The sequence below is a fragment of the Chamaea fasciata genome, unplaced genomic scaffold, assembly GCF_029207755.1.
Source record: "Chamaea fasciata isolate MVZ Bird 193981 ecotype frontalis unplaced genomic scaffold, bChaFas1.0.hap1 SCAF_1, whole genome shotgun sequence".
Classification (NCBI taxonomy): Eukaryota; Metazoa; Chordata; class Aves; order Passeriformes; family Sylviidae; genus Chamaea; species Chamaea fasciata.
In genome coordinates, this window is record NW_027094086.1 from 75,294,817 (window position 1) to 75,554,411 (window position 259,595).

A 259,595-nucleotide genomic window follows, 5' to 3' on the forward strand; every position below is an offset into this window, starting at 1 on the left:
GCAGTCTGATGCTAGAGACTACAGTGTAAATGATGGATGAAAACCAAGGAGAAAGCTTTGTAAGTGGTTGTTTCAAAGGAGTTTACAAATGTAAAAGCATTCTAATGCTTCTGAAATATGTTTGAAAATGCTGATGTCATCATAGAGTAAGTATTGAATTCAGTTGAGGATTCCAATTCAAAATGGAATTAATTTCCCTCCTTTTTCTTTTTTGTTTAGACTTGTTTTCCATTCATTTCATCACAGGATCACAAACTAGGTTAGTTTGGAAGGAACGCCTGAAAGAAATTTGGTCTGACCTTTCTCCCCACATACACAGTACCCTGTTACTTGGCTGTGACATGTTGCTCTGTGTCATGCCAAGATTAGCTCTGATCATCTCTGAGGGCTAGAGATTCTGCAATGCACTCTGGGCAACTTCACAATGAACATTTGGCCACATTCATTGGGAAGAATATTTTCTTATTATCTATTCAAAATTTCTTATTTCACCCAGTTCCTCTAATCTGGTTCTGCACCTCATAGGGAAGGGCTCTGTCCCCATCCATTCTATAACCACCCATCAGGTACTCTGTAAGTAAATCCCTGTTAACCTCTGTCCTCCAGGGTGAGTGAACCTGATTCTCCCAGCCTTTCCTTCTATGCCATCAGCTGTGTGCCACTGACCTTCCAGGGACCCTCCAGATTCCTTCCAGTATGTCAGTGTCTGTCTTGTCTTAGGTTGTCCCAAACTGGACAAAATATTCTATATGTGGTCTCACAAATGGTAGAAGGAGGGGAAGAATTGCTTCCCTTCTACTATTAGTGACGTATAATTAGTGGAGGATTATTGACTCTTTGCCCAGTCATACCCATGGCACTTCCTTACTTTTCTCTGCTTTGAGGCTGAGGAATTGTGTCTTAGTCACAAGGTATGACTTTGAACATCCATCTACCTTTTTCCTGATTTTTTTTCAGTTCTATAACTGAAGTAAGATTTTTCAACAAGAAATAACTTTCTCATGTGGTTCTAGTCACATCGTCTCTGCATTTGTTTGAAGTGGGAGCAGATCGTAGATTTGAATAGTTTCAAAACACTGCGCATGGTTTGCTTTTGTAATAATTTCTAAGGACTGACTTTTTTTTTTTTTTCTGTAACTAATGAAATGTCACCATCTTGTCCCTAGGTGCTAATGTTCACCTCACAGCCTGTTGTATAGCTCATTCTGGTATTGGGCTTCCCCCCTCTCACCTCACCCACCTCACTTTATCTACTTGGAATTTATTTGCCATTTCATTGGACAACTATTCGGTTTTGTAAAGTCATACAAGTTTTTTTAGTCTGCCCTTATCCTGACTTTCCTGAATAACTTGATGTCTTCACTAAACACTAAGCTTGCTCTTCATCATTTTCCAGTTCACTGTTCAATAGGTTGAAGATCTTAGAGCCTCTCCCAAAGCTCAGGAATGGTCTCCTTCCTTTGTTTGGAATAAATTGTTTGCTCTCACTGTCTGTTCCCTATCTTCTAGCCAATTATTTATCCACATCAGGACTTCTTATGTGGATACATAGCTTCCTTTTTAAGCCTTAGGTGATGAATTTTGCCAAAACTCTTCTTGAAATCCAGGTGAACAACATTGCCCTCATTCAGAGATCTGTCAGAGAACTTCAGCAGACTTCTAGAGCAGAGCTTTATTAATCAGAACTTATGTCTGTCTCTTCTCAATAGATCATATTTCTTCAGGTGTCCACTCATTACATTTTTTATTATAATACTGAGTAGTTAACATTAGAAGTCTTTCGTTGACTAGATCCCTCAAAACTCTTTAAAGACTGGTGTTGTAGGTGACATATGTACCATGCACTTTTAGTTAATCCTATTCCGTCCTGAAGCTTCATGCATGGAATTTCTCCTGTGTCTTTTCAGTAAACTCTGATATCTTTCCTAGTTACCCCTGAAGATTAGAATAACTTTCCAAGTAATAATTGGCAGACAATAGTTTGAAACTACATCCCAAACTCTTTGTTCTTTTATTTAACTGTAATATAATATTTAACTATGGAACAGAAGTGCATTAAGTGTTGTCCTGTGATATGCAAAATACAATTAGGACTGTGACATATCCTTAAAGTATCGTATGTACAAGTCCGTGAATTTCAAAATACTCTTGTGTTCCACTGAAATATTTATCTGTTGGAGAGTTGGAATACATGGTACCTGACTGACCTTGTAAACTAAAACTTTGTGGTAGCTTGACCATTGCTTTGTGCCAGATGCCCACATCGCCACTCCATATAGCCCCTCTTCAGCTAGGCAGGGGAGAGAAAATATAATGAAAGACTCAGCAGTCAAGATGAGGACAGGGAGAGATCACTCCACGAGTTACTGTCATAGGCAAAACAGACTCAGTACTGGCAAATTAGTTTAATTACCAATCAAATAGTGAAAAGTAAAACCAGATCTTAAAACTGCTTTCCAAACAACTTCCCCCCACACCTTCCTTCTTCCCAGGCTTAACTTTACTCCTGATTTCTCATCCTTCTCTTCCCCACAATGGTGCAGGGGAACAGGGATTGGGGTTGCAGGTCACACGTTGTCTCTTCTGCTCCTTCCTCCTCAGGGGGAGGACTCCTCACATTCTTCCCCTGCTCCAGCATAGGGTCCCTTTCATGTGGTGCAGTCCTTCAGGAACAGGCTGCTCCAGTGAGGGTCCCCTGTGGAGTCACAAGTCCTGACACTAAAGCTGGCCGAGTGTGGGTTTCCCACAAGGTCACAGCCTCATCTGGACATCCACCTGCTCCGGTGTGGGGTCTTCTGTGGGCTGCAGGTGGATCTCTGGATCCCTGGACCTTCATGGGCCGCAGAGGGACAGCTACCTCACCACAGGCTGCACCGCAGGCTGCAGGGGAATCTGCTGCAGTGACTGGACCACCTCCTCCCCTCTTTCACTGACCTTGGTGTCAGCAGTGTTGTTTCTCTCACGTTCTCATTCCTGTCTCCCACTTGCTGTTGCACAGCAGTTTTTTTCCCCTTCTTACATACATTATCCCAGAGGTACTGATGTAGCATCACTGATATACTTGGCCTTGGCCAACAGCAGGTCCATGTTGGAACTGGCAGGCATTGAGTCTGCAGACATAGGGAAAGCTTCTGGCAGCTTTTCACAGAAGCCCCCCCTGTAGTTCCCCTCCTTCTTCCCCTTGCCACTACCAGAACCTTGCCATGCAAACCCAATACAAGGTGCATAAGACCAGGTGGCATAAAATGAAAAATTTAACACAAGGGATGAAAATATGAGAGTATGGATGCTGCTTCTTATTCAAAAATGCTAGTGTTTGGGAGTTTTTTTTCCCTCACTGCTAGAGGTTATGCTTCTTAATGCTTGTGAACTCAAACCTTTAAGAGTAGAACTCAACAATGAATTAATGTATGGAAGAATAAAGATTCAATTTTATATTTTCTGTAACAGAGATCATGATCAGGAAGCTCTAATATCTCCCATATCAGATGTTTCTTTTTGTTTGGTCCAAGTGTGCAAGGACAGTAGTAAATATTCTATGCTCAAATGCAATCTTGTTCTTTTCTGAATCCAGGTTTTATAGAATTGAGCTAATGTAGCAATTATATCCACTTATTTTAGCAATTATAAATATTTATATTTCTTGAGTTTTTAGAAAGAATAGTATTTCTGATGTGACTGTTTAGGACTTGGGACAAGGGAGTTTACAGAAGAAAAGATATGGCTCAACAGCTATGGTCAAAGCCAGTTAAGGCACTTAAAACAACGTTTTTTAGCCCAGATATAGTACTGTACAGGAATCTCATAAAAAATTTATGTAAAAATTTATAGGTGTTTAACACCAAACTGTGCTGATCTTCTTGTCTGTGTAATCATGCTGTGTAGAAGATCAGTAAGAATAATTGATTTTCATGGATCTAATTTTGGAGCTAATTACTGTAATCTCTTAGATGGCATTACCTGTTTGATTGTATGTGGTGGAGAATCGATAATGACTTTATAGGTTTAGCTCCGCTCTTCGGTCAGCTTCGCGTGAGAGCAGGCCAAGCAGGCCAGCAACCTTTTTGAGTCTAGCATTTGTTTAGAGGTTATGAAACAGGCAAGCTCATACAGGAGTTGTCATTGTTGAGGAAGAATCAAAATTACTGTGAATCAGCACGTTTGGATGTTTTGGCTTTATTTGCAGAAAGAGTGATCTAAGTAAAAACATTAGGTGCAATATTAAGTTTAGTAAACTGAGAAGTTCCTAGTGAGAGAAATGGCTAGGTAGAGAAAACTAGATACTGGCACTGTATCTAGACATCTGAATGTGGTAGTATGGATGGGGAAATACTCTCTCAGAAGGCAGGGTGTAAGAAAAAATGGAAATGTCTTTTAGAATGCAGAATAGATAGTCTCCTTTATATGAAATTGTGCAGAATGCATGCAAGAGCCTTCCTTATGATTGAAAAAACAGAACTTGAAGATGGAATTTCATCAGAACCTATTGTTTTTTAATCCTAATGCATTCAAATGAGAAGATGTTTCACAGAATGGATCAGGTTGGAAGGAACCACAGTGAGTCATCTGGTCCAACCTCCCTGCTCAAGCAGGGTCATCCCTGTTCCCTAGAGCACATGGCACAGGATTGTGTCCAGACAATTCTAGAATATCTCCAGTAAGAGAGACTCCACAACCTCTCTGGGCAATCTGCCCCAGTTCTCAGGCACCTGCACAGTAAAAAAGTCCTTCCTTGTGTTCAGGTGGAACTTCCTGTGCATCAGTTTCTGCCTCTTGTCCTACTGCTTGGCACTTACAAGAGTCTAACTCCATCCTCTTGACATAAGCCCTTCAGATGCTTATTAACATTGATAAGACTCCACCTCAGTTCTCTTCTCAAGGCTGAACAGGTCGAGTTCCTTCAGCCTTCCTTATAAGAGATGCTCCAGTCCTGTAATCATCTTTTTCACCCTCTGCTGGACCTGCTCCAGGAGCTCCATGTCTCATACTGAGGAGCCCAGAACTGCACACAGCACTCCAGATGTGGCCTCACCAGGTCTGAGCTGGGGGACAGGATCACCTCCCTTGACCTGCTGGCAATGGTCTTCCTAATGTATCCCAGATTACCATTGGCCTTCTTGGCCATAAAGGTACGCTGTTGGCTCATGGAGAGTTTGTTGTTCATCAGGACTCCCAGGTCCTTCTCCACAGAGCTGCTTTCCAGCAGATCTCAGCCTCTCCTGGTGCATAAGGTTTTCTTCCCCAAGGGCAGGATTCTGCACTTGCCCTTGTTGAATTTCAGACAGTTCTTTAACCACTTCTGTAGCCTGTCAAGGTCCTTCTGAAGGGCTGCACAGTGTTCTGGGGTATTGGCCACTTCTCCCAGCTTTGTTTTGTCACTTCAGAATTAGGCACGCCATCACCTTTCTGTGGATTGAAGTGAGGCTGACTGGCTGAGTCCTCCTTCTTGCCCTTTTTTAAGACTGGGGTGACGTTTGCTTTCTTTCAGCCCTCAGGCACCTCTCCTGATCTCCATGACCTTTCAAAGGTGATCACTAGCAGCCTTACTATGATTTCTCACCTGCTTTCTCAGGATTCATGGATGCATCTCATCAAGGCCTGTGGGCTTGTGGGTCTCAAGTTTGTCTAGGTGTTCTCTGACCAAATCCTCCTTGACTAAGGGAAGGTCTTCCTCCTGACGTTAATTTGCCCTTCTCTCCAGGGTCAGAGATCCCTGAGGGCTGATCTTGTCAGTGAAGACCGATACAAAGAAGGTGTTCAGCAAGGGACCTCTTCCATTTAGTAACAGTTCCACATTATCCTTTAGTTTCCTTTTGTTATTGATGTATTTGTAAAAACCCTTCTTTCCCTTCACATCCTTGGCCAGATTTAATTCCAGATGGGCCTTGACTTTGTCTCATTTCTGCTTACTCTGACAACCTCTATATTCAAAGTGGCCTGACCCTGCTTCCGTCTCCTGTATATTTCCCATGGATGCATAAGTAATGACAGCAGGTTTTTTTCACCCAACAGGTGTGTTTCTCCCTTTGCCTGATTTCTTGGTTATCAGGATGCATTGTTCTTGAGCCTGGAGGAAGTGATCCTTGAATACTGACCAGCTCTCTTGGACCACTCTTCCCTGCAAGGCCTGTTCCTATGGGATTCTTCCAAGAAGGTCCCTGAAGTGGCTAAAGTTAGCTCTTCTGAAGTCCATGGCTGGAATCTTATTTGCTGCCATGCTTCCTCCTCACCTGTTACAACTCCACAATCTCATGGCAACTACAGCCAAGGCTGCACCCAACCTTCACATCTCCAACAAGGCTTTCCCTGTTTGTGAGCAGCACACCATTCCTTGTGGGATCCTCCACTATCTGTGGCAGGAAGAAATCACTGATTTCCAGGTCCCCCCAGCCTGTTTTTGATTTTCTCTGTAGCTTTCTAGAAGATTCCAGGGTGGTTGAAGTCCCCTACATGAACAAGGGCCTGTGACTTTGAGGCTGCTGTAATTGCCTGCAGGAGACCTAACCCACTTTGTCCTTCTGGTCAGGCAGCCTGGAGCAAACACCCACAGAGTGTCAGCCTTACTTGTCTGCCCTTTTATCCTGACCCATAAACTCCTGACTCGCTCATCATCCACCCTGAGACAGAGCTCAATACATTCCAAGTGTTGCCTCACAGAGAGGGCAGCTGCACCACCGTGCCTTCCTGGTCTGTCTCTCCTAAAGAGTGTGTAAGCCCTTCATGGCAACATTCCACTGTGGGAACCATCCCATCACATCTCTGTAACTGCAGTGAGGTCAAAGCCTGGCCACTGCACACAGAGCTCTCGCTTCTCCTGCTGTTTCCCCTACTGTGTGTTGGTGTACATGCACTTAAAAGAAGTATTTAATATCCCAGTGGGGGTGCTGAGGGATACACCATATCCTGTCTAGTGGTTGAGGTTTTGTCTGCTTCTGCTTAATTGAAGTGTCCCCTCTTAAGCCTCCTTTTGCTACTAGATTGGTTACTATACTTTATTGCTACTAAAACTCTGGCAAGTCTGGCCCTGTCCCTGTTCCTGACCCCCTTATTGTTGGTCAGCTGGTAATATCAGGAGTATGATTCCAGTCTGCCCAAAGAAGTGTGTGTGAGTCTCAGGGAGCAAAGGAAAAATGAACTTTTGTGCAAGAAAAGGAAGTTACACCTGGGCTAAACTCCTCTTGAGCTCATCACTGTTCCCAGGAACTTGGGCTGTCTGCTGAGTTCCTGCTTTTTAACAAACGCCCTTAGAAATTGATTTTTTTTGCCTGAATAACAACTCAAGTGGAACAATGTTTTTGTTATCCAACTTTCAACGAAATTACTGACCTAAATTGCTGCCAGGATGGAAAATTACTATGACTTAAGCCAGGTCTCTTGCAACCCTCTAAGTATCAGTCCTAAGTGAGACCCTGTGAACTCTCCAGGACCACAGTGGGCTGCAATTGGCAGCCTCCTTCCAAGTGGGGCCTCATAGGGCCAGTGAACTCTCAAATTTGCTATACTTGGAGCCTGTGACAGACCTTGGGTGATACCCCCACTGCTTGAGGTTCAACCCTTTGCCCCTTGAAAAGATGCAAAGGCATCCAACATGAGTTGAACTCAAGGGGAAATTTTCCCAGGTACATACTCCTTTAGGTCTGTGTGTGTACAAGTGTGAATATGCCATAGAAATTTACTATGAATGTTGGTCTCTCAGATTCTTACATATGTTAGATTAGTATGTAAGTTAGGCTGTGAGTTACTGTCATGCTTGTAGTAAGTTCTGTAGAATCTTTTGTTAAATTGTTTGAATTAGGCTACCAAGTAAGTGCTGTTAAGTTTAAGTGTGGTTTAAACATTTAGGCCTAAACCATTGGCCACTTCTGGGACTAAGTTTGCCAAAGGGGTCCACTCTGAACCTTGTGACTCAATGATAGGTGGGTCTCCCTCATTCCTTTTTATCCTTATCCTTTCCCATTCTTACCCTTTTTTCATCCCCAGCCCCCATGTAAGTTGCTTTTGTTAAATTTTAGATTTAGATTGATTGATTTTAGATTTTAGTCCAATTTTTCTCTGTGTGCTTTAACCAACTAGTAAGTAGTAGGGCAAACCTTTAAACAAATTTTGTCATGCTTTCACTTTAATATTAAACCTGCTTTTGCTGCTACCTTTTAGCTGGTGATTATTTGAGTGACCTGAGACAGTTGTTTGTGACAGGTGGAGAGCAAGAACAATGAGAAGACTCCCTCCCTGTGGCCTCTCCTACCCCAACTTCTTGATAAAGACCAGGTAAATTCATAGTACAGGTGGAACCACTCTGTGTATAGTTCACTTCTTGGATCGCTGCTGCCCTCTTCTGCTGGCTTCCCAAGGCTGTTGTGACACGGGGAGTTTTTGTTTTGCACCAAAGGCCTTGTGTCTGTTGTGACGTTATGGGAGGCTGTGGAGTGAAATGCAGTGACTTTCTAGGGCTGGGCTCCACAAAGAATTAGTTTTATTCAGGACAGTGCTGTCATATGTGGTTGGTACCCTTTAGTACTTACTTCACAGAGTCGTAAATGATGTGGAGTGCATGTGCTGTGAGAAAGAGCCTGTCAGCATTGAAAAAGCAGACACTGTTCTGGCCATGTTTCTGTAAAATGGACTTGGGCCAGTATGACTGGCAGTGCTGTAGTGTGCCTGTGTGGGGCATTTGAGCTGGTGCAGACCTGTGAGTACATGTAATGCCTCAGAAATGTAGGGCTTGAAACCCAGCTTTCTGATGCAACACTTCTGGGGTGAAGCAATTTCCTCTGCATTGCTTCTGTAATTAAGTTTATTAAGAATTCTGGCACCCAGACAAATGGTCGTATTGTATTTAGAGGCAAAGGGAAAGTGCTAGACAGAAGCATGAAGATGTAGGAGGAATTGAGGCAAGGCCAGCTAAGTCCAGAGGAGAGCTACAAAGGTGATTAGAGGGATGGAGCACCTCTTTTATGAAGACAGATGGGAGAGTTGAGGTTGTTCTACCTGGTAAAGGCTCCAGGGAGGCTTTAGAGCAGCTTTCCAGTACCTAAAGGGGACTACATGAGATCTGGAGCAGGAATTTTTATAAGGGCATGTAATGACAGAGCAAGGGGGAATTGCTTCAAATTGAGAGAGGGCAGATTTAGATTAGATATTAGAAATTCTATACTGTGAGGGTGGTGAGGCACTGGCACAGGCTGCCCAGAGAAGCTGTGGATGCCCCATATCTGGAAGTGTTCAAGGCAAGACTGGATGGAGCCCTGAGCAACCTGGTTTAGTGGAAGGTGTCCCTGCCCACAACAAGAGGATTGGAACTAAATGATTTTTAAGGTCCCTTTCAACCCAAACCATTCTGCAATTTTATAATTTAAGGACATACTAAGATGAAGCTATACTATTTTATTTCCATTGCATCTGACACTGTTCCCAGGCCTGACTGCATGGTTTCTGCCCAGCCTTGTGCTCTTGCAGGGTGCCTGGCTGGTGGGCTCCAGGTGAGGCTGTATTCTTCCAGGTGCAGTCTAAGGCTTGGGAATCCAATGTGTGCTCCCGGAGGGATTTTGGCAGAGTTGGTGTAACCACCTGGGGTAACCACCATCTTCCAGAGGGGAAAGAGTGGCAGTTCCACAACTGGGGTCAGTTCCAAGTGCATGGACAGGCATTCCACTTCCAAACTCAGGTGTGTCCATTATGTTGTATTTATTTTGACAATCTGTGCATTCATTCTATTGAATACTGACAACTATGAATTTTTTCTCTTTGCCTCAGTAACTGAGGACTAAGATGGCATGGCAGGTTAATAGACGTGGCATGAATGAAGCTCAGCTCTTAGAAGGGCCTGTCACTACATCACCGTAATTGCGTACTGACTGAGAGCAAGCATCCCTCCCAATGGTTGAAAGCATCCAGAAGTCAGTCAGGAGGTACTTGAATCAGGTAGTGGTGTCTGCTTCTCAAGACTGTGACCCTGTACAAGGCTGTCATCTTGTGTATTCTTGGATTGTTAACCAATTACTGATTATGCTGATGTGCAGGGACTTCTCTGAACATGTTTACGCGCAGGCAAAATTGAACTTTTTTGCTGTGCTGGCTGAAATATATAAATTGTGCCATTCCAAGGATGCCTTTCCAGGAGCAGCTAAATTCTTTCTAAACAGCTTGCATATGGGAAAAACTAAAAATAAAAAAAAGTTAATCTCAGATACTCTGTGTGTGTAACTAACATACTGAAGTTATAGCTTCTTTCATTCTTCTTGCTGACCTTAAATTAAGTTAACCTTTTCTGGGAGGGTGGGTATATTACATTACTAGTGTGATTTAGCAAGCCTGTAGGGACTGAAGGGTGGTGTCACAGATGGAGTGACTGGAAGTATCTGGCAATGGGAGGAGGGTGGAGGATTTCTCAGAGCAAGACTTGTAGTCTACAAAGGCTGTGTACAGTATGAGGGCAGTGCATGCTGCACTGCCATGATGTGGCTGGCTAATAAAAACAAGCCATCTTTCATCAGGGCTATGTAAATAGCAAAAGCTTCACTTGCACATTCCCTGTGGCATGGAATTGCTATGCAGTCCTTCCCTCTATGTCAAGCAAAGACACATTGCATGGACAAGGGCACCTGCCCCAAAATAGCACACAACACATGTACCTTTCCAAGAAAAAGCACACACACACACAGACACACATACACGGACACTTAGGTAGCCTGTGCTGTAGGCTTGCCTCCTGAGAAGACAGGAAATTAGAGTTTTCTTGCAAGTCTGACTCAGTAGAAAATAGAAACAGAGCACATTACATATATTTTCTTTATTGCTGGACTTTTTTTTCCCAGTAAGTAGGCATGATTCCTTAAAGGCTGAGGTTTTTAACAACAGTAAGGTTTTTCAGGTTTCTTTTTTTTTTCTTTCTTTTTTTTTTTTCCCCTGTGGACAAAAAGATACCTTTGAACAAGGTTTTGCCTTATATTACAGTATTTCTGTACAAAAATAAAAGTCCAAAATCAAATTATTATTAGCAGATATTCCCTAATTTATTTACAGGGTACTGTCAAGAACCTTCATCAGGCAACCAGGTAAAATAGAGAACTCTGTAGTAAAGCAGTTGCATTGTAAAAGGTTGCCTTCTCTAGTCAACTCTGAAGGGCTCTGGCCTTTGGCAGTGAGTCTGGGTTGAGGAGTCCAGCCAGAAGTATAAAACAGTGATGTCTTTCAAAGAAAAAATTAATATTAAAAACTTAAACTGACATTATGGATAATTGAACTGATAACTGTATTGCCATATTAGGGTAGTCTATAAATATTCTCAGCTACATCTCTCTTTATCATACAGCAGATACAGAATGCAGACTTCTGCTACTTATATGGTAATACATATTTGCAAAAGTAAAATCAATGTATGAAAATTTTGGAATTTACTTGCTAATAAACTGCTTATAAAGTAAGCATACAATTGTAACAACTATAACTCTGAACTATTAAAATGTACAGAAAGACTGTTTACACCATTGCACATACTTATTCCCTTTGCTTCAAAAGACTTGTGAAATACAGAATAAAATTTGTCAAATTTTACTGACAGCTCAAGCACGCATGCACAGTGTGCACATCCATGGAAACAAGGGGAAACAGTGTTGGCATCCATCAGGAAAGCTGCCAGCAGCGCTCCAAAAAAATATACCTTGCTCTTCTTCCCTCCCCCTTCCCACCTGTATACAGGCCAATAGATTAGTGCAGAATGGATGAATATAACTTTGTTTTCAGTGTTCTGAAAGGACAAAGGAAATCCTCCTGACTTTTATCAGCAACTTCAGATCAATACAAGTTAGGCTTAATATTGTAAGGCACTTATTGCTGCTTGTATTGCAGTGAATCGAGTCTTAAGGCATTTGTTACATCAACTGACAGTAATGATGCTTTGGAAAATTTTGAATGAGCCAGCAGTTCTAGTATGTGACTATTTCAGCTGATTTTCCCCTGCCTCCCTGTGGTCTTTCTAAAACATAGTTTGCAGATATTTTCCGTTGAAACTCTGGTTCTTGGTTAGCTTGTCAACAAAGGTGATCAATGTCCCCAGGTCGTTCTGAGGCCAAGGAGTGATATATTCTATTTAGGGCACAGTAGAACAGGTTTTGTTTTCACCTGGAGCTGCCTTGACTTCCATGACTACTCACGGATCGAGAGGTGCTGTAGCGTTTTTTCACAATCATACTGATGTAAGCTTTCATCAGCTTCGCAATGTCAACCACCTGCCAAGAGTAAGAAGAGCACAGTTCTTAGTAGGATAACAGTATATGAATGAATTTCTTTGGACACTAACAATATAAAACTGTCAAGCTTTCAACAAAACCCTTTTGCAGCTAAACAAATAAAAATACTCAGCACTTCTACCCATGCCATTCTGTCTTCCCTTGAGCTTTACAGGGATCTTGAACAGATCGCTAACATTTGCAGCCGTTACTAGAATTACTAAGTGGCCTGGCTATCAGAACAGGAAGACCACAATAAACAAAGCTACCTTGCTCTTACCTCGCTAGTTTCAAAAAGCAGTTCTCTTTCATCCACCACGATCTTGTAGGTGTTGGCAAGCGGAGCACCAAATGACAAGATATGTTCATACTGGAACACCTCCAGAGGCCTTCCTTCCCCACGCTTGTAGACAGAAACGGCATCAGCGCTGACTCCAAGCCACAACTCCTGTGGGAATCCCCCTTCTTTACACTAGAGGAAAAAAAAGTAAATTAACAGCAAGGGGAACAGTGGGAGCCACACAACACTTCTTACTGGTGATGTTTTTGTCTGTAACCATTTGTTAAAAAGTGCATATTGCTTGTCCCTCTTTAAATGGAGCCTTTTATACTTCTTATACTTGTTTGCAACCTGTCAGAATAGTATTCTGTCCCTCTGTTTTATGGTTAACTGGTGGATTTAAATAGCTACAGTGCTTGCCAATGAGAGTAGGCTTTTAATAGCTCAAAGTTTATTACATCAGCTGTCTGAGCATTGTGATACTGTATTTATGGTTTCACTGCTCTGGAATGAAATCATTACCTATACAGTACAAGCTGTAGTTTGAATGTTCATATGGTCTTACCTCTACGTCAAAGAGTGTTGAACCATAGCCAGGCCATTCCTTAATCAAAGCCATGTACTTTGCCATGGCCTGCTCCTGATTCATCCTCTGGAGTTTTTTCCATTTGTCAATAATACTAGTCCTGGAAGCTGAGATTTCCTCTTTGACCCACATGTCTAACATCTGATCCTCCTCAACCTTCTGTTTGCTGACAGAGCCACTGCGGAAACTCCTCCGCAGTGTTCCTTCAAGAAAGCTGGCTCGTTTCTTCTCAGCCTTCTCTGATGCAGTAAATGTTTTGGTTGACTGTGTAATCCTAGACTTCAGCTTTTGCAAGGGATAGACTTCCTCCAGTTCTGGTATGGTGGTGTGCACAGTGTAATCTCCTTGAAGGTACTGAAGACGCAAAGCTGCAAGGACCTGGAGGGTTTCCTCAGGAGCAGGATAATGTCCTTTAATCACTGCTTCATGAGCCTATCAAGGGGAAAAAAGGTAGCTTTTTATAAAGCGGCCATTGAAAGAAATATGAGAAAAAAAGGGGAGTAGATTTACTCCCAGGCAAACGCAGGACCTGAAATAAATGATCCATCAAATAAATGAATGGGGTAAATTTCTTAGCAAATTTAAGCTGGGTAAGTCTGGGTTTACCAGAAGAACTGCAAGGCAACTGAGGAACCTGCCAAATGGGAATTACTTTTACTAGGACAGCTTTTAGTGAACTCCCATATCTAAGAGTAACTGAACCATGAAAAAGGAATATAAAATGTAAAGGGGAGAAAACAGGATCTAAATATCTAATTGAGGAGAAGCCATCTATGTTCAAGGACATTAGGAAGAAACAGGCCTCCAGTTTTGTTTACTGATGTCAATAATCTGGCTGTGAAAACTGATGTTTCCAGCCAAACCAGCCAAGCTCTAGGACAGCTTTGTAATTTTACTGAGGGGAAACAATATATCTTCAATGGATCCCAAATCAAGTTAGTACAACATCTACATATTACAGTGCTCAGTAGCATCAGGGATGAGATTCTGAACCAAGAAGACTCTTCAAAATCCTAGCTCTCTGCACACTCATTCAAACCTGTGAAAATGTGCAGCAGCTAAGTGCTTTCTTTCATATGACAGTAGTAGAGGAAACAAACACGCATGGGGTCTGGAGATCCAGGAATTGCAAGTTTAGTAAACACACAGAGATAATTCACAGCTAAGTAACAACTAGTTTGTTTAGGTGTACAAAGTGTGCCTTTAAATATGCAAAATGGTTTACCTGAGATTGTACACATGCAGAAGAAAGAGCTGTCTTTTAGAATTGGAAAGACAGTATTTTAATGAGGAAGAAGAACTAAAAGATTTTCTTCAGCGCCTTATGATTATTAAAGGATTCAGACTTTAAAATAATGGAGACTGCAGAGTTAAAACTGATGACAGAAGGAAATTTTCATAATTGTCTGAAAAAAGTTGATCACTGACGTGAAAAGCAGATAATTAGAAAAAATAGAATAGAATTGATGTTAGAATGTAATGTTACCTCTTCAAGTTATTGCAGTAATACTGCTGGTAGGGATTGAATGTCATGCTTTATAACAAATGCTACTGGTTTTGGCAAGGCATAAAGTATTTGGCTAAACAGTAGTCAGCACAGAATGCTCCATGAAAACAATCTGCTTCAGCAAATGTGCTTGTTTTAGCTGTTCATACAGAAAGCTGCCTGAATCTGCCTCTTAAGCCAATAATGTAACGCAGCAGATTGTATGCAGAGTTCTCACAGATTTTCTTCTTGCTGTTTGAAGTTCATCCCAAACAGAGACACCAGATGACTCCTCTAGAAGTAACAACAGACAGACAGAACGGCCGTGTTTCTAAGCCCAACCAAGGCAACCTATTGCCCAGATCCTTCAGCCAACAATAAACAGTTCTGGACTGAGCTACAGTAGTAGGCTCTGGAAGGAGACTTTTGGTACACTTGTGATGTAATATGGTGCCTTAAATTCTAAACTGCACAAGGAAGAAATACTCTATTACGGGGAAGATGTAGAAGGGGAAAACCCTTCATATGTATGGAAATTGAGGTACGTCAGTCCTCAATCACAGCAGTCTTGCTTACCAATAGAATGTCAGTGTCTTGGTGTTGCAAAGAGTAAGCAATCTTAACCCTATACAGAAATCTTGATCAGTCAAGTGCCTACTGGAAGAAGTTGACTATTGGAAGAATTTTTAATCATTTGCAATATAGTAGAGCAGGAGAAGATCAATCAACAGTAATAAATGCCATCAGTGAGTTTCTGAGTAACTGTGGGGATTGATATAACAGAAATCCAGCTGCTGATGCATTTAATTTTCATTAGAAGTCAATTCAACTTATTTTATGTTTTGCAGTGTAGCCTCATTCTGAGCTCAGCATGTTCACTAAGTGGATTTCTGTTCATCATAGCTGTCTTACTGTTATTGCTGAGACTGGACTATTATACTATGGTACCTATGAAATGATCAGTTTTTTAAAAGATGAAAAGCCACTGCTCAATTAGCTCTGTACAGTTGCCAGCAGGAGTCTCTTATTAATTAATTTGTTGCCAGTGACACTTTTTTTTTACTTTATTTCTTACAATTTCTTCAGAAAATGGTTTAAGAAGAGGAAAATTAAATGCAAGTATTATTCTTTTTTATGCAGCTTAGATCCTGTTATCCGTTTTTCTACCACTACACAGAAAGCAATGGACAAGTAATGCAGAAGTAAGAAACATAACACTAGAGAAAGACATGCTTCACTTATGTCAAGATAGGCCTATTTTGACCACTGAAACACTTTGCTCTTGATGCTTGAGTAGTAGTGCATTTAGTTGAACAGAAGCAAAATCAAAACTCTCTCTGTGCTGCCTACATCTCTTGCTTTTTTTCCTCCTCTTAAAAGTGCCTCAAAACAGAACCTTTGTTCTTTACCTGCTCAAACATAAAGGCAAATTCCACGCTATCTTTTGGGACGTTTTCTGTGTCCAGGAAGCAGTAGAGCTTGAAGTAGAACTTCCAGTGCATCTCCCCAGCTTCAGTAGTGGCAGCAAGCCTGCATCATTAGAGAGGGAGACCAGATCTGTGAAATCAAACTCTTCTAAATTGCCACCTGTGGAATCTAAGCAAGGCATCAGCTGAACTTTGCTTTATGTGTGTCTGTGTATTTAGAGCCTACAGCAAAATCAAGGACAAATGTTGACTCAGTCCTCAAATAAATGGTTTCTAACCCATATTCTCTTAATAAATGTTGATTTTTAGATAAGTCAGGTGTTAATAAAAGCCACATTATTAAGTCCTGTTATAAAACATTCATTTTTTCCCTGTTTTTATGTGGATAAAGGGGGCTGATTGCCATGCATAAAAAGTAAGGATGACAAACAGGTATTTAGGTTTGTATTACACTTTCTTACACCAGTGCTATGGGTGGTTTCAATTTTACTGGTAAGAGAAATGCTGTGAGCTGTACTGAGGTGACTTCCATGTGAAGTTGATAACAGTCAGAATGGCAGTGACTGCCTGGAGGTCAGTTATCACAGCCACATTGCCAGTATGGTGGAATAATTTGTAGTAGTGGAAAAGAAAATGTGGAAATAGTGATAAGAAATACTACTCTACTGGTGTCAGGACAGAGGAAAACCAACACAAGTGGATAGGTGGCTATTAAGTCTTTTAAGAAAACTAAAAAAGAGATCTTTTTGTTCCAGAAATGGCCACATGTCTAATTCAGCTGCATCATCACAAACAATCAAGTCAAAAAGAAAATTCAGCATTACTGACATTGGAAATTTATTTAATTGCTACTTATTAGAGTGAAGAGAGAAGGCGAGGTAGACTCACTTTTCAAACTTTGCCAAGACATCAGCTACAATGGTTCTGCTTTCAATTGCTTTATCAGTAGTTCCGTTGTATTCAAACAAAGCAAACATATTTCTGCTGTCCTCCATGGCCAAGCCACGAATTAACTTTTCAACCACCTAATGAAAAAGAGCCCATGAAAAAACCATAACATGAAAAAACAGTACCACAGAGTAAGAGAGATACTTTGAAAAAAAAAAACAGAGTTAGGTTTTACATTAGGCTAAAAACATTATTAACTTGTCGTCATCAGCATTATTAATTATTGTCAAATTCCACTGTAATTTTTTATTCTTTCAGAATATGTATGTTCTATCTCCTGGCCAGATATCACCCCCTGTATTTCACCAACTCAGCAAGAGCTCCTTCTTTAGGATGCAGCTTGGCTTTCATACACTCCAATGTCTACGAAAGTTTCTCCAATAATGTCCTCTGCCTAGTTGCTTAGTCTTTCCTGTAATTCTTCCTGTAAGAAGGAACTACAGTTGGGTAATCCTCTGCAGCACAAAGACAGTTTTTATGACAGCGATTTCTCCAGAACACACTGAGGGGAGGGACAGCACTGGAAGCTTCTCTTTCCCAGAAAGGAGAGACTGGCAGAGAAAGCCCCAGTGCTTCCAAAGTGTAACACTACCGCTGCCTGGGACTGGGATGTAAAGGGACACACTGACTTTGTTCCGAAGACATTCTGTCACCACTTCTCACCTCTCCAGCTGTAGTGTGTGAGTTGATTGTTATCTTACAGGAGCCCCCACCATGGCAATAAACTGTGGATGTCATCTCCTGCCTGCCAATCAGTGCTTCTATTTCATCTCGTGATGGCACAAACTCTCTGCATTTGGTTTTCTTCAGAGATTCGTAAGTAAAAAGGGCGTATTTCTCCATTTCGGTTCCTGGAAACTGGTCACGAACCCTGTGAGACAAAAGTTACACTATTTTAAGCTGCCAGTCTGTGAAGTTTTCTTATTTGAGATTTTTTTTTCCCCTGAGAGTATTTCTGTATCCAGTAGACTATTTAATTGACACGCTCCAAGTACAGACAAAGCTTTTAAATTACTGAGTTTGTTGGTGGACTAACTTTCCTAATGACACATTCTGCATTCTTCCATTGCATCATAGCAAGAGGAACTCCACATTCTGGTTAATGCTGAACTGTCAACAGTGATTTATTATTATTTAACGTTCACTAATAATTTTAAATCAGATTTGCAATCGTAGGTTTGTACCTCAAGTACACCTTTAACTATGATACTGTTCTTTTATGTGCATGATGCGTATCTCATAAAATTAAGGTAAGCAGGATGAAGAATTTTTTAACAGGTTGGTTTGGATAGTTGAGAATGGGACCTGGGCATATGGGCTGAAAGTCATTTGAGTTTATACAGTGCCCCTTTTCCCAAACAAACTGTGCATTCAACTTTGTGGCATTTTGCTTGATTCTTCAAATGTGTGTAATTCCATCCAGACCAACTCACACACACTTTTCCTAGAACATTTTCTTTTTGGATTCACTGTTTGGCATAGCCAGTTTGCTAAGTGAATACACCTTCAATTCTCACTTCTAGATATCTAAACCCTGTTACAAGTTGTGGTGCTTTAGTAGATCAAAGGTTCCTACCTTTTGAGATGAAACTTGAGATATTTGAGGATGCTGCGACTGGGCAGAAACGTGCAACTCATGCAGGTGAGTATTTGCCAACTGTAGAGGTTCCCCACGCTCCCAGGGTTAGGCACTTTATTGGTTTGCTTGATGAGCTGACAGTAGAGCTCATCTCGGAGAGGTCGTAAATCATGTCCTGTTTGGAGGATACCTTGGATTATAGGGATGGGATCAGACATAGACTCCAGCTGCTGTAAAGAATTAAATATCTTGATGGCTTCATCCTGCAGAGTTGTGTAGCCTTTGTCTTTCAGCACTACAAAAGAAATTTTGGGAGAAATGTGCTTAGACTGAGATTTGAAAGAAAAAGCTCTCAGGCTTGATGTGGAAATTACTTAATGCTACTCTGTGACCCTTGTTATGGAGGATATTGGAATCTATATTTTCCATTTCAAATGTATGATAAAAACTCATTTTATGAGCTAATTTGCTATTGAGATTTGTTCCAAATCTGATAACTGAAAAGCTGTATCTTGATTGATTGTTTTTTGTGACAGAGAGTTTTTCTTTCAGAGCAAGTCACACTACTGAAGTGCCATATCACACTCCATATTAACCTCCTACCCTCCTCCCAAGGATGAAACTTGTGGTCTGAGTAGTATCTTGTTTAATATGCAGTTGCAAATTAAGGTAACCAAATCCTTTATAAGGACACCAAGTTCACAGTCACCAATACCTCTGAACCATTCATTCAAAAGAGACTTTTAAATTAGTGTTTGAGTTAAGAAGATTAAAAGAGATGATTACATTAATCTCAGGACTAAACAAAGCATTACTTTTTAAAACCCTGTACACTCATAAATGTCATTTCCCATAAATAAGGCTTTATCCCATCTGATGAAACATACACCTGTCAATTGGAAGCTGTGGGTGCTGCTGCATGGGGTAGGAAGCAAAAATAATTTGAGGAGGATATGATTCAAGGAGACTGAGTGAATCAGGTTTAGTAGCTTATTTCAGTGCAAGACTTTTCAAACTCAGTCTTCTTAGCTGAATTGCTGAAAACAATGGCAACCTTCCCTTCTGCAACACTTTTGCAGGAGCACCACAAGCCCATGACTCTATGCTAGGCAAACTGCTATACTCAAAAGCGAACAGAGAAACTTGTCTATTTGTACTGAACATGTATTTTGTCACCATTGCTTCACTGTAGACTAAAAAATTCCATCCTCTGGTTTAGTCTTTCATAAGGAAAAGTGGTTCTATCACTGGAAAACTTACAGTTTAGATTGATGTCCCCATATGGCAGTGGCAGTAATGGTGAATGCAATGGGTGATGAGTGTAACGGAGAATCGGATTCCTCTTATAAATCTGTTCAACGACATCAGCATTCAGGCAGTTTTCCTATTGGGGTAAGAAAAAAAACAGGATTTGGGGTCCAGCTTTAAGAAAAATGCAATGGTTTGTGCCCTTAGATTGATTATAAAAACTGAGCAATCAAGTGTTACCAACATTATTTGGTGTGAAATCCAGTTGTGGGTGCTGTGGCTGCCATGGCACGCTGTGGGCTATGACTGCTCAGTACCTGCTAACCTCAAGCCTTGGACAGGCTTGTTTTATCTGTGCAGTAAAAAAAACAAACTACAGCAGAGCTGCAGGACACCAAAATGAAGTATCGTAACAATTTTTGCAGTGTCTTTTCATTTTATACTCATTTTTACTCCAGTAATTTATAATGGGAAATATGATATCTGTATTCAAGTTGTATTTAAAAGTATTTCTCCAGCATAACTAACTGGTCTTTCAGTGAGAAACTGCACAAGCTACCAAACAAAATAGTCTGAAGTGCTGCTGTAAACCTGGTGCACCCACTCTGACATGCAAATACAGCTCTTACTGCTCTTCTTAGGCTGAGTTTGACAGATGTGTGACCACTGTCTTCTATTAGTCCTGAGTTCCATACATTTCTCCTGCTCTGAAGAACAGCATTCAAAACCTTGGCACTGACACCTTAATACCTCTCTTCCATGACAGAAGAGGTGGCACTCTCTAAGGGAGAAGGTCAGTAGCAGTTCTCCCCTTGCCTATTTCTTTGGTCTCTTGTGAGAATCATCATCCTCTCTCATAAATGCACATTAACAAAAAGCTCCAGAAAAACATTCTCTGGCTGTGCATGCACTGTCTCCAATGAGATCATAAAACAGTAAGCATTAATTGAATGTTTTTCTCATCATACAGAGATATGAGATGCTTAGCCTGTGCTATCTTATAAAAAGAAAAGGACCAAAATGACCAAAAAAAAAAAAAAAAAAAAAAAAAAAAGTCAGAAGAGACGTTCAGTCCACATTCTGGTGTGCTGCTCACTGGGCCAAACATGTCTGCTAACTCATGGACCTGCACAATGTGCTCTACTTCCAGGTGTAGCCATGTCTGTCGAGTTACACAAACCAGTAAAACTTGTTACTGTTTTAATGGAAAAAAGTTATCCCTCTTGCCCTGCAAGCAGCACTTCAAAGTTTGCTCTTCTACTGTTTAGACAGAAATTCCTTTATCAGGTCAGAGAACACATTCAGGTTTCACAATTTTAGTCCATGTCACCATGTAATTAAAATGTAATTTTCTGCTTTATTACCCAATACAGCAAAGCCAAAATGAAGATTCAGGGAACCATTCTTTCTCACCCCATGCCATCCTGCTTGTGCCTACCTTAATATCCTGAATGAGCTGCTGAGTTGGAGTATCAATGGGTGCCTTTGTGTCAATCACGTTTTGGATGGCACTTGACCAGCGCGTCGCTTCATTAAGCAATTTCGTATAGAGACGGTAACAGTGTTTGCGTCCGTACACAGTCACATTCCAGTAACCTGGCACAACAGCAAAACTGGTCATCATACAAGCTGCAGCCCAGCAGACACCCAGTGCTGCACTCTGGATCATGCTGGCAGTTCTTCAGGAAATAAAGTTGTGCGAGTTATCAAGTATCCTAATACAGATACTGTGGTATTAAAGGAGATTTTCTCCTTTAAAGAAGCCTAGGAGTAGCCTCAGACTACAACTATGCATCATGCAGACCCGTTTTACCCAGTAATCTTAGTAAAAATCACTGTAAGACAACACCGTTAATGCTGTGGAATATTCTCAGGTTCTTGTAGCTTGTGGGCCCTACTTCTCCAGTCCTGAATGTCACAGGAAAATCTGAGACAGACTTGCTTTGTACGCCAGAGTCTTTCATAGTCCGTGGCACATGTACAAACAGGCATAAGGCACAGACTACCTCCTCTGTCTTTAATTTTATACCAATGAAGTGGAAACTATGACAGGAAGAGCATTTCAGTTCAAATTCTCTCTCTGCATCATTGTGTAGGCTTTTTATGAAACAGATTCAGTGAAAGGAAATGTGTTTCATCTTTTCACTAGTGAAAGCCTCTTTGAAGTGTCAGTGACCCCAATGAGATAATACAGGACTGTCAACAGTCGCTTCTCATTTGCAAACAGACGCTTCTGAGTTGAAAACCAGTTCTGAAAGTGTACAGTGGAGCTGACTCAGGTGTAATATGTAGGTTACCACAAACTGCACTCTTACTCTGCATCTCCCTATACCTGCTCCAGTGTTGGCCCTCACAGTTCCTCAGCACATAAAATAATGTATGAGGAGAGTGCTACCCATGTCTTTCCCCAGGTCTTTGATGTGTAAGATAAGTGTTTACACTAACTTGGCAGCAGTGTCAGTCTGTGATAATTTGAATGTTGGTGAAAACAAATTTTACTCCTCTGTACATTACCTTTGTTTTTCACCCAGTAATTCCCTGTAAAACACCTCAGTGACTTGGGAACTGGATTTGTTCATGGAACTGCACCCATAACAATCCACTTAGAATATTCTTTTGCATTGTTTTTTGCATTACTAGCTAGAAGGACAGAAGGCATACTTGAACAAGAGCAAACAATTACCCGTCTCTTTGAAGATTTTTTCATCAGGTGGGACCACTGAGCAGAGGCTGTTCAGGACCAGTGTACCCAATTTCAAAGCATTTTTCTCCGAACTCTTGTAGTAATCCAAAGAGTTGTGCGTCAAAACAAACCAACGCTTCTTTAGTTTTAATGAGGACATCTTTGGGTTGTTCTTTACTTCCTTGTGTAGCCACCCTATTAAGGACACAATTTGAATCACGCTTCTTTTTCTTGAATGGAGCTGGACAAAAGTAGCTTGCTAAAAGTTAGCTGTATATTTTCAACAGCAGCAAAAACATTATGTGAATTGATAAGCTCACATATGAAACAACACAGAGTAAAATTCTCAAACAATGAAATTATATAGATAAAATTATTATGAAAACCTTTCAATTTTGATGTTTCACTAGAAGAATTATCTTGTCAACTTACAAAAAAAAATTTTGTCATCATTACAGTGTTTTCTTACATGGCACAGCAAGAATATAAGTTCAGTTGTATTAATTTATGAGTGAAGTCCACCACACAAAGATGAGGCTGCAACACTAATCATGTTGGCATATTACCCACATTGTATTGTGGGAACAATCTCTTCAAAGCATAATGGATGTCATTTACTTTTTACTGCCCCACTCGGTTCTTACCCCTCACAATGAATTCTTGTCCCTCCACTCTAGTGTCCCCCTTTGACCTCTGGAGCAGGGTTATCCAGTGATGCATCTCTTCTGGAGTGTCAGCATTACAGTGAAGAACACGATTAGCAGTGATGATCACAAATGAATTGGGTCTATGAAAATAAATGACAGTTGAAACCGCCTTTATAATCAGCATACATACTGTTTATCTCACTCTCCATAACCATATAAAAACTGCCCATTGTTTGCATTTTCTATCCAGACAAATATTGTCCACCTCTAATGCATTATTTACTTATCACCTAAAGAAAAATATTAAGCATTTGAAAAGATTCAGTTATGTTACATTCGCACCAAAATGCATGGACTATGAATGGTGGGAAAGTTCACATTAAATTGCAACTTGTCATATCTCAAAATAAATCTGTGGTGAGAAAAACTTCCAAACTTTAATCAGCTTTGCATGTGAATCAGAACTGTTTCAGGGTGAGATCTATTTAGAGTGTCTGCTTCAGTCAGTAGCTACATTAACTAAAATAAACTACAGTATACAAAGGTCTATAGTAAAGCAGTGTGTGAACATGGATTCTTTTATTTTTAATGCAGTGCAACCCAATTCACAGAGAATACAATCTATTTTTAATGAGAGTCTGGCTTTTACCCAATTCTACACCAGGATTCACTGAAGCATGAAGAACTAGCCCAAGAGAAGTGTGCTGATGGCTCTCTGGATCAGACAGGCAGGTTCCTCAGCCTACAACGCTTGCTTTAACCCTTTACCATTTATTTTTTCATCTGGAGCAAACCCCCAAAACATAACATAAAATCCCCCCACAAGACTAAAAAATCCAACTGAAAAATGCTTACAAGATAAATGCTTAACTTATTGCATTAACTTAATGCAGAAGAAACGCTAATTTAAAATTGTGAAAGCTCGGACATTTGTGTTGTATTGTTTAGGAAACCTGGACTTGTAAATTCACTATTACTTCTGGTATGAGCGTTTTGGCAGGCCAAGAACAAAGCACTAACTTAAAACCAGCTGGTTTACACATGTACATAGTGAGGAGGAACTGGAGTGAATCCCTACAGTTCAAATAACACCTACATCCAGTAACCTTATAAACCAGTTGTAGTCTGAATCCAAATTGCTTTTTATTTCCCTAAACACCATTAGTATCTCAAGAACTAAGAATAACCCAACATTTTTGTTGTTCTTATGCTGCGCTGTCTTCTTTCTTATAAGACATTTTTATTCTGGGGAAATAATTTTCATCCCTGAAGAATACAAAATTCATGAAGGAGATGCTGAACAGAAAAAAAAATAATTTTCTGCCTACTACATTATTAAGGAACTCAAAAATTGGCTGTTCTTTTTTTCAGGAGCATTACTTGTATAAATGAAAGAAATATTTAATCTTCCAGTTTTGGATCACTTTAGAAACTAAGAGTTCAGGTATGAAGCAGTGTCACAGAAATTATTGAAGCCCCCCCAAAATGCACCATCATTCCTATTACATGTTTTAACATGTGGTGTTTAGTGCTATGAAAAGGGAGGCAATAGTGAATCACTTTAATACATGGTTGGCCAGTAGAGTATAGGGACTAAAGTGTGAAGTGTCTGATTTTGGCTAGAGACAGAAGAAAAAGAAAGTCACCAGGCATGGTTCTGACTTACCTATCTGGATTGTCAGCAGCACAGACAGAATCAATTAGTCCTACATCGAGTGTACCCTATAAACAAATACCCAACCAGAAAATGAGGAAGACATTCACTATTACATTACTCACAGTACTCTTCTGAGAGAAGGAGAAAGAAACAGCAGCTTTGATCAAGCAAAATGAACTGCAGGTTTGGGCATCAGTTTCTCTTAAACATTAAAACTGCTGAGAGGAAAACTAAGAGACTTTGATGAATAGATCCAGTAAAAGATTATTTGTAGTTAGGATGGAGGCAGCTAAAAACCTGCTCTTTTCTATGCTTCCAAACATGCTTGAATTTTTCACTGAAAACTGCCATCTCAATATAAATGGCATCCTCTCAAAACAAACTTCTAAAGCCATTAAACAGAAGCTTTTGTTTTCATTTGCTTGATATTAGGTTCCAAATGTATTTTATTAATTACCAATGTATGCTGTACAGAATGATAAATGCAGGATCAGAGAAATCTCAGATTTTTAACTCCTGGGTTTTAATTTACTCATTAACAGTACCTTTGCAAAATTTCAAAATCAAGCATTCACTGTGATGTGATAGGGAAGTGGACCAGAAAAAAACACCCCCAAAACTAACAGTCATTTTTCACCATGGTGAATGATGGGAGAAGAGTCAGAAGTCACACTTTCTCCTTGTACAGCTACAGGACCAAAGACACAGAAGTATCTAGCCAGTGTCACAGCTACCACCACATTTAAACACAGTATGTTGTGACTCTCAGAAGCTGTGGTCACCACAGTGCCCCTGTTTTCTAAAAACACTTGGTTTGAAAAGTTCTTCAGATTTAGACTTACCACAGCATTCTGTGGATTTGCCTGCTCATCATGCATCTCCCGGATCTCTTGCTCTGTGGACGCATGGACTTGACTCAGTACACTGAACCACTGGCTGGGGAGAGAAAGGCAGCAGTGTAAGTAAAATTTTGGCTCTGCACAAGCCTTCTGTCACCTTTGTTCTGCAGACATCTAGCAGGTTCTGCAGGTTTTTGAAATTGCTTAGGATTCCTTTTGTCAACAGGCATAAAAGCAGCAAGGCTTTATGTCAGTTCAGGTAACACTGGGTGCAAGCAAGTCCCTCCAGATCTCCCATCCAAGCTGGTGTCATACCCTTCTCCCTGACAAAAAGTACCTTGTACATTAAGTGGGATCTCTGAAAAACTGCTGTAAGCACACTGAAACATCTGAATGCTTGGAGAGTCTTTACAACACATTTCACATGTTTCATCTGGAGTACAATACATAGCTAGCTACACACAAAGCCTTTAATGGGAATCCCAACCTTCAGATTATAAATTGTGCTGCATCGATAGCATGACTGGTAGTAATTTCTTACAGTCACACTTCTGCAAAGACCACCCAAAATCCATTGAGTTCTCTGCAGAAACACAGCTGAGAGGGGAAAAAAGAATAACCCCCCCAAGCAAATACCTCTACAGTTTTTTTTTCTCTATAGAGCACTGAAAAATCCAGCTGCTGGAAGGAAGAGCAAATTTTTGCCACTCCCATGGAACTGTATATATCCACAACAGGAAAAGTGGCAGACAGGTTTCCAGTGCTTCAGCCCCTAGTCCTGAGCAGCAATTGCAGATGGATTTAATTCCAACCACACCCTCTGCTTCTGGGAAACCTCTAGCCTTCTGGCACTTGTATATGATAAAGCTCAACTGCTCTAAGGAATCCCACTGAAATCTAAGGGCAGATCTTGGCCTGTTCAACAGGTTCCTGAATGCCATTCTTTGAGATATGAATTTACCATTCTAATGAAAACCACCTGGGGCCAAGTTTTCAAAGGGCTCAAAAGCCAAGCCTTTAAAACAGACTTCTCACTTTCCTGCAGTGTCTCCTCTGTCACCAGGGGGTTGAGCAAACACTCAACCTACTGCAAAACTACTGGACTTAAATATGAAGTCATCTTTTCTGCGATTGCTTTTAGTCACAGAAGTTTTGCCTAGGACACTGAAGAGCTGCCACCTTAACTTCAGCATTCAGAAACCAACTGTTCCCCCAAAATGTAGATTTCTGGAAACTGAACTGCTAAAATAGCTTGAGAAAAAATGTGTAGACTGTCAAACAGTACCATCGCTGCCATATCCTAAATTTTTTTATTGGCTCACGTTTTTATTAGAAACAGTGCAAGCGATGAAGAAAAACAAAGATTGAGAGTGCCAGACCATAAAGCAGATGAGAACATGTTTAGTTCTGATCCTTTTTTTAAGACTCAGAGACACCCACAGAGAGGTTGTACTTAACACTTTGCTGGATGTAAGGCAATGCCACAAAAAACAGAGAGAAGCTGTCATCTAGAGAGGAGGAATCAGTAGCTGAAGAAAAGCTGAAACTGAAGTAAAAAACTGAAGAAAACTAAGCCTTGCCTACCAAAAAATTCCCAAATTAAATTCAACTTTCCTTTCTAGGCTCAGGAATTGCAAATGTATTTAAAGTGAAACTTCTATTTTGATACAAAAAAAAAGACTTCATAGCACTGTATGCACATTGAGTGATAACTTATCAGTGGATTTTAATGAACAATTCAGAGTTTTCCTGATTTCATTTAATCTTTGTGTGAAAAATGAAAATGAAATGAATCATGGCACTTTGCAAAAGACAAAGACAGACTTTCTTTTCGCTTTCTTCCCTCTCAGGACCTCCTTTGTTTTCCAGCTGAGTCCCAGAACACAGAAATAGGGAAAAAGGCTAGGGATTTGAAAGGAACAAACCCTCAGCAGTGGCTGCCCACTGAAGCATTACTTCTTCAATAATAGTAACTCCTCTTCTGGGGGCCTGTGCCACGTTTTTCTTGGTTTTTCCCTTAATTTGAACAAAAAGCAACCTCAGATCCTGATCTAGCCCAGGTACAAATTTTTTTTTCAATTGCAGATGTGGATTAAACAGAGCCCAATGATTCATACTTCACTTTTCAAAATGCTTTGTTAACAAGGCTTTGACTTAAGCCTGTCTGCAAATCCTTACACATTTCCTCATTAAGTCTTCTGGGATGAGTGAGAAAAAAGAAACAGGAAATACACTGGCAAAAGGTAATTTAATCTGGATGGTTTGTTATTCATACTGTACACAACAAAAGTGTATAGTGTCTCCTCCTCCACCTTTAAGAAAGAAATGAAGGAGATGCATGGCAACAGACAAGTCTGTGTGCTGATAATTGCTTATTGGTCCCTAGGGCATGTACACAAGTCTGGCAGAAGCGACTTCAGCTAAGCATTCATTTTAAAATATGCTTACATCCCAAAAGAATCTTAACAGTAACTGCTAGGAAGCTCCTAAGTTATTTCATGTATAACTTTAAAGATATCTAAAAACATGAGGAGGGATTTTGCATTTCTACATCTGTACTCAGGGTCCTGTGATATAGGAAGGCATTCTACCTTTGCAAAGAACAGAACACAAAAGAACTTTGGAGGCTTCTCAGCAAAGTAGCTCAAGCGATGTTGACAAAGGCACGTTGTATTCTGGCCTTGGGGCAGCAAGACAATGGGTAATAAGCTCTTATTACTAAGTTAACTTTATTTAAATGCTTGATTTTTATAGGGAAGCATATTATTATCTTGCATGAATTGTAGCATGGAGATTTTTTGTTTTTTTTAAAGATGCTCTACAACTGATCTGACAAGTCAGACTTGCTCCTCACCCACCTGCCTTCCCCATGGTTAGATATGGATCCTTTAGCAACAAAATCAAGACCCTTTTAAAATATGCAGAAAGGGAAGCAGTCTCTTACACACTCCTCTTACATCAATATGCTTTTGCTCTAAAATACAGTGACTGCATTACAACTTCTATCTGAAAAAATTTTAGGTTCTGCTTAAACAAGCAGATCCCACCTCTAAGAATAATATGCTTCATTACAGGCAGACTACAGGGTCTCAGATATTGATTTGATCAATGCAGCTAAATACAGCAGAGGAATCCACAAGCCAAGGCTCAGTGGCTAACGACTGACTCTCTGCAGACAAACTGTATTTCAGAAAGCTGCTAGTAACACATGGGTAACAGCCAAATTCTAGGCAAATTTTCATTGGCAATCTGACTCTTCCCAGTAATTGTCTGCCACAAGGTTTTCTCCTCAGCAAGCCTTTCAAAAAGTGTGTTAAATGCAATGTGTTTAACACAGCCTGAATATTTTGTGACAGTAGTGAAACAAATTAGCGACAAGCTGATGTCAGAATGGCATAGAGTTAAACAGGAAAAGAAAAGGAAAAGAAGATAGGCCAAATGATTTTCATACCTTGCATCCTCAGGAGATTCAGCAATTAAGTGGTAGGTTCTATCACTCATGATTAGATCAATACCATTTTCTTTGCCTGTATTATCAACAATTTCTCTGAAAAAAAAGGAAAATACTAAGATTGAGCATTACAGATTATCAACATTTCGAAAATTCTGTTCTGCAGAGAAGCTCACAAACTACTGATACTTAAAACAACATCATCAGGTTCATTGCAAGACTCACAACATGATTTGTCAGACCCAGTATTAGTTTGCCAAACTAAAGCTGTGTTTTCTGCCTACAGAGTACAAATATTCAAACTGCCTTGAATGGTCACCAAAGTGACCATTCTGTTACCATTTTACCAAGAACTAAAGAAAAAACAAAGCATTATCAAACCCCAAGAGAGGCAAAGATAACTGAGGTAAGAAATGGATATATTTCTGAATGACTGCGTAACCAAGTGATTTGTGGAGTGCTAAAAAGAAAGCTGTTAAAGATTGAAAATTGAAAGCAAACAAAACTTGGATTAGTGATTCTGTGTGGTTGTGAGTCAGCATAAAGATAATTCCAAACATGACTTCCAGATAAAGCTAAGCACTCATCTGCTGAAAAATTACATATTTCTAATTTTTAGTTTGGACATCTAAGTATTGATAAAAAAAAAACAACTGTGAAGATTTTTAGCAATAATTAAAGTATGACATTAGATTTCCCTGTACCTTAAGAAATAAACTTAATTTCCTTTTTGCAGTTTTTCTGTATTTTTCTGAAGCTTACTATTTCTTTAATTGGCTATATTTCCTTATCAGCTATACTACTCTCATAAATCTCTGTCCTATAAAAAATATATGCAAGCTCTGCATATCAGACTCATGAGGACGATCTATCTGCTACCAATACAAAAAGCTGTAATTTTGTACTGTCTGATTCCTTTCCTCTCAGTAACAGTGTCCAGTAGAATACCTCCCTGATCTCTGCCTGAGATTTTTTAAATTGAACAGGGTCCCTAATAGAGAGTGGTGAACTACGTGAGTTGCACTATAGGTTAGGAATGCACTGAGTAAGTATTAACACTATCTAGAAAAGCTATTGTTTATTTCTTATGAAACACAGTTCTTTAAATACATGTACCCTTTCTTTTAGCTAATTTATACACAAATAGTCATAGACTGAACCTACAGTTCAAATGAGGTTCAGTAACCTTTGTCCAACAATTTTAAAGGTATGTGCAGCAAAGAACGTCTACAGGGCACAGCCAATGAAGTAATGAGGTAACAACAAAAAAGAATGATTGACTGAACATATTAGAAAAATATGCTAAATAAATGCTATGGTACAGGAGACAGAGTCAAATCTAGTCTTAACAAAAAAATATGGTAGGTTCTTCAGCTTCTGTTCAGAGATTTACTTGACTGCCAACAGCCCATTGGTTTTTCAGGAGCAAGTCAGGATTCTCACTGAAACTCGTTTCTGTTCTACTTGAAATCAGGCTGAAGCCAGGACTGCCAAAGAAAAGACTAATCAAAGATTTCAATTTCATTTAAGCTCTCTGTTAATATAACAAACAAATTGGATAGTTGCAGATTACAAGGCACAGAGTGGAATTGGGTGTTACTAGCCATTTCTGTTTCTCTCTACTTTGCATGAAAGTTTAGGTACACTTTATAGAGAAAAGAGACAAGTAATGTTAGCACATTCTAATTTTTAAATTAGGTAGATAATCCTAAATTGTTTAGAAGAAAAAATACCATCCAGTAGAAAACTTTTTTCTTCTGCATGCTTCAGGAAGCGTAAAATTCTTAGGCTTAAGAAACTTCAGTTAATAAGGCGTAAGTTATTAGGTTCAGTAATCTTGGTTTTTTAATGAATATATGCATTTTAAAGACTTTTCAACACTACCACAATTATTTAAAGCATGAAAAAAGATCTAAATACATACAGAAGATTCAGCTTTGACCCATGCGAACTTCAATATACTCAGGGCCTATTAATTCCACCCTCTTCATTCTGGGTTTGCCTGAAGCTACTTGGCAACATGCCCCAAATTGCCTTGGGAATCATTACAGACTAAGTAGGGCCTCTAGTCTGGGAGAAAGCATAGATGGGTTCATTACAGCAGCATTTTCTGAAGTATTTGGCACTGGCTTAGCTCTGGAGCATTCTCTTGACTTAAGAGAGAGCCAGCTAAGGACAACGCTTGCTTTCACTAACTTCACCACGCACACTCTCCTGCTTGCATTCACACAATTTGTAGGCAGGGCACTCAATTTCTTCCCAGACTGAGCCCCAAGTACTACTTAGAAGGAACCATGGCTAACATAAAACCATGTAAACCTACTTGGCAGTTCGGACATCCATGGCACCCTTTAGCTTTTCTTCACTGTCATTTTCAAAGTACATCAACCTGGATTGTCTGAGAACAAACCATCTTTTCTTCCAGTTCCTTCTGGAAAGTGTAGATGATCCACCTCCCTTTTTGTGAAGCCAACCCTGCTTAAGTGCTTCCTGCTTAGAACGAAACCACAGGAAAGTCTCATCTTTCAGGACACACCAGCGTCGCTTCCATGTGTTGATTAAGCCACCTGGCAAGAGAGACAAATGTGGGTTTACATGTAGTTAGAACAAACAGCTATATCATAAAACAGATGCTGTGAACAGCACCAAAACTGGAAGGTGCTGATCAACAACACTGCAGTTAAACTGAGTCTCTGCTGTAAGCCACAAAACCTCATTTTTGCATATCCTTATGGCCACAAATAATGCTGTCCATCTAAATACCCTTAAATTATAAATTGTAGTAGGTCTCTGTATGACAAAAATATATGTAACATACCTATAATTACATGCACATATACATATCTGGACAGTCTTGCTGCACATGAGAATCTGATCTTTAAGACAGCTTTCAATGTATTGAAGTGAGAATCTAAAAAAAATTTAGTGTAAGATCTTTCCTCTCTCCAGGTTATTATGAGGTAACGATGTTTTACTTGAAACCACAAAACCTGACAAAGCTGTGTTTGGAGTAAGAAATACCCCAGTGTGAGCTCAGCCACACCAAAGTGTGGTCATAGAGTAGACAATGTACCTTGCACTGGAGTTACAGCATGGTCATAAAAACCTTAACCAAACTGATGTGCTCCTGTCATCCCACAAAGACTGCTAGCTATGTCAGAAAGTAAAAGCCATGCTACTGTCAACTGCATTATTTTTCACACATACGTTGTGGTGTGTACACTCATGACTGTTCCTATTCCAGGAACATAAAGTATACTATAGTGATGAAATCATACAAGGATTCAGCTAGATTACAATTTGCCATCAATCATCAGAAGATAAACCCAAGAATTTTAAGCAGAGAACTCCTGTGTGTATTCTTTCAGTCTCTCACACCCCTTTGCTACATGTAACCTTTTCATGTCTTCCAGATCCAAACTGAAATTTGACTAAGGTAAGTAAAATTGGTCTGCAATGTAGAATGCTGTCTGTGTTACAAAGTTTTGAGAGCAGGAATTAGCTTTCCTCAAAATCTGGTACAATTTGACTTTGTGAGTTATTTTTCTGTATTTACACTAAATATTTCATTGTCTGCGAGCCAGTAAAGATGTAAGATGAAACAGAGGCAGCTAAAAATATTGATCTTTTTTTGCAGAGGGGAAAAATATTGCTAGATGTAAGCCACTGCAAGTAACTTAACTTGAGAACAGTTCAAATTCAACAAAGTCACTTTTCCATCACCCTTTGAAAAATAAGAAAATAGTTTAACTCTACAGGAATTGGAGTGTAACATACAATAAATATTTCTGGTTATGTTGTCTGTTTAGCAAATTCTGATTAATCCAGTACCTTTCATGTACAGAAAACTGTGAAAGTAGGGCAGGCTGACACAGCTATAGACTGAATCCCTCCGGTAGGAAAGTTCATCATCTGTATCAAACCTGGAGTCAAAATCTTCTTCACTGTCTTCAAACTACATAAGAAAGGAAAGAAAGGTCATGATCTCTCAGGAAAGAGTTTAGACTAAGTTGGTTTAGAAGGCTCCAGCTAAAGAATTTTATCATGTTGTGGAAGGACGTGATTCTGCATTGGTTTTCACCCAGCTTATCACAGTAAGTGGCAGCTTGAACTGTTTGATTACACAAATCTGTGTAAAAGGTTTGTAGAGCTCAGGAAAGTTTTCCCTTTGCAAGAGTATGGTCAGGGTAAGCTACCCTGTGCTACTTGATCCTATCACTGAAGTGCTGTGGGGAACAGCATAAAAAAGTTTTAAAAAAGAAACACTGCACAAGCTGTGGTACTAGCTTTCCTTCAAACCAGAAAGTCAGAATTTCTGTTCTGTATCTGACACACATCCAGAGTTGTGCAGCAGAAAGGCATCCTCAACAGAGACACTGAAAGTGTTTTTCTCTCAGGCAAGAACTGTCAACATATCCCAACATCCACAATGGCTCTTGTACTGCTTATCACAGCCTCAAATGTAGAAGATACTATATCGTTAAAGCTTTCCTTCTAAACAAGTCAGTGTTCCTGAAATACCTTTTCACTTTCCCAATCAGACAGTCTCACAGAAACACTGGGTGAGTGGTAGAGGAAATCATATTCTTTCAAAAATATTTGTAGAAGGAAACCCCACAGTATACTCAGTAAACAGCACTGAAAAATTTCTCTGCAGAATGTGTGTCTGCCTCAATAATTTAAACATTTTCTATTGCATGAACTTTACTGTCCAAATAGTCTCAAAATATACCTGACACGTCAGGGACTTCTGCAAGCATCTTATTCTTCAATATCTTGCAACTTGCATACATAAGTAAATTTGGTTTTCCTGAAATCAATTCCCCAACAAGCTGCCTGGTACCCCAACTCCAAACACATACACAGAGAAGAACTTCGCTGTGCACTGAGCTCCTCACCAAGTAACACACAGTGCTGCATTAAAGCAGTTAAAACCATACCTGTGCAGAAGCCCAGGACAGCAAACAGCATCTGAGCTGCCTCTGACGCTAATGCACTCACCCCAGAGGCATCTAGATGGCAACAGACCACTATTTCCATAGGCTCTCTGAGCAAATCAAGCTACACAGTGTTTTCTAAGAACAGCTAGAGTGAGTGTACAGCTGCACAGCAGGGGAAAAAATCTGAAAGCACCTATCAATTACTGGATAATAAAACCACTGCTACTCACAGAGGACTGAGCTCCCTCAGAGCTGAAGCGGTATGCTCCAGAGCTGTTGTACGTCCCCACTGAGCACCGGTAGTCTGGTGACCACTGGCTGCTGTGCGAGTTAGAGAAGGTCACGCTGCTGCCAGAAGTGATAGCACCGTCTTCGTAGTCATCCTGGTCATAATCATAGTCTCCATCAGGAGAAATAAGTTCCACGGAATTTGGGGGTCTGCAGGACACATTTTCTGGCATGCAGTAGGTGGATTCGCCGCTTGAAGAGTTGTGGAGACTCACTGTGTCATGGGCAGGAGGGATGACCATGGCGTCGCTGGCAGCAGGAATTGTTGGCACTACGGTATCGTTCATATAAGGATCCTCTTCTGAGGAATCATCGCTTGTTCTGATGCCACTGGTCCTTTGATCAGAGTGGCCATGCTCACTCGGGTTGGGCGAATCCTTAAATGCATCATCATCAGCTTCAAAGCCCTCATCTACCTCCTCCTCAGGATATGGCTGGCTGAAGTTAAAATTGGGCTTTTCACTGCAGGCATTTCCAGTCTGATCAGCCAGGTCAGCAGGATACCCACTGCCCACAGAGAGAGACTTCTCAATGTTTCGGACGCATTCGTCAATCTCATCAAAGTTCAGAGATTCCAGGAACTCCTGGGCTGCTCGACATGCCTCATCCTCAAGCCGCCTGAGCTCCTCATCCCGACGCTGCTGCAGCCTCTGTAACGAAGCCTCAGTCAAGGACAGCTCCTGCTGCTTCTTCACACGCTGCAGGTCTTCGATTTCTTTTTCCAGACGCAGGATTTCTTCCACCTGCCTGCTTTCTTTCTGCTTCTCCACCTCCCGCTTCAGCTCTGCCTCCTTCTGAGCTTTCTGAATGGCAGCCAGTTCCTGCTTCTTTCTCTCTTCTTCAGCCTGCATAAAAATAAAATGAAACAAAATAAAATCAAGTTAGGCTCCTAAACGCAAGCTTCTTTTTAAAAATTTAGTTTTAAAGCTCTAAGCTCCACCATGCTCATTAATTTAAAAGGAGCCCTATCTTCATATCAGCAAGAAATTAAAAGGAAAGAAAAATAAAAAATAATTAAAGCATGATTACATTTTCTCAGAGATAGCTGAGCAGAGGAAGTCCAAGTATGTGCAGAAAATTCAATCTTTGCCGGAAATTAAATGAAGCATCAGGTGAAGGAAATTTCCATGTAAACTATATTGAGTTTCCTCTGGCTTTATCTGCCAGCTCCTGTAATTAGTTTAGTTTTAATGCTACAGGTACCTTTTATTTTTTTTAATTGCTGGGTTGAGATACTCAAATAAACAGCGTGGCTGAAAGCATTAAGAATATCATTTACCTGCTGGGCAAGACGCTCTGCTTCTTGCCTTTGTCTTTCCCTAGAAGTGAGTGAAGAAAAAAAGTCAGTCAGTCAATCAAGCTCAACACAAGCTCATCACATTCCTTTGCTGTGGCAATAGCTCAGCTTACAGAGATCATCTGCCACCTGGAAAAGACAGCCAAAAATAAGATCATAACGAATATGTTTGTGCATATGAAACTACCATGATCGCTATATGCCTCTTTTAGCAAAAGCAGCAAAGGTTTCCAAAATCACTTGTTCAAGAATAGCCTGAAATAAAGGCTTTCAGACCAGCACCTAAAATGGCACAGGCAGGAGAGCGATATAAGCCAGTGACTGCACCTTTCTTCCTCCTCTTTTCTTCTCTCCTCCTCTTGTCTCCGCTTCTCCTCCAGTCGCTCCCTGTAAAGACGCCGAGCAAGCTGGCCTCGCCACTGCTTCTGAAGGACTGTGGCTGCTTTCTTCAGGCACAGGAACTTCCTCCTACCACTGAATGCTCTGTAGTTCTTCTGTATCACAACCACATAGTAGAGAACCTTTCTATACCGCTTTCTGGGGGGAGGAAAAAAAGGAAACAAATTTGTAATGAAACAGTTGTGAGGGATCTTGCCATGGTGACCTGCAACAGTGAGCCCATGACAGTTCCCCCACTGTTCACATTCTTCTCCCTTTGAGAAGCAAGATTCTCTCATTTCTTGACAGCACTGTGCGTGTCTTCGTTAAGAAAATGCACATCTTACATGATCTTATGTCCCTGCCAAGGAGATGCTAAAAAGACAGTTCTCTGTGTGTGCACACATGCAGAGAAAGCATATATATAGTCATCCCACATCTCTGAAAAGAAAGACCATGCATAGCAGGATAGCTGGCATTAAAAAAGGGACATTGTTTTTAAGTAACATACTGATCAGAATACAAGAACAGGACTAATGAGCACATGAAAAGGAATTACCTCATTATGAAAACAAGATTCCTTAAATTGTCCTCAACTGACTTGTAGAAAAAGCAGAGAAATAAATAGATGGGATGAACAAGTCCAACTAACACATAATGCATGAAGCCAGGTAAACATTAATCATTAGCATTAATCAGTAACATAATGTCTTGGTTCTCCAAGAACCAAATGTATTAGTTTTATTTTCCTTCTGTTATCTTACCATGAAGAAGCAAAGATAAATCAGGATCTCAGCTGGTGACTTGGGGCAGCCCCACTAGGTGCCATCCAAGAGTTCCTACCATGTCTCTAATGCCATGATACAATCAGATGGATACTGGCTGACCTCCAAATTTCTGTATTGTTCTATTCATTATATTAAAACAATTCAAACTTTGCATTGTTCATGGATATTTTCAGCTGCTATTTTCAAAAGCCACTTACAGGATTTGAATACCTGGCCCCTACGAAAAGTTGAGAATTGTGTCAGAAGGATTTACCTTCTTGACAACTCATCCATTTATTTCAAATCCTTACTCATGCAGTCACTTACCGGGCTGCATAACCCAAGATGTGTGCTCGAATGATCATTGCTGCCTTGGTAACTTCCACTTCTCGCTGTTTCTCCAGCTTGTGCTCTAAGGACTCCCGGAGAAACACCTGCATAAGAAAACTTCTGGCTTAACAAATTTTGGTGAGCATCATATTTAAGGAAGAGCCAGATCAGCCCAACCAGCAAGCCTCAGCTTTGAATTAAGAGAAAAATGTACTTTTTCCTCAGTAGAGAAGATAAAAACCAAAATGTAGTCCTCTTAAAAGAAAACACCTGCAAATGATCCTCTTTTGGATTTCAGTGGGAAGGGTCAGATTACTCTATTATAACTTTTAATTAGGAGCAGGATTTTTCCAAATGTAATTACTGGATTCATTAAACAGCCTTTCCCACCAGAGTAACACAAGCAAAAGAACCTGCAGGGCTTAGCATGTACTTTCTAATCGGAGGAGCAGAAATCTACTCTGATAATTTACCTTTTTCACAGGCACATCAGGCTCCACAACCCCTTACAAGGCCTGCTGCTTCCAAAGACATTGCTACAGGACTGCAAAAGGCAGAAATTAAGAGTGCCTTCAAAGCTCCCATTGACTCGACTGTGTGTTCCTGCCATTACATGGAGAGAGTCGCCGGGGCCAGACACTCCGCCAGAGCCAGCCACCCTCCCACAGACAGAATGCTTCCCAGGCTCTACTTCCAGCACTACCCTGAATCATTCACCTGCACTGCCTAGTGCCTCTCAGAGGCAGCTTTAGCACAAGGCATTGACATAAACTGAGCTAACACAGCCTAATTTGCCTTAAATGAGTAAAACTGCTTCTTCAGTCAAGCAGGGGCATGGGGGAGGCAGCTTGCCTTTTCCACCTGCCTTGACATCTGCTCTTTACCACACACTCACACAGTGGTGAGCTATCTGCTGTCAGCGCTTTTTCCAGCTCTTCTCAACTTTTCTTTTTTAAAGGCCAAGTATGCTGGTGTCAGATCTGGGTGACAACAGCCTGGCATGCTGCTGCCTAACACATGGGAAGCTGGAAATAGCCAGTTCAATGACACTTTGATTATTGTGGGATGGGAGCCAGGCTGCACACCACAACGTGGGGATGAGGAGAGCTCATGGACAGGATGGCCCTGCTAGGACAGGAGGGCTGCAAAGACACCTAAAAGCAGGAACACATCTTTGAAGTGCTGGATGTTTTCTCTTGATGTGAAAAAAAACCCCAAAACCCAAGCAAAAAATCCCTCATGCCCCCCCCAAAAAAAAACCCAAACAAAAAAAAAAAAACAACCTCGGGGGACTTTTGGGGGTGTTCACACGCAAAAGAAGCTGATTTTTCATCTGTGTTTACATGAAAAAAAGCCCATCATCAAAGCCAAAGCAGCACTCTCAAGGAGAGGAACAGTTGTGAGTTTTGAACAAAGCTAGAAAGGGACATTCTAGCACAAATTACCCAAGAAACAGGAATGGAAAAAGTCCCACAGACAGCTAGAAGTCCCAACATCAGAGCTGCTCCGGGCAGCTCTTTCATATGAAGTTTTCCCTCATGCAAAAAAGCCTTTTCCTTCATTCAGTGGGCAATCTTTCTTTGCTCTACACACAGCCTTTCAAAAACACAAGAAAATTCTTCAGAAAAGCATTCAGCTACTTCTGGAACAAAAATGGATGGTAAGCAGATACTAAGCTCAGGCTAATGCGTTTTCCTGACCAGGTGCATTGCAGCTTGAGATGTAAAAGACAAGGAAAAAAATCATACTGAAGCCAAATCATTGCGATGTCATTATCGTCCCTTTAAAATAATATAGGGACAGGATAGTGCCTCATCCCATGATCAGCCTGAAAGCAGTGTCCTCTTGTGCTCTTCTCCTGTTTGTTTATGCAGTCTCACAAATGCTCAGGCAGCTCCTGGGGGAGGATGAGCCCAGGCCACAGTAAGGGAAGTTACAACAGAGCTCTGGCTCCTGCCGAGATCCTGATAAAAACAATTTCTGATGAACATGTGTCCCTAAGATGCCAAAGCACTCTCCAGGGTCCATGCATAAATACTGTTCATATGCTGCATCTAAAATAGAATGGGATGCACAGCCCAGCTCTGCAGCTGAATAGCACTGTGGTATTTGTAAGCCATTGGCTACAAAAATGGGATGGAGGATGACACCAATTGCCATCAGAATATTTCAGATTCTTTCTTCTTTCTTACAGTGACTATAAAATGATTACAACAACTTTCCCAAAGCAAATCTAAGAGTTCTTAAGCATACAGGGGAAGAGAAGAAACCCTTCCAAACCATCCAGGTGTGGGGAGTAGAGGGGAAGGAAAGAGCATTTCCTACAGAGATCAATCAGATTTTACAAAATATATTTGCTACCTTATGGCACTGAAAAGCATTTTTAAAAAGGTTTGAACATTTAGGAGATCTCAAATCCTGGAATGGGGAATCTTCTCCTAAGTGCAATGCTTTCACATCATTTGCTGAAATCCAAGAGTGCAAATCACAAGCTGTTGTCTATAATTGAACTTGCAAAATGACCACGTAAAAACACCTGCATTGTTTTATTTCTCAAATTAAAATCTGATTCTTTAATGTATTCTACAATAATTTGATTTTTTTTCTTTAAAGAAAAAAAATGTGGGCAAAGTTCAGGTTGTCTGGTAGAACACATATCAAGGACTAATGTACCTCTGGAAAAGACTCTCAGACTAGGACACTTGGAGCTCAATTCTGCCATGTGAACACTGGCTAAAAGTTTCTGCCACAGAAGAGGTATTGGTTAGGTTGGTTTACTAGTATGAGTGGACCTCCCTGCAGAACAAAAGTGTTACCCTACATGTTCCATACTTCTGAAAATGAAAAAATCCAAATACGAGATTTTAAGTTCTGATCCTTACCAGTGGATCCTCACCTACCACTTGTGAGCAGTGACAGAAAATTGAGGTGGGCTCTTTCTTTCTCTGTGACTGAAATCACCAGTCAGTTTCTAAGTGCCTTAGACAGCACAACCAATAATTGTTCCTCAGCACAACCATTAATTGTTGCTTTTAGAGTTTCAAGAGCACCAACAGGCATGTGCAGCTTCTTTAAAGGCCAGAAGTAATTATCATTAGAACTACATGTCTGCAGCTGTGCAGTCTAAATCCTGTCCCCTCAGCTTTGGATATGCACCAGCACCACAATATGCACAGTCAGGTTATTTTACCTTATTTTTTCCAAGCTGCCATTCAGTGCTTGTGTTGTCATACATACGAAGTAAGACGGCACATTTCTCATTTAAATCTTCAGGGAGAGTTAAGTTTCTCATGAGGACTTTATACCTGGCAACCAAAAAATATTTGTTGCTTCATTTAAGAGATTAAGTTCTATTTTTGCCATATGATTCCTTTTACTTTTATTCCTCAACATGGGATTATTGACTTGGTACCCATGACTTACACTCAAAGTCCACAAGTCAGTGTGTTTACCTTTTATAAAAGTCTTGAAAGGGCCTCCGGACTGGGAAACCAGCCCTCCGAATCCTGACCGTCTCCAACATCCCAGAATAGCGCAGTTGGTTAAGCACCACTGTCTGATCGAACTGGTCTGGCATCTGAAATGAGCAGGTTCAAAACAACAATTTTAATAGCAATGGTTAGAGATGTCAGGGGAAATAAAGAAAGGCAAATCGCATGAATCTGAAATGAACAAAGCCTAATAACTAGATACATAATGTCTTAAAAGGTTATTAGTAGTTCTAAGCATATAAAAATATCTACAGAATGGAAAGCATGGGGTAATTAAAGAATGTAATTTCCACAGACAGAGCATTTATAGACATTTAATCTGATCAACTGTCTCTTGCCATTTCACATGTATTTGTAGGCTATTGCTGTGTAGGCAGAAACGACAGAAAGAAGCACAGGCAGCTAACAGGTCAACAGCTACAAGTTTGACTATTTTGTTTCTTCTGCAATTGAATTTAAAGATCCTGTAGAGGATCCCAAATGTTGAAAACACACAAATGCAAGCCATATGGATTTAATAAAAAACAAAACCAGAAGGGCAGAAAATATTCAAATTTTTGTGTATTGACAATTATCTGCTATGGATGAGGAGGAAAGTTTGCCAGTGGTACCTCAAATCTTAAATAAGCTGTATTTAAAAGAGTTTCTACTTACTGCTATTCTGAACAGTAGAAATATTCTCTTCTGTAAACAGACCCCCACCCCCCCGCTTATCTGAAGTAAGTTTCCCTTAGTTTGCCTGCAATTCTTTCAGCATTATTTTCCATTCAGAAAACAGATAACCCCACAGCCACTCAGTTATGAAAAGCTGTGAATACTGCTCAGTATGGTTCTGCCAGTGGGAACCTCAGGAATGCTCTCATCCCATCTGAGAAGCCCCTGAGTCACCTGTGTTTTCATCATGGTTTGAGGTAACCCAGACAGGGCCATGCAAAGCTGCTCAAGACAGCACTAATTGCTGCCTGGCAAAACACAGGCAGCCCCCATACGGAAATGCCACCACATGTAAACACACCATTTAATTCATCAGCATGAATTATCATCTTCCACTGTAACCCATTAGCTGACCCCCCTCCACAGCCATTTGCAGAGCTGGAGCACAGTGTTCAGTATTTTGCAAGTTCAGGGCGTGGGATCTCACAGATACAGTCAGTGGTTCACATAAAGATCTGAAGTTCTTCAGCTGACAGAAATGACAGCAAGATCAAGCCCTGGGAAACTGTCAGTGAGAGGACTGTCTTGGTATTTATTAACTGGCTTTAATCATGCCTCTTGTTCAACTTGGCAAACAAATTACTCCCCCAAATTTTAACTTGACAAATAAATTCAACTTAACAAATAAATCACATGCCCAAATTTTAACTTTTTATAAAAAAGTACCTTCAGGAAAGCACAGACTCAAAAGTTCACTTTAACTATCCAGTATAACCTTTTCCATCAGTGCCTTTATTCATGAAACAGAACGCTGTGTGCTATTGGTGACACCAGAGGGAAAAAAATTCTCTGTGAAAGATGTGAACAAACTCATCTTGCTCAACAATATGTTTCATTTGGATTTTGTCACCATGAGTAAAATCTCTATTTCAGTGAACACGCAGCATGAATGCATTCAGTGAGGGTATCAATATTGTCTTGGCCAACAGGGTTTCCTGTATGTGCCCACTGTATGGCATCCAAGTGTCAGGGAAACGGTGGCAAAGCTGCCCTTTGCATGTCCATGCCTGCCTCTTTCTGTGCAGGTGGCAGGGAATGGACACAGATGTACACACAGAAATTGTAAGGAAAGGTTTCTCTTTTCACTTTGTGTAACTCAAGGCTGATGCTTGCCACAAGCAGTAACAGCTCTTTTTTTTTTCTTTAACACTAAAATGGCTTTTAGTCTTTTTACCCCACCCAACCTTGCTGGCTCAAAAGGTGACATTTTTCTCAAGACTTGCAAACACAACAGTATATTTCGGTGTGAGGTGGGGAGGAGGATGCATGGATTCGAGTGGGGATACACCACAGCCAGGCAAAATGCTGGTGACATGACAGATGTGTCTCTCACTAGGCAGCCTCTCCCCCTGCAAGGGAGCAGCACCTGCTTTGAGAGACAGATGGCTGCTGTACCACCTAACCCTTTTATTGCCGCCTCCAGGCACTTAAGGAGCCAAAAGTCAGCACTACACCGGGCCAGAAAGCTCATGTTACTGTTTAAAAAAACCTTGAGTCACACAGGAGGAAGAAACATTTTGGTAACATTTTCCCCACTACAGAAGTTTAAAACAGCCCTGCTCTGTCACCAGAAGGTCGAAATCTCATACACATACCTAACTTCAAACACCTATATAAAAAAAATAAATATTACAAGAGATGTTACCATGCTATCAACACAGGACAACATGGAGATTATTGCAACTTTAATCAACCACTTTAAATGCCTACTCCATCACTTTACATTACTTGCTATTTTTAATTACTCACAGACACGAGGCATTAAATTGAAGGGTCACATCCTCCTGGTGTATCATTGGAATTACATCTGCAACAAGTGTGGCTGCTTTGAGTAAACTGAGGGTTGGTGATAAGAGATGTGCTGGACTCATCTCTTATGTTTTTCCCCCACACACAGCAGGGATAACCTTAAGCATAACTTCCAGCAGGACTCCTCACAATTAAAGAAATCAATTGTGGGAGCCTTTAGTGAACTGGCGTGCAAGAATTGCACATATCCCACTACTGAACTGCAGACACTTCTCAGACAGAGTGACAACCATCTTCACTTGAACATTGCTCGGTGCAGCAATGAGTTAAACCTGCAATAGTATCAAATCTCCATGCAAAGAGATCAAATCTCCAATCACCTGTGCAACTGGTGATCAGCATTCCCTCTTTACTGGTGCTCCTTCAGACATCCTGTGGTAAGCAAGCTAACTTTCCCATTGATACCAAAGTAATTCAGGACAGGACTCAGTTCTGGGGTCTGCTGAATTTCTACCAGTATTGCTGTTAAAGCTTGACTTGGTTCACAAGTAAACACTTGGAAAGCAATTGTATTCTCTAGGAAAAGTTTGGGTAGACAATAGAACAATGACTGATTTTAAAACAGTACATCTTCCACAGTAAAAATTTGAATTCATTCCTAAAACTCAGATTCTTGCAAAGTAAGATCAAATTTACAAGAGAGAAGGCAACAGAAAAGTCAACAGACAGCTTCCAAAATTGTCTCTGAGATACAATCAACTAAATTTTCAATAGACATTATCTTATCATGGAATGGCAGTGCTTAACCACTCCAGCACACAAAAATCACTGGACAATAGCAAGAATCGCATCAGTCAAGTCGTGTTAAGGCACTGAGCAATATCAACGTGAAATTAATAACTACAAGCCAGGTCTGTTCCACATGATAAGGGTGCTTTTTTTTTTTTTGGTGCAGACACAACTTGTAATTCATGATTTCCTGGATCCAAAAGTCCCCACTGAATTTGCACCAGACGGCATGAAAGCCAAGACTTTAATATGACCTGGAGTCTCAACTGGCGAGACTTTGGTTCCTTAAGCTGCTAAATGCTTGCTCTGATCTGTAGTGAGTCTCCCAAAGGGCAAAGCTTCTGCCTGAAATCACAATTAGAAGCATCCATTAGGACAGACATCTAACACCTACACATAATTTTAATAATAAAATAGTTCTTCAGATTACAGCCTGACTGAGCTTTAAGAAAAAAACACCATCCCCCTTCCTTGGACAGTACCCTTAGTGAAGACCCCACGGTCTGAATAACACAGAGAACACAACACTTATTTGTTCTGTGCATCATTTGCACAGAAATCCATTATCTGCTGAAACACAGAGCATACCTGACTTCACCCTCTGGAAATCCTTCTTCCTCCCTGAACTCCTGGCTGCCTCACCAGAGTACAGGCACAATAATGACAAATTACAGCAGCTTCACAGACTTCAGGCAGGCAGAAGGGAGTTCAGAGAGAGACTGGCAAGAGGGATAGGGGTGAGAGGAGAGAGGGGAAAAAAATCCCACTCCTTTGTTTCTAGATTTCTCTGTAAGAACTTGAGCAGAACTATGTCAGCTTTGCTACTGTCTTAAACTGTTGATTTCCCTGGCTTAGGAAAGTCTTTCGTGGAAGATACATGCAGAGAAAGAAAAGATGAAACAGATAATACGTAAAAAAGTAATTTTTAATATTTAAACACCAGTAGCTTTTTGCAATTTCTTAGTTTCTTTAAATCTGCTCTTTTAGTCCTAAAACAAAATCCTGGCAGTTTTACTCCAGAGAAAACCATCAGAAATTAAAAAGAGGTCAATCTTTCTCTGCTTTATAGGGGGTTTGAACTAGTTTTCACATACAAATGTGTATATTTTGTCAGAAATAGCAAGACTTACTAAGCCAGATGTTTCTGAAACAGTCCCCACAGTCTTCTGAATTCAGTCATCAGCTCCATGAGTCAAATCAAACTCCAGGCTTTCCTCACAGACAAGTTTGAAAAATATGACTAATTTCATTTCTAATATTTATAATCCAGCTGAACTGATATGAAGAATTCTGCATGCCCATTGCTTGCTTTTTTTAAACCAAATTATGCTCAGTGATTCTCATCCAAATGCACTGCTTGGCAGCCTTTACTGCTGTCAAGGATTCAAGCCAGTAACCTGAAAGAAGTGAAAGGGAAGTGCCCTTGCCTGCAATGGAAAAATGCTCTATAAAACCAGGACAGGCAGGGATAAGGCCTGTCAAACCAGGAGACTGCAGCTGCACTGCTGTGTGTATCATCCCCCTAGCTCCAACAAATCATTTTACCCCCTGCATTTCTAGTCATCATTTCTTCAGTCATTTGCACCAACAGCTTTGATGACAACCATTTATTCAACAGCTTTTTATCCTCAGAATTTATATGCTTCCAGCACAAGGAGCATTAAAACCTGTGCATGTCTTGCCCAAGGACCTGGAGCATCAGGCCTCACTCACCTAGAAGCCTATTTCAAAGAAAGAAACTCTCTACATTTTTCTCTAGCATGCAGCCAGCTCCAACTGGAACAGGTTTGGGCTGAAACGCAGACAAGTTTGATGCCTGCTTTGTTTTGGAAGGCATTCTCTTACCATCCCAGAGTACTTGTATCCAGATAAATACCATAAAAATAGAGGACAATAAAAACAAAGAACATGCCAGAGCTACTACTTATTTGGGATTTCTACTGACTGGCAAGTCAAGGAATATTTGAATAAACCTGAAATAAGAGTAAGTGTTTCACATGTCCAAAGTTCTCCTGGCCTTTTCCCACACACCCACCCCAAAAAATCCATAAAAAACCCTTTAAAAATGGCTAACACTGCTGGTAGTAACTTCCTAGAAAAATAACATGGGTATATTGCAACAACCCTTTTGTCTCAAAAAAGTTCTGCTGCAAACTCCATGCCAGATTTCACTGCAAGCTCAGTAATGACATGTTGGCTCTTTTTACAGTCTCTACAGGTCTGAACATGAAAGCACTGCATTTACCAGCAGCAATCATTTACACCATTAGCTGATCACTTCAGCTCCTACTACAGCATCTGACCTGCATCACTCATCTTTCAGCCCTGAGTATTTCAGATAAGAGACAGACTGCAAAATTAGCCACTCTCATGCCACAGGTTAGAGTTTCCTGTGCTAAAAATAGTACTGCATAGAAAGAACACTGTAATTTTAGAGGTCCTCTTCTCTACCAAAACAGTCTAAGCAGGAGACGCAATAAATGAATGTGAAAATGCTTTTGTATTTATATTCAGCCTGTCACCCAGCTTACTTTACAAGCAAGGGCATCCCAAGGACATTTTTAAGACTGCAGCCCATTTAAGAGCTATGAAGCAGTACATTGCTACACTGACTATTTGCACTAGTGTTTAAAGATTTCAACGAGGTCAAGACACTGTTGAATTAGATCCATCCACAAGGATGCTCTGGTCGTTTTTCAGGTCCTGCTTGACTATATTCAGTGAAGAGAAGAGCCGGAAGCAGCTGCTTTGTTGGGGAAAAGATGTTCAAATGATTCTGACTGGCTTGCTGAGATTTCGATGCTTTCATCAACAACAATAAAATCACAATTGCAGGGCTCTTTAATATACTTTTTATTAGTTACTGTTCCTGTACTCTTGCATTTCAAACTTTCCATTTGGTTTGACTAAAAGCTAACCCTGGGTAAATACACAACAGCCTCTTTGTGAACCTTCCTTTTTAAAGGTATCCATAATTTCTTCTAAAGGAAGCCAGGATTTGTTGCCTCTCTCATATGGACCCAGAGGAATGTTAGCTACTCAGAATGACTTATTTTTTACACACTGGTTACATTTTCATGGAATAGGAACAGATTGTTAAAGGCACAGGCTTCAACGCTGGAGATACCAAAGTTTTCTAAGGACATATTTACAGCTCTGTAAGCGATTGTTTAAACTTTCAGCTGAAGTGAGCCCTTGTTGTTTGAATACATTATTCAGGGCCTCCATTGAAATGCACAGCAAGTCCCATGGGCTGTTTGTCCCAGAACTGCAGGACCATCCATGTGAGACAGGCAATTAAAAGCATTTGGGAAACAGGGATTTAAGGTTTGAAGCCTTGCTGGCAAGGTCCCAGCACACTGACAGAAGGTGTGACTCCCAGCACAAACCCCAGCTGCAACATTTAATGGACCCTCCTTTCCACCTGTGTGTAATCTGCTGCCATTTCATCTGAGGTCGTCCTTACTAAAGCCCCCAGTCCCTGCAGACTAAACCCCAATCGGGCCTCGTTCTCCCCACATTGTGAGTAGTCAGCAGGCTGCTTCTGAAGAAAATCAATCAGGCTGCCTGAGCCACAGACCTACCATGAAGACACATGCTGTGAGGTACTAATTGCAGGGATGGCCATCCTTCCTTTCTGACCCCGTGTCAAAACAACCAACACCAACATCTCCATTGTACATTATGGGTTATGAAGACCTGTGCACACACCACTCCACCCCTGCTGAGGCTGCACACAGATCAGCTGCAGGGTCACCCTGACCCTCTATGTCATCAAACAACTTACACAGACAGAGACCTACCCTTCTTTTTCTTTTTGTGTGGTTTTTTTGGTTGGCTTTTTTTTTTTTAATTTTTCCACTGTACTGTCACTCCTCCCTGATAAGACTTTTTTTTTTAAAAAAAAAAAGTTGTTTTTTAAATTATTTGATAATTTACTGGCACACTGAGCATATAAATACATTACTAAATGCTTAAAAGCAGTAAAACATGTTTTACCGTGGTCGCTCTAATGAGATTTCTTCAGATAATGGTGCATGGCATCAAGCATTTATTCCCAAAACATACAAATTTTCAACACAGAATAGAAAACTAGGATGGAAATACCTGAGAGAACATGTTTAAGATGAATTACCTCTTGCAAAGCCAAAGCCTGACATGGGTGTGAAACCTCGTAGCAATCTGTGCAAGAACCTGATCCTGTGTGTTTCTGGCATACTGTTACTACAAGTAAACTCACCCTTGAAACCCTCCAAGAAGCCACTTCTCACTGATCTGCTAACACAGGGTCACTTCAGCAGTACATCCTCAAACGGTATTGCAGATAACTTTGATCCACTCTATCACAATTTTCTTTGCCCTCCCTGGTAACACAAAACTGAGCAACCTCTTTTCAGACTACAGCTGCATGCAGGGGAAGAGAGGATAAAGGGTTATTGCCTCCTCTTCTTTACTGCAGGTTAAGTGAAAAAGAGGAGGTGGAAGAAGAAATGGGTGGAGGGCACTAACACTGCACAGAGGGACAAGTGACATCAACTCCTAGAGCACAAGAGTAGAAAAGGATTCTGAATCCAAATCTGACTTTATTCTCAGCTTCAGTCATGGGCACCCACCTGCTGCTTCTCTAGATCTCATCACACACTATCTCTTTAGGGCTCCATACCAAAATGCCATTTACATCCTGATATTTTTCTATTTTGAGGCTTTGCTTTAAAGAGAATACTTAAAATTCATTGCTATTTCAGAAGTCAGTTCAGGGATTTGTGAGCAAACCTGTGCTGCTTAGCTGTGTGACACAACAATCGTGTGTACACCTCTGCAAATGACAAGATTTAGAATAACAAGTGTGAGTTGACTTCAGCTGATTTAAATGTGGAGTGTTCCTGCTTGTTGTAAGACCCCAAGGGCCAGCAACTTCATAGCCAAAGAAAATTAAATTCAAGAAATGCTAAAAAGTCAGCACTTGATCACTCCCCCTTTCAATGCTGAGGCCACCAGCAGTTTCTCCAATGCATTTTGCCCCTGCACACAGTTCATTCTCTCGATATAGGATGCCTACAAAGCACAAGGCTGACGTAATGCTCAGACTCCTGCTCTGTGCTTTCTCAAGCAAGGAAATGTTTCAGAGCCATTCCTCTGCCGAGAAAAAGTACGTGGGTTTATAACATTTTCTCCTAAGTAGCCCTTTCTCCTCTCCTTCCTGTACCGAGCCTGTTGTTCGAAAGCCGTAATGGGCAATCAGCCAGGCTTAAATCACAGTCAGCATATCAGATATGTGCAAATGAGGAACGCCACGGAATATTCAGCCGAGCAGCTTTGTGTTGCTAGGACACCGGAGGTCGGGCAGCACTGAAAGGGCAGATTATTCCCACCCGGCACAGGGCTCCATTCACAGCTGCCTCTGGGCTCTGCTACCCAGCCCTGGGAGCATCCCTGCCTCCCAACTAACTCCGTGCCCCGGCCCTTGCCACAGTGCCCAGCACACAAGCCTCTCTGCACCAAAAATGCCCCAGTGGGCTGCACATGGCTCTGGCTGATTTGGATCACTTCCAAAGGCTCTCTTTAACTTAAGGGAGCCCAGGGTACTGGACGGGGGGCTGCTCCAGAGCTGGGCTCCAGCAGACTCACAGTGTGTTGTCTGAAGATCTCCTTTAAGCACCAGGAACCCCGTAACACTGCATTTAAGACCATTTTGACATCTAGAGAGGGGAAAGTCAAGTTTACAGAGGTGATGGGGATCCCTGTAACCAGTACAGAGGCCTACTTAGCTGACAGGAAGAATTGTGTGATGGCCCACATGAATGGCCCAACTCAATCCCATGTAACTGCAATATTACTTACTATTACATCTTCTATCTCCGTCCATCTCAGAAAGTGTCAGCCTAATTTTGGCATTTTAGAATTTGGTTCTCTGAGCTGCTGTTCTTGTATTCCTATACACTTTTATATTACATACTCAGGACTTGCTTTGCAGATTTGCAACTGACTAGACAAGAGACAAGACTAGTGTGCATATGTGTGTGTTTGCAGGGCAGGAGCAGAAAAAGAAGGGAATTGTTCATTGTTGTGTACATCAATTTCACAGAAAAAGAGAATAAATACATTCTCCTCGGACAGCTTTGTTGTAACACAACAGTCCTATCCCATCCTCCCACTGGGAGTTGGAGAGTCTCCTCCTTCAGTTCTTTGATGTTTCTGAGAACTACATCAAAATCAAATTAGGTATTTCTGGCAATTCTGCAATTTCCAGTGTAAGTCAAACAAAAAGCCTCTTTACTGATTTCTTCATTTTTCATGTAGACACATAAACATCTCATATAAACACAAGATAGAGGAGCTGCTTGGATCACAGCTCTCCGTGCTGCCACAGAGGCCACACACAGGTGAGTCAATATCACCTTGGGCCAGAACAGGAAGCTCCTGCGCAGGCTTTTTCACAGGAGCAGGAAGCTCCTGTGTCTTCTGCATTGATATTAATTGCATTCAGTAGAGAAAAAAAACCCCTACTACTGTCACCTCATTGCAACAGGTTATGTATTGACAAGTATTAATATGACTTTTTTATTCCAATTCCTATACAACTGTGAAGTAAGAGTTAACTATAGGGTAAATTCATTTTGCTTTATTAGCATGGTGCAGGGTTATCCAAAATGAACGGCAATAAACCTCCTCAACATCAATATGGTTATCAAAGTAACTATTAACTGGTTTATCTACACATACATATCTAAAGAGTGAGAGAAAGAAAGAATTATAATAAATACATCAGGATCTAACTAATTTAACATTCAACTGCCGTCTGAGTGACTTAATTGTGATGCCACTGCTCATCTCCTCCAAGCCTGCAGAATTCACAGCCATGGATGCTGGTCCACAGCCCTTTGTTTCAGTAAGGTTTAGTCCCATCTTCACTTAGTTACATGAACCACACATTTGGTTGACTCTATCGATTTTTAAGATAATTTTGTGGAGAAGACTCCTGCTCTTACTTATGGCCTTACAATCTGTTGTGTCATATTCAAATAAGAATATGCCTTTCTTGTCCTAGAAGTGGATTTTTTTCTATCCCTCTTCCATATTTTCTGATCATGGTGAAAACAGACTGTCGAGACTCCGTGACTGGTTCAGTGCATTTTCACTGCTGTCTTACCAGCACTCTTTCTCCAGCAACTGGCCTCCTGCATGGAACACACACAACTGGAAGCAATAGATGTAACAAGTCTTGTCTTCTCTACGTAGATGATTTGTGACTTTAGGCTGGGCATGCACTGTAAGGGAGCTGCACAAACATCTCTCCCCTTCACAGCTGTATTGTGACTCCAGGTGGAGAGGTATTGTGGCTTCAGGTGCTCTGTTACTTGCTGGCCAAAGCAGCATCAAACCAGTAATAACTTAAGCAAAACATTTGCATGTGTGCTTAGAGCTCATTGAGGCCAATGAGATGTACATGCCCTGTAAGAACCAGGCTGATTTGAGATGTGCTATGCTGTGCATGCCAGCGGCCACAGGAAAGGGCAATTTTAGATGGCTGAACAGCCATTTCTTCCCTGAGAAATTCCTAGGCTGGCTTAAGTATACAACCCAACATAACCCTTAATGTTTGACTCAGGAGGGGACACGAGATAAAATCAGCTTTCCTAAAAGCAATTTTATTTGACATACAAATTGTTTGCCTACATTAAAAACTTCCTTGAAGCTAATTTAACTGCTACACCACTTCTAATAAAACTCACTATTTCTCCCTTTGAAATACTACTTTTAATTGATGAGGCCGGTCACTGTTTCTTTTTGCCTAAGTATGAAGTATGCACAAATTGTGTGTTTGGCAGGCTTCAGATGGACATACTCATCTTCATCATGCTGAATCTGGGGCAGCCTTTCACTTGACAAAGCCAGTATCACAGATGATTTGGTATTTATCTGGCTTTCTGAAAGTGGTTGTCTTCTCTCAACCCATCTACATTATCTCTGCTTCATTAATAAGGGTTTGGAGACACCTCCAAAGCACCTACTTGCCACATACTTAGGGGATTTCTAGATCTATAGAGTGAGTTTCAGAAATGCTATGATTGATTACATCATGTCAACAGTGAAAATAGAACACAACACTCTGAGTTTGGTGACAAATGTGCCTCCTCTACATTAGATATTGTATAATGCCCACAGGTGTATACCACAATCCAGGGTGGCTGCCAAAACAAAAAACTTGTCCCAAATGATTTACATGGTGCAATGGGCTTCTTGGCAACCAGCAACTTCACAGACCTGAACTGAGCGTGCTTGCCTGGTGCTTGGGATCAAGCAAAAAAACAAATACTTCCCACAAAGCCTACGGAATGGAGCTGCTATCACCTCCCCAGCAAAGCTCCTCCTCCAGCTGCCCAGCTCCCTGTTGCCCGAAGAGGGAATACACATCAGGAATGTGAAGAGGAGACAAACCAATGAGAGCAACCTCAAACCTCATCACGTGTCAGTCAAAAACTTCCTGTAGGGGAGACTGACCACCCTTGCAGCTTTGATGATGTCCTCAAACACGGACTTTAAAGCTGCTACATTCCAATTCATTCAACTGAAACCACAACCTGACTTCTAAGCATTAGGAATGGACCTGCCTTACTACTGAGGTTTATAAAATGCCTAAACCCACCAGAAATGGTAAATTCTGAGTGTAAGACAACAAAGATAAAACACTTTGATGTGCTTTCAGTAAGCATTTTGTGTTTAATGTTTCATCTGAGGAGGTGGCACCAGATGTTCTGAAGTGTACTTAGTCCTTACAAATGCATCATAGTGAGCTTCCCCCCTCCGAAGTCTTTGCTGCATCCTGTGACTAAATTAAGAAAACTCACATATATGCATGTACATAAACAGAGAGACACAGTCGAAGAGAAAAAGTTTTAGTAACAGATCCAAGTTCTACTCTTAAACAGCATTAACTTCTGCTCTTCACGCAGATTTTGTGTTCTGAGGGTAGCTTTGACAAAGATATGTGAATAGGTGGGACAGCACTCTTACTTTCAGTAATCTGGTATGTTATAACCACTGTTGTTAAGCTTTCATTTATGTTACAGGTTGTAAATACATTTTTTGAATAAGCCAACAAATGAGAAACAAAATAAATCTTATCTTTTTTGAAACTAAGAAGACTTGGCAAAAGAAATAGTGAATACATATCATCAATGTGCATACAACAAAACCAGCTACATTTTGACCTACCACCACTGCTACCACTTGGGTTTTAAAAGGACATAATTTAACATCAGTGAGAGAAGAACAACTACAAGTTATGGCAACACTGTTTCCTGGTCCCATAGGCATTTTATCAGATCATATACCCTCCATCTAGATTTGCAAGGCAAATCTAGGGCTGCACTTCTTGAGACCAGAATAAAACTCCCATAGACTTCAATGATGCAGGATCAAACCCATTCCCTTCATAACAGGTTCTCTCAAGCAATTTTATCCTAATTTTCTACCCTGTGGCTGAATTCTAATGTTTGCAGAGACAAGCACTTTAAGTGAGAAAGCAAGGCACAAAATGCAGATCCCAAAAGCAAAGGCAACCAGTGGGGAAGAGCACTATTCTATCTGCTGTGTTTGAAGGTTACTTCACTGGGGTAGAAGGGAGAGCTGACACAGCAAAGAAGGTCAAAATATACCAGCTGCTATGCTGTCCTTTCCATTACTACTTGGAATGATTTTTTTTTTCAGGCATATTCCATTCCCTGTATTTCTATGGCAAAAAACTACTGTTTCAAGTGTGCCCCATCAAAGTTTCTCCAGTAGAACTACAAAATTAATTTAGATTTCTGGGTTCTGAAGATACCTTGCTTGATTCCCCCTACCCTAAATACACTCATCCCTAGTATTACTTTCTCATCATGCAATCAGTGCAAAAATACATGCCTTATTCCTTAATAAATGGCAGAAGTACTATAATCCTTAACTTTACATAGCTGATTCATTTTCCTGAATCTACACTATAGGCTGATCAACAGAAAAGATCTTTCTCCAGAAAACAGCCCATCACTACAACACAGGTCTTCCCCCCTCTGCACACACAGCTCTACTTCTGCCGACTTTTTCCCAGCTCTGCAAACAATCACCCCTTTAACTTTCAAACAGTGTGATTTATTAAAGCAAACTACTTGGCAGCAAAACTCTCCTGGCCTTCGAAAATATGATTAGACCAGTAAATTTAAGTTTTTCCATGAACTTGATTCTGGGTGCATTTACCCTCTTTAAAACAAAATACAAGCACAGAAACATTTCCAATACACTTTGCTCAGGCAAACCCCAGGCACTTTCTATTCTTTTTCTACAAGTCCACTGCAGCTTCAAGTATGCAAGATTAAAGTAATTTAAAAACCTGCATGAATTAAACCCCTTACCTTTTAAGACGTTTTCCCCCTTCAGTGTTCGTCCATCGTGAAAAACTGAATCTTTAGCAGCTGCAGCTATGCACACACACAGACACACACAGAACAGAGCTTTCTTCAGCTCACTGGTATTTCAAGTCTTTCATGTGATATCTTTGGCTGTACTTGCTTAATTCATTCCTGCTGCTACTCAAAGGAAGTCAAGCCTAGCGAGGGCTGGCTCTACAGCAATCACTGAAGATATTCCTGACTAACAGGACACGAGGGCTAATCTCACCTTATAGGAAGCAAGAAGGTAAATACATTTCACAGCCAAAAAATTCCTAAACCTTGAGAGATAAAATGCACAGTATGCCCCAAGACACAGTTTAGCAAGGAAGCGACTTGTGAACTTAAAAGTTTTTGCTAAAGAACAATGCTCCGTACCCCAGTGATGCTTTTGGAGCTCTAGGGATGTCTGTTTATAATGGACTGTGCATGTTCCCTTGGAGTAGTTACCATGAGAACACAGCAAACAGGATTTGAATGTAAATTGCCATTTAGAAATAGGGGGACTTTTTTTTTCTAGTAGTTAAAGAAGAAAACTTCCAGAGCTTGATGAAGTACAGTTTTTCAATGCATACATTTGCATGACAATGTTTGCAATTCAAATGCCTGGTAGAGCGCACAAGAAGGATGAAAAGCCAAGTTCTTTGCTGGTATTTATAAAAAGCAAATACTTCAGACATGGGATCAGTAGCTACAGTTCCACGATTGCCTGTCCATGCCACATAGCCACATATAAAGGAATTCATAAGCCACAAAAAAACCCATCAGGTGGCACAACATGTAAGAATTATTGTAGTGCCTGAAGTCAGCTGTAGGTGGTAAGATCCTCTGCTGCTGGCAGATCAATTGCTGAAGCAGTCAAAATCTTTCTCACTTCTAGGTAGTACACTGAACTTTACAGCAAACATTGCACATTAAAAATATCCCATCCCCAGTCAATTGATTTTTCCACAGAATTGTTCTGGTACTTTGCCATCTGGGCCTCCCCCATTCAAGTCCCTCCCGAGGCAGCAATTGCTCCCCACATGTCCCTCCATCCTGCTTACATACTGCCACAGTTACTATCCAAGACCCAGAAATTGCTCCTACCACTTGTGGACAGAGTCCTACCAAATGGTACGTGCTGCCAAACATGCAAAACTCTTGTTTGCCTGCTCTGCCTGGAGTTAGGTGCAACCTTTACAACAGAGTGTCTGCTCCCTCGCCCTGCAGCATCCCATCTCAGCTCTCTGTGCCTTAGCCTTAAACAGCTCAATTTTAAACTCCTTAACCACGGTCACTGACAGACAAACCCTAATACACTTAGCAAACAAATGCCTCGTCAGCCCTGCTCAGCAAACAACAAACCTTGATGAAGAAGAACATGCCTTGTCTGGGTGACTGCCTGGAGAGTGGAATGACCTACTTCAGGCCAGCAAGCAGGGACACTCGGAGACGGGGACAAAGGGACAACAGAGCAGCTTTCAGGCAGCATAACCAAGAGGCTGCACCACAGCAGTGATGGGAGTGATCTTTCAGAGAGGACACAGAAGAGAGGCATGGCTTACGTGTAGCACGAAACACCTTGTTCTTTTAGACAGGGATTCAGATTCACACATAACATTACTGCCAGCACCCTGTGAGCAGGAGTGATTGCTTTCCTCACACCCACTCTCCTTATCACTTTTACCTAAGGAATGAGTATTCTAACACCTGACCTAATTACTCAAGTGATGTGTCAGAAAATGATGCAGCTGGGACATACTCCACAAGTCTTGATTTGAAGCTATGTAATTCTGCAAAACCCAAGGCGACGAGAACCAGGTAGCCGAATTAAGTGGCACTGGCCAGGCACACACCACAGCTTCTGACTGCGCCTTCCTGGTTATGAATAATAAAGCCTTATGAAGCAGTTAAAGGGTAAGGAGGATAAATAGTTTGCAATTGGCCCCATGCACTTGTTGACCTGTGAGGTCAGGTCAACATGCTGTGTGTTTGGGAAGGGGCTGCTCTCCTCCTGAATGATGAGCCTGAGCAGCAGCTCCCCGAGTCTGACCCAAGCTGCCCAAGCAATAGCAATCTGTGCTCAGAGCCTGTGGCTCTGCTGCCTCCAGAAGCAATGACAGCAGTAACTGGCAGCCAAAAAGCCTTCTTAAACCAAGTATTTATTGAGAACAACTGAGATTAAAGAGAAATTTTCAAAAAAGGCAATAAGGATCTCTAATATATGAGTTGCTTTTACAGCTGTAAATGAATAATGCTAGACCTTAACTTTCTACAGATAGCCCTACAAACACCCTGCAGCTCCACCTGGGCTATATCATCTATTTCCTCTACTTTCAAAGTGTGACAGAGTAACTATTAACATGATCAGATCATCTATTATCTTTTTCTTATGGACAGCAAATAAAATTTATCCTGTGATCTATTAGCTCCCAGTACCAGACACCACTGCAACTTTGCAGCAGCAGAGCTACTCCAGGGCTTGGCAACTGACTAAACCATAGAGACACCTTCATTTAGGGCCTAACGCTTTTTAGCTTTTAACTGCTGGGCTCAGCATCTTTAAAAACATACAAAGGCATCTGCTCCCCCGCAAGGAGACCCAGGGTCTGCTGAATGTTACTGTGTAAAGCCAATGCTTGGTACACAACTGCAGTAGGATGGGCATAGAAGTTTGGAGCTAGACCACCTTATTAAGGATAATTTTTTAAAATGAAGACTTCTGAAACGAAAATTATCCAGATGTTTAGCAATTCTGTGCTTCAGGTACAGTAGAATACCCTTGAAGTTCAGAGTTTCTTTCCCTGAATCTTTCAAGGTTATGTGTCAGTGCTCTTCCCAATGCAGTAACATTAGACTTGCACTCTTCTTATCCATATTTCTAAAAAAAAAAAAAAGAAAAAAAAGAAAAAAAAATCTCCCCAGAAGGCAAACTCAGTAATTCATACATTCGAGTCTCAATATGACAATACTGCAATTCCAGCTTGACAACCAGCTCACCTACTGCATTCTCTGCACTTGTACCTGCCCCACGCCCTGAACAAAATTACCCTTGCAGATGGGGTCAAGCTCTGCTATCACTTTTCCTTTGCACTGCATTCCTGAGCTGTACTTCTACCTGGTGTTTAGGCTGGTTTCATGCTATACTTACATTTGTAATGATTCAGAGCTATTTTAAGAACACAACTTTAATACAGGCGCCAAGCAAAATAGGTTTCTATCTTCTGTCATATTAGAGGACAAACTGCTTACTAGTCCAGGGTGTCTCATGGTCATTAATGACCTATGCCTCAAAATACACTGCAGGTGCCAACAGCCATCCCTTGATCCCTTCAAATGGCTCTGTGCCCAGAAGCAATGTTAACAATCTTATTGCCTTGATACTAATTTTCCCAGAATGTATATAGCATACGATAGGACTCTAAGCAGCAGACCTCACAGAATTTATTACAGACTTTTTTCTACCAGTCTTCCTTTGAACTGCTAAGGTATTACCAGTTTCATTTTTCCTGTTGCTCCCTATAGTCCCTACCCTGCAGTAGGTTTACAATATAGGTTTAATTTTGTCTCACTCATTTGTCTCACTTATCAAAAAATTCAATTTTAAGGTTAAAAAAATAGTTAATGTAACAACATGAAGAGAAACAGAATTGTTCCTTTAGAGATCACAAGGTCTGAGAGAAGGCAGCTTTCATCTTGACAGTGACAAGACCATCACTACAATGGAGGAATGAGACAGACAATAAATGAGCAGACAGGGATGTGAGTAGAGACCCTGCAATCTTGTTACCTAGTGGCACACACCGACACAAGTTTCCTGTAAGAACAATTTCAAAAGTGAAATTTTTATCGGCATCAAATACATCATGTGAACGATAATTAAGCCAGGATTTTGTCTATTAGGATCAAATTTGCCTTAGATTTGTAACAAAAGGGAAGTGCATGCACCTATTTATGTGCAGAAGAGAACAGCCACATCTGAACCTGTTGAAGTCTCAAGAACATGGGATTATAAAAATAAGCTGTAATAACTGAGGTTTTGAGAGATCAGCACAGCTGAGGCCCTGCAGATGCTGGAGGTGGGGCCACTCGCTATGATTATACCAGTATCGTGCCACTGGAGATTATGCCAATATATAATTTCAATAAATAGCCTAAATGGAAAAGAGAACCTGAGAAAGCCCTTGAGCCAAGCTGCCCAAGGCTGGCTGCTTCTGGGCAACAGGCAACCTTCTGCCTCTGAAACAGCTTGAATGGGAAGTTCAAATCTTAAATTTATTTTGATCTGTCTCCTGAATAGCACCAAGGCTTAGCAACTTTATTAATAGCTGCAAGCTGGAAGAAACATTCAGCTGATGACTGTAGCAAGAGCTGCAGCTTCTTTTAAAAAGAGTCTTTTTTTGTTGTTGGTTTGGTTTTGTTTTTGGGGTTTTTTTTGTGGTGGTGGTTTATTTTAATTTAAGGTACACGATGAAAAGAAGACAGAAATCAGAAGAGGCAAGGTTGCAGGGAGGACTTATTATCAAATAGAACAGGAGACAGAAAAAGAAACATGAAACCAAGAAGCAGAGAAAGATGTGCTAAAGTTCAAAGGGATGAAATGATACATAGTTCTGCCAGCTGCAGTAAAGATAAGGGGAGCTGAGGAGAAAGACACTTCATTAGCAGAAAACACTCAGAAAGCATACCAAGTGGAAAAGTTTCCATGTTATGGACAGTTCCAAACAGATTGGAAATTGTGAAAAAACATACACTGATTGTTCTGGGGTCTCCCAAAGATTAATGGGTCCTCTGTCCTTCTGTCTGAGGCCTGCCTGCTGTAATGTCTTGTGACAAAAGGTCACGTACTTCATGCGCTCTCTTTAGGAAATTGCACTAATGAGTGTAGAACTTGCTTTCATATGTAAATGTCCAGTGGATTACTGCTTATGCTGAATTATTTTTGCTTTACTGCTTATGTTGAATTGTTTTTGCTTGCCACTGCAACTTATTTAAAATTTGAACTTTTGAAAAATTAAAACAATGAAATAATTACTGTAAATTATCACATCTGCCACCGATATGAATACGCTTCAATATCTAGAACAGCAGAGAAAGTAGTTTGCTATACATTCTGCTTTTCAAAGGCTTGAGTTTAACTTCTGTTTGCTTAACTTCATTCACCTACAGAATTCAAACACACTTCTTGAGTTCCCTCAGCTCCTCCCCTCCAGTTATAAAGGATGTTCACCAATAGGCGTGTCCCCTCTTTGTATCCAATCCAGACAAGAACAAGTAATGGAGAGGCTTTGCTCCCAATAACACAACTTCAGCTCTCTCCTTGACAAATCTCTCTGGTCCAGCTCTCCTTTAATGCTGTGTATATCAAAAAAAGCAGTAAAACACCCATTTCTTCCACACAGTTAAGTATTTGGCAAGCACTGTTCAAGAATCCTCCGAGTGACATTTATCATTCCATATCACCATGACTGCAGATGGAAAAGAGAGGAAAATGTTCAATGAAGACCTTACTTTCTTTTGATCAAAGTTTCTCCACTTCAATAGCTCATCTGAATCTTTCAAGCAGTTTTTTCTCTAACCAGCCCTGCACAGTGAGTCATGTATGTGGTGATTCCTGGTAGTCCATGCACAGCTCCTGTGTCTCTGAGCCATGCTGGTTCACAGCTGAGCAAACTGAGTCACCTTATTTCCCTCTAACTGAAAAGAAGCAACATGTTGTATGAGAGGATAAACTGCAAACTGCTTAATGGGATGTGCCCCTACAGAATCCAGCAGAGGTACACAGCAGCCATTGCTGCACAAAGCCACTGCTTTTGTGCCTGCTCCAGCACCTGCACTGCTGCAGAAGGAGAGACACCAACAATGTCACAAGGTCAGCACTAAAAATCACTGTGTCTGTTCAACGTGGAGTGGGGGCCAGAGAGCAGCGTACAGCAGACAAAACTTCCAACAGTGAATCCCAAAGGTGCATTTTGGTAACACTTCCTTGAATGAAGAATGCCATCAACAAGCATTATACATGTGGTTTTCCTTCTCATTTTCAGTCAAGTCTTCTACTGAGGCTACAGCTCAGCTCTATTGTCAGCTACAACAGAGGCTCTGTGACACCTGACTCTTGCTCTTCAAACAGCATTTCGTATTTAGTAAAGCCATTGATTCAAGTTAAATTTGCAATCAAATAAAGGCAAATGGAAAACAAGTACAACATCTGTGCATAAGATTTCAGTGAGATTTTACATGTACATTGAAATGGATTGTCTACAGAAATTTCCAATCTGTTCCTGCATTCACTCCTGCAATTAGAGGTGGTACCCAGAGACTGTCTCAAGCTTCCTCTCCGTGCACAGCTGCTAATTCTATGAGAAATGTGTTTTAGTGGTAGTAAAATATATGTGCAGATACAGTAACACATGCTAAATTTGTCAGGGATGAAGCATTTTAGTGGGAAAATACTGGAAGAACTGGAAATGCAACTAGTGCCTGGTTCTTGCATCAAACACAGCAAATCCTTGTAACTTTGCTACTGTGAAGATAAGCCTTTTTAGTCAGGTATGAAAGGACAGATAAGGAAAACCTGTGAGTTTGTTACCAAAATCCTTCTATGTAGGGGTCATGGAGCTTCCAGAGAGAAACAGAAGCAGGAAAGCAAACAAATTTTTCAAAACTGCCTTCCTTCTGTGATCAGGGACTTTGCTAAACACGCAGGCTCGCAAATCCCACCTACTCGCCAGGGCTCTGTCATCCATGTGGGTCCAGCTGCCTGGTGGCTTCACACCTCAGAGCACCAAACACCTCAAGACACCACAGAAAGTTGTTTTTACTTGCTTCCAGGCTGCTCCCTCTTGTTAAGGTGCCCCAAATCTGCATGTTTTTTGGCACATCACAAATATCAGCACAAAAGTAGAGTTAAGAGTCAGCAACTGAAAACATGTGAAGTCAAGCATGTACTGCCCAGGTAGCACTAAAACCTACAATGAAATCCACACATTTGTTTTGTTAGTATACCAATAAAATAGATGGCCCAGAAAAATGGAACATGCAAATAAGGACTTATAGTAAAGTCACCATCTGTGAGTTGCCATGTGAAAACCATGAATCAGATTCACTAGCACCTCTGCCTGTTGTAGTTTTGACAAAAGCAGACCATGCCTGAAAAACAGTCTATTATGCCCAAAACAGATGTGCAAAACCCCAGGATATCAGAACCAGGCTAAAAATATTAATTTCAATGACTACTCTACCATTACCACTTCATTTCTAGAGAGCCCTCCAACATATTTAGGCAAATCTTGACGCTGCCTTTCATTATCTGTAACTCAAAAGAAAAATTGATATTGTAAGCCTTAGTCTCCAAGCCTGTTTTAAGAACAAAATTCTGAAACAGAACAAAACATCCAGCATGTACAATTCTAGGTATCTTCATAAAATGAAAGACTAAGAGTCTGACAACAGGGTCATTCACACCAGTTTTTCTATACACATCTGAATCACTGCCTCTAGTGAAGTAAAAGAAACTTTGCGTTTTTGGTATTTTCTCCCTCAAAAGGCTCTCACAGAGTTGTCACAAGAGAAGTGCAGCCTTCTACTTTTTGTTTATAACCTTCCTTAGAGCCAGTCATTTATCAGAGTTGTGAGCAATGACTATTAAAGAGGTGCATAGGCCATGTGCAAAAAAAAATTTTGATTGATTAATCAAAAGCCCTTCCCAGTGCCTTCCTCTTGCACAGCCTTCTACAAAATCAGTGAAGAATGCTACCTTCTGCTTCACACAGTGGTAAACAACCAGACAGGCAGCAAAAGATTAGCCCTGAGATGTACAGAAAAGATGGACACCATTTAAAATCTTACCTTTTGCACGTTGGGTTTGATGCACCGAACAAAGAAAGGATTTGAAGAACTCAGCGTCGCCATTAAAGAATGAAGTGATTCCTGAAACACAGAAGAGAGAAGATAGTACTTCACAAGCTGGATTTTTGTACAGCAACATAACCCGGACAAGAACTCCTGCAGCTCAGCACTGCAGACAGCATCTAACTGCAGCACCTAGTGGTGCACACCAGGAGTTACGGCACCGTGGAAGCTCTTGCTTCCCAACAGACAGGGTCAATATGAGTGTGTTTGCTTCTCACACTGGCTCTTCTGATCAAAACTGGCATCATCGTTTTACAATGAACAAGATTCAGAGATGGATATGAAGAAAACTGTTCATAAAGAAATACCAAATTGTTGTTCCCGGGATCTTTCAAATGACTGCTTAAGACTTAGGATCCACATTTCCAAACAGCTAAACTTGAGCAAATCAAAAGGAAGGATAAGGGTTCTGTGGCAAAATCCACCAACTCAGATTTCCTCTTTTCATTTCAACCACCCCAAACCCACCCATTTTTCATCTTCTCTGAAGAAAACAGGGTTTTTTCCTAGCTTTAAAACTCCAAATGATCCAATGCACATCAGATTATCAGTTGTCTGAACCTCAGCCTGGAGATAAAAATCACGAAATCCCTCAGTCCTTTCATGATTATTACTTTAATTACACATCCGCCCCTTTCCCGCCTGAGCCATCATTCAGTATCTTATTCCAACTTGCCTCATTCTGTATCATTAAGTAGGATGAACCTTTTTAAACTGAAGTCTTGCATTTACTTTACAGAGATACAAATGATTGCACAGGAGAGGAGCTCAGGCTCTGAAGAGCCCACAAAGTTAGCAGTGGCAAAGTCCCACCCCTCAAAGGTGGCCCTTTGTGCCAGGCAGCAGAGAGAATACAGAGCAGGCTGCCAAGGAGGCAGAAAGTGCACATTTTAAAAGAGCAATACTGTGTGTCCTGCCATATGTCTTGGAGCAAAACTGTCAATGTCAGTCTATTATAACAAATACTTGCTTTAATCTGCAGACCAAGGACTTACTTGGTGATTGAACCTGCAGTGATAAATGCAGCAGGCAGAGTTATGGCTGTGCACAGGAGCTGGTGCAGGGCAAAGTGAGCAAACAGTGAAATAACTGGGAACATAAATGGTAGTTCTTGGTTTGTTTGCCTTTGTCAGCCTATGGACCAGGGAGTTGGGCAGCAAATATAGAATAAAACATACTAAGATGAAAATCTTTGTGTAAAGACAAATATTTACAGCTTTAAAAAGTAAAGGCTTCATTCATATTAAACCCGTGTGAACATTTCATCTGTGGACAATTCTCTCAATCCAGCCTCCCACTTAGAGACTGGAAAAGTTGGTCAGTCTAAACAAAAACGATTTAAACTATTTTCACTTTCACCTGTGGTACAGCCAGCCAGATTCTGCACAGTGCTGCAAGCTTCTACGTCGCTGTCAGGTGATGAGCTAATCTGGAGCTTGCCCTGCTGTAATCAACAGGCTGAAACAGATGGTATCTAAACTCTGTTATTCTGTGTGCACCCCCAGGCCTGCATTAGGCAGGTCATCAAATGAAGAGTCAACCAATTTATCATGAGAATAAAACTGTGAAGGCAAAGTTCTTATCTACAGTTGAAATAAGATGGACTAATCCCTGTAAGGCTTTAAAACACGTACAAAACACCCAACCTAATTCTCTGGGGAAGGCATGATGTGAAGGTCAACCTTTTGTAAAGCAGCCCAGCTGGTTAATGGTCAGTTATTGCAGTGTTAGGTAAGAGGCAATAATGTTTTGATTTCATGTTCTATCACCCTTACGCTTTCCAGGGCCCCTGACAGAGAACAGAAGGAATACTACACATTGTTCTACCTTGCTAAATGGGTGGAAAAAAAATGGTCTGTTTTTTTTAAGGTTAACATCTTAAAGGTCTACTTTGTACATATACAAATGACCAAGTGGAAACAGTACCTTCTGCTACCCCAGAGAACCAGCAAATAACACCATCTCATGACAAGAAATGGATACTTCTGAGAGGAGTTATGGTAGCACAAAGCAAGCTGTCCTGAAAATACAACATCAGTGGTTTTTAATAAAAAAACATTGTGTGTGCCCCAGCATACACTCCTTGCTGTTCTGTCCAACACTTAGCAATAGTCTATTAGGATAAAATCTGCCCTTAAGCGGTTCCAGTCTGCTCTTTTTTAAAAAAGTGAATGAACTCTGCAAATGTATGTTAATTCAAACAAAATGAAAGGCAACTAATCCAGACTTGTACTCATGCAATTTAGGAGATGTTTCATGCCAATCTTTCCCTTTTAAATAATTCGCAGATAGACTTTATGGTAGATTTCAATTTGGTGCCATTTTTGATGAGAGGCTGTAAAGCCTCATAAAAAGGTGTTTAACAAAAATGCCCTCCAAACTTTAAGTTAAAGCAAGGCAACACCTTAATGAGGTATTTATTCAGCACTTATTTTCCTTAGCATGCAGGCACTGCTGTAAGGCTTTGTGGGATTTTGTGGCTGGATTTAGATTATAAAGACAAACCAGGACAAGAGAGACCAACTTCACAGATGAGCTTTAAAATAACAAACAGGCAAGTGGGGAATGCAACAGGAGTTTTGTGGGAATGGTGTGATGGAAAGGTTAGTGTCTACTTGAAGCTAGCCAGGACAGCCAATCAGTTAATTAGCAAGGGTAATGTCACAGAAGAGACAGCAATGTTTTCAAGCTCAAGTTTAGCCTTTTTCAGTCTGCACCTGTTCTTTACTGACCAGGGTCTGTCTATTACTGATTAGCTACAGAGCAGAGACAACACATTAACTAACCTTGAACTGTAGACTGACAGTGGGTTTTCGGTGCTTGCTTCCACATTTAAGAGTATCCTGATTGTTGCGACTTGAAACGTGTTCAAATAGATCATAGATGAAATCAAGACTGAAATGGAAAAGGAAAACAGTATTTCTAAGGTGTATCTTAATCTGTTAAGATGAGGTTCACCACTGTAGAATGCAAAGAAAGCACTTAGCAAGAAGCTTCTCCATCATAAACATGCTTAGTGATATTCTCCACAATCTTTAATAAACAATAGATTTTGCCTTTGCAGAATTTATCCAGGGGAGAAAAAACAAAACAAAAAACACCAGCAAAACAAGGGGGTTCTTTCTTCTCCATTCCAAAGACATCATTAGGGAAATGAAGTGTGAAGTCCTAGAGGCTTTACTGCATTTTAGTCCACTCACTCAACCAAAACTCCAGCTGACTACAACCAGAATTGTACCTGAAAAAAGACTAAAAAACAAGACTTCCAGCTCGGTTAGGGATGTAACACAAAACAGCCACTCATGCAAGCCTCACTTTCAGATAACAGCTGTGCATGCCGTTTTCTACCCTATTGGTTGGGTACTCTCCTTATAGCATTTCTACAGAAACATAGACACTTTAACTCAAGCTCCACACAGATGTTGGTGCAAAAGCAAAACCAGGCCCAACCAAGTTTAACTCATTTATTCTTTTTACCTAGATACTTCAATTGACAGATGTTACATCAGAAATGTCATAAATCCAGAACAAATAACAGAGAGAAGGAATTGCTTATTAACAGTTTCCCCTGCACAGAAGGGCTTAAGGGATTTACAAACAAGGAATTCATTCACACAGCAAGGCAGGATGACTGCATGGGATAGGGGAGGGCAGAAGATGAGACAGCTCCCTCTTCTTCTGCCATTCCTCTGGGTGTCCTGGAGTCTCAACCAAACACCTACAAAAAGGGATGTGGTACCACCACAGCTCACAGGGTACCACTATAAGGACCCTAAGACCTTACACTGCAGAATGGTATGAGACATGCAGGTACCAAAGGCATTCAAGCTCAGACTTTCAGTCAGATAAATCTTAACAGAAGTTCGCCCCTTGAAGCAATTACTATATGGCAGTTTGCACTGTGGTAGTCTCCAACAGCAAGTGTTCAACCAGTTAGGGAATGCCAGAAATACAAACATGAGGAAAAAAACCACACATGCATGCTGCCTATGAGGCACTCTGAAACAGTTAAAAACCATGACCACCTTCCAGCATCCTTACTCATTACAGAGCAGCAAGTCAGTTCTCTAGGAAGCCCCTGGACTGAACAGCAAAAATAGTACAGTGTAGGTAAACCCAACTTTGTCAGAAGTGATTACAGGCAGACCTGCTTATAGGCAACTGTGATATGCTCATTTCTGTGGTATGATATGCTCATCTCTGTGGTATGATATGCTCATCTCTGTTTCATTCTATGTTCATTTCAGGTCTGTCAAGGTCTGCTGCTATGCAACATCTAACATACTCAAACCCCAGCAGAATTAGGTGTTCAATCCTGGCAGAATTAGTTGATACAACACCCCTTAGTATCATGTCCTTAACAAAAATTGCAGAAACTTACCTGCTTTCACGTAACAAGTTCAGGAGATCATCTCTGAAAGTATCTCTGTTCTTCTCCAAGATCCCCCTGACATCATACTGGACCTAGAAGGAAACAGAGCTAGTTCAAACAACAAGCCAAACAGTCAAGCACCTCTCACAAGAGCAGTGCTGTAAAAAGTGCTGAGGGAACAGAGTGCTTTAGTTAATTTTGAGCAGCCTTGGGGGGAAATTAGGCTAATGAAAGTTCTGCTTGGAATAATTTCAGCAAATAAAGAAATTACCTCCCCAGCGTAGTGCTTCACTCCAAAGTTGTGAACAGCAACCCTTGGTTTTACATAAAAAGGATTGTTCTAATTGGAGGGAAAAAAAGAAGAGACAAATATTTGGAGGGGGTTGTCATATTATCCTCTCAACCCATACCTAAACAGACCATTGTCTTCCAGTAAACTCCCTGGAAGATTAGTGCTCCGACAGCAAACAAGCAACTCATGATAATAGGATTTGTTAGTCTGGGCTGCTTCAAATGCAGTAATAACAGATTTATAGCACATAAAAAGGCATTATAGTAAACCAGAACCCCATCTGGCAGAACCATCTATAAAAGGCACTTTGAAAGAGAAGGCTCTGTCTTAAACTGGCCGTTATGAAGATCCATGGATGTGCTTGCATCCCACAAATTGTGCAAAATAATTCCACTATCACAAATAAAGGTAACACTAATCTGGATAGAGAAAACAGCAAACTTTCGGTAAATGGCATCAAGGTGAATGCTTTATTACATCAAGGGAAATTGTAGATGTAAATACTCTGAGCTACTGGAGGTTGACAGAGCTCTCATTAAGAGTAGAATTTGACTTATTCACCGCAATAGAAGCCTTTAAGTCAACAGCAACAAGGATGTGTTCTTCCAGTAACCAACTCAGCCTTGACAGCAAAGTATGCAGATTGCCACAGAAGTAGGATCACATCCAAAAAAGCTTTTAGAACTATGCACCCATATGTTTGAACCACGAATTTCTACTGAAGCAAAGAGATCCTACATAATTTGCACAGCAAATATCAGCAAAACGTCACATACAGCATGCTGGGCATTCAACTTCTCCAGTAAGGTGGAGTCAGTAGCTTGAGGAAAATGGCTTTCCTCATTGATGAGTGCCAGTAGTCCCAGTTTCTAGAACAGCAAGAAGAGGCAGAAGATGAATTAGTACATGGATGGACACAGTTGTTGTGCCCAGTTTGGAAAAACCACAAAGGCCTTGAAGTTGCGGTGTGCAGAGAGGCAACAAAACCACCCATATACAACAAAATCCCACTCTTGAAGGTGATGGTAATCCTGTTTTTCTGCCAACACTCCTTTTGAAATATAGAGCATATCATCTGTGGGCAAAATAAAGAAAAAGAAGCTACTGGAAGAATCAGTTCTGCTGATGGAGGAAGTTTTTAGATGCATACAATGACATTGCTCCAGAATATATCCCCAGCCTCCAAGATCTCCAATGATCAGGAATCTGAGGAATTTGAGTGAAACAGCCTTTCAAAAAAGTTTCTTCCATATAATTATCCACCCAGTTGTTGAACCAATGCAAACTTTTAGCACCCACAGTGCCCAAGGACAGAGCAAAAGTTGTGCAGTTTAACTTCACCCTGCATGAAGCACAACCTCCCTTTGCTTTACATATGCCTCTGTGTAATTTCCTTTGATGTTCCCTACTTCTCATGCTAGAAGAGGTGGTAAACAAAGCAAGCTACCCCACAGCAGACTAATGTGTCCAGCAAGCTCCAGGTTGATATGGCCTCTCAGAAAAACATAGTTCTCCAGGTGCATGTTTTAATAAGCCACTTCCCAAGGGCTCAGAGCAGCTCCTGAAAAGCCACACTGCCCTAACTGCAGTCACATCCTGCCAGCTGGATCCCCTGCCCGCCGCCACTCGCTTCTGTGCTCATCTGAACTCCTGAAGTCACACACCCTGCCATGGAGATAAGCTCACACAGCCTCCCCGCACTGATGGCAAGAGTGAGCATGGATCAAATGATTCTTTTTAATCATCTCCAAATATTGCTTTTGTGTATAATCACACATGGAGAAAAGTTGCTGCAAGGAAAAGAGCTCACAATATAATCCTTTACATAGCCATACATGAAAACGATCTGATTAAAAGTTTGCTACTTAAACATGCAAGATACACCATTCTCTTCACTTGTTCTTTGTGTTGACAAATGTTTTAAAGACATTTTACCTCAGAACAAAAAACTAAAAATAGGTAACAGTATCAAAATTCTTTCTTACCTTTTCAATAAGATCCAAGCACTCTCCATTGTCTGTCCAGTCAATATCCTCCCAAATTAGTCCTTCCCTAAGGAAAATAAAGTGGGCCTTTTTATTGAAATTATTTTAGTTGTAGAAATAGGAGAAGCTGGTATATTGATCTTGCAAATTACAGCAAAATCAGCTTGCTTTTATAAAATACACAGCTCCAGACAGAGACCTTCAAAGGAAGCTAAGGCAGCTGTGAACTAAGACTTCAAGTGAACATGATATTGTCAAAAATCTTTCAAATTTCTCCCCTCTCTCTTACCTGCTGTATTCCAGTTGCTCCAAGGAAAAAATGTGCTTGTTGAAATACTCCTGAAGCTTCTCATTTGCATAGTTAATATTGAACTGCTCAAAACGGTTTACCTAAAGAGACAAGACATTTTCAAAAATGCATACACTTCAAGTATTTTACTCTGCAAACAAGGGAATGGGTTAGGTAATAACATGTTTAAAAATCAAGTTCCAGAGAAGGCGACAAAAATATGTAAAGCAATAAAGCATAAATATCAGACAATCCACTTGAATAAGCTTTAGAATCCTACCTCAAAGTTTTCAAATCCAAATATGTCCAAAATTCCAATAGTCTTGAAGTCTTCCTTGCTCCTGATTCTGCTATTGATTTTCTTAATGACCCATGCAAAACACTGAGAATAAAGTGCCATAGCCATAGAATCTCTGCTGTCTATTGCCTGAGTTAGAGAGGGAATACACAATACATCAACCACCCCATGACTGTGAACTCTGCTGGACAGTGTCTTTAGCACAGCCCAAGACAACGTATGACACAAGCAGTTTCCTATTCCTATGTAGCTTAGCAGCAATTGTATTAACACTTACAAGGCATCATGATTTGAGCTTTAACAGTTTAACTTAAAACAGCTGTACACTTATGTGGCTTTAGAATTACATTTCAGGGCTAAAGCATACAAAAACCCAGGAAATTATAAACTTCAGGTATGGAGGAAGGAAAGAAAAGTGTAGGAAACAATATCTTAATTCACCCTTTTCCAGAGGGAAACATAATGTTATGCATACCTATTTCTAATTCTCTTCTTGTAAATTATAAAAGTATTTCTCCTGAAAATTTTGAAAAAATGTCCCCTGACACAAGTGTCCATGGTGAAAAAACTATCAGCCTACATGTTTATAATTTGAAAAAAATAGGAAGCAATCAGGCTTCATAAGAATAACAAGAGACAAGCTATAGGCCCTGGCCAGAATAATAGGATGGGATCTAAAGAGATTACACCCTTCCCAAAAAAACTATGTAGTACTTTTGATTACAATTCTGATGTATGAGCTAAGCTGCTGTTCTTGAGTGATCAATGATTTCTCTGGATTTAAAGACCAAGACATCTTTCAAAGACCCTAAAAAACATGTCAAAACTGAGATGCCTTTACCTGTTGTATACTAAGAGGTGTTAGGATTTCTTCTCCCCTGAGTATCATTGACCTCTGAGTCAATGCTTCCGTTAGCTGTGTGGAGTCCAACCCCAGTAACTCAGCAGATCTACCGAGGGCTGGCAAAAGAGAAAAAAAAATACAAATATGTCCTTAAACGTATAAAGCTATGAGACCAATTTGGTTTTCTACCATTATTATTATTATAACTATTACTACCACCACCATTTAAGCTGTTCCTAAAATGACAGGGATTAGAGATGAAAACCCAACTAGAAATTCTAGGATATTGTTTAGCTGCTCACGAAAAGGCATAAATATGTACAACTGAAGGAAATTAGCAGTAGAAATACATCACAAGTAAGTCACAAATATTTATTTTCCTCTTAATATTACATGTCAAGAACTCAAACAATCTGCTGCTTGCCCTAACACATTTTTCCAGATACAAACAGTAATTGAGTCCTCATCCACCTGAATGTGTTTCTGCTTTGCTTGGGATGATGAGGATAAACCAGTGAAATTTTTCTTCCATGCATACTTTTAATTTTCAGTTTTGCTATAATGTGGTATATAAAGCAGTACCTCATGCTACTCTCTAATGCTATGTTTAAACAAACATTTAAAATGCCCACCAGCTCAATCTCTAGACACACCAGCACATTCTTTTGGCTATGTTATTGAAATATCAAAAGCCCTTAAAAAAGATACTTTCAGTGGAGTTCGTGGTTAGGGAATGTATTTGAACACTTATGTTTTATCAACTTGAGAATTCTTTGAAGAAGGAATTAGATTAAAATAGAATTTCATTACTGTTAATGGAACTAATATGTGCCCAAGGTCTTCCCATATTAAGACCTAGCATCCAGCAGCAGACTACTTTGCCTTATCTGTCAAACTCCATCCTCCCACAGTAACATTTTAATCAGCATTTACAGATGTCAAAAAGCACTAAAACCCTTTCACTGCTTGTTCTTACTTTGTTGAGATAATGATAAATAAGGCTTTCAGAACCCAAGAAACATTCAGATTTGGATGCACAGCCTTCTCACCTGTTTTAAAGGACACTTGTGCCCCACCAGCAGTGATGAACTCAATGTTTCCCAGATGCAAAATGCCAGCCAAGAGCCTCAGAACTTCTCGTACTTCCTCCCTGCTGAACTCCATCACTTCCATTGCAGTCTGGAATGACATGTGAGCTTCTTCAATAACATGCACACCAATACAAAAATGCGAGGCCTTAGAAAAACAAGTCAGGACTAAAAGAGAGCTTTGGGTTTCATCCAAAACTTAATACACTCTAAGGCATCACTGGGACATCTTGGAACATGTAGTATCACTCTGCTTTTAAGAAATTTCATTTTGATGCTGTAATGATGTCGTAATTTGCTTTCAAATTCATCATTAAAATCATATAAATATTGGAACGACCCACTGAGTTATGCACCAGATGCAATTATTCTAATTTGAATTCTTAATTGATTACCTCCTGCATGTTTCTACCAAAATTTGCCTATTGGCCTTGTAGGTAACAAAGCATCGGGGAGGAAACAGCAGCATGTAAGATTTGATCATTTTTGTGCTCAAACATGCACCTTACCAATGTGGTCTGACAACTTCCAGTAAAACTGAGTAAGAAAGGTTTCTATATAAAAAGTGTTGAATTTATGAATGAACAATATAGCAACAATCAAGGCTCAACTACACAAATGAGCGGAAGAGCAAACAGTAAAATATTAAAAGAAACACTAAAACAAGAGGAACACATGCTTTCCTTTGACACAGAAGGTGTAATTGCATGCCCCTTGAAATGATCAAACCTTCCAAATTTGGGTGTAATATGAGCCTGTCTGAGACCACATCAGATTTGTATCCGTACAGTCAGACTCATCATGTTATAGTCACTGCAGGTGTTTGACAGATGACATGTTTTATCTTTCATAAATCATCCACTACAAATGGAAAAGCCTCAGACTCATCCCACAATTCAAAGCAGGGTAGAGATAAATGCTGAAGGTTTAATTTGTAAAGAAGACCTGTCACAGCAAAAGGGCAGCAGCGCTATGAGTTCATCTCCATGCCCACTGTGCTGTCTGTCCCTGTCTCCTACAAAAGAAGCAAGCTCCCCTTAGGTAACTTCCAAGACTTACACTGCAATAAAAGCAGGCAAAGGAGATCACTATAACAGGAAAAGACAGATGAGGGTGATCTGTGGGGGTGTCTGCCCACCTCCTGCTCTGGGAAAGCGGCCTGGCAGGCCCTGCTCCCAGGCTGCTCACACTGCAGGCAGTAGGCAAACATCACCCACCCAGCTGATTTCATGGTCTGCCTACCCTGGGACAATTAGCACAAATTAAATGTCATGTTAATCACTTCAGCATGTGAGTACAATATAGGTAAGTTCCCACCATTTCCAACACTTCCTTCTGCCATACAAGATGAGGGATTTTTACACTGAAAAAAATCTGCTGCATCCACTACACATTAGTTCATCAATTTGGCAAAAAGATTATCACAGCTAAGCAAAAGGATTTTGGTGAAGGGCATAAAACCAAATGTTTTATCTGATTTTTAAAATCTAACACACATCACCTCAATGCTACAATACCAAATTAGCGTGGTCAGTATGGACTAATTGCTGTGGATGTAAGATGCAAACCCATTCAGAGAGATTCCATCAGGACCCATATTTTTAATCTGTGCTTATGTTTTCATAACTCTCCTGTTTAAGTCACTCCACACAAGTGGATTTCCCAGCTGCATCTTAAAGAGTCAGAGGTGCTTTGCTCCCTGTGACTCCACCTAGTAGATGCCACATGATTTGGGCAAAGTTTTCAGATTGAAAAACAGTGATACAGATATTGATATAGATTTAGCTGTAATATAAAACAATGCAGGGAAAGACAAAGGCATAGGCATGTAAAAGTCTTACTGACTACCCAACAGCATTCTTTTAATTTCAAAACATAAGCATTTTGATAAATTACAGCACACTTTGGAGTAATTAAGCAAAAATTAAATACTGGAGGAAAGATAAAGGTATGCTCAAAATGACAGCGAAGCATTTTGAGAAAAGAAAAGTCCCTGTAAGATTAATGCCTTAGTGAGAGAGCTGCACATGGAGAAAAGCACGGGAAGGCTTTGCACCCTGATCTGTCAATGGGCCCCACACACCTGAACTTCCAGTACTTTTAAAGCAAAAGAACTAGAGAGGCAACTCACAATGACTTCCTTGAAAGAATCCTTGTCACTGATTGTCTTATCTGCTATACATCCAGACTGATTCAGGTAGTGGTAGTTCTCAGGTACAGATAAGTAAAAAGCATCTAATGCGAGAAAACAGGGTGAGTGAAAAAAAATACCAAAACAAAAGTAAGCCACATGTTACTATGACAGAGTTAAACAGTTCACAATTCATCTGCTCAGCAATTATGACAATGCACAAAACAAGGTTTTATATTAAAATCAGATGGGGGGTTATTTTGCTGTCTTTTGTTTTATTTAGCTGTATAGCAGAGTTAACTCCACTTTTTAGCATGCAAAGACAGCAAACCCACAGGGAGATGCTGAGACAACTTAAGGCAATTTTGCATATATATAAATGTCATTTCTTTTGTTCAGTGGATTTATTCTTTATGAGAAAGGATTAGAGCAACCAGAATTATTTATCTTTGTTGCTGTGGAGTTATTTGGTACCAGCAAAAATTTTCAGTTTGAACATAATGAGGCATGTTTGTCCCCAAGTAATTTTCCCAAGGCCACAGCAGAAGCTGGGAGCAAAACTACCACCAGCTCAGTGACATTCTTCAGCTAAGTGGGTTCCTTTATCAAGTTGAGTTCAAATTCACACTCACTGAATCCCAGCTGAATAAATAACCTATTTCTCAGCTTGCATTAGTAGGTTTCTGCAGTTAAATTCTACACTGCTGTCACCACTGCTGACTGCTGGCAGAAAAACACTACAGTTGTGTGACTTGTGCTTTGCCACTCACCTTTCTCTCTTTCTTCTATCCCTGCCAGCAGAGCATAGAATATATGATAATTTCTTTCCCCGGGGTTTTGTCTTACTACACGATTCTGTCAAAGTAAAAAATAGTTTCCACTTAAGTGATCATTTTTAAAGACAAATCTTTTATCCACATTTTCAGACAAAAATTAAACATAATTAATTAAGCAAAAGCAAACATCAACTTACTTTTTCCAATAAATCTGGAGCCAGCAAGAAAAGCTTCAGTCAAGGAATAAAGTAAAAATCAATTAATGCAGAAATTCTCATAACTTCCTTCTTTTGTTTGAGACAATAGGAAGACTGTTATGGTCTTTTCTTACAACATGCAATACAATACAATACATACAATTCATACAATACACCTACAACAAGATAAATTAAGTAGCAACAAAGATAATATTGTGGCAGTTCTAATATCAGTGTATCGAAACTTTCTCTTCCATCCCATCAAATCTGGACTTGGCAGATTCTGCACTTTAAATAACATCTGTTTTCCTTTGCTTTTTTTTTTTCTTTTCCCCCTAAATCTTGGAAACAACCTCAAAAATTAAAATTTTCCCACTGAAAAAGCAGTTTATGTTTAAAACACCAGGTAGGATCCCCTTGGAATATTTCTCATCCTGACACCTCTGGTGCTCTGGTGGAGTTGGCTCATTGTCTGCTTTTGCCAAATGCAGGACAAATCCAAGGATTTAACCCACCCAGACTCACACTGCAGAAACTGAGCAGCTCTGCTCTTTCACATACTTTTCCAGAGAAGTAAGCAGCTTCTCTTTGGATACAGTAATGAGGGAAATGGCTGACAACTCAAGTTATTCAAGAGGACTCCTGAGGCTCTTTTAGCTCATTGCATGGGAAATGCACACGAGCCATGTCACGCTAGTGGTAGCAATACAAAATAAGTTGCTCCTCCAAATACCCCCCATACACCCCACGCTGCCACAAAAGCATGTGTGCATGTGTGAATTCAGTGTTGCTCCTTCCCCTTCCCACCTACACCAGCTCAATTTTACTGCATGTATTTCAGGATGGGGTGAAAGGACAGACAAAGGCAAGCCAGTTCTCCCTCAGTCCTCCATCAAGGAGGTACACGGGCACTTCCCACAAACGGGTCAAATAACCAAACAAGGATACAATCCATAATTCTTCCTCCCTGAATGTTTCCTTTCTGACAGATGTTCAGCTGAATGAACTTCCCAAAGCGACTTGAGTTGTTGTTGTAAACAGTCTTTGCATTGCCAAAAGCTTCCATAATTGGACTGTGAAGACAGAGAATGACAGGAGTGTTAACATGTGACCAGCATGCCAACAGCTTCACATGGGACTGGTGAAAGGAGCAGCACTCTGACAAGCTCCCCTCTGACACTCTTCTCAGCAGCAGCCTACATCCCAGCATTACCCTCCATTTAGCAATGGGCATCTCAGTTTCCTAGCAGAAGATGCAAGTATTCATGCAACAGGAAGATAAATCATACTGAACTACTCTGCAGCTACAGAGTAGTAACTGCTACTTGCTACTTCTTTTGTAATCGCTCAAAAGATGCACACAATTCTCAGTGCAGTACTCAAATGATAGAAATAAGAAATCTCAGCTCATGCAAATTGCTAGACAGATGTAAGAAGTCCTTGTCCTAGGGCAATTAAAAAAAAACAACAAAAAACAAAACTACATCAAGACACAGCACGTACAGCAGAGATGAAGCAAGATAAACAAAAGTACCAGCATCTCAAATTTCCTTTGTTTTTAAATAGTTTAGAACTGTGTCATTTCACCTGAACACCAAGATTTCTTTTTTGCTTGTGTAGATTGTGTCCAATTTATCTGATGCATTTACTCATCTGTCTTATCAGGTCTCCTTATCCTCCCTTTCCTCAGCGTGCTTTTACCACTTGAGCACTTGATCCTCACCATGCTGTATCTTGTTCTAACATATCCTCAGGCTACACAAACTGAGGTAAAAGGTTTCTCCCTCCCATCACCCATTTCCCTTACTCTGATTATCTGAAGTCAGCCCTGAACCAAAATGAAAGCCACCATTAAAGCTTCATCCATTTCAAAACTCTGCATATTTTTTCTTCACTAAGAGATACCACTGTGCTCACAACTCCCTAGAAGCAGCCAGGCAATTTTGTTTAATGCATTATTTTCCTTTCTCCAGTATACATTTTACTGTTCAGCAAACACACACATATATTTGATTACATTGCAAGCTCTTTTTCAATGTCAAGGCTTATGTCTCCTGAAAAAAATACCCATGCATTGAAAGATCCAGTACCTGCTCTCAAGAATAGCTTGCTCCACACAAGAGGTCTTCTCTCTGGAGGACAGCTCCAGTGAATGTTGGCTCATTGCAGACAAGAACTTGAGAATCAGCTTAGTGCTCTCTGTCTTTCCAGCACCACTTTCACCACTGAAAGAAGAGGAGGAAATTGTTTGCACAGTCCCAGCAGCCAGTGAAGAAGCCCTCTGGCTGGCCATCCAAACTCTACATTACTGGAGTTAAGGAAGACTGGGATTATTAGAAGTGATGGTGAAATAGAGCCAGTTAAACTCCCATTAAACTCTCTGAATATGACATCCAGGGAAAAACACAAGCTGTACTTAGGCTTCATACCACTGCTCAGACAGTATCTCAAGGCACTGACTGCATATGTACACACAACTAGGAGGCAACAAACAGCTCTCTGAATGCAAACAATTATCCAACACTTCCCACCATCACTTTAAAACAAAGTCACAACAAAAGCATGGCAATGGTCAGGGATAAAGACCAAACTAAGAATTAAGATGGGAAAGAGTTTGGGATACATTGCAGCAATCTAGCTAAAAAAGGTGCCCTTGTGTGAGGAGGAAGTTAGAGACAACAATGCACGTTCTAGCACATAAAGGCTACTTTTATAATTAATACTGAAATTCTTGGCGAACTGCATACTCTTTAAACAAACTTTTTATTTACCTTTTGAAAAAAAAAAAACAGACTCATGCAAGTTCAAAATATACAATTTCCACTTCTCATTACCATCAGAGATATAAAACCCCTTATCACCACCCACAGGAGAACAAAGCTATTTGATAATGCTAAATTGACATTTTAAAAGCAAACTATTAATAAGAAACCCTGCTGATACAAACAGAAGGCAATATACTCAGTTTCTCTTCAAAACCAACATGCTAAAAAGGGAAAGTTTAGATTTGGCTTATTTCCCCAATACCCTTTCTCTTCAATTATGTAACCTGAACACACACAGTGTGAGCCATTAAGAAATATAACTTGTGGTTAAAAGTTTGTCTAGTTTGCTCACTCTTCATCTACACTCCTAGCATGGCATCCTAAGCTGTGGCCTAGCTCCTAATTAAGCTGTATGTCATTCCAGTTTACTCCCAAAGAAAGAGAGTACATTTTGGTCTTATTTCACCTTTTCCATTGTAGCAAGTGGGAAATTTATCACTGACTTTGATGGAGCACAACTGGGCATGTGGAGCAAGCTTAGACAATTTGACAGTCTTTTGTTGTGCCATTGCTGGGTAATGACCCCACTGATTTTAGGTTACAACAAAGCGTAATGATGCTTTCTAGCAAAGAAGAAAAGAACCGCCCAGAAAAACCAGCATGACATTTTCCTGTAAATGAATATCAACAATAAAATTAGGGAAGAGACATTCAGGAAACATAATGAGACATCTTCATGACCACCAATATGTTCCAGCAAGTGTGATTCATCCATTATATTTATACCACATCAAACAAATTCTGTGGTGTTTTTTTATGTAATTCTACCCTTGATGTCTGGCCTCTCCAGTATTTGTCCTAGGATGACTTTATGATGCTTGTATCCCCAGTTGTCTGTTGTTTATGCTGGACATTGAGTTCTGCACCTTAAGACTGGTTCCAAGAGTGAAGGGGGAAAAAGAAGTGTGCAGTTTGTTTTCAGAAACTGCACTCACTTCTACACGTTCTCCTCCTGGACTGTGTTGTCTGCAGCATGGACAGTGGGAGAGAACTCTCCTTTGCTTTTAGTTAGGGTTTTTTTTTTTTAGCTAAAACAGAGAATTTCCCCAGACTGTGGTTTTTCTTTTTCTTGGAACTGATCAGCCTGCTTTGGACTGAAAACCCAGAAAAACACCAGGAGCTCATACCTGTGGCCCACCAGGGCCTGGGATGCGGCATTCCAGCACAGGAGGTATTGATAAGAGACTTGAGTGAGCCAAGCTACACCCCATGACAAGGACTTCCTCAATTTGCCATCTCTTCAGAACAGCAAGAGGTTTTATTGTTTAATATTATTCATTTTTATGCTTGTAAATACTTTGCTTGTTAAATAAACAGTTTTTTTCCACTTATCTCCAAGGAAATCTCTTCCCGAACCAGCTGGGGGAAGGGCCGCTTGAATCTGCTTTCTAGAGGGACCTCTTTGGAAGTTTCCTCCCAAATTTGCCCTAAACCAGGACAGTATTCCTTCCCTTTTTCTTTGCAGACCCTCACTAATCTCTTCTGCCCAAGAAGCAAATACTTAATATTCCTGCATTCAATCCTCACCCGAAAAAACCATTTCTACTAGTAGTTTTGAGAGAGCGTCACAAACCCTTGCATTGTTCTTGTCTACTGAAATAAATTACCAAGTAATACATACCTCTTCCTGCCTAATTCTCTGCCTTTGAGCCATGCATATAGCTCAACAGCAGGCACAGGGCGACATTGAGGACATCACCTCTTCCACTAATACCATCCTTCCTCTGCCCCCACCTACCATCCCCTGATCTGGAGAATCTGTAGTTCTACGGAAGCTGAAAGTTACCCCACTGTAATTGAGAGCCATTCTACAAGTGAGATATTCAAAGCCGACGAAAAAATACCTCCTGCACCTCTCTCTGGTACAGCTGGTGTTATGCACAATTACATGCGCTTGTTTTTTTTCTTAGAACAGAAGAGACTCAGAACTGGTTCAGTTCTGAACCTGCCCAGTGTCCTATTCTGACAGTTGCCAATTGGAGACGCCCATGAAAGACATACGATTATTTCCCTTCTTTGTTCTTCCAGCTTCTAGTTATTTGCTGTTCAGAGACTTCCTGATCTAAACCTGCATTTTACGTGTCTTGTAACCCTCAATATATATTTACCTCCATGACTTTCTAGACATATTCCCTTAACAAGCAAATGTTCTTGTTTTTTCATATTGACCTCATCTTCCAGCTTCATTTGTTACCTCTCAGTTCTCATAGTGGAAGGAGAAACCAGCAATTCATCCTGGTGCTCTTTCTGCTGTTGCATGACTTGATGGTTAGTGCTCCAAATTCAAGATGCTTGTCTCCATTATCCATTTCCCATGTTACACCTTTTATTACTTTTAAAAATTTTCCTCTGAACCACCTTCAGGTCCACAAAGTCCAAACCATGGATTTACATTATGTTCTTTACTCATTTAGTAGTAACCACTCCATTCCATTCACTTTTACAGTTACCTGAGATCACTCTTTCAGAGTCCTTAGAACGCTTTCGCCTACAAGGTCAGTAAAAGGGTGAACTTTTGATGTAACCTTTCCAGTCCATGAGTTTAAGTGCCCAGCTTGTTCCACATCACCACGTTCAGGACTGTGAACATATTAAGTCTGACAGCAGGCCAGAAGGCCCACACTTAGATCTTTAGACTTTCTCCATGACTTGTTCTATGCAGGGCCAAGGGCACAGAAGTCTGGACTCATGACTGCCACAGCATAAAAAGGGGTCACTGAGAGAGAGTCCTCAGTCTGAAAGACATAACGCTAAATCATTTCCCTGTTCTGTCTGGTAGGAGACAGAACAGTCTGTAGTGGCTGCTAATAGCTGGCACACCAAAGGCACTGCTCCAGGAGCACCTCTGGAGCCCCAGTGTGGCTCCTGAGGGCCAGATGACCAGAAGCCCCAAATGGGAGAAGCGCCCAGGAAGGTCAAAGTGTACTTGGACAGAGGCAGGAGGCCAGCACATGTCTTGACCCTACCTCCTCTTGGAATTTCTATCAGCTGAACACTGCTGGGACCAGGAGTGGTAGCTATACTTGCTCTTTTCTGTATCTTTTCTGCCTTTCTCACGTTCTCTTTCTTCCTCTAATTCTCTCTTCTTGGAGTCTTGTGTAACTTAAAATTGGATGGGCTTAGAGTTTGCAAAGTTAAAGGGCTAAGCTAATGCTTTGAACAGTGTTTTATGTTGATGGAATGTGGCTCTAAACCTTTGCAAAAGTTCTCTGATTTTCTGAAGTTGCCAGTGAAGTTTTTTGTTGTTTTGACCCCTTGGGAAGACTTTGTCAGCATTTCTCCCGTGCATCTGTGCACATGAACAACTGTAAACCCTTTAAAGAGTCTCATCAAGTGAGGTTTTTGGGGCCTTACAGTCTGCTGCCTTTAAAACCCCAAGACACACAGACAAAACAGGCCCCTTCAGCAAACAGATTTCATCAAAGGCACATCTGAACTTTGGTGTGTCAGTCTCACATACACAACACACCCATCACAGGTCTGGGTACCACATAAAGGGTTTGGTTTGTATTGATTTTCAAGCTGAAAAACAACAACAAAAATTTTCAGGCCATCAGATAGTAACAGAGAGAAAAAATTGATATTAGACAGTGATTTCCCACTCACGGCACTGACTTCAGTGTCATACAGTTTGCAGCTCCCTTTACATTTCTTTGGAAGTCCTCTGATGTGCATCAGTTGCAATTTTATCTGAGAGAAGAGCTTGTGTTTACTTTTGCACAGACTAAATCACCTTAAACAGAGCAGCAAAAAAATCCCAAACCAAACCTACAGATATTTTCCTATTCTTGTAATAAAGGCATTGAGGTTTCAACTTGGTCTCAACTTGTGAACTTCAGCTAGTCATGGGGGAGCTCAGCCCCTTTCTTACATCAGCACAAGCTGTTTGCCTATGGCTCAAATTAGAAGGACTTCCTTCTTGTCCCTGAGGCATCCAGCTGAAAAATCAGATTTTTTAACATGGTGGGCTTTGTTTCCCCCTGCTATAAACAAAACTGAACCCTGCAGTAATGGTTCAGATCAACATAAAACTGAGAATTCATTGATGTATTGTTTTGTCGATAGAAAAACTCTAGTTTTTTAGCCTGGGAAAGTTAAAACACCATTTTACAACCCTGTATATATTCTAATACACCAGTTGTGTACAGCTTCTTCAATGTGCAGTTTTCTTGACATTTTAGGCTGCTAAGTCATTTTAATGCAGCATTACCATGAATTAATGCTTTTTACACACACCAATAAATAAGCATCTTTGGGTGATTTGAATTATCATCTTTTCTGTATTTCCTTCCTTTTCACTTCTGATCTGGATGGTTATACTTGAAAAAATAGTCTCACATTTAAATGATATTCTGAGTTTTTCTAATTCCTGTTCTGAAATTCACCCTCTCACCCTACCCCAGCCAGAAAAATATCCCAATATTAATACTTCAAAACACTAGAAGCTTTTTCACAGGCTTATGAACCCAAAGCCTGAAGAAAGCAGCGCCAAATCAAAGCTGAGCTAATTCTGGGGGCCAGCAGGGGGCACTTCAAGCCCAGAGGATCATCAGAAAGCATTCTAAGCACTTTGCTTTTTGGGGCTATTACTATTTGCTACGGAGTGCTGAGATCCCAAGATCAGGAGCAGCTCAAACTGCCCATCAGAATGTGAGACCTACTTGAATAATTCCCTCATTTTAACTGTGTTTTCGAGATGCAACAGAGTTTTCCTCTTTATCATCTCTTACATTAAATGAAAGACCAGAATATTTGTCTGAATTCAAACACTAAAGAGCTCCACTTGGCTACTTTCTTTTTCAAACGCCAGCAGTAACCAAGAAAGTTACAGTGACAGTACAATGACTTGTTGCAACGTCTAATTCTAAGCCAGTAAAATATGCAGGAATGACCAGGATGCTGAATTTGCCAAGCACACTGTTATACTTCCACTTCCTATGCCCTAAACTAGGTATGGGACAACAGGGACTTTCCTAAGCTGTAGGAAGGCCATGGAAACCATCAGTAATTTAAAAAAATTCTATTCTGAGTCCTTCACAGATAGAGCAGATAATGCTCTTTTAGGAAAGCAGATTTGGCATTCAATTTTCTTAAATTTGAATTGCATGTTTCCTCAATTTCTGCTGTAACAAGATATCCTTATACGGTTGTATTGTGCCACTTATCTGAAACACAGAACTTACACAAATCACTGTTTCAATCCATGACCACAGTAAACAATTTTAAAAGGGATTCCTAATAAAAAAATCTTCTCCATATTATGGCTATGTGTACCAAAGCACATGGTTTAGAGAGCAGAGAGTGCTGAAGACTCCCCTGGAACATCACAGACTCCTGCTTATGTCCATTTTAGGACATAACCTGCTTTCCTCTTGGGAGCTTGCAAGGAGCTGGAATGAAAGGTGAAATACTGAGGCTAGTACAGAATGGCAGAAATACCAATGGCCACCAGAAATTGTTTTGGTCCCTAAATTTGTGTGCAGAGGCTGTTCACAAGTAACTTCCTGGCAATAAAACACAAAATCATGACTCCAGGCTAGATACTGTCACATGACAAAGATCTCTGTGAATTTCATTTTTGCTTGGACTCTTACCTGAACTCATCTTCATATGTACAGAACTATGTATTAAGTAATAAGAAGGAAAAATACAGGTAAAGAAATCTGAGAAAACACACTTTTCAGCTTTGTGTCACTGCAAAGCAGAACCTGCCTAGAGGCGAGGTCAGGTGGGCACCGTGACCTGAGAGGCTGCAGAAAGTTTCAAGCAGGCCTGGCTGTGTTGCAGCTTATCCACATTTCTAACAACAGCTTGGGTGCTGAACTACATACACCAAAGCCCCCTCTTATCCATGAAGCCTTGCAACCTGGCCCATAATCTGAAATGACAGCAGAAACTGCCTATTGCAAAAGGTGCTGCTCTCACTCTGCCTCATCCCCTCTCTGTCCCACCATCTGCCCCGTGCTGCACAGTCCTACAGCCACCACAAGGACTCCTGGGGAGATCAGGAGACAGTGGAAATCATGTCAACTTGTGCCTGAAGAGCTCCACACGGGTAACTTCATGGTGCAGGAAGGTGACAGCAAGCAGGCCTAATCACAAAAATGTTGTGAAGGTGAGTGAGGAGAGGGAGGGGAAACACAAGGTCTCTTACTCCCCTGAGCATCACTCCCTGCCCGGAGCCTGGTGGCTGGTGCCATGCTGCAGTGACCTGCACTCTCTATCTGGTGGGCCAGACATTGGCCTCCCTGCCTGGGTGTGAGCCAACACAGCTGAGCTGGCAGGCTAGGGAATGGGAAAAGAGCTGGCTGCGTTTTCAGCTCTTCTGGAGCCAGAAGGAAGGAGGAGCTGAAAGCAGTGAAAAGCTATTGAAATGCCAACTGCTCCCTAACACACACTCGGCCACAGCCAGATCCTGAATACCAGTGACACAGTGGTTCAAACGGGAAGCTATTAAATCACCATTAAATTAAAGCACAACAAGATTAAGCAGGGAAGATCAATCAGGCAGAATTAAGTGGCTGAAATGTGGAGGGGTTTCTCTTTTGCTATTGTTATTTACTGCATATCTCAAGAACTGGTAGGTTAATTATTTCTTTTCCTCTCCATACAGGAATCAGGGTCTTGTGGTGACAAACTCCTGAGCTGCAGAGATGTTTAAATTGGTGGGAAAACACTTAAGGTAACATTTGGTGTGTGAAGACCAAAAAATGCACAAAAACACAACAGATTTTTTTCACTAAATATAATTGCAAGATGTGTTAAAAAAAATTCAACTTTTGCTAGAGGCGCACGGAACAACACCAAACAAGCTCAGAACTCTCTTGAAAGTGTGCTGTTTTAAAAGCCTGCTTTCTTCTGGAAAAGAAAATGCTCCCAAATCCCCTCGAAAGGCTCACCCTCAGGGACACCCAAGGCAGCAGCAGCAGCCAGCACTGACCTGATGAGGATACACTGGTTGTCGTGGCGCTTCCAGAGGCAGCGGTAGCACTCGTTGGCCACAGCGAAGATGTGCGGTGCCATCTCCCCCATGTGGTGCCTGCTGTAGCGCTCCACCGCCGCGCCGTCGTACAGCCCCGGGATGCTCTTGTAGGGGTTCACCGAGGCCACGATCGAGCCAATGTAGGTCTGCAAGCACACAGCACACCCCAGAGCTGTTAGCACAAGTAGAATCACATATATATCACGTTTATAATCTGACAATCACACAGATTAATGCTCTTTGCAAATAAGAGACAAAAAACACATGCTTGCAAAGCCGTAACAATCCTGTGGAGAAAGGCGGCCAGCAATTTTCCCTGATTTCTTCCTTTCAAGAAAAGCAACAAAAGGGGGAAAGTTGTTCCCACCTCTGTCATGTTCTCAGGCTTAGCCCACCTGTAACACTGAGTTCACTGACTGAACAAATCCCTGCCTTAATGCTGCTTACAGCTGCATGGTAATGCCTACCAGTGTGGGTCTCCAGCTGCTTCTCCTGTGTCCTTACAGACTTGCTGAACTTACTAAACCTGACTGAACCCAAAGTAATGATGGAAAAGTCTGTATTTCTAGGTGAAGTATCCAAGTCCTACTCTGCTACTCACTTTTAAAAGAGAAGTATCAGGCATTATGGTACACACTAGGATTATTGTATTTAGAATAGCAGGCTCTAAGAAAAGCATGTGAAGCGGCAGATGCTCCAAACCCACCGGGTTTCTGCAACATTTTTAATATTAGTTGGATGCAGAACAGCAGCTGGCAAGTCATTAATTTCTATCCCACTGTAATTAGAGAGCACATCGGTTAGAACCACCCAGGTAGCAGCTTATGCCCATTCCCATTGCCTTAACTCATTAGGCTGTGGTAACCTGATCATTTGCAACAGTCTGCTCACAATGCTGTTCAATTTCTCCCTCACCCTCTATTCACTTCAATATATTTTTCTAATAAAATCACATTAAGTGAGGCAAGAGATAATATTAAGCATGCTATCTCCGGAGTTTCTGAGGCATGTGAAATTAATTGATATACTGTATGGCATGTGCAGTGTTACTGCTGCAATACCCATTTCATTTTGTTAAACACCCTTTCTGCAGTTCCAGGCAGGAAGCTGACACCTGGCTTCAACAGCCCTGCCCTGGACTGCCGAAGAGCCAGGCTGGGCAGTCTCCAGCTCTGTAACACAGCCCCCATGTACAGAGAGATGCCTCACCAGCAGTCAACCCTCTCGTTGCTGAGACAGGAACTACCTGTGAAGCTGACAGCAGGACTGGGGCTCTACTTATCTCCTCAGCACCCTTACCAGAGACGGATGGATAAGGGCAGTAGCATCTTGCAAACAACCAAAAGGCAGCTCCATGTGCTCCTCCTGCAGCCTCCTTCTCTAAGCCACCACAGGGCATTCAGTAAGACAAAGGGACCATTAGTTCCCCCATACCTTCGTTTCCCCTCTATCAGTCTCTTTTGCAGCATTTAGAGCCCGCATCTACCTTCCTCCCTCTTTTTCTCCTTAATTAACATGCAATTATCGCTGTGTATCAGCTCTCCTTTCTCACTGTTACCCTGCTGTTACAGTCTCCATTATCCACCTGTTCACCTTCCATCAGGCCCGACGCAAATTGCAGCTTTGAGCTTTTGCTAAGGGAACTGCAGTGGTGTCCTTGAAATCATGACAATTTTATTAGCAGTAAGGGGAATATCCCTCCTCACTGTAACTCTAGTACCTTTTGCAGAGTGGTGAATTTTCAATCTGTGTGTTTTATAACACCACCACCCCCCCCCTTCCCATGCTGTGCAACAGCTCAGAAGATTTCATCTAGAGGAAGGTTAGCATTTCAACATGAGATCGTATGGCAGGGCAATTACAGCACTGAGACAACAGTTTAATTTCCTGGGATCATCCCCTCTTGGATTCTTAAATAAGTAATAAGTAACAAGGAAGGCTCTGAAAAAAAAACCCCACTTCCTCTGTTTGATACATATTTCAGCACAGATTGCACAAGGAAAAAAATTTAGGAGGCTTCTTTGTTAATTACATGACTGCAGTGAGAGTATAACCAATAAAAGAGACTGCTACAGATCTTCCTCTTTCCCTTATTAAAGTCTGGCTGAAGGCCTTGGAAAAGAGTTACTTGAGGCAAGCCATTACAACAGATGCCACAGCAAAGATGTAAATAAAAAAATCCCCATGAAACTTGATACCATCTAGCTTCATAGGTAAATAATCACTCCATAGCTTCTGCAAGATTAAGTACTTGACAGAACAATACCTCCATGATAAAGCACTGGCAAAACTGCATCATCACATCATGACTTTTCTTGCTTCTCTTCTAAACAGCAAATATCAGAAGAGGTGACAGCAGTCCACTTCTGCATACACTCATTTAAAATGGGGCAATCTTTCACATGATTTAAGCACAAGTTTTTTAAAGTGACAAAAAGACTTCCAGAATATTAGTCATTACTGTGAAATATAAAAGTTTATTAAATAAAGTGAGCTGGTTTCACTGCCTTGTAATTCAATAAGGTATAATAAGAGAGATGGGCACTGTATTATGGCAATAAAAGAAACGTGGTGAACAGCAGAAACCAAACTGGTGAAAACAATTTCTAAATCACCTCATGGAGTAATGCTTAGGACATGTCACTATTTTAAAAATTCCTTCTCTCTATTTTTTTCTTTCAGCAAAAACGTGAAGAGCCACAGCTTCTACTGACAAAGGTGCAGCTTTTGTTGTTCCAGTCTTCTGGTCTTTTAAGCATGCACTACGTCTTTGCAGGACAAGTTAAATGCATGGACAAACTGCCATCAAATTATAAGGCATATGACAGAATAAACTCAGGACTTCAAAAAACAACTTCCTTGTCCCAAGGCAAGATCAAGAAGAAAGCATATTTTTCACAGACACATTGTATCACATTTGTCATCTACCAACCACATTTGTCACAGTCCAACCCAGGGGTAACCACAATCAGCTTAGTCTGCACGGACTAAGGAGTTACCTGGCCCAAGCAAAAGCTCTGCCTTTATCCAAGGTAGTTCAGCAAAGTATCAACAGGCTGAAGCAGCACTGTTACTAAAACCATGCCAATTATTTTAGAAGTTCACATTAAAAGACAAATCTTTCAGAAGTCTTTGTAAATTGCCTCTGGGATACTCAACTGCCGCAAGATCTCCTGCTGCAAGAATCATTTCCTACACCACTTCCAGGCTTACTACTTATCCCATCCAGTACCCATCACAAGATCTTACTACTAGCAGTATTTTATTTACAGTAGATCTTAGACTCTACCCTGGCATCTTTAAGAGCCACAAAGTTAGGGACTTGGGGGAGGGGGGAAGGATAAATTCTCCCATGAAGAATGCTCCCAATTTCATAGAATCACGGAGCAGCCTGGGTTGGAAGGAGAGCAAAGATCATGTAGGTCCAACATCCCTGCCATGGGCAGGGACACCTTTCACCAGAACGGACTGCTCAATGCCCCATCCAATGTGGCCTTTAACACTTCAAGAGATGGGGCATCCACAACTTCTCTAGGCAAACAGTTCCAGAGTCCCAACCCTCACAGCAAAGAATTTCTCCCTAATATCTAACCTACACATACTCTCTTTCAGTTTGAAGCCCCTTTGTCCTGTCAGTGCATGCCCCTGTAAAAAGTCCCTCTCAATCTTTCTTGTAGGCTCCTCACTCGCCCTCCATTGGAGACCCTGAGTAGCCACACAATACAACCCCTATCATGCAGGGCAGACCTTCTGGTCTGGCAAATGCAAGCATCTTAGCAGCAGGTTAAACCACTGTAAAAATACACAAAAAATGCAGCACTGCTCAGTGGACATGTGTTGTCTCCTGGACACTATTTCTGCACCAGAGATCATCACATGGCAAATTAAATGGGTTAGAATCAGGATCTCTAAAGTACTATATTATGCCAATGTCACAAAGCAGGTGAAATTTCAGAAAAGGTATTTTCACATAAGAATGTCACTTCCACTTTGCTTGTAAAAGAGCAATCTAAATTTTCTTTTTGTTCTTTGCAGTTTCTAATCTGATTCTGGAAGTCAATAATTACTTATTTTAATGAAAGCATTCCAAAGCAATTATGAATAGGAGAAATACTGCCAGAGCACTAGCAAGCAGACAGGGGAAATCTGAAGATTACCAGTTGAAATAGTTTGAGGGTTTTTTCAGTGATATACTGTGAAAACTCCTGTTAGAAGCCAGACCTCTTAAATCCGTGGCAATGAACAGGGAAGTTTACTCTTCCCTGTTACATGACTGACTCAACACTTCAGACGGAACCACACACAAACTCTTGAACTACTTTGATACACACTAAACCAGCAAAAACTTGTTATCAGATCACAGCTAATATATTTATTTAAACCAAAGAATAAATGAAAGTTTAGTTACTCAGCCTGAATCCCAATGTGGCACTTTGATTGCTACATTAAAGGTTGGGTTCCTTTTGCACTTTCAAACTTTTACTGGAATTTTACATTGTTAATTCATCTCTTAAAACACTTCAGCTCACAAGCCACAGAGAATTTTGCTCCCCCTTTCAGCAAAAAGGAAAAACAAGATTGTTTGCTGATCCTCTACAAGGACTTTCAAAATTAGAAGTTCCAATCCAATCTTGTCAGCTAGACATTGAGTAAGGCAAGACAAAATAAAAGACGTACTTCAGAAAGGAAGAGATTTTTCATCAGTTCTTTGAACGCTTTTTGTTTTACTTGTTGCCTTGTGATAGCAATTAGCTTTGAGCCTCTGTCTTGAAATCATCCCACTGTTCTTCAAACACTGAAAAACAATGTTCTTTAACAAAGAACAAAGAGCTTAAAAAGACTTCTAATACCAACAGAAATACTCTAGCAAAACCTAACATAGTCAGAGTAGTCCTGTCTGACATGAGAGGTTTTTATTTTTTTTAATAAAGACAAAATCAATTTAATTTAGTTTGATGCCAAGCAAATCTTAATGACATACAAGTTTTATTGATCCAAATACACATTAGTGTATTTTACACTTAGAATTACAAGTAAAAAGTTTGCAATGTAGGAACAAAATACAGTTTGAAATGTCCTACTTTCTCAGGTAGAAAAGGCTTTCAGACTAAAAGAAAAAAAAGGATAGTAAGAAATTTTCCCCTAAATTTTTTTCAGATTCTCTATAACGAAAGAGAAATGAAAAAGAAAACTGCCCTACTGGAAGACCACTTCATTAGTCCTATTAACCAAACATACTGAATATACCAGAGCCACCCTGCTTTTCACCTTTTCCCCTACATAGATGCTTCTTAGATTTTTGGGGTATATCCTTTCAGATTTGCTCCATACCCAGCAACCATACACCTTCCACTTCTTCCTTTTTATGTCAAAATTTCTCCACAATAACTTTTCTGTTTCTGAGGATCCTTTATGATATCTGTGTTCTACCCAAGCTCACTTTTCCCCTGTAACGTAATTAAATTTATTCTACACTGCTTTTCTCATGACCTTTCACCCTCTGCATCAAGGTGTCCCTCTGCACTTCACAGATTTCTAGCACCTGAGACATCCCAGTCTTCCTGCGTTCATAAATAAATAAAAAGGGGGAAGCAGAGAAGGACACACACTTCTTTTAGGCTTCACATATCCCATGCTACAGGGAGAGTGGGAGAGAGAAGGCAGAAGCAGACTGGAGGACTCTGTTGAAGCATATTATGCACTGCTTCTGAACTAAATCTTTGACCAACAACCTCAACAGAAACCAAAACTGCTTGCACTATTAAAACAGGCATAAGAAGACTGAATTACTCTATTTCTTTCTATCATTGTGTTTCTTTACTACCACCAAAATTTGAAATATTCTTCACAGCTTGGAACTAAAGGTGCTGGAATAGATCAAATACAGAAATTAAGAAGCTTTGTTACAGATATATACATTAACATAGAGAAACAAGACTTTGTCCAACTCTCATAAGAGCACTTTCAAGCCTTTCTGCTTTAGAACATGAAAAATCTATGTTATTACAGAAAGAAAAGGATGTTTATTGATACTTCCAAATATATGTTTCTGGATCATTTTTGAACAACTCCTGACTTTCCTGGAGTCCCTTAAGGAACTGATTCTGTGTCTGAAAAGTATTTTTTAAGAAATGGGGTATTGGTATCAACCTGCCAATTTATTCCACAGTATTACTTTCTGGGCTTACCCTTAATATATGGGAAACTTCAAATTAAATTGCAGTACAACTGGCTCACCTCAAAGCTACTTCTATGTTACTTTTACAAAAGGCATGGGAAAAGATTTTTATCACCATTCCAAACAACCTCTGCATCTCACTTACCTTTAAATCATCACAGTTACAGGAACATTACAAAATACCAAAACCAATGTTTTCACAGAACATGCAGTGGCAGGCAACTTTTAAAAGACCACAAAATAGCCATCAAACTTCGTTATGTTTTCAACACCAAATTTTGAGGTGTCAGGATGAAAAACCTGGGAACAGAAGAGTTTGCTCCACACTGCAGATATGGCCTTTGTGGTTCAGACCTCTCTCAGGTGAAAGGACTGATGGTAATCAGGGCTGAGTTTATTCTGTGGCAAAGACAACCAAACACAGTCTACCACATACACATCAGCAAAAAAAGGAGGAAGATGACTGGGCCACATTGGTGTGCTTTTTAGGGGAGGCAGAGAAAGGGGCGACGGTATGCCATAAAGGGGATGGTAATTAATGCCTTCATTCATGGTAGGACCTTGATTTATCCTCACTGTGGTAAGTATACCCTGTCTTTCAGCTAGTCCCACACTAATTTCAGTGGACAGAGTCTAGTTGTCTCATGTCTGAAGCAATGCTTCTTTCTCAAAAACCATAATCAAAGTGAAGTACTAAACTACAATTTTAAATGTTTTTTTTAAACTACATGTTTTAAATGCTTTCAACCAATCAAGCCATTTCTAAGATGGAAATGCCATACTCTGTAATCATCTTTACATGCTTGGGCTCCTGCAGACCTCACCATGTCTGGTGACTCATGGTGAACTTCCAACTGCCCAAATTCACATCAGTTTTGCTTTTCTCTATATCTGTGTTCCTTGTCAATGCACTCAACATTATGACCCCTAACCCGTCCTTTTTTCTTCTTAAGGTCAGCTGTAGGATTAATTGCAAAATGAGCTGTTTGTAAATACATAGGCCACACTACAAATACAAGAGATAGCACCCATAGGAGAGGACTTTCAGCAGGGAACCAGGACATGACACGGAATGTCACTAGAATAATCAGCTACCTACAGCCAAGACTCACCTTCTCGCATGTTCTCCTTGTCACTGTTTTTGGAAAGTGTCTTCTCACACTGCTCAGCTGCACTTTCAAACCATGTCCTTCAGTCCATGACGGAAACTGCAGCAGCCTCTCCTACCAACTACTTCCCTGCTGGCCTTTTCTCCTTTGCTGACCACAGATTGGATCCCAGGCATAACAAACCAAGGCCTTTTCAAAGCCAGGCTTTATGTTTGATTCCATCAGCACAGTTACAAGAAGATACTGAAATAGTTTTGGGTTATTTTAAAATGTGATTTCAGATGGTTACAGGCAACTTGAACACCCTCTTAGATGCAGCCTTGTCTGTTATGTTGACCCTTCAAACCAGCTAATATGACCTTAAGATTCCCTGGGTGCAACAGTATTAAGCAACACCGTCCTGTTCCCAAGCCCCTCCAAGCACAAAGGCTGTCCTATCTCTTCACGAAAAAAGTCGTACTTTGTAACCCAGCTACCTTAACTTCTACACTAAGAGAATCCTTCTGCTCCCTACAGCTTCAATCTTGCACATTCATTGAGTCCTTGCCCTAGGAAGCCAAATGAAACTGTCTAGGTCTGTTTCTTAAGGGTTAAAAACTGGGTTTTGGTCATCTTAGTTGCCAATGTAAATACCCAGAAATGTACAGAGGCAGACACCTTTCTGCTTCCACAGAAGGCTCAGAGATGGTGAAGACCTCTCCATCTAGTTAAGACATACACTCACAGCTTAATCTCATCTTCTTTTTCTCTTAATTTTCTCCTACTGGACAGATTATTCCATGTGGATGGGGATTACTCAAGGAAACACTACAAGTGTTATGCTGAATCCACATAAAAACCAATCTAGTTAGGAAGTATGAAACTAGTTTAAAGAAAGGTTGATAAAAGAGCACTGTTACAGGCAAAGGTAAAAACCAAACCAGCAAATAATAACACAGACGTCAGATAGACACTTTTACTTCTTTAAGATATTCACAGGTTTATCCTGGCAGTTTTTCTCCAGTATAAAATCACCTAGTCTCCTTGCTTCTACTGTACTTTTTTTGCTGAGTAATACAATGCAATCTCTACGATGCAGCAGTGCTATCTACTGGGGCAGAATAATGATCTTTTGTACAGTTTTCATGTAAACAATTACTGAAGAATTTCTCTTTTCGCCATTGCCTAGCAGACAGAGGTGGTGACCTCCTGAACACAAACACGATTGATCAAAACAAGACATTGATTTTTGTTATTTTCATGGGCTTCAATACAGCATGTGAAAATAAGTTTGCACATGAGACTGCAGCAATCTGTGTGCACAATTTTAACCAGGCGAGCTCTAGCTCAAATTAAAAAAAGGCCTCACAAAAAGCAGAGACCCCATGGCTTATCACTTCATTTCAAATGGCCTGTGGCCACACACTAGTTCTTCCTCCTGCTTTGTTATTGCACAATGCTCAAATGACTCTTTCAAAACTCTCTGAAGGTCTAATTTACCCTCCAGCAAGGAAAAGAAAAAAATGGTCTTCTTCCTTCCTATACATTCATACTGGAGAGATGAAGGGGCTTTTCAGAGAAAATACACACAAAGGAAAACCAAAATGCCGCTAAAATGATGAACCAAAGAGCAGTGTCTCTAAAACACTGGCAAAATATTTTTATATAAAGCTTTGCAGATCTGTTTAATTCTGCCTGCATGTATTTTACATACTGATCTCCATAACTTCTGTGGCTCTTTAATTTTTGGAGACCTCTTCTATAGAAAGGGCTTTTTTTAGGAGGAAAGCAGGAAGAACAGGAATTACTCTTCAACAGAGCATGAAAAGAGAAATCAAAAGCCAGCATAACTGAAATCTAAGTCTGAGCCAGGTAGTTAGCTGGATGGCACTGAACTGCTGCCAAATAGCCATCAGTCGAGAAACCAGGAATGAGATGGCAAGTGGAATTAACTGTCAAAAATCTGCTAAGTGGAACTTTTGGATTCCATTTGCTTTTAAAAGGAGAGACGGACAAACATCAAAGGGAAAAAGCTGAAACTGCTTGTGTGAAAGGGACCACCTCTTTTCAAATAAAAATAACAGCCTGGCTATGAATCAATAATCCATTTACACAGATAAACAATAGCTATAAAAGTAAGTTAATTCACTCCCAACTTGAATGGGTTGTTTGCAGCTTTTTTAGTATTAAACTGCTGGAATATGTGTTTAAGACAGTTGGACGGTGCAGCACAAGCAGTAAATTTTTCGCAGTTCACTTTACAGCTCGCTTTACAGTAAAAGCCTAACTCATGTAAAGAAATCATGTGCTGGTGACAGGTAAGCATCCTAAGTTTTGAAGCTCAAATTCCTGCCCTCCTTTCAATAACTTTGCTGGTCTGGGAACAACAGACCTTACAGAAAGGAGCCAAAGCTCACCTCCAAATGAGGCAATGGTGCGTGAAGAAGCACTCAGCACCGTTTGCAAAAGCTCTGACCAAACAGCACTAAGCTACTGTTGGCATTTGTGTAAATGACTGGTAATTTTTCTTTTGATTCTGCATGTTGGTTTGCTTCCTGTTCTTGACTCACAGAGTTGGCAGTGACATGCAATAAAGGTATGGAGAAAACAACATCAATACTAGCCTTCAAATCTGGGAATACATTAGCAATATATACCATCACCAACGACAGAATCTGCACATGATGACAGATTTCTACTTTGCAGTTTTCTATATAAAGTTACCATAAAATACAGCTTAGAACTTTTGTATTACAAATAGACAATTCATGGAAGACAACAGTCAGAAACTGACCCTGTTGCCAGTCCACCTATTATTCATTCCCCAACCAACCAACTAACCAACTGAGAAAAAAAAATACTGGTACAGAGCAGAATAGATAGAGCAAGCTTTTATGTTTTAACAAAACTTTGACCTCTTCACCCTCTCCATCTTACTAAAGCAGCCCACTGACGCTAGCAGGTAAGATCCTTACTGCAAGTGTGTACACCCAGCAGGTTACCAACAACACCTAATGTGCTGCAAACCATAATATAAATTTATGACTTGATGTAGGCATTGCACACATGTAGCCACTGCCCACACAGCAAAGTGTTTGTGTAGCTGTGGCATACACGGCAGTGTACTCAGTGACATACACGTTTCACTTCTTTTAATGGTATTACATTGATCACAACACTTCAGGCTGAAATACTTCCTGAGATCAGAAAATATGCACCTTTAAAATCCCCAGGATCTTCAGTTGAGAACTTTGGGAGGACAAAGTTCAGACAAACACTCTTTATTGTTGTTGTTATTATAACTATTAGCAGTTCCACAAGTCATGCAGAATGGAGGAAGTCAGAAGCAAGGTTGGTTAACCAACTGATGGCATTTGTTTACTTCTCATATCATTACAGCTATGTTTCTCCATTAACACATATTTAAAAAAAAAAAAAAAACAACAACAAAAAACCAAATAAAAAATAATGATAATTTGCCTGTGGTAGACAATTGTTGATCTATATAACTGACCAGCCTTTACAAATAACCATCACCAGTAATAAATTTCACTAGATTTCCAATTAAAAGCCTGCTGTGATTTTATAGATCTTTGTCTGCTGCTCTCTAGTAACAGATGTGAAATGGAAGCCGTAATTAATGCTTGGAGACAGGAACTCTCTTTGAACCACATTTTGAAAACATTATCTGATATGTGCAAGCATAACATTCTAATTATGGAGGTAAGCAGCTATGCATAGACATTTGTCATGCATTCTTAGCAACAGCATTCTCAGCTCCCCACACTTCCAGGGAAAGAGCTGGTGGCAAGAATTTTCCCCATCTTCTCAGTAGCACAGGAAGGCATGAAAAACACTGTGATTCATCAGCATACTTTTAAGATTTCTTTTTTCTGTAAAAGCAGAGTAATTAAATAAACAGCAGTTTCCTCAGTGACCACAGAGCAGATCCTGCAAACCGCTTACCTGGGACTGCTCTACAGCACTGGATGCCTCTGGAGAGGAACCATGCAACCACAGCTGGATTGCATATGAGACCAGGACAAATGTAGTTCTAGGGGCTAGTGCAATTGTTCTAGGGACATGTACTATGTTTATATAGTACCAATTAATGACACAGTTTCTGTGTACCACTGTCTGGGTTTTTTTAAGTCCATGGCCCACAATTATTTATAACAAGGCACACGACAGGCCAAAGACCAAGGCTGTTGAGCTAACCAGGACATTGTAAGAATCTATGATATACGTTCTTTTTAGGATCAGTTTCCACACGGAGTGTGTCCAACTTTTTCCATTTAAGAAACCAGTCAGGAGGTTTTGTCTCCATTAGTAAGTACTTTAAGACTATGGTTTAATGGTACTTACGGTGGTATTCAGTCAAAGGTTGGCCTTGAAGACATTGGAGGTCCTTTGCAACCTCAGTGATTCTATGATTCTATTAGCTTCTACTGATCTTCCTTTGTTTCTCTGCCTTCGCTTACAACTTGTGTCCGTGTTAGAGGACATCTGAGCAGGAGTGCTATGCAAGTGTATGAATTATGTCTGTCTGCACTACATCAACCGTGACTTTAGTGTGTCCCACTATTTTCTCACTGTAACATGCAGCAATATCCACTTCCTGCTGACAATCATAGCACAGTACAGAGCAACTGCACTGGATTCAAAAGGAGTTTTACTGTACTTGGAAAAAAAACAAATATGCAAAAATCCAGAAAAACAAGTCACAGAGAGCAACTGACCTAGAAACTAAAGTGTCTATGTCTGCAAATAGAATTTGAAAAAACCCCTGTGGTGATTATTGATTAATACTGCACAAACATTAACTAGTTGCCTCTGGGAGCCCTCATGACTTCGAGGGAGATAAATTGTCTAATTACTGCAAGCTTAACAAACTACAACTGAACATGCTGCTTAAGTAAATAAACACTAATAGATTTAAAAATCAATGCATAAATAACTAAAAATACCTTTTAAGAACAGCTAGAACTGAGCATTCTGTACAATGAAGTGACTAGGAGCTCTGCAACAACCTTGTCAGTGAAGAGACAACTATTCTAGTTTAACACCTTTTTCAAAAATCAGATAAACATTGCTTTTTCATCCAAGTTATTCTATGTTTGTTGCTTCAGCTGAAGAGAGAAGGGAAGCTAGCCATGAAAACTGAGCTCCTAATTACCATCATCCTCCCTCTGATGTGGATGTGGCTGGTACAGCACTACACGTTGACGTGGCTGGTACAGAACTTTTCATACATACGCATGCAAACATAACAGATGGTTATAATTATCGGCAGGCGAGCTGCAGTCCTAATTTGTGAGTGAGCAAAAATAGGTTGTGTTGTCCCTCACCCTTCCTGGACACCACACCCAACTACTGGACAACCTGGAGGTCACTCTCCCCCCCATCAGAGGAGGGTGACCAAGGGACTGTCAACTGCAGCCCAAGCAGAATGCCACTCTGAGCATGGTGCACATCCTCCACCTAAACAAGACAGGCACATGCCAAATCATCATCACCACTTCAGAGGGGAATGTGCCTACCCAGCACTTCTTAAATTAATTCAAAAAGGAAAAAGCTAATCAAAAGTTCTTTTGAAACTTGTTTATTGCTCAAACTCACACAAATGAGGGCAGATATGACACTGAAAGCCTCTACACTGACCTCCACAATATATACTGAGGTTACTTCCAACCTGCCTTTCACCTCAGCTAAAGATGCTCTCTCATCCTCTGCTCTGCTCTTCAGAAATCTGCTCATCTGCATCAATAACCAACCACTGGCAGAGACAAGACAACTGCAGTCAGAGGCAGAGGCAGCCCAAACACCATAATTTCTGCAACTCACAGCACTATCCAGGCTGTGTGGTTTATAGCATTCTCTCCAAGGCTGAGTCAGTCTGCTCCACAGTGTGTACTTAACTAAAAGTAAACCAGAATCAAAAGCTGGGGGACAATTTGCCTTTGAACATTGAAAAGAGTAGCTGCCACAGCACTTGGCCTGTCTATACCATGTGTCCTGTGATGGCCTCGCTTCAGAGGTGACCAAATCCCCCAAGTGCCTTCACAAAAGGCTCTGTTTTCAAATGTGGGCACCTTCCATTTTTAGCACCAGTGTTTATCTTTCCATATTTTGCCACACACCAGTCTAGCATGCAAGCTAATCTGAGCATTCAAAGATGAGCATTAAACCTTGTCTGCTGATGTCCACAGCTGGATCAACCACTGCTGTTCCCAATAAGAACAACATGGGAGATGAAATAGCAATGAAAGCCCGTGCAAAGTATGATCACTGCCATTCTCAATTTTGTCCTTTCCTGGACAACAAACATGGTGATAGCACGGAATTAAACATTCAGATAAATGCAGTATTAATCACAAAGCCTGAAAAAACACCAGACAGTACCAGCCTGCCTGGAAGAATCAAAAAACGACTTGTATACCCTATGCTTCTCACAGGGCAAAAAGAGAAAGCACACACTCTTTAATGGAAATTCACACAAAACATATCACAAGATGTTAACAGACTTGACACTGTTGCAACTATCGTTGCACATAGACAAGAACAACATTTTGTCATTCACCTTCTCACAAACAGCACAGATTCATCTGAGAGCCTCAACTCATCATGTTCACAGTCAGGCACCATTCACATTATGAACATAATCTGTCATCTAAGTCAATATTCTTCCCTCCCCAGGAGATATCAGGAAATATAGAAAATCTTCCGCTGACCCTTTATAGCTGCAGTTGTTGGCAGCAGCAAATAAAGTCACTGACATGTTTGACAAAACTTGGCATCCATAGCAAATAACATTGTAGTATGAATTAGGAAGTAGTGAAAAGTTTAGGAACATGGGTATGAGTATGTGAGACAAAAATGTTAACAAGTAACAGAATATTAAACTGAGCTCAAACATGTGAAGATATTTATTTAAATGCTCATTGCTGGAGAAACAGCTCTTCAAATACAGAAAAACACACAAGTTAACAGTGGAGGATCTGCATAAATAATTGTCTTTCTGAGAAAATAACTGTTTAAATTTCCCTTTAATAGTTTCTTTTGTACTTTCGAAATTATATACTCTTTACACTACAATACAACTAAGTATATTGCACTTGATAAAGTTTTTATGTGTGTGTGAACAAGCAAGCATCAGAACTGAAATTCCAACTAAATGTATTCTTTGTGAAGGTAAAAAGGTGCTTTCTGGTCTCAATGCCACTGAGAAAACTAACAAAATGCTGCCATGCTCAAGAACCGCACTAATATATTTGTAATACAACAAGCACAGAACTCAAAAAATGACAGCATACATCTTTGCATATCTCTCTTCTACTCAGGATGTGGACAAGGAGGTGCACAGGTAAAAAGGCAAAGCAAGAACACAGCAATTAGATGGTTGTTTGTATCCGCGGATGGCAAGAAGTCTTTTATGGGATGATCAGCCCCTAAATCCATAGTGGAGAGTGGTACATGTCTTCCCAATTTACCCCTAATGCACCAGGGGCAGATACAGCCAAGGTGATGGGGCAGATACAAGAGACAATGCGTGAACTACAATGATGAAGCAATTCCTTGTCAAGGGAGAAGACAAATGGATAATCTGGAAAGTTTTGATGGTTCCTGGCATAAACTCCAATGTTTTTTTCTATCCTATACTAGAACTAGTTTGGTCCCAAAGCAGAATGACTGAGCAAGTTTGAATGATCAGCTGCAAAGTAACCTTCAACAGAGGTAAGTTTAATGCTTCTTCAGTGGGTTTTCTTTGTTGTTTTGTTTTGGGTTTTTTTAATATTAAACATTAAAATATCATTGAATTTCTCAATATAGTGAAGAAATTTTGGCTTTAAATGACAGACCTCCTTTTGCAATGACAACACCCCCTTCTAAAATATATGCTCCTATATTTATGAACTTTCATTAAATTACTCAAGACATTTAATCAGTTTTTTGTGATGTTTTTGTTCCTGAAGCCCTTTCCTGCTAAAACACTACTATTGCTGCAGTAGGGGTACCAATGAGATTGGAGAAAAAAACGCTTCTATACTCAGGTCCTGGTTACACATACAGGGCAACAGAGAGGTTTTCATATGCATTTCAAAACACAAGGGTTTTTTTCCAACCACCTTTCCAATAATTTTTCAGATGGATTCAAAAGAGTAAGCAGTTAAATTAGCAAAACTGAAGGGACAATGCACAGTCAATAGCAACTGCAGATCTGTCATCATTAACAGCACACAAACCTGTTTGTCTAGAAACGTACACCACACTATGCACCAAGGATCAGAACACCCTAAACTTGCCTTGACAAGCTAAGAAAGAAGCTAGGACATGTCTTTTCAGAACAAGGCTGTTCTATGCCTCATCAAAAAAATCACACTCATACTTCATGGTTCTTTAAAAGGGGGCGTGTCCTCTATGTGACTGCACATCATGAAACATTTTTTTTAAATTTTGACTCACACTGAGGACCATGCGCTAATCTAACAACACTGATAGAAAACGGAACTTTTATCAACTACATTTTTTCCTCAAGCATGCAGGATTGTTCATTTATGCTATTCATTTTTTGTTTGCTGATTTTTCTGAAAGTTCATTTGTTTTGAGAAAAAAATACACATAAAGACTTGTGTAAAGATAGCTGCCTCAGTATTGAGGATTCCCCATGCTAGACACTTCAGGGTAATGTGCAAAGGAATATTATTTCTTTGTGCCCATTTTTGCTTTTTATCAAATCTTAAATACAGAAAAAGTTTATCTTTTCACTTAGATATGTAAATATTTAAATAAGTAAGCTAAACTCAGTAGATGAAGCTTGAAAAAAGGCATATATGTGGTCAAATCAAGGGCCCAGACATGTGATGAAACAAAAATTGTGTTCTGCAATTATTAGCAAAAAACCCAAACCAAAATTGCCAACCACTGAACCACTGAAAAGTGCAATTTTGCAACCTGTAGCAGCTGCTAATATTCCTCATATCTTTTGCATATTTAGTGCAGTTCCAGAATCAGGAAAGATTTGTATTTAGGCAGTTCAAGATTAATGAAAATTTTGAAGAAGCAGGTAAATCTAATCATAAAAATCTTCATTACAAAGTTAAGAAAAGGAATTCTGTGTGGACTAATTCCTAGTTTTGGAAAAGGATAAACAGCTGTCTGTTCTCATAGACCCCAAACTCCAACTATCTTTTATTTAACAGCTTGACAATCATGTGCTTCTTTCATAAAAACCTTTCTACTACAATACAAGAGGCAAAGCTAATCAGAATTGGAATTTGGCCTGACAGGATCTCAAACGGCAGTGACAGACTAAGTTCCACCAGATCCTGTCTGGTGACATACACAGCACATGTTGTTAGGGCAGAGTCTAAAGGAGAAGAGGAAAACGAGTTGTCATGGGTTTTGTAAAGAGCATATTATTCTATTCCATCTGGGTGGAGCAGAATTGCTTATCTTTGCCCAAATGGGTCAGTGTCACTTATCAGATGGTGGAGTGCTACTTATCTCTCTTCATTGTTTCACTACTTCCATGGGAATGTCCTCTGCTAATGGACCATTAAGAGTTCATCAATGACATGACACATTACACTGCACTATTGTAAGCTGCTCCACACAGGGAGGAGGAGCCAAACCATCTTAACCTAGATAAAAAAAAGCCACAGTCCCACTAGGTATCCAGTTTTTCCACCAGATCCCTGGAGGAAGACCGGACCCATCTCACCATTACTAGACCCTTTTTCTTCAACGGGACCATCTCTACTCCAACAGAACCACATCTGCCACTCAGGAGGGCTTATTTTGGACTGCTTCCAACACCCTGACCAACAGGGTGTCAGGTTGTATTCCTGACTCTGTCAGGGTTTTCTAGGATTTCTTGTTTGTTTATTTGTTTGCTTATTCTTCTGTACTACAACATCTGTATTTTTAAATCCCTAGTAAAGAACTGCTATACCTATTCCCAAAATCTTTGCCTAACAGCCAAGACTCCAACCCTCCCTGGAAGATACCTGTCTGTCTAAACCAAGACAGAGACCCTTACACAAGCCTGCCATTGAAAGTGTAGAAGTGTATGTAACATGCCAGTTTTTCAAGATTTCCAAGGGATTGCATGTCCAGCCGGAGCTACCTTCTCCTTCCATCACTGTGGGTGAGAAGTCCCTATATGAGGCACGCTTCAGCTCTATGTGGATACACAAGGAACTGGAAAATATTAAGAGAGGAGATAGCACAGAACAGCAAAACACACACAGCACTTAGACATTCAAAACCCTTCCCTCTGGATACATTTCTCAATTTTAGAAAAAACTTACATATATTTTATCTTGCTGATATCGCTGGAATAAGTTGTGCATAATGGAGCCTTCATGGAGATCTACGAGGGCTGCCATGTCTTCCACGCTCTCTGTGCTTGTCTGATGCATAGGTGCTACTTTTTGGTATGTGATCGTGCTCTGTTTATAAGTGAATACCTGAAAGAGGGGAAACAAAACCAACGTTAATCAGAGCACACACTGAAAAACTCCTGTCTGAGAATGGAGCTTTCATACCCATTCATATCCCCTATCCAGCTTATCAGTGTGCAGACTTGCAAAACATAATAGTCTGGCAGGGATACCTTCCTCTAAAGCTTCTCTGACACTGATTGAAGCCCCAAATACCTACATGGGCCATATGAAACTAGAACATACTAACAATACACTGAGCATTGTAAGGGCTTTTTCTGTTTGAGGGCAAATGCAATTTTGTTTCACACTGGGTTACTGCTAGACTTTATCAAGAGAAAAATAAACCAAGCAATAACCATTTCCAAAAATACGAAACCAACCAAACAATAAACCACCTCTTACAGTAAAACCCACTTACACTCAAATTGCTCTAGAAGGAAATGCTTGACTGTGCAAAACAGCAAATTAAAATGAATGCTCTAATAGGCTGCAAGTGTTCATATATTTGATCTGAAATCCACTTAAATGTTTCCACTCAACTTTCCAATCAGGAAACAGTCATTACTCTAAATGCGAGTAGCACTCTTAAGTTCTTTGTGCAGCAGATATTGAGAAATGAATAAGCCAACAGATTTGTTAATTGACTTTTGGGACTAGTTTCTGAAGCCAGTCCTTAACAAACAGTAGAAGCTCTAAAAAGAATTTAAATACTTGGTTGGAAAACACTTTTATATATCTTCTGTAAAACTATCTCAAATATGCAAGAAGATGTACACATCCTCAATATAGTTAAACTTTTATGAAGACTAATATCATCAAAAAAGACTACAAAACAATTGATTTTGAATTCAGCATCCCATTTCCTGAAAATTTACATCTTGGCACCTCATCTGTATAGACATATGCCCACATTGGCATAGCCAATGCTCCTCAGGCAATACTTGTCCCTGCTAATGGTGCCATTTCACTGTTAAGAGGTCAAAGCATGGAATTAATGCAAATACTTTGTGGAAACACTAACATGGAACACCGGAAAAACCCAAACCCTTCCAAAATCCTATAGAATAATATTTATGAAGCCAACAGAAGCAGAGCTATAACTGTCAGCCAAGCACCAGCAAGCACTGTGGGAATACTGCTGTGGGCTGGGGGTCATGCTGTGCCTGAGGGGCCACCTCTGCACAGCAGGAGGAAACCCCTCAGAGGATTTTCACCGAACAAGTGACATTATGTAGGAGGCCATCCAGATAAACAGTGATGTTGTCTGTCCTGCTGAGACAAGTGAGAGAAGCTGAAGAAGCAAGGGGTTGAAGGCAGATCAGACTGAACACTGAAGCTCTGTACTTGGATATCCTAACAGCTGACGGAGAAGTACAGCCTGAAGACATTTCTTCATTAAAATAGTATCCTAAACAAAACAAATGGTGGCACAGGCCATCACACCGTTATAGATTGGTGCAGCAGCACTTGCACCAGCACAAAGCATACTGAAGGAAGGCTGGGGAAGAAAGGAGATCCAGGAAAGAAATTTCTTACAGGAGCAGGGAGGTGCCACTGACATCAACAGGGTATGTGAGCAAACCATCAGAAAGTTCCAACAGGTTTTGAGCATCCCAGGTATAATCCCTGGCTGGGGGAAAAAGACAGACATGGAGAGATGAGAGCCTTATTTTGTGGTGAAGAACCATATGGATGACAGGAAAGGGATTTATACAGGGCAGAGGGACCCTGCCAAGATGGAAAAAGCAGCCACTTGTAGGAGCATGCGGTTCAGACAGAGCATCTAATATACAGAATGAATGTGAAGAGCATCAACTGATAGCAAAACTTTTTGGGGCTGAAAACTGTGTTAGCAGTCCCAAGACTAACCATTCAAACTGTAAATGGAATTAGAGATAATTACATCTCAAAAGTTATAAACTGCAGTTCCTAGTCAGAAGAACCAAAAAGGAAAACTCAAAGGTCATACTGTAGAACAAAAATACCACAAGCTGAATGATTCGGAAATAAAAGGGGTATAAGGAGAGCAAATCCTAGAAAAGTAAGCAACTTAGCAGAGGCTATGTATCATCCCAGATACAGAAAAACAGACTCAGTGAGAGAATTAGGAAACCAAAAAAGGGTGATACATATCCTATGAGTGCATCTCATGTGAATATGGAAGGGAAGCAAAATATCACTTCTAGGAGGATAATCGCCATATTTGTGTTGTCTACCCTTCGGTGAGTGGTTAGTAGGGTAGGCAGAGCACCCCATACATCACTCAGCATGTTTATTAATGTAAAGAATTCACAGACAAACACCAAGAAAAATAACATGACAAATGACTTGCATGTGGCAGCACTACAGAAGATGGTCTCTGCATATTCATCCTTCCCACTCAAACTCACTCTTCTCTCTTCTTCAGTCTAGTTGTTCTAATACTTCCATCTCTGCCACACACTGCCTTCTTGTTTGGGTAAGAAAATTGTTCTGTGAGCTGATTCAGAAATAGGATTGTGCATCACTTGGCTAGAAAACACACCAGCTTCTAATAATGGCTGCAACCCAAATAAGAGAGGAGAAGGAGCTCTTCTTGAAAACTGCGGAGCTACTTTTCATTTTTAATTTTTGCCAGAACCATGTGTCCCTCAGATTTCTTAAACCCACTGTAACACTTGATCAAAATCAAGATCAAAGCCATGAGAGAGGGCTGCAGGATCACATGTACAGACTTCATCTCCATAAAATGGGCTTTTTGCAGCCCTGCTCCTCAAGGTCTAAAAGGCCTGCTGTGTTTTATTTCATCTTGAATCACGCCTTTATTAGGATAAGGACGTGGAAAAACTACCTTGAACTTTATCATTACTAACTAGAAGATCATGTTATGAAATATTACAGCACTTGAAATCTTCAGGAAATAGGAACCCAGAGCCATGCTGCAGGATCAGCACAAAGAACAGGAAGACGACCAAGTTGGCTCCTGAACTTAAAGAGGACCCTGTTGTCAGAGTGCAGGAACATCCATCCTCAAGGTCCCTCCCAGCATTTCTGGAAGGTCAAGTGAAATATGCAGGAAACTAGAATAAGATTTAAGACAAGCCTAAATGAGAATTCAGCAAAAACTTCTTTCCTTTCTAGATATAAATGGTTCGAGATAACAAACATGCTGAATACATGGAAAACTAAATTAAACCTTAAAGAGACAGCATGCAAAATAAGAACTCTCAATGTTATTCTGGAAATGAAAATTAGAGGCTGAGATAGGATAGACCAATGCAAAGAACAATGACAAAAAGAACAAGCTTAAGAAATGTAAAACAAAACAGCAAACTCAGCCTAACAACAATCAAGTGCATTTCACTGAGAAAGGAGAACCCTTCAAAACTGCCCTGCTGTCCCTACCACAGCTTACTAGTGCTGTGATGAACATGCCAAAAATGGACCCAAATGAAGAAGTGGCCTAAAAAGCCAGAGGACCAATGCTATCCTGCACAAATTATCTGGCATGTGGGGAAAAACATCTGTCTTTCAAGCTTTCCATTTAAGGGAAATGCCACAAAACAATGTAAAATTAATTTTCTGCATTGAAAAAAATACCCCTAAGCTCAAGATCTAATGGAAATTATGTTTTAACAAAAGATGTAATTTGTAATACAAATTAACTGAGCAAAGTACATCAAAGTAGGCTCTCAACAACAGGAGTACATATGCTTTCTCTCTTATGGTACCATTTTGTTACATGATGCCAAATTTTAAAAAATCCCTGATCCCTCAGATCATTAAATGGCATCAAGAGATTTCACAACAGCTGAGTCAAGTGAGTTTAGAAGAATGCTGAATTAAGTGCTTATGTACATTGAAAAAAACCCCACAATCTCCACTCGCTGCAAAAGCTACAAGTCACACTCGGAATATCGAGCCTGCACTGAGCCTACACACAACTGAAACTCTCAGGGTGTTTTTCACAAGGAGGTGAGGTTTTGGTCTGACGATGATGACCCATATTGGATGGGAGGAAGGCAGAAGCTACTCCAAAAGTTTCCTGATCAACAAGTTGGTATTTGAATTACAACCTTTACTGTTTTAGTGAGACTTCTGCAAGATTTTTATTTAAAGGCAGAAGTAGACTCATTTGCACCTTGGAAACCCTGACACAAGCTAGATCATTACTGAAACTGCTCTCTGAAAACATGCAAGGTCAGCTACTGAAGAGTTCACATATTGTAAGCATTTTAAAACAACCTCTTCTACACAGTAACCCATTACCTACCACATGGGCAGCAACTGCATCAGCTGGTCAGTGCCATATATTAATAACACACGTTGAACATGGTACTGACTGACTGATGCCAAGTACTGCCTGCTTGGGCATGGTTATGCAGCTTAACTCATCCCTGTTGTCAGTCTTGTTACAATAAATCCAGAGGGTTTACTGGTAGGGGTAACAGACATGGAGCAACCAACCCCCTCCGGTTGCTCCTTCCTGCACAAGAATTTTTTTTTATCAACCCTAGATGTACTCTGTAAACTGCAGGGCCTTACAGAAGATAATCCTGATATCCAAACACATAAACCAGAAATATTAGAATTTTGTCACACACTCAATTTAAATGAAGTTGCTCAGATCCATATAACCAGAAGGATAATGTAAAATACGGTAAACATAAAATTCAGTATGACAGGAAAAGTGAAAACAAAGAGCTACTGTACAGAAGTCACCCCAGAGATGGCTTTACAAAGTAAAAATACACAAGCAAACAGTCAAAATTTTTTTAGCAATTCCTGTGATGCTAGAAAACCAGCTGCTACAGCATCTGGGCAGTCCACAAGCACCAGAAAGCAAAACTAATTGACCCGAAAACCAAAGCCAAAAAGTAAAGTTCCTGTTGCTGTCCTGTGGACCGTCCTATGTGAACTCTTCACAGGGTTAATCCCAATGGCTACCGTGATGTCCGTGAAAATCCATGACTCAAGAGTAGCTCTAGAGGACTTGGTTCATACTTTCATGACATCATTGCCCTCTGTTTTCTGAGGCATCTTTTTGCCTATTGTCACAAACCTCCCAGCACAGATGAGCATAGCCCAGCAAAACACAGAGGACTTTACATAGAAATGTCCACTTAAAAATATTCTTTTTTCATTCTCTGCTGTTGGTCGGAACTGAGGATCATCATTTGTGTTTCCCTCATGTTAAGAAGTTAAAAGAATGCAATAAATCTTACAAAATGTCTTTATAGATGAGTCCAAGCAGAAAAAGGAGGCCATTACAAGCTGTGGAATGCAGCGTTCCAGGGAGAAAAATAAATCATGATAAGTCCAAGGACCCAGAGATTAAAAACAAAAATAAGAATGTAGTATTTTACCCTTTTTTCCTGGAGAGATCTACTGTCTAATTAGATACTTAAAATACAGAACAAGGATGCTCTCTTATTAATCTAACAGAATTTAATATCAAACGTAAAGCAGAAGAACTATTGATACTGTAAAATTCGACATCTAATCATTACAAGAATACAATCCAAGTAATGTTTTTTTCCAGTAATTTCCTATTTTTCTGTAACAGTTGACCTTAGACACTCATTGTGTTGTTCCAAAATAATCTTTCAGACAACAAGATGTACCAGGGCCCAAGGTTTGCTTTGATGTAATGTAATTTAACCTCAATCAAAGTAGCCAGAAAAGTCCACAATGAAGTTTCTTACCTATGAAACTATGGAAGAAAATGAATTAATTTTATGTAAAACATTTATTGATGTCAAGAAAAAAATATTACCAATCTGCTATCTGTGACTTTCTGGCCTTTTCTTCAAGCAACTATCCCATAAACACATCAGCTGAGAATCAGCCTATTTCCCACCTGTTTTGTAAAATTCTCCCCTTTTTTTGCTGGTAAGCATTGCACTTCCTAGCCTCCCTCCCCTGATAGGTGTGAATCTTGATCTGTAATGGAATATGTCTAAATGACCACTTTGCACATCACTGTACCTACCCAATCAGTTGAGTAACACACACCCTGTAAATTGTAATCCTACATTTTATCCTTACCCTCTGCCCACTTTGGTTCCTGCCATTTTCAGTTTTTGTTCTTTGTCCTATCAATCAACCCCCTTTCAAACCCTTCCTCTCAGTCCCCACTTCATATCACTTCTCAGACTCGTTGGGGCCTGGGACACCTGTGTCAGTAGCTGCTCCCAAGTTCAGGTGCTGGGAGCCTGCCCTGAAGCCTTCCTCACCCTCTCCCCAGCCTCCAGCAGCAGCAGCACCAGCAATGACTTGCAGCACCTCCCCCAATGGCTTTCCTACTACAACTTTCAGGTTCTCACACCCACACAGAATATCCCTTTCTGCTTCCAAGCTCCACAATGAGGGGAAACATGCTGCCAGGATGACAGCCTTGGTCAGTGACACAGCAGAGCTCAGCAACCCACTAAATTGTGCCTCTTTGTTGTTCCTCCAAGTGCTGACCACTGTCAACAATCTTGTCTGATCAACACTTCCCACGTAGTGCCCATTCCCCAGGAGGTATTTCAAGTTTACTTCACTATCTGAACCACTTCCATTCACAGACGAGTTCTGCCATCAAGTATGAACAAGTTTCTAATCACAAGTTCAGCACTTATGACCCTTCCATTGGGCTTCCCTACACAGACAATTAAGACACTTAATTTGAACTAAACACATCCATTTTATGTAGATTACGCTACTGTAAGCTAAGCCTCTAGGCAGTCCATATAATTCTTACAAGGAAAAAACAAAAAGGTGCATCTTTAACTTTCCTTCCAAGTGACCTTGTATAACTTACAGCACCTGTGGACACCACAAAGCTCAAAGTTTAAGAAGCCCACCTATAAACACTGCGACTGCAGTACTACAGAAAATATGCAACATCCCTCACATGTCACCAGCACCTTCTCCACTGTGCAAAAGCTCTCCTTTCTGCTTGTGAACAAAGAAGTGAGAGAACTGCAGCTGCCCAAGCTCTCCCACAATGCTGGACCAAGTGAAGCAGTGCTAGGGCAGGACACAGGACCTGTACCCCAGCACCTGTCTCCAGCTCCCTGACAGGCAGCCAGCCAGCAGCAAGGTCTGACCAGCTCTGGCCACACAGAAACCCATGGAGGACGCTCTGACTTGCACGTCACTGTGACATGAGGCAGAGAGCAAACCCTGTGTTGTAGCACAGAAACAGAAGGTCTGGGCCCATGTTCCCCATAGCTTCAATCTCCATCTGTCTTGGGACTCCCCACCAAAGGCACTCCCAGATCAGTGTTACTGTAAGGAGCAACCAGTAAACAGATGTACTGGCAATCACTCCTTTTGCTTTCAGTGCACATCACCTTAACTAGCTCAAAGGACAAGGGGGTGAAATCTGAAGGTCTCCACAGGAGGAAGACCAGAACACTAAAAACTCTCACCCTTTATCCATCATTTTCCACACAACGGAAAAGTGTGTCTATGGACAATGCCAGGCACTGAAAGCATTAGCTTTCCTCTCAACATTACTTACTGCTCAAGTGAAACTTTCAGTTTCAAATTTGTATTTATTCTGTATTTATTCACAGAAATAAACAATGACTATTTGCAATTGAATGAACAAAGCTGAATTTGAATAATATGCCCCACTATCAAGAAGTGGAACAACTATGGTCAATAAGTAGCCTACAAATTACACCAGCTTTTTTGAGACACAAAGCCATTAATCTCAATAGGTCTTTTTTCTAAGAACAAAATAAAAAAGGAAAAAGCCCTGCAGATAGCTGACTGGACCATCTCCAAGACTAGAACAGGAGCAGCCTGTGTGCACTCCACAGCAGTGAAATCAGAGGCAATGTTTCTACAGGAGCTGGAGCTCTAGAGGAACAACCCTGTAGAGCAAGCCTTGTCCCAAATGAAGGCTCACCAAAGAAGGCGACACTCTGCGATGCTCTCTGTGATTCCAAACAAAACCTGAGCAATGCTACTGTGAGCCTTTTGGCCTCATCCCTCTACATTCTTCTCAACCCAACACTTTACATGAACTGACCCTGCCTGGGCTGCTGGTGTAGCCCTCAAACCCTGTGGGTGCCAGTGACGCCCAAACCCTGTAGGAATTGTCCCACCTGCATGCAGTCGGGCACAGAGGGACAGGAGCTACCGAGGGAGCTGCTGCCAGGCACAGCTGCCTGGTAAGAATCTCCCATCAAGAAAGTTTCTGGCATCTATCACCACTGTATTATTGCCAAAACCAAGGAGGCTCTACCACAACACCAGCTGTAATGGATGAAAGGTCCTTGCATCAACCCAGTGCAAGCTGGTCCCCCCATACAGGGGGACACAGCCACCGGGCTGGGGTGCTCCTCCCCCTGCAAGGCTGCTGCTGCAGAGGGCTGGGAGGGACTGAAAAGAAAACAGACACAGAAGAAAGGTTTTTGCATGGAAATGGATGGTCTTTATGGTAAATTTCCATGTGCTGAGACAATTTAGCACTTAGGTTTCCTTCACCCCTCCTACCAGGCAGCAACCAACCCCTCAGCTCTGGTCAGAGGCAGCCAGGCACCGAAGGTTTTGTTCCAGTTCACGGCTCGCTCACCCAGTACTGGCTGGGTGCCAGGAGCTGGCAGACCTGCAGGAGCACCCCAGCAGGCTCCAGGGCCAAGGCCACCCTCATGCCAGCCATGAGACAACTAACACGGCCAGGAGCCAGGCTGGAGAGGAGCCAGCACAGACTGCACTTGGCTGCTGGCAGCATGATCCAGTGCACTCCTACAGCAATGCACCAGTCAGGGAGGACTGCAAGGTCTTACAACCCTCAACTACCTCCATTCTGAAAGCCACCACCCACAGAGCCTCGAGCAGTAACCTCCAAGACCCAATTCGCTCACACCTTCTTCTCCGGCAGGTATTACACCACTGGCAACAGTGCAAAGTATACTTCTCCTCCAGGGCTTTCCACCTCCAACTCCACCTCTGAATTCCTCTTGCAAAACCTCCCCTATTTCCAGTCATTTCTCCTCCCTTCCTCACTCTTCTGCGTCTTGCTATTATGGTCCCAGTTTCCCTCCTGGTGCCCTCTCCTGCCCATCACCTCCCCACAGGAAGATCTGGCCCTTTGGAACCACCCTGTCCTAGCTGTCAACACACACATGCATTTCATTTTGAATTCGAAGTGTCCAATCCCTGAAACACAGGCAGGGGTGCACCCCAGTCCAGCTGTCAGTCAACTAGTTCTCTGTCTGTTCTGCCCATACCCAAGGGAGGACTTGAATGTCAGAGGAAACACAAAAGGGTTGTCAGACAACAAATTAATGCTCTACTTGAAACTGGCGTGTAAACGTCATGAGACACCCTAAATACATTGGGGCCATAAAAATAATATAGAGCAAGAATAGGATACTGACAGGCATTAGTCATGAATCCAGGCATTAGTGCTGAGGGGAAAAAACCCCCTCTCTATGGACCATTTTTAAAGCTGTTTGTGAATTAAAGACATGACAACTTGCATACGTATAGAGGAAGTCCATAAACGCACAATCTCAGCTTTCAGATCTCCTGACAACTTTTAACTATAAAACTCTCAATTTATGTTTTCCTCAGTTACTTTTTTTTTAATTTCTCCAAATCCTGGTTTGATTTTTGCTAGTGTAAGTACTGTGTGCCTCACAGCAACAATATTTGATTGTACTCAGCTTTTTAACCAAACAACCTTTTGTTCATAACAGCCATGTGCCTGCTCCTATAGGACCTTCCTGCCTTAAAGAAACACCTTTTAGATTTTTATGTATTGACCTGTTTCCAGAGAAGCAGAATAGGCAAGAGATTGGCATAAGAGTGAACTGGTGGAGCTTGAAATTATCTTTGAGGGATTAATTTTCAAGTCCTTTTAAATCCACTTCAGTGAAATTTAGATAAGGGTCTACTCTCATTTTTGCTTGTTAAAAAAAAATAGTTTTAGGATTTTTTTGTCTTTATGTTACAAGAATAAAAAATCTAATTGAGAGACGGTACAAAGCTCTGTATGAGTTTGCAGAGATCACAGATCATAGACTATCTCAAGTTGGGAGGGACCGTTAAGGATCATGGAGTCCAGCAGAACTACCTAAAACTAAACCATGTGACTAACAGCATTGTCCAGATGCTCCTTGAACTCTGTCAGGCTTGCTGCCATGACCATTTCCCTGGGAAGCCTGTTCAAGTGCCCAACCACCCTCTGGGTGAAGATTCTACCCCTAATATCTAACCTGACCCATCACACACACACTTCATGTAATTTCCGCTTGTGAAAGCCTAAGTCCAAATTGATGCATGAATTATTTGTTTAAGATGACAGGAAAAGCCCTTTTATATTTCTTTTTGAAGTTAACTTTTAATCTTTTTTTCTACAATATCACAAAATGGCATTTTTACAGTATCCCTAATTGCTTTGTAAACAGCAACCAACCTCTTCCCTTCACTGGCAAGCCACACTCCAGCCCACACCCCTGGCACCACTTACTGTTGCTCAAGCCCAGAAAATAGCAACTGGGTACAACCCTGTTGTGAACATCAGCCCCTCACTAACGCTTTTCTCATCTTTAAAGGATCAGAGGGGCTTTTCATTAAGCCAGCATTTACGACCTGCTGTTCCTGCAGGTTGCCTGCGGTGAGAGGTTTTGACACAGCAGTACTGCTAGGAAGACAGCCAAAGGCATATTTTATCTACAGCTCAAAGCAGTCCTTTAAACAAGGTAACCATCTACTCAACTTCCCTTCCCCCAAAAGTGTCAGGTGTACAATGGTAACTTACACTGTAGGGAGGAGAGAGAGGGCAAGAGGTGGAAAAGCGAGGAACTGAAGCCCTGAATACAGTAAGCTCCTGAGAACCTCCATCCATGAAAACAAATATGGACATGATGAGCCATAACACACAATGGAAAATGCTCAAAGCAGAATTATGGGCAGGTGAACACAAAACATTGGGCATTTTCCCCAAACCCAAGCACACAGTTTCTATAGCAGCCTAGTCAACAAGGCTATGCCATTTCAAAGTTGACTTTTACCACGTGTGCTGATCTGAAAACAATTCATCAGGCTATCAGGAAAATGCTGTCTGAGGAGAAACAGCAAGGCCACTCCCTCTGTCACTACAGCCATTAATTCAGCTGAACAGCAACTGGGATTTTTTCCAGTCCTGACCTAAGATAATGAAAGGTGCCCTTAAACAACCGCAGGAGGAGGTGACCTCTTCTTACTTATGTGCCTGGTTCTGACATGCAGAGGTAATTGTAATTATACTGTAGGCAGCAACAGACCAGCTCTCAGCAGGTGTCCAAAGCTGCCTTTTAACCTACCCAAGTTAGCGCTGGGTCCCACAACAACATAGTTTCCCCTGCCTGAAAAGGCACCCTAAATATCAACAAATTATTTTCTGCTAGCATGGAAGCATTGTCAAATAAAAAAAGTAAGGGCAGGTGGTTTATCCACCTGAGTCTAGGAAGGGATTGATCATTCACTCAGCTTTCCTGCTGATCTCCCTGGGCCCTGTAGGGAAGCTCACCACAACCCGTGGCAGTGCCAACAGGGGTAAGAGGCCATGACAGAAAGCTTCATGCAGCAGGCATGGATTTACTGGCTTTGCCAGAGATAAAGGGAAGATCAGCTTCAGCTCTGCACCCCAGTGACCCCTCTTCTGAGAGGCTCAGACACTGAACCTCAACAGCCTGGTCCACAGTGCTGTTTCTGTGGCTAGCAACCTGACAGTGTCTGATTACTGCAGGCTTGGCTGCCCAAGTCTGCAATAATAATATGCAATAATCCCTCCCGAGAGGCATTGCTCTCACATGCCCTGCTAGCACGACCATGACAAAAGGCTCTGTGTCTGCAGAGGGAAGGAGCAAGGGACCTTGCCTCCCTACCAGCAGACAACCACGGGTCACTGCAGAGGGCAGGGGGTCCCTCTGCTCCTACTGCTGCTCAGACGACTTGGCAAAAATAGTAATTGACAGGTGAAAGGTGGGAGGAAGGAGGAAAAAGCTGGAAGAATTTTGAATTTCTATACAGTGAGCAAAAACTTGGGCTTTTCTTAATAATATATTCTGATAGGTTAACTAATCAAGGAGATTTCAGCACCAAAAATTATCATAATCATTATTTTCAGAAAAGCACAAAGCCATCTTATTTTACAGTTCCATGGAGTATATTCTGCCCTTGGAATCTTACTTTTCTCCAGGACCAGAGTGCTTAAGACAACAGCAGCAGTCTCCAGCAGATGACCACTGACAGCTCCTGGAGAAGCACTGTGGATCAGTGAGCATTGCTGCTGGTCAGCCAGCATGTTTCAGCAGGGCTTTGTTTTGCTCTCTTTAACCAGGAATTCCACCTAAAAAGTTACCCAGGCCCTTTGCTAGCTGTGCAACACAGCAAAGGTTAACACTTCAAGACTCTCAGGGCTCTCATGTTTGCCTGTTATCCTCACAACAAGGTGCCCACCAACATGTTAGGCTGAACTGTCCTAGAGAGCCCCAACCATGTTCAGCAAGGAAATCCGAAACTTCCCAAACCCGCGTAATGGGGACTGGCTTTCCATCCCCCCCTGCCCTTCCCAGCAGTGTTAGCTGAAGCAAGAGGAAAGTCTGCTGCCAGGAAGAACAAAACAGGTTTGGACAAGCATGAAACCAAGCTGCACGTATCTTAAGATAGCAGCCAAGGCAGTTAAGCCTTTTTCATTACAAACATGAAACCCAGACCCACACCCCGAGATCCCAACTGGCCCGTCAACTGAGATCCCTCAGACCCACGTGCAGCTGGAGTCTGAGGGTTCTTCCTGCAGCCACATGCCGGCCTTCACTGAGTCAGAGGGGTCCAAATGCCCCTGACAGGTCATTTATGATATTTTCATTTACATTGAGGGGGGAACACCGCCTGACTGAAGTTTTCCAGGCCTCTCCTGCACAACAACTGTTCTAAGATCAACAAAACCAGCTGAATATTGCACAATGGTTCAGTCATGAAACCACAATGAAGAGAGATAGAAGGAGTGGAGTTTAAAAAAAAAAAAAAAAAAGGTGACACATTAAATAAATAAATAAATAAATAAATAAATAAATAAATAAACCCTACTGTATCTTGTTTTGAAAAGGTGCAGAAATAAGGGAAAAGGCACAAATGCATATTTATCCTCTAGTTCAAAATCTTGAAAAAAAAAAAAGTGAAAAAAAAAATTGCTTATTTACAAGCAGCAAAGTCACCTTCTAACTTGCACTGAAGTTGCACAGTGCTCTCCTGGGCTGCTGCAGGAGAATTACTCAAACTGACTACACAGTCAGGTACCAATTACTTAGGCTCTCTCAAATGCATACTAGGAAATTTGATTATTACTCAAATAAAGAATACATTGTTAGGAATGCCAGAGTGGACTCTTTCTTTGACTGAAACCTTTTTATGAAAAAACCCTACCTCTTTGCTATAAAGTTTTACGGTGTCTAGTACAAAGACCTCTTGGAGATTTTTTTTTCAGTACAAATATGAAAACACTTCTACATTTTAATATGTCTAGTTTGGGGGAAAACAATATTACATTCTTTTACTTGGTAATATTACAAGGAGCATGGACAAATATACCAGGCCCAGGAGCCCAAGAATTCACAGAACAGCTTAAAAGACCTTTTCTTCTTCCTGTCTTAAGAGTCTCTACAAGTTCCCCTTTCTTACATCCACAGAGATAATATTGTATATAATACTGCTCGTTTTCTGTTATTGTGCAGGTAAAGATCTCCTTTCATTGCACTTGAGAAAAGCTTGTGGATGTAAAATACAAAATTGTATTTTTTTTTTTTTTTTAAGGAATGATAGAAGGTTTGAATATAGGTTGTCTTGGTCATATTCCTGTGGTAGGTTTCCTTGAAGAAAAGAACTCTGGCACTGGCACTGCTAGAACTTGGTGAGGAGACAGGAGCACCAATCATTCATTGCAGGGCATGAATCCGCAGATACAGGCAGATGGAGAGGTTGAGAGATGCAATACTTTTCAAAGCCATGTCACAATTCTTATTGCATGGCACAGATATTGCTTTATGTGTGAGAAGTTGCACTATGTACAGATAAGGGAAAGAAGTTGCTCTTGGCTGTAAAAGTTTGAGAGACTGTTCTATATGTTACTCCCATAAAATCTGCATATAAACTGGCTGGTTTGCATTTGAACTATAAAACTCTTGCCCTGCAAGAAGCAGAAGGGCAAACTGAACACACATAAAGGTGGCTCACCTTATTAAAAGGTGTGTGTGTGTGTGTGATTTTATTTTCCACAGCTTGCCTGTGCTTACATTTGAAAACCACAGCTGAATCACATACCAGATAGCATGAAGGTGTATGCTGGAGAAGCCTGATTGCAACTGGTTCCCATGATACCAGCAAAGAGTAATTCACAGCACTATTTTTTCCACTCTAAATAAGGACAGTACTACTTCAGTAGTTGTGTCAGAATTATGGAGACAGACAACAAGGATGTCTTATATTCAGAGAGTTACTTGGTAGCTTTACACATAACCATAATGTTTATAGCTCTGGAAGGAAAAACCCAAACTGTTGCTGCAAAGAAAAATACACCAGTACTTTTCTGTCTTTGTAAGGATACTGCTGTTTGTTTTTGAAATTACTTTGACAAACCTCAAGCACATGAAGCTGTAAAAGCTACAGTTTATATTCTTTAAAATGAGGGTTAGCCAGAAGTCCAACATGAAATACTGTGAGATTACTTTAACATGACACTAAAAACCAATTAGAATAGACAGATTAAAATTGGACCACATTTTTTGATTGCTTGCATTGAAGGAAAGGTTGTGAAAGAGATACATGGACATTACAATCTTGTATACTGGTTAATAATGTTGCCCTCTACTTACCTTCCCAGGCTACTCTCAGTACTCAAAGTTTATTTTACTGTGTTTTCTGATAAAGACATATCTTAGAATTCAACTTTAGAGATTCCTGCTAGTGACAAAAGGCTGCCTTTTCAATGTTCTCTTCCCCTAAAGATGTGACTCCTCTCACCTCCCAAGACAGGTTCAGCTTATAGATACACAATCTCATCGAGGGTGCAATCTCCCTTTTAGGACACCGACCACTGGTTCTTTTTGTAGCAGACACTTTCAGTGCATAGGCCTGAACGTGAAACAGGCTTGGAGAAGAGGGAATTAAGCCCTATGTCCACCCAGGACAGAGCTGACCTGATAGCAGGTAAGCCCAGAACAATTTAATTTAGCTACCCGGAGCCTGAGCTAATGCCACTTCTCCCTGAGAGTACTGACCTAACATGATTCAAGCAATGGCAGTGCTGGGTTAACAGTTGCACTCTATGATCTTTGTGGTCTTTTCTAACCAAATGATTCCATTATTTTATTATTTTTCTCACCTGTTCCATTTTGTGTATGCTTCAGAACTGAGTCTAGGCTTATGCTTTCTGGTTAAATCCAGTGACTTAATTAAAGCTCTCTCCTGCTCTGACAATGCCATGATTTTTTTGCAAATAGCTTCAGCCTGGCAGATTAAATGAGAAGTTTCTAGAAACAAGAGTGTGTTTCAATCCTAAAGCCGAAGATTATGAAGCTAAAGAGACCATTATGATCTTTTGATGTGATCAGCTGTGTAACACAGGAAAACCTAGAAATACCAAAATTCAGTTTTATTTAGTAAAGTCTGAGCCCTGAAATACTGCAAATCTCTTTCTTTCCTCCTAAAGTATCTTGCATTCACTACCATCCATTTGGATATTGATTTTTGCTGTTCACAATATTAACTTCAACTAGCACAGGAAACTTCTCTACAGGCACTTCTTGTGCAGGATTAATGGCTCCCAACTCTTGCCCATATGATTTTTAAAGCCTGAGTTTAGTGATGTTCTGTGTGATACCCAACTTCAATTGTCCTCATCCAAGAGTCATGAAGCCCATGGCTCCAGTCATGTACCATCAATCACATTTTACATCATGCAGGGAAATCCACTCTCTGTGGTGTGGAAAGCAAAGACCATGGGACGGACACATCTGGGCAGTTCCATAAAGGTGGGACAGAAGTACTACCTAATACACAAGTTCAAGTGTGGTTGTAGTTCTGCTTAATATCAAGGCAATCATGGAAACACAGCCTCAGCAGTAAAGAAAGATATTTCATGAAGCAACAAATAAGCAAGTGTGCCCGTGGACACAGCAGGGCAGGACTGGTTCCCACTGCACCACCACATGCAACACAGCTGGACTCTAAAAAAGACAGTATGTCTTGTCAAAAATCAAGTACTATGGATTGAAGGCCAGACTTGGGCTTTTGAGTAACTGTTTATGCTTGCCACAATTAGAACACAGAGGTGAGGAAGAGAAAAAAAGTGCATTCCATTAGTACGACTCCAAGTAGAAATATTTATACCGGTATCTTCAGACACGTTGTTGTCAGCATACACTCTGACAAACAAGACACTGTTAACAAGGGAAAGCCCACAAAGGCCTCCAACAGTGTTACATCCATAGAGGCACCAGCAGGGAATCACCCAATACTTCATTTAGTTCAAGACTCAAGACAGGTAGGTAAAAGAAAATCCTATTTATTTTCTAGTATGGTTTAAAAATTAAGCTTAAATTAAAATTTTGATATTAAGTTATTCTTACGAGATCCCTGTACTGTAAAGAATATACAACAACTGCTATATAGGAAGTTCTCAATTCTGGGCTTCACTCATCTGAAAAAGTTCAGTCAAACCAACAGATTTGCTGATACTACTCTTACAAGGCCTGGCATGCTTTGCAGATTCAACAGAAAGTACACAATCTTGTGCTTCTCTGCAAAAATACTACTGTGCTCTGGGAAGAAAAAACACCCAACAAGAGCATACCAAGAGAATGACCACATGCAAACTGCACAGGCATAAATACGAGTTTCCAAAGCACCAAAATAAGTTTCTTCGTAGCTGAAATTTTCAGAGAAGGAAATGGATTGGAAGGCTCCAGATCAGGTGCTAGAAGTTGAGCACAAAATCTTAACAACAAATATTCAACAGCTGCTGGGAAAGAATTTAGCATCCCTAAAAGCAAGCTTTACAGGTTCCTACCATCATCTAAATAAGAGCACCTGATTTCAATTATCATTTTTAATAGGGTTTGATTTAACTGATCTGACCAAGACCAAAATAGGTCCCCTTACCAGATGTTGCACAAAAAGACAGAACCTCCATCCTACCACAAGACTGCCCATAAACACTGCTTCCTGTTCCTAGGCAGGGAAGCAGTACTTGCAGCCCAGGTCCTGGCAGAGGAAGCCAGTTGGTGAGGGGAAGGTTTAACCTGGACTATCAGGATGCACTTCTGGAGAGGACAAACCAAAGAGAGCATGTGCCAGGCACACAACTCGTCAAAGGGATGAAGTCAGTAATGAAGTTGAAGCAGCACTCATTTGGATCCCCTCTGCCTGCCCCTGCTCCTGCAGGGTAACTCAAGCACCCAGACACAAAGGACTGGCGGCAGAGAGCAAGCGACCGCTGGTCTCCACACAAATTCACCTCTCCAGAGGCTTCTCCCCTTAGGACAGGTCTACACCAGATCCTGCTGATGCATCCTATGAATCACAGATAGGAGGTTTTCCCAGCAGAGGCCCGTGACCTCACCATGATTACACCGATAGTGCTTTTACAGTGAATTTTCTTTTGCTCATGGGGCTACCGGGGTTACTTGTTCCAGGGTTAGCAGGCTGCCCACACAGTCGGGGAAGTGCTAGCACATCTGCCAAAATGTTTTTCCAGGCCCCTTGGGGCACAGTTCAATCCAATTAAAACACGCACAAAAGCAATAAAACTTAAAAATTATTCCCTTAGCACTGTGGGTTCCAGCAGTCCAAAGGTCCTTCCCTCTACTATAGAGCCAGCAACTTAAACTCAAACCCCTTCCAACAGAGCTGTATCAGCTATTTCTCCAATCACTTGACCCTTTACCATGTGCATTCAAGACAAAAACCATGCTGACTGGCTTGAGGTCCTTAGACATAAAGGAAATTTTTCTGCCCAGTTGCAAAGGAACTGAGAACAGCTTTGCCCCCAGAAAATCAGCACTTAATTGCAATCATGTCTTTCCTCTCATTCAACTTCACTACTACAGTGAAACCACTCTGCTACATCAGCTGAAGTTACAGTGGTGGCAGTGCCCACACAGAAGCTTTTATTTTAACTTTGTACAGTTCATTTCCTAGAAAGAAAAAGTGCTGGGAAGAAATGGAGGAGTGAAAGACAATCTCATTTCTAAACAGTGGTGGGAAATGTGAGTTAGCATGCAAAGCCTTGTCAGATCAGTGATCTCTGAAAGATGCTTTGAACCAATGGAGAGACATCCCCTTGGAGCACAACACTACAGGCAGATGCTTTGAATGGGATCCCGACCACAGGAAACAAAGATTCCACAATTCAAGCTGTCGAGGCACAAAATATGGCATGTAGGAAGGGCACAGAACACGCTCCTGAGACACAAAGAAGTTTTAAATGTTAGTAAGACACTATCATCTTTTCTAAAGATACTGGAAGATAACACTGCTGAGACAAGTTCAGGCAAGCACTCCCACTAGATCGCTGGGCAAAGATCAGCAACCAGTAAATGTTTATTTCCAGTGGGAAGCGGCTGCCAGGAGTGCAGACTATGGTTACTCCATTGACCACACACTGTGCTCAGATCAGATAGACAGCTTTCACGCTGCTGGATGCTCACCTCACCAACCTCAGGCTACATCTGCCCTGCAGGGATGGCAATAGGATCTCTGGCTAAACCCAATGCACACAAGTGAAAATCAGTGCAGGTACTGCCCAAAGAACTGTTGCACACATGGCTGCTAAACATACTGGGAGCTGAAAAGTGCAATGGGGTGTGTTCGTTAGAATTTTCTATTAAGAAAAATGCTTATGTTCCCATGGTTACAGACCTGTTTCAGACTATTTACAATAAAAAAGTTGCAATTCTTCTCAAACAAAATAGAAAAACAAAGAGAGTCGTTGGAGGGTGGTTTGGGTTTGTTTTTCTTTTTGACCCACAGACCTATTTTCAAACACAAACCACGAAGTTAATAACAGGCTTTTTAATACTAATTTTATACACCCAGAAACTAAATTTTCCATGAGCTCAGAGACCAAACTCAGACACTTACCACTACCATGTAGTTCAATACACTTGCAACAGATGCAAGATCTTTCTTTTAAAAGAAAGTTCAAACTCCATTTGTACTCCAACAGCAAGAGCTGGCTTTTCTTCCAAGCCTCTTCACAAACCTCTTGTTCAATAATGAGCTTTCAAAAGTATAGTAAAATTCATTGCTCCCTTTATTCTCATCTCATTATCCTGGCCTCTTGCTGTGCTTGCTCCTTTGAATGGATGGAGCAAGTATTAGCTTGATTTCCTACCACACATCATGTTTTCAGCTGAGGTTAGTAATATACATCTCTAACAAATGATAAGATCTCTATTAATTTACTATTAAATGCATAAAGCTGGAGATTTTATTTTTGCCTTGCATCTGATAGATAGTGAGAGCACATCTTACTTTCCTGACATACTCTAACTTTTGCATGCACACACAAGTGATAAGAGGAATTCAAATCAAGGCCAAAACTCAGTTATCATAAAAAAACTGAATTGATTATATCCATTTGCATCCATATGTAGAAGACAAAAAATAAAAGCACAAAGAAGTGCCCCAGGAATACTGCAGTCAATACACAACAAAATGAAGTTTTAAGACCTGAAGTTGGCAACAGCACATTTTAATGAGAAAATTAACTAAAACCACATGCCTGTTCAAAATACAGCTTACTGAGAAAGTAAATAATCTAAACCAAAACAGTTTAAAAAATCATTTCGTTGCTATATTTTACAGACTTTATTCACGAGGCCTTGCACATTCAGACATGGATAGCCAAGCATGAATTCAGATGAAGCAGCATAAAGGAAGGAAGTTGGAATTAATGCTGACAAATCATGGAAGTCCCACCACTCTGGGTGACTCCAAACTCAGCAGATGTGACAGGACAACGAAGCAAGATGCTCTGCTGTTGGCAAACTTGTGCTGACACAGACACTAATTGTTTTTCCAGTGGCAGGCTCGTAATTTTTTTGTCTAACAGAAATGAAAATCCCTTCTTAAATTTCATAACTGGAAATTATCAAATAGCATTCACAAACTCACCTCAGCCACCAAGCATCCTGTGGTGCCCTTGGCAGAAGGCAACAGCCAGAAACTGCCATCTATATAAATGCTGGAAAAAGTTTAAATCACAAGAAAAAAAAACCTGGAGGGAGCTCTAAACCTAAGGAACCTCTCTCTTGCAAGTCCAGGATAGCAAGAGCAGGTCCTCTGATGACATGTATGGCCATTCTGCATGTTCCTGTAAAGGAAAATGCCAAGGAGGCACTTGCTTCTTACAAGTACAGCTGCTGCTGGGGCTGGCAGCAGAAGCCCCAGCCACCCTCACTGCTGCAGCTCACCCCACCTGACTGCCACACAGCGAGATGCCAACCCAAACCTTCCATGGTTTTCCAATGGTTCTGGCACTACAAGTTTGTCACTTTTGCTTTTACGCCCCACTTGGTACAGTGGTGTAACAAATGGATAAGGATCTTCACGTGTTACTGCTCTGCAACAAAGATAAAACAGCAGTAGCTGATGCATACATCTGCTTGTATTAAATGTGTGGGTTTAAGCACTCAAACCTTTTCAAAGAGTGAAAAATCACCACAATAACTTCCAGAATTCCCTGCTACTGCAAGGACAGGTCTGAGCCTATCAGTACCAATCAAGCTCTTTCTAAATAAGCATAACAACCCCCACAAAATTTGTTTATTGAAATTAACTGTGGGGCTGAGGATAAGTTTGGTTTACTTTTTGCATTAATTTGCAAAGCCAGATCCGTGTGCTGGAACTTTTAAATAAAGCGCCAGAGTCAGCAAAACCTGAGGTTCTCCCCCAACCACTGACTCACCATCTGACCTTGAAGAAGTCCCTCACCTCATCATAAATCTGCCAGCCCAGCTGTGAAACTGGATGAAAGCAGGACTACCCCACAAAACGCATGCTGCAACTCGTTTGGCTTTCTGTTAAATAAACACAACTCCCCCTCAAAACAAACCCGACCAACTAAACAGTATGTTTTATTCTGTATACAAAGCACTTTGTACTGTACAAAAATGGAGTGCTTTACCAAGTGGGAGGGAAATGGATGTAAATATTTACACATGCACTGCAAAGAGCTGTTACTCACCCTAGGGATGTGCATGCTGGTAGCTGTATAATGCAAAAACTACATCAGTTTAGCGGGGGTGCCTTCACCAGACAGAAATAACACACTGGTCTCTGGAAAGCATGCACTGTGCCAAGGAGGGTAAGGAAAAAACTGACATAAAGGGGACAGTTACTGCCAGACTGGAAACTAAATTAGCATCAAAGATTCAACAAAGCTGCAAGTGCTCAGAGCTTAATTACAGGAGTAGATGAAACTACTAGCTTAGCATCCAGATTTTTGTTCCACTTTTCCAACATCTCACAAACTCTTCCAAAAGGCAAGAGTATTTTGGACCGGTAAGTAAGTCTGGAAATACAGAGGATAGCTATTTCTCCTTATGCAACTGGTGCTTGATTGCCCCTTATGCCTGCCAAGAAGAAAAGTTAATGTTAAGACTGGGGGGAGAGGGATCACCTCAGCCAGTAACTCACCTGCTTCCATTGGGTCCTGCTGCAAATGCTGCTTTACATCCCTCCACACCTGAACTACTATGGAGGTGACAAGACACTGTCTTCAGAGTAACACTTCTACTAGTGTATTTTGATCACTGACACATAATCCCAAATGCAAGTTACAAATAGAGATAAAACCTGTGCTGTGTAAGGGAAAGAAGCTGACTGGATTCCCTTTCACATGACAAAGTCTGGCACCATTAATTCACGAGTCCTAACAGCTCAAGATACCACTTAGCAGTGTTGAAAAAACCTGGAACCAGGTTCCAAAATCTTCCTTATAAGTTAATTTCATCTTCCATTATAAAAATCAGTCTGCCCCGTAAGAAATTTCTCAACAAAAGAGAATTGGCTACTGTTTCCCATTGCTATCACTTCAAAGGTGAGTTTGGTTTACTAGCGTCAGTATGGTTATCCTTGTCCCTAGCTTGCTATTCAATTTCACACTTCTAGTAAGATATTTCTTTCCATTTTCATACATAAATAGAGGAAGCACTGCTTGTAACTGCAACCTTGAACCACACGTGATAAGGTGCTTAGTATTTACACAGCGTCCACAGTAAAACTGGTAAGTGCATCACGTTGTACACAAGTTAGAAGTTATGCAAAAAAAGCATGACTTGAGAGCAGCTTCCACCGCTCTGAATCTCTGTTGTGTCTGCATCTTTGTGGACTTCAACCTGCCTAATCTGCTCTAAGGACATGATGAACAGTATACTGTTTCAGCTTGTGGAGAGTCAGATTTAAGGATTTCATAGTCAAACAGCACTGACTCGAGTTGCGATGTTCAAGGACTTTTCAAAGTGCATCTGTGGAGCTTATCAATACCACAGATTGAATACTACTCTACCTGACTGTTTTCTTTAGCCAAGGCCTCGGGTTTTGCTTTAATCTAGCATCAGCATGATGCTATAACTGAAAAATCAAGGCTTCACTTAGAAAACTCCTGTAGGCTACTGCTGTCCACCATTTTTTTCTACAAATATGGACCTGCATGTGATGCAGAGTAAACACATTTAAAGTCCATTGATTTTAAGAAACAGTACACGTTATATAGCTGTGTGAGCACCTAAACACACGTTTCCCCATTTCACCATCTATACAACATATGCACACATGACAATACTTTCCAGAAGAGCTGTATCAGCCTGTTAGGGGCATTAAGACACTGCACTGCATTGCAACAGCTCTGCTCATTTCTGAAATGTGAAAAAATGCATTTGATACATACACTTTCAGCATGCTTGGGATTAACAGAGATCAGCAACCAATTTGGAGTAACTGAATATTCACGGAAGCATCTGGTCTGATCTGTTAACACAGTCACACACAGGGAATGTAGGGCAAGCATTTTTAAAAATGTCCAGAAAAACAACCCAGAAGAAAACCAAGGGTACTTCTTAAGAAAAAATGGATCCCCAGCAGCCTTATGCTTCTTGGCCTCCTGTTCACCTTCTGCAAAGTCTTTGCTGGCTGCAGCCCATACCCACATCAAGGGTCTTGTTCATGTACAAACTCAGTGCAGCAATCACATTCTTCCTAGAAATGCATGCTTGTGTGTGGACTTACCAAGCCTTTGTCACGCTCCCTTTGCTTTCCTGATCACACAGTAATACTGCCCTCTCTTCCCCCCCCCCCCCCCCCCCACTGAGGGCATGTGAAAAACACTAACAAATCTCAAATGCCTAGCAGACCTTGAAGTATCCTTGTCAGAACTTTACATTTTCTGGGCAAATCTTGTGGTGACAGAAGTTCTCTGTAATTGCATTTAAGCCAGTCATGATGCACTGATAACACCAATAAAGTCTGACCATCAGATTTCAATGTACATTAAATGCCTGCCTGAAAGCAGTATTAATAACGGAATGGATTTATTATTTACTTCTAATTAGAACTCCTTGCTGATGCTAGGGAAAAAATACACTTTGAAGAGAGAAATAATCAGCAGTAAAATACATGTAATTATTTTCATTATAGGCTTGTGTCACTTCTACCTATTGAGACGGCTCCCTTCCCAAATTAGTGTTTCCTAATTCTGCTACATGTGGAAAGCTTTGGACAAAGTATTCAGTTGCAGGTACACTAGAAATGCATGTTTTTTCAAAGTAGCTTATTTTATCATCACAGGTAAAACAGTACTCTTGTGTCATTCAGGCCTACAATAACTCTGGTGATTTGATATGTGAATATTCTACCAGGCCATTCTTTGGAGAGGCAAGTTTAATTTAAAAATGGAACAATTGCTTCTAAGAGGCAAGATTTTATCTTTCCTGTAAAAGTCATCAGCTCTACAAAGTTACAAATCACCAGAGAAAAATCATGCAGCAAGCCTTCAGTAGAGCCTCACACACTGAGTAGCCAAACACCTTGGGAAAGGCCTCCTGCCCTTCCTTGGCATGCTCTCCTGGAGCTTCCCTTGGCAGCTCCACCACGCTGCTATTCACATTGCCCCTGACCAAGGCCTGCGGACAGAGGGCCAGAAGGTAACCTGACCCTTGTGCTCCTTGTGAGCTGAAGGAGGCTATGTGAGACTTGGTGCTTTGTTGAGGTTTGCTGGGTTTACAGTGAGGTCCCCCTGCTGCCCTGCTCCTGCCTGGGGAGGGCAGGGGTCCCACCCAGACAGACCCCGTACTCCCAGCCCCAGGAACTGCCAGCCCAGCCTGCCCTGTGCCCTGGCGTGCCGTGCTCGTGTTCTCCAGTCAGAGAGAAAAGCAGGGAGCAGGGCTGCAGGGATGAATGCGCAGGATGAATGATGAATGGGATCTGAAGCAGAACCTCGGAGAGACCAAACAAGTAAAAGCACAGGAGGCCATGCATGGAAGACAGAACAAAGGGCAGGTAAGAAAAAAAGCCCTCAAAAACAAAAAACAAAACAAAAAACAAAAACAAAAACAAAAAAAAAAACCAAAAAAAAAAAAAAACCAAAAAAAAAAAAAAACAAAAACAAAAAAAAAACCAACAAAAAAAAAAAACCACAAAAAAAAAAAAACAGGAATGTTGGTTTTCTTATATTCTTTTCTTCGTGTTGGTTTCCAGAATTTCATTCTTTTCTTCATGTTGGATTCCAGAATTCCAACACTGGAAGACTACTAGGGTGCTTTGAGAAAGCACCCTTTACTTCTACCCTCATATGCACACACCCTTTTAACTCCAGAACATCCAGAAGCTGCTTAGAGACGACTGATACTGCTCCCTCTGGTACTGGTCCCTCTCCTCTCAAGTGTGTGCCACAACCACCTAACTACAAAGGGGCAGCACACTGCTTTTTCTACAGTGCAAAAAGAGGCCTTGCAGCATTTCTGAACTCTCCAGGGTATGACTCTGCAATAAAGAGGGGTTTTTTCCGTGTACATTTTGTGACTGTACTTGGTTAATCAGCTTGGGTAGATAAATCTCCTTCAATCGTCTCTCAGCTTCACCATGTGTATGCTAAACAGGACCTGGCTTGTTTTACAAAATAAAGAGTGCTGGATGAGAAGGAGGCACATGACCTACACTAACATTTTCTTCCCCTGATTTAGCATAAATAAAAGCACCACTATGAAAGAGCGCTTAAAGTTCCTTTTGCAGCTAATATTGAAAGAGTTTATTATCACACTGCAGAAATGCTTTAGGGGAAATCTTGCTCTGATAGTGTTCTCATGAGAACACTTGATGTTTTCAAACAAGTCACTTTGAAATGCTCAAGAATACAAATGTCATGAGGCTCCTGAAGGTGCAATGACATATCACAAAGGGAAGCTGCTGTGTTGCCTGCTAAAAGAACCTGAAGCTCTGCAAGAAGTATCTCATCTTTCAAACAGCATTTCAAACATCAAGCTTGGAAAGTGATCTGGCACTGAAACACCAGTCTGGCTGCTCAGATTTAGTTTGTTTAAAGTTAGCTTGTATAGTGAAGGGTACCTGGAGCTACAGAAGATCCCCCTTTGTGATTTCTCTGATACACAGAGGTAACATAGATTTCAGGAACTACCTGAGTGACCACAGGATAGGGCCAAGACCAAATGAGCTTTCCATCTACAGAACCAGCCTTCTCCAGAAGAGCTGCCAGTGGACACAGTCTCCTTTCCTACAGATTCATCACCTCACCTCGTCATACCTGCTGTCCAGCCCACGGGCTGGGATCACCAGCACACCTAATGCAGTACTCCACACACCTGCCCAATGGCTGCACTTCTTAAACTATTCAAATGACCTGAAATAGCAATAAAAAAAAAGATTTTTCACAGCTCACACCCTTAAGCGCAGTCCCCAGTCCCTGATGGAGAAGTGGGATGGGGATGGGACATGGCTATGCCAAACAGTGGCTCCCAGGGGCTGACTGTGAAGGAGAGAGAGATGGTGGCCTCTGCTCACCACTGTCAGCTTTTTAAAATCGTGCTTGCCCATGCACCAGCATTTTCTCAGAAGCCATCATTGTGTAAAATCCTGTCCAGAATTATCCAGTCATTTGACTTTTTAATTAAAAAAATAAAAAAGGATATGAAAATAGAAAGTCTATATAATAAAAAATAGGGCACTCTAGGCCACTTGTGTTTTGCTCAACCCACCCTCTCCAAGTAAAAATCTCAGGGTTCACCCACCATCTATCTGCACTGTAAGGTAGAAAGCCTCACCACAGCAAAACTGAGCAATGCCCTGTTGCAGAGCAAAGTATCCCCGCACATAATTGTGCTTAACCTAAACCATATGTTCCTAAAAACACCAACAATGCTGAACAATGAGACCAGCCTCACATCCAAGGGAATTTAGGGAGAGGAGAACAACCAAAGTGACAAGCTTGTTCATCATGGAGCTACAGATTCATTGTTGTCATTGTTTTTTGGCAGGATGCTGCCTGAATTCCTTCCCATGTTTTGTGAACAGCTGAACTGTGTTCCCTTACAAAAGAAATTAATATGGCAGCCTGTGTACATCTGCTTTAATCTTAAAACAAAGCAGTTTTGCTATCTTTAGTACAAGCATAATAAAGGCACCAAAAAAGACAGATGGTTTGGATTTTCTTTGCAGAAAGCAAGAGAGAAGACTGACATCTCAACTGTTTACGTCGCCACAACCCCATTACGTGGCCACAGCAAACGGGAGAGGATGCAGAAAGTACCTCTTTGTCAGCACCTCAGATGCTGACTGCTTTCAGTCAGGTCTTATAAAAAACATAAAACAACTCTACTCACAGATAAATGCTTTTGTTCATACAGATTTAATTTATATTGTTAGGAAAACACTTAACAATGGCCACACTAATGCCAAACAAATTAATTTCAGTAAAGCTAGAGCAAACACTACTGTTATGTTTAGGCAGTACAGAACAAAACCCTTGAAAATCCAACATTAAAGAAGTTATTTATGGTCATTGCTCAGCCCTTCTGCCCCCATCATTTGTGCATTAGTAATCTCCTGACTGCACACTTGCAAACTCCCTGACTTCTGACCAAAACTGGCCACGCACTGGTAGCCCAAAAGTTCATTTGCAGGGATAATACAATCACCCTAGTCTGGCAGTTAGGATGGGTTTTGGGGTTTGGTTTTTCAGGTTTTTGTTTTGTTTTGCTTTGGTGGGTTTTTTTTTACAATTCAGCCTTTCTTTTAAAATATCTCACTTCAGGATTAGAACTTTCCCCTTCCTGAAATCACTCAAACTGATAGTGGTTTTGGCAGAAAGGCAAGTAACAGGAAAAAAGTAAGGACAGAACATGTGCAACATATCCAAGAAGTAATTCCTAACTTGCTCTGTATTTTTTATGTAATAGACATATAGTTCAGGGAAAAGTACACACAAAAAGAGGCTTTTCCTTATTACCCTTTAACAAATATTCAGAGAATGGCAGTTATTGAAAAATATCACCCTTGATGTAAAGGGATAAAAGAACAAGCTGAATTAGCTCCTGAATTAGGGGCAGAAAAAATATTCTCTGATATAGATATTGCTTCCTTTAGCATAATTAATGCCTTTTGAATATTTCCATGCTGGAGAATTTAAGAGGCCCAAATAATGATTTTTCCAATTAGCAAGTACTTAAAAAGTAAAAGAAGACAGCACACATGGAAGAAACCCAAAACATTTGTTCAGTTTGTGAGTGCTTCCACTCAAACCAGTGCTCAAACACAGTCCTGACCAAGTAACGCTTGGGGTTTAGAAGCAGCCTTTCCATTACGGAAAACGTTTGCTGCAGTTGCATTAAATCCTTCCCAGGCACGGGGAGGCTTTTGTGCACTGCAGTTACACTCCATTAAACGCTTCACAGGAGGGCAGGGGTGGCACGGCTCAGTGGGCCTGTGGCTCACGTGGGCTGTCAGGGCACGTGCAGCCTCTGCTGCGTCGCTTGCTGCTTCACTGGCACCTTTCTGCTCTTCCCAGGATGGAGCAAGCACGGGGGAGCGGGGCACAGCCACCCCTCCTCACAGCTCCTTCTACGAGGGTACCAAAGGGCCCCCGGGACAGCCAAGTGCAGTTGTGCAAGGCAGGGAGGCCAGACTCCCTGCGGATGCTCCCAGAGGAAGCTGCCGGCGCACATCTGTCACGAGCTCCGTTTACGGGCGCGCCAGCAGATGCTTGCAGCGAGAGTCGCTGAACTTTGACATCCAACATAAAGATGTAAACACTTCTCCACAGAAGATAAATCCTGAGTACTAAAAGGCGCTCTGGCTGACTTCTGGCTCTCCCCAACCCCACACCATCCACCAAACCCAAAACTCCCACACATATCCCTTAAAAACAACAACAACAACAAAAGACCCAAAGCACCAAAAAACTCCCAAGAAATTAGCATACTAATAGCCACAGCACCAGGATTTTTTTAGTTATGCTAATCAGTAGAATTATTACAAGTAAGCCAAATATAACTAACTGGAGAATAAAATGAACTTTACAATGTTTAGACAGATGGAATCTGATTTCCTGCTGTAAAGCTGCTGAATTTGGCATGGACCCTGAGCCCCAAAGGCAGGGGATCTGCTGCCCAAAACACACACGAGCTACCCAATGTCCGGAATCAGTAGTCACTACCCTTCATATGCACCATTAAATTAAAAAGCATGAAAGTCTTCATAAATAAGGTTTGCAAAAAGGGATGGATTAATTTAACTCTAAAAGAAGCCAAGACCAAAGCCCACTGCATATATTTGTGTATTTTCTTAAGAGGCTGTATATACAAGGGAGCTCACAAAGGGCTTCTTTAAAATGCTCCCTTGCAAATGTGGATTTGAAGGGCAATAGATACTGAATTCAGGGAAATGTCCAAAAAACACTGTTTGGAAATATTTTCAGGCCTTCGTGTGGAAGAAAAGCTAGAAGCAAGCATGACAATTTTCAATGCTAGCTAAGAAAATTCTTGTCCAGATGGATTTACTTCTCCAATGCCTGATCCTATGAACTATGGATGCAGCCAAACACAGCATTTACTGATAAACAGTCCTACTGACTTCAGTAACTTAAGCCAAGTCACTTCAGTGGTGTTATTCATGCCCTGTGAATATGAACGGAAGACTCTTGTTTAAAAGGGCTCCTCACAACAGCAAAGGCTAGCACAAGAGAGTCCCAAGTAAGGGTGAGAAAGGACACAAGGCAAAGAAAAGAGTCCTTATGAGAAACGCTTAGCCATTACCTGCAGGTTTGGGGCTTTCTTTTTAATTTTAAACCAAAAGTGAGGAAAACATGAGCTCTCCTGGTATAACCGCACAGTAATTTCAACATAATCCTATTGCTAACTGAAAAGTCAAACAAAAGGACCCCTCTCCCCTAACTAACCAAAACAGAAAGAACAAACCCCAAACCTCAAACAAAGCCCAGGTCTACAACTTCTGAATGAGGTAATGATGAGAAACTCCCACAGCCTTCAATCCAGAAAGAAAGAAAGAAAAAAAAAAAAAAAAGAAAAAAAAAAAAATGAAAACCTCCATGGAAAACATACTTGAGCTGTGTTTAACGAGGAACATCTGTAGGCTTCCAATTCCTGAGATGCAGAAATGCCACAGAAGAGCCACAATAAGTTAAACACACAGGAAAATATACTTTTGTTGCTGCTCAAACCATTTACAGGTGCCTCTGATTTGAAACTAAGGATACTAAGCTCAGCTCTGTTTGCTGACATAACACCATGCTGTGAAGAACTTCTTTGTGAAGAAAATTCACTGAAAGCTGGTTTAACTGACAGAGTCTTAACTGGTGAATTATGACATCTCTTTTTAAAGAGCCTACATTTTTTGGATATTATCACTCAGCTGCTTCTATTTTTAACCTCTGATGTAAAAGTTTCTCTCAGTCAGCTAAGCAGATATGCAATTAAGTATCCTGAAATTTTAGTGTTGGTCTGAGGACAGTTTGCAGCAATTGATTCAACTTTTACTTCTTCTTGGATGAGTTTGTTCAGATAAGATTTCCCCTACACACACACACACATTAGTTATGTCTTACATATATAGAACTCTTCCCTTGCAAGGGAATGGATGTTATTAAAAACGTGTGTTCTTTGGTGCTGTTCTGGAAGTCCTCAATTCTCAAAGGCTTAAACATAGTGCTACTTACACCAACAGCTATGACTGCATTAAAAGAAAAAAAAAAAAAGTCCTTAGATGCTGGCTATATATTTATTGGCATTACTTTTATTTTACTTTTTTGTACTTGGATGTACAAATGGAAGAAAAAGTAGAGAGTCCTGTTTAGGAGCCTAGAAAAATGTTCTTGAAATCAATGCCACACAACACAACTTGGCTCTTCTGAAAGATTTCACTCCCCCCAAGCTTTTTGTATTTGCTATCTATGCTCTCACTGCAGACAGTTTCACGTGTGTCTGTACAAGTCAGGAGCACACTGCAGTCCTCTTTGAACTGAAATAAAGTAAAGTTCATGGTATTCAGAAAAAAAAAGAAAAAGAAAAAGGAGAGAAACTGGAAAGAGCTTTTTTCTCAATGGAACCACTGATTACTGAACATACACAAGTAAGTAATTTCAAACAAAGCACAGAATGACAGCAGAGCTTTAAGGTTTTATTTAAACATTCACTTGAGTACTTTATAAGCCCACACAACTTCATTAAAAATACAGTAAGACAATGAGGAAATGTCTGCTTTACCATAAATAAAACCTTGAAGGAAAAAATCATTTTAACCCTAAAAATAGATGTAGCAAAAATATCCTCAAGCATTTTAAAAAATAAAAAAGCAGTAACTTTAATGTCATCTTATATATGAATATGTATCCAAACACACAAAGAAAGATTAGGACCTACTTTTTTAATTCTAAGTGTTGATAGACTTCACTGACATACCTAATATATTCATAATAGGTATGAATATCCTGTATTAATACAGTACAGGCATAGACATGGGGTTTCTAAAACATCTAGGACATAGCCCTTCACCAGCTCTCTGCTACAGTGGAACAAAAAGCAAACAACACAACCGACCCACCAGCTAGCAAGTGACTGCAGCATCTTCTCTTCTGGAAAGCACGAGGTTTGTGCTTATAAAGGGAAACATATTTACAACATTAATTGTCTGCACATCGTAGCTTTTCCAGTCACTGCAGACTCTCTGTTTTGAAGGCCAGCCTGCAGGAAGCTTTGGAGAGCTACTCCAGAGCCAGCTGCAATCCAGCATCATGAGCACGTGCTTAGAGGGAGGTCACGCCTTTCATCTCCCAGTCCTTTATCTTGGGCCAGGGTGCTGAAACACAGGCCTGACATACTCTTCCCCTCCTTGTATTTAATGAGGCTTTCATCTACCCCCACACAGTGCCACATTTTTCTTCTTTTATAAAGAGCTAAGAATTTTTCATAGCTATTTGCTCAGGGAAATCCAAACTTACAATGTGATATTCCCCATTTTACTACACTATATCTCTACACCATATCTGATATATCAGATATTACTCACAGACCATCAAATCAGCTGGTTTTACAACCATCTCACACAGAGGATGACAACAGCAGATGACAGTATCACAGTTGTCTTTAACAATAATTAGCAAATGAACTGTTTAACTGTAACATTCAGGCAATAAATACAAGAACACTCGGGAAGGAATTCTATCACCATGTGCTAATCAAGAAATTGCTATGCAGCTTGTTAAAATATCTTTATATAATTCTACTTTCACACTGGGTATGATTCCCTACAACCACTCCTTCAGCATACAACTGTATGCTGCGACAGGTTTTTGTGGTAAATTAATTCCTGCCACTCAAAGAAGAACAGAAAGAAGAAACTAAGAAGTAATATACTGTGCTTCGAAATTTTAATAATTCTGCAAACTGACACTGGCAAAGACTTGAAGCCCAGACTTTAAAAAGTAAAATCTGAAACCAACTCCAGCAACACACCTTCCCAGTCCCACAAGCCTGCCAATCATGCCTTCAGAAGACATGCAAAATGCTCAGTGGAAAGGTGAAAAGGGCAAAGTCTAGTGGAAGCTGTTGAATCAGAGTAGATGAATAACAATGCTGTGCTTTGATAAGGTCCCAGTGCTTTCATCAGTTTGTCATTAGGCTTGAACATGAGCTCCAGCTGTCAAAATGATGTGGGAATCAATACACTGACCGTGCTTCAAAAAGCATCATCACTCCGTATTTCTGCAACCTCACTCCTTGCTTCCCCTCTCTGGTTCTTCAAAGTGATATACAGCATTGCAGGGATTGCAAAACAGTCAGAGATAATAGTTAAGCATTATCTCAGTTCCATTTCACCTGCTTGCAACCTTCTGCAGCCCATAGGTAACCAAACAGCAAGGGCAGGATGGTCTAAAAGAACATCAAGCAAAGCAGTGGGGTAAAAGATATTAATTGACCCATGTCAGCTGGCACAGTCCTTTTACACACTAAGTCCGCTCCTGAAACTATAAGCCCTGAAAATTATTAAAGTTATCAAATGCAGTGAATTTCTGCTATGCCTTTGGCTGTGCGGCTGCCAGGTCAGACCCACTGAGGAGGGGAATGCCACGTGACAGGTCTGAAGGCTGACCCCTGTGTCCTTCCCATTTTGCACCACCTGGTTTTAACACAAGCAGACCCAAACAAAGGAGGCAATTTTTTGCCCAGTGATGTCCAGTGATGTTTATAACACCAGGGTTTTCTAAGCAAATGTAATCAATTGGATGACATCACAGTAAAGACTTGAGACTTTTTCCATATTACCTGAAGTTTCAGCTCGCATTATGGACACCACAGAAAGGCAGTAATATCACACACAACACACACACAGAACACCTTTAACAAGCAACTTACCTGCTGGTGGATGTCAGCACTAGCTCTGCCATTCTTTTCTAGGACACCAAAGCAGGCTGTCCCTTTTACAGGGGCATCTGTGGTTCTCTTAAGTATAAGGATTTTGTAGCTCAAAATACTTCTAAAAGTCAGGATCTTTATGGTTACACATCCAGTTACAAAATCCTGTGAAAATTACAGGTAGTCTGCCATGTAAGCATGTGGGTCACTCCTACTAGGAGCTGGAGAGGGCTTGTGTTTAAGATGAAAGACGTGTTTAAGTTGACATTTCCTGAAGGATGTTAGGGTAACAACACACACAGCAGCCTTTCTACACTGCAGCTCAAATGTAATGGTGACGTTTTCATGGGATGGAGCCTTCTATTTTACCTCAAAAAAAGCAACAGAGGAGACGTTTCAGCCTTTCCACTTAATTTGACTTCAAATTTCAGTAAGAAAGTCAAAATATGCAACGTCCCAAATCTGAGAACCTTGAAGGTTTTACATGCAACCCAACAGAGAACACACTAGCACCCAAGTGGCTTTCTTGTTTCTCTGAGGCTTTGTACCCAGTGGTAGTGTTTCTTCTCAGTCTAATTTTGTGGATGTCTTCCCCCACACAGTATGTGTCTGGGTCATCAATAACTTGGTGCAAGAGAAAAGAATGATAGCATTATAGAATCATAGAATCACAGTTGGATTGGAAGAGACCTGTAAAGGTCACCTAGTCCAACCCCCCTGCTGCAAGGGGGAATACCTTCCACTAGACCAAGTTGCTCAAAACCCCATTCAACCTGACCTTGAAGTCTTTCAGGTATCCACAGCTTCTCTGGGCAGTATGTTCCAGTGCCTCACAATTCTCAAAATAAAGAATTTCTTCCCTAATCTCATCTAAATCTACCCTCTTTTAGTTTAAAACAACTACCTCTTGTCCTACTGCAACAGGGCCTGCTAAAAGGTTTGTCCCCAGATTTCTTGTCGGCCCCCTTTTGGTACTGGAAAGTGCTGTAAGGTCCCCCTGGAGCCTTCTCTTCTCCATGCTGAACAACCTCAAGTTTCTCAGCCTGACCTCATAAGAGAGATGTTCCATCCCTTTGATCATTTCCATGGCCTTCCTCCAGTGGCTCCAACAGGTTGATGACCTTTCTGTGCTTCAGGTCTCAGAGCTGGATACAGCACTCCAGGTGAGGTCTCATGAGAGTGGAGCAGAGGGTCAGAATTCCCTCCCCTGACCTACTAGCAATGCTGCTTTTGATACAACCCAAGATACAGTTGGTTTCCTGGGCTGTTCACACACAGCCAACTAATGTTCAGTTTTTCATCCACCAGCATCCTGAAATCCCTTTTGGCAGGGCTGTTCTCAATCAATCTGTATGGATATCAGGTGATGGCCCAACCCAAATGCATGGACCTTGTACTTGACCTCATAGAACTTCATGAAGTATATTCATGTGCCCACTTCTCAAGCTTGTCCAGGTCCCTCTGAATCACATTCCATCCTTCAGGCTTGTCAGCTGCAGCACTCAGCTTGGTGCCATCTGCAAACTTGCTGAGGCTGTGCTCTATCCTACTGCCAGTGCCACTAATGAAGGCATTAATCTGCTCTGGTCCCAGTCCAGAACCCCAAGGGACATGCTTGTCACCAGTTTAGCTCTTGACCACCACTGTCTGGATGCAACCATCCAACCAATTCCTCATTCACTGAAGAGTTCATCCATCCAATCCACATCTCTCCAATTTAGAGGGAAGGATGTTGTGGGGTTCCTTGTCAAAGGTCTTAGAGAAGTCCAGACAGATGACATGCACAGCTCTTGCCTTCTTTACTGATGTGGTCACTCCATCATTTTCATCCCACAGTGCCGGCACAGCAGCAATTTAATCATGAGTACATTACATCTTGCCCATCAAAAGCCACTCCGCAATTCTGTCTGGTTCCTTTCCTGCCTGGAGGAAGACATGGAAAGAAGGCAAGGGTTCCCTGTTTCTGAAAGACATGCTTTTATTTTTTTGGCCATGTGCCAGCCCAACTTTCTGTTACTGTAAGAGAATATAATCTTGGAGAGGCCACCTTCCTCCAATAAACTATACAATCACCAACCTATGTGGAACAAGGCTCTCCTCTCACACCCAGCAGCATTACTTCAGCTTTGTCAGACACAATCATAGCAACTGACTGGAGAGACAACAGAAAGAGCTATTAAAACCAAGTTGCACATTCAGGTCATACAAAATGAATATTTTATTCACAAGCCTTTTAGTTTCCCACTATGCCCTCCACACAGAGATACAGAGGAAGTTCCCCCTAAACACAAGTAAAAACTTCTTTACTGCAGGTAAAAGGTGACCAAGCACTGGAACAGGCTGTCCAAAGACGTTGTGGACTCTCCCTTGCTGGAGATATTCAAGAACCATTGGGACACAATCCTCTGCCACGTGCTCTAGGATGACCCTGCTTGAACAGGGAGGTGGGAGCAGATGACCCACTGGGATGCCTTCAACCTGACCCATTCGGTGATTCTCTGAAACCTTACTTTTTACAGAGTTGTGAAAAAGACAAAACATAGAGGAGCAATGCCCATACCTGACCATAGTCTGTCCTGAATACGACAACTCCTTCAGCACAGGAATGAACAGTGCTGGGATAATGCTGATTATTTTCTCGCAGCCAGACCCGAGACCCCTGCAATAAAAAAAACAAAGTTATAGATGACAAAACAGAAAAACTGAAAAAAGAATTCTACTCACTATTTTTCTCTATAAATATTTATCAAGGAATAGGAGGGAAAGAGAAACCCAAACTCAAATAAGTAAGTGAAAGAAAATAAAATAATCTCTTAGCAAATATTTGTTGGTTTGTGCTCAATTAGTAAACACAGGAGAACTACACTGAAGTGCCTTTTTTTTTTTTTTTACAAGTTCCTAAATGCCGGCAAGAGCAGCTGGAGCCAATCCTCTGATTCTCTGAGTCATGTGCCTCATGCTAGCACATGTCAAACTACAGAACAGTGTTTGAATTTACACACAGTTTAGAAGATACGCCCCAAAGCCAGCTGGCTCCCTACCAGTTTATTTTCAACCTCAGTCAGACACTCCCAGCACTTCTATCTTTTACCTTTTTTCTAAACTACTTCTCTTTACATGGTTCTCCTCTCCTGGCTGCACAAAAATGCAGAGGATTAAAAAAAAAAAAAAGAAGACCAACTAGTAGCAAGCAAGGTTACAAAGAACTGATATTTGCCATGGAGGCATTGGAGACACTATCAGTGAGACACCTAAGGCAGTCTAGTACAGCAGGTAGAGCTTAATGCTGTATCTGCCACCTGGCTGGTAGATGCAGCATTAAGAGAAATATCTAGCACCGAGAACAAGGGAGGAGGACCACAGCTGATGCTGCAGCTGCAGCGAAAGCCATCCCATAAGCAACAGCCTCTTGAGGTGCTCCTGTGTAGCAGAAGACTTTAACTGGCATGAAAACACTGAGCAGCAATGACCCATAGCCTGACTTCCAACCCAAACTATACTCCCGTTCTCTTCAGACACCTGGCTCCATATCAGGGCAACAGTATTTTAGTGGCTTTCAGAGAACAGAGATTTTTTTCACCAGAATAGTCAAATACCCTCCGAAACAAAAAGTAAAGGAGTGGTAGGAAAGTGCTGGGATATATCCTGACAATTATGAGGTTTGGGGAAAGCAGACATAAAGTCTTTTTAAGGTGGAGGGGGTGCAGTCCTGATAAATAACCAAGACAAATACAGATTTTTATTCTGTTGCCTATTTAAGGTAAATGGCCCACGAGCTTACCATGGACTTCAGCCACATTACAAGTTACGTATGCTTTTAGATAATGTTGAATAAATATTTCTTTTCTTTCTATGATGGGACAGTTGCAGCACTGAGACAAAACAGTACTCATGGAGAATTTAAAAACTCTTGCTGTTTGGTTACTCTAAATGGGAAAAGTTCACCTGGACACAGAGGATGAGGCAAGAGTATCCCTCTTTATTTTTCCCACTGCATCTTTTCACAAATTGCTTTCCATTTTCAATGCCACAAATACCTGTGGAGCATTTGCCCTTTTACTTCCAAAATCTCGAGTTATATAGTTTCTAGGTACACAGCAATGCTGAAGCAGTTCAAATGCAAGGCTTATCAACTTAAAAGTGCAGGATTGGGGCAGATGGAATTGGAAAGGAGTGTGCCAGTACCTGAGGTGGGCAGGGGGGAGCAGGAGACTGGAAAACAGTGGGGAGACAGTTCCCCAGAAGTGGTAAAAGCAATAGATAAAACTTGAACATTAAATTCAAAATCCAGTAACAGCAGCTGGAACACTTTCACCCACTCTCCTGGGTCTACATCAGACTCTGGTCATCACAAAACCCAGGGCACTGTTTCTATTCTCTTGAACACCACAAACATCCCCATGCTGTCTGATCCATGGGTATTCTCACCCTGCACTTCCCAGAGGAAGGAAGGCTGATGTGAGGGCATTGCTCTTGGACTTCCTCTGCTACCTCTGCACCAGAGCCAGCAAACAGAAATGTCCTGTGTCCCTCAGGTACAGACGCAGGAGCAATGACAACTTTGAAGGCTACACATTTGGTTCTGAAGAACATCTACCAAAACCACCATGTAGAGACAAAGGTTTTTTTCACATTAATGGAGGTGCTGCCATCAGATCACTGTCCCCAGGAGTCCAGCTGCCTGCCAACCCCTATGGGTTGAATGATGCACAGCCCACTTAAATCACTGTAGAATGGGTCTAAAGCCCTTGAGCATGAGTGCACAGTAAGAGAGATGATGTGATGATGCACCCATGCTACACCATGCCATACAATGAAAGCAAGGTGAGTTGAGCTTTGCCTGGGATTCCGGTAAGTCCTCAGTCACCACACTTCATCCCTGCATCACAGAAGGCTGAAATTGACAGGGACCTCTGGAGAGCCTCTAACCCAGGGGCTCAAGCAGGCTCACACAGAGCTGGCTGTGAAAGCACTCAAGTCACTCCCACAGCAGAAAGTGTTTCCTGATGCTCAGTGTGAGCCTCTTGTGTTTCAGCCTGTGCCCACTGCCTCTGAGCCTGTCACTGAGCATCACCAAAAAGAATCTGGCTCCCTCCTCTTTTATCTTCCCTCCAGGTATTTACACACACTGGTGAGATTCCCCCTGAGCTTTATCCTGAGGCTTAAGAATTCTAGATCTCTCAGCTTGTAGTCCTAGGAGAGAGACCCTTCATGATCTTTCTGATCCTTTGTTAGACCCTACCCAGTATATCCATGTCTCTCCTGCACTGGAGAGCACACAACTGGAGACAGCACTCCAGCTCACAGCTCACCAGGGCTGAGCAGAGGGGTAGGATCACCTCCATCAACGTGCAGGCAACACTTTACCAACATATTCAAAAGTAATGTCTACAGAAACCTCATGAGATGAAATATTGACTTAACACAGGACATCAGAAGAAAGAATCCTCAGCTCATTAAACTATCCCACTCAATCAGACAGCCACTGTTCCAAGTTTGAATATTTTGCTGTTATTTGTGGGATTATTATGGCACAAAATAAGAGGACTACAAGGTTGTCCAGCTCTCGGAATTTTTTTTATTTCACTGGTCTTTTCTGCCTTGACCTAATAACCCCACAGGAGCAAGGCAGAGCCAAGCTTCCCCCCAGAGCAAACAGTCATAGTTTGGTTCACAAATTGCAAGGGATTTAATAATGGTGGCTACTGTCAGCATCAGGCTCTGGAGACCTGAAGGCTTGAGGGGCAGATACATGTACTACTGTCACTGCAAGCAGCAAAGAGAATTTTGTCCCAACCTACACCCCCGACCTCAGAAATACTTTAGACAGCCTGCTGCTGGGCACTAATGTTCTGTCCTGGTCAGTCTCCACCATCTCCTTCTACATGAACTCAATCCACTTAAACGCACATAAAAAGAGAAAAAAAACCTATCTGCCAAAATGCAATCAAGTTCTTCAAGTGTTTCAGGACAACCAAACCCCTGTCATTCCACAGGTTTATTATTTGCCAGCATCTCAGAAGCTCAAGTAACATGAAGTTTATGCTTTCAAGAGCAATGAAAAGCTTGTAAACATTAAGCTGCAACAAATTTTGCCAAGACCTCAGCCTTCAAAATAGCCTCTCAGAAGGAGGAGAATGTTTTCCATCTTGAAATTAAATAATTAATGCTGCAAAGTTGTTTTTTTTTCTGGCTATGAAGGGGAAAAGAAGGGGCCTGCACAGAAGCCTTCCCTTGGCTGGGCTAGTGCTATAATAAGCTTTTTAAAGCAGGGAAAGAGGTTGATTTAAACAAATGTACATTGTTAAGGGTCAATAGCCGCTATTCAAAGGAGGCTGGAACAATGCAGTTCACAAAGCCGGAGGCATCTGGAATGCAAATACAACATGTTCCCTGGCAAGGTAGCTCTACAATGGACTGCCTGTCCATGGGCCTTCCCCTCTGGGTGGGGAAAACAAAAAGGTCTTGGCAAGAGATACCTCACCAACAACACAAGCTACAGACACTGATCCAGCTGCCATCCCTCTGCAACGCATTACCCATGCACCAGTGACAAAATCTTCACCAGTGCCTAATTTATGGACAAGACTTGGCATACAGGACCCACCTGAGGAAGGAATCCTCTCAATGCACATTGTGGCTGCACTGACCTCCATCTCTTTGGCAGGGAGGGGCCTGGTGTCTTGGGTCACTCCAGAGCTTCCTGAAAAGCCAGCCTTCTGTGGTTATAGGGCAAAGAAAGCCATGGAGCACTAACTACAGCCCAGTGTTTTTTATTTCCATGAAGTAAAGTCATAAAAATACTTGAAATAGTGTTTGTAGAAGAACAGCCATATGCCATCATTTCCGTGGCAAATAAATTTCTCCTGACTGAAAAACTGAAAGGAAATAGCTTTTCAAATCTCACAGCTGCAAGACCACCTGGAGAAGTCCTGGATCCTTCTACCTCACAGATTTTGATGCTGAAAATGGAAACTCTACTTCTTGTCTTCCCCAGTATTCTGTTTGTGGAGATGACAAAAATCTATTCATTTTTTACTTTCTGTTGGATACATATGCTGAAAATCACAAAATTAATGAAGATCTTTATCTGAATTAAGTAAAATGGTGGAGCATTCATTGCAAAACTCTAATTAACAATTTAGATTTTATATGCATCCATGCTGTATGCTGAATACAGTAACTGCACATTAATTACATTTTATATACATATATATCATATATACGTCTACATATGAAAAAGCAGATACTGTATAATGACTTTGTTCTCATCTCAGTGCAAACACTAGTCATTCACACTTTATAATGTGAAATCCAGTTCACACATCAATGCAGTTGATTCAAAACAGTTAAAACTGCTTTAAATTAAGAGCAATGAATGTAGGTTATGCTGCATCTGCATTCAAAAAGCATGTCACTATTGAGGCTTGGCAAAGTGAAAGGAACAATAGTCAATATGTATTTAGAGAACCTTTTGTTTATGCACCTCAGTAGCTTGGCTCCAAATACAAAGTCTGAGAGACAGGAAGAGATGTTATTAACTAGGTCAAGCAGGACACAGATTTCTAATACAAAAGGTAACCAAACCCACATTTATCTTAATTCCTTCTCTTTCCTAAGTCACAAACTGACAACAATTAGGGAGGGGCCACAAAAATAAAGAAGTCATCAAGAAAATAACCACAACTTTGCTAATTTCATATTAATAGTCAGTTACTGTTCTGAATACTCACCCTTCCCTGTTGGCTTTGGCTACTGAAAACAGTTAAATTTAGGTACCCAAAACCATATCAAGTGCCTGGCCCAACTACTCAGTGGGAAGTTCACTGGAAGCTGAATATCCCTCACTGACTTCACATATATGAATCATTCAGCCTCTTGAGCAGAAAACCAGACCTGTTCTTCCACATCTAAGTCCAGGGAAACAAGCAGCAACGGCCATTTGTCTGACGTATTGCTCTTTAATTCAGAATGTTGGTCCAGGATGCCCTCCTTTGCGCTGCCTGGCTTCCCTGGTGCTGCTTTCCATCAACAAAAGGCTTTCAGAAGAGCTGGTCATCCCTGGTGGCTGAATGCAGGAACTACTATAAAGGTCTGCGATTACTACTGTCACATGATGTACAAAAGGGAAATAAATGAACACTCCAGAAATTGGTCCAAGACAGGGCCACCAAGAGGCTCCATTCCTCAACAGCCAGGCTACCCTTCTCTGCCAACAGTCAGGGATCAGCAGTGTTTATTCGGGGATGATAGGGTGGAAAGGGATGGACAGAGTTACAGAGAAGGAGTAATTGAGCCCTGCACATAGTGAGAGAAAGCACAACTTTGTAAGTTTATTTGAAAATGCAATCTAAATTTCAGCTCCTTAAACTCAATTTCATAAACCAAGGCATATACATAATCGAGCTTAATGGGGTAAAATTACTTTTCAAACACTTACCATAGTACTCACAATTTCCTCAGAAAACACTTGGGTAAAACACTAACACCTTCCTCTCAACAAATTTAGTTCTGTCTCTTAAACAATACTATTCTCTTTCCTGTTTTAAAGCAGAACAAAGCCATGAAGATGTTTCCATGGGATATAAGGCCAGTTCGAGGGGGGTTAGTTTCCTGCAGAGCAAAATGTCCTTGAAAATGAGATGTTTCTGTCATCTGTCAATCTCCCACATCAGATCAAAGCACCAGCTCTCCTGCTCCTGAGGTCTGCACAACATCTGCTGATTAACCTTGAACAGGCTCCATCTCCTCCTGTTTCAGTAACCGGAGATAGCACAGAGCTAGTGATGGTATACTACTTTAAAAACAAGAAACTGGATTTAAAACATATATTATTACTGACTTGAAAGGGAACCAGAATAATCTTTCACCCTCCTCAGCCCTTTGAAGGCACCAGCACTTTTTACAAGACCACTGCTTCATATAAGATAGTATTTTCTACATAAATTTTTAAAAAACCCAACAAATAACAGCACATTTTTTTTTTATCTTTCAATTATGCCCAACACAAACAGCACACAAACAATACCCTCAATATATGCAGGTGGACAAGCATGCTCCTCCACATCTTCTGCTGTTGAGTGTGAAGATACTCATCACTAATAGACCTCAGTCAAAAGCCAAAAGGCAATTCCATCAAAAAGCAACTGCACTTTTCTGCTAGAGCTTTTGATCTGCTAGAGCTTTTGAAGATGTGGTTGTCAGCTCTTGAGGACAACAGATTTCCACATGGTTAGGAAGCAGCAGCTTCATCATGCACTCAAAAGCAAACCTAGCAAGAAGATACCATCAAGTCTTTTTGGAAGAGTTACTGGTATTGTACAGTCTGAGTTATGACTTTCATGAGACACTCAGCAAACTTGTTCTGACAAGCTTTGCAAAATACTTTTTTTCACATTCAAGACTGCCTAACCCATACCCCAGCATCATGGGTGGAAAAACATGACAGTGCAGGGGTAAGCCTACTGCCACTGATTGTGGTAAAGTTAGACAGTCTGCAGGCAGACAACAGCTTGTTCTCATGCCTGTAAATGTAAGGTAAAGAAATAACAGTTTCTGTGCAGTCGAGACAATGGCATTTCTGATGAATTCTGAAATTAAAAATCATTGCTCCAAGTACTACTTGGCAACTGACCACGAACAGAACTGCAAAAATGAAGCAGGGAAACACATACAGCAACTTCTATCTGCTGGATCTACAGTTTCAAGTCCCACTTTACATCATCATCATCGGGTATCACAGACTTGCCTGACTTATGGCACTGCCTCCACCACTCTCACCCCTCTATCTTAGCTTGGAAGGAGGAGGCAGGATTTTAATCTGTTAAAACTCAGGAAGAGAAGACATGTGGGTGAGGAGAAGGAAGAGAAAACAGCTACTGATGACAGCAGTGAGATGTAGGGAGCACACAGCAAAAGAGATTGGTGCCACTGTACATCTTTCCCTCAGGGTCTATCTACATCGGGACAGGGGGTAGCAATGGCCAGGCAAATGACAGACATCCTGGTGTATTCATGGTCATCTTAAAAGTAGCATGTAATTCTCTCCCCTTATTTGAGTACCTGAAGAGGAATATACAGTACACTCAAAAAAACCCTTAAAATTCACCCTGAGAATCAAACAAGCCTTAATGCTGTGACCACAGAATTCAATAGGAGTTGCAGTTCTGTCTTTGATGACAACACGGTGTTGTCAAGCACTCATATTTTTTCCAGAAACTCATTTTTTAATTAATTGCAGTCATGACCAGAAATGTGAAAACACATGAACAAAACAGCAACAACAACAAAAAAAACCCTAACAACAAAGCCAAACACAGAAATTCCAATAGGTATTTTAAGGAATGCAGAACCGAGGAAGGACAGTGTGCAAGAAAGCAGCAGGGGAAGATTTTTACTAACCATTCCATTAAGAATGGTTCACCAAAGCCAAGAACAATGCAGGCAGCAGGAGTAGTAGTCCCAGCACGACTGCCCAGACAAGCAATTTCAATCATCACTAGCTTCTGCTTACATACTCTTTGCCACATCATCTAGTCAGCTCTTACACTGCTTTGCAGCTCTACCAGTAACTCAGGGAAAAGGAGAACAGCTTGCCAAAATGCCTGTAGCTCATCCACCATGCCTGGTTGGGCCTGGCACTCCCCAGTCCTAAAGTTGCCAGCTTGGCAATGTTCTGCTGATGCTACATGCTATGCTTATAAACTCACATCAAGGGGGAGAAGGATTTTTAAATCCATACATGTGAGAAGTCATGCTACCATTCCCTTCTCATTCCCTGCTTAAGCTGCCCTCTTTGGGACTGTGGTTTCAAAGACCAATCAGGCAAAGCAATGGTAGAAATTTCTTCACTTCCCTCTTTGCTGGGGCTCAGCCACACAGTTTTGCTATTCTTCAGAAACTTTGCTCTTAAAAACTTAAAAGTCATCTGCCACAGGTGGCTAATGGTCTCAAAACCACTTTTCACAAGTTTTGCAAAACATCCAAGCAAGTTTTTCACTTTCCTCTTGCCTCTCTTGTCTGGACAAAGCAAAGACCAGGCAAGCCAACTCATGAGCACCGGCCAGAGGGCATGGGAAAGACCAACCATTCTGAATCAAGGTTTAGTTTGAGACTGAACTTGAGAGATGTTTCTCATTGACTGTCTGTAAAGCCCAAGGAGAGTCTTGTTTACAAAATGTGAACTTCTGCTTGCAAAAGTATATGTTCAGTCTCATTTCAAAACATTTTGTTAAGGAGGAACATCTTAATTAAATACTTCAAAGCTGATAAGGTGGAAAAAGAAAAAAAAAAACATTTGTTTTGGCACATTTGTTCTGAAGAGAAGCATTTACCATTTACTTTCATGAGACATTAGACTTTTCATTAGGTTCATTAGTCAAGCACTGTTCAGTTCTTAACATTGTTCTCTATGTACCTGGATATGGAAATTTTTGAAGATAATCCAGTACAAAACAACTATATAGTAGTACTAGTTTTTCTACAGATGCTAGTTGTGCTACACAAGCATGGGTATGCTTTGTCTAGAGTGGCATTATAACGATACAGCCTGATTTGAATTTGCAAAGCAGATGAAATTTCTGAACAATATACATTTTCTACCTTTGAACAGTCTTTGTCAGCTATCTGATTTTATTCTGGTAGTATTAGTGAAAGCCTTCTTGCATCAAGAAGCATCACTGATACAATGCCAGTGTTGCACTTAAAAGCAAGCATGAGGAATTGCATTTAGCAAGGTAAGGTCTATTCCTGTCTTCTAGGAAGCTCAGCATTGCCTATTTCTTCTTCCCTATCATGCTCAAGAAGCAGGCAATTCCAGGAAAGCACACTTTTACTCAAGTGAGATTCTGGTGTGAAAAAACAAATCCATATTAAACAGCAGACTGTGCAAGGTAACAAGCATACTTAAGTATTCCCAAGAATAATACTACAGCTTTCATTTCAATTTACTTGCATCGAAGCACAAAAGGTTCCACTTTGGTTTTATGTTCCATTTTGTCAGTTTTCATGATCCTTTAACAGGCCTGAAAACATTAGAGGGATTTTTTTTTGTACTTTGTTTATGTCTCCCTGTAACTCACTTTCATGAGTTGAAGAAGGGATGGGCAAGCAAGGAAAGTATTTCCGAACTCAATCGTTGCAAAAAACAGCCGTAAGACCAGAGCTATAAGACAAAACCAAACTGGCCCACCCAGCCCACATCCTTTGTAAGTAGTTTGGGGTATTTCCCCCTCTCTCTTCTTCCAAGCTCCATACTTGCTTGAAACTAAAACTCAGGATTTCGTAGAGACACAGGGCACACTTTGGTGCCATAAGACTTAGCAAGATTTCATTCCAAGGCTAAGAAAGTAAGTGTGAAAAGGAGTGAGAAAACAGAATAATGGCCCACAGTTCTTTCATTCTTTTATTAACAGAAACACCGATTACTGAAAATAGGAGAATTTTAAATCAGGTCATAAGTTCTTTTGCTAAGTTGTATTGATCTCCTCACATTGAATTTACAACTGATGATTCAGTATGCTTCATTTCACTTGGCAGCTTTGCTTTCACAATATGATCACTACATTTCTCTCTCTTGCCACAGGGACACAATATTAGAAGTATGTATTTTTCATAGAATTATTTCTTTACTTGGCTAGTTCATGCTTCAGTTGGGGTGGTTTTTTGGTTTTTTTTGGACAGTGTGGTTGTTGTTTGTTTTTGTTTGGGTTTTGCTGGTTTTTTGGTTTGTTTTGTTTTTCATTTTCTTTTTTTTAATCAAATTTTGGCAAACTATATGGGGTTTGCCCTAGAAACACCAGAACTCTTTGCCTCTTTGCCCATCTATGATGTCTTTCAGATGTCCACAGGACCCTGCATATAGGTAAACATCCATAGGATAAGGAGAAACAAATGAAACAGTTGGTAAATTAGGATGCGCTCTTGCACCTGAACAGTAACCTTTTCAACAAGCATTTCAGCCTTGATTTTCTGAAGCCCATCTGACTGGTCTGACCCCTCACTGAGAAACAAATCCGAGCTACACTTCGATCACAAGCAGTTGAGAGGTCTGGGCTGCTCAGACCTCAGCTGTTGGAGCTCAGGTACCTCCACTCCCATCAGCCACAGTGACTCACAGAGCAGCTTCCACCAGCAGCCCCTGCTCCATCCTGCTAATATACTCTACTGAAACTCAGGGGCAATATCCTGGATTCGGGACAAGCACCTCTTCACAACACCAGCTCCAACAGATGAGACACTTGGGCAGCCCAGCAGCCTACCCCACACGTGTGGTCCCTCAGGGAGGGCACAAGGCAGCACACCACAGCTCAAAGGCAGGAACGGGAGCCCAGGGAAGCCTGCCGAAGATTAAACACTATCTACACCTAGCTGGAAAAACATGGATTTCTGGCCTGCAAAAGTGGGCAGCAGCAGCACTGAGACACATTTAGGAAGCTTGGGCAGACATTATCAAGCCTTGGGCAGAATTTATCAGGCTTGCAGCATCATACAGAACGGGTCCAGCATGGGTTATGAAACAACTTGAGGTGGTGGGGAGCCAGTACTACATTCCCAGGACCCAATCACCCTTAAAAATTAAATAAATAAAAATACTAAAAATCCAGGTGGTAAGGAGGAGGGGAATCATACTCCTCTGCATCTGAAGCCCACCTGTGCTGCCTGGCTTCTAGAAGCAGGTTTGGGAAATGGAATGACATCTTTGCCAGAGCATGGATGTCCCAGTGAATGGCGGGCAACAGTGTCCGCCCATGCTCTCCCTCCTTGCCTTTTGCAATTCGGATGGATGCTGAAAGAGCCGACACTGCCACTAAAGTCCTAAGTTGGAAGGCTAATGTTAGCAACTTCCCACACTAATTTGTACACTGCAAACCGCAATAATCACTGAGCAACTCCAAATTGCCTGTCTGGAGATCACCTGATGAAAACACAACCAATTAAGCAAAATGTAATGGCACACTTTATCATTAGAGGGCAGAGCACTGGCTTACTCCCATGCACCTGAGGCAGAAAGGCTGGCAAGTACAGCAGATGCTTATGGGGAGCCTGGGGGATGCAGAGGTACATTGCTGTGCTTGCTGAGTACTGCCTTAGCTCAGCCTGGCTCCTCACACAGAACATGCGTGACCAGCCTCACTGTGGGAAAGATTTTGTAACTCAGAAGGACTTATGCACTTCTTCTGGTGTGTAGTAGCTGATGCCTTTTGCTCTCTGACTTTCTGAAGCTCACTGCCTTGCATGCAGAAATGAAATGCACATCTTAAAAAACAAAAGCAGGCAGGCAGCAGTGCTTTAATTAAATCCCAGCAGTGTATGAAAGCATTTGTAACACACTAACTAACGGGTATTGTATTTCTACACAGATAAGGAAAAGATTCTTTGCTGGAGAGTTATGGGAGCTTTAGTCAACAGAACAGAACTAAGTACCTAAGTAAAAGAGTAATCTGGGTACCACTGTTTAAATAGATTTTCTCTATTTTTAGAAGAGAGGGAGTGGTGGGAAAAGAGTTGAAGGGTGACCCTCAGTGAGACTCCCCAGCACACCTGTGAAGAGACAAACAAGTCTAAAAAAAGTTTATTCCACTTCCCATTCATTTTAGAATTAATTCACATTCCCAGCATCTGAAAAAAGGATACTAAGAGGACTCTCTGAAATTATTGCACCTGTCTACAATACTGAAGAGTGTCCTTTCTTCCACTTTTCTATATCATCTTTTTTTTTGTCCTACATACCCTGATCAATATGTTGGGATGCCTGGGAGGAAACACTCCCTGAGACTTTGGTGGACATTTGGGCCTGGAGCAGACAGGAGAACTGCTAGCTCTTCCCATTCCCTCCTTCTCCAATGATGACCTTCTTCTCCTCCTTCCCAGGTCAGGAACTCAGAATAGACTCCCAACAAATTTTAGAATTCAGCCACGAAAAAAGATGCAAAACACATAATATTTGATCACTGTTGTCTTCCAATGTTTTTCAATTTTCTCTTGAAATATGAAGAGAATGTGTCCACCTGCAAAGGATAGAAGCCTATAACCTAAATAACTTGTTATTCAATTCAAAATTCATTGTTTGTAAATAGTTTATAAACAGGATCTAACCGACCAACCATAAGACAAACACAAAGGTGTCAGTAAATATGAAATAGCTGATTATGAGTTACTTCTCAAACCCGTGATCATATGTTTTTAAAGAAAAATAAATTGCAACAGGCAGTTGAAAACACCTAATTCACTTTGCCAACACAAAGAACAAGGAAAATCAGGTGGCAAGAGTGGAAGAGAAATTAAATCCCAGCCTGGTCTCCTCAGCTGTTGCACAGTAAAGCAGAAGACTGTCAATCAGGGCTAATCTCCGCTTTCCCAGAGGACATGTGATGCCAAAGCAGGCTGCACAGGTGGCATTTCACACTACAGTAATACAGGCAGAAGGTGCAATTTAGTATTGGGATCCATATTGAAGGAAGAGTTAGCAATAAACTTTATATAGTGGGTAATGTTAGAAATCTACGAAGCTCAGATAAAACACAGCATGTTTCCTGCATGCACTTTGAACACTTTTGCTTTAACTTAAACTTTTGGTTTTTATCAACATAAAACTTCTCCTGGAAACAAAGTGATGGATGCTTTGCAATGCTCCCCACTGCAGAGGCTGGTCACTGCTGATGAATACCAATGGTATGCTGCAGTTGCAAGGCAAAAAGGCAGCCTGAAACACTGCATTCGTTATATTCAGCCACCCAAGGTCACAACCCTCTGAAAAGCAATCTCCTGCTTTTTTGCTTACTCCACTTCTCTCTGACCAGATACATTTCCTTGCAGCAATGCTACCCTTATTAGGGTATCTGCTTCGATTCTTATGCACTTGTACAACTATAAAATGAAACATCTACAGGGCAAGTCAGCGGAGTCATTATGGCAAGTCATTATTGCTTTTACTGGCATTTTCCCAACATATTACATTAAAAAAAATTACTCCTTTGAAGTTCATTCATTACTGAACTATCAGAAGGGAACACCTCTAGTAGGAAACACAGAAACAGAGCATGTATTTTATTTGAGCAATCCCTCTCTCCTCCTGTCATAGACACTTGCACTTCATATGCTGGACAAACCCTGTAATTGCATATTGTTCCATCTCACATCTATAGACAAACCCCCAAGGCAGTCATACAAAGCAGCTCACAGGTTCCCTGGATGTGCAGTGACACGCTTTTCCTCATGGCTTGCAAAACCTTTCCAAAGAAGCTTCAAATCTGCACTCCACCTTTCAACAGAAAGGTGCGTCACGTTTCCTCATTTTCAGGCACACCTAAGAGACTTGACGCATTCCCATTTTGCATCCTTGTTTCCATGAGAAGGACAGACATCTGCTGTATGACTCTAGTATTCAATTTTTTTTCTTTCTTCAATGCATGTTTACAAGAGCTGGTAATTGTCAAAAGGAAAAATTACTACCTCAGCAGTGGTAATAAGGCAGGAGCAGAAGAAGCAGAAACACAGAGAAGTTGCTTCTGTAATTTTTTTTTGCACACATGCGTGTTTTACTGTACAGCAGGTTGTTGAAGATTTAATCCAAAACTAAACCATAAAGCAATTAGAAGAGTTTAACCAAAGAGAAGTGATTTAAAGCATTACCCCCTGACAAAATAGGCATTTATCTCAGAGATAACCAGGAGAAAGGAAATACATCTGGGTTCAGACTCTCGTCTAGTTTACTACATCCAGTGTGCAAAAGCATTATTAATGAGGGTTTAATATTACATGCCTGTCAGCAGGCAAAGGATCTCCTCAGTCAAAATCAAATGATTCTGACTATGCACTGTAAACTCCCAGAGATGCACTATTCATATATCAAGGTGGGAACCCCTTGCACCTAAGCCCTTCCCATTAGTCAAGGGGATTAGCTCAAGAGAGCAGTGAAGCATTGCTCCAGCAGAGAGGCAGAATTTTTTCCCCCATTTCTCCAGGGTCAGGTCTGAAATAAGATCACACTCTTTACTAACTGATGTGACCTACTTGGGCCGAGACGCCGGACTCAACCAGGAAGGAGATCCTGTTTCCTTCACACAAACACCTACCAGCTGTGACTGACAGTCACATTTTCCCCAGCCTGGAAGAACCTGCAAGTGCCAGTTGTGGAAAGCTGTGCTTCCCCATATTAGAAAAACTGATGTGAGACCAGAGGAAGGACTGGCAAGAACACAGCTGCTTAGAGACAGAGATATATGAGACAAAGAAAGGCCACAAAGATGCCTGGGGCTATGGAGCAACTCTCCTACAAACACAGAGAGTTGGGGATGTTTAGGCTGGAGAAGACAAGGCTCCAGGGAAAGCTGTTTATGGTCTTCCAGTACCTAAAGTGGGCCTACAAGATGGAGAAAGACTTTTTGAAAGAGCATGTAGTATTAGCACAAGGAGTAGGCTTTAAACTGAGAGAGGATATGTTTACATTGAATGTAAGGAAGAAACTCTTTACTGTGAGGTGCCCAGAGAACCTGTGGACGGCCCCTGCCTGGAAGTGTCCAGAGTACAGCCTGGATGGGACTTCCAGCAACCTGGTCTAGTGCAAGGTGTCTCTGCCCAGGGTAGGGGGGGGCACATGCAGAGGGGGGTTGGAACTAAATGTTTTTTAAGGTCCATTCTAACCCAGACAATTCTATGACTCTATGATAGCCAAAACTGAAATTCAGCAGACTTTGAGGTTGGTGAAAGCAATGAAATGACAGCAGAGATATAGGGGGTGTGACACATCATTTGCATACAAAGAAGAAGTATCTTTGTGGTGAGCTCAGCATGTACCAACAGGCTAGCAAGAGCTAGCAAGACCATAGCCAAAGAGCAAGCTCCTCTTTCCACTCTACACATCTTGTCTTCAAGAAGTAGTCATATTTCAGTACACATCATCCAATACCTCAGACTACCCACAGACTAACATAAAATCACAAAATCATTTAGGTTGAGAAAGACATCTAAGATCATTGATCACTCAAGCACATCCGTAAGTGTCATGTCTATACATATCCTAAATACCTCCAGGTATGATGATTCCATCACCTCCCTTGGCATCCTGATCCAAAGCTTGACAACACTCTTGGCGAAAAAATTTTTGCTCATATCCAATCTAGACCTACCCTGGTGCAACTGCAGGCTGTTTCCTCTTGTCTCATCATTTGCTACTTTTGAGAAAAGACAAACCCCACTTGGCCACCATCTCCTTACAGGTATTTGTAGAGAGATACTGCTATCAGGCAACAGATAGACAACACACACAGATTATAGAGCAACTTAAAGTCTGACAAAAACATAATTTTCTCCTACGAGGTAGCTGCTCCAGTAGATTTACAAATCCCTGCTCTGCATCTCCCAGCTTCCTCCCTCACCCTGCCACCCAAAAGGTATGCTGGAAGCTGAGTCAACACACTGGACAGCAGGTTCTCACAAGCAACCCTCATTGACCCTAAAGCCCAGGGAACCATGACTTTTCTCTTCAGCTACCTCTGAAAGTGTGTCTACTCAGCAGCAGGAACATTTACATGGAAATTCATTTTACTTTGCAATTAAACACATCAACCAATTCCTCTGTAACCTTTTGAATTAAATCAACCATCTACTCTGTAAACGTCAGCCCAGACAATTCCATAAACATCTGCTTCCCACAGCGTGGTGCAGTTACCCAGTCTGTGAGACCTGGGAGGGCCTTGCAAGCTTTCCATCACAAGGATGATCCTTTAAATTATCTATAAAGAAGAGGACTGCACAATAATTTCAAGTCAAATTATCAGTGTGCAGCACTCGAAATGCAGTATTACTGAGTCTTCCCTGCCCAGAGAGGTGCTCATTCTCAAATTAAAAAACAAAACAAAACCCCAAAAAAACCCAAAGCACTAAAAGCAGAAGTAATAATCCAAACAAAACTTGAAGCAAATAGGCTTCACAACAGGCCTGTAGAAGCTCAAAGTGGGAATTTTCTATGACTGCTTCACACAGTGCTATTAAAACATATTTAATTGTACACGTTCATAATCATATTTTTATGGAAAGAATGCAAGTATAGAACAAATATAAATGCCTTCCTCTGCCTATACCCAGCCAGTATCTTTTACTACTTTTCATGCTAATAGTAAAGTCACTCCTCATATTACTACGCTGTCAATTAAAAACAAAAAACAAACAAACAAAAAAAACAAAACAAAACAAAACAAAACAAAACAAAAAAAAAAAAAAAAAAAAAACCCAAACACCAGAACAAATTTGTTCTGTTTGGGTGGTGGTTTTTGGTCTTGTTTTTTGAGGATTTTTAAAGAACTCTTAGGTAAAATAAAACGACCTAAACACTACTGAAAAAACAACTTTCCCACAAATGCTGAAGCATGGAATTTTGCAAAGAGAAGCACATTTGGCTAATTAGTGTAGAACAGAAGAGGATTCAGGAAAGCCTCCCTAGTCAGAAAGAGCACGTGCTTGATTTCAGCTGACATGAATGTGACACAAACCCAAGAATGAATGATTGCTTCTTCAGCCCAGACTTCCTCTCAGAAAAATGCTCCAGCTTGGTCACCTGGAGGGGTCCTCATCCCTTCTGAATTACTTTCAGAAATGTCATTTCAAAAAAAGTGAATATTTTCAAGCATGGGACTAATTACTCATACTGCTTTAGTCAAACTAGTATTTTTACTCTTCAAAAATCAAACAGAACCGTTACCACTAATCTCAGCGGCAAAACAACTGAGAAGTATCCTGCTCATGCTTCTCAAAACACCCAGCCCCACAAGACAGTTTTGCTGAAGCTGGTGGCTCTTCAGCACTCCTGAACTCTAGGAAGTAGGGAACACAAAAAGCTACTTAGGCTTTACTCCAAATAAATGTTGCAGTAGCAATGTGTTCCTACACCGCCAGCTCTGTATTTGCTTCCTCCAAGCTTTCACTTGGCTGGTCAAAAAGACATGGCCTTAAAAAGAACCAATTTTCCTTTCAAAGAAGTCATAAATCATCATCTCAAAGTGAAGCAATAACTTCCTGCTTACGGCACATACTACTTCTAACCCACGATGCGGCATATGAAATACTATTCTGCAGGCAGGAACAGAGATTTCCTCACCTCTAAGGAAATTAATTTTGAGTCCTCAGAGCTCCAATCCATTTTCACGTGTGCAGTGGAAAATATTGCAAGCCACAGGGACTATGTGCCTGCTGCTCCTCCTCCAAGGAAGTTACCCAGATCTTGGCCCCCTGCTTAGCACAGGCAGCAGATCTGGTTTTATTTGCATGGGTGCAAACTCCCAGGGAAGGCAAGAGCTTTATTTATACACTACACCTCTCCCGCCAGGAAAAGGGAAAAACACATTGGAAAGGAAAAAACATATTGGAAAAGGAAAACGCTGTAGTAACTGGACAATCATGACAAAAGCAGAGTGAAGCTTTTGTCGAGGGCTGCAGCACTTTGGCACATGTAGCAATGCAGTTTAAATAATTCAAATCCCACGACAGCATTCACATGATGTCACCTTCACCCTAGTCCTCATGAGACACTCTTCCTACAATTTCACTGTTGTTTCAAGTACCGACTTGTCTTTATTTTGAAGAAATTACTGTAATTTCATCATAATTCTAGCTGCTTACTCATAAGATGAGCACAGCTCAATTCTGGCAGCACATTTATCACTGAACATAGATCTTTTGAAGAGAGCGCCGACACGACATTGTTTTGGTCATGTTTTCAGCTGCCTTTCATCTTCAGAGAGACACGAGGCTATTTGTTTATGCACAAATGTGGCCTTCAGAACTTCTGTGCATATTTTCAGATACGCACATGGTTTCATGACATTGTCCTCTCATAGGAATTAAATCCACACCTCAAGTTCACATAAGCAAGATTCCATTTGTACAGAACTACAGAATCTAGGCCCATAGCTAGTATGAAGAGACATTTGCTCCATTCTCATTCCTCCAGATCACACTAAGACCCACCTCAAACATCCAACTTCCAGGAGTAATACACGACTTCAGCCAGCTTGCAAGAAGCTTGTTTGGGGTTTTTTAGCCTAAAATGCTGTACAAGTCCTTCCCTCAGATAAAACTGTATCCATTTATTTTTTGTCAAAAAATTATTTATGGACATGTTTACAGAAATAAAAGATGTGACTCGTTCAGTGGTTCTTCTCTTGCAAAATAAAAAGCTTCCAGCAGACATTTTCCCCAGCAAGTTGATTTTTGAATACTCCAGACTGAACATGGGCTGGTGATGGATCACTCCGAGTGCACACACATCCACACCAGCTGTTCCCGAGGCAGCTGCATGAGTAACACAGACCATGATGCATCACAGGTGTGGAGCACTGCTTGTCCTGTGAAACTCAGTTACTACTTTACACAATAATGCACAATGAATGTTACATGAAACTTCTTTCTGCTCATTTGGAGAAAAGAGCAAGGTCCAATTCTTCTTTAAGTCTATTTTCTACACCATGCTCCTAATTTGGGACGTTTTACTCCTAACAGCAGCCCTCATGATACCGTCTGGTGCCTGAAAGACAAAGGCTGATGTGTAATTATCCCTATCCAGCCCTGAGGCAATTCTGTTGCATTGGCAGACGTAGGAATTACAAGGCACCCACTCCTTTACTCTCCACTTCATCCACTGCTCTGCTTCCTTTCTCATAATTTAAAGGAAACATCATTGAACTTGGCCTTCTGTGTGCCAATATGGCAGCAGTATTTGTAGTCTTTCAAAGGCAGTAGCCTCTTAAGGACAGTTTCCCAAAAACCAAAAAAAACCTCTCCTATGGATCTTGTGGGTCAGTTTTGAACATCTTCCCTACAAAAGGCACTGGGATAAATGTTCTTCCCTCAATACATGCCATGCCCTGTGTAGTTAAGGAGACAGCTGGGTGGCTTCATTAAAAGAAGTTAGGTAGAAATGAAAAACTGATTTCTGTCTTTCCAAGGATGTCTGCAATAAAAGCAGCTCTACGGTCAACGTACAAATCAGTGTAACAATGATCCTGAGATGGGTTAACAAGCAGTGGTAAGTTAGACAAGTCATCTGCTAACAAAGCCATGTCTTTGTGTGAAGAGCACAGAGTCACGATTGTGGCAGAGGCTTCCTGCCCTCGTCCCTGACAGGATTGACATGGCTGCGGAGGCCACTCCGGACTGTGCCATCCACTGCTGCCCACATGGGAGCTACAGCAGCAATGCAGAGGGGCCCTGCACTGTGCATTGCAGATTTGCAGAAGCTGTGCTTGGACCATGGTCACTGCTACTTCAATACAACTTGCACCAAGATCAGCAGTAGTTACCTCCTGGGTTTTAATCTTTTTTTCCTGGTTACCGTTGAGTGGATTTTTGGGAGTTTCCTGAGTCCCGATAGATGCAGTGTTCACAGTCATAGACTGGTTTATGTTGGAAGGGACCTTTAAAAATCACCTAGCTCAACCTTCCCTGTCACAGTTAGGGACATCTTTCCCTAAATGTTCATTAATTCTCCCACAGAAAGCTTGGATTATGATGAGTAAGGAGCCAAGTGACTTGCATTCAACTAGAAGTGAAAAATAGGAGGTATTTCAGAAAATGCTTAATTTTAAACACCTTAGGACTCGGCTCTTACTCAGGTGGATCTGTGTCCCATATTCATCCTGGGATTACCACGTCTTTGCTTATTTTAAGTAGAGCAACATCAGGAGCTAAACTTCCATGGAAAAAATTACACAACTCGGTACTATGCAGGTTGAGGAGCCAAATTTTAGTAACCCAAGTCTCAACACTAACTCCCACTGCTTGTTTTGGGTTCATTATCTTTACACATGACCACATAGCTTAGCTATACATCACCAAAACCCTAAAACTCTCCTGTGCCTTTAAACCTACCCACCCACAAGCCTTTGCTTACACAGCAACTTCCCACTCCTGCCCAGTCAGAAACCACTATTGCAGCCACTTGTTTGGGAACTGCATCAGCCATTTGCCAACATCTACTGTTAAGAGAAGCAAAACTCACAGTCTGGGAACAGTCTGCTCACCTGCATCCCCCATGGCTCAGGAGAGACCTTCATAACAGCCCCCTCAGCCTCGGAAGAGCTGCTGGGCAAAATGCACAAAGGGAGCTGGGAGCTACAAGTAGGACATTCAGTGCTAAGCTTTGGACTCAGGATAAGCCCAAGAGCATTGCACCTTTATTATTACTTTCCAGTGAAGCTTGACACATGTAACATGTCCACAAACACACTTGGCATTAAAGGGGAAAGAGGACATGACACGTGTCACTGCTCAGTCAGCCAACACCAAGGCAGGAGAAATCTAGCTCTGAAGATGAACGTTCTAGTTCTGCACCACTAAGTCAAAGAGAGGTTAATTATTACTCAGCTATTCAGGCAAGCCCCAAAATCCTTCGCTTAATTGGGCCAAAACACAGCTAAGCATAGAAGAGAGTTGCTTCTTAAACAAAGACTTTTAAACTAAAAGTTTAATTTGTGGGTTCAGCACTGTACACAGTGCAATAAAGACACAGAAAGACCCAGACTGCACTTGGTGACCTTCTGAATAAGGTTAATCCCAACACCTGGAGCCCAGGAAAACCAGCCATCTGTCTGAAGTGGTTCCCAAACTCCACAGGGAGCCCCTGGAGTCTTGAAGACTCTGCCAGAGTCTTCAGGGCAGTCTCAGTGCATTGCTACTTCAGGCTGGTTTGTTGCATCCTCCTCACTTCCATGGCTGTTGTCCCAAAGGAAGCAAATCAGTCTGCTTCTTCATGAAGTTGCACACCGTGTTTTATTTCTCAAAAGACAAGGCCAATTGACCCACAGGTACACATTAGCTACTCCCAACACCATTTCCATATTGCTCACATGATCACAGATTTCAGTTAAAAACCAAATTCAGAGTTTTATCAGAACTGTAAATGGACTGACAGAAGAGACACTCCCCTGCAGGGAACACAACTTACTAGAAGTGAAATGATTCATAAACTCGTGTATTTATTTCAGACTGGGGCCAAACAGCTTTTGTCACTTACCCAAGTATGCTTGAAAACCCTCCTTTGAGCAGAAAACAGAACAAGTAGAGCTATTTTTAAAGCCATCTAAAAAACGGCAGGGCATGACATACCTTACTTTTTACCACAGGGTAAAGATGAAAAACTGGAACAACTTCTCTCTTTTATCCGTCTGAGGGCCTAAATGAGTAACTTTATTTATAGCCACTAATGGCTACTACTTCTGACCTTATTTTTTCTCCTCAACAAACCACCTTTCCATCAGGGAATTTAAGCTTTCAGCAATTCAGATATTTTTGTTATTCTTGCTCAATTTGGCTTTTGAGCTGTGAACAAGCTTCCCAGGTCATTGGGAAAAATAAACAAACAAACAGCTTTTTTTTTTTTTTTTTACAGCTTCAGTTAATTCCAACTGCAAAGGTCAGAAAGAGGGAGAATACACACAAAGTAATCAAGTTTTTTTGCTTCTAAATAACCTTGAAGCAATTCCTTGCCATATATTTCTTCCTGTGCAGTCCCAGCAGCTGTGCCAGATAATTTACCTAAATGGAAGAAATGTAAAAAAACATACATGCAATATACAAGAATCGTAGGCAACATCAGCATTAGTAAGAAACAACAGGTTAACAGAAGGCACAAACATCCTGTTTAGATCTACATCAGCAAACAATGCAAGGTATTCTCTTCCCCCACGCCTTTCCTTTCCATTGGAAAGGAAGGAACAGCACAGCATTGTGGCTGGAGTAAAATAAAATATCAGCAAGCTAAATAAATACACACACCCAGAAAGGAACCAGCACCTTAGAGAGTCATACCTTTGAGCTTACTGACACAACCCTTTCTTTTTCAAAGCACACACAAGGAACATCCTTACTTCCTGGTAGTCTCAGACCCTTCCACAAGCGAAGACATAAAGAGCAAACATCCCAATGGTCTCAGGTACAGACTACCTCCAGTAGCCTCAGCAGCAAAGAATTTGCCAAGTGACAGAGAACTCTTGAAATTTTTCCCCTTTCTAACAGTTACAAAGATCTGATAAAAATCCACCTCTTTCCTGAAAAACAAGTGGTAATAACGGAACTGGACTTCTGGAGAGAAAGAGCCACTTGCTGACTACTAGTTCCTCTGGTAGAGTGTCTGGAACAAAATGAGTGGAAAAGATGATCATACAGTAACAAAAAGTAGGAACTTCAGTCCCCCACAAAGGGAAAATTTTATTACAGTAATTTTTGCCACCCATGAAGCACTACTAACAAGTGCCAAAGTCCTATTTTTTGCAACACGTTACAGCAGCTTACTTGAGAAAAAACCCAGATTTCTCCAATATGCCTGTACCAATGCTTCTACTATCTAGAGGCACATCATTGCTCAATACCACAAAAAAAAAAAAAAGAAAAAAAAAAGAAAAAAGGCATTTAAAAAGACTACTATAAAATGCAAAAGTTTCCAAAATTTTGGCATTTATAATGGAAGGAGCTGTTGACTCCCTCACAGGAAGACAGACCCTGCAGAGAGACCTTGACAAATCAGAAGGCTGGGCAATCACTAAGCATATGAAGTTCAACAAGGGAAAGTGCTGGATTCTGCACCTGTGATGGGGCAGCCCTGAATGTGTGTACAGGCTGGGGAATGAGAGGCTGGAGAGCAGCACTGTGGAAAGGCACTTGGGGGCCCTGGTTGATTGAAAGTTGGGTAAGAGTCTGCAGTGCCCTGGCAGCCAGGAGGGCCAGCCCTGTCCTGGGGGGCATCAGGCACAGCATGGCCAGCTGGGCAAGGGAGGGGATTGTCCCACTCTGCTCTGCACTGGGGAGGCCTCAATCTTGAGTCCTGTATGCAGTTTTGAGTGTCATGATATAAGAAAGGTATAAAGCCACTAAGAGCATCCAAAAGAGGGCCACAAAGATGGTGAAAAATCTGGAGGAGAAGCTGTACCAGGAGAAGCTGAGGTAACTTGGTCTGTTCAGCCTGGAGAAGAGGAGAGTAAGGGGAGACTTCATCACTGTCTACAATGTCCTCCTGAGGGAAAGCAGAGAGGCAGACTCTTATCTCTGGTGCCCAGTGACAGGACCCAAAGGAATGACATGGAACTCTGTCAGGGGGAGTCTAGGTTGGATATGAGGAAGAGGTGTCTTCACCCAGAGGGTGGTTGGGCACCTGGAACAGGCTCCCCAGGGAAGTGGCCACAGCACCAAGCCTGACATAGATCAAGAAGCGTTTGGACAATGCTTTCAGACACATGGTGTGATTCTTGGGGTGTCTTGTGCAGGGCCAGGAGTTAGATTTCAATGCTTCTTGAGGGTCTGGTCTCTTCCGACTTAGGATATTCAATGAATCTATAATACCAAAGACCCAACCAGCAAATACACACTCAAAACCTACAGCTAGGAAAACTTCAGCTGGTTAGAGGACAGCAACAGAAGATTATTCTAGAAATTTGAAAGGAATTACAAAGCAAAAAGAAAGCTTAACTCACGCATTTTAAATCGGTAACTATCAGACATTGTATCCAACAAGGAGCTCCCACTGAGGAGCCATCCTGCTAAAGCATGTGCTTCTGCTCAGACCCTGATGCTAGCTCCTCTCCTTCATGTCCCCAGGAGTCCCTGGGGCCATCCCAGCAGCAGTGTGACCCGTGATCTGTTGCTGCAGGTGTCTGGCCCTTGCTGCCTTAAGCCTTTCTTGTCCCTTCAATTTAGCTACTAATTTATGTGCAGCCACTCTTCTTGCCTAACGTCTACATGCAGAGTGGGAGGCACATCCCTGTGCTCTTGGACAGTCACAGCTCATATTGCCTACCAAAACCTCTGATGCCTTCCAGCAGGAAAAGAAAAAAAAAAAATCCCAGGAAAACAGCAAAGCTTTTGTGGCCTCTCTGACTGCATAAAGCAACTGTGCACTTTTCAAATCAAATGCTTCCAAGCAATATAAAGAAGTGTTTCTGTAAGTGGCACACAAGTTCAAGAAATCAAAATTCAGAATTACAGGCTTTATTTACCTGTGTCCAGAAGCACCTGGAACACAGCAACTGCTGAATCCCTGTCTGAAGGAAAAGGATTCCATGACTCAGTGTTTTCCTTTTTCACTCAGTAAGGACTACTAAGAACAAGTCACCAGCAAAGAATCACTGGATGCTCATAAGAAAATGCACAGATTTCCATACCACTTTCTATCCCCCACCAGGTACTGATGGCATCTCCACCTTAACTGCATGGTACAAAGCCATCCTACTGACAAAGGTGTAACTACACAGTAAAAGTTTAATACAACTATTTCATCACATTGCAGTTAAGTTTATTCATGGGCTTCTGTACAAAAGAAATCTGGGGTATTAACTACTGCACTGGAGTCCTAGTCATTTAAGGTACTGGATCACCAAGGCAAAATGATGGTAGAAATGGTGTGATAGGAACAGAAATTAGGAGAACAGACTCTTAAAACTAACACAAAACAGACAATAAGCCTTTTGCCTTAAGTGCTGTGAAAACACCAAAACCCCATTTATCATCTATAAAAACTTCTCCAATTTGGTGTGCAAATTATTAGAAATGCTACTGCAAGGAGGGAAGAAAGGGGCTGCTGCACAAATTACATTTTCTAGCATAGATTTGCTGCATATGTTTATTCCTTGAAATAGCTTATCAAGTATCACACGGCAGAATCCAACTGGAGTTTCAAGAACAAAGCGCTCACTTCATGGGACACTCCTCCTGGTATATGGCCTGAAAGGCAGCAGGAAATGCCACCCTTCAAAGCCCCGCTGTAAACGCTGCTCTTATTTTCTTCTGGGGAATATACTAATTGATTGGACACACCAAATGAACCTATTCATCGTACCCATCACCAGAAAGCTGTAATGAGGGGATAAACCCTAATCACAAACCCAGTCTATATTTAATAAGGGGAAGAGATCCAAGACGGCGGCCAACAAAGCAAGAAGTCTGACCTACAGAATGAGCATCTACTCCTTGTCCTGATGTGAACTCCAGTGTGACTCCTGACGTGACTCGTGTCCTGCCAACTTGGCTCCTTTCTGAAGCAAATAAAAATATAACCTAACCAAGACACAAAGCTGGGTTTGATCCACTAAAATGGTCAAATAGAAATGATGTCCACTGGCTCTGTAATCAGATGAGTACATTAAACAAAAGGATTTGACTTCTCCTCAAGATAAACAACTTCCTAAGAAAAACAATCCCATTCTCTTAATGAATATATTTACCTTAATCTGAGAAAACATTTTAATGTCACTCTAAACAACAGCAACTAAAATAAGAACAAATAATCCATTTCTGATAATGCTATAAACATCAATACTTTTTTAAAACAAGGAATAAACTTTTCTTATCTCCTGTCCCCAAACCCAGGGCCAGTTTGGCTGAATGCAAAAGAGAAGGCGTTGAGAACCTTTCAGAGAAATCCTGCACTTCTTTCAGCAAGATCCACATGCAGCACACAACACCAAAACCACACAAGACCTTGCCAGTAGCACCATTTTCACAGTTCACAATCATTTCAAGAACTACAGAAATGTTTTCTCCAGATGCTGGAAAGTTAATCAAAAGCCATTTTCTAAAGCCTTCTGAAAGAGAAAGAGGGCCAAGGGATTTGGGGTGTTAACTCTGATGACAACTTTCAGTAATACTCTGCTTTGTAATTCCAGCTGACAGCTGGTACTCAGCAACCCTTGAGCCTCAGGTCTCTACCTGAGGTTATCCTACAGGCACCACAATCAATCCTGACTTTGAAACCATGATAGCAGACTTGGGCAGCAGGGTTCCACTCTGCCAGCATTACCACGCCAGGAAGTTAAGAACAGAGAACACAACCCAGAAGACCCTCAATATTTTAACGACAACCCCATTACAGAGCCAGATATGCCATGATAAAATGCCCTCGGGTAAACCTGCTCAGAGTGGGAATATAGTTTTGCCCCCCCAGAGGAAAAAGCAACAACCAAACATTTCCCTCTGCTAAGATGTCCTTACAGCAATGCCCTCAAGGGCATTCTCCAAAACAAAAGAGACTTGTATTAACACACTCTTGTACCACTGACCTGTAATAAAGGATTATGAAGAGTTTCCCAATAATATATAGGAAAAGGCAATACTAATACATCAAAGGGCAGTAAATCTTTTATTTCCTGAGTCCTCCAACACAGCCCTTCACTCTGTGCATGCCACCAGCCAGTATCCCATGTGAAGGAACAGCTTGGTCCCTGAAATCTGCTCCTGAGCTACCCTCCCTTTCTTTCTCCTTCCCTCATATGGAACAAACCAGAATCAACCCACCGAAAATGTCATAGAAACATTTAATCCATCTAAGAGATGGATTTAAAAGAACATTCATTTATTGAACACTCCCCTTAGCTTAATAGTAAGTCAAAAGCCTAGCAAGGCTTGCTGCAAGATGAAGACAACATACTCTCAAAAAAAGAAGGTCTGATACCACAAACCAGGCAACATGCCTCACTGAAACAATTAATACATACAATAATTAGTAATGCTATTAATTAATTATACATATAATAATGTATAATTAATATTATACATTATTATACATAAATTTATAATGCATGTATCTGCTTTAATGTATTAACATAAAATACAGGAAGCCTAATAAACTCAAGTCTGGCAGGACACTGGATTGTACAGGAGTAAAGTCTATCCTCAAGAAAGTTTTCCTGCAGTACGCCATTAATCCGAGAATGAGTAAAAGGCATTACACTGACTCCCATATTTAGGTTCTGCTACAATATGCTTACATTTACCCACTGGGGACAGCGTCACTGAAACACGTAAGAAATCCAGCTTAAGGTATATTGCATCTGAATTTTCAATGGAAGTTTAGCAAACCAAACAAGTGACCACTTCCTTTCACTTTTGAAGACTTCCTTCTATACAATAGGGTAACTGCAGAGTTTTCCTCAAAGCCTTAAAAGGGCTGAAGTGTGCCTTGTTTTTTTTCCAGTTACTGACTGTGGCTACCCTTTGGTGAAAAAATACCTAAGCATGACTGCACATTAGGAGAAACTACAAGATCTCATACAGAAGTTTTATGCTAAACCCCTCTACAGAAAAGCCTGCAGAAAATAGAAATGTTAACTTTGGCCAGCAAAACAGAACACACCCCAATTTCTGCCATGCTTTCAGTGTGAACCAAAACTGTCTCTGTTCCTAGTAACCTATTCAACAAAAAAACCCCATATATTATTAAGTTGCTCCAACATCACTCATGTTTGCAATTTCAATGAAAAAAAAAAAAAAACCAAACCCAATGCCCTGAACTTTATACCAAATAAGAAGGCTTTTACAGGCTGGACTGGAAAAAGGTCACTTGGCCCAAAGGAAAACAGCAGCTAAATAGAGAGCAAGTATTTACATTTATGAGTAAAACAAGCACAGCTATGACGCATTTACAGCTGAATCAACTCAGCAGCCTTCCCCAGTCAGTCACTGGTCTGCAATGGGAAAGTGTCCATCCAGTCACAACACCCACAGGACAAGACCTTCCAGAAAAGCTGCCTGACATCCCTACATTGGCTGTCCTGGCTCAGGATATCAGGAACAAGCATAAATGATATTTGAACCTACCTGAGATCACAGTACTAATCACCAGCTCTGCAAAAATGAGTCTAGAAGTGGACAGTATATTCTCCCCCAACATCCCCCTTCTTCTTACAGGAGCATTTAGAAATGCAAGCGATCTTTACTCATTTCTTCTCTCCTAATGAATATTTCCCAGTATACTTCCCCAATATAATGCTCATATTTTCCACAGAGCAAAGCTGTAGTTTCGTCTTCAGCATGGATATAGTTTATTTCACAAGGCAAATCTGGAGCATAGTCAATATCAGTTCCCATTCTGAATCCAAACTTTGAAAAGTTCTGCCTTTATAAGAATGGAGTGTTTGAGCTACTTAACAGACTTCTTAAGAAAAGGATAATCCACTTAACCTTTCTTAATCAGGGGGCTGTCCAGAAAAAAGTTGCATTACAGAAAATATGGCCAATGGATAACGCCCATATTTCAGACATAGGACATCTTAGAAAATCCTAAATAATTAGAGGGAAAAAAAAAAAAAAGCCACCATTCAAAATTTGAACCAATAATACCTAAACCCAGTAATTTACCATTAGCTATGGTCTCAACACCAAATCATCCTCATTTATGTCTCACTAATGGTTTAAAATGTCACATAATGATAAATACCAGGAAAAACGAAGAGAAACAAGAATGCCTGAGCCATGACCCTCTGATAAAGCCTGAAGTCATAATCAATCTAGCAGGTTTTGAGGTCACATCCCAAAACTTGTAAAGTTGTCACAATTAGTGACTTAAGGCTGATAATTCTTTTTTTTTTTTTGCCCGCTCAGCAAAAGTCTTAATTCAGAGTGACTTTTACCTCCTGCCCTTCTACCCATACTCCACCCAAAACTATGTTCCTGCCTCTGACCACATCTGGAGACAGTGATTCACTAAGGAAAAATACTGGCCCTGCAGCCAAAAAGGTTGGTGAGATCAAACTACCCAGAGGACACGCTTCCCTTCAGAGCTGCCACTGCACTGCAGTCAACATGCTGGATGCTCCAGGGGTGGAGCTGCTGCTCCTGCTCTTGGCTGGAGGCTGGTACACCTTCCACTGGGTCTGTACCCATCCAAGAGACACAAAAAGGCATCTGTCTTGCTAGAATTTTTTTTTAAAGTACCACCAATACTAACAATCCATATTCAAAGAAAAAAAGGAGGCACATTATTCACTTGCTAGGGGTTGGTTAGCACAGTGACATTGTTTATAGATATTCACACATATGCTCCAGGACACAGAGCCAGGGACCTACCAGTTTTTCTTCAGCTATTTTCTAAAGTCAAAAAACAGATTCATGAGACTATATTGGTCTTACCGTGCTGAAAATGAAGACTCAGCTGAAATCACCAAAGCAGAAGCCCCCTGTGGTACAGCCATGCATAATCATTGATAAGGGGCCCCAAACTTTTCCTTCTGTCTGTTGAGGCACACTGGGGGAACAAGAGCATGAAAATGTTGCACGGTTTCTCAGGTTACTCACTGGACAAGTGTACTAAACTCCACACATGACACTGAAAGCTCAAGACACCATTCCTCTTTGCTTCCCTCTCTCCCCCAAAGTGGTCCTCTCCTGCCATCACAGAATCATGGGAAAAAATGTGGAACGTTTCTGATAAAAGCCCATGCCACTTGGCCTCAAAAATAAGTTGGGACTATCCATGCTTTCAAACACTATTCCCTTCTACCAGCCAGCAGGCTGTGTGACAGCTCTGAAACACAAAAAAACACCTGAAGAGGTTCAGAACCATCAATATCACCCATACACAGTACTTGCCAAATGAAAGTATGTATAAAGAATAACATCTTGTTAGAGCAAAATAGCTTACACACAAAGTGCTAACACAAACCTTCAATAGGGAAAAGACAAACAAAATCAAACCAAAACAACAACAACAAAAAAAAAGGTTAACATTTAAGTGAGGTGTCACCAGAATGTAAAAAAAGCCCCAGACTCAAAAGCAGCCAAGTCTTCTGTAATAGTGGGTTTCACAGCTTTTCTTTGGTTGGAGACTGACTGAACATACCAAAAAAACCACAAGCAGACCCTGCAGAATGTAGAGCCTCTATTGCCAACTTCAAAACTTATGTATTTTGCAGCTTTAAGAGAATTCTTGTGTCATTTTACAATATGTGCAGTGCCAGGAGGGTTGCTAGGCTCCAGCCCAGCGACGGCAATGTTTCAGTTGCACAAATTCGTCTTATGAAAGGCACATGTGAAGTATCTGTGGTGAGCAGTAACCATTACATGATACAGATGAGCTGAATGTGATTTCCAGCTTGGAGAAATAAACCTGAAAAAAACTTTATCTTTCTGACTTTATAAGGTAGTGCTAAGTCCTGTTGAAACATCTTTTATTCAAAACACAGTGCTCTCTAATTAACCTAAAAATAACTGTAGACAAAACAACCATCAGCTTTCAAAAAGACCTAAATATGAGAAGTCACAGCTCAGAAACTTCAGAGAACACAGCCAATGTCAACAGCCAAAAGAGCCACTGTTTCTGCTTGGCATGGCTTTGGCACTCAGAAGGTCTCCAGAAACACCTTTAATGCCATCACTCACAAGATGATGATTTTGCCCCACCAGCCTAAAGGAGGGCTTTGCTGGTGTAAGCTACACAGCTTATACCAATACTATAAGCTGGAACATCAGATCCATGCTTGTGTTTTCATCAAAACACTTGTAAATGAGAACTGGGGAGGCTTCAAAGGTCATCCCAAATGCATACACTGTGCTGCACAGTACAGCCAGAATCCATGTATATCGATGCAAGTATTTATTTGCATCACCAGGTTTTCTCTTTAGGTGATTAACCTTGGTGGCACCAAGGTCACCTGTCTGCAGGAGATGATGAACCCCTCAAAGGACTCAGTGCTGTGAGGCTGTGATCTGCCAAATATTGCAATAAGGGAACACCAAGGAAAAGCTTGCTGCAAGTTGCATAGCTGAATTGAGTTTCCACGTTCAAGCAGATACCTCCTCCGACAGCTTCCTGAAGCTAAATTTTTGTCCCATATCCTTCCCACCGAGGGAGATTCAGCACTTGCTCCCTCAGAACACACGCTGGGAGCCTTCACCTTAAAACAGCGTACGCAGACAAGTATGTGCAACTCTGGACAGCAGAAATGAATGAAACCATTCCGAACTCCAGGTACCAGTGGTAATGCTACAAATAAAAGCATGGTAGACACAGAGTATCTGCCGTGCCCCAAAGGACACCGGGAGGGTACCCTGCAGTTCCAAATAAACTCCTGTGCAGTGCTGGAGAAACATCAGCAGGACCTCTATGATGGTGATGCTTTTATAGTGATCTCCTTCAACATCATCTACCCAGACATGCTACACAGAAGGCAGGACACACAGTTGCTCTCCTCCCTTCTCTTCAATTTCCACAGTTGCAAGGGTGGGGGGAATCCTTTAAGGTTGGCAACAGCTGAATCCAAACAATCTCTGCAGCCATCACTATGCACACTGTGCTGCAAGTTAGTTCCCCAGGGGCTGAGCACCAGCTTGGAGGGCAGGTTTGGACAAGATGACCTACAGAAGTTTCTCCCAACCTCAAGCCCTTTCTGATCTCTGCTGGGTCAGCAAATGCCACACTTCTTCTGTGACAAGGACAGCAACCATGGCTCAGTGCAACATCCCGTGCATATTGGTCAAAGTGACTCCCATGTAAAAGGAAGAAGATAAACCTGACTTCTGCATCCTCTTCCCCTGCTGTCCTGATAAGCCCTGCTTGGGAACTTCTGATGCTGAAGGGGCAGTTTGAGCTCCCCTCTCCTTGTCTTCTGCCTCATCTGGAAGTTACTTTCTTCCTTCCCTCATGACATACATCCCCTTTTAACAGGGATGCATTCTCACTGGAAAAAAGTCTGACCTCAGCTACCACAGGAGCCTGTTCCCTTGAGAGCACTGTGGCTGTTGGTAAAACATATGGGAACAATTTTTTTTCAGGCTGTTTTAAGCAAGGCAGCCAAATGGCTCTATTGCACATACCCATACAGGATTTCTACAGGTTTTAATACTTTAGATAACCAAATATGACTGCAAAAACAACAACAACAAAAAAATTCTACCTCCAACTTTCCTTCAAAGACTGTAAGGTAGCATAGACCAATCAACAGCCTTTAAAAAGCCTCAGAAAACACTTTTCCTCTGTATTTAGAATGCAACTTTGTTATTACATTAATACCTTGCAGCAATTAAAGCATGTTGGGGAGTAAGTTACAGAATAAACTTCTCTAGCCTAATTCTTCACTTAGAGCCATGGGGTTTTTTTTTAATTGGTCATGGTAGAAAATTGGGACAGGGATGGAAATCAAGGCTACCCAGGAGACAAGTACAACCACTTGTTGCCCTTTAACAACAAAAGCTAAGAATACTAAGAAATAGTAAAGAAAGAAAACTGGGCAGCAAGATGGAGAAGTCAAAGAGCTGCTAAGTCACAAAGGATGGCAGCATCAAATGATTGGCAGGAGCCTGGCGTTATCCCACACCTTGCTTAAGGCAGCAAGTCCCAACAGGAGTACCTCCCATCTGATGCACCTCCTGCTCTCTGGAGGTGTCTCATTCAGTTGCCTCATTTTGTTCCAGTAAGAATCACTGAGGCATGTTATATTTAGCATCTATCTATGGAAAAATATGGGAGAAATAATATTGCAGGGTTTTGGTTTTCTCCTATTAACACCTTTAAGTTGTACAATATTTTATACAACAGCCAGACTGAAGACACTTCTGCCTCCAGTGGGACGAACAGGAGCTTCTTGGTAATGCTGAGGAACCCCTCGGAAGTGCCAGTATTTACCCTTCCTACTATCAGCTTTTCTCCCAAAATATAATCGTACCAGCAGGCTTACATCACTGACAAGGAAGAGAAGAACACATTGGGCTTTTCACCTGTGCCTTTCATCCAGTTTCCTCCTTCTTCCTCACACTATAATTTATTTTAACGAGAACAGTAATTCCCCTAGATAAGTCAGCAAATATTTTTGTAAAGAGCAGCTGCAGGATGTCTGCCTCGCACAAATTAAATTACCTAGTGGCTCAATCCAGTGCCTTCAACAGACATTCTTCTGTGGTAGCTGGGTCAGACTAAGTGCATCTCTGCTATTGTGCCTCATGCTCCTTATTTTCCATTTACATATGCTCTGCTCCAGAGTGAGGGAAGGAAAATGTTTATACTTGTGGGTGGGACTTTGGATGCAGATTAAAGTCAAGGTGCTATATTTACTGATCTTTTAAAGTAATATCAACATGTTGAAAGGCAGTCAAAGTTCTTAAGAAAGATCAAAGTCCACATGAAGCAACCACAGATTAACATAAATATATGCTGAAATGCTAACACAGACTGGCAAAATTTACTTGTATTTTCCCTGAAGCAAGTAATTTTGCCTAATGGGGGAGTCAAAACCATGAAAACTCTTCTTCACCTTTATGTAGGGCACACTGCAGTACTTTGTGTTGGGGCAAATGACTCTTCAGACTAATTTTGCAAGGCTAGGTTAATACTACCATACTGCTCATGGCTTACAAGCTTTTGAAAGGTGAGGGCTACATCCTCTAAGGGGAAAAAAAAAAGCAGTATTACTACTTAGCTCAGACTTCATCAAAGCTAATCCTGCATTTCTTCCTTCTTATTGCACTTGACAGAACTTTTGTTGTCTGACAAATGAAAAGGCAACAAGCAATAAAGCGTATGACCTTCTTTTATTTGACTAATTACTATTTCGGTAAACAGATCACCTATTCTTCTTGTGGAAGCACCAACAGCAGCACCAAGAACACGAGGGACGTTGTTTTCATGAGGGCAGAGGACAGTTTTGCAGATTAATCACAGCCCTGTGAAACAGATGCCTGGCCTGTATTTACAGCCCTGACAGTGCAACTGCTTCGGCAAGAGGTGCAATTAAAGCAAGTGTGCAGGCAGTCACCAGAAGTCACAACCCAGTCACGGGCTTTGCCAGCAAAACTACAGGCACAACACACAGAGAATACACTGATGCTGCACACTTCAGGTTCATAAGGCTGTGTCGACGCCAGGCGGGATAAACTGATCCACTAAAATACTGTTGTACAAAATTCAGCTAGCTTGGACCAGAAGAGGACCCAGGTTCGGAGTTTTATCAAAAATCCTGAGTCAGTAGCAAAGCACCTTTGATTTGGTTTCCTCACCCGACACATTGAAGTTGTCAAGATCCACAAGACCACGGTAAAGCTCAAACGACTTCCAAGACTTCAGCCTCCATCCTTTGTATTTTGTACAAAAGGTTTCGTCTGTACTTAATAACATACCCTCCATAAACAAACCTCTAAAAGAAGGGTGCTCAGCGGCATCCCTGCCTCCGAAACCTCCAATCGTTCGCAGCCTCTCGTGCCCGTGCAAGGCGGACAAAGCGCGCTCCCGGCTTTCACACAGGGAACCCCCGAAGAGGGACTCCCCACTTCCACCCAGGCACGGTTTCCGAGGCTGCCCGACCGCAGGCAGCAGGAAGCGCGGCAGGGTCCGCACCGGCGCCCCCGCTGCCCGCGGGTGGGAGCGGGGCTGGGGGGCAGAGCCGCGGCACCGGAGCCTCCATCCCCCGCCGCTCAGATCAGCCCAAGCCAGCGCCGAGCGCCCGCCCGGCTGCGGACAGCCCGCGGCAGCACCGCTCCAGCTCGGCGGCTCCGAGTTCCGCCCCGGCCACAGCCACAGAGGTTGGGAATTTTGCGGGCGCAGCTCCCATTCTCCCTCTCTCCCTCTCCGCCTGCCTCCCGCTCCCCGGGCGCTGCTCCTGTGAACACTCTGCAAACCGAACTACTCGAGGGAACCAACACTTTCCGTGAGCTTCCCGCTGCTTTGCTGCCGGTATCCTGCTCCACAAAAGCGACCCCACGCTGGAGAAGAAGGAGGAGGAGGATCCCACCGGCCCGCGCTCACCTCCGCCAAGAAGTTGTCCATGGTGGCCCCTCGGCCTGCCCGCGGGTGCGCAGCGCCGGGCACCAGCCGCGCACCATGTGCCGATCCCGTCCGTCCCGGCCCGGCTCGGCTCGCCCCACCGAGCCGCCTCAGCCGCCGCGCCGCTCCATCGCCCCAGCGCCGGCACCAGCCCGCAGCCTTTGTCCGCCCGCCCCCTCAGCGCCGCTCGGCCGGGCGGTCCCGGCAGCGCATAGCCGCCGCGGGGAGCCGGCAGCGGGGGTGACGCGGGGGAGGAGGAGCAGGAGGACAAGGAAAGCTCCCGCCGCAGCACGCTCCTGCCCGGGGCCGCCCCGTCCCGTCCAGGCGGGGCAGGAGCAGAGGCGGAGCTGGGGCCGCGCCGCTCCCTGCGCCGCGCTCAGCCGCGCCCCCGCCCCTCCCCGCCCTGGCCCGGGTGCGGGCAGCTCCCCCCGCGCGCTCCGCTCGTCCTGTCCCGTCTCGTCCTCCTGGTGCCCTCGGTACGTCGTCCCCGGGGTCCTGGAGACGCGTGTCCGGCTGCTCGGGGCGCGGAAACCCGCGTTGAACTGCGGAGTGAAAGGAGCGCGGGCTCTGGAAGGGGAGCGGAGGCTCGCCCCGGTCAGGGGGCGGCTGTGCTCTCCCGTGCCCGGCAGCACAGAGCCGAGCAAAGCTCCGCCATCCGGCGAGAGGTGCTGCCCGAGGTGACTAAAGAATACGTACCTGCAGGGTTCTGCTGCGGACAGGAAGCCCTTAGGTAAATGTGTAGCAAAATTATGTACGAGCTCACCTCAGCCTTATCCGTGTTCCTTTGCTAAACACGTCTTGCAGCAGCCACTCACTGAGACATCGCTGCAAATGAAGACAGCCCTCCTTTACATAGTTTTCCAGTCCTTTACGTTTCTGCAAAGCAGATTTAAAGTGTTCAGGTTTTGGAGACATACCTTGTTCATATCTGTAGTAACTAACAGCCCAAGAAACACAGCAAAGGAGAATCAAATCTTGCAGATACTGGCCTATTTATTTCACATTGCAGAAAGAAATGTAGCAAAAAATAAGTCATAGCCATAAGGAAAGCAAATACAGTATTCTGCTTTTCTGTCACAGGCAGAACCCTAATACTGGTTTGGGAGCTTGAGAATGTGAGCAGACATATGGGAGACCAGCCCTTGATAGTAGAAATAATCATAAGTCTGCAACTCTCATTTTTTACAGTGTCACAGCCAACATATAGAGCACAAACACCACTAAAAAAAGCAAGTTTAGGAATACATACGCTACACAAGGAAAAACTTTCTAGTTTCACCCTTGTGTCAAAAAAATAAGAAAATCCGAGTAAGGAGGAGAGTAGGTAAAAGATGTTTGTGTTTGAGATAGGTCATGTTCAAAATGGGGTTGTACTGGTCTTGGAGATTCCCACAGTGACATCCATGAAAACTGATGTGCCGTCAACATTAGCACTGGGACAAACCAACACAAGGGGGATTTTTCTGCCAAACACGTACCTGTTAGAGGCTATGTGGGGGCTGCCTGTCCCATCACACAGAAACAAGTTGGGGCAAAATTTTCAGGCAGAGAGCAACTGCCTTAGACATGGGCAGCTCCTAGAGACCAGCAGCTCTCCCCAGCTCACCTTCCCATGGCCAGTGACAGTGGCTTCTGGCAGAAAAAGCAGAAACACTTCCCAGCTTGCTGGCAGCACAGAGCCCCTTGGGCAGTATCCCTGTTGCAGATTGCCAAGCACAGCTGGGAGACGTCCTGCTGGACACCCTGCAGCATCCTGGGGACTGCTGGGGGTTCGCTTCTCTTCTCACTCCCCTAATCTCTACTCCTAGGTAAACAGGTTTTACCTTCCTATGATTGCTCTGAAACTCAAGATTTCAAAAGGATTTCACCTGAATTCACCTGTCTACATGGTATCAGCTCACACAAAAGTTAGAATCTACAGCAAAATAATGATTTAGGCTGAAGAATAAATTCCAATGTGGGAGCTCTGTAACTCTATTCCAAACTACTGCACTTCCAAAGTTACTCAAGGGAAACAGGTTTTTTTCCACAGTCACTGTGCCAGAAAGTTTCCCCTCACATACAAGCCTTAGTTTGGCAAGGGCTGAGTCAGATTGGAGGTATTTGTTAAATTATTTTGACTTCTGATTGAATACTTTGTTTGACACCATGTTATTGGAATGTAGCATGCACGTCTGGCTACTGCATTGTACTCAGGTCTGTGAAACACAACTGGCCTAGGAATTAATGAAAACTTTGAACCATGAATAAAAGTGGCCTGTGTTTTTTTAATGAGAATTTCATTAAATTACAAGAAAACATTTACCAATAGAATAGGATCAGTTTTATACAGCCTAAAAATACATTGCAGAAAGAATGAATATTCTCTTGTGGTGGCAAAGCATTGCAAAAGGTTTGTCAAACTCCTAAGACTTTGTTAAGATTTAGAACAACTGAAAAGTTGCAGGAAGTATCTAGGAAAAGGGGTTTTGGGAGCAGAGGGGAACAGTCACTCCAACGAGCTTCTTCCTTTTCTCCTTCTATGTCTTTTTGTGCCAGTTCTGCTCACAGTTTGTAAGCACTAGCATTTGTGTTCCATGGGAAAGGGGGTTTGAAACGTGGTGTTTCCTTTTCCCGCTCTAAAAATGACCCCAAACTAATCTCTTACTCATTTTATGCAATTGTTTTGGAATTTGGAAAACCCCACAGACACAGCGTACAAAGCTCTATGAACATCTGGAGACTTGGCCAGTTCTGCACAGCTCCGACTTTCTTTTAATCGGTAGAAATTCCTTCACTGATTGTGTGCCTAAGGTAAATTATGTCCTTTTGAAGTTGCTCACATGCATGCCGGCTCAGCTTTCAGCTCGGGTGAGGACCAGGAATGGACCAAAAGCTCGGTTCCACCTCCCTGATGAGACACCTCACAGGCTGTGAAGATCTTACCCCCTTGTGCAGGTGGTCAGTGGTGAGGTGTCTGGTCCTTGAGCCCCTTTCCTTGCTCCAGCCTCTCTCTTGCTCCATGCAGCACAGCTTTGGCATTTGCTAGGTTGGCTTTGCTCGCAGCTGCTCTGTTAGGGCATTTTAGTATCCCTCAGTTTTACATTTGCTGCATTACATGGGCCAGGACTCATCTTCACCCAGTCTTTCTGGCATTTTTTCCCTCCCTTAGTAGTTGCTAAAGTCCTTATCTGACCAAAATGTCCGACAAAACCAGACATCTCTTCCTTCCTTAGATCCCAAAGTATTCTTAGCAGCTGGAGCTTTTTTAAGACCCTGGGCTTTTAAAACAGATTTAAATTGCTCCTGTCTCTATCAACAGCTCTATCCCATTGCATGCAGATTTCTATTTCTGCTCCAGAGGCAGAACCAACTTACTGACTAAAGCCCAGTTATCTATAAATCATATGCTTCACCTGAGCTGTGTTTCTTCACAGGGAATTTCCATAGACCAGATTTTTAGGGCCTTTTTAAAGATTTATTGCATATATTACAAAGTTTGTAGATGTGATTACATCATGACAAACAGTTAACTCATTCAGTACTTTGAGCACACTTGGTCAAATTCTAGATGTCCCTTTTTAAAAGTAACTTTTCCCCCAATTTTCAACTATGAAAACCATCAGGGCCACATGAGGTTTGGTGGGTCGCGGGGCTGAGAAAGTTGGGGACACCCTGGGTGGGTGATGGCAGAGCCTGGCATTCAGGGCCCATCCCTCCACCCAGCCAAGGGCATTGGGCCTGGGGAGGTAGGGGGAACCCTTGGGAGTGGGCAGGGATGGTCAGGACTGGCAGTGCCCTCAGGGTTGTAAAAGTAAACGTGTTTGAAACAAAACAGACTGGGCTGTAGCAAGTCCTTGTCTTGTCCATGGTGATGGTTTCTATGCATTTCACAAATCCTGCTCTCTTTTCAATAAGCAAAGACTCATTCTGTTGCCCAAACCTTAACACAAGATCTGTGGGGGACATCTTTATGCTAAAAGCTTTATATTCAATGATTTTTTGGAAAGGCTGATGAATTTTCATTGCATGTACATGATGCTTTGCTATTTCTTAACTTATGTTTAGTTGCCATTTTTCCACAGTGGTATCAGTGAACTGAGTGATTTTAGCTTTTGCATGTCTGACAGGTTCATTGCACAAAAGCTTTTTCACCCTCTGGAGGAGTTTTCTTTTCCCTACTGACGGCACTGAAGTAGATTATCTGCCTTACCCACAGCACTACTGTCCCTTCTGTAAGGCATGTGGATTGATTTCAGTCAAAGAATTAAATGATATATTCAGTTAATTCAATCTTATTGATTAAAAGGAGCCTAAATTAACATTCTCTTCTCACCAAAATGAGGCAGTGTGTTTCTCTGTTCATGGCTCAAGGCCTCATTTCATCCAGTATTATCTGTAAAATCTACTCTCAGATTGTTCCCCCTGGTGTCTTTGTCCACAGCAAACATAATTTTTGAGCAGGCTTGCTTATGGTCTATAATTCTGATGAGGATTTCTGTTTCTTTAAACTTACTCTGAAAGAGGAGTTTTACCGCCACTCTGGGGCTGCTATTGCACTTGTCAGCTCCTGTCAGGTTTTAGCTAATCAATTTTTTGTAGACAAGATATTGGCCATTGACAAATGTTTCTGTAATGGGTGACAGTATACAGGCAGGCTGCTGACATAAACTACAATTTTCTACCACCAGTTTTGAGGAATGCCCATTTCTTATTTGGGATGTACAGATCCAAAACTGTTACCATGGAGCTGGATTGCCATATGACAGCACATTTAGCACTACCAGCCGAGGGTCTGGTGAAGGCCATTAAGTAGGTGTGGTTATACTCAGTTTCTGAGCAGAACCTCCACCTGGAAGATTCTAAGTTTTAATTTCCACATAAGAAAATTTTCTCTATTACAAGATTTCAATATATGATTTCATGGACTCCAGACTTTTTTTCCCAATGTCACAGAGCCACCTTCTCATTCAACATCTGGCAACATACAAATGAAGACAGACAGCTGTCTAACTCATTTCCTGCATTCTTCTCAGCCCCTTTGCAGAGCATTTCTCTTCAGGGCTTACAAAGCTTCGTCTGCCTCTTCCCTCCATCCTTTGTATCACGAAGTCACCTGCTTCCTTCTGGGCCCCTCAAGCAGCACCACTGCTTGTGGTGGCAGCCTATTCCCTTTGTGCAGCTCAGTCCTGGTGTTCTGAGCTTCATTGACCCTTCATCTCATTTAAGATTGCTGCTGCACTTAGTTGTCACCAGCATCATTTAATCCAGTGGGTCTTCTCTTGCAATCTCACTTGCAACCTATTTGTTTAAATTCTGTTTATTATCTTGGAATATAGTTTTTACAGAAGATGCCAACAAAGAGAGAGCTGTATTGTACAAGAGTATTGGTTTATGACACAAAGATACCCACTGGAAGAAAATACAGTGAAGTGACAGACAAAAACGTTCAAAATCTTGGAATCAGTTAAGAGCTAAAGACAGTAGTAAAACATCAGAAAAAAACATAAAAAGAAATGAAAGCTTTTCTCCTTCTGAATAAGATTGTGAACACATTTTCCTTGCCTTCACCCAGGAAGCCTGTATGAAGACAAGTGTGTGAAGGCAACTTGTAGTTGCAAGCCCTGAAGTCACAGTTTATGACATGTTCATTTATCAGGTAGTTGGACCTGTGCAAAACATCTCAGCACCTCTCTGCAGGTCACTGCCCACAGAGCAGGGCCCAGAGGGGAGCCCACGAGGGCACCTTTTGCTGCTTCAGTGCAAGGTAAACCAGGTTAGTTCAAAACACTTCTCCTAGCAGTTTAAACTAGGTCAGCCTTCTTCTGCTGAGGCAAACAAGCAACACCCACACTTTCCTTGCCACTGGAAGGAAAAATCTTCAGTAAAAGGGCATCAAAGCCCAACAAGGGCTAGTCACACCTTAAACAATTGGCATTGTTCAGCCAGCAAATATAAATCAAAGGCTGCCTGCTCACTTGTGGTGTCAGGCCAGTTTAAACTATACCTATACTCTCTCCCCACCATTTATTACTTCCTCATCTGTGACACGTGAAGGGTAAGCCTATCTGAGTGCTGTAGCTTGGCACCTTAGAATTATTTTCCAGGTATCTCCCACTTCTCATTCTTGGATTCCTGTTGGGGAGCAGTTCTAGAGTATTGCAACTGTGTGCCCTCTGTGGAAAATTAGGCTAAAAGGTATGCTCCAGAAACAGTCTTGGTAAAAAAGGATCAGGATATAGGACCAGATTAGTGCTTGTCTGAAATGCAGCCTCTGAAGTGCACCTAGGATGGGCAATGGACCCTCAGCACAATATTTCACTTTACAGATGTGTTCTAATTTTCCTGCACTCCTTACTTATGTAGCATAGCTGTTTTATCTCTGTGGATTGATGCAGCAAATGGGGGATGGAACAACTGATCCAAACTTTTCTTTTGGTTTGGGTTCTGGTTTTGTGTTTGTTTTCTTAAAACAAAAACTTTTCAGAAAAAGTTTTGATTCTGATCAATTTCCTGAGCAGGTTCATATAAATAAATACCTTGCAAACAAATACTGTTGCAACATGGAGAAGTACACGAACAAGGGTGCTCTGTCTGCATTGTTGCTAGCATTCGTTCCTTGGACTAGGTCACAGCTTCAAAGAGCCAGAAGGAACAACCTTCACAGTCTCTTGTGCTTGGGAGAAAGTTTATCCGTTTCACATATTTAAGGCTTTATCAGCCTGAGGGATAATTGATACTTTCCGTCAGTGCTCTTCTGTTAAAAGTTTCTTTCCATGTGTCTGCTATGGTAAGAAATATTCTTCCCCTTTGCCCCTAGATTCCTTCCTGTGTTTGAAATCAAGGAATCCCATCATAGCACAGGAGAGCAAAATATTCATTTCAAAGGAGACGGAGTTTCCCACAAAGTCTGTGAGGGCTTAAATGACAACCACACAGTCTTAGCGAGACACTCAGAGTACTGAGAACCTACACATTATAGAGGAGAATGTTCTTTAGAAGTTTTTAAAAAACAGTATTTAGTAATACAAAAATGAAATGTGATAATTGTAGCTTTTCATAATCACATTTACAACTTAACAAATTTCAACTCTGAAGTTATCTCAAAACCTTCTCTGGTATTGCACTAATGTGGTACGTTCAATTTTGGTAGCTAAATTGTTTCCCAAATACACTTGTTTTGCTTTAGTATATTATTGTGCGTAATTTTAGGATGTGTTTAGGTCTCCGTCAAACTATAACTATATAGGTTTGCCTATTTACTGAATGTGTTCAAGCGAATAAACATGCCATTTCTTTGTTATAAACAAAAGCAGAGTTCCTGGCTTACATCAGTCTGTTGTCCCAGAATAGAATCAAAGGCTGCTGAGGTAGCTTAGGTCCCTATTTAGAAATAGGAAAACCTATGTTTTGTGTACACAGACACTGAGCACTCCAGTGTGAGATGTTAGAGGAAGTTGGGGGTTCAGTGCTAGTTACATTCTTGGCATGCAGTCTGCCTGTAGCAGTATTTGGTGTTTTTGTTTACTTGCCACATATGAGAATTAGTAGACTGGAAAGACATGGTAGTCAAGTTAAGTACTAGGCTGGTTAAAAGGATATGTGAGACTTTATCTTCTGTTTCCCTTGATTCTTATCCCAACTGGTTTACCATTTACCAGTCCCCTAACACCCATAAAACTGTAGCAATGAAATTCTTTTCTTAGTCAATGAATTACAGGATTTGCACAGGATGCAGCAGGAAGGTGTAAACAAAAAATGAAGTAGAAAACAATTCCATAAATACAGTTGTTAACATTTGAGTAACAAACAAGGTAGCAAGCATGGTGTTTTTCAACAACCTGACAGTATCAAGCCTTCTAATTCCAATGGGTTTTCAACCAGAAACTGGGAAATAACTTGCATTTGGATCTTTGCAAATTCTTTCTTGAAACACCAAACACCTGTCTGTGTGCACTACCAGAAATTTGTTCCTTTTTGCTTTTTCTGCCCAGTTGCTACAAATAGGATAAAATAGAATATATTAACCAGTGAACCATTTCCCCCACTTCCCCTTCCTCCATTGGTTCAGAATTCCACAACGGGAAAGATTTTTTTTTTCTTTGTCTTTTTGGGCAGAAGTTTGAGTACAAGAGGGTGGTGTATGTGGGATCTGCCCTCCAGTTACGTTGGTAATTTTTTTCTGTTGAAAAACTACTGAATTTTTGCTAGAGGTGGGGGTTTTTTGGTGTTTTTTTTTTTTTTCTCAAAAGCATTCTAAACCCTTTTAAGAAGCCCTGCAACACAGCCAACCCCTTCTGCATCTAGCACAAATTCTCCTTCAAGTTTAAAGACTTCAAGTGTAAATCTCTTCAGAGAGGAAGCCAAAACTGATACATTTGCAGGATAATCCCAGCAGAATCAAGTGAGATAGAGGGAAATCATCTGGAGGGTGAGCAGAATAGTGCCATTCCTCTCAGTCACAGTTATCAGTGTAAAAACTGCAGAAGATCAAACCCTTGCTCTGTGCACAGGTAAAACTCTGCAGCCAATGTTCATCTACTGAAGACTAATCTGGCAGAAGGACTCTGCCCAGGCTGGAGAGAGAATCTTTATATTCCAATCTATACTAAATTTCTTGATGGCAACAAATCTGAAGGATATTTTGTCCTGACTAAACATAAAAAAGGCCTGGCTGAATTCAGGGCAGCCTTTGCTAATGACTGACCTGGATAAGCTTTACTAGTTGAAAGAGACAAGTAGATCAGCTTTGTAGGTACATTTAGTGAATTAACTTTTGCCAGAGTGTTGGGAGAAAGTTTCCTCTTACCATAAAAAAAAATAGGTGAATCTCTTCTCAGGGAAAAAGTCAACTTTAAAAAATAAACATCAAAAGATGGAGCTGGGTTTTGTTAAGAACCAAATGTGTGCTAAATTAGGGTTGTATGTTTTGCTTTTTATTAATGTCATCCTCAGAGGATACTGACTCACTGAATGACGGAAGTGCTTGTGGCTTGGGACCCATCCTGAGCCACTCATCCTAGAACTAGGGAAGCTCTTCCCTTCTCTCAGTGTAAAGAAGTTTCCAGATTCAATTGTCATGTTCTTCAATACCAAGAAATAGGAGCAGCAAAGCACTCAAGTACGGCTCTCTAAAATGGAACAAGTTACCATCTTGTGAGGTTATCCAGCTGCTAGTGAGGTTTCCTAACAGGGAACAATCAGGATTTCATCAGCCTTTGAATACTGTTCTTTTTTCCACTCAATCAGACCAGTGATTGGTTTTGCAACTCACCCATTCATCCTATCCCAGAAAGCAGGGCTTTGCCAGCTATGGACACAGACAGACCACAACCATGGATGAACTGTGAGGAAGAGAGTTAAAGGAGCCAGCCAGGAACCAGCCAGCCAGGTTGATTTGTTCTCATCCATTTTGGCTGCCTTCAGAGCCTCTCTCTGATGAAAATGTCTTCTCTTTGCACAACTCTAACACACTTTCAGTTGTTCTTTTTCTAGTTGTTCCTAGGAGGTGATAGATTAAAGGGCTGCATGTGTCTGACTCAGCACTGTGTTTACACTTAGGTGTTTTAGCCTGATTAAAAATTTAACTCTTCCTATTACTCAGGTGTTAGGATTACTGCTGTGGAAAACATCTGCTTTTAGGGAAAAGAGATAAATAATTCAAACATCATACTGGAAGTCACCTTCTTCTACCACTGTACTAGATGTTTACCAGGACCTTCATTGAAGTAGAAATTGTAAGGTCTGTTTTGCCTTCATGCTGCACTAAACACATGGCAGGTAAGAAATGGACCTTCCCAGTGGTAAGATGGTAAAGGATTATCATTGTCAGTGCATTTCAGTCAGAATTGCAGAATTGTCATTGTATGTTTTCCTAACACTTGGCCTGACTGCAGCAAGGTAGCAATTCATAAGTATTCCTACAGAAAAAGTATGCATTTTTAATTTTACAGTGAATTATTATTAGTAGTCTTTGTGTTTTATAGAAGCACCCAAGCTAAGGAAATTTAAAACCAACGAGGTTTCCATACTTAGATGTAAAGTGCTAATGGAGTTTGAAAAGTCTGGGCAGGGTTCTGTTGAGAAAGTTAGTTATGCATGCAGTGAAAAGATGCCCTCAAGATGCTCAAAAATCTAGGAACCTGCTAAGCACTCCTAGGGTTTTTTTCTCTCATTCCTCTCTTATTCATCTCTGCCTGTTTGTTTCTGTTGCTACCAGGTATCTTTTGTTTCCAAATTATTGCCATGTGAGTGGGCTTTTGGAACTGCCTGGAGCTCTAAGGCACAGACTGATGCATTCCTTCTTGTGCATGAGTGGCAGCAGTCAGCAGTTCACAGACTTCCTTCATGCTACATGTCAGGGCTGTGATGTCTCAGCTGCCTGAAGATGAGCTTGTGCCTCAGCCGTCACTGAACTGCACCAAAGGGACAGCACTCTTTGTAAAGTGGTCCTTAAAACACACAGCTACTGTGCAGCAATAAAACCCAGGAACATGAAGTGATGTGTGAGCTATTTTAAATAGTAATTTTCAAATCCTTCCTGTTTTAAACATTTGAAGTTGATAACAATGTTTATGAAATACGCCCAATGTTATTTTTATCTAATTGCAAGTTACTGCCATGGTCTATTGGAAATGTGCTGAGATTTACAGACAAATAACATTCAAGTAGTTGGACTGCACTCTGGACAGTGATGCAGTGGAAAAGTAGCTCCAGTTTCAGTGGAGTAAGTGCTGCTCAGGCCTCAATCTGCACCTGCCCATTACCACATGCTGCTGCACAGACAGGGCAAATCTGTAAGTCTCCACCTGTGGCTAAGTCGTGCCAGAACTCTGCGCTGCAAACTGTAACCCCTGAAGAGGAAGGCTTTGTGCTACACCCTGGGGTCCTGTGGGTATTCTGGTGTTCTTCTGCACTTGTCTGAGCTCTGAGAGCTGTGCCTCACTTGTGCAATTTGGCAGAGCAGTGTTACTGCAAAGCATGATGCAGTGTTGGCACAGCAAGGGATTGGGTCAATCTGTAAGAATACAGATTTGATGTGAGACTTCCCTGTTCATACACATCAAGATGGTTTCTAATTAAGATGTCTCTACTGCTTTAAAACTGTCAGTCAAAATGGGTTTCTTTTTGGCTCTGGGGGAGTGGGAGATTTTTTTTCTGAGTGACCTTAACTTACCCAGACCATACAATGGGTGGCATGATCAGGACAGTCACAGTGACCACTTCTTGCTCTGTAGTCCTCCCCCAACATCTTTTGTCCAAAATACATCAGATCCATTCATGAGGTTTTCTTCTTCCAGTCTTACACTATTCCTAAAAAATTCACAAAGGCAGAATTGAGATTCCAAAAAATAATGCCAGTAGGAAACAGAATGGAGACTGAAGCATTCCCATCTAGAGAAACAGGCCAACAAAGAGAATATTGTTTTCATTTTGTAGAAGTTTATTGTCAAATTGCTTTGACCTCAGCTTTAGACTCATCTATATGTTTCTCAGTACCAAAATTTGAAATGCTGACAGAACAGCATCAGTGCTCCTGGTACAGTAATCTCATGACATCTTTTGTGGTCAGTCTCTATGCTCACCATGATAAAACAGCAGCCAAAAAAGGCACATTATGGCTAATTACCCTCACTCAAATTTGGATGCTATGCAATGGACAAATAAAAATTAGCAAAACGTTTTCTTGACTCAACTGCTGGCATTTTCCAGCTTTTGAAATCTTTCAAAATAAAAGTATTTATAAAGCTTTTTCAGTTGACCAGATGCAATCCAGCTTCTAAATATAACCCTGTTTTTTGCCTGGAAGCCTGCCACGAAGGGTCAGCACCAGTACTGAATATTCCTGATAGCAGCACATAAGCACATAGGTAGCTTGTGAAACAGCTGGTGTCTCTTTAACTGTGCTAAAGCTGTGCTTGGTTGGGATCCTCACAGTCCACAGGGATGGCAGTGAGAGTGAGGTCTGCAGGTGTGAATAGGTCATCCAATTAGTGACAGTCGAATAACATCAGGTCTTTAAAAAGTAAAAGTAAAAACTTTATATAAAACCAGCAAAGAGTCTCTGTTTCTTCAGAAGTAGAGTGAGATGAAGAAAATACTGCCAATATGGAAATTCTGAAAGAGCCCTTAAACATTCACATCTCAAAATTGGTACCACCATACTCTTACCTAATGGTTTGGAGTCCAAATAATTTTGAAGGTAAACTATGTTTTGAAAGATCTTTGAAAATCACTAGTTTTAGTATCTTTAGTTTTACAGTGATGGAAAATCTACACTTCAGAGCTGCTTCCTGGGCTGATAGTTATACAATGAGAATGAGGGATTTAGTCTCTGAATACATGTAGTAATCTAATTTTATTTAAACAGAATAGTGGTGAGGTACATTATGGGCGTAGTTTTCTTTCACCTGCTTTCCTTTTGCCTGATGAAAAATTCCTTCAGTTAAAGAAGTCATAAAAATAAAAGACAGAAAGAAACAGGATTCAGTTTATTGAAGGTAAAACTGAGATTGGGAGAAATACCACTGTACAGGGAATTCACAAGATGAACCTCATATAAAATTCCGTGGTAGTTCATAATCTTATGACATATCTAATGGCAATTTCCTAGGGGATGGGGCAGAATGAACATAGCTCTTTGCATAGGACAGCTTGACAGATAAGCTATCAGATTTTCATTACAGAGAAGAGGGTCTTTTTCATTTCTACTGGATGTATTACAGTAGTTATTAAGGTCAATAAAGCACACCATCGAGTCCAGAGAAGATGACAAGAGATACAGCAAACAAGCTATTATTGATCTGTCTCGAGGACAATGAAATACCCACTGACCCTTTCCCAGATCAGATATTTACTGCTTTTCCTTATGGCTAGATGACAGCTAGCTTTATGTTTGTTGTATATAAATATTCTAGTTTGCTGGAACACATGTGTCATGGTTTAGAATCTCACGGTGCACAGATGAAGTGCAATGATAAATGCAATGGGATAAACAGACACAGATCTTAAAAAGAAGTTGAAGATTGTCTTTTCTAGCACAAATGGTCTTTGTAACAGATACTCACCATCAAAGGAATACACTGGGCATGGATGTTTACATGTGCATCTAACATCTAAATACAAGTTTTCATCTCCCTCATATATTATTAAAATTAATGGATGCTAGTACCTTTTCCAATTATAAGCAATATAAAGCTTTCTGAAAATGTTGCTGATCAGGTGATATTGGAAAGGTTAAGTAACTCTAATAGTTAGCAAGGGTTAAATAGATCTAATAGCTAGCAAATAAAACCCGGAATTCAGAGCTGCAAAAAGCCAGGACTTGCAGAATTTGTCACTAGAAAGCAGATTGTACAGGTGCAGAAATACGACAGCTGTGTGTGACTGTAGCCAAGGACTGAATTAAAATTGTTCTTGAAATTCCCTTGTAATTAGTGCAGGGACACCGCACATCATCAAAGTCCGTGCTTGCAAGTCCAGGATTTCACAGAGTGAAATGACATTGACTATGAACCGTAGTTCATGACATTGGCTATGGTTTGGTGTCATTAGCAGTAATTAGGCAGTGGGGAAAGTCCCTGTAGACCAGAAGGACCAGAAGTCTGGTGTGAAAAAGTATTTTAAAAAATCTGCAGACTCCCATTTTAAAATGGAAGCTACATCTACCTGATTTTCACCTTTCATAGTAAGCACTTATGGAGACCAGAAACATCCATAAAACAAATGGCTTTCTGGATGTATCACCTTGGTCAAAGTGGATTAGCAAAGCTTAGATGATTTCCCCATACTGATAGTGCACCTTCTTCACCACCAGCTTATACGCAGATGTTTTTTAGAAGAAAGAACATAAATGGGCAGGAGGGTACAACCTAATTTCAGTCTATTAGCTCCTTTGAAGTGTAATTGGTCAGGGGAAAATAAATCAATACAAAAAGCCATATTATTTTTAATATTTGATTTTTTCAGAGTAAACATAAATTTGGTGTTGAACACAAGAACAGTCCCATTTAGGTCAATAGAAAATTCAAAAATGAATCATGGTCCAATTTTTGTTGAGCATTTGCAACAATGAAGAAATCTTTTTTTTTTTTTAAGATTCAGGGGTTTTGAAGATTCGATTTTTTTAAAAGGATGTTGTTGATGTCTGATATACAAAACCAAGACTTATTATTAAAATAACCACCTAAAATCAGAAAATGCAATTAAAAAAGCTCCTACTAAAATGGTTGTTATAGGAACTTTATTTTTTCTTTAATTCAATGCTAATCCTATTACTTCAGAGAAAAATATTGGAGAAAAATGTGGAAACTGCATCTGTCAAAAAGGATCATGAACTGGCACAGTGTGGCAGTGCCCGCGTTATCAAGCTTGGTCAACCGTGGCACCACTACAATCCAGTGGGACTTGGCTGGTCAGGAGCATTAACGAGATGATGGCAAGGAGGAGAAAGGACAGACTCTTGAGAGGTTCGGTCAACGTGAGTTTATTGGGATCCTGCGTGGAGCTCTCACCTCGGGACGTCCGCCTCAGGAGAGACCAGAACTGTCCCAGGGGAGCAGCTTTTAAAGGAGGGGGTGTAACACAGGGGAGGGTTCAACCAGGGACCAACAGGGTGCAACAGGGGAGTGGCTCACAACATAACAGACATCTACAACAACCAATCAGTACAAAGTGGGAGGGGGCAGCCTGGATCCTGCCCAATCAGTCGACACCTCTCCTGGAATCTTCTAGATGCGGGGAGGGGCCCCCAAGTGATGGACAGGACCAGGGGGTTATATAACATATGATTGACATATAACTGTCACTAAGGAACTACCAATCTTAGAACTGTATTTGGGGGGAGGGCAGGGAGAAACCAAAGGCAAATAACAGAAAGGGGTACAAGGAACAAACCATTTTACAATATAACATTAAATTGTGAACAATCACTAAATCAAAAATGCACCCCCACTGCATAGACAAGGCAAACCCTCTTGAGAGTGGCCAGTGTGCCAGGCCACTGCACTGAATGCAAATTATGGTAACATTTTAACGTGTGTATGTTGGGAAAATAATCTGTAAGCCTTCCTTGAACTTACTGACTTCAAGAACTGCAAAGATGTCTAAAATATACATGAATAGCATAAATGATCTTCAGGTCATCATAAAAATTTGTAGTGAAAGCAAGTTTAAATTGTTCATAGTGTGCAGCTATGATCTGCAGTTTGCTATGACACTGCAGGGTGTTATGCTGATGTTGAATGTTACACATTCTTCTAATATCATTTACAACATGTCTAACTGAGCATAATGCATGCATTTTTATCAAGATCGGAGACCTACTGTGCTTTTTGAGCTGCCTAACCCTAACAGTGTATCCACATTACCAAAATGAAACATGCGTATGTGACATGGGATATGTGCACCTGAATTCTGCATGAGTGTTTGTCAGTGATTTTCCTCTTGACCTTCAGCAGCTCACTAAAAAGGTCTACTGGACCACTGCCAGGCAGACTTGACTCCTGTGGGACTTAGTAAACTTGTGAAAGGATTAGGCTTCAATGCTGTGTCCCTGCATTCATTTATGTATTTGGATCCTCAAAGGAAAGATTACCTTGCATGCAAAGGTGTCTCTGACAAACTTGTAAGACCTCAAATTTTGGCAGATACTCTTTTCCTTCAAGTCATCCTGAGTAACGAAAGGCGGAGAAAAGCAACTTCCTTCACCAGCAGGCCCTAATCCTTTATTGAATGATCTTGACAGACCAAGTTTCCCCAGGCAGCTGTTTTGTGCAGCACTGGCCCCTCATCCGTGCTGAGAACAGCTGTGGAATTGTTGCATGGAAAAAGAGCAGCAGAATTATCTTTGGGACCTTTCACTTTAGGACATAGTTCTGTTTGCAATTTTAAAGTCCTGGAGCTTACGTACATACAGATGCCATATCAAAATGAGCAAACAATTTGCCTGCAGGGCGAAGCACGGAGCAGACAGGAAATGCCTTAAGGTAACCTCGGCAACCTTAATTTTCTCCATTTGTGCAGGCTTTAATTTTGTCATCACACGGTAACGATTCTCCTTCGGCGGACTTCTCTGCCAGATGTTTAGAGCAGCACCAGCAACCACCAAGTTTAAGGTATCTAGGTGGTCTGTGCTGGAAAAATAACAAAAAATAAAAAAGGTAAAACCCACTTGGAAATTCGTTAATGTTTCAGCTCAAACAAAAACCCTTCAGTTCCTATGTATTCAGTTTTCTCTTACAAAAATTGAGGAAAACTGAGAGAAAGAAAGTACAAGGAACTGCATGCAAAGTCCATCTTACGTATAAATGATACTTCTGGGATGCTGATGAGAGTTTATCCAATTCTTCTGTACATCTAAAAGCAGATATGTTGCTAGAAGATCAATTTGGATCACTACCAACCTCTGTTTCTCAAGGTTTCCTAGCCAAATTTATTTTCTAAACAAACTTTTGGTTTACATAAATGGGAAAAAAACCATTATATTAAAAATTTATTTTCAGTACACCAAAAAATATTTCTCAATATAAAACATTTTCAAAGATCAAATTTCTTATAAAGTCCCTTTGGAAGAAGCTTTCCCTGGAGCTCTCACAAATGTGAAGGCAAAAAAAGGAACAGTAACTGTTACACTGCTCATACAGTGGCTGTTTATAGCAAACACAGTTGCTGATTTTGTAATTTTATAGAGAGACCCCAGCTGGAAATGCAGTAAGACTGTTATCCCCACCCCCACTGGATTAGCTATGCAAGGATTTTGTGTTGAGGAGATTGGCAACTGGGGTTTCCCTCTGTACTAAAACCATAAATAATGATCCTCTCCTCTCTAGCTAGTGGAGCTAGTAATCAGACTAAGAAGAGTTTCTAGGACAATTGAAGAATATCTGCATTAAGATTTATGATGTATTAGGTAGGAAAGATCCAATTGGCTATTAATTTATCCACTATAAATACTTCCACATTACAGCAGTGAAGATGGTAGAGTTATAAAACAGATTACCCATATTGCTTAAATTGCAGCATTTACTGCATGCTGACTGAATAATCAAACACCCTATTATTTATGTGTGAATACAAAGGCTCTACATGTGTGATATTCAGTATTTTTCAGTTATAGGTGGACCAAAGTTCTAAGGCAGAAATCAGTGTTTATCTCAAAAGGTGGGTGGAGGCTGTGATCTATTACTGTTGAAGCAAGCAAAAGTATTGCATTTCAAAAAATGAGTCTAGGGTATCCTCTGTAAAAAGAAAGTATAAAAGTACACTAGCAACAGTAATAAGCAGAAATGAAAAGATGGAATAATAATAACATGAAATTAATTTAAGAACTTTGCAAGCTGATGTGCAGCTACTGCAACATGTGGAAAATTCCTCTGAAAAATGAGGCAAGCCGATCACAGGCATCCATTCATAATCTCCCATGTGTCTTCTGGTGGTACTTATCTCTTGCAACAGATCTTCCTAAAATTTAGCATGTTAACCTCAAAATGAAAATCAGGTTATTAATCAGAGCTTGAAAAGCATTAATCACAATCTCTTTTTCTTATTTTTTTTCTTCCATTTCAACAGGATCCAAAGGCTTTTGTACCCAAAAAATATAATCTTGCTGCTTTGAAATAAGAATTTTAGTGTGGAGTTTAACGTCAACTGAAAACATCATTCCAGTCCAAAGATACTCCATCCATGTAATAAAAGCAATAGAACAGGGGCTGCAGGTTTGTGGTGTTGGTTTCTAAGTTTTCCAGTAACACAGGGAGGACAAAGGACTTTCTCAACTCTCATCTTCTACTTTTTCTCCCTTGGTATTATGCTATGGGCTGACATGAGAGGCTGATATGAGGGGCTCACAGATGGGAAGGGAGAGGGAAAAGCCTCTTTCCTTGTCAAGTTTCCCTAAGGTGGGTCTGGCACTGCTCACAGTGTTTCCCCTGCCCTACAGTCTCAGGAGTGGGGCTGTTGCAGGTGCCCACAGACCACCTTTCCTCCCCAGGCTTGGTTCTCCTGCCAGTACTTCTGCTACTTCTTCTTAAGAGGAAAGAAGTGCTAGAGGATTGGCATTAAGCAGAAAAAAATCAAGCAGCCATCAGATTGTACCCAAAGTCACCTGAAAGCTCAGCTACCCTACTTCTGTGGTCTGCTCAGGAAGATGCAGAGAGTTGGATCCAGCTGACTCAATCCATGTCCAGAAACAGGATGAGGGTGGGAGAAGTTAAGTATCTACTACTCCCCCCAACCCCAGCTCTTCTCCCAGGCACTGATGAGCAGCAGGGGACCTCCTATGGCAATGTGAAAAAAATGGACATTTGTGACAAAGGCACAACCAAGGCATGTTGTAACCAAAAGGTTTAAAATAGAGATTCACAGCAGATTAGAAACTTGCAAGAAGCTTCAAAATTTTTATTTGGAAAGATTGGTTTTTCTAAAATACTCACTAAAGAAAAAAGTGTAAGGTATTTAATTATATTTTCAGTCTAGAATTAAGTATTGTTGGAAATGAGGAAGGCATGCCAGAAGAATGAACAGTTTGGTGGTTAAGGCAGCTCATCTGCTATGTGGGATAATAAAGTCCAGATCCCACTTGAAATTAGGGAGTGTGATTTTCTTGCTATTAATTTAATTGTTTTTTTATTCATGCCAGGAGCAAATTTAAATTCACTCTTGGGAGGTCAAAATTCACTTCATGTTCTTGCAAATGCTCTGAATTATTTATAGTGCATAATTTTAGCAAAAAACACTAGGAAAAGAAGCTGGTTTGGGGGGAATAATCTACATTTATATAAGTTAACCAACTCTGGACTTGACCTGCTTGGAAATAGATCAATTCAAAATCATGAGAGATTATTTCCTAACAATTAATAATTCTGCCTACGTTTTTCTAGCACTATAAGGGCTTGAATAATATTCACCAGATTCCAAATGGCAAAGAAGAACATGGGAAAGTGAGTTTCACTCACCATCAAATTTACATCCATATGCATAACCAGCATTTGTGTTTCTGCATTCTTCTCATTTCCCCATGAGAATGCCGTAGTCCTACTATTCCCATTCAGGTAAATACTTTTTTTTCTTTCTTTATTGTGAAAATAGCAACAGGATTTGGCCCATGAGGAAATAAAACTGTTGCAAAATTTAGATATTTTATGCATGATATGATTAATGTGTTTTCATAAATGGTTTTGATAGAGCTTCCATCTCCCCTGCTCTTTCAGCTTCTTGATCTGAGCTTGTTCTCTAGGTCAGCAGTTGAAGTCGTCAACATTTTGCAGTCTCCATTATCCTTGATGTTACAGTTGCTTGCTGTTTTCATACCTCTTACATATCCTAAAGGCTTGTCCAAATTTAAATTAAAGCTTAATGGTAATATAAGGCACTTTTATTTGTTTACAACTAACATACTGGAGTATTGCTTGTAAAAACAAGGTGATTTTTAGTGGTGTGAAATGCATATCTCAGCATTTTTCAGAACAGCTTTGCTACAAATCCTCCCTAAAATCAGACAGGATTTTAAATTAAGAGCAACACAATGGCTTGAAGGCAGGAATTGAAAGAGCCAGCACTCATCCCCATTTCCACAAGCCCCACTGGCAATACCAGGAATTAAATTCCAGTGGTGGCCCAGCGAGATCATCTCTGCAAGCAGCTCACCAAATACCTGCTTGTACACCCTGCAAGAATGCACACTGAGCTGTGGGAAATTGTGTGAGCTCACCCCTGGGGCTCTTTGTCAGGGCTAATTTACGTGGGCTTCCCAGTACCTAACATCAGTTCACTTATCTCAACATCTCCAGCCATATATCTGGAAAAAAAATTCCCTTTAATTCAAAATAATTTAAATTCAAAACCCTTTTAATTCAAAACCAAGTTTGGCATAAGCTTGGCTAGGGCTGATGTATTCAAGAAGTTTTAGAATTTTTATCTTCGGTTTGTAGAACATACTAAAACCCATTCATATGCACAGTTAACTGGAACTTTATAGAAATTTTGGAAATAAAGTCTGCATGGATAAGAACCTATGGAGTCTAATGTTCTTAATTTTCTATGGTCTCTTTTATGCAAGGATATCAAGGCCCTTTCTTATATTAAATGTGCTTTAACACTCCACATGCTATTTCCACTTTAAGGAAACAGTGACACACGAAGAGGTGTAGTAATTTGGCAAAAAGGGACATGTAACCCAGACATCCTGGGCTCATGCCTTTATCAAAGAACAATTCTATTGGGATTAGGTATTCAGCCTGCCCTCTTAAAATTATCTAATTAATGGGATTATAAAATGAGAGACTTAATATTCCAGTAAGACCTGTAAAATGGCTATAGTTTCTAATACTTGGAAAAGTGTCTGGATTATGATACTGTATGGAGGAGAGTACATTCATCACCCACCATTACTTTGCCATTCACAAAAAAAAAAATTAGCTTTTTGTAAATAGTGAACAGATGAATAATAACTAACAAGAAAAATCACAAATGTTAATCACCAGGGAACCAGAAGAGTTCAGTGAACCCATCTCCCAAAATTTAAGCTGTCATAACAATGTATTTTTTTAAAACGATAAGTTGAATTTTCAAATATGCACATGACAGATAAGTATTAATACAAAATGATGTATCTTGAGAGATTTATAATAATAGAGATTTACAGCAATGATGCACATTTAAGTTTAGTAATTGAGTGAACAAAAAGTTTGCTCAAATACTAGAATATTATTTAAGAAAACAACAAGTAGCAAACCCATACTATAAAATAGGAAAGATTGTCTTATGTAAATTCAGAGTCTGTTTTTCAAAGAAGATTTTAAGGCAGCAGCTGGTCAAAATATAGTTTGGCAATGTCTAGGAAGGTATCTCTTCTATTACTGTGTTATTAATAATGTAAAACTATCCTGAGCTACAGAAAATATTATTATTCTAGTACGGTAAATAAACATTACTGATAATATTGATTGTTCTGTCTTGTATAAAGTAATTTATGAATAGCTTAACAATTAAACTAGCTCTGACTTCTCCCTCTGGAAAACCTCTCTATTTCTCAGTTTTCTTTGGCAGTGACTTTCTAGGCATTTTATTATCTTTTGGCATAAGTGAAATGATTCTGAACACAGTCTTCCGACTATTACTTTTCACATTTACCAAGCTGTTATTTTATTATTGCTTTTCTGATCTCCATACCATCATATCCTTCTCTTAAGGTTATACTGAGCTGTTTCCTGCATTTTCTTGTGCTGGGCACACCTTACAGGGAAGCAATACGGTAAAAAATGGAAAGCTACAGGTGTGATCCTCTGCTAGATCTCCCTGCCAGCAGGTCCAGGACTAGCACATCTCTTTCTCTTAAGCTCTTTTTATTCTCAGCTGGTCCTGTGAGTCTTTGGCTATTTTTATACCATACCATCGTTAACGTCCAGTATAGATGATGCGGAATTCTCCGACCAAACTGACAAAAGATACCAATGATTAAGAAAAGGTTGTGGGAATGTGTTAATATCAATGGAAATTTTATCTGGGGAGACTTTTGATCCAAATTATAGACATTAAAATAGCTGATAAGCCGGGCTAAGGTTTAAATTACTTCTTGGTCTGATTCAGCTCCACAACGCAGACACCAGACTACAGGTGAATGCTGAGCAGGTTTCGCAGTCTCTGCTGTTGGAATGGTCCACTTCTCATGGTTTTCATCATGTTCTGTGGAGCAAGGACCTGAACCTTAGTTTCCACTGGCCCAAGTTACAGACCTCATTACAGACCTGGGCTTTACAAAATATTTAATGATTAACACAGAAAAGCTTCAAATGGGAGAAATAGAAATATCCTGCCCAATCCATTCTTTCCAAGAACAGTCACCCTGAAGGGGTAACATGTTCTGGTATAAATGGAGGCACAGGAGCAAGGAGTTACTCTAAGTGGCCTAGAGGATCACCCAGACACATTAGCTATTATGAGACAACTTCCTTCATCATCTTGGTTGATTTCAAACAGTTTTTAACACACAAATTAGTGTGGTATAGGTAAAACATTCCCACCCAGTTCTAGCCCTGTGGCTATAAGGAGTTGCACCAAAAGCTCATCTGGATCCCAGACCTCTGAACCTGGACATGCACAAAGTTAGCCTAAAATCTTTTCCTGCACTGAGATTACTACAAAATGGTTCTGATCCTTTATAGGTTCTCTTCTGCGTCTGCAGAAGAAACTGTTCAGGTAATATTTAAACAATATCTTTAACTTGATACTGTTTTTCTTCGCCCACATCTGCATTTGTATAGGAGTAATTCCCAGGAGTTCTGATGTCAGGTACAATCCTGCTGTTCTAGCCAATGATGCCATGAAAAGAAGATCCCATCCTGAAGAACTTCCTCCCTCACATACATCTTCTGATACCTATGACATCATTTAAGTTTTGGGGTTTGGTTTTGACTTGTTTTTCTGGGATTTTATTAAGTGGATAGGCTTGAAGACAGTGGAAAATCAGCTACTGGTTAAAAGCACACCCTCTCTGCAGGTCTGGAAGACTTCTATGTGGAAATCTGGGCAGGAAGTAACTTATTTGGGAACTGTAATAGCTCTGCAGGTTTCCTAGTCAGCTGTTGCACAGGTGGACCTTGAAGGAATTTCCTTTTAGAAATTAAATAAAAACCATATGGTAGTATCTACATGCACTAAAGAACTTGAATATAAACACAGCATCCTGACTTACTTTTTATTTGGAACAGATGGTATTTATAAAGGGAATGCAAAGGAAACACTTAAAATGGGAGTTACGCCGTACAAAACAGGTGAGTCAGAAGGAAGGTTCCAGTCTTGTTTTGCAAATTAAATCTCTTACTCGATAAACAAGGCTACTCTCATTCTCAGCAAAACAATATTAAAAATAATAGAGGATTTGTTCCCAGCCCTTTGTACACGTGTCAAACAATGACTGTTTTTATTCAGGAAACATGAAAGACAGGGCTTGCAATGATGATGCAAATCATAATTGAAGTGTACTGGCAAAGAGCTGCAGAGGTTGAAGGAAATGTGCATCATGTCCATTGAGTTTGGATCTGCTCCATACTGTTAGTCACCCAATTCTGCATGAACTGGTGCTGTAAACCATCAAAGGATGGGGGATGTTAACCTCCTTCAACACTGGCTGGGGATGGGAGGATGGTTAAGTCTATCTTTCTCATTAACCAACACATTACAAATTCATTGCTTAACAGAACTGTGGCAATAAATCAATGTTGGTTTTTTTTTAGATCAGCAACTCTTCTAACATTAGCTTTCTAAATGCCAAAACACTCTCCTTTTTTTTTTTTTTTTTTTTTTTTTTAAGTAACCCAGAAGGGATTACTGTATTTATGATGCAGAACTAGGGCTCCAGTGGTCTGTCTTCTACTACCTGTAACACTTGAATTTTCTGACCCTGCCTTGGGACACAGTGCCATGAAACAGTTATTTTGTATTTAAAAAAACTAAAGCTTGCTTGCATCTCACAATAATTGTCAGTTCTACCTCATTATGAAGAAAGAAGTTATGCTTTTTGTTGCAGTACATGCAGATATTTTATACTTCATTATGTTGAAGTCATAACAACAAACATGACATGTTGCCCAATACCAAAAGGAAATCAGAAAATATTTCAACAGAACAGTTCTTAATGGTGCCTTAGCAAAGATACTTTTACTTTGTAATTTTCCTTTTGCAGCAGATGTCACAACAGCTAATGAGAGCTTGTCCATTGATATAATCCAGCTTTGTATCAGGCAAACTATTAACCAAAAATATTCATTTGATCCTCAAAATCCAGGTGATGAGCTTATCTTTCAAGAACTGAGTAATAATTTGGACTCTTTTTTTCTTTTAGCTTCCTTCTCATCGCATTTTTTTTTAAGTTTTCAAGTTTTTTTTTTTCTGTAGCAACAAAGACATGCAATATTTAACTTGAAAATATATTATATTCTTTCATTCCTAGAAAAAAGGTGTCTTTTAAAAACACCTATCACTTTGCCTATGCTTGATGATAAAACAGGATTAACAAAATGTTATTACTATAAGCTGTGTGACCTTAAGAATTTGAGTTTCAGTCAGGAGTCACGTGCTAAAAATGTGTGCCATATGCCAGCAAGTGAACATGCAGTTATCCAGTCCTAAAGGACTTCCTCATCTATGCATAGTATTGAGATTTAATGGGTTAAGATTTATTTTTATAACTCAGAATATAGAAGCAATTTGTTAATTTTCCATCTTTGCAGACATGAAATCAAGAACCCTGCTTAGCAGTGAGCCACATCTTGTTTGGCCTTATTTTGCCTATGCAGAGGCTGAAGCTGTTTGTCTTTCCCTTGATGACCTTGCCAGCTCAAGTGAGCTTTGGCTTTCTTAACTCCACCTCTGCATGTCTGGATGTCTGGGCAATATTTCTAAAGCCTTCTTTTGTAGCCTGGCCCCATTTCTGATTCCTGTATGTGGCCATTTTGCAGTAGAGCTCTGTCATGAATCATAGAATCATTTAGTTTGGAAAGGACCTTTAAGATCAGCCAGTACAACTGTTAACCCAGCGCTGCCAAACTCATCACTAAACCATGTCCCCAAGTGCCACATCTGCACATCTTTAAATGCCTCCAGGAATGGGGGCTCCAGAATTTCCCTATTGTGTCAGCAGATAGGAGAAAACAAGGAAAGGATAGCATCATTTTTCAAGTACTGTGAAAGTCATGAAAAGAGATGTGAGAAAATTTGGGATGGCATCAGTAAGTGAATGGACAACAAGCTGAGAAATTAATTTTAGTACTGACTGGTAGGCAAAGTTTACACTACTCACACCTGCCTCAAGGGTTCTGCAGGAGCGAGATACACAAGAATAATCATTCCAGCACTTCATATAGCATACTTTGCTCTCTGATGCTACCACAGCCCCACTTCCTCCAGAAACCACCTTCTGAACTAGTTTTGGGAAACAAGAGCTTTCCCCCTCTAATGTTCTAGCTGAAATCCAGCTATCTCTGTCCTGCAGGGCAGGAGACTGCCCCTCCCATGCAGCTTCCACATCCAGACTCTTGCCTGCAGCTTTGTAAATCATGGCAGGAAGGGCAGCTGGCTGCCACTTGTGCTTCAAGGACACCGTGATGACAGCCTGTGATGACAGACCAGTGGTGCAAAGCTAAATAAAAGTCAGAGGGACAGGGGACAGGGCAAATAGAGCCAGAGTCAACTCTCCTTAAACTGGGGATGCATCCTCACCTGGTCATCCTCTCTCAAAAAGAGTGCTGTACAACTGGAAGGCTTAAAAACATTTCAAGGAGTGAATGTTAAGACTATTTAATCCTATTAGGGCAACATGACAAAAAAGTGTTTTTAATGAAGTTTTGCAGAAGGTAGATGAGAGGTTCATATTGTATCTGATTTCCTTTACTATGGGAAATGGAAAATGTCTGACAAGATGTTCTTCTATTATACTTGACAAGGATCTGCACTAAATTTATATTTGTGATTTTTATGCCTGTAAGCTAATGCAAGGCATGGACTGAGGGAACTGGAATTTTTGTACAAAAGCTCTCCTAGGGCATGGAAATGCATGATGGAGTTTGGCATGCTTATCCTAGAAGCAGTCTCCAGAAAAGGAAGCAGTGCTTATGGGTCAGAGCATTTCTGTGCTTGGGGTCCAAAAGGCTTCATGTTCAAGAGACAGGCTTGCTTTTCTTCCTGCCAGTGTCACTCCAGAGGAGTTACATTGTTCCCACAGCTGCTTCACTGCATAGTGTGGATACATCAGTCTGCCCAAGCTTTTATATGGCTCCTTACACCATGCTTCAGCCAGTGCCTGATGACGGCCATGGCCCTGTGGTCCGTACCAGTGGATTTGACACACAACAGTTTTAGACTTGGAATTGCTCAACTCAAAAATCAAAGAGGACATCTTCATTGGGAATACTGCCGCAACCTCCTATGCTAGCCTGGCCAGCAAGCTGCAAGATGTGACCTGTGTTGAAACATGCACATGAAAAGCTATCCCAGTAATGGAACAACTAACGCATTTTCTGCCTAGTGCAGTCCTACCCTGCTGTGCTACTCTCATACCATACTAATCAGTTTGCAGGTAGTTCAGTCAGGTCTACATTCTACTGTCTCCATAGAAGTGGCTTCAAAATAGACAGCCTATCACAAAGGAGCCCTGGGAAGGCATAAATGAATTGTGCTTTTCCTTCTATCATTCAAATTTTGAGTAAGAACTTTACACAAACAGGACTGGAGAAACAAAACACTCATAAACTTTTACAGACCTAGAGGTAGGCACATGCTCAGCTACTGGAGTTAGTGGCTTATGGTCTTCCCAATAATTCTCTGATATAAATGGCATTTGAGTAAACTTTCCTATCAAAAAGACAACTCACCTATGCTATCAACAGTTGGTAAATGATTTATAGGATCTGTATCCAATAACTAGGTGAGAAAAAATGCTGGAGTATATTCTGCTGTTAACATGTCAAAAGTAATGCCGTATCTAAAATACTTCTTGTCAGTTTTAGTAAAACAAGTGTTCTAGTGAGTAATTTTAACCTTAACTTCATAATGCAAGCACAAATTACAGTTTATAGAAACTTCACAATATGTTACCATTTTACAAAATACACGGTTAAGAACACACTTCCCTCACCCTCAGGTCATGATGTACTTTGACCTCTAAAAGGCTTCAATGGGAAAACTAAAAATATTGCCATCATTAGTAGTTCCAGTATGGAACTTGAGCAAATATGATTTATCAGTGTTGAAAAGGACCAAGACATAACTATAGGAAGCACTGGTTCGTGTTTTACTTCCTGGGTGTTATGCAAATAAATGTCTTCCTCGACCTCTCTGACTTCAGGTTTGAAGGTAAAGTTCATATATATATTTAGTTTAGCATTATGAAAGTCCTTGGAAAAGACCTGTACTTCAGGACTAAAAATCAGATAAGACTACTGCAAAAAAAAAAAAGCCTAAACTGTTGTGGCAAAATTGGAAAAACCACTCAGAATATTTATTTAGGCTAATAACGAAGCACTGGTATTAGAATTATTGTTGGGTTGTGCAACACAATTTATTCTAATAGTGAGAATTTGACTTTAGACAGCAGTGTTAATACATGGCAATGGGTAAAAAAAGTTACTGGTTGGAATTTATAGGCTAAATTAAGACTGATGACACAAAAATCCTGAGCACTGGAAGAAGCTGCTAAGGGTGGAAAAACAGGGGTAATACAAACAAGTAGAGGCCAGAGGGACAAAAAAGATGAGCTCTGTGTTTGCTTATTTTCTGCAAGGTTATGAGTCACAAATGCTGTGATGAAGATTTGATAGAGAGGTCACGAAAGAAAGGACTTTCAAAATTCAGTGGCCAGACATGAAGTTCGCATAGGTGAAGTTCACACCACAAATCAGGTATAAGCTTTAAAGTAAGTTTGGCTGTTTATACTGTTTAAGCAGAGAGATTGTTTTCCTTTCAGAATGCAATGTTTTACAGTATGTTACACTTCACATAAATTACTGTGCTGGATGGAAATTGCTTGGTGAGAAACTTGTGTGGCCTCTGCTAAACAGATAGTGCAGAACACAGTGACTCCTGAATAGGCAAAATCCAGTCTTGCTTACCAGGTTTAATCCATACAGGCTTGCTTGAGTATCTTCCCATTCCTTACACCTATCTCTTTAAAACTACATATGGCAAAGGAGAAATTTTCATATACCAAGTCAGGAGGCTACACAGACTGTTTGAGGAGAGAGAATTTCCCTCATTTTATTTTTTACCTATCAGGTGGGCAGCAGTTCTGAAAAGGGGCTCTATTCAAAACGTCTGGTATCGTGGCACCCCCACTGTAAACAATGTAATAACACCATTCCTAGGATGTAAAAAATCAACCATCCTTTATAGAAAGAAAATTAAAATCTTTAATTTCTTCTGGAGTTAATCAGGTAATAAGTCCCAAGGCTTATTCACTCTCCCACGGCAAAAGAGAACCAAAATGCATTTTTTTTAGTAAGCAATATCACTTTTATGTATGTGAGTTTTAAGAAGGAAAACTTACCACTTTTAAAAAATAAAGTTTTAAAGTAGTATTTGTGGACAGACTTCTATTAATGTTTTCTTTCCTCAGGCTTTGCAACTGATTGAAAATAGGGTCCCCAAGGAGAGAAGCTGAGGCTGACCCTCCTGCCAGCTGGACAGCTGCAAGGTGGAGAGCAGCTTCATAGCTCCAGGCTGGCCACAGCACACCCTGCCTGGTGCACTGTAGGGATCTCTGGCCAGAAAACCAGGGTACTGTTACCAGTGAGATGTAGAGAACATGGGACTCCTTTAGAAATGACTGCTCTTTATGAAGAACCTCTCTCAGGTCAGTGAAACGCAACTTGCCTCAGGTATGTTTTGTTCATCAGCAAGTACATTCCAGTACTTAACAAATGAGTTCAACATAGGATCCTCCTCCTGTGGGTCAAAGCACAGTGGGCAGTCCTGAGGGAGTGCTGCTGAACCCGCTCTGGGAGGCTGGGGTACTGCTGCTTGGGGAATGGAGAGCATGAGGACAAGGACAAGGAACAAGAGAGACTTTTCAAAGCAAGATCTGAAGTAGATTAACATAAAGGAGAGGAAAATGGAGCAACAAGTGAAAAGAATGACGGTAAAGAAACAGACGAGACTGAGACTCTTCAGGCTGGAGGGGGCTTTGAGCAATTTGGCATAGCAGATGTGCTGGTCCATTGCAGTGGGGTTGTAACTAAATGATCTTTAGGGTCCTGTCCAACACAAAACATTTTATGATTTGATCATTGTCCCACTACTATATATAACTTCTCAATAAAGTGAGCCATTCATCCAATGTGATACCAAAAAAACATTGGCAGAAGCAGAAGATAATTAGAAATTCCAATTCCCTCACTCATTGTGAAACTATGCTTTCTTAGGTTTTCCTTTTTGATGTTAAGCCTATAATTATTTTTTTTTTTAACAGGGGTTACATTTACCTTCACGGATTGATGAAAGAAGCCAGTCTTTACTATGTTTGCTATCAGAATTTCTGCACAAACCTTATTCCTGGGTTACTTAATTTCTCATGACACAACAGTTAAGCAGTCACCTTTAATTAAAATCTTCTGTTTTACAGTTTCACAATGCCTGTGATCTCAGGATTTAAGGCCAGGCAGAAGTTACAGGGGAGCAAAGTTATATAGTCCAGAAAAAAAATGAGGCTAAACAGTGTGACCATTTGATGAATCATCTAAATTAATTTTTGCCTGTGCTCTTTGCAGTAATTTATGAGAAATTCAAAAAGTTTAACACAGGAAGAATGAAACAGATGGGATTGTGTTTCAGCTCTGGCTACAGTTAAACTGGGCTTTTAACCATGGTAGACCTGTTCTTTTATTTCTTATACATCATCACTGGTCTGAGAATGCAGTTTCACAAGCGAAATTTCTCTCCTATTACCTGCAAATGATACATTTGCAATGCAGACCCACCAAAATGGGACTGCTAGCCCCCTGGTAATTACTATTTTCTAAAATTAATAATTTATGTTTCTTACAAAAAGTGAGTAGCAAAAAGGAAAATACATCAAGGCTAATGAAGTTCTTTAATTTTTACAACTGGAAAAGTACAGTATTTTCCCCTTGTTTATACACAAATTTGAAAAACTGCTTTGTCAGAAAAATGAATTTAGTAGACTTTGTGCGGTTATCTATCCAGAAAATATGAAATTATCTCCTACTGATTTCAAATTCATGGAAGAAAAGTACCAAAGTAAGAACACTTCTGCAATCATGCAGTATATGTCAAGAATATGTTGAGAAAAGAAGGCATACATACATAGAGAGAGAGAACTTACAGAATGTCAGCTGCTATACCCACTTTTTCTCCAGCCACATGTTCCCAGTCCCCTTCCTGCACAAACTTCTGCCAGTTTGGTCTGGCAGTAAGAAAGTCTGTTGTAAAAGAGAATAAATTTTGAACTTTTTAATCAGGTTGGTGTGTGACAGGTTTTACACTCTAGACCCTTTTTACCAAGAATTCACCTAATCAATATTGTCAGTGGGAGGGATAGTAGAGGGTTGTAGCTTTTTTCAATAGGTTTGGGCTGCCTTGAGGCTGTGGCTAATATGCCAGACATATGGGACAATATTTCAACTGTATACTGGTCTCCCTTTGATTCTGTGTTGGGTTTTTCTTAGCACCAGTGTATATTTTCCTCTGATGGTGTCAAATGCCATTTAGCATAAAAGTTTATGGAAGAGAGTAACAAACATGTTAAATAATATTTTCTTCTCATAGTTCACTACAATGGCATGTTATCATGCAGTGAGAAACACAGTATTGAGCAGCACCCAGTTCATTTGGATTGTATTGTGATCCTGAAGGGGTTTGGCCAACAATGCTGTTATAAAATGTATTTAACTTCAAATGCCTCAGGCTTCCATTGAAGCTTTTCCTTCCTTAATACAGCAGTCACAATCTTAATAACTCCAAGTAACATAGCCCTTGAGTTCCTTGAGTTCCCACAAAGAAACTATTTCAGAGCATTTGCTTATCTACTGTAGAAAAGCATAGCATGAAACCAATGATAAATGGAATTGTTTTACATCACATGTGTGCTTATTGTTTCACAGCATAATGTCCAGAGAGGAAATACCTCTGACAGAGTCCACTATGAAAGCATGGGATTAACAGCAGAGTCAGGGCTAAATTAAATAAAGCAGGACTCCAAACATGTACTCTCTTTGGAGGTATCTTTCATTGCAGGTCACTGTGAAGGGACACACAAAGGGTAAGACAAGAAAATTGCATTATAAGGCAATTTGTTGAGGACAACGAAGCAAATTTCAAGCTGAAAGTTGTTATGAGGTTTACCAGGTCATAAAATAACAGATAAAATTCAGATAAATTTAGAGTAATCCTAAATCTATACACCCATTAATATAGGATCTGAAATCAATGTTTCCATGCAGTAACAAGATCTAGGAGTTACACTTTCCTAAAAACTTTGACTCTGTGTCCAACAGCAATCACAAAACCAACCACATATTAGGAAATTCTAAGTAAGGAATGGAGAACAAGGCAGAAGATATCATGCCACTATATAGAATCCTATGTTTAAATACTCCTGCTAAATGTACCCCTGCATGTAAAATACTTTAAACAGATCAATTATCATTCAAAATATGTGCAGGAGAACTGAATGAGGTGTGGAGAAAGGAAAACACAGTTTCCAGATAGGAAGTTGCCTAAGGGCAGATCTAGATATTTAAGGAAGGTATCCCTTATGCCTTATTATCTTTCTCTGTTGGCTTCTGTCATAGGGAAGATATTAGATGGGCTTCTAGTATAAATCAGTGTTGTTTCTCCTTATGTTCTTAATCAAATCCTGAATCAAATAAAGTTGTCTGTCACCATGCAGTTCATCCAATTTCACCTGTGATTGGAGAATGATGGTGAGTTTGGCAATTGTAAGCATTGTGCAAGAGTTAAGTAATGAGTACCATTTCTATTTTGGACTACTAAGCACATCTAACTCTTTCAAACCCTAGGCAGCCTTGACCACAATTAAGCATATTGCCTGAATGATACTCTAGTTTTAAGACTATCCTTCCTAAACCACAGATTAAATTTGTTTCAGCAGTGCAGATCATTCATTCAAGTCTCCCAATAAGTGAGGTTTATCACAACAATATACTTTATCCTCCTAGAATAATCCCAGTGGAAAGCCAACAGTGAAGCATGCTCATTGATAATCCAATACAGATGAATTTCCTTTTTCATAACCTCTCTTCAACAATGGCAATAAAATAATAAATGCCAATGAAGAGTAAGTATAAGGCACAAGACTTATCTCAAATACTCTCCTAACCACCACATATTTTTAGATAGACATAGTCTAGGCCTAACATGATTAGTCCATTTAAAAGCCCTAAATAGATATTTTTTCCAAGTTATCCTTTTCAACTCACACAAAATTTGAGTATCCACAACATTCTTTTGAAAAGAGTCCTTTAACTCTGCCACCAGCTGTGCCAAACCCTTCCTTCTTCTAATTGCTTTGGATTCAGTTCTGACTAGAAGCCTGCCATTCACTGCAAAATACAGAGAGCTTGCAATCTTTACTATTATGTCTATGCAATGCATGATTCTGAAGACCTCTATCACATTGCCGTATAAAACCCATTTTTTTTTCAATTTGGGAAATCCTACACTGGCTGTGGTTCTGGCATGTATTCAATCATCCTTGTTTATCTTCTTTGAAAAGATTTTCCAGTTTTGGTCAATTTAATTTTTTTTTTTTTTTTTTTTTTTTTTTTTTTTTGCCTTCCTTGAGTGCAGTATAAGGTTTTGAGCACCACAATATAAAAAAGACATTAAGCTCTTAAGAGAGTGTCCAAAGCAGGGCAATGGTAAAGGTGGTAAAGGGCCTTAAGGGGAAGCCATATGAGGAATGGCGGAGGTCACTTAGTTTGCTCAGCCTGAAGGAGACTGAGGGGGCATCTCATTGCTGTCTGCAACTTCCTCATGTAGGGAAGAGAAGGGGCAAGCACCAATTTCTTCACTCATGTGACCAGTGACAGACCTGAGGAAAAAGCATGAAGCTGAATCAAGATTATATATTAGGAAGAGGTTTTTCACCCAGAGGGGGGTTAAGCACTGGAACACACTCCCCAGGGAAGTATTCACAGCATGAAGCCTGACAGAGCCCAAGAAGTGTTTGGACAACGCTCTCAGGCACATGATGTGACTCTTGAAATGTCCTTCTCAAAGCCACGGGTTGGACTTGATTATCCTGATGAGTCCCTTCCAACTCAGCATATTCTATGATTTTATGTGTTTTCTTGAGTTTTCAGGGTTTTTTTTTAATGATAAGGGAAGCAGAATTGCATGCAGTATTAATGCTGAGGGTGAAAAATGCATTTATGCATGCAAAATAATGCTATTGATTTGCCCTTCATTCCTTTCTAAATCATGCCTAACTTTTATTTTGACTTTTTTTTGAACTCTATTGTATAGAGATTGAATTGTACATTTTCACTGAATTGCTATTCATAATCCAAAGGCTTCACTCCTGAATGTCACTGGTCAGTGCAGAATCCATTATTTATGCAAAAAGGAATCCTTCCACCTTACCTTTACCTGCATTGAAATTCATCTAACATTTTATTGTCCCGTCCCTGGTTCCAGAAAGGTATGCTATTCTTCTTCATTTTTGTCTTCATCCTTATTATCAGAAAGAACACAAATCCTCTGTAAATCCTTTCACTTCCTACTTAATGTCTTCCTTGTCTTCTCCTTCCCCTGTCATTTAGGTAGCACAGATTTGAGCATGGACACCCACTGACTTTGGTGATTTTTCTGAAAGGCTGTAATTAACATTTCCCTTTATCCCTTGCATCCCATCTCAAAGCTGATCCACGTCTTACCCCATGGCTCTTTGGATTTCCAAGAGCTTTTGAAGGAAACTGGCTTGACTAATTATGAACCAATTATGAACTAATTATGAACTAAATATGAACTAATTATGAACTAATTATGAATCTTCCCACACCAATCACATCTATTCACATGTCCATCAATTTAATTATTTCTCAGAGTTTTACTAACTTGTTTCATTTAAATCTTGTGCTACAGATGTGTGGTTTCTTTCCTTCTCCCTGGAACCTGTTTTAAAGACTTGTGTAATATCTGTCATCATTCCAGACATCATGTACCTAACTAGTTTTAAACCAAGTGGCTACACATTACCATCGTCAATTCACTAATTTCATCCTTGACTTCTCTTAAAGCCCAGGTATAAACACTGTCCATCATTAGATAGTATTTCCATCGTCAGTGTTTCCTTGACCTCTCTAGCCACTTAAATCAGAAGTACTCTCTGAGGAACATCTTCTCCCTCGAAAGGGATCTAACATGGATCTCCATTTTAGTTCACAATGAAGGCTTAAGTAAAGAATGTATTTGGCTTCTCAGCAGTGTTCTTTCCCCCTCAGTGCTCCTTCAATGTCATGAGCACCATGTGGCTCTGCAGCCTCTCTAGGATGCTTCCTGCTCTTCATGTGTCTGCAAAAAAATTTAATACTCATTTGATCCTTTTAGCTCATTGTTCCTTGAGCTCTGTTTTGACATGCACTATTGCTTTTTTACAATTAATCTGCCAGAGTTTAAAATCCTTTGTCTTTTCCTCATTTGGATACAATTCCATCTTTTTGAAAGATGTATTCTTATTCTAATAATCTACTTATTGTTTTGATTAGACATGCTTTCTTCCTTTTCACCCTTATTCAAGCCTTCTTAACAGGTGGTGCACTGCTGCAATTATTCTTTAACTTGAAGGTTGCTAATGTTGCTAATATAGTCCATTGTTGAATGCCTGTAACAAAGTTTTTAGTACCTCTGACTTTCATTAGTACAGAATCCTTGAGTGGTTCTTAATCATGGTGCCAATTTTTAAGCAGCTTTGAGAGACCAAGAGAAACCCATTCCAGCATTCTACACCAACCTTCTTCTCCTGCAAAGACTTGCTCACTTTGGGTTCAATTTAACAAATTCCTAATTTTCCATATTTACCTTTTTTGAAGTTGTATACCTCTGGGGTAGTGATGGTGGAGGTGAGACTCATGGTGGGGGTTGAAACCATTCTCTGTAGGGATGCCTAATTTGAATTAAGAACTTGCACGCACACCCACTAAACATTAGACACTGGTTGTGTCTAAGGAGGGATAGGTTAAGAGCTACAGGTCAGGACCTACTGGGCTTAAAAGGAGTAATTTCTCTTGGTGTCTCAAAGCTGCTTAAAAATTGGCAATGTGATTAAGAACCACTCAAGGATTCTGTACTAATGAAAGTCAGAGGTACGAAAAACTTTGTTGAAGGCATTCAACAATGGGCTATATTAGCAACATTAGCAGCCTTCAAGTTAAAGAATAATTTATATAACTAAGAGCAGTGTCCTTTTGTCATTTATAAACTATTAATCAGCAATTCCCCTTTTATTAACTTTAATATGTTTCAAATGTTATTTGGTAAATGTCAACCGTATACAGCTTTAATACATTGTTTTAATTAGTTAAAAGACAGAGAGCCACTAAAAATACACATTAATCAGTGAGAAAGCTGAGACATTAAGCATTCTTTAGCTCATTTTTAAGCTGGTACTTTACTAAATCCCTACAAGCTCTCTAGATCTTTTGATACGCCTGCAGAACATGGTAGTTTGAAAACATCAAATTAACTTTTGAAAGAGTCATTTAATGAGATACATTTACTTTTTTTATGAATGACTTTCCTTTTTTAAAGCTGAATCCTCTCAGGAAAACAGAGCAATTCCAGTGTATTTCAAACAGATAATGTCTTCTTGTGGTCCAATTCAAGATATTATTCAGTAAAGAAATTTGGCTGAGATTTGTGTTACAGAATAAGAAATCAGTAGTCCTCTAAAAATACTTGCAGTGCCTCCAAAATGTATTATTAAAACTTCTTAATATATTGAACAAACTCCTGAGAGTCATGAAAGGTGACATAATGTAACCCAAAACCATGAAGACAGTGAGGAGGTAAAAAAAGACATAATATGCTCTATTTAGAAGGTATGATAATGCAAATTACAGACAATCAAACAGTACAGGTTACTATTTCTGGCATGGTTGACAAGAATTTGATTTTAAAGTCTTAATATTTTCACAGGCAGTAATTTTCAAGATATTATAAAAGACAGTTTTCCAGATCTTAAAAAAGACAATTCTAGCAATGCCTGTCAACAGAGCTGGATCTTTAATATCGTGGCACAGACCTCTATCATTTGGGGCAACAGTAATCACAATAGACTGCTCCTCTCTGCTCAGGTAGATCACTGGAGGAGACACATGTGACCTTTGCTGAGCCTTTTCAGATAGCTGAATCCAATCCCTTCTAGTTCCTCACAATCCCTACTGCCTACTTTCTTTTATCCTACTTCTGTAGACCTTTCCTGTTGCTGTCTGTCCAAATCCTCACCATTCCTCGTTCTTTTCTTTACTATGCTCTCCCCCCTCTCTGCTCCGTGTTGATACCCCAAACTCTCCTCTTTATTCTTCTCCCCTTAATCTTTTCCAATTTACCGAATTTCTATGAACAGAACTATGTCTTTTCTAGTGGCATTGGTCATAGAAACAACAATATATAAGTTGATGTTCAAAACCCTGTTCTCCTTAGGCAGATATCCCAAGGAAGTTCAATCGCAATTGCATTTGACAAACACAATTATTTGGTAAACAGGAGCTTATATAAAACCCTAGCTACCAAGCTGTCTGTAGCAGTTAACTGATTCTTTGACAGTGTCAGAAAAGCCTGTAATAAACAAGGCCTTCTAAATTTAACTTAGAATCTAATCATTTAAAATGAAATCTAGGAGCTAATCCTCCCCGTCATTTCCATATCAGCCTGACTCTGCTGTCATCCAGTGATGTCTGTGCAATGCATCAGCTTCTGAGGAGAAAGTGGTAATTTCATACTTTTTTTCTTAAAATTTCAAAAGGCAAGAACAAACTGTGGCACCCTGCAGGCTCACATTCACTTGTATATGCTTCTATTTTCATATAAACCCCTTCCCAAACCCAAAGCTAATGAACGGTAATTGGACACATGGATAAGAAACCCCATAATTCATCATTATTACTCTGAATTGAGCGTTGCATGCTATTGAACATTGGGTAGTCAAAACCATCATGGGCACCCTCCACTCTGCACAGCATGAATGACCCAGGCTAATGCTTTCTTGGGAAAAAATACTTTGAGAACAAACATGTGACCAATCACATTATCACCCCTTGTTAATTTCTTTCACTACCTCTGGCAACCTGAGCATTTTAAATTCTTTCCTAGTGACATCTGTATTCATCCATCTAACTCAGATTAAACCCCACAGCAACAACACTACCCTTGTGTAGGGAAGCATCACTGTCAGCCCTGTTCCTGTACTCACTGAAACCACTGCCCTTTGGAGCCCTGCTATCAGCTCTTTCCTATTGATCCAATTTGCATGACCAGTCAACAAAGGATATCCCACAGCCACCTGTATACCCTTCAGCTTCTAGTTTCCAGCTGAAAACAGTCATGCTCACTCATTATTTCTCTGCTCATTCCATACCAACTCCTAATGCCTGTCAAACATCCCATTTCTGTCATTTGGGAGTCGGCTGAAAGCTGCAGGGCAAAAAAACCCCACAAACAGATGGAAGAGTTTTCCTTGGAGTTATGCATACTCTGTCTATACTCTGCCTAGGCTGAACAGCACAGCCTGCTTAAAGCATCTTACACAACATGGCAAGGAAAATTACCATATTAAACTGACCAACATGCTTAATTTAAAAGCTTTAATTGGGTCAGGAATTTAAACTGTCAGCTTTTCTGTTAGTTGAAATATATTTTTTGACTCACTCCAATTAATATATAAGTAAAGTGTTTTCTTCAGCACTTAAAATGAGTATCAGCTGTAAACTAAGACAACTTGTTTAGAACAAAAATGCAGACTGTGCAAATCCACAAATTTGCCCTATATTTGCAAGATCAAGATACCTATACTGAAGTCCACAGGAACTGTTCAAAGAAAAAAGGGGGTATTTATACTGGCTTAAATTCACACTTAACTTCAGATGCTGAACTTCTCTGGGTAGTAGCCTTTGCATTTTGAAAGTGCTGCAGATAAGAACATCAAAGGTAGCAAACCTGAACAGGAAAAGAGGTTTCATAGACTGGTCTGAGGTACTTGTCAGCAAACTTAATATAGCATAATATTCAACTGTGCCCCAGATAGAAGCACTGGAAGTATGTTGCAGCTCCATTCCCCAACTCTTACAGACATGCCTACATGCCTACTTCATCAGTCATACACCAGAAACTATAGCTCTTTTGTCTTCTATGGGGCAGATTTCTGAAGCTGCCTGACGTCATAAATGCAAAAAGGATAGTCAAACAAAGGGAAAAGATGTTTTTCCTTTAGGGAAAGGCAGATTCAGGGCTCCAGTTTGGAGCTGAGAAATCTGCTGGGAAAAGGGAAAAGAAATGTGGGAGCAACACTTATTGCAATACAGTCAGTTTGACTAAGCAGATTTAGTGGCATTTCCTATTCTCCGTAAAGCCACAGCCACATGCAATGCTAAGTAAATATTTGAAATTGTAACTGCTACGAATTATGGCTTTTTGCTGTGAATTCAAAGCTCTCCATGACAGATCTACAGCCTGACTCATTATATTTGGAATAATGATTATCCTGTATAAAACACAACAGCTTTCCTCTTGGTGTACACAATGGAAGACTTTCTCCAGTAATTTACCACACTAGTCACTTAATGATTTAGAAAACTGTCTAATGGGACTTTGTGAAAGTACCCAAATTCTTATCTATGCCTGGAATAAAAGTTACCTTCAATATAGATGCAGGGATGCTGTTTAAACACTTAAATACTAACATTTAGCTATTTTTTCATTGCTCTGTTCAAGCAAAGCAGGGTATTCAAGCAACCTGCCAAGCCGCACACAGAAAACATAGAGGGTATTCTGCCTCAGCAGCTGACTACCTTTTTCTGCTATTTCTGACCCCAGTTCCTGTCAGTCTTCCTTTGCTCCTTTCATAAAGCCCATTTCCATATGTGTTCATCATTCTTCAGGCCTAGTCACCATTATTCTGTTATGTTTCACTCTCTTTGGGCTATGTTACCATCGGAAAGACCAGAGGCTCTTTCATAATAATGAGGTACAGATGTGCCTCTGCTTTTCAGTCTGTCCTGTGGTCTATCTCTGTCCTGAGCTAGTAAGACAGAAATTTATGCTCTTTACATGACATGGTGTGAAATACACTTTAGGACAACAGTCCTAATTCCTTAATTTCAGATCTGAAATTGGAAAACTTTTCTACTGATGGGAAGATTTGAAGAATATGATCATCTCCCAGCAAACTTTAGGTACTTTTTTCCTATAAAGATGGTTCTATGTCACTTTTTGCATGTAGATTATTTGCGTAAATGTCATCACCTAAACAAGATAAACTGTATCTGGAGAAGCAGAACACACACTGCTGATGAGCTTTATCTCAGTGAAACAGGGGCAGCTTTGAATTCACAAAAGTGACCATCAGAAAGGGTGCTGGTCCCTTATTATTTAGTCTAACAACTGAAGGAAGCACACGATCAAGCTATTTTAATTTTTATTTTTAAAGGACCTCTTACACAGATTGTGAAGGGAGCATTTTGTGAAAGACACTCTCACATCTTTGTTGGAATCAGGTCTAGTCAGGGAAGGAAGCTTTTGCTTCCTTTTGCTGCTGATTAAGAGTCTAGGGCTTAAAGGGCAATTCCAGACAAGGAAGGAGATCTTTATCACTGCCCTTGGAACACTTCCCACTGTTGTGCTCATTTTCACCCACTCTCTTAATCACAATTTACAGCTGTAAAACATATCTAAGAGAATGGTACCAGCATATCAGCTGTTGCAAGAAGATGCTAGATCATTCAGCATTGTTATGTTTTCAATACTTATAAATGTTTCTAATAATATTACATGGTTTTAATCAGTAAACTGTTCTTAAGAACTGCCACAGCTGTTTTCTGAGCAGCTAAAGTAGATCAGCTTGTAAGAAAGCAGAAGAGGACAGTCCTCCTCTAAAAAATACCATGTGGGCAGAAGCCATCTGGTGACTATTACATGTCACCTCCTTCTCTAGTATTATTCACCTATGGTCCAGTCCATTCAGGAGAGATCTTTTACATTGCAAAGCAGGAGAAGAGCTTAGGATCAACTATAAGCATTCAGATATAACACATCTCTTTAAACAATCAGTGATGCCGGGCTGAACATGTGCTGACCATGTGCTCCCATCATGATCAAAGCAAAATCACTAAGGGCTACCTTAGGGGAAACATAGCAGATCCAGGGAGGTTATTCTGTACTTAATCTGTTGCTGGAGGTGTGGGGCATAGCTGGTCTACTGCGTATACTTTTGGGAACCCACATACACTTCAAGAGAGATGTTAAAACTTGGAGAGGGTCTATGCAATGTCTATCAAAAATGTCCAGGGACATAAATCACATGAGCTTTGAGGAAAACCGAAAGGGAGTTATACTTCTTCATCTGGCAAAGGAAGGGCTAAAGGGGAATTGAGTAGCAGACTACGACTGACTACACAAAGAGATCAGAGAATCACAGAATTACAGAATCTATTAGGATGGAAAAAACCTAAAAGAGATCATTGAATCCAACCTATGATCTAACACCACCATATTAACAAGACCATGGCTTTAAGTGCCACATCCAGTCTTTCCTTAAACACCTCCAGGGATTCTACCACCTCCCTGGGAAGCCCATTCCAATATCTAATTACACTTTCTGTGAAGAATTGCTTCCTGATATCCAAGCTAAACCTCCCCTGGTGCAGCTTAAGACTATGTCCTCTTATCCTGTCAGTTGTTCCCTGGGAGAAGATGCCAACCCTCACCTTGCTACAAGCTCCTTTCAGGGAGTTGTAGAGAGTTATAAAGTTTCTCCTGAGCCTCCTTTTCTCCAGGCTAGACAATCCCTGCTCCTCATAGGACATGTGCTCCAGACTCTTCACCAGCTCTGTTGCCCTTTTCTGCTCCAGTACTTCAATGTTCTTCCAAATTGAGGGGCCCAGAGCCGGATACAGAACTCAAGGTGTGACCTCACCAATGCCAAGTAGAGGGAGATGGTCACTGCACTGGTCCTGCTGGCCCCAATATTGCTGATACAGGCCAGGATGCCACTGGCCTTCTTGGCCAGCTGGATCATGTTCAGCTGCTGTCAACTAGTACATCCAGGTCCTTTTCAATTGGGCAGCTTTCCAGCCATTCTGTCCCCAGCCTGTATCATTGCATAAGGTTGTTGTGGCAAAAATGTAGGATTTGGCACTTTGCCTTGTTGAACTTCATGCCATTGACCTTGGCCCATTGATTCAGCCTGTCCAGGCCCTGTGCAGGCCCTTCCTACCCTCCAGCAGATCAACACTCTGACCCAGCTTAGTGTTGTCCACAAATCTGATATTAAAGATATTACAGGGAAAACACAGACTTCTCATGGCAGTAGCAGAGAACCTAATGACGGGCAAGGAACATGTATTCTGACTTTAAATTTTCAGATGGGACATTCAGATGAATTTGTTTACAAGCAGGGCAGTGCAACACTCAAAGACGCGAGGTAGAGAGAGGGTGGACTTGTCTGCTTTTCAATATTCAACTAACTAAACCCATTGTTCTACTTTTGCTTAAAGTCAGTGATAGCTGGTGATAGATGTAATGAACTAGGAATGATGATAATTCTTGTTTTGAACAGAAGAATGGACTGACTGACATCTAGATGTTGACCCCAACCAATGCTTCAGTGACTGTGTGAGTATTTCTGCAATAGGAACTGACAAATTATGCAACTGAGACTCTGTGAGCTTCCACAGCCCAGGTCTACTTTATTACTTTCTTTATTTCCTGAAAGAGAAAACAAGTGGTTGAATTGCCTTTATTGATGGACAAGTTCATGTGAGCAAGTTTACCCAGGGGTGACAGTGTTATGACTTACACCCCAGTCTAGTTCCAGCTTAGTCCTTACAAAATAGACAGTTGCAAGTCTTCCGTAGCTTCTTTCTAAGTCTCCCCACAGTACAGTAGTGCAGCATAAATGCTAGCTGATACCTCTTATATTGTCTGTGCTACTTTAGAGCTTAGAAGAAAAGATTCCTTTCCACTACTTTTTTTTTTTTACTTGTACAGTTTTGGAGTGACTGCCATGATTGCCATGCCAAAACATAGGCATTTAAGTTTCTTATTGAAGCACTGTGTTTGGCAGAGCTCCAGTATTTAAACTTGTTTGTCTTACAGTGATTGACAGGCTGCCCAGAGCTTGCAGTATGATATTTGGTGTCCCACTGATTTGCCACAAATACTGCTGAGGGACTTGTAGCAGTGCCGATGATTCTGGCCATAAGCATTTTTGTTGGTCTGTGACAGAAAAGAATATAATTTAGGCCAAAAAACATTGGAGAGGACCTGTTCTTCATTGAAAAGGTTTCTAAGTCATAGAAACACATTAATAAAACATTCCTGGGAGGATGAGTGCATCTCAGTGTACAAGGAAGAAATAACTCAGGAACAACTGAAGCCCATGTTCAGCCTGCTGCCTGTACTAATAAGGTCAACAATCATAACTTTTGCTTTTGGGCTACTATGTGAAATTATCAAAGCCAATACATGTGTGATTACCAAAGTTGAAAAGTTCCTTACATTTTCTATAATTCATCTTATTCAAATCTATATGGATGTACTTGCCAACAGTTGAGAATATTGCCTAACACCTCCTTATTAACTTCACCTGCCACATCAAAACAGAAGAGCCCTCTGCATTGTGGTTTGGCAGCATGAAACCAGACACAGAGAATTAAGACCTTGCTACATCCCATTGTTGACCCTTTTTCCACAAACACACAAAAATGCAGATGTTACAAAACCGAATTCATCTGGACTCTGACACTGAGACTGGCTTCTAGTCCACAATATTGAATTTATGTGAACTTCCTAGAGTTCAGCATGCTTGACTTCCTGGTGCAAATAAATGTTCATCCAAGGTTAAAATATAGCCATCTTTAAGAGAAATGTTCTGAATATCATAGAGCACCAGAGAAAATGAAGCCTACCTCATTTTGTGGAATTTAGTAACTTGTAGTTACTTTCCTTTATTTTCCAAAGTTCCTGACAAGTCACTCTTTCAAATGTACGATTGCAACCTGTGTTGATATAAGGTTCTTGTTGGTTCAAGTTTTTGGAGGACAGTGCTTGTCTCTGCTGGCCAGCTAAAACTGTGATCATCAGGTTTCCACAACTGTCAGTTCTAGGGTAGTCAAAAAGACTTCTCTCAGACATCCCCAGGACCTGACACCAACATCTTGATGTTTGTTTCCACCAACCGCTACTGCATATTGGAGAAAAATAAAGCTTTATATTATAGAAGGGCTAGGAATCACTGAGGGCTAGCTGGGAATGATGTGACAATTAAAAACACCAAAGCTTGTTCTTAATATTTCAGCAGGTGAAAGATGAGTTGTTAAATTGAGGGCAGGTGACAGAGCCTTGAATTTAAACATACCTTACAGCAACCTGACATCAAGTGTAATGGGAGCTGGGTAGCAGCTATCTGTCTCAGCTGCTACTCCAGCTGGTGTTCTGGAGGTGATTGATTTCCCCAGTATAACTCCACATCGACTGAGTTTTCTAAATCTCTTTTGTTCTCCCTCTCAGCACTAACACCAAATTTGGTATGAAATATTTTGCTAACAAGCTATCAGACCTGATCTAAAGGGTGATCAGCATTTCTTGACATAGCACCCAAGAGAAGGATCACATTAAAAGGTCATCCTCCTCTTCTACATTACAACCAATTTCCAGATTTGACATCACCATTTTTACCTCTGATGACTTCTAGCTGGTTTTGTGTTAAAAAATAATTTTCAGCTCCAACATCTTTCTCCAAATCCTCTAATGTTACTATATGAAATAATAGTATTTTTCATTCATTTTTAGGCATGAACAGTTGGGGTTTTATTTCTCTTCAGCATAAGACATAATATGTATGAGTGTGTTATGGCTCTTTTTCTCAATGGCATAAATTCAGCACTTCATTTTATTATGTGCTAATTTTATGTCTTTCTAAAGGCTTTGTACAAAAAAAAAAGCTAAATTACAGAAAACTTAAATCACAACTTCCATCTTGAATTATACAAAAGAGAAAGGCAATTGATTAGTTCATGACTCCAGTAGTTAATTTGATTTAAAAGCTATGAAACTTACTTCAGATTCTCTTACCAAAGTTTATTTCCCTCTTATTAACTGCCACTAGGGCTACAACACTGCAAAAAATATTGTGAGAAAGGATATAGATGGAAAAAAGAAAACATCACTATTTACAATGTAACACATACAGAGCTTATAGAAAGCACTCTAATGATCCATGACCTTGGTCCCTAGCCAATTTTAACTTTATTCCTGAGAACTGGATTTTAGTCTAAGATTTGGTTTCATTCAAAACCAAAATTTGGTTTGAATAAATTCCCGTTCAGTTCAAGAATGCTTGGATTTATGCTCAGACAGGAACTATAATACCAGTGAAGGGTATGTTAATTTAGGGGAGCTAAAAGGAAAAGAAAAAACCAGGATACCCTAGGTAAAAATTGCATAGCACTGGAATAAAGGAGGGGAATGGAAAGCATGCTTGCTTAAGTAATGTGTTAGACCACTAACTTCATTTTGCAGTAGGACAAATACAACTTGCACTGAATGAAGGTACCATTGCAAAATTCAAACAAGTAAGTGATAGATTCATAGCATAGGTTCTCTTTATCCCTACTGCAGCCAAACAGTTATCCAAAGAGGATATCAAGTTGCTGCTGGAAGCCTGGAAGGTGTTTCCTAGGGCTGTTTGTATTGGACTGTGCAGTGAAGAAAACTATTTTTGTGTTAGGATTGTAGGGGAAGTTATCCTGCTAAAGCCAAAATTAGAAATCTTGCATACTTTGGGTAAAAAAAAAAAAAAAAAGAAAAAAAAAAGAAGAAAAAGTTTAAGACAGAGTCCTCTGCCCTGACAATTCTGCTGGTATGTGAATTAACATATCAAGTAACCTCTTACAGAATGAAAATAGTTTTGGTGGGAGGAAAAACGTTTTACAGTCTTGAAGAGTGTACAATTCACCTCCTTGCTCACATTATTTTGAAGTGGTAAATTTCTGAAAATCCAAACCTTTTTATCCATTATGTATAGATTTAAGTGGGCACAGGATGATGACTGTAGTTCTGCTGGGCAGGAAAAGAAACTCCCCTCAGCTGTATTGCTTGTTCCATGCTAGATCTTACTCAAGAAGTGAAAGGGTATTGCCCCCTGGCTTCATTGCTTGTTTCTTTGTTTTCTTGCCTTATGGGACTAGTGAGATATATATGACCCAGAAAAGGAAGAGGACACCCACTGCTAGCTGTTACAGAGCACTTTAGGGATCAGTAGGCTGTAAGCACAAGTGAAGTCTGGTTTCCTACAGGTGAGCTCATAGTCCTCTCAGCTCTGAGCATTCCTTCTAGGTGAGGTTCCTGATATCTAGTAAGGAAACAAGAAAAAGAAATTGTAGTTATCCAAGTTGGAACTTTTGAGTCACTCTTTTTTATGAAGCTCACAGTAATTATTGTAGATGTTTTCATCTGTGGTAAATTTGATTGGAAGGTTTCAAAGACTTGGAGGGTAAATAGGGCCACAATTGGCTGAAGACAGTGTAAACACTTGTGACTTAGTCTCTCAGGGAATTAAACAGGACACATTTTCAGGAGGTGAGGAAAGAAATTATCATTGTTGGGTTAAACAGTCATGGTAGGCTTGAGCTTGACAGAAAGCACAGGATGATACATTGTGACTTGTCATTTTGGCAATATTTTGGTTTCATCTACTGACCTTTATCTAATTTCCATAACTTCAGAAAGACTCCTGAAAATGTGCCAAAAAAAAAAAAAAAAAAAAAAAAAAAAAAAAAAAAAAAAGAGAGAGATCTTCCTTCCCCAAGCACTTTGAAACATAAAATATTTTCATAAAATAAGCCAAAACCTAAAATTATCTGGTAGCAATAGATAACAGAAGGAGTTGAAAACTATTTGGCCTTATAAAAGCATACATACCATCTACCTAGTGCTTTGAACACCTGATCTTGGCTGATATTCTGTAATACTGTTCTAAACCAGATATTTTTTTCCCACTGATTTAGTTTTTGATGTAATTGATATTTTATGCCTTTTTTTTTTTTCTCTACTGGATAGATTGGATGGAAATATACCTCACCTTGCTGTTAGAAGTACTGTTTTTTCCTTAGTAGATAAGTATATCCAGAGGACAAGAGCTTGGTGTTTGTATGTGTATAATCTAAGAGAAGCAAATAATGATCCTTATTTCAACAGCATAGTTCAAAATAAACTGAATTATTATAGATTAAAATTACAGTTGTTTTCAGGCTAGATATTTTTTACAAGAAAATTTCAAACTGCTCTGAATTCCAGTTATCCTCATTTGGCCAAAATAATAAATAGCACTTTTCACGGGTTATCATGCCTGTATCTATAACGAAGACAAAAGGTATTTGTCTGAAAATAACTTTGAAAATAACTTTGTTTGCAAGATAATTTGAAAACTTTTTCTAAAGTTCAGTGGTTTTGCATTCTCAGGTCTCTCAGCCAAATGAACTGCTATCTAAAACACTGAACCCCCATGCACCACTATTTCTGTTGACCTAGTTTAGTCACTTCATATTGTTGATTAGCAGTAAGCTCTGGGAAGAAATACCTTTTTTTGCCCATCACATACTATATAAAGCAGCAGACTTCTAATATGCAAGAGTAACAGTATAAAAGGTAGTCCAACTGAGGCCTTGTTAGAAGCTCAGGGAAACTTCACCATGATATGCCACCAATACATCCCCACCCTGCAAAGAATTATTGGTTCCCTTCAAAAGCTGTCATTATAAGCTAAAATGAAGATCCATGATATTTTTTGGCAGAGTGGTGCAGCTAAGCCCAAAGAAAGTCTGGCAATGACTTTAAGGCTGTGCTCATGAGTAAGTGATCAGATGCTCAAGACAGCTCTGCAGAAAGTAAGTATGAGGAGGAGATGAAGGTGTAAAAGTGTCATGGAAGAAAAGTAGGGGCTGAATACATTTTTCCTCAAAATTTTCACTGGAAGTATTCATAATAAACAACTGTACTGGAACTAAGCTAATGCTTAAGGTACAATTCAAAGCACAACAAAGACAACAGGAACCTTGCCATCACCTTAAGACAAAAGGAAACACGCATAGGTAATACATAAACCAGTTTAAATTTTCCCTGATGCTTACATTTCATCACTATTTTTCTGCCTAAAATGTTTGAAGTTTTTAAACTTTTCCAATTCCCTCTTGGCAAACACCTCATCATGTTCTGTGTGGTTGGCTTCAACCAAAGTTTACTACTTTAATGTCCATGAAAAGACTGTTCCCATGGTATTTCCTCCCAAGCCAAAAATCACATATTACTGAAAATCTTGCAAGAAACCCAAATCTTTCAAGATTTCTAACCTAATTAGACTTGGATAAAGTCAACAGACCAACTTCTAATGGTTTTGACTCCCATAGTTTGTCAGCATCCTACAGCTACCCCAATCCTACAGTTGGGATTTACTTTCTTCACTGTTTTTGCTAAACATGATCCAGAGAATTTATTGGGTTTTTTTTTAATATCCAGCTGAATCATGGCTGCAGAGATTTTTGTGTTCTCTGCCACGTCATTATCCCAAATTCATGGCTATGAGCTGAGATTACATGCTTAGATGCAGAGGCTCTCATGGGTATGCCACATTAAAGATTACTTTATCCTTGGATTACATTACCTTTCTAAAAAAAAAAAAAATTGAGTGCATTCTCAATTTTCATTAAGTTAGTGCTATAGAGAAAATGCTCCAGACTGCAAGAAATAATTCAATTTTTATTTTTTTAAAAGCAATCTTTTGTGTCTCCATAGAAGAATCAATTTTTAACTAGTTTGCTGTCTTTCAGATGGATGCTAGAGGTAAGTAAATTTGTAGGACACAAACCAGCAGACCAAATACTGGTTCTCTGGACTCCCATCCTACTAGAAAAGCCTAACCACATATCCTTAGGGCTACTCTGAAAATGTATTGGAATATTTTTTCTTGTAGCAGAAGTCCTTGGAAAACACTGCTAAAGGTCAGCCTGAGGCTGCTCTTCTCCCAGAGATGTCTCAGATTTTAATGAAAAAGTTCCCTTGGCCACATGATTAGTAGATACAGCTGAAAGAATCATCTGCAGGAGAACCACTCAAGTTGACACAAACGTTCTAAACGTGCATTGACGGTCAGATTTTTATCGCTCACTTGATGTAAAGTGCAATCATAACACCCAAATGTGAAATCTTTCATTGTCAGTAAAAACATGCCTTTGACCTTTTGGAAAATATCAGACAACACCTGGCTTTTGAAACTCTGAAAGCATCAGAAACCTTTGAATTGTTAAAGTCTCTCCCTTATCCTTGCCTGAAAACACAATAGGAACCATTTATTCTGTTAAGAAGCCATACCTGAGAATTTTAATGCTGAGTTTACAGAGACAGGAAAAAATGGAACAGCGCATATGAACTGCACACACCAACATCTCAGCTGTTTGCTTGGCCCAGTGACAGTAGGAAGTGTCAAGTATGGGTTGAACAGACACAGCTTAATCCAGCATGATTTTGTTGTGTCAGGATGACATATACAACTTTCGGATGTTATCGTTGCACGTGCATAAATTTACTGGGAAAATCCCATAGGATAAATAACTAAAAATGAAAGACTTATGAAAAAAATCTTCAAATGAGGAGTTTGTTTATGAAAGAACACAAAACAGTGCTTTTAAAAAGTAGGTAATTTTCTGTTTGGCAAAAAATTGTCTTAGTGCTGTGAGGCTCACTTTTACATCTTACTGTTATTTTACATTGCTGAGGGGCTGTTATATACAAACCCAGAGCTGTTTAATCTCAAAACATAATCCAAGAATGCAAGGAAGCAGTGAAAGTGGGGCTGCTCCATAAGAGAGGAGAAGCTGGGGTTCTGCTTGGTGTCTGTCTCACAGGGTCTGAACACATCAGGCTGATGTCAGGGTCCATCAGCAGTCACAAGATAAGCAACTGATGAGCCAACTCAGGGTCCATCCAGGAGAAGCATTCTGGAGCAAAAAGGGGCAAAGACAGAGCCAGAAGTGGACATGAGGTTGTAGCATAGGTCTTCCATGAAGCAGGGCTGGAGACCAGGACTCCACTGGCATAGGTCAAACAAGGTGTATATGCCTCAGGAAGGGTTAAGATGAGGTCCTGAGCCACGGGTAAGTAGTGTGGCTGTAACCACAGGAGAGGCTGGGCAGGGACATTCAGGGCTTGTAGTTCCTTTGAGGCCATAGCACTGACCTGATTCCGCCTCAGGATATCTTTTATAAGCCTGAGGGTTTGAGACCTAGTAACCAAAGGGTAAAACATTTTCATCCCTTTCATTTCATCTTGTTTCTATACATTAATCTTCTATAAATGAATATATACTAGAAGGCTGGCTTTCCTGGTGTAACCTTAAAGCTGTTCAGTTTTGGGCTGTGTGTCTCCAAATGCTTCCCAAAATTTCCCAGTGCAAATTTCAGGCTAACAATCAGTTCAGGGTCATTGGCTATTCCTTGCCCAACTCAATTACCCAAAGGAACTGGTGGACAAACACCAGGATTTATTCAGCACAAATGCTACTGAAAAATATGTTACTTTCTTCCCCTTGCCCAGAGCTACAGTAGGTACTCAAAACATTCAATTTATGACCTGCTTAAACTCTCCAGTTTCCACGTACTGGAATGAGGTAGAATTCTGTCTCAGACCCTATCTACTGCTATGATAACTAAAGTGACTGTGCCTGTCTACACTTCTCCTATGACTTTCTTCTCACGCAAGCATGACTAAGAAATAGTCCTTGGCTCATTTGACTCTGTTCATACCTGTGAAACTTGTATTATTTTCTTGGAGGAATGATATGGCTGGAGCACACATTCCCAACATGTTAGTAAAGGTATCAGACATCCTGGGATGATCTCACTTCCATCCAGATCAGCACATGAGAATCAGATGTCTCCCATTCCACTGAACAAGACCAGGTAACAGGGAAAATGAAATATAGAAATGTCCAATGAAACACATTTTTTTTACTCTTCCTTCAAACCATTAAATGTGGGCTGGAAAACAGAGTTCTTATGCAACTCCTCGATTTTCAAATCCAACACCTGAGCCACCCTGAACATGAGGGCCAACACAATATTTCATTACTTTTTAATTTTTTTTAAATTTGAACTTGATTTCAACATCACCATTTCACTGCATGTAAACAGGTCCATCAGGCTTTAGCTCTGGGCAGGTGCTGTGCACAGCACTCCAGTGTTTAACATCTCATCTCCCAGGGATGTACAACGGGAGGTAGCCCTGCCTTCCCTGAGGCTCAGCAAGGAGTCATCCTGTTGAGCAGAAGTTACTCTACCTTTGAACTCAAGTTGTTTGACAATATTTTTCCTGACACTTGCATCCTCAGAGACCTTGGAAGTCTCCAGCTCATGCATTTTCAGACTAAACAGTTTATACATTCTTTAATCTCCATTATTGCATTTATGGTTAGTAGCTATTTTCACAGTCTGTATTAGGATAAACTAAGTCCTACCTACACTGATGACACAGAATCACAGAATGTTTTGAGTTGGAAGGCACCCATAAGGTTTCAAGCCCAGCCCTTAAGTGAATAGGGATTAAACCCACAACCTTTGCATTATTGTCACAATGCTCTAACCAGCAGAGCTTACTTGAGGGTCTTCTGTAAAGCCTTCTCACCTGCCTTAGTGCCAGTCTTGTTTGTCAAGAAAAATATGATACACTCCTTGTGCTGTGCATGACGGATAAATGATAAAAATGAACTGAAGATGAACCTCACAGTGTTCGGTGAGGTAAGGATTGCTTGGAGAACTGATGCCATAGGAACTGTTGTTGACCTCCTGCTCTCCTGTGCCATCTCATTCTCTGGATCAGCACATATGAAAGACAGGCTACAGGACAACATTGCAGGCTTCCTGCAGCAACTAAATTAGCATGAAAAGGGTGAGGAATCTCTTCTGATCTGGAAGCAGCAAAGCAGATGGGGAACTTGTTCACAAAAGGAGAAGAAATCCATTTCTTTGTCTCACTTTGCTCATTTTGGTGCACCCAAAATCAGCTTTCTTTCTGCCATGTCATGCAGAATCTTAACACCTGGAACAATGGGATCATCTGTAACGATGTTGTTATTTACTATGCTGCAAGTGACGCTATGCAGGGGATTTGCTCTGCTTTATGACTTTCTTTCATTCTCTAGGAAAATACTCATTCATCTCTTCTCTGTGTGGAGGAGCAGTGATGGAAACAGGTGTTTAGTATTCTACTTAGCTTCCATTACAGTGCCTAGGAACTCATTTCATTTGCATGCTGGTGCCGTCAGACCAAAAAATAAGTACATAGAAGCAAAGTAAGAAAATATAAACCAGTGCCAACTCTAGCTATTTTAGCATCTCTTCTGCTTTACATGCTGACTGTTCAGGTATATGGTCAAATTCACAGTCAGTTTAATCACTTCCCTCATTATTTCAGAGGAATTCCTAATATGTGATATTAATAATTCCTGGGGTAGAAGAGAGACAAGACACTTCAGTTTTTCATCACAGTGGTTCAGTGTATCTCCCATTTCAGCTACCTAATCTTGCTCTGAGCAGTGGATTCTTATTGTGGTGCTCAGGGGCAACATTTTTGATAGATCTGGAAGTTGCAAGAATTCCTCCAAAAGAGAGATTTCAGATTGAAGAAAACATTTTTTTCAGCTTGAAAAGGGAATGTTTTAATTTTAAGATTTTCCATGTCATTTTTGTTAGATATTTACATCTCTTGGGGCTGTTTCCCCTCCGTTGTCTGTGTGCTATAGCTTCAGAAAAGTGGATTACTTGCTGGGGAAGTGTTCATAGCATCAAGCCTGTCTGAGTCCAGGATATGTTTGGACAACATTTTCAGGCACATGCTGTGATTCTTGGGTAGCCAATTCTTGACCCTTGCACAGGTCCTGAGGATCCCTTCCAACTCTGCATATTCTATGATTCTATGCAGCACTATAAACTAAAAAGCAATCAAACAAAATTAAATTGGATGTTCTTTTCTTACACCCTGGAGGAAAAAAAGGACTTTCCCTGTGCTGCATAGGAGTAAGAGAAACCAGACTTAATTTCCAGAGGTTTTTGCTGAACACTCAGTTGCCAGCTCTCAGCCAGCCAGCCCCTTGCGAAGGTAGGTCAGACCTGGACATGAACACAGCCTTACTGAGCAAAGAGCAACAGGGAAAACCAGCAACATCCAAATACACATTCAAAAAAACTGCTGCCTCTGGGCACCCCAGTAAAGCCAAAATCTTCTTTTAATCTTTTGTGTGACTATCCCTCTGGCTAAGCTGCATATATATGCCGCTCTTCAGCTATGCTCAATAGTAATTCTTCAACAATTCTCTTCCTGCAGGAGGAGGTTCTTGGTGGTGCTACTCCTGACTTCTGGGATATAAGAATGGAAAAGGAAAATCCACTGCAGAAGTGCCATATGAGCTGTGACAGAACTGTTGGTGCTCAGCTATGCCAAGTAGTGGAGGGGAGGGGGATTTATAGCTTTGAGTCTTCTTCTGTACTTTTATAAACTGATCTAGACTCAGTCCCTCTGCAGGTTTTAACCCTGTTTGGGCACAGGAAACATGTCATTCATCCCGTTTCAAACATGAGCAACAGAGTGCCCAATTTTAAGGCTTTGCAGCACAAACATTTCTGCAAACCAGGTCTGGCTCACCAAGCCAAACTCACGTGTACATCAGTAGGCACTTGTGCCCATCCCAAAAGCTTCTTTAGCCACTGCTTGTCCTAAGAGTAACCACTGAGGTTTCAGCTACAGGCATGACATCAAATTCTTACTTCTTCAAGTAGACAATGAATACAGCTACAGTAGACCATTTGATGTAATTTTAATCAGTTTCTAGTAATTCTCACATGCCGAAAACCATGGACTTGTCAGCTTAAAAAATGATGAACTGAATACTAATTATTACATCTTCAGTAAGAAGGCACTATAAAATAGGTAGTGTTACATGGTACAATATACTGGAATAGAACTAAATAAAAAAATGTAATATTTCTACATTTTGATCTTTATATAATTAATAATTTATTTTAGCCTTAACCTTCAGGGAATATAATTACAGTCCTAAGTGGGAATATTTGCCAAGAAATGGTTCCCTATACATATATTATAAGAAAATGTTATATAATGTGTCATTTCTTTTTCACATGTGATGATACAAAGGTGTAGGAAGTGGGGATCTATCATTGCTGTCATACAGGAGCATTTGTGATGGGACCATCAAAAGCCAGGATCAGAATGTGGACCATGCTGGAAAGAAAAAAACGGTGTCATCAACATTAATTTCCATTTTTTTGCCATTCATAAAACAGCCAGGGTACGTTGCTAGTTTAGACAAAAAGGCTGTGATTTCCAAATCCAAATTTCCTTAACCATATTTTTGTAACCTCACAAAGATACTGTGAAGTTAAGTCCACTGGCTATGGCAAATTTAAAAGTTAAAAAGGCGTCATATGTTATATTTATTATTAAAGAAAGGCAATTAGGAGCTGGTTGCAGCAGTTTACTGAGAGGTAGCAGTCATGGCTGCTTCAGAGCTGTAAAAGAAGATGCCTTCAGGGAAGGTAATGATGTAGTATCTTGTTGTCTGTAAACTGATACACAAAGAAATACAGATTCAAATCAAAGAGGAACGGAGGGGGAACCTGGCACCGCTATAAACCTTCTGGACAAATGTTTGCCTCATTGTAAAAACTATATACTTTGTAAACATCACGGAAGCGTATGGAAGAAGAAGACACATTATGAGGGGAAAGGACAGGCCTTCTGTAAACCAAGCTTGTTTTTACTTCAATGTATCATCAGTTAATATTCCCAACTAGGGAGAATTATAGAAAGAAAAAAAAATAATGTAAACATTAATTCCTCATACCTCTTTAAACTTCAGTTACTTGTTAAAGTGTTCATCAAAGGGAAACAGTTTATGTCATTTCTTCAGTGCCTTTTTGTTCTGAAAACTTGCTATCAACTGTCTTTCTCTATTCACTCGATTTTAATGAAATAATCTACAAGAAGAATGGAAATACCTATCTGCAATCCACAGTATCAAGGCATTCACTAAAAAGGAATAAAACATATGTATAAAAGATTCTGTAATTCTTCTCAAGGCTTGTAAACTTTGAATTTACCCAATTAAGATAGTCCATGCAGACTCTGTGCAACAGAAGTTTTCTATCAGTTTCTCATTTAAAGACAAGTACTAAGTACTTCTTCTCGGAGGATCCAAATCTGGATGGAATCATCATGCAGCCATGTGGAAATCAGGGGTGAAATGCAACTGCACTGGGAGAAGTAGACAAATAAACTATGGGGTTGGTTTAGGATATCCAGGATGGTGTCAAACTAATGTATACTCTGCTTTTAATTTCTGTAGTGAAAAATGACTGATGGTCTCTCCACCTTTAGAAAGCCAGTCTCCAAAGCCTCTGTCAAAGGATTCCTATAAAAATTTCGTTAGCCTAAAAACTCCCAAGCTTCTGCCTTAAAATGTGGGTGCAGTCTTGTCCTACCCACATGTGGCAGATCATATCAAACACTTTGCAAAGTTTTTGCACTTAGGAATGATTGGTAACAGTCCCTACTCCCAGTTAGGATCATGTGCTTTGGTAGTATGTTTCCTTTTAACAGAAGCTGCTACTTACTAACACACAAGTACATCCTTGGGAAGAGAAGCTCTCCCTGCTCTTTGGCATGGGACATCTCCTCATCTTTCAACACACGCAGCTGGCAATGCTTGCTCCTGTCAGCACAGGCAGCTCTCGCCATCCAGTGTGGAAACTCTTGAAGGCCTGAGTATGATCAATTTTTAATTTTTTTCCCCACTAAGTTTTAGTGCAAAGTGCAAACTTTACAGTTTGCTATAACCCTCGGAAAAGCAGACTGAAGTGTTTGCAAAATCAATTAAGTGCCGTGTTTGCTCAGAGAAAAGAAGGAGCAATGTTTGAAAAGGGCTTCTCTCTCTTGGCAACGGCAGCATGTGTCAGACACTGGCCAGAAAGAGAGATTTTAATTCCCTGTCTTAGCAAAGAGAAATGGAGGTGAGCCTAGGAGACAAAAGATAGATGTGAAGGCAGGGCAATGTGGCTGGCAGAGAAGAGCAGCAGGATGGCAGAACCTGGAGGAGGAAGGCTGTCCTTTTTTTTTTTCTTTTTTTTTTTTTTTTTTTTTTTTTTTTTTTTTTTTCCCCCTACTGATTAGGTCCCCACAGAGCAGACAGGTACAGTTGGGCTCTTTTCCATGGACTTCTGCTTTGAAAGAAAATTCTCACTAGTCTTCCTGGTCTGCAACAGTGGGTGGTTGTGGGATGCAAACCAGGGTGCAGGCTGGTTGGACCCACGCAGCATATTTGGCACTGGCTTCTCCTCCTGCCAAGTTTCTGCAGTCCCACTAAACCATGGGAACTGCCTGCATGTAGTCTTTGATTCTGCAGTACAAACAAGGCACTCTTTATTCATGTGGAGAAGGAAAGTGAGCTCATAGGAGCCACTGGATGAGAATGATCATATGGTCTAATGCCTGTACAGCTCCCATCTCACACATCTGCTCCTCTGCACCCTGGACACAAGGAACAAGGGACCAGGCTTCCAAGTGAGAGACACACCACAGCTGCAGTAACATGTACACCAGGATTCACATTTGAAGGCAGAGACAATGGGCACCGGGTCTTGGTTTGGCAAAAGGAGAAATATGGGAGTTGATCTCCAGACTGATGTGGTTCTCCAATGGTTTTATCCCTACTCATGCATTCAAGGTCAAATGTAACAGATCATGCTGAATTTGGATTCTGAACTCCCAACACTTGCAGTGTTTGCAGCTACGCAGGCTTAGTTTTAATTTTAATTCCTCTCCATTTTATGTCGTTTCCTGAAAATGACACCTTTGATAATGTTGGAGAGGCAATATTATTTTAGCTGTTCTTTCCAGCCTATTAGAAAAGTTATGTTAAATTAAAATATAGTGGCTTAAATTAAGACTGAGCTTCAGCCGCCAACCAGCTGAAAGCATTTCTCACCAATATGCTGGAGAAGCAATTAATTCTACCATGTGCATCCAAGGGCACAGCTAAAATGTCATCCATATATGGCAGAATTCACAAGATGCAACTTTTTATTGTTTCTTATAGTGTTGCCATGTGAATGCAGATACATACTTACCAAAACCAGCATGAATTCTGGAGACGACATCAGAATGAAGGAGACTAAACAGACAACTTAAACAAATGCGGTCCTATTTCTAGAAATAAAGTGTGATAGTATTGCCACTTTCAAACAATAAAGAGAAAGCTCTATAGTACAGTAAAAAGCATTTACATCCTGTGGTGTTATAATCATGTTCAATAACAAAGAACTGGAATAAAATAATACCTACCATTTCAAATTTTTGGTCAAGATATCCAGATGTGCTCTATAAAGAGTAATGAAACAACTGTCACCATTCCTGAGAGACACAGGAGTACCATTACAGGAAGAATTTTAATTTATATAATTTTAACTTGCTGCCCAGCCACAGAAACCTTCAGTTAGCTTCACAAGTGACACAAATATCCTAAATATCACATCTTACACAGCAGTTATACACCCTCTGCATTTCCTAATGTGCTGTAATTAAACTTCCAGAACAGCTTCCTTCTCTCTTCTCTGCCTGGAAACTCTACTATATAGTACAGAACATTACATTTTTTCAAGGTTATAACCCAGAGCTCTCTCATTATCGGATTTGTGATTTGGGATGTTAGAATATGGCCTAAGTTTGATGTATGTTTTCCTACAGATCAGAGGAGTTGAAAACTCAACTGTAGAGTGATGGGCATGGCTGTGCTTCCAAGTCATGGGAAAGGGAGTATACTGAGTATATCAAATACCCCAGCCTTTCTTTTGAAACCAAACCCTGTTGCCAAGGTTCTGGCTGCACTTGCCCACTTGATTTTGGTACCTGACATCCTTATTCATGTTCTCTTTGTCCAAACTGAACTAACCACCCACTGCAGTCATAAAAAGCAGCATGACAAGGGGACACCACAGCAGCTGTAGATCCTGTTTCTGTTCTCTTTTTCTGTTGTGTCTCTGAGTAGAGTACCCTGCCAGAATCCACTGCTTCCTCATACATTTTGTGGAGCATTGGGCACTGTTGGAGATCCCAGATAAGCACCTCCTCTGGCTACTTTGCATTTTTGATTCTTTAGTCCTTCACTCCATCCCTTTAACACTTATCTTCTGTGGGTTGACTTGTGTTTTTTCTTGAGCTTGCTGCCTCTACCTCTCCCTTTTGGTGTTTCTCTACCCTCCCTTTTATTCTGGGGACACTTGTTACAGTGCTTATGGAAAAACCAATAGCCCACAGCAGACGGAGGGGAAACACAAGAGTGGGGCCATTATGTAATGACACATCTTCTAAATACTCTCCCAAACTCCACCATTTTGTGGCTGAGACTCACAGAAGGAAGACATGCCTTTTCAGTTAATAGAATTTGATGGATTTGTTTTCCATTCGCTTGTTCAAAGAGATGCCTTCTCAGAATTAGTCGAACTGTGGCCAGACCCAAAGTAAGAGAAGCTTTTGGATACGTGCAATGTAAACCCTGTGTATGTATCATCCACTTCCCTTTGGCAGTGACTCCACAGATGTTTTCAGATTTTTCAGGAAGATTTTAAACCTGTTTTAGAAAATCACTGCTACAAAAGAATTATTTTTCTTCTTGTTTCTGGTATTTTCACTGAAATTTGCAAGATGAATACGCACAGCTTTGTTTCAGTGAGGAGCTTAAGAAGCCAATGGGTAACAATAACAGTGAAGTGATCCATTTAGATTGCCTGGAAATTTTTTCACATTTGCAGTTTGTCCCTAACCATACTAATTCCCAGAACAACCATGGGACATATTCATTGTTCCAACGTTCCAACCAGAGGAGCACAGCAAAGACCTTGCCAATGTTGAAGCTTCCATTGCCCACTGTAATCCTTACTGAAAGGTGAAATTTAGTTATGCATTAGTTACACACCACAGTTTATGTAGTTACGCCCCATTGATCAACTGCCCCTGCAGCACTGAAGTCACCTGACATTCATTTTTTGCAGCAGTATTCTGATTAATGAGAATTGCAAAATGTATGGCTCTCTTTTCAAATTGTAATCGCACTTATGGGCTTGTAATGAGTCTGTGATAACAGAAAATGTCATTTTATGTTGCCATATTTCCAGTTGTTGTCAGTGACAACAATTAATGCTCTAATTGAAATATTTAAGTAATAAGGAGAATCTCCAAATCACTGTGCTTTAACATAAAGTGTAGACACACAATAATTCTGTTTTCAAACCAGAGTGCCCAGAAAATACCTTATAGTCTTTGGTTAGCATTTTTGCAAATGTTCACAAAGCCAAATTCACAGGGTACTGAAGCATCTAAAATACCACCTGATCAGAAGTGGTGGGGTCTTGTGACCTCTGAAAATATGGCCTCAGTACTTTGTTTTCTCATATTAAACTTCTAATATGAGATGAAACATATCTGTTGATGAGATGAAAAATATCATGTTGATCACTCAGTTACTTTCCAGTGCCTTGCATCCCCTCTTGGGGCATCACAGGACACCCATGTGGCTCAAGCATAAATGATTTTTTTTCCTCACAGTGAGAAAACATAGGAGTTATCATCTTCTTATTTACACTTTTAGAAAATACTCATTCTGGAGGAATGTACATATATATATATATATATATATATATATATATATATATATATATATATATTACATATGTTCTGTAATCACTGCTGTCGATAAAGACAGACTCTCTTGAGCCTGAGATTGGGCTCTGAGGGCCTTTTATCCCCTTTCTATCAGCTTTTTCTTAATTCTTCCCTCCTGCTTATACTACTGCTCTGAGTTAATGAAGCACAATGTAGAAGACTTTGCATGCTAGTGTATGATTTTCCTGATATAATCTGTAGAGGATTTCATTAAGAAACCTATAAATATCTTCATGTTTGGGCTGGCATACAGATTCTTCCTAACAGGTTAAAATTATTTGGATAAACTTCCTTGATGATTTCACAAAAAAAAAAAAATTTCCAGGGGAGGTTCAGGAAACTCGATCAGTGAGTTGGCTGTTGCTGCAGAGCTACTTTATATAACCAACACATGGATAAATGACACACTTCAAAGGATCAATGTTTTTGTAAAGGAAGTCACGTCTCAGGAATCTCTTGTAACTTTTGAAGGTGCAGTCTGATTTAGTCTGCCCGGATTTCCAGAGAGCTCTTAAGGAAAGGAGGCGGCCTTTGCATACAAGGGAAGATAACTCCATAGATAATGAAATAGTTAATATACAAGGATAGGATTAATTTTAGTTATGGATTGGTCTTAGTTATGGAGAGGGACATCAGCAGCACATTATGCTGAAATGCGGCAAGGCTGATGTGAGGAGATAAGTTGTTCAGCACAGTCATAAAGAAATTGGAAGGGCATAAGCAGCAAGGAGAAAATTCTCCAATTATGTCAGTTTTTAGAGGATAGGAAGAATGAATTGCAGGTAGCCCTTATTGGACTGAGTGACTGGAATTTCAAATGAAGGTTGAAATTGAATTTTAGCTCAGTATTAAGTAGTGTTCATGAAAATACACGCTCACAATTTAAATATTAACTGATGGATTCTGAACAAACTCTTATGACTCACAAGTAAGAATTTACTCATTAATGTGTGGATACATCAGTAGCTTTCAGAAAGCAAGGATGGTGTAGAAAGTTACAAGCAAAGATGTAGAAGACATTTTATCAGTATGTCCCTGAATACTTCCATGGCAAACCCCCATTATAGATGTGGTGTGCAGTTCTGCACCTTCAACTCAAAAAGGATGAAACAAAATTAGAAGAGGTCTAGTGAAAGCTATTAAGGTGTGGAAGATCTTCCCCACTAAGACCAGGACTCTACAGTTTGGGAAAGGGATGACTGGAACGAGACTGAGTCCTAAAAATCCAGTGCCCTGGAGATGGTGAGGTTGCATTGGCTGTTTGACTGTTCTCCCAAGAGAAGAATTGGTCAGCATGCCAGACTACAAGTGGGGAGACCTCAAATAAAAGGAAAAGGAAGTGTCTCCTCATCCAATGTAAAACTAAATGGTTGCAAGAAATTCCTTGCCCAAGAGTGCTGTGGGCACTGCTGGTATACACGCATTCAAAAAGCAGCCAAGCATTTCCAGAAGTGTATCCATCAAAGGTCATCACATACAAATCCTGCAACATCTGCTTCTGGAAACCAATAAACTGCAAATTGCTAAAGGATGGAAACGTATTCTGGGAATGCCTCACAACATGAGTGCGCTGCTGCACTCCTTTCCAGGTATTAGCTGTGAATCTGGCCATACCCCTGGTTTAACCCTGCAGAACTGTTACACCATCTTCTGCCCTGGCAGAAGCCAGGCCCCTTGCAAGTGTTTCTCTAAGGATATCACAGAGGCTTATCCCTCTAATTCCTTTTCTTCAGTTTTGCATCACCATGTAAAGCAGAATACAAATCAAAAAGAAAGCTATTGTTTTGGCTTTTAGCACAAAATAAATAATCCCCAAACTGTTAACCTCCACTTTCCTCAGTGTTTGTGAGATGCCGAAAGCTTTGTTTCTTTGCAGTGGCAGAGTCACTCATTAGCCACATGTTGACTTTCTCGAGTGTGCAATTCTGCACTGTTTGTGTATGCAGCACACAAACTATGCACAGCAGGTGCTGTGTTCAGCTCTTTCCTAATATGTTTGGATGAGATGCTTCTAATTAGTTATCCTTGCAAACAGAGTGAGAAAATGTGGTAAATATGGTCATGTGGGCTGACTACCTAATAGCCCAATTAAGTCATTGTTCTGTGGGGTCTGGCTGGAATTTGCTGCCCTATGTGAAATAGAAAGAGTTTATGTATACTTTTTTAAGGGCACTCCATTGTGGCTTTTGCAAAAAAATATAATGATAGTTCAAGCGTATTTGTGCAGACTGCTGGGTATTTTGCAGATACAATTAATCTTTAGTGGTTGCATAAAATATTTGGTACCACTAATTAATGTTAGAGCTGCAGCTGCATGTATTCAAGAGTGGTCTAAAGATCATACTAAGAGCTGAAGGTCGGAGCTTTTGAGTATCAACAACCTCACCTAAAGGGTACAGCCAATACACTCTGTATCAGTCTGAGATGTCAACAATGTAGAAAATGAATACTGACTAAGTTTCCCACCATGAAATATTTTCATCTACCTGAAGTTTGTTCTCCTTATCTGGATTCTTGTAAGAGTGCTTGTACATACCAGGCTTTTCTCCAGAGACCTGACGGGAAAGCCCCCACTCATGAGTAAGCTGACTCAGCACTGTGATGTTAGAAAACAAGCCCAGCAGGCTCATTTAAATCAGATGGCAGCCTGTTTGAAGCTTTTCAGTCCATAATTTAGACAAATGCAGGTGAACAGAGAACAAATATCTGAGCTTCACCTGATGCAAGCTTCAATGTCACACGTCAAGTACTGGCCAACCTGTGATTTGCTCTAGTGTTAGTCCTGCAGAGGCTGAGCTGCAGCTCCAGTTGAACTTGCACCTGCTTGGAGCTGTGCTAAGCTCCACTGGTGTCCCAGAGTGTCGCCCTTTGGAACCTTGGAGGGTTGTGCTGGGGCACTTGTGCCAGATGGTGGCTATGTATAGCATGGAGAAAGTTGATGTGGAATCTGGCTTGAGCTACTAAAACCCTAAATATGCCTCACTTTAAAATAAACATCTGATATGAATAACATCTAGATTGAGGGTCTTATCCAAACACAGTATCAAATAGTGGTCTAATCCTGTGGCTATTCTCAATTACTGAAAAGTCAGGATACATCCTTGTCCAGGATGCTATACTGGAAAGTCTAGGATTCCTTTTCTAACCCTTGAGACTAGATAGCTCCAGGCAAAGGAGCTTTAAAATAGCAACTCCAAGATTGCCAAAAGCATACTATTGCTAGCTAGCTTTACTTGAGTCTATATAAGCAGTGATGACCTAGCTTGTGGCTCAGCATAATTTTAGAGAACATGGCAGACAATAGAGGAAACTCTGCCAACACTAATATCACATTTCTAAGAACTGTCTAAGCTTTATTAGTTCAAATTAATTTTACGGGGTAAATGAAATTTTACCTAATAAGTACCATTTTCATGAAAGAAGCAGTGAATTAAAAATGACTGGTAGAAGTCGTGTGGAATTTTAGAAAGTTCTTGCTGCTAAATTCTCCCCCTCCCTTCAACTGGCCTTGATGGGATCTCCCAGAGTAAAACAAAATAGATGTGACTTGGTGGAGAGGGTATGACTCTCATTCATGTTTGCAGAATTTTCGCTTCAGACGAAATGGGCGCAGGAGTTCCTATTTTCTTCAGTCAAGCTATATTAGAGGCCACAAAGAAGTGCCTGAGTGAAGAAATATATTTGTTAACCAAGACCTGCTGTTGCATGTCTCTCCTTAACTGGGCTCACTCAGGCTGCACTGCATTTTGAAATGCTTAGCTTGATTTCCCTTTGAATTCTAAGCTTTTTGTGGAAAAGTATCTTAGTGTGGCATATTTGACTTCAGAGGCTTAGTCGCACTCTGTGATACAATGGCTAAAGGTTTTAAGATTTTATCTTAACAATCAGATAAAATTGAAGACTTTGTGCTCATGAAGCTAAAGTGTGCTACTGACTGGGAGAACGACAAGATTAACAGAATTTAAGAAAAAAACAAAACGAAAACCCAGTGCAAATGTCATTTGAATGTAAGGATTACGGTTCACATTTATTCTCAAAAGTGTGAAACCAGAGTTCATGCAGTGTGAGCTCTGTTCCCCTAGGTTATGAATTCTCTTGCACAAGCAGTTATTTAAAATACACGGGGCAGAGGAATAGACTGATGAAAATGTAAAACTCTGGGGAACTGAACTGATCCCTAAAGATTCTTCCATTGCAGGGATTTACTGTAATGCATGGACTTTTCATTATAAATCTTAGAAGACAAATTTTGCTTCCTTGTCTGTAGCTAATGGCTTCCTGCCAGCACTCATGGTACTTCTGACATATTTAAAATACCAATTATTTGAAGTAATGGTGACCCTCTGCCCTTCTAAAACTTTTAGCTTAGCACATAGGGAGTGAAGTTGAAAAGCAGATGGTGAAACTAGGAAACTGAATGCTGCTACTTGCTTGAGTATAATGTCCTCTAACTCTAGAATTATGAATTTTGATTTTGTGCGGGTTCATTTATTTTGCATTTCCTTTTTTTTTTTTTTCCTTCCTTCTATGGAATTCATACTGAGTCTGTATTTTTGCTTAAAGCAGAAACCTAGAGAGCAGTAAATCAACATAGCCCATGTTTTCTTAAAACATAAACAGTATAAGGCATGCTCCAGTTCCTGCTAAAAGTCTCTTAAACTAACAAGCCATTTGAGTCAATCATTGTAATAGTTTAAGGGAAGTGCATGGCCTGTCTTCAGTCCTTCCAGTCCTTCCGCTTTCCTGCAGAGTCAGTTGTCTTTTAAAAATGAGTTTTTGGCACCCACAACGCTTCTAGACAAGTAAACATATTTTCTAGGAAAACACTTATTCAGTAAAAATTATCCTTTCATTTGATGACCTTCAGAATTATATACCCACTTGCTGTAAAGTTTACATTATTTTTGTCTTTACTTAAAGAAACTGCTCATGTAAACCAACATGTGAATAAGGACATAGATTTGTATTCCTTCACACCTAAAATGGCTTCAGCCTTAAGACCACTGCACATTTACCTGACCGAGTATCCCTTTGCTTCTATCTCTGTATCTGGAAACAAATTGGTGTAAGAGGATGTAAGGAGCACAGGAATAGGATGAGCTCAATTCCAGCAACCTTGCTAATGCACTTAGTTCACTGTGGGTCTCACTGGCAGATCACTTGACTGAAGAACCTGTGGGCAACTGAAAGCTGAAATCCTGATTGGAAGCCACTTTCTGCACAGGCTGCACTGCAGGCCACCCATCTCAGTCAGAACTGTGAGCTGCTTTTCCTTCCTGGTGAACAAGGCAGTTCAACCTTCTTGACTAGGGACAAAGCAAACTTGGCCATTTAGAAAAAAAACAGGAAGAGCAAAGGGACATAAGCAATTTAAAGAGGAGTACTTCAGGTTTTGGGGAATGCTGCATCCATCCAGATAACATGAACTGTCATCCTCCCTCTTACAGTATTTGTACAAGGAATTCTATTCATCAGCCATACCATTTTATGCACTGGCCTATCAATACCTACTCTATTAGCCTTAACATAAACTGGATAGTGTTATGCTTTCCAGTAATGTCCACAAGGACTTTTTTTTTTTTTCTCAAAATGCTAGCCATTTTCCTTTTAAAAATCTAAATTTAGTTCTATTTTTTTCTTGCCAGTAAGTTGCCTTAAAGTTTTATGCCAAGGAGGAAACATTTTTCTTTTAATATCATATTTACATGAGTGATAAGTAAATTTTTTAAATGAAGCTAAGCAGTAAAGGACAGGAGCTCTGCAGCATTCATTCCCTTCTTGTTTCCTCTTGTGGTACCTGAAGCCATATGTATTGACAAGCTGAGTGACTGTTTTCGATGATTTCATGTGAAACTGATTTTCTGTGGAGTTGTTCCTAGTTCAGCCTCATTCCAGTGCTATAAAACTGAACAAAACATAACAAAACCAGGGTCAGGAACAACATCAGAGAATGATCAGTATGTATTCTGACAATAAGCAAAATATATCCAATTACTCTTCTTGCAATTTTGTTAACAAGTCCTGTTGCACTGGAGTTCATTTATGTAAAACAGGACAGTGATTCAGTTCTGTAGTCTTAAATACATTAAACAGACTGAATCTACTCTTCTCATTCCTAGCCATGGTTTTCAGACTTCAAATCATGTATGTAGGTCCCACTTTCCAGGACAAAATTCCAATTTAAGAAGTATTTAAACAGGTCTGGCAAGAACACACTCCAAAGCAATATAGTCTTGCTTGTTAGGGTTTTGTTCTATCAGTTGTATTATTTTGTAGTATCTTTATGTTCATTGTTACACCATGGCTCTACTGATAATGAGGAGGACCTATAGGACAAAGCAAGTTCATTTAAGACTAAGCCTCTTTTAATAGTCAGATGCAAATACAAGTCATATATTTCATTTGCTGGTGCATTCAAGTAATTAATTTTTTCACTTTTCTTGTTTTTATAAAAAAAAATTCTTATGTTTAAATACAGGATAACTCAAAAAGAACTAAGAGAAAACAAATTGCTATCACAGCTGCAGAAATTTTACCACTCTGTTAATTGTCCTGTGATGTTCTTGGGTTATGGAAAAGTAGGTAAGACTAATACCTCATAATGATTACATCACATACCACCACTATGGGTCAATAATGTTTTGGACTGCATGAGACTAGTAAAACTTACTCCATGCTGTATATGGCTTTCTGCTAAATGTGTTTTGTTACTACCACATGCAAATATAGAAATTAATATTTTTCATTAAATATTTTTTGCAGACCGCATTTTGAAGATGAGACCATTGATCCAACACTATTCCTAAATTCTTAAGTGCTTCGTCTTCTTGGTTAGACATCTAAATTCTTACTTAGTCTCCAGTTTGGGACTCAAGCTTTTGGAAAAGATCTTGTCCTACTACATTTCGATCATAGCTTTTCTTTACATTGTTTTTTCCAGACATTCATCCATGTTAGGTTCTAACTATCTCTGATATGACATTCACTAGCTTATCCAGCAACTTTGGTTTCCTTTTACTGTCTCACAACCCTTCCTTATTAAAGTCTTTCATTATCCACTTCCAATTTATATGCCTGGGAATTAACCTTCTTTACAACCCTGACCACTGCTTCTCTAATACAAGCTGATCTATTGTCATGACTGAAATATGACTCAAACCTACCAGCTTTATTTCCACTACTGCACATTAAGTCTGATTCAGTGCCAGCTGGCAGTGGATGGGAAAACCCAATTACCTAACCTAGCTTTTGAACAAGTCTGGAAAATGATCATTTGCTTGCATATTAATTCTTTTTATATTCAAATAAGAATAATAGTGGCTCTCATGTTTTATGATAGTTAATGCTTCATATCCTAGAAGTCCCATTTTGATTCTAAGACTAATACGGTTACCTGCTGACTTTAGGAAAAAAAGGGAGAGCTGTATCACTGAATTTGACTAAATCTGCTTTGGGCTTTCTGATTTCAAGGGGAAGGTGTCTTAGAAATAATTTACTAGAAATAACAAATCACTCTTCTTGAGACAAATTTCAATATGTACACCCCGGTTCCCAGCCGGATTTTACTCTAATACGTGAAATTAACAGAGCTTGTTAGCTGACTACAAAATAATTTTCTGTAAGGATTTTCAGGCATAAAATTGAAAAATGCTCCAAATCCTACAAGTGGAATTGTAGGAGGGACTAAAGGCAAAGGCAGGTGCTGAGCACACACCATTCTGCAGACAGTGTGTTCTCATGGTTTCTTTCTCTGCCTTCTGACACAATATTGGCCACAGTACTGCTACCCTCAGGCTGCAGAACAGATTTGTGTCATCAGTCTTAGGAGAACAGGCTACATTTACACTTTATTACAAAACAGGATCATAGGATAATTCAGGCTGGGAGGATCTCAGGAGATCTGTATTTCCATCTTCTGTTACAAGCAGTGTCATCTTTGAGATCAGACCAAATTGTACAAGGCTCTATTATTCAGTGTGGTCCTGAAATTCTCCAGGGATGGAGGGAGACACCATATCCTCTCTGGGCAACCTGTTTCAGTGCTTAACTGTCTTTAGAGTTTTAAAAAAAATTTTTTGGTCCATTTTCCAACCTGAACCTCTCTTGTTTCATATTATGCTCATTGTTCACGTCCTCTCACACTCTGCTTTGAAGAGACTGGATCCATTTGATTGATTCCCTCATTGCAGGTACAGGCAGGCTGCTGCTAGGTCCCCTCAAAGCCATCTCTTCTCCAGGCTGAACAAGCCCTGAACCCTCAGTTTCTCCCACAAAGCCAGATACTGGGCAGCTTGGTGTCCTCCACTGAACTTGCTCCAGTTTGTTAAAGTTCTTGTATTGGGAAGCAAAAAGTGGGTGCGGTGTTTGAGATGTGCTTTAAGACACGCTGAGAAGAGAAGGATAAACCCTTCCCTCAATGTCCTGGCCATTGACACAGCCCAGGGTGCAGCTGGCTGTCCACCCAACTTGTGACAGCCAAGGTACCAGGTCCCTTCTTGCAGAGCTGCTCCCAGTCAGACAGGCATCACCCAGGATCCTTGCACCAGGTTGTCTTTCCTGTCCAGGGACAGCACTTACTATTAGTCCTTGATGAATTCAGCTGGGTCCTCCTGTCCCATTCCTCCAACCTATCTAGGTACCTATGGATTACACCCTTAAATTCTACACCTTGAATGTGTCAAAAAATGCCCCCAAATTTGGTGTTATTTCCCAGCTGGATCAAAGAGCAGTCAGACCATTGATAAAGCTGTGAAGCAGGACAGGATGCAGGAAAAGACACAGAGTACTCCATTTGTTACCAGCGTCCAGATAAAATACGACCCACTAATTTCTACTCTTATGAGCCTCATGAATAAGTTTTTAGATGGATAGTTGCCATTCATCCAAACCATAACATTCTAACTCGGATAGAAGAATATTATGCAAGACTGTGCTAAAAGTCTTAGTGAAGTCAAGATAAGAGACATGCAGGGCTTTGCCTTTGTCCAGAAACAGAGATCCTGGTCACAGCAGGCAATCAGGTGGGTGAGGCCTAATTCACACTGAGAAAATCCATGCTTAATTTCTCCCCCAGAGATCATTAAAGTGGGACAGATTAGCCTGTAGCTCTTTGGGTTGACCTTTTGGCATTTCTTGTTTTTGAGACACATAAGATGTTTTCCTGTCTTTAGCCATCAAGCATCTCCTCTTGATCTCCAGGGGTACAGCTCTAGATTGTCCTTGTGAGGGAGGCTTTGCCAGGTAGTGTTCTTGCCCTGTCTTCCCTTCAGATACTTTGTATGAACAAAGTTCAGTTGGAACAGAAAGCTGTGTGTTGCTTTGGATTTCCCTTTTTAGCACAGTGGTAAACTTCCATCAGACAGAGAGGAAACCTGAATTATGTTGCTGTCAGCACAGACAGCACAGATGGAATGAGGCCCTTTACTTGTGTACCCATGTGCACTTACGGGTAAAATGTCAGTGTGTGGCTGTAGAACTGGGGAAAAGTAGGAGATGTGAGGCTGGGTTAGGAAGTTACTGCTGTATACAAGGTGACAAAATTTCCCATTCTTAACTTCCCCTTCTGACGAGACTTAAGAAACTTTCTTTAGTGACCTCTACAAATTATTAAAAAAAAAAAAGGCTCTAAATTTTCTCTCCATTTATACAAGGTCAGAGCATTTGGCAGAGGTTTTTCACACTTGAATAATTCAAAAATGGCTCAACAGATTTTGTTCAGATGTCCAATGTAATCACTTATGGGCTGAGGTTGAGTGTGGAAAATTGAAGCCAAAAGGAATTTGAATTATGAGCAATGGGAAAAGGGTTAGGGAGGCAGGAGAGCAGCTGGATTTCTAACTACATCACAAAGAGCCTCACAGCTACAACAGCTTTCCTATTCTAATTCCACATGAATGGACACCACACATTTGTATGGATAACACAAGAAGGAATTTCAAAGTTTCAAGTGAAAGTGCTCTGTAAACATCAAAATATCAGTGTTTGCTTGTGTGTAACCAATCACTTAGGAGTAGAGAAGGGGAAAAATAAATCTTTTGGCATTGACTTAAAAAGTAGATGCAGAATGTTTATATGCAGTAAGTTTGTTCGTGAGCTGGAGCAAGTGGCATCCTCTAGGTAACTGTATTTACCAAGGTTGGCTGAGAAACGGAGGTTGAGGATGTGGCATGGTGTGGGTTAGCTCAGTGACTGTCCATGGAGTAATGATATGGATGATGCCATACTGAAGTGAAAATTTACCCTACAAAATGCCAGACTGGTTTTTGAGAAGGAATAACTGAGTGGGATGGAAAACTGATTTGTCTCTGAGTATTTCAGCATAGGTTGAAGCACGCCACTTCAAAATATTCTGGATTCCCTGTGTGAAGAAAGATGGACTGAAGTCAGGTAACCATGCCCAGGGACAGCAAAACAAGCACTAATGTCTCTGTACAAGCCACTGCTCCCTGCTCCTGTGGTGGTTTGCCTCTCTACACCTAGCAGGCAAAACCTGGGCACATTCAGATGATCTCTGATGATTAACACCAGCTGCCTTCCCCTTCTGTCTCAGCAAATCTCAGACTTGCCATTGCTTTAAAAAGCTTCTTGGCAGCTGTTTGAATGAATCAAAGGACAGCTTGGAAAGCTGAAGTTAAGCATTTTTCTGGAACAGCAGTGACAGGCAGCCTCAGACAGCACCTCAGCCAAGTGTGATATGTTCAGTTTTGTGTTTGGGCCCCAGGGACAGGCCAGACTGGCTTCTCCCTTTGAACAAAGTGGGAGTCTTACCACTTCCACGGGAGCCTTTGGGAAGTTCATCTTTTCTGCTAATACAGACAAAACCCCTCAACACTTTTTATGTAGTGACACAAATGAAAATGATATTATAAATAAAAAACACAAGAACCTATGGAGTTAATCCAGTGAGAGTACTATAAGAAGATGCCATGTGCTAGAATTCAGCTAAACCCAGAGGGCTGCTTTTAGCAATGGGAAGGCAGCAACTTCAGTTTACCCAAGTAGTGACTCGGAGGAAAGCAGTGAAAGCAGCACAAAAGCCCAGGTCAGGAGAAAAGGCATGAAGTAAAAGATGCCATTTCTGTCCAAGCCCAGTGGGGTATGATCTAGTGCAGTGGCTCAATCTTGGAGTGTGCTTATTCAAAAATATAGATGACTAATTTAAAACGTGATCCAGGTGAAATTCAAGTTTCCTGTAGACTAGACATTTAAATATATTTATAAAGCAATGCAGTGAATTTTAATTAGTGACATTTTATACAAGCTTTTCTATATAAAAACACAATAATAAAATACACATGCACATAAACACAACAAAATTCAAAGAACATCCTCTCTTTCAATAAAATTCAAGCTTTCAAGCTTAAACAAAACTGAAACATCTATTTCTGTTCTGAAAAGAACATTTTATATTATAAAAAAAGAAAGAATGAAAGAATGAAAGACTGAAAGAATGAAAGAAAGAAAGAAGAAGAAAATAAAACCATTCAACTTTTTCCAGAGTAAATATGTTTTCAAATGTGCAGACAGGAACAATGTGACAACTTGTTTCTACTTCTGTGCACTTTGGACATTATTAAGAAAACAATGTGCTACATACAGAGGAAAAAAAAAATATATATATATATATAATTCGTTATGCTGAAACCAAGGTGTCCCTGAAAAATTTTTTTATTCCCTTTTCACAGTGTCATTTCCAAAATGACTTATACCTGCACTTTCTGAGGCTGCATTACTGATAGGGAAATCAGAGAAAATGGTTGGACCTATTGGATCCATTCTGGTCCAAGCCAGCTGAATACTCAAGTGCATGTCAATTTGGAATGGCCATGGCCCAGAAACAGCTTGAATGCAACATGGTCAGAGCAGCTGTGTGGTCCTCTGTTCCCTCATTCCATAAGCCTTGAGAAAATTCTCAGTTTAATTTTGATACCATTTGTGAAAGCAATTAATGCTGCATTATGTACATATTTTTTATTGTCTAAGCTGTCAGATCCCATTGCCATATTACCAAAACTTTAGCAGAACACAAATTTTATAATTTCTCTTCTTATATGTCAAAAAGAACCAAAGAACAATTTGACTGAAGGCCTACCATGTTTTCTGTCATTGGGCTTCTGAAAGGTTTGAAGTTATTATGTCAATGTCCCTGCAATGAGCACGGCTTATTACCTTTTGGCTTAAGATTTCATGAATGCCAAGCTCCTTACAGCATGTTTTTTCCATTGGAAGGAATTCAGGGCTCTAAAATGTCACCACCCATCTACAAATAGATCATGCAGGACCTGCATTAACTTGTCGCATTTCATCTTTATTTCACCATTTCATATGAAATGATACTGTCTAAAGTTAAATTTATCACTTCTTTGCTATCAAGGACAGTCCTTGAACATGTTTCATGTACAAAAATCCAACACCACTTTTCCAAGAGGAAGTACTTCCAAAGAAAAATAGGATTTCAAGTCAACAGTGATTCACAAGGTCTGAAGCTTTGACTGATGTAAATAAGCAGAGAAGTAATAAAAGGGGTTATGTCATCTACATCAGCTGAAGATGTCTTACCACATAGCCTTGAGAAAGTTGCTGAAGACATACCCATTTTAAGATCTCACTAATGGATCATGCTGTCTACTACTGATGTGCTTTTGTATTTTTTCCTTTTTGGGTTTACATGAAAGCTGTAGCCTCTATGGGCCACAAACAAAAGACCAAAAGACTGAAGCAATTATCTGTTAGCTGCTTGTGAATGATCATAAGCCAGACCAGAACACTTTTCAAGAAAGTTGCTTTAAAATCCTGAGGGTTTCCAAGTGAAAACAATGACATGTTCTGGACTAAAACTCTTTCCAGAAACTAAACAGTAAGTTACAAAATAGCTGGTTCACAAGCATTTTGGAATGACAACAGTTCAAGATTTTTGTGGTGAAAGCATAACCTTTGAAACTGTTATTTCACAAACAAATGGCAAGCTCTGTCCTTCTTCACACAAACACAAGATTTGATTGCTTCTGTAAAAACTGTCCCCAAAGCATTTCCTTTGGCTGGTGTGGAATGCTGACTATTCATTAAATCAGGCACAGAAAGAAAATTTTTTGGCCCTTATGAACTTCTAAGCTTTGGGGGCTAGCAGCTGCTTATCTTGTGAACAGAATTTCCTGTTAGTATCCTTCTAGCCTATTTGTTCACTAGAAGTCCAACAAATGTCAACAAAAATAACACTCTGTGTTCCAATTTTTAAATGCAATTGAGAAATCTCAGACATTTTACGCTTCCCAAATAGACCTGTGTACTATTAATGGAAGCATTGGTCAGATCATGACCTTGCTCAGATCTTGTTTAGTTCTGGTGGTTGATAGCTGGGTTGAAATTATAAAGATGTTGAAGGACTGACTATGAACACCATGTTCCTGTAGCATAAAATGCACTTCCCATAGCACTGCCAGCAATCATTTTAGGAAAGACTAAATAATTCTAATTGTTAAAAAATGTCTATTTTCATGCTCTGAGAGTCTGATTTTTATTAAATCTCTATTTCTGTAGAATTGAAGGATGAATTAAACATTCTACTCCTTCAAAAGTTCATTCAAATTATAAATAGTTGAAATGAGTCTTTCCCCTCTGATCAAAAACAGCCCTAAGGGAATCCTGCTTGATTTTTTGATTGATCGATGTGCAGAAGAATGAAGCTTTCTGATAATGCTATTTCTAGGAATGCCTGCTGTATAGAATGGCACTGATCTACTGTCTCCAAGGGTATTTGTCACCAACATTAAATCAACTGGGTAGATCCCCAGTTTCTAATGGAGCAGGACATACTGCTGCATCAGTGCTTCTCAGCTGATTCCCAGGGAACTACTCTGAAAGCTATGCCTGATTTTTCAAAGCAGGGACAAATCTTTTACTTAAGACACTACTGAAGAGGGTTCACACACTGCAGAAAACCAAGATTCTAGGAAGACTACCCACCATCCTGGACTTAAAACTACATTGCCTTGAACTCCTTTGACAGCAGTGGGTGATATTTGTAGCACACAAGTTTGTGGTGCTCTGTGATCCCTTCTAAAAGGCAGGAGCTGTTTGGGAAGCTATGAGAATTCTGCACTACAGAGTTCACAGTGTTTGAAGGAAGTGATCCTCCTGCTGGCCTTGCTAGATTTAAAGTATCAAGAGAAACAGCTTTGTGCAAGGAAACAAGGAACTCTGTGAACAATTCAAGTTACTGTAACAAGTGGAAGTTTGTTTTCCAGATCCCTGTGGTGATGTCCAGTGTCTACCACACACACACACACACACACATGTTGTGCTGCATGTGCACACAGCAACTGCAAAGCACGTGTGCAGTAAAATCAGACCATCCAACATCTGCACAGCACATCTGGTCTCATTTATGTGAGATGCTGACTTGCTATGTATATCTGCCTTAAAAGAAACCTTTTTAATGTGCCTCTAATAACTTTTTGCCTCCTGACTCAATTGTCTGTCTAAAGACATGCCCAAACATTTTCCTAAACCCAAGGCATTCAGATGCTCATATCAATACTTTCTGATGTTCTTGAGGTGCAAGTTGACATTAAAACCTCTTTTTAATATGGAGCAAAACTGGAGTCCCTCCAGAAATGAACACATGCTAGCTTTTCATGTGAGATTTCTGTTGTCACCGTTGGATAAAACTGCCTGATAGGTTCAAAGCTGTGAAGGGGATGGGGGAAAGAAGTTTCGATTTTGCATTTCTGTTTGCAAAAATTTTATTTTCCATACCTTCCTTCACAAAGAACATCAACAGTGGCACTGTCAAGACCTTCCTGTAACCTGAAGTCCAGAAAGTTCTTTATCCTGTCAGCAAATAGCGAATGCAGAAAACATGAATTCTCCACAACTGGCATTTGCCCTAAGATTGAGGCAACAAATCCAGAGTGATCCAAAATGCCTTTTCATTGACATTAGTGATCCTTAATATTTTGGGGGGTATCTGTGTATTCACACATATATTTGTACCCTTTCCATTAGGGTGCTGCATTCCCAAGTCCATTGGTAAGGAAAGTTGTTTGGCATCAGAAATTCAAGAGGCATATACAAGCCACATACAGTCTTACTTACCGCTTATTACATGGATTGCAAGTATAATTTTCCTTATCTGTAGCTGAAACACATTTTAAAATAGCTGCTTTATAAATAATTAGGAATATAACGAAATCTGTGTGAGTACTTGAAGGTGGCTCTGGATTCTCACTCAAAAGCTCTACAGACCAAACTTGTACAGTGTTTCCCATGCGAAGGGGGACAGATAGCCTTTCCTAATGATGCTTTCCTTTTATTGATTGTATGGCAGTGTTTTGAGTTATGAAGAATTGCTTCACCGTGTTCATTAGCATTTCAAAAGCATTTAGCTTGGCTGGAGTTCTATAAAAGATTGCTGTGAACTGTATTGCTGTATGTATATAGGCACCACTGAATACAATAGGAAATATGATATATTTACATTTTTATGAGAGTTTCCTGAGTCAAAGGAATGTGCTGACTACTTTGAAGTTGAGAGCAAGTTCTCTTTCTTCTCTTCCTCAGCCTGAATGTTCTTATGTGTAGCATAACCGTAATATCACAGTCGTAGGCAAAGTCATTGTTATTTTAACCATTCTTGCATTTTCAAGGGTGCAAATGCAGGTGTGGGTAGAAAACTGAATCTGAGTTCTGAGGCTTGTCTGGTGACTAATTTCACACCTTGTCTGTGCTTGTGAGACATGTCACAGGGAAGAACTGTCAGATCACAATGACATCTACCCTTGGGTGCAGAAGGGTTAGAGGGACAGGTTGTAGAATTCCATTCACTCCAAAATATGGAGCATTCAACACAGGAGGTTTTGCATAACTTGTGAAATTTAACAGATAGCTAGCTAGAAACAGGCTTCAAGGCTGGGCAACTCGAATGCAGATACTGTATTCTCCACTTGTATAGCATAAATTCCTGCTGAACAGTAACTGAAAGGCCATGATCAGACAGGAGTAAAGGCATGCCTTGTAGGAAGGATGAGCAGGGGAAAAGAGGGGACAAGCAAGTAAGAAGAGAAGGGAGACTTATTAAGAGCCAGACTATCCAGTGTTTCAGAACAAAGCTGCAAGGCATGCTCACTGAGCACGTTCCTATGTTAAGAGCCCAGGAAGAGGGTACACTGAGTCTGTAAGAGCGACCAGAACAAGAAGACATAGAAGATGAGCTTTCTCAAATGATTAGTAAAGGTTTCTTGGTTATGTGCTCTCATCCTTGTGCTTTTCAACCTTCTAGATGTCAACAACATTGGCAACATTCCAGGAAACTCCTAATCGGCATTGGTGATAATTTCACAGTACAAACATTAGAGGTTCAACCACAGGTTGAGCTCTACCAGGCCTATTGTTCACAAACTGTGAAGAGCTAGTGGAAAATGCAGTCATAGTTGGCAGCTTGGGCTGCAGTAGCCACAGCATGATTGAGGTCAGGATCTGAAGGAGCACTGGGAAGGAAAGCAGCAGGGTTAGAATTTTGTATTTCAGGAGACCAGACTTCAGCTTATTTTTAGGGAATTGCTAGGCAGAGTTCCCTGGGAAGCAGCCATGAAGGGGAAAAATGCCCAGGAAAGCTGGCTAATTTTTAAAGAAAACTTCTTGAGAGCTCAGGAACAAATCATCCTGTTGGACAGGAAGACTGGGAATTCTGGCAGAAGGCCTGTTTGGCTATGTCAGGAGTTTCTCAATGAACTAAAACACCAAAAAAAAAAAGGAGTGCACAAGAAGTGGGAACACAGAAAGACAATGAAGTAAGTGTGTAACAATATTGCTGAGCAATGCATTAGGACAGATGTTATAGAGACAAAATCAGGATGGTCAAAACAGAAGGTGGGTCTGGAGCTAAAACTGGCCACAGCCGGAAAGGGCAATATGAGATGTTGCAGGAACATTAGCTGGAGAAGGAAGCTCAAAGAAAAGGTAGGTCAGTAGGTGAATGAGGAGAGGATCTAGTAACAAACATGGAAATGACTGAAGTACTGAAGTAATAAATCCTTTCGGCTACACAGACAAAACCTGTTCCCAGAGCCCTGTGTGTACTAGCATATTTTTGGAAAGACATGGTGAGTAGGGGGGCACAACACATTAGAGGAAATTTTCAGTTCCCGGCAAGAGGTGGATGCTGAAAGAGATGGCTGATGTGATTGTGGTGCCTCTGTCCATAGAAAATAATAACAATGAGGAGAGGTACCTGAGGACTGTGTCCTCTGGACATTTCCAAATCCAGGGACAAGAAGGCAATGAGGGTTCATCAACAGTTCCAAAGGTTTAATCCTCCTTTGCTAGCCATTTACCTTCTCTGACAAAATGACTGACTATGAAGGTAAGGGGAGATTGATGGGTATAATATTTCTGACTTTTGTAAAGAATTTGACATAATTTCCTACTGTAACCCAAATCTCACCTAGCAGCTCAGGACATTTGGACTTGACTAGAGTAGAAATGTGGGCTCAAAGGATTCAATGGCTTGAGGTCTGACTGCTAACTAGTGCAGTTCTTCAGAGGGTAACACTACAATCCATATTATCCAGTTTTTCATCCACAGTCTTGATGATGCACACATCCTCCACAAATTTGTGGATGACGCTAAGTTAAGGGGCAGCTACTGACACCTCAAATGGAAGAACTTCACAGTTCTTCACAGGCTCACAGGGACCTGAGAAAATGGGCTCAGTGAGGACAAGTACAGCTGGGGCAGAATAATCAGAATAACCCAATGTATCACTAGCAGGGAACTGCCTGGAAGAACAGCAGCCTCACTGATAAAGATCTGGGATTACAGGTGTTATTTGGTGTGACAGTAGATGCCAGGCTGAACATGTGACAACTGTGTGCTCCCATCATGAATAAAGCAAATGGTTAAGGGTTTTCTTAGGGGTGCAAGGCTAGCAGATCAAGAGAGGTTACTCCTTCCTTTAATCGGCTGCTTGGGAGACCACAGCTGGACTCTGGAACACACTTCACATGGGAGAGGGTCTTGCAGAAGGTTACCAAGGTGGCAAGGGACACAGAACACATAAGCTGTGAAGTAAAATTTAGGGAGCTGGGCTTGTTTGGTTCTGTAAGAAAGAGACAACAGGGAGATTATAGCCTATAACTACACAAAGTGAAGTCCTGAAGGTGACAAAGTCAGATCTCTTTTTACAGTACCAAGAACAAAGCAGGCAAGAGTAAGAGACACAATCTGTGACTTGGGAGGTTCAAATAAGACATTCGGAAAACATTATTCACCAAGATGGTAATGCAACACTGGAAGAAACTATGAAAGATGTTGTAGATTCTTGAACTTCAAGGATTTTCAAGACTTCTCCAAATGAAGCCATGACAGGCCTAATATAGCATTAATGATTGCCCTGATTTAAGTGGAAAATGGAACTATATAACTCCTCAAAAAAGGTCTTGTAATATTCTGTGATGTGTCTCCAGTCTTGAAATATGGCATTTCAAGGAGTTTATTTTGCTACTGGGCTGTGTATCAGGGAAGGATATACAATTCAGATTGTCAGGGAAAACTCATTGGTAAGGAACTCATTTCAGTTTACGGCCTTTTCCCCCCCCTTTATCTCAAAACAGATATTTTTTAGAGTTGTTTGTTTGGAGAGAGAAGAGGAAATATTACATTCAAGCACTTTATTTTGAAAGGTCTCAGTAATCAATAAAATTGGACTGTACATAAATCCAGAAACTGATAATTAAGCAATTAAATGGAAAGCAACCTGTAGTCAAACTGCTGACATGTAATTTTTGTTTACAATATCAACTTTAGTATACTGTGGAAAAAACAGTCTGGTTCACCATTTGTTCCATAACAGTGCAGGAGCTTGTAGTCTATTCTTCCCATGATTCCTTACAGGCCAACGACCTTGCAGTGAACTCAACATTCCTGCTATTTACTGAGGTAAATCTTGTTCTATCTTCAGCAGAAGGCTGGAAGTGGAGGCAAACCTTCAGCATCTGTCATTCATCACATGGTATTGGGAATGAGCTGTGCCAGCTTCAAGTGCCTTTGCATTTTGTGCTGAAAGCAGCTTTAAAAATGTCAGTGGTTACAGGGGACAGGGGGAAAAGTCATCCTTCCTTCAAGCCTCCTATTTCTTTGTCTGGTTGGGGCATCTTGTGGCTTTTATGACTAAATTGCTTCATGGCTGTAAAATAAATTCCTGGCTACAGGCTTGTTCCTCCATGAGAAAGGCCTACTCTGTAACTGGTAATTTTTTGGGAATAATTTCAAAATCTCAAAATTTCCAAAATGCTATAGAAAAGGCTAGCAAGTATTTGCTTGTATAGATAGAAAAATGTGGTTGAGAAAGCAACGTGGGAAAGCTTAAATTTTGTCCTCTGCTATTGAATTTCACCTGTGCTTAGAGGCCTAATTAGTTAGGCCAGGATATACTTTTTCTTAAAAATAAGATTTTAAAAAATAATATGCAAAAAAAAAAAAAAAAGGTAAGAGGATTTGCTTTGTTATGTGACCAACTTCAGCACACAAAATAAACAGACATTGAGTAGAAGTGGCAGAACAAGAAAACCAGATGTAGACTGTAGACTGAACAAGATTGGAGTTCCAGAATATGCACATGCCTATGCATTCATTACACATCACTGCAAATTCACCATGAAATCCTCAAAAGTAAGCCTGTTACAGCTGTCCTTGAAAAACAATATTCTCTCAGAATGCCCAAAATGCCGTGGTCAGCTTTTCTTTCTATGTGCAACAGTAAGGATTTTTATTCTTAGTATTGGCAGCTTCCATGCCAAAAATTGTATATAGGTTAGCTTCTTCCTGAACTGACCTGATAACCCCTTCAATACCCTTCTTCTCTTCTGCAATGAGGAAATCATCTGCTCTAGGTGCAGTTCTGGCAGCAGTATTTCCTCCCTGGTGCATAATTTCAGTCATCTGGCTATGTTGGGACAAGCAGCAGGAGGTGACTGAGCCAACATCACAGCTTTCAATACAACAGAGGGATACAGCCCCATTAAATCTGGCCCTGTTGCCTCTTAGGCTCTTTTATTCCCACTACAGGGGTATCAGCCATGCTTATGCTGTTTATGATCCTCACACTGTCGAGCAGCCTGGCCAGCACCACGGCCTTACTGTTCCACTTGCCTTGGTCAGGACCTACAGCACATGGGTGTGTATGGCTGGGAAAAGTGGCCCCACACTGCAACAGGACAGACTGCACAGATGGGAGACTGAAAAGCAAGATGGCTGTGACTTGATTTTCAGTCAATTTTGACTTTACTTACATTATGAATTCCTGTATATCCATTACATTCCCTTTGCATTGGTGAAAAACGGTATAAACCCCTACCCCTGCCAAGGAGCCAAAGTGCTGGTTTGTAAGGGTAGGATGGGGAATCAGTGGAGAAGGAGAGTACAAAGAAGAGGTAAAATATCTCTTAAACTCTAATAGTTCACTGTTCACTGGCCACTTGTCATGGGTTTTGTAAAGAGCATATTATTCTATTCCATCTGGGTGGAGCAGAATTGCTTATCTTTGCCCAAATGGGTCAGTGTCACTTATCAGATGGTGGAGTGCTACTTATCTCTCTTCATTGTTTCACTACTTCCATGAGAATGTCTTCTGCCAATGGACCATTAAGAGCTCATCAATGACATTACACACTACACTGCACTATTGTAAGCTGCTCCACATAGGGAGGAGGAGCCAAACCATCTTAACCTAGATAAAAAAGAGCCACAGTCCCACTAGGTATCCAGTTTTTCCACCAGATCCCTGGAGGAAGACCGGACCCATCTCACCACTACTGGACCCTTTTTCTTTAACAGAACCATCTCTACTCCAACAGAACCACATCTGCCACTCCAGAAGGGCTTACTTTAGACTGCTTCCAACAACCTGACCAACAGAGTGTCAGGTTGTATTCCTGACTCTGTCAGTTTTCTAGGATTTCTTGTTTATTTATTTGTTTGCTTATTCTTCTGTACTACAACATCTGTATTTTTATATTCCTAGTAAAGAACTGCTACACCTATTGCCAAAATCTTTGCCTGACAACCTTTTAATTGCAAATTTATGATAATTTGGAAAAGGGGGAGAGGGGTTTACATTTTAAAGGAGACTCAATCCCTCCCTGGCAAATACCTGTCTATCGAAACCAAGACACCACTGTTTTGTGCTCTCATTTCCAGTTCACTTTTTCAGTTCAAACAAATAGCTGCCTGAAAGCCCTCCTGCTAATGCAGTGGCTACCATATTTTGAGCAAAACCCTTTCAATGATTTGAGTAGTAACCTTTGCTTGTTAACAGCTCAGCCTCAAGGTCATGGAGCTCATGGAACGCATGACACATTTACTAACCTGGCACTTACCTCCAGGTGTGGTATTAGACTTGTTATCCTGACTGATGAGTTAAAACACACAAGTTTGCAAAGAGCAGATGGGGTCAATGCAAGCTGGAATCTGTGAACTTGACTGACCAGAAGTAAAACCATATTCCTCTTCACAAAAATCCCATGCTGACGAAGTCTACACTGTAAGGTCACACCATGGACTGCTGGTCACAGCTCTTCTGGAAGGCGCTTGGGACTTTTACCGTCTTGGAAATGATGGTGTTCCAGGAAGAACCCTTGGGAAATACATACAGAAATTAAAACTTTCCATTCCAACAGGTGGCTTGTCCTCTGAGTTTTGTGTCAGACCTACCAGCAGTGAGGCCCCTTCTAGTGATTTTGATGAGAAAAGATGATGCCCTCCTTGTCTCATTGGAAAGTTATCAGCTTTTTAACTCACTAAATAGAAGCTGGAGGTGCTGTTTGCATGGTCTGTGTGGTTGTTACTGAAATTAACTGATCTTCAGTGACGGACAGAATGGCAGTGTGGTGGCAACAGCAGCCATGCCTGTCATCAAGGCTGCTACCAATTCCTAAACAAATAGGAGCTGCTGGGCAAGCAAAAGCAACATCTGCTTCTCCTACATGAAGTTGTCCAGTTACACTGGTCAACAAACTGTGGCTGAAAAAGCAGGAAATGTCTGATACTCTTGTGCTGGGGTACAGTCAGTTATCAGCTTCTGCATCTCCACAGATCCCACTGGCCTTCATTTTTCTCCTTCAGAAGTTTTTCAGTAAAGCTTGAACTATTTTGTGTGTGTAAGTAAGCGTTAGATTTATGTACTGTGATAACCTTGATCCTACCATATGTCAGGAAACCCCATATGGTCTTTCATTTGTAGCATCCACAAGATTCACCTAATAAAGGCAAAAGGTACAGCCTGGCTACAGACCCACTGTCATTCAGCTACAAACAGCTGGTAGTGCACATTACAAGGCTTATTTAAAGCTCAAGTACTTTCGCCCATCCTCTCTTATAACTAAACTTGGCATGTAAAAATGTGAAAATAAAAATATCAGTGTAGTGTAGCATTTCAAAGAAGCATTCAGGAAGCAGACAGCCTGTCTTGCTCCAACATGGAGAACCCTGTGGCTGAATGTAAGGCCCATGCTCTGAGAATGTAGCCATCTGGTATGAAAAGACAGCTCCTCTAGGTGTGAGGTGCAGAACTTTACCAAAAGCAAGTGTGACAAGCTATGTGGTGTCTGAAGCACTGGTCCTTTGTGTGACCATCTACTGCTAACATTTTGATTTCAGATAAATCTCCACAACAGGCGCTTGACTGGAAGCAGAGGAGTGTTTTTGCACACAGGAGTGTTCTCCACAATTCTATGGACTTGTTGTTAGTCAAGGAATAATGGGTTAGAGGCATAAGTACAATCTGACCCTTTTTCTTGGGGAGCCACTTCAATCTCAGCATTTACAATTTTTTTTAGCTTTAGCCTCCTCAACTGTAGTTGTTTGACTCTTCGCTAGCCATTTTCAGCTTGCTCTTGGCACAAATAGCACAGTAAAGAAACGGCTTTAAATCTAGTGCCTCCAAGTTGAAGGAATAAAGGGGACTGAGAAAGGTGGCTGTATAGGTATAGGACTAGAGCTGCTGTCATTTATGGAGGTTTAAACTGTTTTCCATGCCCACTTCAGTCATCATAGATTCCCAGAACACCTCATTTCAGTCAGTTCCTGATCTAGAGATACCTTTCATTGTGAGAGGGTGGGAAAGGACAGGCAAGGTACACAAAATAAGTTTATAAGCAGTAGGAAGACAGTGGAAAGAAAACCAAATGAGCCTATAAATTTATTTCCTACAATAAGTCCCCAGAGTTTCCCGCAGTAAGCTTCCAGGATGAGAGTGGTGTCAACAGATGTCAACAGTGGCAACAACAGCTGGCTCTCAGGAATATTTGCCCCTGTCAGAAAAATTTGTCCACCTTTTCCTTTCTCTGCTTTGACTCTGGGGTAATATGGGCACGGTTAGGAGTACAGATGTAGGTGATCCTCAAGTGGCCCCATGTGACCCAGCCTGAATCCAAAAGCTGAGTTTTGGTAACAGTGTCACAAGTGCCTTCACCAAGGAGCAGTATGCCAGGTCAACCAAATGGCTTAAGCTGGAGTTCCCTCAAGAAACTGCATGTTGTGCTGTCTTTACACAGCTAATCGAAGTGCCAGCAGGCACCTGTGACTAACTGGATATTGCAGAGCAGCAAGCACAGAGCTAATCCACAAGGGAGGAGGAACCAGGAGCTGAGAGAGGGGCAAGATAAGAAGATAAATTAGACCCAGAGTCCATCCAGAAGTTTTGGTCAGAAGAAGTAGAAGATTGGGTCAGAGATAGGGATGGGATCAAGGACAAGAGTGGTGTAGCTGGGACAGGGACTGATGGCTTGGGCTGAGTTGGAATGGGGTACTAGGTCATGGGCAGGGATGGGGGAAGTCCCAGGGGAGGCTCGGCAGGGGCAGTCAGGGCTAACAGCATCTTTGATGTCATGGTTCTGGAGTTCTCTCTCAAGGTAGGAAACCAAAAACTTATGTTTCAAACAGAATAATGTTTTAGTTCAGTAAGTAAAGTATGTAAGCATCTTTCGTTGCAGCAATCAGAAGACCAAGCACTGGAACAAAGAATTATGTTTTGCTTCTCTGAGGGTATTTGACACTCTTTTCTGTGCACTTGCTTCTCCTGCCTTTTGGGAGGTACATTGTAGGCAGCTGTCATATCAGTTTGAACATCCAGTCAGGTGTGCATTTGCTCCCGCATTACTGACATTCTTGTAGCTGAATGAGAACAGAATAACATACTACAAGAGAAGCCACTTCTGATGACTATCAAGATACTGATTTGGTCACTCCAGCTGTTAACTGAAAGGTATTTTTGTGGCCATAGAAGTCAAACAGTGAATACCTTATTAAGATATTTCTTCAGTGAAACTTGCCAGTGAAAATGGAGCAAAGAGTCTGAGATCTAACCTACAGAAGGTCATGGAGAAGCCTGGCATGAATAAATCATAAGGGAAGCTTATGGTAGTTGAACACATTTGCTTCTTTTGCACATAAGTAACTCTAACTCTTTAGGGTAACTGGGGTAAGAGACAGAAATAACCCAGATAATTGTACTGTCAGAACAGCAAATATATCCATCTTTGGAAAAACTTGCACGCAGACTTCAGTGAAGGAGAGAAGCCCTTTAAAACCGATGGCTAGTGCAGGACCTCCTGGGAGAAACATATGCTTTGTATTATAGATTGAGCTGAAGCCAGAAATGTTGGGGTAAAGCAGGGTTCACAACCCACATATCCCTACCTCGCTATAGGCATGAAGCACCACTTCTTATGGTATAAACAGAACCAGCCTAGTAAAACTAAACTCAGATACGCCTACCACCACAGCACTTTGGGTTGCCCAGATTAAAATTGTTATCAGAGGCTTGCATCTGTCTTTATGTCAGGAATTAAATTTGGATTGATGTGTTCCAGCAGTGACTTATAAAAGTTATTTTGGGATTTGATCAAAGCTCTTTATTTTATGTGCTCTGCCTGCAGATTTATGAAATACCTTGTGTCTTCCTATGCCATTGCGGTCAATTTGTGTAATTTATGCAGCTAGTAGTTATATAGGAGAGGAGAATGATATCCACTTGAAAGAGAAAATTTTAGATAGGTCTTACACTAGCATCTTGCATTTGCCCCAGAATAAATGACTCTATAACCAAGAGAATCAACAGGGAATTAAACTGTAATTACAGTTTAGATATTCACTATAAAATTTACCTTACGTGAATAATAATCTAAAGAAATACTTAAAAAAATTGCATAGCATCGTGAAAGAAAAAACTCCATTATTACGAAAACGCTTATGTGGTAAACGGGCTTGGGAAAATCGCTACATACGGGAAACTGCGGTTGTTCTCTTCGCCTGGATACCGGGAAACCAAGTCCTGCCAATAAACTGAACAAAATGCTCCCTCTTGTGGTGTAAACTCGGGAATAGCGGAGCACAGAGCAGCAGCTGGAGCCCGGCGGGGGGGCCGGCTGTTCCTGCAGCTGCAACCGGAGCTGGCAGGTCTGGGAAGCCCTCTGAGCTGCGAGAAGCCTGGACTTGCTTCTCTTTTGTCGTGATTGTGCGTGCGAGGAAGGCGCACAGGTGAGGGTTTTAATTTTTTTTTTCCTCTTGGTTGTTGGTCATCTCTCTCTTCCTATGGAGTGAAATGGAAATCTCCCCCGTTACCCCAGCATAGGTACTCCTTACTGATCCTAGCTGCTTCTGAGGAAAAAGTCCGAAGAGTGATCAGACACAAAAATGGAATTGTGGGTGACAGGGATAGAGACAGAGGGGTGGAAGGAGATGGGAGGTGGGCTTGTGAGTATTTTGTGTTGTGGAAATGCTGGGCTAAGAGACGTGGCTTGTGGCTCTTGTCAGACCTAATAAAATCACCGAACAAAGACTTGACAATTAATTGGAAGAACAAACAATAAATATTAAAGATGAGGAAAGAGTATTTACGACTGGACTTGTTTCCGTCTGGAAAAGTTGGAAATATGACAGCAGGTGACACCTATGAGAGACAGGGCTGAACAAGGCTGTGCCTGAAATGTTGAAACTGGAGGGAAGAACACTAAGATACAGTAAGTGGCAAGAGGTGACAGGAGGACCTGGCTAAGAAGATGGAGGTAGCTTGGGTATTTGTCAAAGCAGAGTAACAGTGTGGATTTCAGAAAAGCAGCTGTTAATTACACAAAAAGGCCTAGACTTGCCTGTTTCCACAACAGACCTGATTATTCATCTTTTTGCAGGTGTCTCTGTTCTGCACTTTTTCGTCTTCCAAATACCGTCTTTTCATTTCAGAAGAAAAAGGAGAGGACACCTTACACACCCTTAGTTAAGACAAAGATATTCAAAGGCTGTTTAGAATACCCATTTGCCTAACAGTATCGCTTTTATTAAACAAGACATTCAGATATGTATCTCACCTTGATGCAGCTAAGTAACTGAAATGAGCATCTGACAAATTTTGAATTTGGCTGTTCTGAGATACATGATTTATCATGTAGGTGTGTATTTAAAAGAATACTAGCTGGTAAACTATAGTTACCCTCTCAGCCCTCTAGCTGCTGAAAACAGTAAAAGGATCAAAACCCCTCACAAACTGATAGTAGCAATGACTATTTCTGTGCCATTTTTAGTTGTATAGGCTTTTCCAAGCAAATGACTCAGAACACTTTTCTTTCTGAGACATATTGTGAACCCTGTGTAACTTGTAATTCAGCTACAAAGTCTGATAGTGCTTTATTTCACATAGGTGAGCATTCATTGCTTAAACCCACATTTAAACAGAAACTTAAATAACAGCCTCTAATAGTGTGGTACAAGACAATCTCGATAGTCTGAATGTCACAGCCTGATGGGCACTGTTAGCCTTGATGTTCCCAGCCCTGCCTAACCTGGGGCTCCCTCTGAGCCCCACCCATGGTCCAGGACTGATTTCAGCCCAGCCCAGGCCCTCGGCCCCTCACTGAGCTGCTCTGCGGACAGGCTGCTGTGTTCTGCTCGCCTCTGCTTTACTCCATGGCTAAATTTTGGACCCGCTTCTCGCCAGCCCTGCCTCACAAATACTCCTGGCTTTGAGATGAAATTGAGGAGAGGGATTTTCTCCCTTGACCTTGCAGCACGCCATCGCCGGGCAGGCGCCGGCGTTACCGCTATCTCTACAAGGATGCCCCCGGGAAAGCGGGCGGGTCCCTGCTCCCCCGGGCTACGCGAGGCAGCGCGGGGGCGGGACGCGGCTCGCCTCCGCGGGGAGCAGCTACCTCCTTCTCCGACGGCCGAGGACGTGTCAGGGCGTGTCCCCCTCCCTTTCTTCTTTTTCCTCGATTACCCGATTTAACGCTGACTGCCGCATGCCTCGCCCGTGCGGTGCAGCGTCCCCCCCCTCCCCCCCCCGTCCCCCCCCATCGTGAGCGCAGAGATATCGCGGCCGGGGACGCGGAGGGAAAGGGTCTCGCCTGCCCTCCTTCCCTGCCCCCCTTCCCCAGCTGCGGCAGGGCGCAGTCAGCCCGCACCGCGCCTCGGGAGGGTGGGATGCTGCATCGGGGCAGGTGCGGCATGGAGAGCTCTGCGCCCCGGCGGCTGCAGAGCGAGGGTTAAATCACCGGGAAAACGCGGAGATACGAAGGGGAACTAGGAAAATAGACCCTCATAAAATAAAAAATATGTGGAAAAGATTGGTTGGCGAACGCTTTGATGAAAATAAAAGGAATCGTCCCTGCCCGGTGAACCGGCTGTGTCCGTGCTCCTCCTTTCCTCCCGTCACGGCCGGGGCTTTTGTGTGACCGCGGGGGGCAACGGGGGCTCCCACCGCGCTGCCAGGTCGTCCCTGAGCCTCTCCTCTGGCGTTTAGGCCGGCTCCCCGCCCCGGCAGCGGCTGGGTGGATGCTCGGCACAGCTACAGGTTGCAGGATGCGGTGTGTGAAACACAAACTCAAATGCATTTTATTGCCCGATAGTTTTCCTTTACGGGAATGTCCGGGAAGCGCGTCTCCTCGCACCGCACATCACACCGCACCCCACGGCCCTCAGAAGAACACTCTGGCGGCCGCACCCTCCCTCTCCACATGCCCTGCTCCCCTTTCGCTCCATATTCATCGAAAATGCAAACCGAACTTAACCTTATCACGAGGCTCCCTACTACGCGTCTCTCACTCGGTCCTTGTCCCCAGATAAATGGGAAACAGCTTCCATTGTTCTTGCTGAGAGATGGTGCTCCTGGCTTTGAAGCCCCGGCGTAGCCGGATCGAGCCCCTTGAGCCAGATGTTTCCCCAAGACGTGCCGCCACCGCGGTCCGTTCCCAGCGGCTCCGCTCCACCTGCCTTCCTGGGCTGCGGGTCCCGGGGCCGGTCACCCAGCCCAGCCCCATCCCGGCCCGGCCGCCGCTCGGGGAGCAGAGGGCGCCCCAGCCCCGCGCACCGCCCGCCGCCGCCGGGCTCCCGCAGCGTGGAGCGGGCGCGGAGCATCGAGCAGGGCACACCCGGGCCCCGCCACAGCCAGGTTGTAAAAAGAGGGCGGTGGGAAAGTGCGGGCGGCGCCCTCGGTTGTGCTGTGGCGGCCTCAGGGATGCTTTGGAACAGGGGGAGTGCTGGAGGGATACCAGTCCTGAAGCCCCAGCGACGTTCAGGCCAGCTCTTCAGCTGCAGGAGCGCCAGGGAGAAATCCATTCTCCTGAGAAATGTGTTGCTTTCCTCTATTTTGCTGCCTTTTGTGTTTAACCGGCAGACCCTCTCCTTAAGCGTGCCAAGAGCATCCAGGCCCGGGAATTTTTAGTCTCTTCCGCCCGTGCCGCCCCTGTCCGCCGTGCAAGCGGCTTTCCCGCTCCCCGAGAGGGCTGCAGG

The 259,595-nt window shown here is 41.0% G+C and overlaps 1 protein-coding gene across 1 annotated transcript; it reads right to left on the bottom strand.

The window, feature by feature from the left end:
* Window positions 1-10,236: 10,236 nt before the first annotated feature.
* On the bottom strand, window positions 10,237-172,976 carry MYO10 (myosin X). The gene is given in 45 exon segments (XM_066186412.1): window positions 10,237-12,227; window positions 12,508-12,699; window positions 13,073-13,525; window positions 15,989-16,109; window positions 16,895-17,031; window positions 17,618-17,825; window positions 18,531-18,828; window positions 19,794-19,917; window positions 21,220-21,377; window positions 22,465-22,659; window positions 23,109-23,251; window positions 24,778-24,833; window positions 25,611-25,704; window positions 29,059-29,154; window positions 31,382-31,625; window positions 32,890-33,013; window positions 34,229-35,131; window positions 35,566-35,605; window positions 35,911-36,120; window positions 37,056-37,162; window positions 40,249-40,363; window positions 40,511-40,635; window positions 62,059-62,139; window positions 64,908-65,016; window positions 66,503-66,585; window positions 66,765-66,833; window positions 67,562-67,654; window positions 68,771-68,837; window positions 69,060-69,160; window positions 69,340-69,486; window positions 70,199-70,317; window positions 71,251-71,380; window positions 73,421-73,524; window positions 74,191-74,275; window positions 74,394-74,407; window positions 75,342-75,466; window positions 76,484-76,618; window positions 84,159-84,346; window positions 101,777-101,935; window positions 137,375-137,473; window positions 172,304-172,409; window positions 172,411-172,538; window positions 172,541-172,795; window positions 172,798-172,935; window positions 172,938-172,976. Coding segments are annotated over 45 exon segments (6,828 nt in total). The 3' UTR covers window positions 10,237-12,116.
* Between the last annotated feature and the right edge of the window lie 86,619 nt (window positions 172,977-259,595).